The sequence below is a fragment of the Paramormyrops kingsleyae genome, chromosome 4 (assembly GCF_048594095.1).
Source record: "Paramormyrops kingsleyae isolate MSU_618 chromosome 4, PKINGS_0.4, whole genome shotgun sequence".
Lineage (NCBI taxonomy): Eukaryota > Metazoa > Chordata > Actinopteri > Osteoglossiformes > Mormyridae > Paramormyrops > Paramormyrops kingsleyae.
The window spans coordinates 9932895-10176859 of record NC_132800.1 but is presented as its reverse complement, the minus strand read 5'-3'; the positions used below and the strand labels follow the sequence as shown (position 1 = coordinate 10176859).

The following is a 243965-nucleotide window of genomic DNA, read 5'->3' as shown; positions in this document are numbered from 1 at the left end:
GTTCACATCCTTGTGTGTTTGTAGTTACATGTTTTGCAGTCATGCATGTTTGTAGCTCACATTCTTGCATGTTTCTAGTTCATATTCATATATTTGTTGTTTCTTTTCATTCTTGTATTTTTGCAGGTGATGTTCATGTCTTTTGTTTCATGTTCATATGTGTTGTATACTATGGTTTCCTTGGTTTTATTAGTTCATTATTACCTTTGTTTTCATTTTCTGAATTCACACTTTCTGCAAACCACCTTGTTTTGTTCTTGGTATCTGTGTTGATATTTAAATGCAGTGTGTAGCTTTACTGCCATATTGTTTGCAAAAATCATGCATTTTTTGAGACCGGTTCTGGAGAAGTTCTGAGAACTCCACATCCACGGTCCTAGGAGGTTTCGGCTTCCCTAGAAAGAAGAAAAAATCCCAAGAGGCCAAAGTAATGGTCCCACGCTGAATATTATCGAAAAGGGACGTTTGAAATGTAATGTCCTGCATATTACAGCAGGAGAACCAATTGAAAGCCTTTTACTGAATAACATTAACGAGCGATCCCTTTTGTACACCGTGCATGAGCGCCGCGTAACCACCGTTAAACTGCCAGCTATTCTTTCAAGTTAATGAAACTGTACTTTTGACCTGTGTAACATCTCTATGTATGAGCTCAAAATCTGAAATAAACCTCTTATCTGATTCTCACTGGCCTTTCCGCAGACTGCTTTTCATTTTTGGGAATGTGGATTGACAGGATGACTCATTTTTTTGTTACAAATTATTGTTTCTTCAGAATTCGAAAGATGGTGCTTTGTTGCGGATTTAACGACACTGACAATAGTTAAGTCAAAAACTGAAAGAATGCTATGTTAGTCGCGGGGCACACAAAACAGTTTATGTCCCGCCAGCGCCAGAGAAATGTGAAATGTGTGTTGATGAGATTTATACGAGTGATGTTCGAGCAGACATTCTGGATGTTTACAGTGAATCGTGTCTGACTGATAAACCACAGACCCCCTCTCTGATATATGATACGACATACCCTCCCTCCCCATGCCAGACTCTGTTTTGAAGAAACGCTGTTTGGCAACTGCGGCTCAATCTGTACGTCGGATCTGTCAGACGCTGCTTGACGCTCATTTCCTTCAGACCAGCAATAGCGCTCACTGCCAGCATACTTAATGTGCACATTTATTTCAGCGCAAATCCGAAACGCTTCCTCTTCATGCGTCCCCTTCGAAATGTGAGATCATTTATAATTAAGAGTGCATTTAATTATGTTTTAATTGCTGCCATGTGACTGCATAAGTGCAGCTCTCCCCTAAGAGTTATATGTCTAGATAAAATTGAGTTTATTGCTTTGATTTTGGTTTCCAAAGTGGAGCTCGGATCTAGCCAATGGCGTCCTTTAAACCGGTCCACATCATTTCATTGGTGTCTGGAGCAGGTGCATAGCAGGGCCTCATGACAAAATGTCACCTTGGGCTCTACCAGCACCCAACAATGTTACAGGACCCTGCCAAGTGCTGGGGCCCCTGAATATGCCAGGGTTTCCATGTCCCTAGTACCCCCTTCTTTCTTTCTATCTATCTATCTATCTATCTATCTATCTGTCTGTCTGTCTATCTATCTATCTGTCTGTCTGTCTGTCTATCTATCTATCTGTCTGCCTGTCTGCCTATCTGTCTGTCTGTCTATCTATGTCTTTCTGTCTATCTATCTGTCTTTCTGCCTGTCTGTCTTTCTGTCTGTCTTTCTATCTATCTATCTATCTATCCATCCATCCATCCATCTATCTATCTATCTATCTATCTGTCTGTCTGTCTGTCTGTCTATCTATCTGTCTGCCTATCTGTCTGCCTATCTGTCTGTCTGTCTATCTATCTGTCTGTCTTTCTGTCTGTCTATCTGTCTGTCTTTCTATCTATCTATCCATCTATCTATCTATCTATCTGTCTGTCTGTCTATCTATCTATCTATCTATCTATCTATCTGTCTGTCTGTCTATCTATCTGTCTGCCTGTCTGTCTATCTATCTGTCTTTATGTCTGTCTATCTATCTATCTATCTATCTGCCTGTCTGTCTGTCTGTCTATCTGTAATCCACCCATCCATTCACCATCTAAGAGGCTGGTCATGAATTGCTGTGTCTCATGGAGTCAGGAGAAGGTCTCACCTCCAAGCCTCCCCAGCTTTGCTCTACGGTTCTCCAGGAGCTAATGGGGATCAGCAGGCGTCCTGGATGCTGATTGGCCGAGGCCCCCTCGTTCACCCGCCGCTCGCTCGGTCCGCCTGACGCAGCTGATGTTGCCGCGTCGCCTCCCGTCAGCTGTGATTGACATCACTGGCGTGCGTGGACGATCGGCGGCGCTCTGTCTTGCCACCCCCCACCCCACAACCAACACCTGTCTTTCCTGCTCAGTTGCTCTGCTGGGGAAGGGCACAGTGCTGGGCGGGGGCTCCTCAGCCCCCCCGCCAGCCTGCTAAGGGAGGTGCAGCCTTGCGGGAAAAATGCTCAGCGGGACGCCCATAATGATCAGCCCAAATTTGCCTCATTTCTCTATTTCATATCCCGCTTTCTCTGAACGGAACATTGCTGGTTCCGGGTTTGAACCCAGCCCCCTAGCGGTCTCCGATGGACTCACATCCTGTCCAGAACATACCTACTGTGGTGTCACCGGGCTGCACATTGATCAGAAATCCCAGTCACACACTCACATGGTTACACTAAAAGCAGCTTAGAATCAAACCTACAGCCCTGGATCTGTTAGGATGCAGGACTACCTGCCAACCTACCCTGGAGAAGCTGTATTTTTTTAATCAAGGCCAAAGGCTCCACCTATTGGACAGGAAGGGAATTTTCCAACAGAGAAACGTGGCCGTATACTGCAAACAAAACTAAATCGAACCCATGAACGACAACAATCTGCCGCATACTTATAACGACCCCGCCAAATTGGTTATTCCGTCACGCAGAATGTTTTTGTTGCAGCAGACCCACATTCAGAGCGCAAATAAATGTATTGTGGCGAGTGTGTGAGTCATTTCAATAAAGAAGATGACAGCTCTTTTAAAATGGAAGTTGCTCTCTTTATTAATGTTATTAGTGGGATTAGTATTGGTTTAATACTAGCAGTAGCACAGACAGGGAAGCCTATTATTTTAAACGACACTCTCTGTTACACGCTGACGAAACACACACATTCCACGGCAAATATTTACTATTGTATTGACAACACGACGTCGCCGTCGATTTCCTTTGAATTATAAGGTGGTCACCAGAATACTTCCCTGTAAGCCATGCAGACAGAAGCAGTTCAGAATTCAGCCTTGGGTTTCTTGGGTAATAAATACAATGTTAAAAGCGCACTCAATTTCAGCATTCAATTTATCCAGTGCTGCAGTATAACGTCAGTTATATGCTGAGTGTAATATGTTTATTCGATCCAACATAAAATACCTTGTCAGAAGCTTACAGGTCTCCTTTAAGGGCCCAAACTCTAGAAAACCTTGGAAAGTCTCCAGACTCAAGGGTTTTGGCTTTAACCATAAACGCCAGTACACCAATAACATTTAAGTTACAACATGGCTGAATAAAACCAACTGCTTAGCTTTGAAAAGATAGCTTTTTATATTCTACCAGTCCATAGCGTTTTATATTAGGTAATCTTGTTCATTGGTGTTCATACATGGCTTAGCACTGCCATCTGGTGGTCAGTATTGTAAATTAGACACTTTTATTTTTACAGTTGGGTCTGAAGTTGTTCACTTAATGTCACAACATCCGTCACTGTTTAATTTTCACTGGGTTTCATTCAGCTTAGGAGTTACTATTTTATTAATCTGACTAGGGGTGTTTTTAATCGATATAATTAACCATAAAGAAAAAAAATAAATGGGCGATTTCTTTATTGACTGAATGATACAGACAAAGTCATAAACAAGTCCGTGATAACGATCTCTTGAAAATAAGATAATTCGGGTCAGGTGGTCCAATCAGCACTGGCATACACAGATCAGCCATGACATCAAAACCACCTACCTAATATTGTGTAGGTCTCCTTCTTGCTACCAAAAGAGAGCTAACCCTTTGAAGTAGGGACTCTACAAGACCTCTGAAGGTTTCCTGTGGTATCTGGCACCAAGACATTAACAGCAGATCCTTTAAGTCCTGTAAGTTGGTAGGTGGGACCTCCCTGGATCAGACTAGTTTGTCCAGCAGATCCCACAGATATTCGATCGGTTTGATATCTGGGAAATTTTAAGGCCAAGTCAACAACTTAAACTCTTTCTCATCTTCCTCAACCCATTCCTGAACAATTTTTGCAGTGTGGCAGTGCGCATTATCCTGCAGGACGAGCCCACTGCCATCAGGAAGACCATTGCCATGAAGGGGTGTACTTGGTCTGCCACAATGTTGAGGTAGGTGGTACGTGTCAAAGTAACATGGCGGGACCCAAAGTTTCCCAGCGGAACATTGCCTGCACTGGCAGGGGTGTCTCTACATGGTGACTAGGGGTGGTACCGTTCCCCCATGGAATATGATTGGGCCCCAGTGCCCCCCTCCTACCATATGAACAGTAATTGGCTTTTTTTTGTAATAACTACCTATTGGGGTCATTCCATTTGTATGTAAAGGATTTCCTCTGAATGCACAGGTCATGCAGCAAGCAGTCAGCAGACATAAAACTCAAGTTTGATAAGTTTGATGGCAGAATAGTGTAAAACAAAAGTACAGGCATGTAACGTTGACTAATTTCTTTCTGCTACTGTCAGGGTCAGTCCCTGTGGTCCTACAGTGTTAGTTCCTTATTCCTTGGTTAGTTCTTAGTTCCCCTGTTTTTTAGTTCCTTTGAGTTTATTAGTTTCACCTGTGCCCTGTTTCCCTGGTCTTTGTTAATTAGCCTCACCTGTCCTGTGTTAGTCTCGTTACCCCTTAGTATTTTAGTTCCTGCTTCTGTTCAGTTCCCCAGTGGTTCGTTGATTGTTGTTGCTTGTCTAAGCTTTGTTAGTTTGGTTAGCTCTGTATTCTGTTTACCTTCCCAGTTTTTGTTATTTGTGATATTAAGTCTTTAATTATCCCCTTTAGTGTTTGACCCCCTGTGGTCATTTTGGTTTTGTGTTTGCAGTGATTGCTGTTTTATTTAATAAACCCCTTTCTGTTCCTGGAGCCGTCAGTGGGTCGTCCGCCCTTTTTGTTCCTGCACCATGCCTCGCTCCCGCGCCCGAGCTGCCCGGATCCCTGATAGCTACAAATTCAGTTTAAGTCGTTCCAGCTGGATTAACTAGCTCTGGCTTGTAACTACTCTTGTCACAAAGGTAGCCAGAAAGTCTGTATTTGGTACGAAAGGCAGAGGGAACATACTTTCTTGTTTGAGAGAACAGCTTTCTCAATTAAATATTTTTACTTGGGAGTACCAAGCAACCCAGTTAGTACATCACATGTAATTGTAGCAGATTATACTATAAAACCACAGAAACAATAAACCACATATTCTCTGATGAGTTTGAATAGTGTTGTGCAAATTTGTAAAATACTCAACAAGAACTGTTAGCATGCCTCATATTTTTAACATGAACAAAGACAGGGTGTTTTACGTGTTTTGAGTGAATTACCATAGATAACATTTTGCTACTGATTTGTTTTAGTGTCACTTAAAATTAATACTCTTTTCAGACTGTAGGGAGGGAGTGTGAGTGAGTAATGAAAAGGGCTCAGGACTTAAGGAGTTTCTGTCTGACAAAGGAAAAAGAGCTGCAGATACAGCGGCTTGTGAGGAATAGAGGCAGTCAGGAATGTCTGTGATCACAGCCATGAACAGCACCCATCAGCGTTCACTGATCCGCGTGTGTGACGTGTACAGGAAGTTTTGATAGAATCTGAAGGACAAATGTTACATCACAGATGCAGTATCCTGGAAGCTCTGATTCTTCATCAGCACATTCAGTCTAAACTAAAACGGCAATAAATGGTAAATGACCATTATTGATTAGAGTTGCTTTTTAATACCACGATTTTCCTAATTTCCTTCTTGTTATTCCATTGTCAGAAATTGTAACACTGTGTTGTACTCTGTCAATATATGCTTGCCAATTGAAGGTTCATGAGATGCACCTCTGAGCTACTGTATTTTAGAGAACTGATTGATCATTGGTTGCTCGAATGCTTCAAACATTCCCCCCTATTGGTGAAAGTCGAGATTCAACAGAGAGAACTTCATTGATTCAGGACACATTTACAAAAAAAAAAAAAACTAATAGAGATGAATGCTGAATCTGTTTGACAGATTATGACAACTGGTTCAACCATTTTACATGTAATGACATACAATGAACAAATGCCTAAAGATTTCAATTCAACAGACTACCAATGTAATACATTTTGACCAACATGACATAAACAATTGATAATATAGACAATCAAATATAATAATTTGCATAAATATGCCAAAGCATTTGCAATTTTCCCAAAAGAATGAGAAATTGCTTTCATGGTGTGCACAAGTGACTCGATGATGTGGAAGAATTTCAATTCTGATCTAAGATATGCACCAAAGCGACTGAGAAAATCTGTAATATATACAATACTCAAAAAAATTAAAGGAACACAGAGTGTAGCATCAAGTCAATTAAAAGTCTGGGATGTTGATCTGGTCAGGTAGCAGAGGGGGTTGTTAATCAGTTTCAGCTGCTTTGGTGTTAATGAAATTAACAACAGGTGCACTAGAGGGGCAACAATGAGACGACCCCCAAAACAGGAATGGTTTAACTGGTGGAGGCCACTGACATTTTCCCCTCCTCATCTTTTCTGACTGTTTTTCACTAGTTTTGCATTTGGCTACAGCCAGTGTCCGTAACCCATCAGCAGGACCGTAATCTACTCCTTTGTGCCACTAGGAACAGGATGGGCATTGCCAGAGCCCTACAAAATGACCTCCAGCAGACCACTGGTGTGCATGTCTCTGACCAACCAATCAGAAACAGATTTCATGAGGGTGGCCTGAGGGCCCGACGTCCTCTAGTGAGCCCTGTGCTCACTGCCCGGCACCGCGGAGCTCGATTGTGCTTTTCACAGATGAGAGCAGGTTCACCCTGAGCACATGTGACAGACATGAAAGGGTCTGAAGAAGCCATGGAGAACGTTATGCTGCCTGTAACATTGTTCAGCATGACCGGTTTGGTGGTGGGTCAGTGATGGTCTGAGGAGGCATATCCATGCAGGGACACACAGACCTCTACAGGCTAGACAACAGCACCTTGACTGCCATTAGATATCAGGATGAAATCCCTGGACCCATTGTCAGACCCTACGCTGGTGCAGTGGGTCCTGGGTTCCTCCTGGTGCACGATAATGTCCGGCCTCATGTGGCGAGAGTATGCAGGCAGTTCCTGTAGGATGAAGGAACTAATATCACTGACTGCCCCCCATGCTCACCTGACCTAAATCCAACAGAACACCTCTGGGACATTATGTTTTGCTCCATCCGAAGCCATCAGGTTGCACCGCAGACTGTCCAGAAGCTCAATGATGCCCTGGTCCAGGTCTGGGAGGAGATCCCCCGGGACACCATCCGTCATCTCAATAGGAGCATGCTCCAACGTTGTCTGGCATGTATACAAGCATGTGGGGGCCATACAAACTACTGAGTATGACTTCAGATGCTGCAATGAAATTTCGGCAAAATGACTTGTCTGCCACATCACTTTTTCACTTTCATTTCTTTGGGTGTCTTTGAATTCAGCCATCTGTAGGTAATTTTCATTTCCATCAAATGATGTGACACCCTTTAGTCCCTAACACATTACCCAGTCCATATCAGTATAGATATCCAGCTTGATTTTTTCCCCATTGAGATCTGATATGTTTCTAGCGTTCCTTTAATTTTTTTTGAGTAGTGTATTTTATATAGTTTTTTCCAAATAATTCAGCTCATTATTTTTTTTTACATTTTTGTTTAGAAAACATTTAGAACGTTTAAAAAGGTGCAATCATGAATAGACTGCAAGCTGAAGTCTAATTATACTTAATTCATACGAAACTCAACTGTTGTGTCAAACTTTAAAGTGCAAAAAGTACTGCCACGACACCAACGTCTTTCAATCTTATCTCCAAAATTAATAGTGCAAATATGAGCAATTTCATATTTTAAGTGCAGGCTAGAGTCCTGACTTGAAATGAAAGTGAAATGCTGCAGCATGATATGAGGATCTCAAGAAGAGACCAATCTCAAAATAACCATGATGTCTAAGTTTTTTATAGAAGAATACGCTATATAAACTTTAATGACATCCTATTCTTAATACATAGGATTTAATATGGAGTTGGCCCATGGTTTAGGAATGTGTTTATGGGAATTTTTGACCATTCTTCCAGGAGAGTATTTGTGAGGTCAGGCACTGATGTTGGACGAGAAGGCCTGACTCACAGTCTCTGCTCTAATTCATTCCAAAGGTGTTCTATCGGGTTGAGGTCAGGGCTCTGTGCAGGCCAGTCAAGTTCCTCCACACCAGACTCACTCATCCATGTCCTTATGGACCTTGCTTTGTGCACTGGTGCGCAGTCATGTTGGAACAGGAAGGGGCCATCCCCAAACTGTTCCCACAAAGCTGGGAGCATGAAATTGTCTAAAATGGCTTTGAATGCTGCAGCATTAAGTGTTCATTTCACTGGAACTAAGGGGCCAAGCCCAACCACTGAAAAACAACCCCACACCATAATCCCCCCTCCACCAAACTTTACACTTGTCACAATGCAGTCAGGCAAGTACCGTTCTCCTGGCAACCGCCAAACCCAGACTCATCCATCGGATTGCCAGGCAGAGAAGCGTGATTCATCACTCCAGAGAACACGTCTCCACTACTCTAGGGTTCAGTGGTGGTGTGCTTTACATCACTGCATCCGACGCTTTGCTTTGCACTTGGTGATGTAAGGCTTGGATGCAGCTGTTCGGCCATGGAAACCCATTCCATGAAGTTCTCTACGCACTGTTCTTGAGCTAATCTGAAGGCCACATGAAGTTTGGAGGTCTGTAGCTAATGACTCTGCAGATAGTTGGCTACTTCAGTACACTGTACACCTCAGCATGCGTTGTCCCCGCTCTGTGATTTTACATGACCTACCACTTTATGGCCGAGTTGCTGTTGTTCCCAATTGCTTCCACTTTGTTTTAATACCACTAACAGTGGAATATTTAGTAGCAAGGATATTTCACGAATGGACTTATTGCACAGGTGGCATCCTATCACGGTACCACACTTGAATTCACTGAACTCCTGAGAGCGACCCATTCTTTTGCAAATGAAAGAATGCTTTTGTAGAAGCAGTCTGCATGCCTAGGTGCTTGATTTTTTTATACCTATGGCTATAGAAGTGATTGGAACACCTGAATTCAACAATTTGGAGGGATGACCCAATACAATACAGTGCATCTCCTGATTGCTGTGCAACTAAAACAGTTATTTGGTTAAGATTATTGCCAGCAAAGGTTCCACTAATTGCTATTTATCACATACTTGTTCCATCAATATGGCAATGTAAAATGTTGTGGATTGCTCATTAAAATCCATTACTATATGATTTTGATGAAGATCAGATAACATTTTAAGAGTCATTCATGTAGAAATCTGGATTCCAAGGGGGTCTAAAAACTGCATGCATGAGTGAACCAAGACAGTGTAAATCAATGACATGAATCAGTCACAGTTATTGCCTGAATTTATTGAAAGGTTTAAACAAATTCACACAAACTCTACGGAGAGGGGAAAAAAAACATTCAGGACAATAAAATGAAGGAAAAAAACTGAATACTCTCCTCACCTAGGCATGCAGGAATTCACACACACATACAGACACACACCACCACTCCAGATGTTTGATATTCACAAACACAAGTTAGAAAAAAGGAGAAAGTTTAGCAACAATTATCTGAACTGTACTAGACGGATGGCTCTCATTTGTTTTATTGCTGGAGGTACCATGTAAACATTTGAACTGTTGTTAGTCAGAATTGAAGAGTAAAGGGCAGATGAAACAAGGGAAAAAGTCTGCAGTAAACAAGTTTGATTTGGTTTGATGCTGACAAATTTCTTGTAGGTCTGAGAGGGGTGGTGGTATTGAACTTTTCTGAAAACAGGAAGCATCAATGGACTGGAGGACGAATATCGCATGCTGACCGACTTCTGATAAAAACAATCTTTTACAGATATTTTGGCAAAAAAATGGGGTCCGGAACATTTTGAGTCTCAGGGTCCCAAATTCAAATTTGATTTCAAGAAACAAACATGAAATAATCATCAAATTTGTACAGTGGCCATTTCAATTATCATTCAAATGGTAATTTCAAACAGCTTGAAAACAAAACTTTGTTCTACTTAAAGATGTCTTGGGGTCCAAAAGAAAAAAAAAAACCTGATTTCCTGAAATGTCCTTAACACTTTTACTTATGTGAAGTTCTCACAACACCCACACACTGCGTCATCTTTCCAGCTGTAACCCTTCCTATAGAGCCTTCAAAGCCATTAAGGATCACTTACGTGATCTCCAAATTTTGGGTTGCATAACAGACATATCAAAAACTGCTACACATAAAGTTCATCTTGGCCCAAATTAGCAGCAACGTTGAGAGTAGCGTACATGATAGGATCTATCAAGTTTTTCCTGGTAAACGGGGTGCATGGAACGACTTTCACCCATGAAAATGAGTTTCACAAACAAATAACCATCCTTTTTGGTAAGTGGGGTCTAGCAGCATACAAGTTAATTTTAGAATGTGTTTAATGAAAACCGGGGGCTCCAAGAGCACTAAATGAATTGTTTGGGATACGGGGGGGGATTAGATCAGGGGTCACCGAGAAATTACTCAACAAAAAACAACCCTAGGGTCAAACCTGCAGTGGTTCACTTCATGTGGACCAGGATGACACTAATTGGATACTGATATGTGATCAGGAATCTATAAACACGTTTAGTCACCTTAGAAGTGTCCCCTCACTTTCTCAGAGCTGTCACCCAATCCTTCACAGTGTAAATGGAAGCACAAGTGATCAGCGCCCCCATTATTTATGGATTGATATGTAATTCACTTGCACATCCCAAGCTCCCAATATGCCTATAAAACTAATACCTGACGTGTCATTAAACATTACAGGAGTTAGCTAGTTATTTGAGGGACCAAAACCAAGTGTTGGAAGCCTGAGGTGGAAGCGAGTAAGGAAATTCAATCCTTACCCACCATGACTGATTGGCTCAGACACAGGTCCAGGTATACCAAAAAAGGGTGAGAACTTCCTGCCAACTGACTCATGTGTAGCCATGTGACCGACAGTTCAAAGCTTACAGGGACAACCCCACACTTACAGAACTTAAGGGAGGGGAGGGCAATTTCAAGTCAGGCAGAGACCAAGCAGCTGCCATAGCAGACTACCCTAATGTTCACTACCAGACATAGGAGTGCAAAACCATCACAGCTTAGAGTGGAACACCTAGGCTCTCAAAATGACTGCAAGCCACAGGTCTTAAGACAACTGCAGTCCATTAGATACCCATGGCAGCAATCAGTCTGATGCACATCAGAGCAGCAGAGGGTTGACACTTTGTACCTCATGCCAACAGCACTACCAAAACCAGGGCAGATGCCATGTGACTGAGGGTGACCACAAACTCAGAGGGGTCATGGCTCCAAAAAGCAGCAGGATGTTCGATTGCATAGAAACACTGCGGACCATGTCAAAGCAAGGAATTCCCAACCCAATGCCTAGTCAACCGGTAACATTCACACTAGTCTTCCAAGAGCAGAAAGCACCTTACCCAAGCAACTAAGTGGCCGATGCCTCTTACCACTCAGATGTAGGGGAAAGAACTGATCTCCATGCAACTCTTGCCTATCATTCAGGTTTGTTTTATTCATTTAAAAATTCCCAAAAAGAAACATCCACACATTTGCCATAGTTTAATTCAAATTAAACGATCTGACTAAAATTATATGCATCATATGTATCCTGTCAGACATGTTGCTAAACTTTGTTCACTGTTTTGAGAGCTTCACAGGGGCTGACGTGCAGGCAGCTCCGGTGTCACTTTAGAACCCGTGCACCTTCAGCTGCTCCTCCTTGACAATGCCGACCTGCAAGAGCAACAAAACTCATGAGGGAAGTCGAGCCTTCGACAACTCACACTAGCCAGGACTCCCTGTCCCGCATAGCCGCTAAGGAACAGCAAGTATAGCGGTCATTTAGACTCACTCCTGGCCTTGTACTAGGATCAACTCTAGCACAAATTTAAGGCCCATCAGGAATTTTGACCCCATCAGAATGATGCACACCATCTCATGCAAAGGGGCCCAGCATACCATTAAGAGATCCAGTCACCTAATTAGTTTGGACTTTTTATCCACCTATCCACCATCTAAAGCAAAATTTAACATTGCACAGAAAGTTCTGTTGATCTTAGCCCATCACTAATACAGCCTGGAGCATGATTAGCAAACAAGTGCTGCCAACAGTAGCCCAGCATGCAACATGCAGTTGAGTCTCTTCAACACCACCCAGAGCTGGAAGGAGTTCAAAACACCATGACAAACAAGGCCCAACTACAATGTCTCACAATTATCACACTGGAGGAACCAATTCTCACCTTTCAAATTAGCACGAACAAATCATTAATTCTGCCCGAGAGTTCTCATACACTCACCTCAAGCAAGAACTGGCAGATATTTTTCCGCTGGTCTCCCTGAAGCTGAATAACTTCCCCGTACTCCGGGTGCTCGATCACAGTGCCATTGCAGGCAAATTTCTGCAAAACAGACACCAGCTCAGCCCCATAATTTCCTCTCACCCCCATAGTCACACTGAACTTCACAATTTGGCATTAAACAGGTATACAGTTTTCATTTGGCACCTAGCAACACAGGACACCAGAATTACACACAGGAATTTTGAACCAGTATCCAGTCCCTGAGTTAAATCAGGCACATTAGGAACAAAGCCAGTGCACTGTGGATGTCTGAGGTTTTAGTGAATTCCACCTGAACATAATGCTGGGAAACTGATCAATCTACTCCCTAGAGTTTGTCAGACTGTGGTTTGTAGCCACAAGAGAGTGAATACCTTCTTGAAGGCCTTCACAAGCTTCTTCTTGTCGTAGTCATTGGCTATCCCTTGCACGGTAGTCAGGGTCTTGCGGCCGTTCCGCTGCTGGATCCTTATGTGGATGTAATCCTCGGTCCCGGCCGGGAGCAGGTCGTCACCCTTGGTTGCATCAGCAAAGGGATCTGGGATTGAGATGATCACCACACTGCCGTCACCATAACAAACATGGAAATATGACCCCTCAAGTACCCCCGCCCCCGTGTTGTGTTCATCGTTATACTAGACAAATCCATAATGGCACTCATTACACGCTATAAACCACGGCCACACCATGTTGACCATTGGTAAAGGCGAAGATGTTGGGTGTTTTCCAAGCGGATGCCAGTGGACGCACGAGTCAGCGTTCCAACATCGCCATTCTTTTTAACAGCTTATATAGGGTTCATATTGGGAGGATAGGCCTCAAACCGTGGCCTAACAACCTGAACGGTGGCTGTCGATCGCATCACTGGCTACGACGGCGGAGGCCCCACGGGGATTGACAAGAGACGCCAAGGAGCTGCAGTCTCTGCCGGAAAGCCCACCCCCCTCCTAGGACAAACAACCGACTACATGTCGACGGATGCAGGAGAGCATGGGCCAGCTACCCGGGGGAGGGGGAATACAAAGACAGCTTTGTGTTCCTAGCACCTTCAAGATTCCCGACCACAGCCGGCTAACTAGCCCGTTATTTGACAGAAGAATTTTCCTAGAGACAATATAGAAACGCAACGGGGAAATTAAATGCTAATTTCAAACGCGCTAAGTGCACGGATTTAACTCAAATATCGATAAACATCCCTACATTTAGGAAGCAGCGACAGAGTCGACGCGCCCTGTTCACTAAAAATGCCTCTCGACTTCAAAAGACGCAGCGTCACCATTAAAAAAAAATACTAGAACAGTAAATATCCACAAACAAGATGCAATAAAAAGACTATTCCGTCTAGCTGTCGCCGAGACGCCATTTTGAGCCGGGTGGCGGTATCCGCCGAAGAGGCACCGCCGTGTAGTCGCCGACTAGCCGCCTTAAGAACTCACCCGTGCGGCCCACTTACCGAAAGATTGGAGGTTCTGGATAGTGGACATGCGATATTAGGACGATAACTGTGTGGAGATGAAATCTACCGGCGCTTATCTGCCGTGCCTTTTGGCGTTAGCAGTAGGTAGCCCTTTAAAAATCTTTAAAGACGAAAATACGGACTTAAAACAAAACCGAAGGACCTCAAACCGTCCCAGCTATTTTTCTCTCGCAAAATGGCCGACACAGCTTGCTCCTCGCATTAGGAGATATAACGTGACGTGAGAGGCGTGGCCATGCAGCACTCGCTATTTACGACTGCGGGATTGGCTGAAACTGAGACCATGGCAGAAGACCGGTCTTGACGAGTCCAGTCATGTGACGGCACTTACCGTATATGGCAGGGCTTCTGGAAGTCCGGACCTAGCCGATAGTACGCCTTATGAATCAATATGGTTAATGTGAAAATCCTTAACGGGGTTTGAAGTACAAAAGCGTAATGTAAAACCACCAAAGTTCGCAAACACATAACTCAGCATAATCTCCACCCCCAATGACAGAAAGCCAAACGTTAAACCAGTCTTTGAGATCCCATTATTGTTATATATTGATGTGTCATGTCGAAGGTCATAGTTAATTCGTTAAAGTCCATGAGATGCTGTTTTCCTATTGAAAATTGTTCCCAAACTCTAACTTTGAACAAAAATCTTTTGTGGACCTTTGATCAAAAAGTTTGAGAAAACGTGATACATACGTGATATTATACCCAGACATTTTTAATTACTGTAATTCACTAGTGTTTGTTCATATTTATTTCATGCAAAGTTTTTTAAAAACATTTTTAGGTTTACATAAGCAGGTAGACGACAGAATGGATGGATGTTCTCCATAAAGGCTTGTCTAGTCAGCAATCTTTTATTATTTACAATTCAATTGCAGTGAGCAATTTATATTCATATTTCGGTTGCGTTGTAAAACGAATTTTGTAAATGAATAAATATACAAGTGAAAATAATAGCTGTCCCCCATTTAAAGTAACTTTAACAAGAAAATGGTGAATATATTATAATAACATTCTGAGGGATAGCCAACATGAATTTAGGAGAGGTAGGTCCTGTTTAACTAATCTTCTTCAGTTCTTTGAGGAAGCTACAACTGACAGGAAACAGAGTAGTTTTTAGAGGCACAATGTCACAGTCGGCTTGTGTTCATAGTGGGGTACTGCAGGGTTCAATTTTAGGACCATTATTGTTCCTAATTTACATTAATGATATTGACACCAAAACATACAGTAAACTGGTTAAATTTTCAGACAACACCAATTAAGGTGGGTGGTGTAGCAGATACTAAATTAGCAGCACAGAGGCTACAACGGGATCTTGGTTTAATTAGTGACTGGGCTGATACCTGGCAGATGAAATTTGATGTAGATAAATGTAAGGAAATCCATGCAGGGAGCAGAAATATAAAGTACAGATATTTTATGGGTCCCACTGAAATAAAGGTAGATGATGTGTATGTTGATGCTTCCATGTCCCACTCTCGCCAGTGTGGGGAAGCAATAAAAAAGACCAATAGGATGTTGGGTTACATCTCTAGGTGTGTGGAGTTTAAGTCAAGGGAGGTGATGTTACATTTATATAATTCCTTGGTAAGACCCCACCTAGAATATTGTGTGCAGGTTTGGTCACCATATCTTAAAAATGACATTGCTGCCTTGGTAAAGGTTCAACGTAGGGCTACAAGAATGATTCCTGGTCTTAGTGGAATGTCTTATGATGAGAGTTTAGCTGAGCTGAATCTGTTCAGCGTCACGCAAAGGAGATTAAGGGGGGACATGATCCAGGTATATAAGATTCTAACAGGTCTGGATGCTGTTCAGTCAGTATTTCAGTATTAGTTTAAATACTAGAACTCATGGCCATAAGTGGAAATTAGCGGGAGAACATTTTAGACTGAATTTCAGAAAACACTTCTTTACACAGCATGTAGTTAGAGTATGGAATAGTCTTCATGCTAGTGTAGTGCAAGCTAAAACCCTGGGTTCCTTTAAATCAGAGCTAGATAAGATTTTAACAACTCTGAGCTATTAGTTAAGTTCTTCCCAAACGAGCTTGATGGACCGAATGGCCTCCTCTCGTTTGTAAATTTCTTATGTTCTTTTGTTCTTATGTAAACAGCTTCTGGGAGAGAAGTACTACCACATCCAGCTACAGATAACATGAGAGTTTTATGAACGATGCTACATTACCAAGCAGCACACATACTAAGCAGTACATTACCAAGCAGCACACATACTGTCTATGCCATGCTTCCTTACAGGTGCTACGGTAATTACCGTGTTCCCTCCACCATCCACACCGTCCAATTGGAAAACACCTATTCATCCCCACCTGTCCTCATGTGATCAGACCACTCCATGCAATACATCCCCCAGTGGCCAAAATCCATAATACACCCCAGAGTTATAAATGGCTCCCACACATACTATTCCTTTTACTAATTTCCCCCGGCACTCAGAGCGCGGCAATTGTAGTTTCTGTAGACGATTCAACTGTAAATTGTTATTATTTTAATTTAGTCGTTCTTGTTGCTTTTGTGCAGTAGATAAATAATAGAGTATTTGTTTTTAATGAATTAATTTTAAGATAATTCCATTTTGCGGGAGTCCCGCGATTAATTGTATTCTCCCGCAACCCGCACGTACATGAGGACCTTACCGCCCACACCCGCATTCACCCATCAAATCTTGTCCCGCGCCTCACTCTGTGCGTTGGGTCCCGCGGGACTTGTTGGAGTCGCACTCCGCCGGGTCCGCTGATGAGAAGAGATTCACAGCACATACGAGGAGTAGTATCATTTTACCGACTCGGACCTTTGAGTCTCGTTCAGCAAAATGAACGAATCTTTTTTCGAGTCATTTCGTTCATTTTAGGCCACTTAAAATTAATAAATTGTTTTACATGACTCAAACTTCTAAAATATTGGTGAGTAGGGGATTTTATATTTTTAGCGAAAAGACGAACGGCAACAGAGATATACTAAAACTAGAAAATTAAACTTTATTCTGTCAGTGTCTCAACATTTTAAACTCTCAACGGTGCAAACAATAAAAAGTGGAAAAATCCGAGGCTGACATTCAAGATTTTTCACTTACGGCAGCCAGTTTTAGAGAAACACAAGATGATTTCAAACGACGTACGTGCGTATTGACGATGGCGCACGTGCGTATTGACGATCTCTGCGTATTGACAATCTCTGACAGTTTTTGAGGTGAAAAAAACGGATTTTTTGAAAAATATAAAATATAAAAAAAATCGAGGCGGCACCAAAAAATTGAGGCGGGCGGCCATGTAAAACAATTTATTAATTTTAAGTGGCCTTAGCAAAATATAATTAAAATGTTACCTGTTACCTCCCTAACACATCTACTGCTTACACAAATGTTGATCACACTACAAACAAGACAAAACTATTATGCTATAAGAAACAGAAAATATTAATTCACCTGGGTCTTTAGTCTATGATTCGCTCACCTCGCCTCTTATCTGACAAGTTTTAGGGTTTGAGTCGTTCGTTCATCACGTGACAGCCCAATTAGCTAACCAAGGCAGTCTGAGCCGGAAAAAGAATTGATTAGTTCATCTCTCCAGTCTTCGGGTTTGAGTCGTTCGTTCATCACGTCACAGCTCCATAAGTTTAACCTATACAGTCTGAGCCAGAAACAGAATTAATTAGTTCATCTCTCGAGTCTTCGGGTTTGAGTCGTTCGTTCATCACGTGACAGCCCCATAAGCTTAACCTATTCAGTCTGAGCCGGAAGGAGAATTGATTAGTTCATTCCTCGAGTCTTTCGAGTCGTTCATTCTTATGTTATGTGACGTGACAGCACTGGATATAGAAATTAGTTACTAATTTACAACCTTCCTTACAAACGGGTGCATAGTTTATTATTATTATTATTGTTATTATTAATTAGTTTAAGTTATCATAACCGTAATATTTTAAACTAACCTTAATCATTCAAATTCAAAATGTTATTTGCTTTTACTTTGTCATTATGTCCTTTTTGACCAATCTTTTTATACAAATATTAGATCAGTATGTTAAGTCTGCATAGGAAAAACAATTATTATACCAGGAAACTCAAAATTGGAGTAAAAATTAACACTGCTATAGAATAGTGTACGATTATTAACTATAACTATTAACTAGTGACACTGACACTGTAGCCCCAGCAGACCAAGGAAGTGGCCTACAGTAGAGACCTGCACTCCCGCGGGAGTACCAGGGAGCTGAGAGACACTCCAGTCAGTCTGTAGCTCCAGCTTTGCCCTGCTAAATCAACATATTTCCTGTAACATGCATGCTTTAGCATTACATTCATAGTAATTCCCTTCATTAGTCTGTATTTTATCAGAGCCCCACCATGGATTTCACACAAATGTTTCAGCGTTACACCTTTATCACTGTTTGTGTGGAAGACATGCTTGGCCTCTAATACTGTAAAATACAAAGCATCAGAGGTTGGACCCGATCATTACTTTGACTATTTTACAGTGTCTACGAACCAATCATATTTATCATCCAACTTAGGGCAGTGAAGTTTTTTTCCCTTCATTATCGCATGACAGAGGCATGAATTGTTACCCAAAATAAATCATGTTTATAATAACAAATGGTTATTCTATTTTTCCGGTGTGTATATATGTACTGTTTACAATGTAAATCCACAAGCAGCGCCCCTCAGTGGATAAGGATAGTTATTGCTTTAGCACTCTCCCTTTGTACAATCACAGGATCATTTTAGATGCCTGAAATGTCTAGTTTCACTTTCAAAGTTTCTTCACTTTTTGGTTGTCGAGGGTGCCTTTTTCTAAGTGGCCTGGCTGGGAGATTTTTCAGAGACAAACAAGAAACACGAACTAGTCAATCCACATTAAAAGCTTTATAAAATATTTTAGTACATTCATAGCGATATTCTTTTTTTCGAACGGCAAACAAACTACAAACAAACCAAGTTGCCATGTTGAAATTACGTCACGGGGCAACTCGCACAACAAAATCTTGTCCGACTTCATTGTCATAAAAGAGGCGTGTTTCCGACGGGAAGTGACGTTTTTCGTGACATTTTCATCCGAGTTCCGACTTGGAGAGAAATAATCTAACGCACCATGTGTTCTTTTGTCATCAATCATGGTCCACCCGCATCGTTCTCCCCCTGCCTCTGGCCCCCCGTCTTCCATTCTCTCCCCTTTTGTTAAACATCAGACCCCATCCCACCCTGCCACTCCCATGCCGGTTGACTCTGTTCGCTTGAAGTGTCACAGTTCACATTCGTTCATTGGTTCCTGTCTTGGTTAAATCCATTGTTAGTTAAGGGGGGGGAGGGTGACAAATAATTCGTAAAGCTTCCTTGTACAGGGGGCACTTGGGCTGCTATCCTATGAAAGTTTACTATGAAAGTTTACTCAATGCCTTTGTGAGACTGGGGGGGGGGGTGTCTTTGCTGAACCAGCAAGTGTTAAAAGTGTTTCATTTTTGTCCCATTGCACAGGAGTTCCTGTGTCACATGATTGAATTCCCTGAGTTTCCTGGGCTTTCGCAGTCTCACATCTGATTGGCCTGTAAAACACTCCCCTCCCCCCAGTCTCTTCCCCTTGCTTGTGATATGAGTAGTAACCAGGAAGTCCCTCCTACCGAGTGGAGAAAACAGAGTCGCAAAGCGAAACTCTTCACCACACTCTCTCTGTCTCTGCGTTTGTGTGAGAGCTAAAATGGCAGAATTAGGATATCTCCTGGATCTGGATCAATTTAATTGTCCAATCTGTCTTGATCTGCTAAAAGATCCAGTGGCTCCTTCCTGTGGACACAGTTACTGTATGAGCTGCATTAAGGGACACTGGGATCAGGAGGATTATTTTGGAGTTTACAGCTGCCCCCAGTGCAGACAGACCTTCACGCCCAGACCTATTCTGGGCAGAAACACCATCCTGGCTGAAGTAGTGGAGAAACTGAAGAAGACTGGACTACAAGCAGCTACTCCTGTTGATTATTATGCTGGACCTGGAGATGTGGAGTGTGACGTCTGTACTGGGAGAAAACGCAAAGCTGTAAAAACCTGTCTAGTTTGTCTGGCATCGTACTGTGAAACTGACCTACAACTTCACAATAAACTTAACCAAGGAAAGCAACACAAGCTCATTGACGCCATCGGACGTCTGCAGGACAAAGTCTGTTCCCAACACGACAAACTTCTGGAGGTCTACTGCCGTACCGACCAGCAGTGTATCTGTCTGCTGTGTGTGATGGATGAACACAGAGGCCATGATACAGTCTCAGCTGCTGCAGGTAGGACCGAGAAAGAGGTAAGGACTAGAAACAGAAATTTTATGCAGGGGATTAATATTGATCAGTGTGTAGCACTGTAACACTCTATGGCCAGCATGTGCCTTTACTATGGCAAGAGCGTTTCCTCTGGGGGGGGTGTACTTTTAAATTTACCCCGAATAACATGTATGATACTCTGGACATTCTGACACAGCTTTCAAGGCTCATTGGAAGGGAATAAATGAGTATTGTATGTATTACATTTTGTAAGGGGTCCATTGTGCAGCATTCATGAGTGAAGATGTGTTATTTATGAACTGAGAGCTATTACATTGTCGTGAGGCACATTTGCTACCTTTTTAGGACATTATATTGGCAGGGGATACCCTTAAATTTCCGTATGCTTAACGTTACCTATATTTGCATTGGGGGGATTTTGATAAAGCATAAGATGACCAGCTGGATCAATCTTTCATGACGATCTACTATCTGTTGTGGTGATTTTCTAAACAAACCAGTCACAAACTTGAAAATCAATAGACTTTATTTGAAAGTAACAATGGCGAGTTGGTCTGCCAAGCAACCTAAAATACTATACCCTTTATGTTAATAGCCAACACCGTTTGGGTCCGTGCCACCTTTGTCACGTGATGTATTAGGATGTACCGTTTGATTATTTACCTCTCTTTCATACCTTATATATATATGTGTTCTTGTGCAGCCTAAAATGGACACAGACGTTCATCTCTGTATTACTCTAGAAGTCCTTATATGACATCTAAAAGGCTACACATTCCTTCCAAGATCTTGCTCGCATATTATAAGATATACGACATTTAGTCTACTGTCATGTTTCTCTGATAGTACTTATAATGCATTCTATTAGTACTCATATACTTCACAAAGTTTACATATTAATAATGTACTTTTCTCTATCGTAGCTTATATGTTTCTCCTTAATCACTTACTAAACCTATCATTAATCCAAACATGGTATCACCTGTTCTGTCAGTGGGTTGATATTTGTAATGCAAAGTACAAAGTGCAATATTAATTCACCGGGGTGTTTTTCCTAGTGTAAAGCACAACATTTTTTATTGCATAAGAATGTTTGTGTCTTGGATGAGGCTTCTTTCCAATCAAAACACACTATTTACAATTATGTCAAAGTAGGAAGTCCTGACGGTAGATAAGTAAACTCTTACCGGCAATGTTTACTTAAAGGGGCCCCACGTGATATTCTCATCTGTTATCAAGGTCGTATCAGTATTTGCTCTGGAGTTGATGCAAGTCAGAATGTTTTAGTATTTGAAATCGTATAACTTTCCTTCTCACCCAACTTTCCCATTTTGGTTTTTCTAGAAGGAGCTGAAGACAATGCAGAAGGAATCAAAGAAGAGGGTGAAGGAGAAAGATAAGGAGCTGCAGGAGCTGAGGCAGGCTGTCGACCTTCTCAGGGTGAGTAGGAACACGGGTATGTAGAGAAACCCTAAGAGACATTTCGTGGTTTAGTCAGGACCCTTCTCCAGGCACCCAGTGACGGCCACAGAGGGACAGAAGAACAAGGGATTAGAGCAGGGCTATTCAACTCAGGCCCTTGATTACAAATCCAGGCCTTGTTTTCAGTTCTCCCAGGTAGTTAGTTTAATAATTACTGATTCTGATTGGTCAGAGGCTTCACACCTGACTGACAGGTAAAGGAAGGCTGGAAAATCAGCAGGGCTTGGCCCTTGAGGACCATGAGCTGAATAGCCCTGGGTTACAGAAATGAGCAAGTGCTTATATTTCTGTATCTGTGACAGAGCTCAGCACAGTCAGCAGTGGAGGACAGCGAGAGGATCTTCGCTGAGATGATCCGCTCCATTGAGAGGAGACGCTCTGAGGTGATACAGCTGATCAGAGATCAGGAGAAGGCTGTAGTGAGTCAGGCTGAACAGATTCTGAAGAGACTGGAGCAGGAGATCGAAGAGTTCAAGAGAAGAAACACAGAGTTAAAGGAGTTCTCGCACACGGAGGATCACATCCTTTTCCTGCAGGTGTGCATGCAGCTATACTCTTCTGCTTTCATTTGTATGTCTTCATCAGAATGTATAGCAAGACTCATTGTCTTTCTTTTCTCTGCAGAACTGCAAGTCTATTTTTGACATCAGAGACATGTCCAAAGTTGCTTTTAATCCGTACTGCTCCTTTGCGGATGTTGGTAAAGAGGTCTCCGTTCTCCAAGACCAACTGGAATACCTCCTCAAAGAAGATTTACTCAAGAATTCAGGTTTGTTGAGGAAGCACTGCTCTATTGAATTCTGTCTTTATGTTAAAGTACATTTTCAATCCAAGTTTTCTCTTTTTGTCTTGCAGTGAAGGAACTCTTTTTCTTGGAACCTAAGACAAGAGAGGATTTCTTACAATGTGAGTCCACAGACACAGAACAAAGTCAGAACATTTCATAAGATTTTTTTAAGATCAGTTCTTCTAGAATTTCCTAATTTATTTGATGTTTGATATTTGAAATTCTAATGCTAATAAATTTATTGCAATTGTAAGATTTTACAATGATATGGACCCTGTACTGCAGGGGTGGCCAATCTTATCCAGAAAGGGCCACTGTGTATACAGGCTTTCTCTGTAACTCCCTATTTAGATGGACTAATTAGAGCACTGATTGGCTGAAGAGTCCTCACACCTGGGTTTGAACAGCTGACCTACAGGTTATCCCAAAAACCTGCACACACACCGACCCTTTGCGGATAAGATTGGCCACCCCTGTTCTAATGGGATATGGGATGAGAAAAATTGGTATTTGAAGAAAAAAATAATGAGTTATTTTGTGAGATACTTGGTTTTCTTTTCCCCCCACATATTTTGTTTCTCCTGCCGCTTCTCACGTCTGCTTAGCGGCTCTGTACTACAGCCTGACTGATGCAGGATTTTCTGATACCGATTTCGATATTTGAGGATATAAAAATCTGATAATAATATATTGGGTGATTTTTTTAATTTGCACAAGTACAGCTACATTGGAATGCTTCTCTTTTCCAACCCCATCTTGCTCTTCATAGCTTTGGGGGGGGGGGGGGTGAGGTCACAGAGCAGGATCAATTAATGGGCAATACTACTGGACCTGGGAGGGTTGGTTAAGGGCCTTGCTTAAGGAGCCGCGGTCATGTGACTGTTCTGCCGAGGCTTGAACCAGCAACCTTCTGAGCACAGGCACAGAGCCGCTCAATCACTGCCTCCCAAGAAATGTTTTCCCCAGCATTTATGTCTTATTTAAAATCCCTCTCCAAGATAGCATGACATAATGCATTTTTTAAAAATTAACTTTTATTTTCATAAACAGTACTTTGAACAAAAGTACGACAATATATTTTTAAGTTTTGATAGTCAAGTGCATGTTCCAAACACGTGCTGCCAGCAGGTGAGTTGCTCTCTGCCCTCTGGTGGACAAACTATGCAATGACACCACCTATAACATGGTTGAAGGATCCACCCTCCATCAATCCTTTCTTTTTAATTGTCATTTTTCGGTCATAATAAATGCCAGTACCGACTTATTTGCAATGAGCTCATATCAGTCAACAGGAATCGACTGGAAACAAAAAGCAGCTGGAGTTCCGTAGTATTTATTTTAGTTCATCATGATGAACCAGTTGCCTAAATATTATATATAGGATATATAATGTTGGGATTTGGAAAGAAAGACCAACCCAACAGGAAAATTTCCGATGGCCAGTCTGTGCCCGTCAGTTGATATCATTGGCCAGGCTCTACTCCGTACCATAAAACCTGAAACGTATGAAGATTATTTTTTATATATATTAAGCATGTATTTTCCATGTCTGTTTCCTTCCCTATCAGATGCCTGTGAGCTCACGCTGGACCCCAGCACCCTCCAAAGACAGCTCTGCTTATCCGAGGGGAACAGGGTGGTCACGTGGGTGGAGGATTGCCAGCCGTATCCTGATCACCCGGAGAGATTCGGGTTCCACCAACAAGTGCTGTGTAGAGAAGGCCTGACTGGGTGCTGCTACTGGGAGGCGGAGTGGAGCGGGACCATCGGGGTCTATATCGCAGTGTCATATAAAGGGATAGGCAGGAAAGGCACAGCGGACCTCTTTGGGCGCAATGACAAATCCTGGAGTTTGTTCTGCTCTCCCACGAGTTACTTCTTCAGACACAATGATCACAAGACGGGAGTGCATGGACCCATCTCCTCCAGGATAGGGGTGTATCTGAACTTCTGGACAGGAACCCTGTCCTTCTACAGCATCTCCGACACGATGACCCTCCTGCACAGGGTCCAGACCACATTCACCGAGCCCCTCTACCCTGGCTTTTATATCTGTAGGACGGGAACTGCTGTTAAACTGTGCTCTCTGCGGAACGAAAGCACTTATAGGGTGACTGATTAGCAAGTGGGATGAGCGCTTCTATCCTTCAGTAACAATCAGATTGATTTTTTGCTCAAGAGTTTCATGACAGTATCGATAGATGAGTGGGAAGACGATGATGGTTGTTTAGAACAGGATGGATGTTTTCCGAGCTCTCAGTTGATTGATGGTCTTGTTTTTCTTAGTGTTGAGACTCCCTTACTCTAGCCCCCCTTCCTTATATACCAGTTCCCATTCGGTTAATTGGGGCAACGTAAAAACACAGGGGGAAACTGATTTGAGTATCCTCTGATTACATCTTACAATACACAGTTTTACCCCCAAACAGAACAGAATAGCTGGCCATTGGCCACATATCTTCCCTAACATTTCAAGCAATACATCAAACATTGCACAACATAGCAATAATACACATAACATCACTCACCCCCCTGTGCCAAACCATCCCCGTCCCTCATTCCACAATTGGCTATAAAGGAACCTTTCCACTGCGGCACGCGCTTCCGCAGGGAACCGGTATACCGAGGGACCAGGGAGAGCAGCAAACAGTGTGTGAGTTGGTGAGAATTGTCTGCATGTTTGCATATGGTTCTAAGTTTGCTATGGAAGGTTGATGAAGCTGAAACAGTGGGTACCTCACTGTTCACAAAAAAATATTGCCATAAATAAATGAGCTGAGCGGTAAATTGCTGTGTGGAGTTTTACTGTTCTGTGAGCAGGGGATGATGGGAAATGTAGTCTATGCAAAGGTAATGTGCTACCATTCCTACTATTAGACCGAGTACAAAACACATTTACATTAACAGCACAGGTAACCAAAATTGACCCCTTCACTTTTTTACAGTCTCTATACCAGACTGCTGTACTCAGTGCTGAAAAAGACACAGTCAGGCAGGGCTCTCGAGTCTCACGCATTGACTGAGACACACGCATTTCAACCATTTGACACGCTCACACGCCACACCAGGGATAATGCCCACCAAGGTGTCCTGTTTGTCTGCACTGACCATGAGACACACGTATTTCAACCAGTTCACACGCTCACACGCCACACCTTGTGTTTCTTACACTGAGAAGTAAGGGTTAACGCCCTTATATATGCTGCTGTATAGAATTAAAGGCCGATGCGCAGGCATGCTGAGTGGGGTTTTTCACCGTGTTATACAGACATAATAGCCACGTACCAGCCAATCAGAAAATAGTACTTGTTGTTTCCGGGTAAATTACAGAATCAGTTATATGTTATCCGGCTGCAGACACGTTATTACATGGATGCGCACGCAGACGGAGGGTCGAGAAGGGTGAAGTGGAACAGCAAGATCCGATGGATGCGATAGGCAGGGATCTCAAGTCTCACACACTGAGCGTGAGACAACATGCTCCGCCCCTAACAAATCTCACTCCAAACTGTTGTGCAAGCTTTGGCACCAAATTAAGATGTCTCTCTGGAAAAGTCAGAAGATGGTGACAGCAGAGAAAGAGGGCAGGGTAATAACCGTAACACCACAGTCGACATCATTTAGGTCATTTCCTTCCCTTTTCTCGTGGTTAGCTACACAGTGACTCTCCCTACAGACACTTTACTGACATGCAGTGACTGCATTAACAGGGTGCATCGCATCCCGGTGTTTGTGCATTTGCTGCACATGGAAGAAGCGGGGCTGTGTGTTCCTGTGTGTATGTCTTGCACCTTTTCCATTCTCTGTGGCACCAGAGATACAGAAGAGGAAGTAGATGGATATTTGTGATATCAGACCAGGAAGAGAGAGACAGTCTTCAGACGGCTGGGGTCTCTGACAGACTCAGTCATGGTTCCTCTCCTCTTCCTCCTTCACGTCTTCTTCATGAGGCTGCCAGGTAAGACAGAAATATTGACCATTATGCAATATTCACTAGAAAGGATCATAAAAAAGAACTTGTGATTCCTAAATATATATTTTCAGATTTTTATCTTTGCTTTTAAAAAGAATCTGATTCAGTATTAGTTAATTGTTTTTTAATTTATTGAAATTTGTATTTTTCATTGCTTCCTCTTCCTATTTGACATTGTCTACTGTTTGATGTGATCACTGGCTGTTATTCCTTGATACTTAAAACTTGTAACAACAGGTGAAACAGTTTACTGTGTATATATATTAAATGTAAAAAACATACTAAACCTGCCAATTTGAGTTTGCTCTCACACTGAAATGAATCATTTATTGCTTTTACAATAACAGCATCTCATAAGTTGGTAAGAGGTTTACAGTGATTTTGCAGAAATGCCCTGTAACCCAAGGACTGATGGGTATTAACAGCGAATCAAACTCAGTCTAAGAAATAGTTTTTGCCAGTGACTGTGCAGACAATGAATTACTAAGTGCACCATTTACATGATGTCCCTGCAGGTGGTGACAGTGTGAGGACATTCAGCTGTTTAACTGCACAGAGTGGAGAATCTCTCACCATCCCATGTTTCTATGATCAGAAGTATAAAGACCATGTGAAATACTGGTGTAAAGGGCAATTATGGAACTCCTGTACAATCATGGCACGCACAGACTCACCACAGAGCTCCAGGAAAGTGTCAATCACTGATAGTCCCGCCCAGTTAGTTTTCAATGTGACCATGAGGAACTTGGAGACAAGTGACACTGGTACCTACTGGTGTGCTGTAGAGATAGGTGGACTTGGTGAGATGGACGATTGTCAGTCACTGATAATAACAGTTAACGGTAAGATGCAGAAAGAATTTCACAATGTTTTTACAGTATTAGTGAGTTAAAAAGTATTTGAATATTAATATTAATTTTATCCCGTGTCCTTATACTGTACTGTGTTTTTTGAGTAAAATTTACAAATACTCCCTCCCTTCTCTCCTGTAAACACAGGTGCTCAGAGTGTGAGGACTGTGAGCTGGGTATCTGCAGAGAGAGGAGGATCTGTCACCATCCCATGTTACTATGATCAGAAGCATAAACACCATGTGAAGTACTGGTGTAGAGGGCGTGACTGGTATTCCTGCTCCATATTGGCACGTTCTGACTCCAATCAGACAGCAGGGAAAGTGTCAATCAGTGATGACCACACCCACCTGGTCTTTAATGTGACCATGAGGAACCTGCAGGAAACGGACTCTGACACTTACTGGTGTGCTGTGGAGATTCACGGGGCAGCAGATGATGGTGTCTATCTACAGCTCATTGTGATGGAAGGTGAATTATTATATTAGCCTGCAGCTTATAGCATCAGACTGTAGGTTATATGAACTCCTCTGGATGTTATATATTTTATCATTATATTACATACTATGGACAGACTGACTATCACACAGTTCTGATTACATGGTTAAATACCCAGTAGAAAAATCTTACATCTTTACGACCTTTGCAGCTTTCAGCATTTTTTTGCTGATTGTATGTTTATTTTTATTAAATATCTAAATAATGAAATGGTATATGTATAGTTTAAGTTATTTTAAAAGCTTTGACTGCTATCTTGACCTGGTCTTTCACAGCAACGACAGATTCACCCAAACAGGCAGAGCTGACTACAGCTTTACAGCAGACAGAAAGTTTTACTTCATCTACACAGCAGAGAGACGGGTTGACTTCAGCAACAAAACACCCAGCAGGATGGGCTGTGACCACATTTCCCTCTGGTTCCTTAACTAATGAGGATTCAAACACCACACAATCACCAAGGTAAACTGCCAAATCCATTTCTTTCTCTGAAAATCAGTTTTAAAACTGTGCATTCAAGATTCAAAGTTCGATAAGTAAATACGTGTCATGGATCCTGCATGAAACACTACATGTCATAAACCTTCACTTTCCTTCTCTTGTTCTTCTCCAGTCAGATGCTCCTTCTGCTTATGCTGATGCTGCTTCTGTTGTTTCTGGTCACTCTCATGATTATCTGGATTCTATGAAGCAGAACCAATGAGAAAATTTGTCTTTAACATAAATAAACCATTTTAGGATATTGTGAAACACATTTTTTTCTGCTGGTTTTGGTGTATTTTGCTTATCAGTAATTTGATCAATCCGACAGTGCTATTAGTTTCAAAAGCATGACATGATCAACACAGATGTCAGTGATGCTCAGCTTTACTGTCATGTCACAGTAAGCAGATACGTGAGCCGGTAGTGGAACGTGACCTAACCACCCCCTGAGTGTGCATTCCTGCCTCTGCTGCGAGTGTTTGTCATATTATTAGGGGACGTAACCCTGCATTAAGTTGCTTGCTTGCTTGCAACCAGCCTTCTCCTGCAAAAGTAAATAATGTGACTGCAACTTTATAAATACTCTACACATATTGCATAGCAACAGATTAAAGAAGAAGATGAGGCTACAGTGAGGATGTGATCATGAAGCCTGGGTGACTGTTGAGTAGATCAACATTGTTTAGGCTATCAGATATAAATTTTGGTTGAGATACGCTGGTGTTCTGGTAAGAATCTGGAGCAAACAGTATGAATCCATGGACTCATCCTGCCTTGTATCTACCCTACAGACTGGTGATGGTGTAACACTGTGGGGATGTATGTTGGCACAAAACACTAATCTTAATACCACCTGAGCTTCACTTGAATGTGAAACTAATGTGAACCTTAACATCATGGCTGACCATGTCCACAGTCCACCCTTTTTCAAACAGAAAATTCCAGCAGGAAAAGACATGCAGCATCACAAAGTGGGTACAGGAACACAACACTGAGTTCAGGTTCCTTCAGTGGCCCCAGATCCCAAATGTGAAGCACAGTTTTGGGATGAAGCTAAACTGGACATTCACAGCATGAATGTGTGACTGGAAATCTGCAGAAATCACGTTACCATGGACTAGTAGGAATGTTGCCAGTCTCTGGCCACTGAATGCATGTTCTGTTCTTGCTTATCCATCAGAGACCACACTTGGCACTTTCTGCTTCACGCTGCTGTTGGTCTGGTCTACCTGCTGTGTACTGGAGTGGCCATTATCACCTGGAGAAACCACAGTAAGTTGTGCTGGAAGCTGGATGTTCACTACACTGGAATAAACTGATAAAGTAAATAGGAAAACAGTGTGTTCAGACCAGTGTCTGTACTGGTGTGGTGACTTACTGTGGGCTTCGGTTTATATCCCAGGATGTGATTCTCTCTCTTCCCCCTAACAGGGCAGTGATCACTGGGGTCTCTCTCCTAGGGAGGGCAGCAGCAGTGACAGCTCCTTAGGACGGGGCTCTGACTGCACTGCCGCCCCTTCTGATCCCACCTCCAGCTGTGACAGACACTTCCTGAAATCTGGGGCCCCGTGTGAGACGCCCTCCTGCCCTTCGGCGCCCCCTTTGGGGTCATGCCCTCATTCTCTCCTGCTCTGCACATGCTTAGTGTCTTTTCTGAAACCCCTGAAGTTTTAACTTTATCAATTTTTCAATAATGAATATTTGTGCACACGCTATAGGCTCCTATAGGCTATAAGAGCCTCTGAGCTATATATTCAAGTTCTGTTGCATTGACTTTGGCCTGTCTGCAATGCAATTTGAGCTGTCACGATTACTTGAGTAAACATAATTATTCGATTACTGAAAAGCATCGATTATAATATGCCTAATTGAATACTCGACAGAATGGTGGAAAGAAGACGGCATATAGAGGATGAGGATCCAAATAAAGACCAAGTTGGAGTTGGCTACTTATTCACAGGATCCCTGCCACCTTAAATGGAGGATGCTGTTTCAACAGAATCCTGTAGATGGCACTGTGTATGCTACATTGAAGGGTCCAAGAATGTTTTCAGCATTTCATTTTACCAAGAAAATGCTAATAGTTCAAATGTCTTCAGTTGCACAGCCATTGGCTCTGGAATGAATCTGTTACTGTAAATACAATTCATTAAATCTGGAATCTGAGTTGTATGCTGTGTTTGATTTCACAGATGTTATTATTATTGCTATTATTATTTGAATATTTCACTGTACATTTTTCAGTTTAATACCTTCTGAAATTTGTACTCTTTCATTAAGATTAAATGCATTTTCTGCCCAGCTTAAAGGCATCTTAGTCAGCTTCCCTACATGGGATAGTGCTCGCAATGGCACATGCTGTGCAGTTTATAATAAAGACATTTAGAAAATATAAAATAATGTATGAACAAAAAGTTTAAGCTTTAGCACTTATTTATTTCATATATGAATTTCATAGATCTCCCTGAAAATGGTGAAATTTCCAATGCTTAGAGTGATGTTTCTTGTTTAATACATCTAAGGATGCCACTCATACAGCCGTTCTGTTGGATGACTGTAGCCTTTGGTCTGCAGCTGACGTCATGAGACAGCGTCCAACATTCACCGGGTATTTTGACCGTTAACTGCGACACCTTCCCGTTGGCATGTTGGCAGTGGTGGCCAGATCACTGCCCATTAGCTCCAGCCTCCAGCCCTCCTCTTTTATACCAGAGCCAACAACAGGCTCTTTCTGCTGCCTCCTCATTAACCTCAAACAGCTGTTTTCCCCTCATTCCCTGATATACCCAGTGCAGTAAGCACTGTCCACACAGACTGTGCTGGGAACCCTCGGCACCCAACTTTGACAGGAAACAGCCATGTTTGCCATCCTTTCTCTCTGAACTCCTGGACAAGACCTTGCTACATCAAGCTCTTCCTCTCATGAGCCTCGTCACAGCCTTCTTCCCATCTGACACTCAATTTCACAAGGATGACTTCCCTCATCTGCTCTGATCAGAGTCTCAGTGCTGTTTGGACAATAGGGTGGAAATTTAACTTCCTTCCCAAGTCTGCTCTCATCTCCCACCTTTGTACCTTCTGGAGCATGTTGGTTCTGGTCCTCCTTGGAGGTATTGTTCCTCTTGGATCCAAGGTTCGACTAACGGGTGGACCCTCCTCTCCAGTACCCTGGCATAGACCTTCCCAGGGAGGCTGAAGAGTGTTATCCCCCTAAACTTGGAACACATCCTCTAGTCCCCCTTGCTAAAGATTGGGACCACCACCCCAGTCTGCCAATCCAAAGGCACTGCCACCTATGTCTATGCAATGTTGAAGAGGTGTGTCAGCTAAGATAGGCCCAAAACATGAAGAGCTTTCAAGAACTCAGGGTGAATCTCATCCATCCCTGGAGCTTTCCCATGGAAGAGTTGTTTGACTACTTCAGTGACCTCAGCCCCAGAGATGGACAGACCTCCCTCTGAGTCTTCCATCTCTACTTCCTTTAAGGAAGGCATCTCAGTGGGATTTAGGAGACCCTCAAAATATTCTTTCCACTGCCTGACTATATCCCCAGTTAAGGTCAACGGTTATCCATACCTGCTGTAAATAGCATTGGTGAAGACCTGCTTCCCCATCCTGAGTCACCTGACAGTTTGCCAGAACCTTTTCAAGGCCGACCAAAAGTCCTTCTTCATAGCCTCACCGAACTCCTCCCCCAACAGCAATCACCTGAGCCACTTCCCGGTTAGCCTGCTTGGACCTGTCAGCTGCTTCAGGAATCCCACAGGCTCATCAAGCCTTGAAGGCCACTTTATTCAGCCTAACAGCTCCCTCTACTGCTGGTGTCCACCACCAGGTTCAGCAACTGCTGCTGTGACTTGAACCAACAACCTTATATAGAGTCCTGGAACATGGTGTATTCAGGCTCAATGTCCTCCAACTCCCTTGAGATGCAAAAGAAGTTCTGCTAGAGGTGTGAGTTGATGATCTCCCTGATCAGGGCCTCCACCAGGTCTATCCGGCATCTTCCCCTGTCATTGGATCTAACTCACCACCACATGGTGATCAGTTAACAGCTCAGCTCCTCTCTTCACCCAAGTGTCCAAAAGATTCAACAATACAATTACAAAATCTATTATTGAACTGTGGCCTAGGTTGCTATGATGCCAGGTGCACTTAGGAACACCATAATGTTCAAACATAGTGTTCATTGTGGACAAACTGTAATTAGCACACAAATTCAATAACTGATCACCACTCTGATTATGATCAGGCAATCACACCCTTCCAGGTTTTACTGTCATTACCCACATGAACATTAAAGTACCCCAGCAGAATAATGGAGTCCAAAGAAGGGGCATCTTTCAGCACCACCTCCAAGGTCTCCAAGAAGGCCACATACTCCGAAATGATGTTTGCCACGTACGCACAGACAACAGTCAGAGCCACTCATCCACCGGAGAGAACTCCAATGCACTGGCACTGAACCGGGGGGCTGTAAGTAGACCCACCCTTGCCCGGCACCTCTCACCATGGGCAACTACAGAATGGAATACAGTTCATCCCCTCTCTAGGAGTTTGGTTCCAGAGCCATGCATTTAGATGAGCCCGACTATATCTAGTTGGTATCTCTCTACCTCCCACACCAGCTCAGGCTCCATTCCCACGAGGTTACATTCCATGTACCTAGAGCCAGGTTTGGTAGCTGGCCCCACCCTTTGACTGACACCCAATCTACATTGCACCTGACCCCCGTGGCTCCCCCTGCAGGTGGTGGGCCCACAGGAGCTATGCCCGGCCAGGCCCCATGGGTGGAAGCCTGGCCACCAGGTGCTCACCCTTAAGCTCCTGCCCCAGGCCTTTCTCCAAGGTGAGGCCCCTTTCTTCAAAATTTGGGTAACATGCTCGTTTAATGTAATCATCATGGGGTTCTGTTTGAACCGCACTTAGTCTGGCCACTCACCTAGGATCAATTTGCCTTGGGAGACCCTACTGTCCAGGGTATGACATTTACAGTGGTACCTCAGTTCTCAAACTCATTAGAACTCGAATTTCTTAAAAGTCGAACCAACCAGTTCGAAAAAAAATTAGCTAGAACTTGATCTGAATCTCAGAAGTCAAACCGTGAACGGCGACCTTAGATAACTTGTACGCGCGGGGAAATGAGTCACGCGGCGGGGGCGTGGCTCACGGAAGGAGCAAACGATCGGGGCAGGACACATCGTTTGGATACATTTATTTTCTTACTTTACAAATTACTGTTTTGATAAATGTGCTTAGATGTGTTTAGTACAGTATTTATGCTCTTCTTGTTTTGTCTAGTTCATTTCGTGTTTAAATGCTAAAAAAAACATATTTCGGTGTAATTTTTTGGGGCCGGGTACCAATTAATTGGTTTTCCATTATTTCTTATGGGGAAAATTCGATCACAACTCGAACTTTTTAGGATTCGATCCGGAGTTCTGAAGAGATTAAATTCGAGTTCTGAGGTACCACTGTAATTGCATCCGGCCTTACAAGTGGTCCTCCAACAAGCAGGGAAATAATTTTTGGCAGTTAGTGGTGGGGTTGGCACTCCAGCCACCATAAAGCAACTCACAACTACTCGATTTAAACAGGCACGATACCCTTGTGCTCTCCACAGGAGTAGCTCTGCTGCAGCTGCCCACAGGAAGGCTGCACGCACCATGAAGGGGTTGGGGGAAAGCCTTCGGGAGCCAATCCCCTGGATGAGTCGAAATTGTCAGAGAGCTCATAGGGTCAGGCCTGTTCGGGGCTGGTGAGGTGCTGAGGGGATGCCCAAATAACACCTGGCTATGGCAGATGGATGGCTATTTCCGGAGGATGGGACTGGATGGTGTGTCTGTCTGGGGGATCGCCGGCCGGGATCCCGAGGACTTACACTGTGAGGTAAGTATGGCGACATGCTGTATCAGTGCATGCTGCCCCACCTGACCTGACCTGACCCTACCAGGGGCAACTTCCCCTGATAATACAGCTCCTAGAATCAGAGAGGCACACAAACCCCTCCACCGCGACAAGGTGGCGATTCGTGGAGGGCTGCATTTTCATAAAACATATATATATCACTATCATTATGTCATAAGGGGGCTCCGCAAGTTAGAGAGGAATTCAAAGACAAAAACAAAAGCGCTATAAATGGCTAATAATTAACAAGATAAACATGCTTCATCAATCATACTATGATTAAATTAGGATGTTACACTTGCTGTTTATTCAAATTTTGATTATTTGCAAGATAAATCATGCTATTGCAATATATTTACTGTCTGGCACTTGTGGCTCACCAGTGTTCTGAAAGAAGTTTATCAGCAGTTGCCTACCTTCTATTAATGTTCTGTCCTGCTCGCTGTACTCCTTCCTTCTGAAATCTTTATGATTTTAGTTTCGGTTTCATTTTGGATTCAGAATTGGCAAAACCCACTAATTGTATATGTTCATTACACAACAGGTTTGTGCGCCAGAGGAAAAAAAAAACAGTTTGCTTTTGAGGCAGGGGAGGGGGCCAAGGGGAGGGGGGTGCAGTTTAACTGAACTTCTGAACACAAACAACCCAGTCACTTCAATGGCTCCGACGCTGAGAGCTGAGCCTGATTGACTGCAGCTCCTAAGAACACCAGGCCCAGCAGCAGCAGCCTGGCTTAACTGGCTGTAACTGGACAGAGGAAAGAGGAAGCGGTTTTACTCAGAAGCAGAAGAGGGGCAAGCGGAGCGGCCTAATAGCCAAGCTAATGGATCATGAGCCCTTCTTGATTTTCTCTTCTTGGCTAATTACGCTCACTGGACATGAGTGGAAATGAACGGAAACACAACATTTATTGGGAAATGAGTAACTGTTGTGTCCTTCTACTGACTGATACCTGGCTTCACAACAACACAGCAGAGTCAGCATTTCAGCTCGATGGATCGCTATCCCACTGCGCTGATCTGAATTCCCTGTCAGGAGAAACCCGAGGAGACAGAATGCTCTTTTGTTAGCAGCCATAGTACTGCAGCAGTAGATCACCTCACAATAAAATGCTGACCACATTATTTGTTACAAAAATTTAATCATGTTAATCATGGCTGTTTACATTCCACAAGAACAAATGCTAACAACATGCTAGGCAAGCTTCACAACATCATTAGTTGTGAACACCCAGAGGCTCTCAGTGTAATTGCAGGTGATTTCAACTGTATACATCTTACTGATATTCTCCCAAAGTTCCACAAGCATGTCACCACTGCTACTTGAGGAGAAAACACGCTAGACCGCTTGTAACCAAACAAACAAGGAACATACAGAGCGATCCCAGAAACCCAGCTTGGTCTTTCTGACCACATCTCCATCATGCTGCTTCCCGTTTGCTGTCCACCACTGAAGACCAGGAAACCAGCCACAAAGACCATCACCGTGTGGCTAAGTGATGCTGCGCCTGTGCTTCAAGACTTCAGCCCTGTCTTCAACTCAATCATTCCACAAACCCTAATAGACTACTTGGACTCAGTTCATCTCTGTGCATGTAAAATTAAAAAGGGTGTAAGTCTCCCCCATGCTGAGACCCACAATGCAAAGTTATACATATGTTCACGCTATATGTATATAACTGACATACCTATGCAGGCCTTATTTAACCCTCAACTTACAAAATATAATAAATCAAAATAGATTATATTAAATACTCATAACCTTTTATGAACTGAGGAACCCTGATACACGATCCTCACCTCTCCATGTGTGCAGCACAGAAAATGTGTGAGAAAGTGAGATCAGGAGCCGTATAAAGGGGAAACGACAGAGGGAACACAGCATCGTGGGAGACACAGCGTCGTGGGAAAATCAAAGGGGTAGCGTATCCATCAGGTTAACAAAAGAAGGCAGAGTTTTGTGTAATTATGTAATTTATAATTATAAATAACATAACCTTTTATATTTGTGAGTATTGCCGCTTAGGTCATTTCCGTTCCTTTTTCACAGTTACACAGTGACTCTCCCTACAGACACTTTACTGACATGCAGTGACTGCATTAACAGGGTGCATCGCATCCCGGTGTTTGTGCATTTGCTGCGCATGGAGAAGCGGGGCTGTGTGTTCCTGTGTGTATGTCTTACACCTTTTCCATTCTCTGTGGCACCAGAGATACAGAAGAGGAAGTAGATGGATATTTGTGATATCAGACCAGGAAGAGAGAGACAGTCTTCAGAGGGCTGGGGTCTCTGACAGACTCAGTCATGGCTCTTCTCCTCTTCCTCCTCCACATCATCTTCATTAGGTTGACAGGTAAGACAGAAATATTGACCATTACGCAATATTCACTAGAAAGGATCATAAAGAAGAACTTATGATTCCTAAATATATATTTTCAGATTTTTATCTTTGCTTTTAAAAAGAATCTGATTCAGTATTAGTTAATTGTTTTTTAATTTATTGAAATTTGTATTTTTCATTGCTTCCTCTTCCTGTTTGACATTGTTTACTGTTTGATGTGATCACCGGCTGTTATTCCTTGATACTTAAAACTTGTAACATCAGGTGAAACAGTTTACTGTGTATATATATTAAATGTAAAAAACATACTAAACCTGCCAATTTGAGTTTGCTCTCACATTGAAATGAATCATTTATTACATTTACAATAACAGCATCTCATAAGGTGGTAAGAGGTTTACAGTGATTTTGCAGAAATGCCCTGTAACCCAAGAGCTGATGGGTACTAACAGTTAATCAAACTCAGTCAAAGAATTAGGTTTTGCCAGTGACTGTGTAAACCACAAAGGGCTGGTGTGTATGCAGGTTTTAGCTGCAACTCCATAATTAAGTCACTAATTAGAGAACTGATTGACTGAAGAGTCCTCACACCTGGGTTTGAACAGCTGACCTAAAGATTATCCCAAAAACCTGCACACACACCGGCCCTTTGCGGATAAGACTGTCCACCCCTCATGTAGACAGTGAATTGTTAAATGCATGTACGTGATGCTATTGTAGGTGGTGACATCTCACAAATCTCTCACCATCCCATGTTTCTATGCTCAGAAGTATAAAGACCATGTGAAATACTGGTGTAGAGGATATTATTGAAATTCCTGCTTTGTGTTTGCACAGTCTAACTCAAATCAGACAGCAGGAAATTTTGTGAGCGTGTGCAGGGCGAGCGAGCAGGGAGCGGGAAAATCAGGATCAGGCACACGGGAATCCAAAAACAGGGTTTATTACAGACGGAACACAACTACACGGTAAAACAATGTTAATGACCGGAGTGGGGAAACAGACTTGAACGCAGACTAAATACACAGGACTACTACAGGACTAGATAATACGAAACAGCTGAATACAATCAGGAATTGAAACGAGGTAACGAGGGGCCGTGGCACACGGAAGGATCCTACGAGCAGGTCATGACAGGAAATGTGTCAATCACTGATTGCCCCGCACAGCTAGTTTTTCATGAGGAACCTCGACACAAGAGACGCTGATTTTTACTGGTGTGTTGTAGAGATTGATGGGCTTGGTGAGATAGATGACTCTCAATCACTGTTAATAACAGTTATTGCAGAAAGAATTTCACAATTTTTCTTTACATTATTAGTGGGTTAAAAAGTATTTGAATATTAATACTAATTTCATCCAGTGTCCATATAATGTGTTTTTGATTAAAATATACAAATACTGCCTCAGTTCTCTCCTGTTCACACAGCTGCTCAGAGTGTGAGGACTGTGAGCTGGGTATCTGCAGAGAGAGGAGGATCTGTCACCATCCCATGTTACTATGATCAGAAGTATAAACACCATGTGAAGTACTGGTGTAGAGGATATTACTGGTATTCCTGCTCCATACTGGCACGTTCTGACTCCAATCAGACAGCAGGGAAAGTGTCAATCAGTGATGACCACACTCACCTGGTCTTTATTGTGACCATGAGGGACCTGCAGGAAAAGGACTCTGACACTTACTGGTGTGCTGTGGAGATTCATGGGGCAGCAGATGATGGTGTCTATCTACAGCTCATTGTGATGGAAGGTGAATTATTAAATTAGCCTGATGCTCATAGTATGAGACTGTATGTTACATGAACTCCTCTGCATGTTACATGTTACATATTACATGCTATGGACAGACTGACTTTCACACAGTTCTGATTACATGGTTAAATACCCAGTAGCAAAATCTTACATCTTTATGACCTATGCAGCTTTCAGCATTTTTTTGCTGATTGTATGTTCATTTTTATTAAATATCTAAATAATGAAATGGTATATGTATGGTTTAAGTTATTTTAAAAGCTTTGACTGCTGTCTTGACCTGGTCCTCCACAGCAGAGGGAGTTTCACCCAAACAGGCAGAGCTGACTACAGCTTTACAGCAGACAGAAAGTTTTACTTCATCTACACAGCAGAGAGACGGTTTGACTTCAGCAACAAAACACCCAACAGGAAGGGCTGTGACCACATGTCCCTCTGGTCCCTTAACTTCCACCACTAATGAGGATTCAAACACCACACAATCACCAAGGTAAACTGTCAAACCCATTTCTTTCTCTGTAAACTCGTTTAACAAGTGTGCATTCAAGATTCAAAGTTCAATAAGTAAATACGTGTCATGGATCCTACATGAAACCCTGCATGTCATAAACCTTCACTTTCCTTCCCTTGTTCTTCTCCAGTCAGATGCTCCTTTTTTGCTGATGCTGCTTCTGTTGCTTCTGGTCACTCTCATGATTATATGGATTCGCAATCAGTGAGAAAATTTGTCTCTAACATAAATAAACCATTTTAGGATATTGCGAAACACATTTTTTCTGCTGATTTTGGTGTTTTTTGCTTATCAGTAATTTAATCAATCCGACAGTGCTATTAGTTTCAAAAGCATGACATGATCAACACAGATGTCAGTGATGCTCAGCTTTACTGTCATGTCACAGTAAGCAGAAACGTGAGCCGGTAATGGAACGTGACCTAACCACCCCCTCAGTGTGCATTCCTGCCTCTGCTGCGAGTGTTTGTCATATTATTAGGGGACGTAACCCTGCATTAAGTTGCTTGCTTGCTTGCAACCAGCCTTCTCCTGCAAAAGGTAAACAATGTGACTGCAACTCTATAAATACTCTACACATATTGCATAGCAACAGATTAAACACGTCCGCTTAATCTTTCACTGAGCAATTAAACACGCAGGACATGATATCTAAGCGACTTTGAGAATGCTGTGATTGTCGGTGCTGAGTTACAGAATGACACAATAAACAACTTCAAATCAGGATACTGCTGTGAATGAACACACTCCCTCAGACCTCTGTCATTAGTGAGAATGGTGTAGAAGTTGTAAACGGTATGAATCTATGGACCCATCCTGCCTTGTATCCACAGTACAGACTGTTGATGGTGTATTTTTTGTAGTCAAGACTACCTAAACTGAGAGCAAGTAATTATTAAGACCAGAGTGTATTGAGACCAAGACAAGACCAAGACAGGGCAAGACTGAATCTGGAGCATAGCGATCATCTTGTGGCTAGGCAGTATTTGTGTCACAGTATAATTTGAACCATGGATGTTTTTTTCATAAAACTTATAAATGCTTCCGTACAATATAAATGCTTCTGTACTTCTGTATCTTTTCAAATTAGATGTACTTTATTCGTTGCATTTGAACTTTGAAGCAAGTACTGTGTTAACCCTTTGAACCCTATCCATTTTGTAGTGTTTTTATATCTCTTTGAATTTAGGCTTTGATTTTATGCATTGCATGTACATGAGTTAGCCACACATGCTTTATGGTTTTTTTGCAGGACATTCTGGGCTACTCAAATATGTCATAATTTGACCCAGTCTTGAGATCACCCTTCTTATGAAGAAAAACTACTTGGGCTTATTGAAATTTCTCAATTTTTAGTGTCATGCAGGTTACGCAGTGGGGAAAGAGGAGCAGAAGTAGAGGAGTCGGGTGAACACGGGGTTTAATCGGAAAAGCACTCTCGGGAACATGAAATGTTACAGACATTAATGACCAGACTGGGGAAACATACTCTAACGCAGACTTAAATACGCAGGACTAATTAGACACAACTAAAAACAGCTGATAACACGGGGATTCCACACGAGGTATCGAGGGGGGCGTGGCACACAGGAGGATCAGCACAACCAGGGCATGACACTCAGCTAATATAAAAATGTGTATATATATATATATATATATATACAGTATATAGATGACGAGTGGTCTTCACTGGTTGTGAAATAAAACCTTGAGTCCTCTATGTCCGAGACCAAGACAGGACTGAGTCAAAATGAAGTCAGTGATGAACATTGTGTTGTTGACCATGTCCATAGACCTTTTTTCAAACAGAAAACTGCAACAGGAAAAGATGCACAACATCACAAAGTAGGTACTGGACCATGATAGCAAGTTCAGATTCCTTTAATGGCTCCAGATCCCAACCTTCAAGCACGCCTTTTGAAGTTGAACTGAACAGTCAGAGGATGAATTTGTGATTGAAAGATCTGCCAAAATCACTTTAGCATTGAACAGTAGGAATGCTTCCAGTTTCTGGCCACTGAATGCATGTTCTCTTCTTGCTTATCCATCAGAGACCACACCTGGCACTTTCTACTTCACGCTGCTGTTGGTCTGGTCTACCTGCTTTGTACTGGAGTGGCCATCATCAGCTGGAGAAACCGCAGTAAGTTGTGGTGGAAGCTGGATGTTCACTACACTGGAATACACTGGAAAAGTTAATAGGAAAACAGTGTGTTCAGACCAGTGTCTGTACTGGTGTGGTGACTTACTGTGGGCCTCGGTTTATATCCCAGGATGTGACTCTCTCACTTCCCCCTAACAGGGCAGTGATCACTGGGGTCTCTCTCCTAGGGAGGGCAGCAGCAGTGACAGCTCCTTAGGACGGGGCTCTGACTGCACTGACGCCCCTTCTGATCCCGCCTCCAGCTGCGACGCACACTTCTTGAAATCCAGAACCCCATGAGAGATGCCCTCCTGCCCTTCGGCGCCCCCTATGGGGTCCTGCCCTCATTCTCCCTTTCTCTGTATATGTTCAGTGGCTTTTCAATCAATCAGTCAAATAGCCTTTTATTGTCAATTCACTATATGTCCATAACATACAAGAGAATCAAAATGCTGTTTCTCTCTCATCTCTGTAGTAAAAATATAAAATATTAAAGAATAAAAAAAAGTATAAACATATAAGTAAATATCAATAGAACCAAAAATAGTAAACCTCTGTACAATGTGCAATAGTCAGTAGTGCAATAGTAGTGCCAGAGCCAACAACAGGCTCTTTCTGCTGCCTCCTCATTAACCTCAAACAGCGGTTTTCCGCTCATTCCCTGATATGCCCAGTGCAGTAAGAACTGTCCACACAGACTGTGCTGGGAACCATCGGCACCCAACTTTGACAGGAAACAGCCATGTTTGCCATCCTTTCTCTCTGAACTCCTGGACGAGACCTTGCTGCTTCTAGCTCTTCCTCTCATGAGCCTCGTCACAGCCTTCTTCCCATCGGACACTCAATTTCACAAGGATGACTTCCCTCATCTGCTCTGATCAGAGTCTCAGTGCTGTTTGGACAATAGGGTGGAAATTTAACTTCCTTCCCAAGCCTGCTATCATCTCCCACCTTTGCACCTTCTTTAGGATGTTGGTTCTGGAACATTCTGTGTATGACAAACTGAGAGCTCCATGAATGTTTTCAGCATTTCATTTTACCAAGAAAATGGTAATAATTTGAATGTTTTCGGTTACACAGCCATTGGCTCTGAAATGAATCTGTTCTTGTAAATAAAATTCATTAAATTTGGAATCTGAGTTGTATGCTGTGTTTAATTTCTCAGATATTATTATTCTTATTACTATTATCATTTGAAGATATTTCACTGTACATTTTTCAGTTTAATACCTTCTGAAATTCTAATCTTTCATTAAGATTAAATGTACGAACAATATATTTTTGACCCAGGTTAAATGCTTCTTAATCAGTTTCCTATGGGGGATAGTGCTCACATCCCATTTGGTCCAGATTCCCTGGGTTGCTAATTCCACAGCCTTTGCCTTCCATGCTGCTGCCGTACTTCTGCCTGGACCATTGCCCTCCTCTCCTCTTCACTTGCCTTGCACCACAGATGTTAGTGGGCAGCTCCCAGCTCGCCGTTCTGCCTGTGTCATCCTCCATGTATGACCTGTTGCTTCACTACTGGTTGCCTAGCGATTTGAAGGAGCTCCCCGGTTGTGTCTCAAACCTTATGACTTAGACAGTGTGACTTGGCACTTTGCCATCTCTTCGATTTGACTCTCCCTGCCGCCCCCTGGAGGATGGGCTCCCCCTTTGAGTCTGGTTCCTCCCAAGGTTTCTTCCTTATAGGGAGCTTTTCCTTGCCACTGTCGCCTATGGCTTACTCACTGGGGGCTTTGGGTGGGGATGCTGTAAAACGCTTTGTGATAACGCGCTATACAAAAATGGATTTGTTTGTTGTTTGCATGGGTTCCCAATGATGTCCTTCAATCACAAAGCTTATCGCTTCCCTTACTGCCACATCCACTGCCTACTTGCGACCATTTCTAGTTGTTACCCCAGCACCTATGGCCAGTTCATCTCCGGAGTCTCTGAACATTATAATTGCCCTGCATTTTGCAACATTGACCTCCTCTACCACAGATGAGAATGGGAGCTGGAACTGGCCTGATCTGAGGGACTCCAAGCCGCTGCCGGAGATGCTTATTGACTCTGCTTTCTACTCCTTCAACCATAGTCACTGGAATTTCATACACAGTTAGGAGCCACATCAGCCTTAGTAGTAGCCTGTGCTGGTAAATCCAGCAATTGAACTTGCCAGGCAATCCTGATCTATCAATCTTCCTCAACCATTCCTCTGCCTGTTTTACCATGCTGGAGATGTTTTTCGTATCACTGTGGGTGTCATAATACCACTTTTCCAGGCATTTAATGGGGTTCTCCTTGACTGCTGGAATATCTTCACCTTGGACCTGAAGCTTGTAGGCATTAATCACCTTCCCCTTCCTGATCACTGTGCTTCTTAATTTCTTAGGCCTGAAGACCATCCTCACTCATGGTGCCAGCACTCCCAGAGTCTTTAGGATCCACCTTGCCTGCACATGCAATGTGGATGTTATGGTAATGTCATCTATAAATCCTTCTATTGGGAGTTGCCTGCCTTCTGCTGCAGTCACTGGTCCCCTGGCCTCTGCTGCTGCTCTGATGAGGAGGTTAATTCCCATGATGAACAAAGTGACGGAGACTCTGCATCCCCTTATGAACCCTTTTCTAAGTCCTGCCACTTGGAGGTGTCCTGAATCTCAGCTTAAATGTTCCTAGATAGCTGCTTTTCATCTGCCTGATTTTGTTAGGGATATGGTGGTGCTTCAAAGCATTGTCGATGAGATTGTGGAGTATCGCGCCATATGCATTGGCTATAGGTCCAGCCATACCACTGTTAGGTTGCCCTTGTTCCTCTTAGCCTCCTGTATCAGCTGACTCAGTATAGTGGTGTGTTTCAGGCACCGAGAGAACCCTGGGTTCCCCCCTTCTGGATTGATTTATCTACTGTGCTTGTGTTAATCATTACTAGTTCTTTCATTAGGACCTTCAGTATTTCACGATTTGCAGAATTAACAGATATAGCAACAAATACAGTACGTACTTGAATGATAATGGTACATGATTACAGTATTCATTTACAGGGTTTGTTCCCTCTCCAGTCCTTTGTAGACCCTGAGAACGAAGTGACATACAGTTTAGTCAATCTACAGGACAGACAGGCTAAGGATCCCTTGTTTAATAGTAGCTAATATGCACTGCAAATTCAGACCCATCTTTTAAAAAAACTTGTTATGCTACGTAACACATCAGAAAATATTAGGCTCTCTGTGTCCCACCATTATGACCTATGCTTAAAGTTAAGTACATATATACTTCTGTGGACCACTAGAGGGAGCACCATACCATACCACAGTTTGAGAACCACGGTATCAAGCAGGGGCATAGTTAGAACTTTTGGGCCACCTGACAAAAGTCACTTTAGGCCACCCAACTTGAGTTGGCACTTTCAGTCTTAAGAAATACTGCCCCTATGGTAGCTAGAATTTGCCGACGAGGGGATCTCCCTTGTAGATTTTACTGAATGAGCCAGGGGCCCCGCTTGGTAGAGTTAACCAGTCAGTGTGGCCCTTATGTAAGACTTTGGGGCCGCTGTACAGTGGTGGGCTCATTAAGCAGCCGGTACCCATGCTCCTCCAATGCCTTTGGTATTAGGATATAAATTAAATAATATGAGAAACATATGAGACTGGACAAACGCAGTCCCATTTATTAGGACAGTGCAAACTTTTTACACCATGTAACATATCAGCATTTACCACATCTTTAAATTCAAATATATATTTGTGTGCCACTAGAGGGAGCTGCACACCATACTATAGGAACCACAGTACTAGAATATAAATAAAATAATTGACCAGCTCTGTAACAGAGACAGATGGATTGCCTGTTAAATGAAGTTCACGAAGTCACCTGTAAAACTGGCCACTCACCTTATCAGAGACCATCTCATCATATGTCTTCTCCCTTCAGAATGCCCCCCCCCCCCCCCAATGTGACCTATGCTGCTGTGGGACCAAAGAAAAATCAGATCTCTTAAAGTCCTTCTTTATGTCTGTGTGTTGCCTGCGATGCCCTCAGAAAACAGGAAGTGCATCTGAAGGCGACGCCATTTGTGGTTATTTCTGTTCTTCCCCATTTTATAAGCTGGCTAAAACACAAAGTGGGGTGCTTCTTAAAATGTGTCATTTTATCAGACCTTTCATTAAGTTGTTTCTTTGTGTTGTGTTTAGGAGAATATCACGAACTTTTCACATACATTATAAAAGAAATCACATTTTAAAACTGTGCATCTCTGCCCCTGTGGTAAGAGCTCAATCGGCAGAGACATTAAAGGCATACATTGTCCAGCGGTCACCTGCTGGTAATGAAAAATGGGGCGATTGTTGAATGCACAGGGGTGTTGGATGAGCATTGACCCCCCTGCCAGATTTAGGGATTCCAGCGCTACAGAGGCCTTTAAATACTGGGGAACTACTGCTGCTGCACCATTGATAGCATCTTGACTGGACACATCACAGTGTGCAAGGCCACCAACAGGGGGATATCTGGTCAGTTATCAGAAAGACATATTTGTGAAAACTTTATATAGTATTTGTGAATCACATAAACGTTTTTTATTTTTATCTTCCTAATTTTCCTTGACGCAGGTGTTTGAAAGCAATTTCACTTCCCCTCTCTATGGAGCAAAAAATAGTTTGGTCTGCTCTTTTAGTCATGGTTGGACAAAGTTGTGGTCTTTCGAATAGCAGTGCCTTATGTACGCTACTCTCAATCTCAAGATCCAGATTGGATTGGGGTTACCTAATCAACTTAGGGCATCAGTGTTTGCAATTTTTTTTTCCCAATCCTGTGAACTAGGTTCGGCTATTAGGAGTGAATTGGCTACGACCTCAATTCCTCTCTCTCTCTTAGTAGGAAAAAATAATTTATTTAACAAGGCATAAGAAGTGTGGACCAATAAACATAGCACAAAATTATCAGGAAAAAAATAATTATTAAGGAGTAAAAGTCCTTTTCTCCTAAAGATCAGTGCAGACAATGGGCTGGTGTACTCTTTTTTCCCAGTCTTAGACCCAAGTGTTGAGTCCAGTCCACCGGCTCAAGCAGGTTGATATGACTGGCCGCAGTCGATGGATGCACTTAGATGTTCAGGATCGCTGGCTCGCCGTTAGGTTGCTCCCAGTTGTCTCAGAAAATATATATTAACAAAAAAAAACAATCGGAGATTCGCTCAAGTAAATTCAAAAGAAACAGAAGTTCATAAGCTGCAATCCTTCAGGAAAAAATGGTCTGTGGATAACGCCATTCACCAACAGCTTCTATTAATATCACTATTAACATATAAAAGTGTCTACTCTCTCTTCTCTCACCGTAACCCCTGACCACACTCTCTATACTTTTTTTTCCTCCACACCCGCATCTACCCAAAACGGTCCCGCCCACTCACACAAGACAGCGCCCCCACAGGAATGGAGAAATATGACACCTTGGGGAGATTTCAATATTTGTGACTGTGTGTTTGTTTTATATGGGCTACACTTACATCACAGAAGAAGCAGCAGAAACGTATTTAGTTTTTGATCAGGTTTCTGTGAAATATGCCTGAGATGTCAGAGGTGATAAATCTGGTTTAAACATTTCAGAGATTTCATGCAGACCCATAAAGATGCAGCAAGTGTATTGCAATGGTCAGATGGCAGCCAACTGAATACAGGCATTTGTGTATTATTTTTATGTATTATTTATGCATTTTTTGTCCAATTTATTAAAATTAGATTTCAATATGCAGTCAATTCAATTTGTTACTTTTTCGTGTTCTGTTTAAGGACAATTCTAAGAGAATTTTAAGTACAAATGGAGCATTGAAGTGAAGAAGTTTGTTACAGTGCATGGGACAAGATACAGGGATGTATGATGCACAACGTGGCTCACCAAAACAGAACTTTATTAAACCCAAAAAGAGCACCATAAAACCAAAAGGACCACGAGGGGCAAAAAACAAAGCAGGTATGCAGATTTTCCCATACACCAGTACCGAGTGCATGACTCGAAGACCAGAAAATACTTGTTTGCATCTAATCTTTTTAAATCAAGACTTTGTAGGCAGTGGGATGGTAGTGGCAGACTTCAGGCATGGTGGGATGATGGATTGAGAAGAGACAGGCTGAAGATCTTTATGAAGACCCCAGAGAGTTAGTCTGCACATTCCATCAACACCCTTCCAGTTACACCATCAGGACCAGAAGCTTTTCTCGGGTTTACCACCCGGAGCATGAGCCTCACCTCATGTTCCTGCACTCTGAGGGTGCGGTTACTGGAGGCTGGTGAGTGTGGTGTGACTGCCTAAGGTTCTTTCACATCAAAGCTGGCAAAGAAGCAAATAAGTTCCTTGGCCAGCAAGGCATTCCCCTCGACAGCTGTGAGGTTGCTGGACTTGGTGATATGCTAGAGGCCCTGTCACTCCCGCTGTCACTGTGGATGTGGTTTTCAATCTTCCTCTTATATGCTGATTTGACTTTTCTGATATTCTGGGGGGCAGGAGGTGTAGCAGGTTCCCCTTAAACCGTGGAAAGGGAAGGGGTGCCGGTCGGGGGAACATATGATGCCAATGCAGCCAGCAGCCTGCGTCTGCTGAGGTGTGGCATGAGTAAATGGTGTCCTGTAGCTGTGTTCTGGGCATACAGCAACTCTGGATGTAACGGACTGTTTTGCCAGGTCCCTTGAAGTCCGTTATAACGGTATGTTACTGTAAAATAAAAGCGTACGCATATTATAAAGGTCAAAAATGAAATGCAATGACTGAAATTGGGGGAAAAAAATCCGTTAAAATGATATGAACAGGAAGATATTTTTATATTTTGTTTAGTCACTGTCTACTGACAGTTTATTACTATAATAGAATAGACAAGATACGGTTATTTGTACAGTACATTTCGCACAGATGTGATTGAAAGTATTTTATGGCGTTCAAATAATGTTATACAATAATAATGACACGTGAACTCAACCCAGATGGTTCCCCGTTAGCTATGGGGATTGAACCAGCAACTTTCGCGTTAAAAGGTGACAGCATAAACCACTGTACCACCGTGCCACTGTGTGAAGCACTTGTAACATTAACGTAACTTACGCATTTAGTCTGTCTGCAATTCTTTGCCAAGCCAACTCCCTGGCTTTATTTATGGCCACAGTATTGCCTTTTTTAACGATTATATCTTTGTATTTTTCATACAGCTCCATCAGCAGCGTTTGTTCTGCAGCGGAAAGAAACCCCGCTCTCGTTTTACACGCTTTCCGACTCATTTGATCGATCTATCTTTCATCGATTCATTTGGGCCGCTTAAATATCTCGGGTGTGCGCACTAAGTGAGGCTATGCAAGTCTGTCTTGTATGAGCCTTGATTAGTTAATGCTGAACTGCGTTAGCGGAACGACATGAGGCTAAGTTTGTCAGGGATCCGGGCGGCTCAGGAACGAGGCATGGTGCACAAAAAGGGCAGACGACCCACTTGCAGCTCCAGGAACAGAAAAGGGGTTTATTAAATAAAACAGAAAAAAAACTACAAAACCAAAAAGGACCACGAGGGGTCAAAAACTAAAAAGGGATTAATTAACAAAAACCAGATACACATCTACCATCAACTATGAAACACAAACCAACAACACACTCATAGACAATCATAGACAATGAACCACTAGGGAACTGAACAGAAGCAGGAACTAAAATACTAAAGGGGTAACGAGACTAACGAGAACACAGGACAGGTGAGACTAATTAACAAAGACCAGGGAAACAGGGCACAGGTGAAACTAATAAACTCAAAAGGAACTAAAAAACAGGGAAACTAAGAACTAACCAAGGAAACATAAACCAACACTAGGGAACTAAACAGGTAAAGACACAAGCAGAGGGCACAAGGAACAAAACCAAAACCAACTACAAAATCAGACAAAAGGACTAACAAAACTCAAATGAAACACTAGGGAGCAAAATACAAAAACAGAGGAGGTGGGATTCAAACACAGGACAGAAGGGTACACAGACAACCACATGCTCAACACATTGAGCCACATGACCAGACAGGTAACAGGGGAGAACAAAGACTAACATAAAGAACGGGATGACCAGCAACACCTGCTGGTCAAACGGGGAAGGGACAGGGAAGGACCACAGCAGGGGCTGACCCTGACAGTACCCCCCACCTAACTCGCGGACACCGGACGCGCACAAGGGCACTGCCAGGGCCACAGAGAACGGGCGGACAGGACAAGGACGTAGAACAAGACAGGGAAGCCACTAACGAAAACCAAGGAACTGGACAGATAGAATCAAGAACTCAGACAAGAGGGGAACAAAAACAGATAGGGCAGACACCAGGAGCTGGGACAAGAACACTAGACGAGGGATCACAGTAGGGGGCAGAACATGGGGACCAGGAACAAACGGACGTGGACACTGAGGAACAGGACCAGGGGCACGAGGCAGAAAACAAAATGGTGTAGGGGAATCGGAAGGGAAAGGAACAAAGGGAGCAGGGCGAGGAAAAGGACCAGGGACATGAGACTGAAATGGGGTGGATGAACTGAAAGGGAAGGGTAGCAACGGGACTTTTTGGGACAACTGGCCAGGAAACATAAAAGGGAAAGGTTGGATAGGGTGTGGGCCTGGTGGCCGATTGGAGGGCGAGGTGGCAGGGACTGCAGGACGGGGACAGAAACTGGAGGGCGATGAGGAATGGACTGCAGGACGGGGACGGGAACTGGAGGGCGATGAGGAAGGGACTACAGGACGAGGACAGGAACTGGAGGGTGACGGCGAGGAAGGGACTGCAGGACGAGGACAGGAAATGGAAGGTGACAAAAGAGGGAGTGAAGGACTGGAGGATGAGGTGGTGACTGCAGGATTGGAACTGGGGAGCGATGAGGAGCGAACAGAACAGGAACTGGAGGGTGATGAGGAGGTGGCTGCAGGACTAGGGCCTACTGGACAGGGACCTGGGTCGGGGCAGTTGGACCGCCTGGTGTGTCCCCGTCTCCCCTTTCGGGAGACAGAGAACCGGCCTGACCCTCTGCTGGACCTCCACCAGCGCCATGCAAGGTCCGCTTGGGTGGAGGTAGGAGTCTGGAATTTGGGGCTTGGGGCCAGGACGGTCTTGGGCGGAGATGCAGGGGCAAAGTCAAAAGGCATGGCCCCCTGGGCAGAGGCGGCGGTCCCCTGTGGGCCAGGCGCGGGCGGCCGGGGCAGAGCAGAAGCAGAGGCTGAGGCGGCTGCGGCTTCCCCTGGGCAGGGCTCGGGCAGAGCGGCGGAGGCGGCTGCGGCCTCACTGGAACCTGGGTTAGGTACCCCAGGCGACCCTGCCAGATCCACCAGGTGCCAAAAAACCCTCTCCAGCCTGGTGACTGTGGGGGCCATTTTAGTACAGTGAACTCATTGTCATGTTCAAGAAACCAATTTGAAATGATTCGAGCTTTGTGACATGGTGCATTATCCTGCTGGAAGTAGCCATCAGAGGATGGGTACATGGTGGTCATAAAGGGATGGGAGTAGGCCATGGCATTTAAACGATGCCCAATTGGCACTAAGGGGCCTAAAGTGTGCCAAGAAAACATCCCCCACACCATTACACCACCACCACCAGCCTGCACAGTGGTAACAAGGCATGATGGATCCATGTTCTCATTCTATTTACACCAAATTCTGACTCTACCATTTGAATGTCTCAACAGAAATCGAGACTCATCAGACCAGGCAACATTTTTCCAGTCTTCAACTGTCCAATTTTGGTGAGCTCGTGCAAATTGTAGCCTCTTTTTCCTATTTGTAGTGGAGATGAGTGGTACCCGGTGGGGTCTTCTGCTGTTGTAGCCCATCCGCCTCAAGGTTGTGCGTGTTGTGGCTTCACAAATGCTTTGCTGCATACCTCGGCTGTAACAAGTGGTTATTTCAGTCAAAGTTGCTCTTCGATCAGCTTGAATCAGTCGGCCCATTCTCCTCTGACCTCTAGCATCAACAAGGCATTTTCGCCCATCAGGACTGCCGCATACTGGATGTTTTTCCCTTTGCACACCATTCTTTGTAAACCCTAGAAATGGTTGTGCGTGAAAATCCCAGTAACTGAGCAGATTGTGAAATACTCAGACTGGCCCGTCTGGCACCAACAACCATGCCACGCTCAAAATTGCTTAAATCACCTTTCTTTCCCATTCTGACATTCAGTTTGGAGTTCAGGAGATTGTCTTGACCAGGACCACACCCCTAAATGCATTGAAGCAACTGCCATGTAATTGGTTGATTAGATAATTGCATTAATGAGAAATTGAACAGGTGTTCCTAATAATCCTTTAGGTGAGTGTATGTACAGTATGTATATATAATATATAAATTTTTATGCCATTCCTTGTATCTACTCAATTAGCTGGCCCCGCCTGGCAGGGTGTGATAAGATGCTCCTTGGGGGAAACTGGTTTCTTCATTTGTACTACACACTGGGGAAACATTTCATTCCTTTACGTTGCACAATGTGTTGATGCATAGGAATGACAGATACCCTTAAATCTCTGTCCTAGACCCTGTTTCTTGCTTTTGTCCTTTTGATGTTGCTCTGTCTCTCTTGGTATGAGACCTCTTGATATGTCCTGGTTTCTGCTTCTGGTTACTCACTGTGGTTCTGTCGCCTCTAAATACTTCATTGTTGCCTGGACTCCTCCCCCCTCCCCTCACCCTCGTTACTGTCTCTGGATCCACCCTCTCCTGCTTCATTCCCCATTCACTCCATATTGGATCCAGCATTGGTCCCCGTTCTCTGCCTGATTCTCTGCTTTCTGTGCCTCCCAGTCGTCTAGAACCTCCTCCCACCATATAGGATGGCGGCTCCTCCCACAGACAGTCAGCAGGTTATTATGTGAATACTGAGGTAGAGAGACCTTCTCATGTGAGCCAACCTTCATTGTTTGCATGGGGTTTCTGTGAGTGGAGCAGCGTGATTGATGGATCTAATTCAGGTTTTCCTTGTAAAATGTGCTTTTGTTCTGCTGTTCTGATGGACTCTCGGTGGCCATTGCTGATCTTCTGTTCTACATGAGGCTGCTGTACTTTGCTATTATTTGCTTGTTTGCGGCCTGCCTGCTGCCACAGTACTTGTCTTGCTCCTGATGTCCATCCCCCATGTTCCAGATGTTTCCAGTGATGGGACATAGTCTGGTAGGTTCAATTTCTCTACGTAGTTCACGATAATCCACAGAAGTCCTGTTGTGTGATAAGATGGTGGCCATTTCTGACATACTGCATCACTGAGGTAATTTCCTTCCCCTTTTCATGTTTAGTTACACAGTGACCCTCCCCAGAGACACTTCAATCGCATGCAGTGACTATTTTAACCGAACATGTCACATCACACACTGTCTGCACATTTGCTGCGTGTTACTGTGCGCATGTGTTGCACCTTTTTTCTTCTGAGAACAGAGACATTAAAGGATATCAGTGGTATCAGAGTGGACCAGGAAGAGAGAGCCAGTCTTCAGAGGGCTGGGGTCTCTGACAGACTCAGTCATGGCTCCTCTCCTCTTCCTCCTCCACGTCTTCTTCATTAGGCTGCCAGGTAAGACAGAAACATTCACTATTACGCAATATTCACAAATTCACCAGAAAGGACCATAAAAGAGGAACAATGTATATCAGTTTATATTTTCAGGTTGGTGTCTTTGTTTAGAGAAACAATAGAGAACATTAATATAAATTAAATTTCCATTTAATGTATCACATTTTATATTTTTTATTTCCCTGTTCTTGCTTGGCATCATTCATTGTTCAATATCATTGCTGGCTGTTATTACTTGATACTTAGTAGTGTTGCTGTTATGTAATAAGTTGCTTTGATAGACGTTGTTGTGTAGAAGTATGGTTGCTGTGTAGCTCCTGATCCAATACAGCTGACATTTGTATCTGTGCATTTATTGGAAGCTCAGCCTAGCTGCACTTATGCTAGTTGACATATTGACAGCACATATGTCTGTAATGTGCTATTTGCCAAAAAAGAAAAAATATCCAGTAAGCGGCGGTTCTCTGGGTGAAAATGCCATGTTGATGGCAGACTATAGAAGATAATGGCCAGACTGGTTCAAGATGTTAGAAAGGCAACAATAAATGAAATAACCACCCATTACAAACAAGGTATGAAGAAGAGCATCTCTGAATGCACAACAGAAACCTTGAAGCAGATCAGCTAGAGGATCAGAAAACACCGGGTGCCACTCCTGAGAACTAAGAACAGGAAACAGAGACTACAGTGGACACGGACTCACCAAAATAGAACATTGGAACAATTTTGCTGGTTGAATGAGTCTCGGTTTCTGCTATGACATTCAGATGATAGTCAAAATTTGGCATGAACACCATGGTTACAGAATCCAGTTAAGACTGCCAGTGGTCTAATGGTGTAAAGGAAATTTTTGTGTCATAGATTAGTAGATTAGTACCAACTGAACAGTGTTTTAGATCAGGCCTGGATCTAGACTGCTCAGGCTGGGGCAATTAGAAATTTTGGATGGGCAGATGGTAGAGTCAGAATTTGCTGTAAGCAACATGAAAGGATGGATCCATCTTGCCTTGTATAATTGTACAATTAAAGCTGGTGGTGGTGGTCTGATGGTGTGGGGGATATTTTCGTGGCACAGATTGAGCCCCTTAGTACCAACTGAACATCATTTAGATGCCACAGTCTACCTGAGTTTTGTTGCTGACCATGTCCATCCCTTTGTGATCATAGTGTACCCAGCTTGTAATAGCTACTTCTAAGAGGATTACACACCATGTCACAAAGCTCGTATCATCTCAGGCTGATTCCTAAACATGACAATAACTTCACTGTCCTCAAATGGCCTCCATAGTTACCAGATTTCGATACAATAGAGCAACTACGAGGTGTGGTGGAACAAAAGATTCACATCGTGAAGGTCCCACAAATCATGATCTTGTCAACAAGGACCAAAGTCTCTGAGGAATTACCTTGTTGATTTTGTGCAACAAAGAATTAAGGCAGTTCTGAAGGCAAAATGGGGACCAACCCAGTATTAGCAAGGTGTACCTAATAAAGTTGCCCAGTAAGTGTATCTATACCATAGCTGCTGACTTGAGTTCACTCACACACTGAACTTCATCATTTACTGCATTTACAATAACAGTGTATCATATGCCGAGAGGAGGTTGACGGGCTGAAGATTTTCACAGGGGGGCACATGGGGGTGGGGGTTGTAAGTGGGTGGTGGCAGTAAAAACAGTTGTCAATCAGTGGGGACAGGCTAGTGCCCTCATGATTAATTTCATTGATGAATCTAAACAGCCCACTGATTTAGAAACATTTTGTTACAGGTAAACGACTATAACAATGTTATCGTATCTTTCAGTCACCTTCTGTTCTGTAAGCTTATTGTTACCTCCCTGCTCCATTAAAAAAGCTCAAGCTCAGTATTTTTCCTGCAGAATATGCTCATATCCCCTATTGTGTCAGTACAGCCTTTTTTCTGAGATTTACTTTGGGGGAGTGGCGCCCCCTAGAGGGTTTCTCTGGGAGTAATGGGAATTACAGTGACTCCCTGTTTCTCCAGTGCTGCTCCAGAGCTGCCCTGTGAGCACTGACCGGCCAGCGGACAGGCAAGCAGAGGCCCTGCAGCTTATTTGCTTTAGGATGAATGATTTCATTGAAAAATAACAGAATAGTCAATGTACCTTGGTGGGTGGCATTTGAGGAGGGGGGGCATTACCTGCATATGCTCCCCCATGACACTGACCCTGTGCCAGTGGCTGTGAATGACAGTGCACCATTTACATCAGTGGTGTCAATTTTACACTGTGAGCGACTGTTTCAAAGAGAATAATTTGAGGAGCCCACAAAGATCAACCAGTTGGTAAACACTGATTTCCATGATGTCCCTGCAGGTGGTGACAGTGTGAGGACATTCAAGCATTTAACTACAGAGAGTGGAGAATCTCTCACCATCCCATGTTTCTATGATCAGAAGTATAAAGACCATGTGAAATACTGGTGTAGAGGGCAATTATGGTCCTCCTGTACAATCATGGCACGCACAGACTCACCACAGAGCTCCAGTAAAGTGTCAATCACTGATAGTCCTGCCCAGCTAGTTTTCCATGTGATCATGAGGAACCTGAAGACAAGTGACGCTGGTATCTACTGGTGTGCTGTAGAGATTGGTGGAATTGGTAAGATGGATGACTCTCAGGATCTGATAATAGAGGTTAAAGGTAAGATGTTTTAACAAATTTCACACTAATATCAGTAGATTGGAATGTACAGTTTTTTGAATACTAAAATAAGCACTTAAGTACTTAATTTCTATCTTATTCACACAGATGCTCGGAGTGTGAGGACTGTGAGCTGGGTATCTGCAGAGAGAGGAGGATCTGTCACCATCACATGTTACTATGATCAGAAGTATAAACACCATGTGAAGTACTGGTGTAGAGGGTCTAACTGGAATTCCTGCTCCACATTGGCACGTTCTGACTCCAATCAGCCAGCAGGGAAAGTGTCAATCAGTGATGACCCCACCCACCTGGTCTTTAATGTAACCATGAGGAACCTGCAGGAAACGGACTCTGACACTTACTGGTGTGCTGTGGATATTCACGGTGCAGTAGATGATGGTGTCTATCTACAGCTGATTGTCATGGAAGGTGAATTGTTATATTAGGCTGCAGATCACAGCACTGCAGATTATATTAACTCCTCTACACGTTAAACAGACACAGCCTGTTAATGATCATTACATTATGTACTATGGATAGACTGCCTACGACATGGTTATGGTTACATAGTTAAATTCTCACTAGTGACATCCTATGGCCTATTATACTTTGAGTATTGTAACTCATTGTAGATTCATTTTTAAGCATGTATATTATGAAATTGTGTAAGTATGATTTAAGTTATTTAAAATGCTTTGACTGTTGTTTTGACCTGGTCTTCCACAGCAATGGAAGTTTTACCCAAACAGGGAGTGCTGACTACAGCTTTACAGCAGACAGAAAGTTTTACTTCAGCTACACAGCTGAGAGACGGTTTAACTTCAGAAACAAAACACCCAACAGGATGGGCTGGGACCACATGTCCCTCTGGTTCCTTGACTTCCACCACAAATGAGAATCTGAACACCATACAGTCACCAAGGTAAACTGCCAAACCTATTTATTTCTCTGTAAACTCAATTAACATCTGTACATTCAAGATTCAAAGTCTGATAAATAAAGACCTGTTATTGATCCTGCATAAAACCTCTGCATGTCTTAAACCTTCACTTTCCTTCACTTGTGCTTCTCCAGTCAGATGCTCCTTCTGCTGATGTTGGTGCTGCTTCTTTTGCTGGTGGCAGCTATCATGGTTATCTGGATTCTGCAAAGAAGATCTAGTAAGTAAAATACAGTATATTTAACGTAATTAAACCAGTTATCCAGAATTTGAACCACATTATTTGATTATCGGTTATTTTCTTTTTGATTAATAATTTTATTAATCATATAACACTTTTAGTTCTCAAAGCTTGTATTTATCAACACAGATGTGAATGAAGGTCAGCGTTACCATCATGTCTCTGCAGAAACGCTGATTAGTAGCAGAAACAGACCCAGCCGCCCTGTAAGTGTTCATTTCTGCATCTGCTCTGTGTGTTTGTTCCATTAATGCCCCATTGTAAGTCTCACATTAGTTTGGGAATGTTACAAAATATGGACACACTCTATGAAGTGTTACGCGCCGCTGCAAGCTCAGCTCCGCCCACGGGTCTCGTCGCCTGCAGCAAGCCCTCCGTTCGATCTTTGCTCCGCCTCCCCGTCAGGATCCCGCCCACGACTCACTGCAAGACCGTCTGTCACTTCCTTCTGTCCGAAGTGAAAAGCCTCACAGCAAAACACCTCGGGAGCTCTGGTCATTTCCTTTGGTGTTATTGGTTTGCTTTGTTTTATTGCTTTATTGTGTATAATGGTTTTTGGTTTTCTGATTCTTCGCTTTGCCCTGCCCCTGACTGTACCTTTGCCTTGGTTTGTTTGCTATTTGGTTTCGATCGCTCGCCCGGTTCTTGTTTTACGTCTTCGCGCGCCCCTCGGATTCTGACGCTTTGCTCTATGTATTCTGTGTGTATGTTAGATGTTAGGTTTGTTTGGCAGATTAACTGTGGTGGGGAAAGTCTTTGTAATTGGGATTAGCATAGCTACGTTCGACTTGCTTGAGTTTACCCTGTGCCCCACACAGGAGCAGTTTGATAATTGCAGGAAGACTGATCTGGTAGCCATCGCGGGTTTATTTTTAATGTGGTGATCCCTGCCGGTGCCTCAAAGCGGGAGGTTAAACTGGTACTGCCGGACGAATTGGTCACGCAGGGAATCCTGCCGGAGCCTGGTGATCTCTCAGGTGTTGTACCTTGCCCGACCCGGTCGCCTACGACGGCGGAAGCCGGAGGCCCGGTGTCCCGGCCGCGCATGCATGCCAGGGATCCCGGGTCGCCCAAGGAGGACAACCCTCCTTAGAATTCGGCTTAGGGAACTTGAGTTGGAAATTAAGAGGCAGGAGTGCCAAGCCCAACTCCTTCTGATAAGGGCTTTGGAGATGGAAGCGGTCGGGATGCTGCCCTGCAAAAGGCGCGGGTGGGCCAGCTACAGCCCATACCTCAGCCGCGCAAGGTTAGCTCGCCCCTTGGAGATGCTAGCCCGCCGGATGATGCTTCGCATCCTCGCACTCATTCTCCGACAGTTCCACCCTGGTCCCCTGAGAGGGGGAATATTGGATTTGATGTGAGTCGCCGTATTGGACTCGTATATTTAGAGAAAAATCTTTGAGCGCATCGCGACCATTCTCTGAATTGGCGCAGGCACCTTTGGTCGCTTCTGCTGCAGTGCAAACTCGTAGGGAAAGCTCAGGAAGTTTGTTCCTTTCTTGGTTTGGAACAGAGCCTTGATTCCGGCAAAACTTCCGGAAGCTTTGTAAATCCGCCTCTCAAACCCACGTGGAACTCGTTCGGGAGAAGTCACTCGTCTTTGGTAAGTGGTGCACTGCTAGCGGTATGACTGATTTCGACCAGCTCAAGGAGCTGCTTTTGCTTGAAGAGTTTAAAAACTGTGTACCCGACCGTGTTATATCTGAATTAACAGAAGGCTACGTCCCTTGCGGAAGCAGCTACTCTCGCTGATGAGTTTGTGTTAACCCATAGAACTCTGTTTACCGCTACTCCTTTGCCCTGCAAACAAGAATGGCAACCGCTCCCAGTGGAAATGCATTAAAAATCAGTTTGTAATTATAAATATTAGGAAAAGGCTAAATGCTGATATGTGGTTGTTTCATCTCAGCAGAACACAGAGCCTGGAGATGAGCTGGTTTACAACACCATGGTCTTTAAGAAACCTTCAGCCCAAAGTGTGAGTTGAGTAAAATGTTTCCCTTTAGTTAAATCAAATGATTTTTGATTACATCAGTCATGCAAGTAGTATGAATAATGTGACACATTCTATAACCAGATTTTATTGGGAACCTTACCCATTTACAGTGTGTGTCCCTTCTACAATTACTCAGTGTAACATTAATGGTACATTATTACAATACCCATTTACATTGTTTGATCCTTCTTCAGCCCTCTGTAGACCCCAGGGATGAAGTGATGTACAGCTCAGTCAATCTACTGGACAAGCAAGGTAAGATTCACCTGTATAACAACAGCAAATATGAGACTACAATAACCTAAAGCCATCTATTAGGATGTAAGTAAAACATGAAATGATAAATCTCCACCTTACCACAGTGGAGGGGTTTGTGTGTCCCAGTGATCGTATAGGAGATGTTAGGAGAAGTTGTCCCTGGTAGGATCTCCAAAGGTGAATAGGTCCTAGCTGAGAGGTCAGACTCAGTGTGATCCCAATGACCCTCATGAAGGACATAAACATGGAACTGGAATCCTCACCTGAAACGGGGAAACCAAGGCCCCGTCCTGGTGCCAGGCCTGGGGGAGGAGCCTTTTGGCCAATGCATGGTGGCCAAGCCTTCACCCCTGGGGCTGCCTGGGCACAGCCTGAATGAGCCACATAGGACTGTTCTCTGGTGGGGCCTCCACCTGTAGCAGGAGTCATAGGAGACCATGGCAAAGTGAATCAGGTGGCAGTCGAAGGCAGGGGCCTTGGCAGACAGATCCCGGTTACTAATACTGGCTGTAGGGACATGGAACATAATTTATCTGGTGGGAAAGGAGCTTAAGATACTGTCCAGGTATAGTCAGGTTCACCTCAGTGCACAGCATGGGCTCTGAAAGCAGGGGCTCTGAATGTTGCTGTAGGTGAGGCGTTAGACAGGTGTGGGGTTTTTTGGGTTGGGTGAAGAGAGAAGTTGAGGTGTGGAAAATGACTTTGGGTCAGCTTCAAAGAGATACTGACAAACCGCCAGGGAACTAAGGAGGGGAAAGCAGGGTTTTGCCCAAGGAATTTGCAGCAGGGATGTAATATTCTTGAACTAGGCATATAGTCAGGTAGGAGCACTTTAAGCACCTCCGTAATCCCACTGACCGAGTCCGAGGACTCGCCCATCACTAGGGCTGAGGTCAGCGACAAAGTCAAAAAAGGCTGTGGGAGTGAGTGAGTTCTTGATGGCTCTGGATGTTGCTGGACTTTCTTGCCTGATATGCCTCTTCAATATTGCATTGTAGCTGGAAACAGTGCCTCTGGATTGGTAGACTGGGGTGGTGGTCCCAATATTTAAGAAAGGGAAAATGAAGGGTGTATTCCAACTTCAGCCCGCCTGGAATGGCTTATGCCAGGGTGCTGGAGAGGAGTGTCCATCCAGTAGTTGAACCTCAGATCCAGGAGAAACAATGCAGATTCCATCCTGGTCATGGAACACTGGACCAGCGGAGGGTTCATGGGAGTTTGCTCAACTAGTCTACATGTGTTTTGTGGAGCGGCCGGGATGCTGATCAGCACCTACAAGTCTGTGGTCATGGGTGATTCTGGGGAGGTGCTTTGGACATGTCCAACTGGGAGGAGACCCTGAGGCAGACCCAGGACATGCTGGGAAGATTAAGCCTCTTGGCTGGTCTGGGAACATCTGTGTCCTCCCAGTGGAGCTGCAGGAGGTGACTGGGGAAACAGGTCTGTGCATTTGCGATGGCTGACACCGTGACCCCGACCTGGATAAATGGTGGAGAATGAATGGAAGGATGAAACAATGTACCAGCTCTGTGACAGGGACAGATGGATTTCTATTAGAGTTCATAAAGTCATCTGTGAGACCCCCTTTGAGACCATGATCTCTCATCATAAGTGTGTTTTCCCCCCTCAGAATGCCCCCCCTCTGATGTGACCTACGCTGCTGTGGTGCCAAAGAAGAATCGGATCACTTAAAGTCCTTCTTTAAGTCTGTGTGTTGCCTGTGATGCCCTCAGAAAACAGTAAGTGTATCCGAAGGCGACGCCATTTGTAGTTATTTGTGTTCTTCCCCATCTGATAAGCCGGATATCCCCCCCAGGCAGCCTAGGTGATTTTTAAAATGTGTAGTTTTATCAGACCTTTTTGTCTAAGGAACTGATTGAGTTGTTTGTTTGTCTTGGTATGAGGAAAATTAATATTTCTTTCAGTTACTAAACTACAGTGAATTGCATGTTATTTGCTAATGCTTCCTGTTATTAAAACCGAGAATGCACAAAGCATTATGGGTAATGAGAAAGGAGAGTATCTCTGGCATTCAGTCTCACCAATACAGCAAACCTGAAGGCTAGGAGCGGGGAAAAATGAATGAAGGCATGTTACTTTTTAGCAACGCCCACATTTGATTGAAAATTATGATAGCCTCCTTCAATTAAACTTTCAACATAGCACTCTGCATGTGGCAAATTGAAGTTTTGCTTTTTGGAAGTTTCTGTTTTTGCATTTTATTTCTGTTTTAAAACAGATTAGTCAGTTAGGCTTGGTGAGGCTCGCCATGGCAACAGGACTAGTGGGACAGTGTAGTCCTTCCTGTGACCCAATGTCTGTTTCCTGTGCCTTTTTTTTTCTCTTTTGAAGCTGATGCAGAAGATGGTAATATATTATTCTTGAAACCAGTAATGTAAAATTGTCATGGAATTACATGAATGTTTGATTGCGTGTTATTTATTATGAGATATATATGAATAATAGACTTTCCAGTGTTTCTCCTGTTATGTTATCTGTGCTATATTATGCTACCTAAAGTTATTTTTGTATGCTGAATGTAGAGTGTTTTCAATGGGTACCGCTGTTTTCTTGCACCTCCAGGTTTAGAGGTGCAGTTTGCATGTTTTTCCTGTGTTTCCTGTGTAGATGTAGATTTCCGCCTCGTTAATTACTTCACTTCACTTAGCAGTGTCACTGATGGATCTAATTCAGGTTTTCTGTGGAGTGTGATTTTGTGCTGCTGTTCTGATGGACTCTCAGTAGCCATTGCTGATATTCTGCTCTGTGCAAGTTTGCTATACTCTCTTTTTTTATCTGCTTGTTTGTGGCCTGCTAAAAAAAACTTCAGGCCTTGCCTTCCTCCTTTGATCCCCATAAATAAGATGTTTCCACCCACAGGATTCACAGTCAGTGGGGGTGTATCACTGTGTTGTTTGTAATAAACCACAGAGAACATTTTGTGCAGAATGTTGACCATGGCGGCCATTTCTGAAATGCTGCAGTCAGAGGGCCAGGCACTAAGCTTAGCTTCACACTGACCTTTTGTCTCTCTTAGGTCATTTTGTTCCCCTTTTGTTAATTTTTGCATGTCTCTGTAATGTCTCTGTGGCAGCAGAGGGACAGAATGTGAAATTGATGGATACCAGTGATATCAGAGCAGCAGAAAGAGACCAGGAAGAGAGAGTCAGTCTGCAGAGGGCTGGGGTCTCTAACATGCTCAGTCATGGCTCCTGTACTCTAGACTTCATTATCATGACATGACTGCAGCCACAATAATCTCACATGCGACGTACAGTAACGTGCCGTGCTGCAGTCTATTTAAATAGAGCTCATACTGAACAGGGCTGCATGTTACAGTGTGCATGTGCTGCACGTCTTTTATTCTCTGTGGCAGAAGAGATACAGAAGAGGAAGTACATGGATATCAGGGGTGTGAGAGAGAGAGAGCAGGAAGATAATGTTACTGAGCCATGCCATAACATTAATAACATTCAGTTTATTTACTTATGTTCTATTGTTAATTTATTAATTTACTCACTTATTTTGTAACATTCCATTTACTTTATCCATTGCATGTAACAAACTGTAAAAGGCTTTTATTGTCTCTTTAATTACAGGTCTCACTGATGGGTTTGGGAGGCAGAGATAATGACATTCCAGACTGATGGACCATTTAAAGTATGCAAACTGTCAAGAACATAAGACCATAAGAAGTTTCCAAATGACTGCAGATATTTTATGGGTTCCACTGAAATACAGGAAGTTGATTATGATAAAGACCGTGGTGTGTATGTTGATGCTCCCATGTCCCACTCTCACCAGTGTGGGGAAGCAATTAAAAAGGCCTATCAAGCTTGTCTGGGGAGAATTCAACTAATAGTTTTAAAGCTATTCAAACCTTATCTAAGTCTGATTTAAAGGAACTCAGGGTTTTAGCTTGCACTACACTAACAGGAAGACTATTCCATACTCCAACTACACACTGTGTAAAGAAGTGCTTTTTCAAATCCAGTTTTAAATGTTCTCCGGCAGGGATGGGTATTTTTGATCATATTTCATTTCGAGTAATCCACAGGTTTGAGAAACAAGTACTCGATTAATCGGGGTGGAGTTTAAGCAAGGGGCGGGGCGTTTGCGTCACAGTATACAGTAAACATTTAAAAGATATAACAGCATGAGGCGAAGCTGAAGCGCTTTTTCTACATGACGCATTGTATATCAAATTAATCACATAGCCTAGATACATAAATATGTAAATGTTATATTACAAATTGTATTTATTTAGACAAAATGCATGTGAGCTTGAACTACGTGCCAATCAAAATAGTGGATGCGCTTCTCCTGTTACTTTAAAACAACGGCAACTGAAGCCCCGCAACCCCCCCCCCCCCCCTTTTTTTTGTTAAAGGTTCGCAAAAATAAAGTTTAATATAAGTTCAAACGACTGTTAAGTAGCCCATAGCCTAACAAAAATTAAAGCCAGCATAATTTGGCTGTGTAAACTTAAAATAAAAATAGCCTTAATATTTTTACCACAGCTATAAAACTTAAAGATTAGGTAACATAACTTTTCTTTCAAAATGATCAGTCGGTAAAGGTAAATTTAAAGCCGGCATAATTTAACTATGCTACTTAAACTTAAAACAAAAACAGCCTGAATAGTTTACCATGCATGGCTAAGAAAAATTAACATAAGGACGACATATTTTTATTCAAAAAGATCAGTCGGTCTACGTGCTCAGATGAAAGCCGAGTGCGGAGTCTATTTACAATTAGACCAGCGGTGGAAAAAACGTGCTCAGCAGGCACAGAAGTTGCAGGAACAGCCAGGTACCACTGGGCAAGGGTGCTTAGCTTTGCAAATCGAGACTCATTTACTTTCCACCACAATAAAGGATCCTGGTTTACAAAGATGCATGGCTCCCTGAAGTAGCTTTCGATTTCGGTGTCGTGGAGAAACATCACTCATGCCGTAGTCCTCGCCGAAAAGAGTGTCGAGCGCCGTTGCTGAGTCGGGCTTACTTTGTATGGGTCTGACAGGATTTGGGATTGTCTCGCAAAGCTGCTTCAGATTCTCTTTTACTCTCTCCCGAAGCTCTGTCTCAAGAAACTTGAGATGTTTGCGTCTTGGATCCAAAGCCGCTGCAATCAGAGGCAGATACACTTTCTCACGACTATGCGCCGTTTCAGAGATTCGGCTACGGCATTTTAAAATTCAGACACTCTAGGAGACTCACTCCTCTGTGTGTTTAAATGTCTAGTGATGAGACTGTGTGTGATCGGATAGACCATTGAACTGGAAACATGGGTCTCACTGCACATTGTAGTTGTGGCACACTTAAGAGACTTGAGAACAGGTGTCAGTTCTTCCACAGTCTCCCAGTGCTCATCTTTTAGGTCAAGTGTCCCCGCATCTGCAAGTTTTGTAACATTGCGATCGGACAGAACAGCACACACAGCCCACCTCTGTTCCAAAAGGCGTTCGAACATGTCACACCCCGAATCCCACCGCGTGCGACAATGCTGAATAAGCTTATGGTCGGGTATATTTTGTTCTTGTTGTTTCTGCCTTAGCGCGGCTGTAGCTACTGTGCTGTGGTGAAAATGTGATACCAAGCGGCTACTTGCAGCTATTACATTTTTTACAGTTGCAACATTGAAGCCCTCATTGATTGCAAGCTGCAGGGTGTGTGCGAAACAGGGCACTGATTCCCAAAGACTTTGATTTGCCAGAACCATGTTAGCAGCGTTGTCGTGCACACATGCCATTACTTTTTCAGAGCTTAACAGCGACTTTTCTGTTGCATCTTTCAGGTAGTTGCCAATGCTCACAGTTGTGTGTCTTTCCTCGAAACCTCGCATCTCTAATACTGCGCTGTGAATTTTCCATTCATTTATGTAATGACAGGTTAGCGTCATATACGATTCGGTGGTTAGCGAAGTCCACGAGTCTGTAGTTATTGCCACCCGCGCTGGCATCGACAGACTGTCTTTTAGTGAACAAGCGCATTTTTCGTATAGAGCATCAATCCTTGCAGTGGCCGTTTTGCGCGATGGGACAGTATAGTGAGGTTCAACATAATTCATTAAACGTTTAAAACCTTCACCTTCAACAAACAGGGTTCCTGCGGGGTCTTAAAAAGTCTAAAATTCTGAAAGTTAAATTTAAGGCCTGAAAATGTCTTAAAAATGCCCAGATTTTCATCCTAGGTCTTAAAATTTAATTTACCCAAGTCTTAAAATTCTTACCTCCGTTCATTCCCAAAAAGCGTTGTCCGCAGAAAATAAAATAGTAAAACGCTGTAAAACTAATCCGTTGGTTGTGTTTTCTGGTCTGCACCGGTGTCTGCGTGGTAATAAAACTACAAATCCCATTGCGTGATCACTGCAGCTAGACAAACAAACAGTTTGAGAAGGGTCTGGCTGCAAAACGTGCACTTTCAGCCACTGACGTCAGGTGCACACTCAGCCACAACAGGAAGTGCAGGGGAATCAAGTGCTACTGATAACTTAGTTCTTGAGGCCAATGTGAACCGTATGTTGTTTTATTATTTGTAGTGATGCTCCGATTGATCGGCCACCGATCATGATCGGCCAATATTGGCTAAAAATAGCTTGATCGGCGAACCCCAAAAGCGCCTATGAAAAAAGCCGATCACTTGACGTAAATTACTCGCGCGACTTTTTCACACGTGCATGCACGGCGCACAGGTAAACAACAGCAGAGCGGAGCTTACTAGTGGCAACATGAGTTCTCCCGTCTGGAAGTTTTTCAAAGTGTCCGATAAAGACGTAAAGTTAGCCGTTTGCAATGTATGTCGTGATGAAATCCCTCGAGGTGGAAGCAAGCAACGGCATTTTAACACCACTAACATGATTAGGCATCTTAGAACACGCCATACAACTGAATATGCCGAGTATGAGAAAGTAAACCACTCTGCTCTCGGGGAACATTTCATGTGTTGACCCTGGAGGTGTCAGGCAACAGTGCTGACCAAAGTGTCACTGCCCCTCCTTCAGTGTGGGGCGCCAAGTGTCAAGCGCTTGATTCTTCAAGATCTTGACTAGCCTATTTCTACAGTTTTTTTTTTCTCAATATAGTTAATTTAGAGTTAGTTTCATTTCTGCAAATGGTGCAAACTCTGCTAGATTATAGATAAAAGATTCCCTTTCCCCTGCCATTCTGTGATCGGCAATTGGCAGATCGTGATCGGTGATCGGCCCCAAAAATGCTGATCGGAGCATCTCTAATTATTTGTATTACTGAATGATTTAGTTACAAGTTTATTTTATGCCATACATTATTACAATGTAAATGTTTTGATGTAGTGCATTAGTAACTTTTTTCTCTGATGACTGGAGTGAATTTTTTCAGTTAAAAGGCAACTACTACCCAGTTGGTTCATGTTATCTTATCATAAAGTAAACACATTTCTACTTTTACAGAGCTTTTCATGGAGTTACCATGTGAATGTCTTAGTTTCCAGCATATAGTTTTTAGTTGTTCTTCTGGTCTTGAGGAGAACGTTTCTCGGTCTCTTTATGGTAAGGCAAGGCAAGTTTTTATTATCATACACAGGGGTTATTTAATGTGCTTTATAAAAACAAGGTTTTAAAAAGTTAAACCAAGACAAAAAAAGCAAAATAGAGTTGAAAAAAGACTTATTTGAATAAAAATTGCTTAGAAAATCTAAAAAATTTGATTAAAAGTGCAGTATGTCCTTCCGCTCCTCCCATGTGCCACGCCCCCTCGTTAACCCCGTGTGGATTTCCCGTGTTTATCAGCTGTTTCTAGTTGTTTTCATTAGTCTAATGTATTTAGGTCTGCCTTAGGTATGTTTCCCTAGTCCGGTCATTAACGTCCGTCTTGCGCTTCATCGATGTTCCTGTTTTGTCTCCCTTCTAATAAACCCTCATTCACCCGATCTCACGGCGTCTGTGCTGCTTCTCCGCCGAAAGGCGTGACTCAGTAAACATACAGCTAAAAATCAGACAGTTAGGCTATTCCCCTGTTTTGACACATGATTCCGATTTGTTGAACTGTTAGAGCAAAACTCTACACACAAATCCCTTCAATTCTCACTGCCTAAACCATTTGCTGATTGAAAGTATGTATTGTACTTCAGTCAATATTGTTCACTCAAGTCAGCACAGCTTGAACCCAGTTAGCACACAATAATCCAGAGGAAAACACAGCCAATCAGAATTGTTCACACACCAATCAGAACCTTCACTTGTTAGATAAAAGGGGCATGTGTCAGTTCACTTGTATTGGAAAAATGGATCTACAAAGACCTGAAGGTAGAGGAAGGGGACACAGAAGAGGAGATGGATGAGGAAGAGGAAGGGCAAGGGCAAGGGAGACAAGTGGTTTCCACAGCATGCTACGGTGTCATTTGGGACAATGTCAGTTTCCACAGGACTGCTGTAATTCACGAATAACCCAAGATTCAAAAATATCTTTTTGCCAGCATATTCTCCCTTCCTAAACCCCATAGAAGAGTTTCTCTCAGCATGGCCGTGGAAGGTCTATGACCGAGACCCTACATCCGTATTCACCTCCTCCAGGCTATGGAGGAGGCCTGTTCTGACATTACAGCTGAGGCTTGCCAGGGGTGGATCAGGCATGCAAGGGGTTTCTTCCCCCGCTGCCTGACTAGGGCTGATATAGCCTGTGATGTTGATGAGACTTTATGGCATGACCCAGACCAAAGACAGGATGCTGAGGTGGAATAATGTTTTTGGTGTGTGTTGTACTATATAGTACATGAATAAAAATGTGCCACTGCATATACATTGGTTGCGTCTTTTGTGTTCATCATGTGAAAAGGTTTTTGAGGGGAAGAGCCACTAGCAACATAACTTGCCAGTTTTGGAAATATTGTTTTTAATTTATTGCACCAATGTGTAAGACTATGTTGTAGTGTGTGTGTGTGTGTGATGTCTGTGGGCAAAGTTTGGTTTTTCAGCAACAGTGAATGGTTTTGAGTGTAGAGCTTCATTTTGACCTGAAAATACGATGTTTGGGAATTTGGGTGAGACGTTATGGATTTGTGTTTACTGTTTTGAGAATACGAGGCATAGTTTCAAGAAATGTGTCTAAGCAATCGAGAAAAACTGTAAACACAGTTAGGTACTTCATGGCATATGTAAGGTGTATTACGTATTACAGTTCTGATATATACGACTATTAATAACAAAGAATTGCAATTCTAGTTTATGTATATGTGGCACCTAGGACTATTTGATCATAAAAAGGCACCCCCAACAACTGTTCGGTTTATTACTGGTGTTTTCATTATTTTTGCTGTGTGGCACTCCCTCACATTAACTTGCGTTAACTTAACAGTAACCTCTGGTGCTATACCGATTTACGCCAGTAGTGGCGCATGAGAGACAGGCTGACTTTGCGAGTCTTAGAAGCAGCTCAGTTCGAGCGCAAGTTGCGTACAGCAGTCAGCACGGCCTATAGCCATTATTAGTAACTGCTATTTTCTGTGATTAGTACTGATTACAGAATAAAGCCAACTTGTTACATGCCAATCAATGGTTCCATCGTAACGTGTGTAACATATATGGTCTTTCTATATTGCGGATTTTCACCTATTGCTGATGGGTCTGCGATAGGTGAAAATCCGCGATATAGAAAGACCATATACATAAACTTTTTTTTTTATAGTTTAAGCCTTAAAATACCACTCCCACATGCTTTAAAGACATGTGAACTTATTAAAACGCACTTTGTAAACACATATGATATGTGGATGTTGGGCTAAGGATATGAGTGACATAAAATATGAGAATTTCTGGTATCATTCGAATGTTTCTATTAATGCATCGTGTTGGTCTTAAATTTTACTCATAATGGTCTTAAAAGGTCTTAAAAAGGTCTTAAATTTAACTTACTGAAACCTGCAAGAACCCTGTAACTTCCTTCCCCTTTTCATGTTTTGTTATACAGTGACCCTCTCTCTTTAATCATATGCAGTGACTATTTTAACAGAACATGTGACATCACACAGTGTCTCTGCATTTGCAGCGTGTTACTGTGCGCATGTGTTGCACAATTTTTCTTCTGAGAACAGAGACATTGAAGGTTATCAGTGGTATCAGAGCAGACCAGGAAGAGAGAGCCAGTCTTCAGAGGGCTGGGGTCTCTGACCGACTCAGTCATGGTTCCTCTCCTCTTCCTCCTCCACGTCTTCTTCATTAGGCTGCCAGGTAAGACAGAAACATTCACTATTACGCAATATTCACAAGTTCACCAGAAAGGATGATAGAAGATGATCAGTGCTTAAATATACCACTTTATGTTTTCAGGATTGTGTCTTTGTTTAGAGTAAGAATACCCAAAATTGATTTTAATTAAATTTCTATTTAATACATTATATTTTGTATTTTTCATTTGCCTGCGTTATTGCTTGGCATCATTTATTGTTCAGTGTCATCACTGACTGTTTTTACTTGATACTTACTAATGTTGTTGTACCAATTGAACATCATTTAGATGCCACAGTCTACCTGAGTATTGTTGCTGACCATGTCCATCCCTTTGTGACCAGAGTGTACCCAGCTTGTAATAGCTACTTCTAAGAGGATAACACACCATGTCACAAAGCTCATATCATCTCAGGCTGATTCCTAAACATGACAATAACTTCACTGTTCTCAAATGGCCTCCATAGTTACCAGATCTCGATCCAATCCAGCAGCTATGGGATGTGCTGGAACAGGAGATTCACATCATTCACATCTCAGTAACTGCATGATGCATTTACGTCAACATCGGCCAAGGTATTAAGGCAGTTCTGAAGGAAAAAGGAGCCCCAGCTTCATATTAGAAAGGTGTACCTAACAGTGGTGGCTGGTAATAATGTTGTTTTTTTTTGGAGGGGGGGGCAGGCGGGGCACGTTTTGGGGGATACATGTTTTAGCTCAGCAAAAACAGTGGAAAAAATCTGAAACAGCATAACAAATGTTCACTTTCGCTGCTGAATATGCAAATCGGGTCGGTCCAGGGAAAAACACATCTTGCCTACCCCATGTGTTAATGCACTTTTCTCATGCACACATAACCATCGTTTTGTCTACCTATATCAGGGGAGCCCAACTCATCGATTGTGATGTGTTTTCAAGTGATTAATGGATAATGACTGATGAATAATATGTGACAGGTGGGAGTGGTTTCCGGCAGTGTTGGGGCGGAAGGATACCGGGCTACACCCAGGTGACGCGGCATGACATAGTGGGGGCAGTCACAGGGTTCGCAGTTTCCGGCTCCCTCCTTTAAAGGACATTCATGCGGTGCGGAAAGCGTTTGTGCTTGGTGTAAGTTTGGCGGCGAAACAGTGGCTAGATAGGAAGGTTGCCTGGTTATTGATAGGCAAGCAGCTAAAAGCTGGAAAAGGGTACCTTGGATCAAGCGCCGTTGCCTGGGACGGGCGAGGCTTTTGTACAGGCTACAAGCTGCCACTTGAGGTCCGTTTGGCTGGGTAACGCGGCTAAGGTGGTTTAGGTAACTGCTGTTTTTCCCCCAATGAATGACTTTGTGACATTGTTTGTCCTGTATGTGGTACGGATAGGGGAAGGATATTAAACTGTCGGACCACCTCCTTGTGTTTTGGTTGATTAAGCATTGTGTTTTATTTGTATTTTTAGTTTTGTTTTTTTCTTTGAGTGGGGATTCCCATGCCAGGATTGACTTCCGGGGAGCGTGCTGTGTTGTGGGGGTGCAGTGCTCTTGTCTTTGGGGATCGTGTGTAGTGCCTTGGGTTTTTGTATGTGTGCAAGACCGACATTGTCAGCTAGGTCGGTGTAGGCCTGGGTAGTCCTATCTCCGGGTTGCTGGATTTTCTCACCCTTGTTTGAATTGTCTGTTAATTGTATGGGAGTGGACGGGTTGCTTTTGTCTTTTTATTGCTTTGTTTCATTTTGCTTCTATTGTGTGTTTGAGTTGTATTAGTGTTTTCTAGTGTAAACTGGGGTTAAGTTTTTGTTTTTGATTTACTTCATTAAAGTGAGTGTTATGTTTTGTATACAGCCTCCATTTTATTGTTCATTTGGTGAACATTTGGACCTGTGAGGCATGTTTAGCGCCTCTCCTTCCATTGGTTGGGGTTACAGACTCTTTATGTCATCAGTGGACAACTGGTCAATCATGATTGACAAAATATACCAAGTGTCATTCCCAGAGATGGAAAAGAATTGAAGGCTGGCAGGGGGCGAACTAAAAGGGGTTTTAGTTAACCAAACAAACTAGCATGGGGAAACAAAACAGGACCATGAGGGGTCCGAATGGGAAGACTAGCACAGGGAAGAGCACAGGCAACCAGATGCCTCAGGTCAGTGACCGGACTGGGGTGCACATGACAGGCAAACACTAATATACAGGGACTAATACAGGGCAAAGCAGAGGCAGGTGATTCCAACAGAAGAGAATGGCCAGCAGTGACCTCTGCTGGCCATACCGGAGCATGACAGACAGGACCAGACAACTAGGGGATTAAATACCCTCCCACCCAATACCCCATCAGCAACAAAAAGTACAGTAGTGATTTGATATTTTCTGTGTAATAGTCACTCTTATTGTAAAAAAGGTTGGGCACTGCTGACCTGTAGGTTAGCAAGAAACCGATTATGCAAAGGTGCAAATTGCCAGCAATACAGTTACAACCTCACAACACCATTGACTCACTGAGGCTTGACGGTAAACAACTGCATTCAAACAACTACTAAATCATTGCATAACACCTGTTAGCTAGGCAGGTAAAACACTTAAAACGCAATTTACCTAAATTACAGAAGTAATCTCTTTTCTAAAGTGACATAAACTCCCCCCTCCCAAACTCCGCCCATGAGCACGAGTCACAATTGTCAACAAAAGTGGGGGTGGACAGCGCACAGCTCTCGGCGCCCTGTGGCAAATCTGAAGGAACCAATTAGAGAGCAGCCTCATGTCACCTGCTCGGCAAAAGATGAAGAACTTGCATAGACTCTCATTTGTTTGGAGAAGGGTCTGGCTGTATAATACTGGGCACCCTCCCCTTGGGGGACATCCATGTCAGGCCTGGACATGATGGTACTGAAAAGAGTTCAGAAGGCTGAACGTGCATAGATAGTACCTTGTCTCCTTTAAAATTATGAAGACGGATATTTCTCATAACATCTTAAGTTACATCACAAAATAGGAAATTTAAAATAGACTACTTAGGTCTGTTCCCATAGATTTCACTGAGATTATTAAATGTAATATTGTATAATTCCCAATCTTGCACTAATATCGCAATATCAAAGAAATATCCATCCATCCATCCATTTTCTCCCGCTTATCCGAGGTCGGGTCGCGGGGGCAGCAGTCTCAGCAGGGAAACCCAGACTTCCCTCTCCCCGGCCACTTCCTCCAGCTCCTCTGGGGGAATCCCGAGGCGTTCCCAGGCCAGCCGAGAGACATAGTCCCTCCAGCGTGTCCTGGGTCTTCCCCGGGGCCTCCTCCCAGTGGGACATGCCCGGAACACCTCACCAGGGAGGCGCCCAGGAGGCATCCTAATCAGATGCCCGAGCCACCTCATCTGACTCCTCTCAATGCGGAGGAGCAGCGGCTCTACTCTGAGTCCCTCCCGAATGACCGAGCTCCTCACCCTATCTCTAAGGGAGAGCCCAGCCACCCTGCGGAGGAAACTCATTTCGGCCGCTTGCACTCGCGATCTCGTTCTTTCGGTCACTACCCACAGCTCGTGACCATAGGTGAGGGTAGGAACGTAGATCGACTGGTAAATCGAGAGCTTCGCCTTTTGGCTCAGCTCCTTCTTCACCATGACAGACCGATGCAGCGCCCGCATCACTGCGGACGCCGCACCGATCCGCCTGTCGACCTCCCGCTCCATCGTCCCCCCACTCGTGAACAAGACCCCGAGATACTTAAACTCCTCCACTTGGGGAAGGATCCCATCCCCGACCCGGAGAGAGCATTCTACCCTTTTCCGGCTGAGGACCATGGTCTCGGATTTGGAGGTGCTGATTCTCATCCCAGCCGCTTCACACTCGGCTGCGAACTGTCCCAGCGAGAGCCGAAGGTCACGGTCTGATGAGGCCAACAGGACCACATCATCTGCAAAAAGCAGAGACCTAATCCTGAGGTCACCAAACCGGACACCCTCAACGCCCTGGCTGCGCCTAGAAATTCTGTCCATAAAAGTTATGAACAGAATCGGTGACAAAGGACAGCCCTGACGGAGTCCAACCCTCACCGGAAACAAGTCCGACTTCTTGCCGCTCATGCGGACCAGACTCTGGCACCGGTCATACAGGGACCGAACAGCCCTTAAAAGGAAGCCCGGCACCCCATACTCCCGGAGCACCCCCCACAGGACTGCCCGAGGGACACGGTCGAATGCCTTCTCCAAGTCCACAAAACACATGTAGACTGGTTAGGCAAACTCCCATGAACCCTCCAGAACCCTGCGGAGAGTATAGAGCTGGTCCACTGTTCCACGGCCAGGGCGAAAACCACACTGCTCCTCCTGAATCCGAGGTTCGACAATCCGGCGGACCCTCCTCTCCAGAACCCCCGAATAGACCTTACCAGGGAGGCTGAGGAGTGTGATCCCCCTATAGTTGGAGCACACCCTCTGGTCCCCTTTCTTGAAGAGGGGGACCACCACCCCGGTCTGCCAGTCCAGAGGCACTGCCCCCGATGTCCACGCGATGCTGCAGATGCGTGTCAACCAAGACTGCCCTACAGCATCCAGAGCCTTCAGGAACTCTGGGCGGATCTCATCCACCCCCGGGGCTCGGCCACCGAGGAGCTTTTTAACCACCTCAGCGACCTCCGCCCCCGAGATAGGGGAGTCCACACCCAAGTCCCCATACTCTGCTTCCACATCGGAAGGCGTGTCGGTGGGATTGAGGAGGTCTTCGAAGTATTCCTTCCACCGACCCAAAACGTCCCGGGTTGAGGTCAGCAGCACCCCATCCCCACCATAAACAGTGTTGATGTTGCACCGCTTTCCCACCCGGAGCCGCCGGATGGTGGACCAGAATCGCCTCGAAGCCGTCCGGAAGTCGTTTTCCATGGCCTCACCAAACTCCTCCCAAACCCGAGTTTTTGCCTCAGCGACCGCCGAAGCCGCATCCCGCTTGGCCTGCCGGTACCCGTCAGCTGCCTCTGGAGTCCCACAGGCTAAATAGGCCCGATAGGACTCCTTCTTCAGCTTGACGGCATCCCTCACCACTGGTGTCCACCAGCGGGTTCGCAGATTGCCGCCGCGACAGGCACCGACTACCTTACGGCCACAGCTCCGGTCAGCCGCCTCCACAATGGAGGCACGGAACATGGCCCATTCGGACTCAATGTCCCCCGCCTCCCCCGGGACATGGGAAAAGTTCTGCCGGAGGTAGGAGTTGAAACTCCTCCTGACAGGGGATTCAGCCAGACGTTCCCAGCAGACCCTCACTATACGCTTGGGCCTGCCAGGCCTGGCCGGCTTCCTCCCCCACCAGCGGAGCCAACCCACCACCAGGTAGTGATCAGTTGACAGCTCCGCCCCTCTCTTCACCCGAGTGTCCAAGACATGCGGCCGCAAGTCCGACGACACGACTACAAAGTCGATCATCGAACTGCGGCTTAGGGTGTCCTGGTGCCAAGTGCACATATGAACACCCTTATGCCTGAACATGGTGTTCATTATGGACAATCCGTGGCGAGCACAGAAGTCCAACAACAGAACACCACTCGGGTTCAGATCGGGGGGGCCGTTCCTCCCAATCACGCCACTCCAGGTCTCACTGTCATTGCCCACGTGAGCATTGAAGTCCCCTAGCAGAACAAGAGAGTCCCCAGAAGGAATGCTCTCCAACACCCCTTCCAGAGACTCTAAAAAGGGTGGGTACTCTGAACTGCCGCTCGGCGCATAAGCGCAAACAACAGTCAGAACCCGTCCCCCCACCCGGAGGCGAAGGGAGGCTACCCTCTTGTCCACCGCGGTAAACCCCAATGTACAGGCGCCCAGCCAGGGGGCAATAAGTATGCCCACCCCCGCTCGGCGCCTCTCCCCGCAGGCAACTCCAGAGTGGAAAAGGGTCCAACCCCCTTCAAGGAGACTGGTTCCAGAGCCCAAGCCGTGCGTCGAGGTGAGCCCGACTATATCTAGCCGGAATTTCACAACCTCGCGCACCAGCTCAGGCTCCTTCCCCATCAGAGAGGTGACATTCCATGTCCCAAGAGCTAGCTTCTGCAGCCGAGGATCGGACCGCCAAGGTCCCCGCCTTTGGCCACTGCCCAGCTCACAATGCACCCGACCCCTATGGCCCCTCCTACGGGTGGTGAGCCCATTGGAAGGGGGACCCACGTGCCTTGTTCGGGCTGTGCCCGACCAGGCCCCATGGGTATAGGCCTGGCCACCAGGCGCTCGCCATCGAGCCCCAACCCCAGGCCTGGCTCCAGGGGGGGGGCCCCGGTGACCCGCGTCCAGGCAAGGGAAAACGTGTTTCCAAAATCTTTTTCATCATATGGGGTCTTTTGAGCCGAACTTTGTCTGGTTCCTCACCCCGGACCTGTTTGCCTTGCGTGACCCTACCAGGGGCATAAAGCCCCGGGCAACTTAGCTCCTGGGATCACTGGAACACGCAAACCCCTCCACCACGATAAGGTGTCGGCTCCAGGAGGGGGTCAAAGAAATAGCAAATGTATATTTTAAAAGAGACAATTAAAGTCAATTGCCGATGTTGCATTAACGTCATGCCCAAATACTATTGTGGAGGTTATGTGATTTTGAGCCTCCTAGTGGAGTTACCACCTCCGTTCCTGAACTTTGAAGGTCTTGTCTGGGCCTGGTGTGGAGGTCATGGGATTTCCAGTGTTCTGTATTCACACAGAAATTAACCAAATACTTTTTGGAACCAGTTTGTAATAAATCCTTTGTTACTTTCGTGGTCCATTTAAAAATCTCAAGCACAGTATTTTACCTGCAAAATATGCTAATATCCCCCATTGTGGAATCAGTACAGCCTTTTTTTCCAGAGATATACTTTCACATATCTTTGGTGAAACAGTTTGCTGAAAACTACATCAATTATCCATGTCAGGTGAGTGCCTGGTGGCCGGGCCTTGGCCCGTAGGGCCCGGCCGGGCATAGCCCGAAAGAGGCACAGTGCCCATTCAGACTCAATGTCCCCAACCTCCCCCGGTATGCAGTTGGAATTCTGCCAGAGGTGCGAGTTAAAGCTCCACCGAACAGGAGCCTCTGCTAGACGTTCCCAACAGACCCTCACTATGCGCTTGGGCCTACCAGGTCTGACTAGCTTCCTCCCCCGCCACCTGAGCCAGGTGGGGCTACCACCCAGAAGGGGAATGTCAGGGGTTCGGTGCATTGTGGATCAGGTGGCGGCCAAGGGAGGCCCTACCGGTCCGGTCCCCGGCTGACAAAACTGGCTTTCGGGACATGGAATGTCACCTCTCTGGTGGGGAAGGAGCCTGAGCTTGTGCGTGAGGTTGAGAGATACTGACTAGATATAGCGTGGGTTCTGGAACAAATCTCCTGCAGAGGGGCTGGACGCTGTTTTCTTCTGGAGTTGCGGCAAGTGAGCGACGCCGGGCTGGGGTGGGGCTACTGGTGGCCCCACAGCTTGGTACATTAACAACGGAGTTTACCCCGGTGAATGAGAGGGCAGTCTCCCTGCGCCTTCGGGTCGGGGATAGGTCTCTGATTGTCATCTGCACTTATGTGCCGAATGACAGTTCAGGGTACCCGTCCTTCTTGGATTCCCTTAGTGGTATGCTGGTTAGCGCGCCATGAGGGGATTCCATCGTTCTGCTGGGGGACTTCAGTGCTCACGTGGGCAATGACAGTGTGACCTGGAGGGGGGTGATTGGGAGGAACGGCCTCCATGATCTGAACCTGAGTGGTGTTCTGTTATTGGACTTCTGTGCAATGCATGGTTTGTCCATAATGAACGCCATGTTCGAGCATAAGGGTGTCCATAAGTGGACATGGTACGAACATGCCCGGGGCTACAGGTCGATGATCGATTTCATAATCGTATCATCTGATCTGTGGCCTTCTGTCTTGGACACTCGGGTAAAGAGAGGGGCAGAGCTGTCAACTGATCACCACCTGATGATGAGTTAGCTCAGGTGGCGGGGGAGGAAGCTAGTCAGACCTGGTAGGCCCAAGCGCATAGTGAGGGTCTGTTGGGAACGTCTAGCAGAGGCTCCTGTTCGCTGGAGCTTTAACTCGCACCTCCGGCAGAATTCCAACTGCATACCGGGGGAGGTTGGGGACATTGAGTCTGAATGGACACTTTTCCGGACCACCATTGTGGAAGCAGCCGTATGGAGCTGTGGCTGCAGGGTGGTCGGTGCCAGTCGTGGCAGTAACCCCCGTACCCGATGGTGGACACCAGAGGTGAGGGGGGCTGTCAAGCTGAAGTAGGAGGCTTACCGGGAATTATTAGCCCGGGGGTCTCTGGAGGCAGCTGACGGGTACCGGCAGGCCAGGCGGAATGAGGCTCGGGCGGTCGCAGAAGCAAAAACCCGGGCGTGGGAGGAGTGCAGTGAGGCCATGGAAAGTGACTTTCGGTCAGCCTCAAAAAGGTTCTGGCAAACCATCCGGTGTATCAGGAGGGGGAAGCAGCTCCTGGTTCCTACTATTTATAGTGGGGAGGGGGTGCTGGGGAAATCACCCGGAGGTGGAAGGAATACTTTGAGGACCTCCTCAACCCTGCCTCAGATACATCTGCCTTTGAGACATCTGAGGGCACAAAGCCCGAGGGTGCTGGGGGGGGCTTGCCCATCACTGGGGCTGAGGTGGCCAGGGTGGTTAGAGCAACGTGGTGGCCGGGCCCCGGGGGTGGACAAGATCCGCCTGGAGTACCTGAAGGCTCTGGATGTTGTGGGGCTGTCGTGGCTGACACGCCTTCTCAACAGTGCGTGGAGGTCAGGGACAGTGCCGCTGGATTGGCAGACCGGGGTGGTGGTCCCCTTACGAGGGGGGACCAGAGGGTGTGTTCCAACTACAGGGGGATCACACTTCTCAGCCTTCCTGGGAAAGTCTATTCCGGGGTACTGGAGAGGAGGGTGAGATCGATAATCGAATCTCGGAATGAGGAGGAACAACGCGGTTTTCGTCCTGCCCGTGGAACACTGGACCAGCTTTATACCCTTGCAAGGGTACTGGAGGGGGCCTGGGAGTTTGCCTATCCAGTCTACATGTGTTTTGTGGATTTGGAAAAGGCTTATGACCAGGTTCCCCGAGGTGCTCTGTGGGGGGTGCTTTGGGAGTATGGGGTCCGTGGTCCGTTGTCGTGGGTGATTTGGTCCCTGTATGAACGGAGCAGAAGCTTGGTCCGCATTGCCGGTAATAAGTCGGACGTGTTCCCAGTGTGGGTTGGGCTCCGCCATGGCTGCCCTTTGTCATCGGTCCTGTTTATAATATTTATGGACAGGATTTCTAGGCGAAGCCAGGGTGTTGAGGGTGTCCAGTTTGGTGGCCTCAGGATTGCCTCGCTGCTTTTTGTGGACGATGTCGTCCTGTTGGCTTTATCTGCTGGGGATCTCCAGTGTGCTCTGGGGCGGTTCACAGCCGAGTGCGAAGCGGCGGGGATGAGGATTAGCACCTCCAAGTCCGAGACCATGGTTCTTAGCTGGAAATGGGTGGATTGCCCTCTTCAGGTCAGGGAAGAGGTACTGTCTCAAGTGAACAGTACCTCTTCGGAGGTACTTCGGAGCGGCGTCTACAGTTTTGCAGGTGCTTAACCGGTTCGTCGTGGCTAAGAAAGAACTGAGCCTGAAAGCAAAGCTCTCGATCGATTGGTCCATCTTCATCCCTACCGTCACCTATGGTCATGAGCTATGGGTAACGACCGAAAGAATGAGATCGCGAATACAGGCGGCCGAAATGAGGTTTCTCCGCAGGGTGTCTGGGCTCTCCCTTAGGGATAGGGTGAGAAGTTTGGATATCCGGGAGGGTCTCAGAGTAGAACCACTGCTTCTCCACGTTGAAAGGAGCCAGTTAAGGTGGTTTGGACACCTGGTGTGGATGCCTTCTGGGCGGCTACCCGGAGAGGTTTTCCGTGCATGTCCTACAGGGAGGAGGCTCCAGGGCAGACCCAGGACTCGCTGGAGGGATTATATCTCTTGGCTGGCCTGGGAACGCCTCGGTGTCCTCTCCGAGGAGCTGGTAGAGGTAGCTGGGGAGAGGGAGGTCTGGGTATCTCTCCTGAAGCTGCTACCCCCGCGACCCGAAGCCCGGACAAGCGGTAGGTAATGGATGGATGGATGGATTTCAAATTCTCACACCTTTATTCCTTGCGGCAGTGGTGCCCCCAAGAGGGTTTCTCTAGGAGAGAAACCCTCTTGAGGGGCACTGACCGGCTGCCCTGTGAGCACTGACCGGCTGGCGGACAGGCAGGCAGAGGCCTTGCAGCTGATTTGTTTTAAGACGAAGGACTTTATTGAAATATAACAGAAAAGACAGTGTACTTTGGTGGGTGGCATTTGAGGAGGGTGGGCATTAACTGCATATTCCTCCCCCCCCCCCCCCATGACACTGACCTTGTGCCAGTGACTGTGAAAACAGTGAATTGCTCAGTGCACCGTTTACATCAGTGGCCCCAGTTTTACATGGAGAGGAACTTCTACAAAGAAAATAAGCTGGGGAGCTACTGAGTCATAAGGGATGATTTTGTGGTGGGGAGTCATGTTCTCTGGTAGATGTTGTTACGATCATCTAGGAATGTCTTGGTCATTGACCAGTTGGCAAACACTGATTTGCATGATGTCCCTGCAGGTGGTGACAGTGTGTGGACATCAGGTGATTTAACTGCGCAGAGTGGAGAATCTCTCACCATCCCATGTTTCTATGATCAGAAGTATAAAGACCATGTGAAATACTGGTGTAAAGGATATTACTGGAATTTCTGCTCCACATTGGCACGTTCTGACTCCAATCAGACAGCAGGGAAAGTGTCAATCAGTGATGACCCCACCCACCTGGTCTTTAATGTGACCATGAGGAACCTGCATGAAACGGACTCTGACACTTACTGGTGTGCTGTGGAGATTCACGGGGCAGCAGATGATGGTGTCTATCTACAGCTCACTGTGATGGAAGGTGAATTATTAAATTAGCCTGATGCTCATAGCATCAGACTGTAGCTTATATGAACTCCTCTGGATGTTATATATTTTAAACAGATATTACCTATTATTATTATTATTATTATTATTATTATTTATTGTTACAAGTTATGGACAGACTGACTGTGACACAGTTATGATTACATGGTGAAATACTCAGTAATAAAATCCTAGGTTCTTATGGCCTGTTGTATTTTCTGCAATTTTATTGGTTGTAGATTCAATTTTATTAAACATATATATTATGAAGTTATATAAATATGTTTTGACCTGATCTTCTACAGCAGAGGGAGTTTCGCCCAAACAGGCAGAGCTGACTACATCTTTACAGCAGACAGAAAGTTTTACTTCATCTACACAGCGGAGAGACGGTTTTACTTCAGCAACAAATCACCCAACAGGATGGGCTGTGACCACATGTCCCGCTGGTGCCTTGACTTCTACCACTAATGAGAATCTGAACACCACACAGTCACCAAGGTAAACTGCCAAACCCATTTTGTTCTCTGTAAACTGTAGTGGAAAATTACCACCAAGCATGATGTCCGATGGTTGCTAAGGAAGTTATTCTGCAAAATAAGGTTGCTATGCTTGAAGAAACAGATGCAAGAGACTGGGGAGGGGGGTTTTAGACCTTACCCATGTTAAGCTAGACAAGAGATGAATTTTTATTCCATATATGGTACAGTAAATATAAGATGCTTGTGCTAGACGAAAAGCTTGTCCTGAGCATAGAATGTGCAAAAGCAGACATGGGTCTTCCGGTTGTGGTTGCAGAAAAGGGTCATTTGTCTGTCAATATAAAATGAAAGCAGCTGTGTCTGCTATTTGGAGAACTTCTCAGAACTGTCTGTGGAGAGTCTCCCCGAGCTCGCATAGAAAGATATCTCAATAAATGAAACCAAGCTAAACCATTGGACTCATCTGTTCCTTCCTACCTCCAAATTTCCATAACAAAACTCTAACAAGTGCGCATTCAAGATTCAAAGTAAGATAAGTCAAAATCTGAGACCAGAATCAAATGGTATTACTGCATGGACTCATCCTGTGGGGATGTATGTTGGCACAAAACACTCATCTTAATACCACCTGAGTTTCACTTGAATCTGAAACTAATGTGAACCTTAAGATCATGGCTGACCATGTCCACAGTCCACCCTTTTTCAAACAGAAAATTCCAGCAGGAAAAGACATGCACCATCACAAAGTGGGTACAGAAACACGACAAAAAGTTCTGGTTCCTTCAGTGGCCCCAGATCTCAACCTTCAAGCACAACTTTGGGATGAATTTGAATTGGACATTCACTGCATGAATGTGTGACTGAAAAATCTGCAGAAATCAAGTCAGCATGGACCAGTAGGTTTCCAGTTTCCAGTCCCTGGCCACTGAATGCATGTTCTTTGCTTATCCACCAGAGACCACATTTGGCACTTTCTGCTTCACACTGCTGTTGGTCTGGTCTACCTGCTGTGTACCGGAGTGGCCATTATCACCTGGAGAAACCATAGTAAGTTGTGCTAAAGGCTGGATGTTCATGGATTGGAAATGCAAATAGGAAAAAAGTGTATTCAGACCAGTACTTTTGCAGTGACTTGAGCCTCGGTTTATATCCCAGGATGTGATTCTCTCTCTTCCCCCTAACAGGACAGTGATGACTGGGGTCTCTCTCCTAGGGAGGGCAGCAGCAGTGACAGCTCCTTAGGACGGGGCTCTGACTGCACCGACGCCCCTTCTGATCCCGCCTCCAGCTGTGACAGACACTTCCTGAAATCCGGGGCCCCGAGTGAGACGCCCTCCTGCCCTTCGGTGCCCTCTTTGGGTTCCTGCCCTTCATTCTCTCCTCCTCTGCACATGCTCAGTGTCTTAAACACCAGATCCTGAACTTCTACCATTACCACTGTAGGATCACACATGTACATATCACAGGGCATAAATTCCAGGTGGCCTGAGACAAGGCCGAGCCTGGTACGAGAGGCACCAAAAGGGGGTTACACACATGAACACACACACACAGATAACAAGGGAGGCCAGCACTCCAACTTTTATTGGCCAAAGATTTAGGGACCTACAGACAAGCAGAGTGGATCTAATGGACAGGGGTCCCTCGACTTGGCACACAACCCCCTCCCCATACACTCTGCCTTACATATCACTCACCCAACAGACGAACACCCTAAAGGAAATTTCATTTGAGTTTGGCTTTTGTATACCCTGTATATTGATTTACTCACGACTACTAGTCTCAATATACAGATAGGTTATGTTTGTATGTGTCCTTAGACAATCTTAGTGTTTTGTGTGCCACCCTTATAACCATGTTCACGGAGTATCACCTATTTTACCCCTTTGCACTTGAACACATATAAATTTAAATAAATAGATAGGTATAGCTACCATTGAATATATGTTCTCATGGTATACCAGAAGAATCTGGAAAATTAGTGTAACCAATGTGTCCTAACTTTTAGAGAGTCTTCTTTGCTAAAACCCCCCCTTCTCTTCCAACATTCCTTTGTGGTCCTTATCTGATCTTGGTGGCCCGTTACCAAGTTTCTTTGTTCTACCATGCTATATTAAAAAGAGCTGAATTAAGGTGTACATCATCCATTTTGGAGAAGATCAATTGGGATAAGCCACACCAACCAAGATATGTTGTGTCCAGATGTGCAACTTATATTGATATTACCACAAACTAACGGCCACGCCTATCTAAGGATAAGATGTGCTGCTTTTAATGTGAATATGTGATGTAATGTCTGCACAAAGTGTAACATCTGTTGAGGTGCAACCCAAAACACCTGTATCATATACTGATGTGAGTCAGTCACATACATACTATAAGTAATTATTAATCAATTAATACAGATGGTATGAGCTGTGAACCTGTGAAGCTGGTATGACATGTTTGGTGTCAAACTGATGGACAATCACTCCCAATTCCAAATCTGGTCAGTGGTTACCATGAAAGTGGATGTATCAAAAGTTATACTAGCTTAATGAAAATCATCAGTAAAGGGAGAATCAGTCGGGTCATAAATCCCAAAAGGACTGATACGGACCCCCTTCCGAAAGCCCGCCAAATCGATGGCCAGCCATTGGGCCAGGAGTTGAATTCCTGGTCATCCCTATTCATGAACTTTAGACCATAAAAACCTGGCACCTCAGAACAGAAGAAAACAACCATCAGCCGGGGCAAACAGATCATCAAGCGCAGCACGACCATTAGCAGCGCAGAAAAGACCATCAGCCCAGGAGAAGAGAAGCCCACAAGAAGCCCTCTGGTGAAGGCCCAGCTGAACAGCAACCAAGACAAAGCTTCACCAGGAGAGAGAATCCAAGGGGCTCCACTCCACTGCTCCAAACTCCGCGCCTTCCTGAGTGCCATCATCCCATCAGCTCATCAGCTCTGTAACCAACTGCCAAGACCCCTCCCCCCCTTTCCCCTGCTCTGCAACCAAGTAAACCAACTTCCTTTCACTCTAACAACCTAAGCTGTTCTGTTAACTTGCTATAAGACTTTAGGGTCGTGTTTCCACAAACTTTGCTTGCTTTGCAGAACAGTATTTCCCATTTAAGGTTACTCATTTAAATCCGGTCATTGCATTTCCATAATTACATTGTTTGTTTCTATTCCATTATGTCGTGTTTGTTGTTTGTTTTAGGTGTAATGTCTGTCTTATGTTAGTTGTAGTGTTAGCTAGGAATAAATGCATGTCTTTTACACAACTTCAGCCTCCGTTCATTGAGTGCTCACAATAGTCCCTGCCTCTGTGTGATCTTGCTACATGCTCTGAAACCTCAAACTCGCCTGAAATATCGCGAGACTCTCTCTCAACGGCCGTGAGGGGGGCTTCGCTACCGATACTTATAGCAGGCATTACCTGGTGATGCAGCTAGCTGGACGAGCCTTCTAACCCAGGTTACTAAGTGATACTGGTAATTAGTGAATCCCATTTAAGTCTCACATTAACAGACTCACGTGGATATCGCAATCGAGTTTGGAGGAACCAACCATTCGGCATAACGATTGGGCAATAATTGTCATTAAATAATAATTAAATAAACTTTAATTAATTTCAAACGTATTGGTGGAGATATTAAAATTTTCCTGAGCTAATAATTCCTACATACTGTAAGCTACACTTTGCCTGTTTTCCTTGCATCATGCTGTCCTGCTTCTGTCAATCCATCTCCCCTCTAATCCCCAAATTAATTTCTGTTCCTTCCACCTATCATCGTGTATCTTGCTTTTGTTTAAGGTCAGACTACACCCTGGACAGGATGCCAGTCTATCACAGTGTACACATACACTACTGGCATTTCAGAGGCACCAAGCACTGCACATATTTGTAATGTGGGGGTTAGAGTATGTGGAGGAAACTCGCATGACATGGAGGGAACTTGCAAACTCCACACAGAGACTGGCGGGGTGAGAGGTCCAGGGCTGTAGCACTAAATTTTGGGGTCCTCCCCCCCTACCATATCCTCTCCTAAGGAAATAAGTGTACGGAAACATTTATAATGTATTTACTATGGGGTCATTGCATACCAAATCTCCCAGAGGGTCCTAGGTCTCACACTCAGATTCCCCTGAAAAAAAAATAAAAATACAGGTATTCGGATACCAAAGTTATGGGGAATCTGTATCTCTAATAGTTTTGAAACTAAAGTATGTAAAATATTATGCATTTTGTGAATTCCCGTTTCAGTCCAGCTTCCAACATTCATAGCTGACATGGAGCGTACAGCTTTGAAACTTTGCAACTGGGGCTACATTTGTGTTTAGAATTCAAAAATGTATCAGATCAGCTGTATATTATATACTTCTCCTCCTTCAAGGCTCTGAAAGGGCCCTTTGAGAGCTTCAAGGTAAGCAGACCTCATCAATCCTACTGTGGTTAAATGAGGATTTTACTCTTGTTATCTGTTCAGATTTTGCTTATTTGCAAGCTAACTTACATTAATGTAACATATTTACTGCACTTTAGGCTCACCTGTGTTCTGACAGACACCTGTCAGCAGGTGCCTGCCCTCTTGTAACTTTCTCTTTGACCCCCTCTCACCTTTTTAGCACTCCTGAAATCCTGATTGTAGTTTCAGTTTTATTTTGGATACAGAATTAGCAAAATCCACCATCTGCATATGTTCTTCACCCCAAAAATTTGTGCGACGGTGGATCAAACCAGTTTTGCTTTGGAGGCGGGGGGGGGGGGGGGGGGACATGGGGGGGGGGGGGGTGTAGGGGCAGGAAGCAAGCAGATAAGCAGATAAAGGAAACAACAGGCAGACAAGCAGAACTTATCATGTAAGTTATTCATTTATATAATATGAGAAAGTATTAGAATTAGAAACAAAAGTCAAATTATCCCCCCCCCCCATCTAGGCAGGGGCCTGGTTAGTCAGGTCCACTCTTACCCACGGTCCTATGCTCCTGGAGAGAACAGTGCTACCCATAGAGGCATTTGGAGGTGTGGTAGAAATTTATGACACTTAGCCGATGCTTCGGAATTTGACGTCGCTTTATTGCTGCGCTCGGGGAGCAACCACTTCAATGATGTCTCCGTGGTAATGCTCAAAGAACTTTCTGGTCAACATAACTTTTATAGGGGTACACAGACAGTTTGCACCTCCTCCTCTGAATCACATCAAACTGGTTTGGGTAGGGGGTGCACTTTGTAGCACATCTGCTTTTCGCAGTTTGCATCTTTCAAGCATGTATACTTCACGTGATCAGCATGCTGCAGGCCTGGGCCACATGAGGGGGATTGTGCACTTTTGTCTTTGTGCTGTTCCTGCCATGTCTGCTACTTGCGCTCAATGTTCACGCCTTTGTCCCCCAGTCTGCATTTCTTGTAACCAAAACATGAGTCTGACACTTAACTCAAACCTCAGTTCTCTTTTAGCCTGTCTGAGTGTCAGCTGTCTGTCACCCAGCCGTTCTTGCAACAATATAAAAATACATCCCAAAAGCGGTTTATCTAAAACCTAGTTAAGAAAAATATACCTTCTGTTCAGTTTTCTCTCACAGAGGAATCCTGCATGGGAGGACTTGCAAGCTGCACACTCAGAGACCAGCGTGTGAGAGGAGACTCTGCTCCCCACTGAGGCACTATATAACTTTACAGCTTCAATGTGCTTAAAAGGGGCTTCATTTACTATTTATGTTAGAACATTTCTGGGCCAGCAGGTAGAAGCAGGGTTACACGGTCGATGTAAAAACCCACTGAGACCTGTGACCCAAACAGGAAGATTCAAAGACTCAGCTATACTTTTAGGGAAACTAGCCCGATAATGGATATATTCAGCACCTGTAGTGCAATCAGACCAAGGAAGTACAGTTTAACTAAACTTCTGAAAACAACAACTGACACACTCCACTGGTTCCGAGGTTGAGAGCTGAGCCTGATTGACTGCAGCTCCTAAGAACACCAGGCCCAACAGCAGCGGTCTGGCATTACTGGCTGTAACTACACAGAGGAAAGAGGAAGCGGTTTACTCAGAAGCAGAGGAGGGGTGAGTAGGGTGGCCTAATAGCCAAGCTAAAGGCTAATGAGCCCAGACCGGCTATTCCATCACTTATCCTGGCTAATGCACGCTTACTGGACATTGAAATGAACTGAAACACAACATTTATTGGGAAATGATGAACTGTTGTGTCCTTCTACTGACTGAAATCTAGCTTAACAACAACATATCAGAAACGACCAACTCATTGGATCGCTGCCCTGCCACGCTGATCAGAATTCCCTGTCAGGAAAAAACCGAGGAGGCAGAGCCTACATATACCTAAACAAAATTCGGTGCACCAACTGCTCTCATGTTACAGCCATTGTTCTGCAGCAGTATAACACCTTACAATAAAATGCCGACCACATTATCTGTTATGAAAATTTACTGCAGTGTTTATCATGGCTGTTTATGGTCCCCGATCGCTAATGCTAGCGACATGCTCAGCAAGCTTCACTACACCATTAGCTCGCTCCAAAACAAACACTTGAAAGCTCTCAATGTGTCTTATTGTTCTGCTGTTCTGATGGACTCTCAGTGGCCGTTGATGATATTCTGCTCTGCATGAGGCTGCTGTACTTTGCAAATATTTGCTTGTTTGCGGCCTGCCTGCTGCCACAGTACTTGTCTTGCTCCTGACGTCCATCCCCCATGTTCCAGATGTTTCCAGTGATGGGACTTAGTCTTGTAGGTTCAATTTCTCCAAGTAGTTCATGATAATCCACAGAGGTCCTGTTGTGTGATAAGATGGTGGCCATTTCTAACATACTGCATCACTGTGGTCTTTTCTTCCCCTTTTCATGTTTGATCTACAGCGTCCCTCCATAAAGCCATATAAAGAACATGTCACATCACACACTGTCTGCACATTTGTTGCATGTTACTGTGCGCATGTGTTGCACCTTTTTTCTTCTGAGAACAGAGACATTGAAGGTTATCAGTGGTATCAGAGTGGACCAGGAAGAGAGAGCCAGTCTTCAGAGGGCTGGGGTCTCTGACAAACTCAGTAATGGCTCCTCTGCTCTTCCTCCTCCATGTCTTCTTCATTAGGCTGCCAGGTAAGACAGAAACATTCACCATTACGCAATATTCACAAATTCACCAGAAAGGACCATAAAAGAGGAACAATGTATATCAGTTTATATTTTCAGGTTGGTGTCTTTGTTTAAACAAAGAATAGACAAAATCAATATTAAGTAAACTTCTATTTACTGTATTACATTTCGTATTTTTTATTTCCCTGTGTTCTTGCTTGGCATCATAAATCGTTCAGTGTTATTATTGGCTGTTATTACCTGATTACTTGATGTTATTACTTAGTATTGCTAGTGCTGTGTGATATGTTGCTCTGTATAATATTTGCTTTGATAGAAGTTGTTGTGTAGAAGTATAGTTGTTATGTAGCTCCTGATCCAATACAGCTGACATTTGTACCTGTGCATTTATTGGAAGCTCAGCCTTGCTGCACTTATGCTAGTTGACATATTGACAGCACATATGTCTGTAATGTGCTATTTGCCAAAAAAGAAAAAGCATCCAGATCCAGTGAGCGGCGGTTCTCTGGATGAAAATGCCTTGTTGATGGCAGAGGACAGAGGATAATGGCCAGACATGATTCAAGATGTTAGAAAGGCAACAATAAATGAAATACCCATTCATTACAAACAAGGTATGCTGAGGAGCATCTCTGAATGCACAACAGAAACCTTGAAGCAGATGGGCTACAGCAGCAGAAAAAACATGGATGTTACACAGCAAATTTGCCAGTGTTAAATTAACACTGCATGGTGTTTATATAATTCTCACCAAATAAGTGTTACATTTAACACTGCAATGAGTGTTTTTGTATAGTGTTAAATTTTATTAGCTCTTACAGTGTTCAGTTGACACCATAGAGTGTTAGATCACTGAAACTCCACCTCTTCCCAAATTCCAAGCCCATATAGCTGACACCCAGGTAAATACTGGGTGGCTTATGTCTGGGGCAGCCAGCTACTGTGTTTGATTAACCCACCATCATAAGAAAGACTATGACCAACAAGGCCTTGTCACTTGTTATGTAAACTTTACATGGTTAGCTTTGATTTTTCTAAAGACCAGCCCTCTGTGTTCTTGTATGCTGAACACATGTTTCTTCTTTCTGAGTCTTATCTTACTTGTGTGTTTAAGTTGCGATTGAGTTAGTGAAATAATGTTTTAAAATTTCATTATTAGTTTCTTTTTTTTAACATCTAAAATAGTTTCCTTGTACCGGTATAAGAGTAAACCAATTGAGCTCTCTCGCAATATCCTGTGGTATGAAACTGAATAAAATGTATGGCACCAGTCTTGGGGAAAACCAGTGAGAATCAACTGTGAAACAGCACTGTGCAAATTGTCATTTGTTACTAATGCCAAGGCCAAGACTAGCCTCTCAGCAGGAGTGTTAGTGCAAAAGCAGTTCTTATTGACATAGATGATAAAGCTTGTTAGAATGCATGACATAATTATTTAGCAGGGCTCAGAGAAGGTGAGAGCTCCCCTAGTGGCTACAGGAGTGCATTTTCCCTAAAGCAGATATACAGTAATGGGTGGTGGCCTTATAGCTTTTAGACCACAACTCGCGATAGAAGAACAAATCAAATTATTTTGCTCATTTAATATTCAGATTTTTATTGGACTTAAATTTTAGAACACACCGTGTTCTAGGATGGTATGTCATGGATATTAGTCTCTATCACATTTCAGCATTAGGAATTCAGGCCTTTTACTATGTTTAAACTGATGTATGCCAGGTGGCCTGAGCAGTACACTAATTATGGTAGGTGTGACTTTTGCTTATTTTTGTTTTAAATACATGCAATGTGACATTTTTCCTGGAAATTAGTTTAGCTCAGATTTGTCATCCTTTAACATTTGTCTTATCATGGCATTTCTCTCCAGCAAGCCTCCACACAAAGCACCAATCACTCACTAGCCTACAAAAATAAGCCACAGGATATTCCATTTCAGTGATTGTTTAGATACTTACAGTTTACTAAGGTTTCATACACATGAAAAGCAAGGCTTTGTTTAACATCATAGCACACAGCTCTTTGATCCTCAAAAAAAAATCAGCACTGAGCCAAGAAAAATTTAGTATATAATAAGTTAAGGCTGAGAGGTCCTTCTTGGTCAGAGTCTTTCTCATGATGGTTGGTAAATCAGGGTGTTTCTTATGATTCTCATATGAGTTCTTGTGTGCACTGTCACGTCCCTGTCTAGGGTAAGGGCAAGTGACAAAAGGGTCCTGTCACACCAACAACCAACCGAACAAAACATGCCCAATCTCCGGTCTGTTTAAGCTTCTAATGATTTTATTTAACCGAAGGACTCGGTTAACAAAGTGATCAGCATCACAGGTCGTAGCAACGACCAGACAACCGACAACTACAGGCAACAAAGGCTGCTGGGCTCCAAGACTCTTCTCTTCTTCAGTAAGCTGGGCTCGCTTTTAAAAACGCCGCGCCGGCTGGACGGCCAACCGGAACACTCGGGACGACAGGCGGGGCTATTAATCCCCCAATCCGGTCCCGACGCGTCTGCCTGTTAGAAGGGATAGAAGAAAAAAAACACAAGCAAAGCCCAGAGCACCCAACTCGTCCCAAAACATGCAGGACGTAACACCCCCACCACCAAATTACAGCATCCTATGCAAACTGGCTCAGTTGGACATCTACGCGGCCCGAGATAATGCATCCGCCAAAATATTATCGGTGCCTCGCTTATATCTTATCTCCAAGTTAAATCCCTGGAGATACAGTGACCATCGCATGATGCGTTGGTTGGCATTACACATTCGGGATAAAAACGTTAATGGATTATGATCCGTAAAAACTAAGACCGGAAGCGATGTAGAACCCACATACACCTCAAAGTACTGCAGTGCAAGCAACAGAGCCAATGCCTCCTTCTCGATGATGCTGTAATTCTTCTGGTGTTTTAAGAACTTCTTTGAGAAGTAGCAAATAGGGTGGTCTATGCCACCACTATCCTCTTGTAAGAGCACAGCACCGGCTCCAGTGGCACTGGCATCTACTTCCAGCTTGAATGGGCGATGAAAATCGGGAGCTGAAAGAACAGGGGCACTACACAGAATAGCTTTAACACCATCAAAAGCAGTCTGGCAATCCTTAGTCCACTCAAAAGTGCGAGATGCACCAAGCAAGTTCGTAAGGGGTAAAACCACATCAGAGAAGTTCCTACAAAACCCACGATAGTATCCAGCCATCCCCAAAAACCTACGGAGTTCTCTTTTCGTAGTTGGTACTACAAAATCGGCCACAGCCTGGATTTTAGCTGAAACAGGGCGAACTTTACCATGACCAACCTGCTTCCCTAAATAGGACACATTGGCTTTTCCAAATTCACATTTAGCCAGATTGAGTGTAAGGCATGCCTTTCCCAAACGAGTAAAAACCACCTGAAGATCCATAACATGTTCTTCCCAAGTGGAAGAATAAATCACGATGTCATCGAGATATGCTTCACAGTGAGGAACTCCAGACAAAACTATATGCATTAATCGTTGAAACGTGGCAGGTGCATTTTTAAGCCCAAAGGCCATAACAGAGTACTGCATAAAGTCATCAGGGGTGACAAATGCAGATATTTCAGCTGCTCGGGGTGTTAACGGTACTTGCCAATAACCTTTAAGCAAGTCCAACTTAGTCACAAAACGAGCTGAACCCACCTTGTCCACACAGTCCTCCATGCGAGGCAAAGGAAATGAATCTGGTTTAGTGACGGCATTAACCTTACGGTAATCCGTACAAAACCTATATGTTCCATCGGGTTTTGGAACCAACAAACACGGAGAACTCCAGGCACTGGCACTAGGTCCAGCAAAACCATTTTCCACGAGATATTGAACTTCGGACTGCATCACAGCGCGTTTTGTGGGGTTCACACGATATGCATGCTGCTTAATTGGCACATGACCACAAACATCAATATCGTGACTAATAACGTGCGTTTGCGAAGGGACATCCATAAACAATGACAAATGGAAACGAATTACTCGGATTATCTCCTGGCGATGATCTACTGACAAATACGACAGATGTTCATCCAGTTTGGCCTCACAGCAGCACAAACCACAGGTACGGCGGAGGCCGAATCCGTCTTAACCTCTCGCCTAACATAAGGCTTCAACATATTAACGTGGCAAACACGAGTTTTCCGCCTGCGATCCGGTGTACGTATAACATAATCGGTCTCACTTAACTTAGACTGCACTACATAAGGACCGGAAAATTTCGCCTGCAACGCAGAACCAACTATGGGCAATAAAGCCAACACCTGATCGCCGTCCGTAAAGGAACGAGACACCGCTTTTCGATCATAGTAAACCTTCATCCTAGCTTGAGAGGATACAAGAGAAGCTCGAGCCACGTCACACGCGCGATGCAACCACTCTCGAAACGAGCTAACATAATCAAGCACGTTACTGGACTCAACACTCTCTTCGGATACGCATCGTTCGCGCAGCATTTTTAAAGGGCCACGCACAGTATGCCCAAAAACCAAATCCGCTGGACTAAACCCAAGCGATTCTTGCGTAGTCTCACGTACAGCAAATAAAAGTAGTGGAACCCCTTCATCCCACTCTTTTTCGGAATCAAGACAATACGTACGAAGCATTGATTTAAGGGTTTGGTGGAATCGCTCGAGAGCACCCTGTGACTCTGGATGGTACGCACTGGACACCTCATGCTTAATCGCCAAATAACTTAAAACCTGCGCAAACAAACGTGATAAGAAATTAGAACCCTGGTCCGTTTGCACAACCTTAGGCAGACCAAACGTGGAAAAAAACTGAAGTAACGCTTTGATGATAACTTTTGATTTTAAAGAACGCAGCGGTATTGCCTCCGGAAAACGAGTCGCTGCACACATCAATGTTAACAGGTACTTATACCCGGCTTTAGTCCGAGGCAATGGTCCAACACAGTCCATTATAATCCGCTCAAAAGGCTCACCCATAACCGGAATGGGTCTAAGCGGAGCCGCAGGAATGGACTGATTTGGCTTACCCGCTATCTGACAGCGATGGCACGAACGACAATACCTAGCCACGTCGGCTTTCAACCCAGGCCAAAAAAAAAAACGAAGAACACGCTTATAAGTCTTCGTAACCCCCAAGTGACCAGCCAAGTCATGATCGTGTGCCAAACGAAGTACCTGTAGGCGCAGCTTTTCCGGCACCACCACCTGATATACTGAATTCCACCCATAATCATCGGAATTGGTCGGAGTCCATTTCCGCATTAACACACCATCATCCCAGTAATACGCGACGTGTATAGAGGAAACGTTGTCCTTAGATATTACCGACCCCCGACATTTAGTTAAAGAGGGATCCTTTTCCTGTTCGGATAACAGTAAGAGTCTATCAAAAGGAAGCACCAAATCCGATTCAGCACCACGGACAGGGGACGATAAACTAAACGATCGGTGTTCCTGTGGGGGATTAGACAACCCATCCATACACAGAAAAGTGTCCGACAAATCCATACTGCTACCCATTCTACGTGACTGCGCCCGTGTAACCGCACAAGCAGGGAAAACGGAAGCAACTTCAGGAGCGAAGTTTAACGTTTGCTCAGAAGGGGAGTTAATTACCTCGGGAGAAGGACAAACTTTGCCCCCAGCCAAATCATTGCCCAATATAAAAGCTACTCCTTTTACGGGTAGCTGAGGACGAATCGCCACTCTCACCAACCCTGAAACCAGCTCACACTGAATATGCACCATGTGCAGTGGGGCTTTAACAATGCCCAACTCAATTCCCTGAACGAGCACATCCGCACCACAGAAACTTTCATCCGAAAACGATAAAACCGACTCTAGGACAAAAGACTGGCCTGCCCCCGTATCCCTGAGTATAGTAATCGAAACCCCACCCTTCTCCTGACCAGGTAACGAAAGGGTGCCAGGCAAAACAAAAGGACCATAAAGCGCATCAACCCCAGTTACTTCTGCCGCAGAATGCGAGCTTGCGGCAGCAACAAAACCAACCCCTTTCGGTGCTGACCCTTTTGACTGAGTTTTACGTTTCAACACAGGGCAAGTTTTAACCAAATGACCAACCTCATGACAATAAAAACACTCTCGTGATGCATTCAGAGAATCGGTCTTACCGGCATTTGAGTTTTTCCAAACTTTGGAGCTCGGCGAAGGCATTTCACGACACGAACGCGGTGTGAACACAGTTTTGTGTGTCAACACAAACTCGTCTGTACAAACAGCTGCCTGCATAAGGGTTGAGACTTTATGATCATTTAAATGGGTTACTACCGCTTCTGAAACGCAATTTTTAAACTCCTCTACGAGAATCAACTCCCGTAATTGATCCATAGATTGCACTTTCTGAGAAACACACCACCGATCAAACATGTTAAGCTTTTCGCGAGCAAACTCAACATAAGTTTGCTGACCTCCTTTTCTATAAGTACGGAAGCGTTGTCGATATGCTTCAGGCACCAACTCATATGCACGTAGGATGGCATTTTTAACAGTGGTATAGTCCGAGCCCTGCTCCACGGTGAGGGCAGAGTATACTTCCTGTGCTTTCCCCGTTAATACACACTGCAACAGCAGTGTCCAAACCTCCTTAGGCCATTTTAACGTAAGAGCAACACGCTCAAAATGTGAAAAATACTTTTCCGCTTCTTTCTCAGAAAAAGGTGGCACCATACGAATATTTCGTCCAACATCAAAAGCGGGTTCTACCAGCGCAAGATTGCCAGGGGCAGGGGATACTTGGGCAAGGTCCTGAGCGGTCTGGGTTGCCCTAACAACTTCCAACTCCAGCTCTAGTTTCTTTAACGTAAACTGTCGTTCCTCAAACTCCCGTGCACGCTCACGCTCCCGCTCCTCAAAGTCGAATTTCCGCATTTCTCGCTCATGCTCCAACCGCTTTAAGGCTAGCTCTTTGTCCAACTCCCTCTCCCTTAGCACGCGGGCTTCCCTATCTGCTCGCAATTTCGCTACCTCCAGCTGTATCTGCCGTTCTGGCAGCGTTATCTCTTTCTTCATTACTTCAGCTGTCACCCCTGAAACCTCAGAAAGACCCGACATGGCCGAACCAGATAACAAAACTCCCTTCTCCACTAACCCAGAGACAACGCTCTGCAACAAAGTCTCCTTAAGCTTTCTTGCCTGAGTGGACACGGGGACCTCATGGCTTTCAGCGATCTGTAATAGCTGGTCTTTAGTACACTTACCCAAAAAGTCCTCTGAGGGATCAAGCATAAACTCATCCTGAACAGAAACCATTTTCACACCACAATACCCTTCCCTAACGCGACTACCGTCCCAACCTTAACCCGTTAAGGAAGGACACACAGCATACGGGCACTGTCTAGGATGAACTCCAGATCCTGACCTACCCCCATGAACTATCTCACCCTGACTAGTCTTCAAGGGCTTACCGGGCTCGAGGCAACTTTAAACGCAAAACTCGTGACAAGTTACCCCTTGTCCGAATGCGTACCCCCACCCAGGATTACCCCCAAACAAAACAAAGAAAAAATAAGAAAACCGTGTTCCGATGGATGAGTTGCACCGAAGCGAAACCCAGCTGGAACAACCTGCCTAACTGGAGTTCAGCCTTACACACGATCCCTAGTACGAAGTATCTGCCAACGCAGATCCCGGACGAGCCCCCAATTTTGTCACGTCCCTGTCTAGGGTAAGGGCAAGTGACAAAAGGGTCCTGTCACACCAACAACCAACCGAACAAAACATGCCCAATCTCCGGTCTGTTTAAGCTTCTAATGATTTTATTTAACCGAAGGACTCGGTTAACAAAGTGATCAGCATCACAGGTCGTAGCAACGACCAGACAACCGACAACTACAGGCAACAAAGGCTGCTGGGCTCCAAGACTCTTCTCTTCTTCAGTAAGCTGGGCTCGCTTTTAAAAACGCCGCGCCGGCTGGACGGCCAACCGGAACACTCGGGACGACAGGCGGGGCTATTAATCCCCCAATCCGGTCCCGACGCGTCTGCCTGTTAGAAGGGATAGAAGAAAAAAAACACAGGCAAAGCCCAGAGCACCCAACTCGTCCCAAAACATGCAGGACGTAACAGCACATTAAAATGGGGCAGATAGGGGCCACCCATTATGCACCTGTGTGCCACCTATACGGGCTTGGAATCTGGGAAGAGGTGGAGTTACAGTGATCTAACACTCTATAGTGTCAACTGAACACTATTAGAGCTAATAAAATGTAACACTATAAAACAACACTCATTGCTAATTACTCAGAAGATCAAAAATTGGCATAAACAACATGGAAGGATGGAAACATCTTGCCTTGTATCAACAAATAAGGCTGCTGGTGCTGGTCTGATGGTGTGGAGAATATTTTCGTGGCACAGATTGGGCCCCTTAGTACCAATTGAACATCATCTAGATGCTACAGTCTACCTGAGTATTGTTGCTGACCATGTCCATCCCTTTGTAACCACTGTGTACCCAGCTTGTAATAGCTACTTCTAAGAGGATAACACACCATGTCACAAAGCTCATATCATCTCAGACTGATTTTTGAACATGACAGTGACTTCACTGTCCTCAAATGGCCTCCATAGTTGCCAGATCTCGATCCAATAGAGAAGCTATGGGATGTGATAGAACAGGAGATTAACATCATGAAGGTCCGAAAAATCATAATCTTGTCAACATCGACCAAAGTCTCTAAGGCATGGGTGTAATTTCCAGGGGGGTTAGGGGGGTCATGACCCCCCAATAATCAGATCCAGCCAATATAAGCCCCACAATAATCATGTTTCCCCCATAATGGGTGGAGACCTCGACCCCCCCAATGTTCCAGCCAAAGTTACGCCCTTGCTCTGAGGAATTACCTTGTTGAATTTGTGCAAAGAAGAATTAAGGCAGTTCTGAAGGCAAAATGGGGACCAACCCAGTATTAGCAAGGTGTACCTAATAAAGTTACCCAGTAAGTGTATCTATACCATAGCTACAGACTTGAGTTCAGTCACGTGCTGAACTTGATCATTTATCACATTTGCAATAAAAGTGTCTCATATGGTGGGAGCAGGTTGACGGGCTCAAGATTGCCCACTGATTTAGAAACATTTTGTTACAGGTAAAGACCTATAACAATCTAATCATATCCTTCAGTCAGTCACTGTTCTGTAAACTTATTGTTACCTCCCTGCTCCATTTAAAAAGCTCAAGCTCAGTATTTTACCTGTAGAATATGCTAATATCCCCCATTGTGGAATCATTACAGCCTTTTTTCTGAGATTTACTTTAATATAACTTTGGTGAAACAGTTTGCTAAATATTCTGAATCAATAAACCATGTCATTTCAAAGTGTCACAGCTTTATTTCTTGGGGGAGTGGCGCCCCCTAGAGGGTTTCTCTGGGAGTAATGGGAATTACAGTGTCTCGCTGTTTCCTATGAAGACATCTCTCCAGTGCTGCTCCAGAGCTGCCCTGTGAGTGCTGACCGGCCAGCGGACAGGCAGGCAGAGGCCCTGCAGCTTATTAGTTTTAGGGCAAGGATTTTGTTGAAATATAAAAGAAAGGACAGTGTGCCTTGGTGGTTTGCATCTGAGGAGGGGGGGGAGCATTAACTGCATATGCCCCGCCATGACACTGATCCGGTCCCAGTGGCTGTAAAGACAGTGAATTGCTTAGTGCACCATTTATATCAGTGATCTCCAATCGCGTTTACACTGCGAGCGACTATTTCAAAGAGAATAATCTGAGGAGCTGCGGAGTCATACTGGTCGATTTTGCAGGCCGTGGTTGGGGGGGTCTTCTGTGGTAGACAAAGATCAACCAGTTGGTAAACACTGATTTACATGATGTCCCTGCAGGTGGTGACAGTGTGTGGACATTCGGGTATTTAGCTGCACAGAGTGGAGAATCTCTCACCATCCCATGTTTCTATGATCAGAAGTATAAAGACCATGTGAAATACTGGTGTAGAGGGAAATTATGGTCCTCCTGTACAATCATGACACGCACAGACTCACCACAGAACTCCAGTAAAGTGTCAATCACTGATAGTCCCGCCCAGCTAGTTTTCAATGTGATCATGAGGAACCTGAAGACAAGTGACACTGGTACCTACTGGTGTGCTGTACAGATTGGTGGAGTTGGCGAGATGGACGACTCTAAGAATCTGTTAATAGAGGTTAAAGGTAAGATGTTTTAACAAATTTCGCAAATTTTTTTGCCAGTATCAGTGGGTTAGAATGTATAGCATTTGAATACTAAAATAAGCAAACAGTACTTCATTTCTCTCCTGTTCACAAGCTGCTCGGAGTGTGAGGACTGTAAGCTGGGTATCTGCAGAGAGAGGAGGATCTGTCACCATCCCATGTTATTATGATCAGAAGTATAAACACCATGTGAAGTTCTGGTGTAGAGGGCGTGACTGGAATTCCTGCTCCTCATTGGCACGTTCTGACTCCAATCAGACAGCAGGGAAAGTGTCAATCAGTGATGACCCCGCCCACCTGGTCTTTAATGTGACCATGAGGAACCTGCAGGAAACGGACTCTGAGACTTACTGGTGTGCTGTGGAGATTCAATGGTTACCAGATGATGGTGTCTATCTACAGCTGATGGTGATGGAAGGTGAATTGTTACATTTACCCTGCAGTTCACAGCACTGCAGATTATATTAACTCCTCTACACGTTAAACAGACACAGCTTATTATTCATCATTACATTTTGTACTATGGACAGACTGCCTACAACATGGTTATGGTTACATAGTTAAATTCTCACTAGTGACATCCTAGGTTCTTATGGCCTATTATACTTTCAGCCTTGTAACTCATTGTAGATTCATTTTTATTAAGCATGTATAGTATGAAATTGTGTAAGTATGATTTAAGTTATTTAAAACGCTTTGACTGTTGTTTTGGCCTGATCTTCCACAGCAACAGCAGTTTCACCCAAACAGGGAGAGCTGACTACACCTTTACAGCAGACAGAAAGTTTTACTTCATCTACACAGCAGAGAGACAATTTCACTTCAGCAACAAAACACCCAACAGGATGGGCTGTGACCACATGTCCCTCTGGTTCCTTGACTTCCATCACCAATAAGAATCTGAACAGCACACAGTCACAGAGGTAAATTGCCAAACCAATTTATTTATCTGGAAAGTTGTTTAAGAAGTGTACATTAAATATTGAAACCAGGATAAGTAAAAACCTGTCATGGATCCTGCATGAAAGCCCTGCATGTCTTAAACCTTCACTTTCCTTCTCTTGTTCTTCTCCAGTCAGATGCTCCTTCTGCTGACGTTGGTGCTGCTTCTGTTGCTTATGCTCACTCTCATGGTTATCTGGATTCTGCGAAGAAGAACCAGTAAGTAAAATATCTTTAACATAATTAAACCAGTTATCCAGAATTTGAACCACATTATTTGATTATTGATATTATTTTCATTTTGATTAAACAATTTATTAATCATATAACACTTTTAGTTCTCAAAGCTTGTACTGATCAACACAGATGTGAATGAAGCTCAGCTTTACCATCATGTCTCTGCAGAAATGCTGATCAGTAACAGAAACAGACCCAGCCACCCTGTGAGTGTCCATTCCTGCATCTGCTCTGTGTGTTTGTTGCATTAATGTCCTATTTTAACTCTCACATTAGTTTGGAAGAAATCAGTTACAAAACATGGACACACTCTATGGAATCAGTTTCCAGTGAAAATCCATTAAACATGACAGAGCTGAGACAGTTTATAGTGGATGAATTTAATTAGGAAAAGGCTAAATGCTGATATATGTGGTTGTTTCATCTCCACAGACCACAGAGCCTGGAGATGAGCTGACCTACAGCACCATGGTCTTTAAGAAACTATCAACACAAACTGTGAGTTGAGTAAAATGTTTCCCTTTAATTAAAACAAGTGATTTTTTTTTTTTATTACCTCAGTCATGTAAGCAGTATGACTAATGTAGCACATTCTATTATCAGATTTTATGGGGAATATTCAATGATTACAGTATCCATTTACAGTGTGTGTCCTCTCTGTATTTATACAGTATAAGTGGTTGTTCGTTCTCTAGCCCTCTGTAGACCCTGGGAATGAAGTGACATACAGCTCAGTCAATCTACAGGACAGACAAGGTAAGATTCACCTGTAGAACAATAGCAAATATGAGACTGCTGAAATCTAAAGCTATCAATTAGGGTGTAAGTAAATCATGAAATGATAAATGTCCACCTTTCCACGGTGGAGGGGTTTGTGTGTCCCAGTGATGTTAGGAGAAACTGCCCCTCATAGAATCTTCCAAGGTGAATTGGTCTTAGCTGAGAGGCCAGACTCCCAATGACCCTCATGAAGAAAGAAACAAGGAACCAGAATCCTCAGCTCTACCCTGGTGCCAGACCTGGGGGAGCAGCTTGTTAGCGAATGCATGGTGGTCAATCCTTCACCCCTGGGTGCGCCTGGGCACAGCCTGAATGAGCCACATAGGACTGTTCTCTGGTGGGGCCTATACCTGTAGCAGGAGTCATAGGAGACCATGGCAAAGTGAATCAGGTGGCAGTCAAAGGCAGGGGCCTTGGCAGACAGATCCCGGTTACTAAAACTGGCTGTAGGGACATAATTTATCTGGTGGGAACGGAGCCTGAGCTAGTGTTGGAGGTAAAAAGATACTGTCCACGTATAGTCAGATTCACCTCAGTACACAGCATGGGCTCTGAAAGGAAATTCCTGGGAAGGTGCTGGACTCTGAGGGTTGCTGTGGGTGAGAGGCATTAGGCAGGTGTGGGTTTTCTCGTAGCCCCCCAGTTTGGTGCCAGGGTGTTGCAGTTCACCCCTTTTAATGAGAGGGCCGCCTCTCTTCGACTTTAAGTAGGGGGATGGGCTCTGAATGTTGTCTGTGCTTCACGGAACATCATACCTTCTCTGCGGACTCAGTTCCTACTGGGGAACTTTAACTCTTGCATGGGTAACAAAAGTGAAAGCTGGAAGGGTGTCATTGGGAGGAAATTATCAGATCTGTGAATGTATGGCTTGGACAGTTGAACCTCAGATCCAGGAGAAACAATGCGGATTCCATCCTGGTCATGAAACACTGGACCAGCTCATTACACTCAGAAGGATAATAAGTCTACATGTGTTTTGTGGAGCGGCCAGGATGCTGATCAGCACCTCCATGGTGCTGTAGGTCAGCTAATCTCCAGTCTGTGGTCATGGTTCTCAAACACAACCACAGAGTCCCCCATTGAAGCTGTAGGAGGTGGCTGGGGAAACAGGTCTGGGAATTTGGGACTGCTGATGCTGCGACCTCAACCTGGATAAATGGTGGAGAATGAATGGAAGGATGAAACAATGTACCAGCTCTGTGACAGAGACAGATGGATTTCTATTAGAGTTCATAAAGTCACCTATGAGACCCCCTTTCAGATACCATGATCTCTCATCATAAGTGTGTTTTCCCCCCTCAGAATGCCCCCCCTCTGATGTGACCTATGCTGCTGTGGTGCCAAAGAAGAATCGGATCTCTTAAAGTCCTTCTTTAAGTCTGTGTGCTGCCTGTGATGCCCTCAGAAAACAGGAAGTGTATCTGAAGGCGACGCCATTTGTGGTTATTTGTGTTCTTCCCCATCTAATAAGCCGGATAACCCCCCCAGGCAGCCTAGGTACTACTTAAAATGTGTAGTTTTATCAGACCTTTTTGTCTAAGGAATTGATTGAGTTGTTTGTTTGTCTTGGTGTTATATATATTGTGTTAGTTGATTTACTTTTTGTGGTGTATGTATATATATATATATATATATATATATATATATATACACACACAGTGGTACCTCGGTTCTCGAACTTAATCCGTTTCGGACTCCGGATCGAATCCTAAGAAGTTCGAGTTCTGATCGAATTTTTCCCATAAGAAATAATGGAAAAGCAATTAATCGGTTCCCGGCCCCCCAAAATTCCACCTAAATATGTTTTTTTTTTCTTTTTTTTTTAGTATTTAAACACAAAATGAACAGGATAAAACAAGAAGAGCATTTTTTTCTTAATGGCCTCCAATACGATAAAGATCTTATCCCAACATTACCCCTGTCCTGCCCTGATCGTCCACTCCTTCCGTGTGCCACGCCCCCTTGTTAACCTCTTGTGGGATCCCCATGTGATCAGCTGTTTCTGGTTGTTGTCATTAGTCCTCTGTATTAAGCCCGTGTTTCAGTTTGTTTTCCCAGTCCGGTCACTGGGTGCGTTCGACTTAAAAAGCAACGCATTTTTAAAGCAACACATTCTGATCCTGATTTAAGCATTACGGTTAAAAGCATTGTGACCTCTCACCCGGCTGCACAAACTGGAACCCCCTCCGTGGCGACACACCTTTGCCCTTATTGGCTGAAGAGTTTATTTACACGCATTACGTTTGTATCCCAGGCAGTTCCTATGCGTAATCTGCTATTTTCCCGAATATCACGTAAAGCAGTGAGAACTGGTTTTCAGTTAATTTACCTGGTAAAATAAAGTTTAAATAAATGACATAAATGCTCTAATAGTACACGTAAGTTAGTGGTTTATTTATTGTTAGTTACTGTAAGGTTGCGCTGCTTTATTTGGTTAATCGTCCAGTCTGTGAAGAAGGCATTCAAGTAAGAATTGCATTGTAGTATGACTCATTTCCTGGCGCGTACAATTTATATTAGGTCAGCATTCACGGTTCGACTTCTGATATTCAGATCGAGTTCTAGGTGAAACTGGTTTGTTTTGACTTTCAAGAAATTCGAGTTCTAGTGAGTTCGAGAACCGAGGTACCACTGTACTGTGGTAACCAAAAATACAACAAGGCATATCACTGCATTTTATAGATATATTTTTTAATCATTTTGAAAGCTTGTTTAACTGTTTTGCTTGTGGTGGCTAACAGGAGGATCACATACATGTATTGTTTTGGGTGTAAAATTATTAAAATGGGAAACTACATAATACATTTTGACCATCTAGAGTAAAGCCACTGAAAATTGTACCAAATGATGACAATTGTATAAAACCATTTGTATTTATGCACTAAAATATTTGGAAATTTGCATAAAACAATAAGAAATGATGTTCTGCTACGCAGAAGTGACATTATGGTGTAGGGATTGCATTTTGTTGTTTTACAAATGTTAATTGACATGTGACAAATGCTCCAAAGCAATCGAGAAAAACTAACATTATGTCAAAATAAATCATGTAGAAATGTATATGTGGATCTTTTGTTGAGTACATTTACCCGTAGAAGTACATTTGAATTTCTATATGAGAAATCCCACATTCCGTCCTCCATGCCATCCTGCCAACATCTCTTGTAAATAAACAATGATTAGAAGCAAAAATAAATACCCCAGTGTATTTCCACTCTGTTACACCTGCATGTTTTAAACCTTCATGTTCATTCTCTTGTTCCATTCTGGTCAGAATCTGGAGTAAATCGTATGACTGCATGGACCCATCAAACTGGTGATGGTGTAACACTGTGGATGTTTCTTGGCACAAAACACTCATCTTAATACCACCTGAGCTTCACTAGAATGTCACGTGAACCTAAACATTGTTGCTGACCATGTCCACAGTCCACCCTTTTTCAAACAGAAATTTCTTGCAGAAATAGATACACCCCAATACAAAGTGGGTGCAGGAACACAACAGTTCAGGTTTCTTCAGTGGCCCCAGATCCCAAACTTCAAACACAGTTTTGAGATGAAGCTGAACTGGACATTCACAGCATGACATTGTAGCTGAAAGATCTGTAGAAATCAAGTTAGTATGTTAGGAATGTTTCCAGCACCTTCCAAAATCCATGCCAGGATGAATTCAGGCTGTTCTCAAGACAAACAGGGGGTCCTTCCTGGTACAAGACAGGTGTCTCAGATAAAGTGACCACTGAATGCATGTTCTGTGCTTGCTTATCCATCAGAGACCACACTTGGCACTTTCTGCTTCACGCTGCTGTTGGTCTGGTCTACCTGCTCTGTACCAGAGTGGCAATTATCACCTGGAGAAACCACAGTAAGTTTTGCTAATGGCTGGACATTAATGGATTGGAAAAGTAAATAGGAAAACATTTTGTTCAGACCAGTGTATGTACTGGTGCAGTGACTTGAGCCTCGGTTAATATCCCAGGATGTGACTCTCTCTCTTCCCCCTAACAGGGCAGTGATCACTGGGGTCTCTCTCCTAGGGAGGGCAGCAGCAGTGACAGCTCCTTAGGACGGGGCTCTGACTGCACTGATGCCCCTTCTTATCCCGCCTCCAGCTGCGACAGACACTTCCTGAAATCCGGGGCCCCGAGTGAGACGCCCTCCTGCCCTTCGGCGCCCCCTTTGGGGTCCTGCCCTCATTCTCTCCTGCTCTGCACATGCTCAGTGTCTTAAACAACAACCTCTGAAATTCTACCTTTATCACTTTCTCAATAATGAATGTTTGTCCATGAACTCTGTTAACCAAACCCAAGAGTGAGAATGACTAATTGTCCATATTTGTTATTGTCCATTTAATAGCAAAGTGATACAGTATATAAGTTACATTTTGGCTGTTTTCCTTGCATCATGCTGTCCTGCTTCTGTTAATCCATCTCCCCTAATCGCCAAATAAATTCCTGTTTCTTAGACACATCATTGTGTCTCTTGGCTCTGTTTAAGGTCGGCAACAAATGTTACAACATAATACTTAGACCTGTTGAATTATATATGTTATGGAATCACAAGAATGTTTGTTTTTTAATGTCCATCAATCTCCAGTAAAGGCCAGTAATCCTGGTCAGGGTCACATGGGAGGTCTGGAGCCAATCACAGGCAGTGCAGGGTTTAAAGCAGGACTACACCCTGGACAGGATGCCAGTCTATCACAATGCACACATACACTACAGGCATTTCAGAGGCACCAAGCACTGCACATATTTGGACTGTGGGGGTTAGAGTATGTGGAGGAAACTTGCATGACATGGGGAGAACTTGCAAACTCCTCACACAGACAGTCGGGGTGAGAGGTCCAGGGGTATAGCACTAAATTTTTGGGTCCTCTCCTCCTACCATATCGTCTGCTAAGGAAATAAGTGTACGGAAACATTTATAATGTATTTTATAATGTGCATTTTAAATTTAATGGATTTTGTGGACTCCTGTTTCGGTCCAACATCCAACAGGCTGTTCAACTTAACTCATACTCGATCAGCATACTGAATTGTTTCCAGTTGGGCCAGAACACAGCACAGGAACTGCTTTGACTAAAGTCATAAATGACATAACAATGGCAAATGATGCTGACAGCGCGACTGTGCTAATGCTTTTGGACCTTAGTGCTGCTTTTGACACGGTTGATCATTCTGTCTTATTACAGACTCAAATTTGAGGTTGGGTTGTGTGGAACGGTGTTGAAGTGGTTTAAATCGTACTTAACTAATCGCTATCAATATGCTCAAGTGTCAAATACTTGTACTCCATCATCAATGTCATTGGTCAGATATGGGGCACTACAGGAATCAGTGCTTGGTCCTTTCTTGTTTTCCCTCTACATGCTGCTATTAGGAAACATAATGAGAAAACATAATGTTAACTATCACTCCTATGGCGACACCCAAATATACATTTCGGTTACTCCTAATGACACCACACCTACAGTATTGTCACCTTAGCTAATTGCTTTAACGAGGTTAAAACCTGGATGGCGTAAAACTTCTTATCACTAAATGCTCAGAAAACCGAGGTTCTGTTGTTTGGAGGCAGGTCTGCATATAGCAATAGTATAATCTCTGCACTTCACTCCAAAGGGCTGAACTTTTCCCTCAGCAGCTCAGCCCGTAACCTAGGTGTCATCTTAGATACAAGCCTCTCATTTAAATCACATGTAAATGCAGTATCGAAGGTATGCTTCATACAGCTATGCCAAATCACCAAACTGCGACGATTTCTTACTATTCAAGACACAGAGTAATTGATACATGCCTTTGTATGCAGTAGGTTAGACTGCAATGCTCTATTATCTGGGAGCTCACACTGCACACTAAATACCTTGCATCATATTCAAAACCCCTCCTGGAGCCGACACCTTATCGTGGTGGAGGGGTTTGCGTGTTCCAGTGATCCCAGGAGCTAAGTTGCCCGGGGCTTTATGCCCCTGGTAGGGTCACCCAAGGCAAACAGGTCCGGGGTGAGGAACCAGACGAAGTTCGGCTCAAAAGACCCCATATGATGAAAAAAATTATGGAAACACGTTTTCCCTTGCCAGGCCTGGGGTTGGGGCCCGATGACGAGCGCCTGGTGGCCAGGCCTATACCCATGGGGCCTGGTCGGGCACAGCCCGAACAAGGCACATGGGTCCCCCTTCCAATGGGCTCACCACCCGTAGGAGGGGCCATAGGGCTCGGGTGCATTGCGAGCTGGGCAGTGGCCAAAGGCGGGGACCTTGGCGGTCCGATCCTCGGCTGCAGAAGCTAGCTCTTGGGACATGGAATGTCACCTCTCAGATGGGGAAGGAGCCTGAGCTGGTGCGCGAGGTTGTGAAATTCCGGCTAGATATAGTCGGGCTCACCTCGACGCACGGCTTGGGCTCTGGAACCAGTCTCCTTGAAGGGGGTTGGACCCTTTTCCACTCTGGAGTTGCCTGCGGGGAGAGGCGCCGAGCGGGGGTGGGCATACTTATTGCCCCCTGGCTGGGCGCCTGTACATTGGGGTTTACCGCGGTGGACAAGAGGGTAGCCTCCCTTCGCCTTCGGGTGGGGGGACGGGTTCTGACTGTTGTTTGCGCTTATGCGCCGAGCGGCAGTTCAGAGTACCCACCCTTTTTAGAGTCTCTGGAAGGGGTGTTGGAGAGCATTCCTTCTGGGGACTCTCTTGTTCTGCTAGGGGACTTCAATGCTCACGTGGGCAATGACAGTGAGACCTGGAGTGGCGTGATTGGGAGGAACGGCCCCCCCGATCTGAACCCGAGTGGTGTTCTGTTGTTGGACTTCTGTGCTCGCCACGGATTGTCCATAATGAACACCATGTTCAGGCATAAGGGTGTTCATATGTGCACTTGGCACCAGGACACCCTAGGCCGCAGTTCGATGATCGACTTTGTAGTCGTGTCGTCGGACTTGCGGTCACATGTCTTGGACACTCGGGTGAAGAGAGGGGCGGAGCTGTCAACTGATCACTACCTGGTGGTGGGTTGGCTCCGCTGGTGGGGGAGGAAGCCGGCCAGGCCTGGCAGGCCCAAGCGTATAGTGAGGGTCTGCTGGGAACGTCTGGCTGAATCCCCTGTCAGGAGGAGTTTCAACTCCTACCTCCGGCAGAACTTTTCCCATGTCCCGGGGGAGGCGGGGGACATTGAGTCCGAATGGGCCATGTTCCGTGCCTCCATTGTGGAGGCGGCTGACCGGAGCTGTGGCCGTAAGGTAGTCGGTGCCTGTCGCGGCGGCAATCCGCGAACCCGCTGGTGGACACCAGTGGTGAGGGATGCCGTCAAGCTGAAGAAGGAGTCCTATCGGGCCTATTTAGCCTGTGGGACTCCAGAGGCAGCTGACGGGTACCGGCAGGCCAAGCGGGATGCGGCTTCGGCGGTCGCTGAGGCAAAAACTCGGGTTTGGGAGGAGTTTGGTGAGGCCATGGAAAACGACTTCCGGACGGCTTCGAGGCGATTCTGGTCCACCATCCGGCGGCTCCGGGTGGGAAAGCGGTGCAACATCAACACTGTTTATGGTGGGGATGGGGTGCTGCTGACCTCAACCCGGGATGTTTTGGGTCGGTGGAAGGAATACTTCGAAGACCTCCTCAATCCCACCGACACGCCTTCCGATGTGGAAGCAGAGTATGGGGACTTGGGTGTGAACTCCCCTATCTCGGGGGCGGAGGTCGCTGAGGTGGTTAAAAAGCTCCTCGGTGGCCGAGCCCCGGGGGTGGATGAGATCCGCCCAGAGTTCCTGAAGGCTCTGGATGCTGTAGGGCTGTCTTGGTTGACACGCATCTGCAGCATCGCGTGGACATCGGGGGCAGTGCCTCTGGACTGGCAGACCGGGGTGGTGGTCCCCCTCTTCAAGAAGGGGGACCAGAGGGTGTGCTCCAACTATAGGGGGATCACACTCCTCAGCCTCCCTGGTAAGGTCTATTCGGGGGTTCTGGAGAGGAGGGTCCGCCGGATTGTCGAACCTCGGATTCAGGAGGAGCAGTGTGGTTTTCGCCCCGGCCGTGGAACAGTGGACCAGCTCTATACTCTCCGCAGGGTTCTGGAGGGTTCATGGGAGTTTGCCCAACCAGTCTACATGTGTTTTGTGGACTTGGAGAAGGCATTCGACCGTGTCCCTCGGGCAGTCCTGTGGGGGGTGCTCCGGGAGTATGGGGTGCCGGGCTTCCTTTTAAGGGCTGTTCGGTCCCTGTATGACCGGTGCCAGAGTCTGGTCCGCATGAGCGGCAATAAGTCGGACTTGTTTCCGGTGAGGGTTGGACTCCGTCAGGGCTGTCCTTTGTCACCGATTCTGTTCATAACTTTTATGGACAGAATTTCTAGGCGCAGCCAGGGCGTTGAGGGTGTCCGGTTTGGTGACCTCAGGATTAGGTCTCTGCTTTTTGCGGATGATGTGGTCCTGTTGGCTTCATCAGACCGTGACCTTCGGCTCTCGCTGGGACAGTTCGCAGCCGAGTGTGAAGCGGCTGGGATGAGAATCAGCACCTCCAAATCCGAGACCATGGTCCTCAGCCGGAAAAGGGTAGAATGCTCTCTCCGGGTCGGGAATGGGATCCTTCCCCAAGTGGAGGAGTTTAAGTATCTCGGGGTCTTGTTCACGAGTGGGGGGACGATGGAGCGGGAGGTCGACAGGCGGATCGGTGCGGCGTCCGCAGTGATGCGGGCGCTGCATCGGTCTGTCATGGTGAAGAAGGAGCTGAGCCAAAAGGCGAAGCTCTCGATTTACCAGTCGATCTACGTTCCTACCCTCACCTATGGTCACGAGCTGTGGGTAGTGACCGAAAGAACGAGATCGCGAGTGCAAGCGGCCGAAATGAGTTTCCTCCGCAGGGTGGCTGGGCTCTCCCTTAGAGATAGGGTGAGGAGCTCGGTCATTCGGGAGGGACTCAGAGTAGAGCCGCTGCTCCTCCGCATTGAGAGGAGTCAGATGAGGTGGCTCGGGCATCTGATTAGGATGCCTCCTGGGCGCCTCCCTGGTGAGGTGTTCCGGGCATGTCCCACTGGGAGGAGGCCCCGGGGAAGACCCAGGACACGCTGGAGGGACTATGTCTCTCGGCTGGCCTGGGAACGCCTCGGGATCCCCCCAGAGGAGCTGGATGAAGTGGCCGGGGAGAGGGAAGTCTGGGTTTCCCTGCTGAGACTGCTGCCCCCGCAACCCGACCTCGGATAAGCGGGAGAAAATGGATGGATGGATGGATCATATTCAAAATGCAGCAGCTCGAATTGTCACCAGGAGCAGGAAGTTTGAACACATAACCCCTGTTCTTAGTTCCCAGCATTTGGTTCCTGTTAGGTTTAGAGCTGACTTCAAAGTTCTCCTACTTACATATAAGGCACTTAATGGTCTAGCTCCTGCCTACCTGACAGAATTACTTCAAGTTTACAAGCCGCGTCGTCCACTCAGGTCACAGAATGCAGGTTTCCTTGTCGCTCCACATGTAAATAAAGTGAGTGTGGCCAGTAAAGCATTCTGCTACAGGGCCCCTATATTGTGGAATGGTTTACCAGTCTATGTTCAGGATGCCAATTCGGTCTCAGTCTTTAAAACTCGACTGAAAACCCATTACTTCAGTTTAGCTTACCCGTAACCTATGACACCATAACTATGGCTGCTGGTGCTGCTGTACGTCATTTTTATCTATGCTTGTACGTTTATGTGTCAACGTACTGTATGTTCTGACCATCCATGCTCTCTGCCTTCCCACATGTCCGGGTGGTGCCCGGGGTGGGCACCATCTGAGCTGGAGTCCTGGTTCAGCCCCATGGAGGGGTGACATCGCAAATGGGCCATATGAACTATATCATCATGGGTGCAGCCTTCAGTGCCACCCGGCACAGCCCAATGTAGAGAAAAGACTTTGGCCACCCTTCACAGGCCTACCTGGATAACGGACTCATTGATGGACTTTGTCTTCATTTTTAAACCCAGGGGGGGTTGGGCAGCCAGTTGACCTTGGACCCCCAGAGGTTTTTTTTCTGCCTACTTGGGAGTTTTTGGTTCCTCTCCTACGTTGTCTGTTGGATTTTTTTATTCAATTTCTTTTTTCCCCGTTTTGTATCTCCCTCTACTTCTGTTTCATGTATCACAACACACCCCTGTAAAGCGCTTTGGGAGAACTCTGTTGTGAAAGGTGCTAAATAAAAATAAATTTAATTGAATTGAACATTCATAGCTGCTTTGACATGACATGTACAGCTTTGAAACTTTGCAACTGGGGCTACATTTGTCTGTAGAATTAAAGAATGTATCAGATCAGCTGTATCTTATATACTTTTCCTCCTGCAAGGCTTTGAATATGGACAAAAATTCAAAACAACACCCTCTTTGAGAGCTTCTCACGCAAAATTTTATTATTGCCACATAGACATGAAAACCCACCGCAACTTGAGACCAAAACAGGAAGATTCATATATTCAAAGACTCAGCTACAGATTCAGGATAACTAGCCCTAAATGATATATTCAGTACCTACAATGCAATCAGACCAAAGAAGAACAGTCTAACTGAACTTTTGAACAAAACAAATCACTCGCTCCACCGCCTCTGATGCTGAGAGCTGAGCCTGATTGACTGCAGCTCCTAAGAACACCAGGCCCAGCAGCAGCGGTCTGACATAACTGGCTGTAACTACACAGAGGAAAGAGGAAGCGGTTTACTCAGAAGCAGAGGAGGGATGAGTGGGGCGGCCTAATAGCCAAGCTAAAGGCTAATGAGCCCAGACCAGCTATTCCATCACTAATCCTGGCTAATGCACGCTTATTGGACATTGAAATGAACTGAAACACAACATTTATTGGGAAATGATGAACTGTTGTGTCCTTCTACTGACTGAAATCTAGCTTAACAACAACATATCAGAAACTACCAGCTCATTGGATCGCTGCCCTGCCACGCTGATCAGAATTCCCTGTCGGGAAAAAACCGAGGAGGCAGAGTCTACATATACCTAAACAAAATTCGGTGCATCAACTGCTCTCATGTTACAGCCATTGTTCTGCAGCAGTACAACACCTTACAATAAAATGCCGACCACATTATCTGTTACGAAAATTTCCTGCAGTGTTTATCATGGCTGTTTATGGTCCCCGAATGCTCAGCAAGCTTCACTACACCATTAGCTCGCTCCAAAACAAACACCTGAAAGCACTGAATTTGTTTTTTTGTTCTGCTGTTCTGATGGACCGTTGATGATATTCTGCTCTGCATGAGGCTGCTGTACTTTGCTATTATTTGCTTGTTTGCGGCCTGCCTGCTGCCACAGTACTTGTCTTGCTCCTGACGTCCATCCCCCATGTTCCAGATGTTTCCAGTGATGGGACTTAGTCTTGTAGGTTCAGTTTCACCACAGAATTCATGAGAAATGATGAACTGTTGTGTCCTTCTACTGACTGAAATCAGGCTCTGTTGTGTGATAAGATGGTGGCCATTTCTAACATACTGCATCAAGGTAATTTGCTTCCCCTTTTCATGTTTGATGTACAGCATCCCTCCATAAAGCCTCTTTAATGATATGCAGTGACTATTTTAACCGAACATGTCACATCACACACTGTCTGCGCATTTGCTGCATGTTACTGTGCGCATGTGTTGCACCTTTTTTCTTCTGAGAACAGAGACATTGAAGGTTATCAGTGGTATCAGAGTGGACCAGGAAGAGAGAGCCAGTCTTCAGAGGGTTGAGGTCTTTGACAGACTCAGTCATGGCTCCTCTCCTCTTCCTCCTCCACATCTTCTTCTAAAGGCTGCCAGGTAAGACAGAAACATTCACTATTACGTAATATTCACAAATTCACCAGAAAGAACCATAAAAGAGGAACAATGCCTAATTATATCAGTTTATATTTTCAGATTTGTGTCTTTGTTTAGACAAAGAATAGACAATATCAATATTAATTTAATTTCTATTTAATATATTACACCTTATCCGACACCTTATCGTGGTGGAGGGGTTTGCGTGTTCCAATGATCCCAGGAGCTAAGTTGCCTGGGGCTTTATGCCCCTGGTAGGGTCACCCAAGGCAAACAGGTCCTGGGTGAGGAACCAGACGAAGTGCGGCTCAAAAGACCCCTCATGAAGAAAAACATAATGGATTCACGTGGAGCCAGGCCTGGGGGGTGGGGCTCGATGGCGAGCGCCTGGTGGCCAGGCCTACACCCATGGGGCCTGGTCGGGCACAGCCCGAACAAGGCACGTGGGTCCCCCTTCCAATGGGCTCACCACCTGTAGGAGGGGCCATAGTGGTCGGGTGCAATGTGAGTTGGGCAGTGGCCGAAGGCGGGGACCTTGGCGATCCGATCCTCGGCTACAGAAGCTACCTCTAGGGACATGGAATGTCACCTCTCTGGTGGGGAAGGAGCCTGAGCTGGTGCGCGAGGCTGTGAAGTTCCGACTAGATGTAGTCGGGCTCACCTCGACGCACGGCCTGGGCTCTGGAACCAGTCTCCTCGAAGGGGGCTGGACCCTCTTCCACTCTGGAGTTGCCTACGGGGAGAGGCGCCGAGCTGGGGTGGGCTTACTTATTGCCCCCTGGCTGGGCGCCTGTACATTGGGGTTTACCGCGGTGGACGAGAGGGTAGCCTCCCTTCGCCTTCGGGTGGGGGGACGGGTCCTGACTGTTGTTTGCGCTTATGCGCCAAATGGCAGTTCAGAATACCCACCCTTTTTGGAGTCCTTGGAAGGGGTGTTGGAGAGCGCTCCTCCCGGGGACTCTCTCGTTCTGCTGGGGGACTTCAATGCTCACGTGGGCAATGACAGTGAGACCTGGAGGGGCGTGATTGGGAGGAACGGCCCCCCCGATCTGAACCCGAGTGGTGTTTTATTATTGGACTTCTGTGCCCGTCACGGATTGTCCATAATGAACACCATGTTCAAGCATAAGGGTGTCCATATGTGCACTTGGCACCAGGACACCCTAGGCCGCAGTTCGATGATCGACTTTGTGGTCGTGTCATCGGACTTGCGGCCGCATGTATTGGACACTCGGGTGAGGAGAGGGGCGGAGCTGTCAACCGATCACCACCTGGTGGTGGGTTGGCTCCGCTGGTGGGGGAGGAAGCCGGTCAGACCTGGCAGACCCAAGCGTATAGTGCGGGTCTGCTGGGAACGTCTGGCGGAATCCCCTGTCAGGGGGAGTTTCAACTCCTACCTCCGGCAGAACTTCGCCCATGTCCCGGGGGAGGCGGGGGACATTGAGTCCGAATGGGTCATGTTCCGCGCCTCCATTGTCGAGGCGGCTGACCGGAGCTGTGGCCGTAAGGTGGTCGGTGCTTGTCGCGGCGGCAATCCCCGAACCCGCTGGTGGACACCGGCGGTGAGGGATGCCGTCAAGCTGAAGAAGGAGTCCTATCGGGCCTTTTTGGCCTGTGGGACTCTGGAAGCAGCTGATGAGTACCGGCGGGCCAAGCGGAACGTGGCTTCGGCGGTTGCTGAGGCAAAAACTCGGGTATGGGAGGAGTTTGGCGAGGCCATGGAGAACGACTTCCGTACGGCTTCGAGGAGATTCTGGTCCACCATCCGGCATCTCAGGGCGGGAAAGCGGTGCAGCATCAACACTATTTATGGTGGGGATGGTGCACTGCTGACCTCAGCTCGGGATGTTGTGGGTCGGTGGAAGGAATACTTCGAAGACCTCCTCAATCCCACCGACACGCCTTCCAATGAGGAAGCAGAGTCTGGGGACTTGGGGGTGGACTCGCCTATCTCTGGGGCAGAGGTCGCTGAGGTGGTTAAAAAGCTCCTCGGTGGCCGGGCCCCGGGGGTGGATGAGATCCGCCCGGAGTTCCTCAAGGCTCTGGATGTTGCGGGGCTGTCTTGGTTGACACGCATCTGCGGCATCGCGTGGACATCGGGGGCGGTGCCTCTGGATTGGCAGACCGGGGTGGTGGTCCCCCTCTTCAAGAAAGGGGACCGGAGGGTGTGTTCCAACTATAGGGGGATCACACTCCTCAGCCTCCCTGGTAAGGTCTATTCGGGGGTGCTGGAGAGGAGGGTCCGTCGGATAGTCGAACCTCGGATTCAGGAGGAGCAGTGTGGTTTTCGGCCTGGCCGTGGAACAGTGGACCAGCTCTATACTCTCCGCAGAGTCCTTGAGGGTGCGTGGGAGTTTGCCCAACCAGTCTACATGTGCTTTGTGGACTTGGAGAAGGCATTCGACCGCGTCCCTCGGGGAGTTCTGTGGGGAGTTCTCCGGGAGTATGGGGTGCCGGGCTGCCTTATAAGGGCTGTTCGGTCCCTGTACAACCGGTGTCAGAGCTTGGTCCGCATTGCCGGCAGTAAGTCGGACTCATTCCCGGTGAGGGTTGGACTCCGCCAGGGCTGCCCTTTATCACCGATTCTGTTCATAACTTTTATGGACAGAATTTCTAGGCGCAGCCGGGGCGTTGAGAGTGTCCGGTTTGGTGACCTCAGGATTGGGTCTCTGCTTTTTGCAGATGATGTGGTTCTGTTGGCTTCATCAGACCGCGACCTTCGGCTCTCACTGGAGCAGTTCGCAGCCGAGTGTGAAGCGGCTGGAATGAAAATCAGCACCTCCAAATCCGAGACCATGGTCCTCAGCCGGAAAAGGGTGGAGTGCTCTCTCCGGGTCAGGGAGGAGGTCCTTCCCCAAGTGGAGGAGTTTAAGTATCTCGGGGTCTTGTTCACGAGTGAGGGAAGGATGGAGCGGGAGATCGACAGGCGGATCGGTGCGGCGTCAGCAGTGATGCGGGCGCTGCATCGGTCTGTCGTGGTGAAGAAGGAGCTGAGCCAAAAGGCAAAGCTCTCGATTTACCAGTCGATCTACATTCCTACCCTCACCTATGGTCACGAGCTTTGGGTAGTGACCGAAAGAACGAGATCGCGAGTGCAAGCGGCCGAAATGAGTTTTCTCCGCAGGGTGGCTGGGCTCTCCCTTAGAGATAGGGTGAGGAGCTCAGTCATTCGGGAGAGACTCAGAGTAGAGTCGCTGCTCCTCCGCATTGAGAGGAGCCAGATGAGGTGGCTCGGGCATCTGCTTAGGATGCCTCCTGGTCGCCTCCCTGGTGAGGTGTTCCGGGCATGTCCCACTGGGAGGAGGCCCCGGGGAAGACCCAGGACACGCTGGAGGGACTATGTCTCTCGGCTGGCCTGGGAAAGCCTCGGGATTCCCCCAGAGGAGCTGGAGGAAGTGGCTGGGGAGAGGGAAGTCTGGGTTTCCCTGCTGAGGCTACTGCCCCCGCGACCCGACCTCGGATAAGCGGAAGTTAATGGATGGATGGATGGATTATGTATTTTTCATTTCCCTGTGTTCTTGCTTGGCATCATTTATTGTTCAGTGTCATCACCGGCTGTTATTGCTTGATACTTACTAGTGTTGCTGTTGTGTAATAAGTTGCTCTGTGTAATATTTGCTTTGATAGAAGTTATGTGTAGTTGTTGTGTAGAAGTATAGTTGTTGTGTAGCTCTTGCGCCAATACTGCTGACACTTGTACCTGTGCATTTATTGGCAGCTGAACTTATGCTAGTTATTTACTAGTGCTGTAGTTCTCGAGACCGGTCTTGGTCTCGAGACCGGTCTTGAGACCAATTTTTTGTGGTCTCGGTCTTGTCTTGGTCTCGACTCTATTTGGTCTCGGTCTTGTCTTGGTCTCGACCCTATTTGCTCTCGGTCTTGTCTTGGTCTCGGACATAGCGGTCTCGATGGGATGGGGAAAAAAAGAGAAAACAGCACATCCTCACAGAACAGTATCATTATTCATTACGTGCCTCAATTCAAATGCAACCAGTCAGATGCATCTACTTTAAAAACGTTACATTGGATACATTTTCTCAATGGACACTGCCAGTGCACAGTCCACACACTTCATACACATCGCATGATATCGAAGTCGGCAAAGAAATGTTCCAAAACGTCACCATGCGTCACCATGTCACATGGTACAAAATCCTCGCGAGAGCAAGACGACTTGAGACAGACCGTGCAGAACAAACTGTAACTGCCTCCATGACGACACAACTTTGTTCTTATTGGCTGAAGATTTTAGTCACACGCATGACGTTTGTATCCCAGGAAGTTCCATTGCTTTATCTGCTATTTCTCCCGAAAAGCACATAAAGCAGTGAGAACTGGTTTCAGTTCATTTACCTGGTAAAATAAAGTTTAAATAAATTACATAAATGCTGTAACAGTACAAGTAAGTTAGTGGTTTATTTATTGTTAGTTACTGTAATGTTGTGCTGCTTTATTTGTTTAATCGTCCAATCTGTGAAGAAGGCATGCAGGTGATATTTGTATAGATTTATCTACACCCTTTCTGGAAGTGCTGCCATTGCAGTCAGGTCTCACAGACTACGAGGAGTAGAAGTTGTCCGACTTGGCTGCAGTCAGTTTTTATACTCCACCCCTGCAGCCGCCGGCAGATCGCGCTCCATGTTGCGTCAGCTGCAGACAGACCTAAGCCCAAGTCGAACGCACCCATTGCTTCTTTAAGGGAGGATGGGCAAAATTACAATGTCGTCGGTGATTGGCTGTTGTGCTGGCATTCAGTAAACCTCTGCTCGATAAGCCATTGAGTTGTCTGTCTCAGCACATTCTCTAAAACGGAGAAAATTTGGTTGATCGAGTTTTATAGTCTGTGTGTATCAACGTGATCGTCCTTATTTTTTATCGATAAAAAAATCGAGATCGTTTTATCGCCCAGCACTAATAGCATTCTCTTCAATTCAAAGCAGAGGATCATTACATAGCCGTATTCATAGCTTACCTGAGGCCTCTCTCCCTGGTATAAGAGACTTAATATGAACATCTTTCTGGTACATCCCATCTCTTTCCCTTGATGAGGTCTGATAAAATGGTTATAGGAGAGGATTGCTGAGAATATTATTTTCCATCAGGCCTCGTAACTATGACAAATCTGGGAGATTTTAAATGAGATACATATGGACATATGGACAATATAATTGAAAAGATAACATGAATTTGATTTAACGAGTAATGACACTTTACAGCAATGCCTTTTTTCTCTACAGTTGATCTGAGTAATGTGATGTCCATTCTAGCCCTATTCTGTCGTCGGTCTTGGTCTTGGTCTCGACCAGTTTTGGTCTTGGTCTCGCCTTAGTGTGTCTTGGTCTTGGTCTTGGACTTGGTCTTGGTACCCTCAAGTCTCGGCAGTGTCTTGGTCTTGATACCCTCCGGTCTCGGCAATGTCTTGGTCTCGGTTTAGGCGGTCTTGACTACAACACTATTATTTACTGACAGCATGTATGGTTATTTGCCGAAAAAGAAAAAACATCTTTGATGCGGTTTTCACAAAATACATTACCTGCGTATGCCTCACCCCAAGACATTGAATTGCTCAGTGCACCATTTACATCAGTGATCTTCATTCACGTTTATACTGCGAGCTACTATTTCAAAGATAATTATTTGAGGAGCTATGGAGTCGTGATTGATTGATTTTGTAGGCTGCGGCCGGGGGGGTCTTATGTGATAGGCAATGTTGTGATCAGTCCATTGAAAAACACTGATTTCCATGATGTCCCTGCAGGTGGTGACAGTGTGAGGACATTCGGGTATTTAACTACACAGAGTGGAGAATCTCTCACCATCCCATGTTACTATGATCAGAAGTATGAAGATCATGTGAAATACTGGTGTAGAGGGTCTAACTGGTATTCCTGCTCCACATTGGCATGTTCTGACTCCAATCAGCCAGCAGGGAAAGTGTCAATCAGTGATGACCCCACCCACCTGGTCTTTAATGTGACCATGAGGAACCTGCAGGAAACGGACTCTGACACTTACTGGTGTGCTGTGGATATTCACAGGGCAGCAAATGATGGTGTCTATCTACAGCTGATTGTGATGGAAGGTGAATTATTAAATTAGCCTGCAGCTCATAGCATCAGACTTTAGGTTATATGAACTCCTCTGTGTTACATATTTTAAACGGATATTGCCTATAATAATAATAATAATAATAACAATAATAATACTAATAATAATAATAATTATTATTATTATTATTATTGTTTTTATTATTACATCCTTCGGGCAGACTGACTATGACACAATTATGATTACATAGTGAAATACTCAATAATGAAATCCTACGTTCTTATGGCCTGTGATACATTCAGCAGTTTTATTGGTTGTAGATTACTTTTTATTAAAGATATATATTATGAAACCGTATAAATATATTTTGACCTGGTCTTCCACAGCATCGGCATTTTCACCGAAACAGGGAGAGCTGACTACAGCTTTACAGCAGACCGCGCAGTCATCCAGGTAAACTGCCAAACCCATTTATTTCTCGATTCTAAGTAAGATGCTGCTTTAAACCCTGTGTAATTGCTGCTGGCTGAGCATAGGGAGAGGAGTACTCACTGGTGGATTCTCATCATTTATTTGCTCCTGCAGAAAATAACATACAGTGGTACCTCAGAACTCCAAATTAATCCGTTCAGAACTCCGGACCGAATCCTAAAAGTTCGAGTTCTGATCGAATTTTCCCCATAAGAAATAATGGAAAACCAATTAATTGGTTCCAGGCCCCAAAAAATTACACCTAAATATGTTTTTTTTAGCATTTAAACACAAAATGAACAGGATAAAACAAGAAGAGCATATACTGTACTAACCACTGTAGTACAGTATATGTGTCTCCTGACTTGAACTGGAAGAAAAGCGAACCTGTCGTTCACTGAGGAAAACATCAACTTACTGGCACTGACTCGAGGGGCTCTGAATATGCCCATACCTGCCCAGTGCCTTTCACCATGGGCAGCTCCAGAGTGGAATAGAGCCCAGCCCCTCTCCAGGAGTTTGGTTTCAGAGGCCAAGCTGCACGTTGAGGTGAGTCTGACTATATCTAGTCGGTATTTCTCTGCATCCAGCTCAGGCTCCTTTCCCACCAGAGAGGTTACGTTCCATGTGCCTTAAGCCAGATTTGGTAGCCAGGCATCAGTCTGCCAAGGCCTCTGCCTTCGACTGTCATCTGATCTATATCACAACTGACCCCCATGCCCCCCATCACCACCACCAGGTGGTGGGCCTACAGGAGGACCAATGTAATTATTTCAGGCTATGCCTGGCTGGGCCTTATGGGTAGAGACTAGGGGTGCGACGGTACAGGTATTGTTATGCCGCGCTGTCCGGCAAGCAGGCAGGACGCAGGGTATGACAAGGCAGGTAGCCGAAGATCCAAGGAACGGGTTTGTTCAGGGCGGACAGGACAACACAGAGACGAACGTTAATGACGGATCTGCGAGACAGTGGGAGACGCGGACTAATATACACCGGACAAGTCAAAAGGAACAGGAAACAGGTGATAACAATCAGGTAACGAGGTGGGCGTGGCACACACAGGGATCGGACGGAGCTGGGCGTGACAGGTATCCCACGGTATGGTACGTACCTCGGTATTTGGGCCACGGTTTCGGTTTGGTTTAAACACAACACTACAAATAATAACACAACAAAACAAATAATAAACTGCCTCTTATTTATATATAAAATATGTATACATGTATAAAATTCAAACTTACAAAATGTAAACAAAAACACCTTTAAAAACACACTAAACACAACACAGGAGTCAGAGTAAACATACTTTACACTCTATATTCCACTCGAGGCTCTGTGCTTGAGCCAAATCGTTCTCGAATGGCTTTGCACGCGTTGTCATAGAGGTCGAGAATTATAACGTCGCTAAAATGTGTATGGCAGGGCACAACATAACCTGTGTTACGTGCCGTAAGTTTGGGTTACGTGCCATAAGGGATATGTGCCGTAAGTTTTGGGTACGTGCCGTAAGTGTTACGTGCCGTAAGTTTAGGAGGATGCCTGCAGGTCCTTCGGATGTCCTGCCCACTCGCCGATTGGTCAACCGCCCCCTCGACACCGCCCTCTGGACCTGACCCCGCCTCCCTTGCCTCCGGAGCAGTTTCCGGTTCGTCGGCTGAAGAGATTGCCACTTCGTCCCTTTGTCTGCCCGCTACTTGCTTCTCGCCTGCTAGCTCGCTCTTCGTTCGCTTTGCTTTTGGTTTGAATGCTCGTGTATGACTGTTTTGCTCTTGACTTCCGATTTTCGCTTCATCCCTTACTGTACCTTCGCCCTGGTTTTGGCTGCTTGCTTGGTTTTTGAACTTTCGCCTGTACTTCGACTTCGCCTCTCTGATCTCCCCTCTGGATACCATTGCTTCGACTGTGTGTTTCGTGTTCCACTTGGTGTGTGTAAGGAGTGTCTGCCTTTTTGTTTCTTTGTCAATGTGGGGATTACTGTTCGTTTGGTCAGGGAGAAAGGTTTAGGCATTGTTGTTTCGTTTCACCCCTTTTGTGTTCACTTAGGTAGCTCAGCTTGGGTTACTCGGTAGATGTGTTTTTGTTTGTTTCTTTGGCCTTTGTCACTCCTGACGTTCGTTACACCTAGTGTTTGTACAGTGTTTCTGAAAAACTATAAAAAAAAACTATAAAAAAAGACTCTCTTTGTGTCCCGTGTTCCCTTCTCCTAGCTCTGGTTGTCCTGTCCTTCCCAATCCCTCCTTCCCTTTCACTTTGTTAGGTTCCAACCCTAGACTGGAGCGTAACACGTGGGTTGAGCGTTTTAATTAAGTGGTGAAACCCCGCATCTTCGACAAGAGAAAGGGTTGCAAATCTTTAGCAATGAACATTCCCACTGCACGGGTTATTTTCTTCTGTTTATCGGATGTAGCAGGGTATGTCTGTTGAAAAGCTTTTTCGATAGACACTTGTTTACCTGCAGTTACCTTTTCGTCTGTCCTCCGTTCAGGAACCGTTATATCAGCATGACTACGCTTGAGATGCTTAGCCATATTGCTGGTGTTTCCATTAGCGTATGGGACACGTGTTAGGCAATGTTTACAAACAGTGACATTTCTATTAACTGTTTTGACTCCCTGGTCGCTGTATTCTACAGCGAACCCGAAAAAAATCCATACTGGACATTTGTACGAAGCCGGTGCTTCTTCAAAATTCTGCCTCTCAACTGTTCTGCTAGTGCTGGCCATACTTGTTTGTTTTTTTTTTTCCGCATCTGTGTACCTATCGAGCGGCGAGCTCAGCTCCAGTTATGTCAGTGTGAGAGTGAGAGAGGGCGAGTGGGTGGAGCCACAACAGTGATTGGACATTAATGGTCACTTCCCGTCGGACGCCTCTTTTATGACGTTGATGTCGGATTGCCGGCTTACACACTCAATAGTAATTCTATTTTATACATCTTAAAAATGTTTATTTTGTTAAATGTATAAATAGTTATAAATGTAATTGCATGTGTTCGATTTAGAGAATACCATATCATGACCGTAAGCATTAAGCGCCATTTTCAAAAGGAAGTGCAAAACCGAAATACCGCGGTACACAAGGGTGTACCGGACTGTGCAGCGCCTACCTAACGGTCTGGTATTTTACCAAGTACCGTCGCATCCCTAGTAGAGACTAGGGGTGCGACGGTACAGGTATCCCACGGTATGGTATGTACCTCGGTATTTGGGCCACGGTTTCGGTTCGGTTTAAATACAACACTACAAATAACACAAGAAAACAAATAATAAACTGCCTCTTATTTATGTATAAAATATCTATACATGTATAAAATTCAAACTTACAAAATGTAAACAAAAACACTTTTAAAAAATGTTAAAGTGCCTCTTAAAGTGCTCTAAACACTCTATATTTCACTCGAGGCTCTGTGCTTGAGCCAAATCGTTTTCGATGGCTTTGCGCGCTTTGTCATAGAGGTCGGGAATTATAACGTCGCTGAAATGTGTATGGCAGGGCACAACATAACGTGGGTCAAGCGTTTTAATTAAGTGGCAAAACCCCGCATCTTCGACAACAGAAAAGGGTTGCAAATCTTTAGCAATGAACGTTCCCACTGCACGGGTTATTTTCTTATGTTTATCGGATGTACAGTAGCAGGGTATGTCTGTTGAAAAGCTTTTTCGATAGACACTTGTTTACCTGCAGTTACCTTTTCGTCTGTCCTCCGTTCAGGAACCGTTATATCAGCATGACTACGCTTGAGTTGCTTAGCCATATTGCTCGTGTTTCCATTAGCGTATGGGACACATGTTAGGCAATGTTTACAAACAGTGACATTTCTATTAACTGTTTTGACTCCCTGGTCGTTGTATTCTACAGCGAACCCGAAAAAAATCCATACTGGACATTTGTACGAAGCCGGTGCTTCTTCAAACTTCTGCCTCTCAACTATTCCGCTAGTGCTGGCCATACTTGTTTGTTTTTCTTTTTTTCTGCGTCTGCGTACCGAGCTGCGAGCTCAGCTCCAGTTACGTCAGTGTGAGAGGGCGAGTGGGTGGAGCCACAACAGTGATTGGACATTAACTCACGGTGGAGGGCTTTCGCTCATTGGCGCTTACTGTTTAACTGGAGCCTGATAAGCATTAATCGCCATTTTCAAAAGGAAGTGCAAAAACGAAATACCGCGGTACACAAGGGCGTACCGGACCGTGCAGCGCCTACCGAACGGTCCGTTATGTTACTGAGTACCGTTGCATCCCTAGTAGAGACCCAACCCAGCCACCAAGCACTCGATTATGAGCACCCCCCCAGTCTTCCTAATCCAGGCGGGGTCGCACTTTTCATGAGGGTTTTGTGATTTTCATTACTGTGTTTAGCATCTTCACTATCCCTAGTGTGTTTCTCTTCTCTTTGGGCCATGTGGCTGAATGTGTTGAGAGTGCGGGTAAGTAAGTGTGCTTCATTTCTGTCATGGGTTCAGTTTGGAGTTTTGGAAGCCCGTTTGTTTATCTTGAATTAGTGTATTTCTGCATCGGTTCTAGGGTCTTTTGTTCTTAGTTTGTATCTAGTAGGGTCTTACCTCCCACTATTTTAGTCCCATTGGGTGCTTTAGCAGGACAAGATCTTCCACTTTTGTGAGAGTTTGAGCATTTCTCTCCCTGTGTTATTTACTCTGCCTTATTGGTTCTCTGATACCACCTTGTCTTCTGCTGGCCTGTTTCCCCCTCGCCTTACCCTTGCCTGTTCTACTGACCTCGGTTCTACCTGACAGTTTGGATGCTGTTTTTCCCACGCTGGTTATGCCCTGGATTTTTGACACTGTTTTTACCTGCCGAATTAAAGACCCTGATCCACTTATGAGTCCTTTTTCTACACCCTCATCACTCTGACACCAAAGTAACATGAATGGAACTACATTAAGTTTGACTTAAGGTAAGATGACTTTCATTGCTTACAAAAATTAAGTGTTTTATTTAATGCTTTTTGGTTACACATTTTTAATTACACTATCATTAATATAGTTCCACAAAATGTTGTCCTTTGTATGAAATAGAAAACCCTAGATATTTAACAGCTCATTATTAACCAAGGAATAATATATTTCATTTGCCTATAGCTGATGCTAAGTTGGCTCCCAGCTTTTGCAGCATTGTGTTCTGACAGGAGGCTTATTGTCATACAGACTGATTGTAGTCAACCTAAGCTTCCTGATTATTTCCACTAGGGGGCGACCTCTGCATATCACTCTGAACTTGTCTACTTAATCCGCACCATGGTAGCTGTGATGAGAACATGGAGCTACTGCAGTAAGTAGCTGAATCGTGGCCTTTTATCTCAAACCAAATCCAGATGATGAAACCAATAATGTTGAGACTGGAATATCTGTCATGTTCAGTCATGCTGTTTCAATTGTGATTTGAGCAACTGTGAGATACTACTTGCAGGTAGTTTTATAGAGGCTGTGTGTCAGGAACAAAAACAAAAGAGGTGAAGATAGAGGCTCTACAGAGTTTATACATGAAACAAAGAGATAAACAAACAATACTGGCATCAGAAAGCAAATGAATCATATTAAGATGTCAGTGAAACTAAGATCACATTTTCACCACGCCGTGAGTAAGGGATCATCTACACACCCTGTAGTAACTGGCCGTGGTTTGGGTGACATTACACACTGTCTGATCCCCATTAGCAGTTACCCAGTGCAGGGTCAGGAGGAACCTGGAGCAGAGGGCAGGGGATGGACAGGGACTCAGAGACACACACAGACACAGCAGGGAATGTGGAGAGAGCAGCCCAGCTAAGCTGCAGGTCTTTGAGGGAAATAAAGAGAGAGAAAATACAAATGACACACGGAGACAGGAAGTGAGATATCATGGGGCTCACTGTGTGACAGCTCCCCCTACTTTTTATCCAGATAAATGTTTCTTTTTTCAGGGAGAAAAGGACACCGGGGCCAGAGGATGTAATTAGGCCAAGTTTGCATCACGAGGAGGAGGAGGAAGTGACATGAGCAAATAGTTCATCTTTCACGCATTCTGTTCTGTTGGTCACAATCTCATTTTTTGTCTGTTTAAAATGCTGCCTAGGGCGCCATCTTTTGAGGGGACAAACCACTAGCGCCACCCCTCCCCCACCCAGCATAAGGAACATGCATGAAACTGGCCAAGAAAAAGTAACATGCGGCGCTAAAGTTTGAAGCTCGTCTAGGGCTTCGACTGGCACAGCTGTAGGATATTGTGCACTGGTCACTGCAGAATTTAATTTTTAATGTGTAAAATAAGGATTCACACTAAGCATGTGATGGTAAATGTACAGCATGTTTTACTTGCAAACACATGTATTGATGGACGTATCACTTGATGCCGGGTGTGAAGATTGACACTCTGTCACTGCTGGCTTTGGCAGTTTTCCCCCCTCTGAAGCTGGTGACCCACACTTACCAACACGGCTCTCTGTACAGTTTAGCAGAAGTAAAATGCAGGCAGGTGGCCGCACAGCCGAACAGAGGGGCGTATGCAGGCTTTGCTGAAGGCGATGCAGCTTAGGATGGTTTTGTGGTAATAAAACAGGCTGTTTTTAAGCTGTGTGTCTGTGTCATTTTGTCACCTCTCTGCCACAGTCACGTGACTCCACACTCAAAGATAAACATCTCAAACCTTTTGAGCATCAGGTCATATTAATAAGAATAATCATGTGTTGCATCCATCCATCCATCCATTGTCCAACCCACTTATCCTACTGGGTCACAGGGGGTCTGGAGCCTATCCCGGAAGCAACGGGCACGAGACGGGGAACAACCCTGGATGGGGGGTCAGCCCATCGCATGGCACACTCACACACCATTCACTCACACATGCACACCTAAGGGCAATTTAGTAACTCCAATTAGCCTCAGCATGTCTTTGGACTGTGGGGGGAAACCGGAGTGCCTGGAGGAAACCCCACGACGACACGGGGAGAACATGCAAACTCCACACACATGTGACCCAGGTGGAGACTTGAACCCAGGTCACAGAGGTGTGAGGCAACAGTCCTAATCACTGCACTCCTGTGTTGCATGACAATGAAAATGAAGTTTATCGTATTCAACCCTCTACTGGGGCAAAGCTCACCTCAGGAATGTGGTTTCTAGCAGCAATATCACAACTGCCTTTTATACCTGAAAAACATTTAGCAGTCATATAAAAGTTAACTAGCATGTAACACTAGTGTCTTGTACACAGGAGCAGAGATAACAGCAAACATGTCTGCCACTTCTCTACAGACCCTTGATGACGACTCATATGAACGATGTAGAATCCACTGAGAAACTGAAAATAGCAGCTAAATCAGGGTGTTTGTGGTTGATGCTCTGTGTGTGTGTGTGTGTCTCTGTGTGTGTGTGTGTGTGTGTGTGTGAATGTGTGTGTGTGTGTGTGAATGTGTGTAATCTCCTCCCCTCCCTCTCTGTCAGGCCCCCTCTTTAATGCACTGACACATTCAGAATGAGGACAGACAGTCACTTTATTACAGATGGATAGAAACAGATACAGCTAAAGGCCACAATCGACACCCCAGACATGGCTCCTCTCCTCTTCCTCCTCTTCATCGTTTTTATAGCCTTACCAGGTAAAGCTTGGCATTTTGTTCACTTTCTGGTTAACTGATCAAAAAAAGAAGATAAAAGCAAGTATTTTGTTGTTAATCTTGTACTTTTTTGCTGAGTAAATTAGGTATCCGTGTTACACTGATATATTAGTATCCTCTATTGTAGCCTTTTCTTTGAAAGTAACATAACGGCATATTATCCTGAGCAAGTGAAGCTTTCAGCCACTGACCATAACTGAGTAAACTACAGACAAAGCTGTTATCAGAGTGTAAATACAGTACTTATAATGGTTTTAAGAAGGGACAAACTGTAAGAAAGAATATAATAATAACTAGAAACTGCAGGCAGTTACTGAAGGGTCCAAAGGGTATGACAAGTAGGACAGGTAGGACAGGTAGGACAACAGATGGTTTGAGTAGAAGGTAGAAATCAGGATGGAGATTGTTGAGTGTCCGTCTAACAGGTCAGGAAATGTAGGACAGAATGTAGGACCCTGTGGTGTAGTGCCTGAACCTGACTGAATGCAATGTTTTGGTGAGATAGTCTGAGTAGTAGGTAGAAATCAGGATATAGACTAGTTAGTATCGGTCTAACAGGTCAGCAAATGCAGGACAGAATGTAGAACCCTGTGGTGGAGTGCCTTAGCCTGACTTAATACATGTTTTGGGTCAGATGGCCTGACTAGTTGGTAGATTTAGGGACCTTCATACCTGGTCTGGTAAGTGTAGATATTACATAGTTGCTTTTTTATACTGCCTGTGTAAACATAGGCTGTGTTGCATATTCTTAACAAAGTGCTGAGTTGCGGGAGTGTGACATGTAACAGCAGTAATATCATGCTGTATGCTATTCTAGGATGTATATTTAGACAGGAGAAAGGCTAAAAGTATTGAAGGCATTATTGAAATGGAGCGCTGACTCCACCTGCTGGCCAATTTATTATAAAATTGTAATTGCTGTAGTGTACACAGCCTGAAGAAAGATTAAAGTTTGAAAGATTTGTAAAAGTCAAATGGCAGGAGAATATAAGCAGATTAAAAATATGGACTTAGATGAAGGGAAAGGTGATTAATATTTTAATTTTTAAATAAACAATAAGCAGATTTCAGCTGCATTAACCAAGGTTGGTCTTAGACATATTATGACAGTGGCTGTAGTGCCCCCGTTTGACTGATTGCCACCAAACTTGGAAGGTCTTTTGCAGCTTGGCTGAGGCAGTCTAGTAACACAGCCGTGCATCAAATTTTGTGAGGATTGGATGAAGCATGCCAGAGATATAGCTATTTGAATGAAATAGGCATGGAAACAGTGTGGCCAGCAGGTGGAGTCAGCGCTCCATTTTAGAAATTGTATTCAATACTTTCAGGCCTTCTTATGTGTAAATTAAGTCTGATAATGTTCTATGAGGCAAATTGGTGAAAAATGAAAGTGAATAAAAAATATGGACTCAGGTGAAGGGAAAGGTAACAATTCTTTCAAGGTTTTATGAGAAATAAGGACATTTCAGCTGAATTTGCTAAGGTGGGTCTTAGACATATATGGACAGTGGCTGTAGCGCCCCTGTTTGACCGATTGGCACCAATATTGGAGGGTCTGTCTGAGGTCCCTTACTACATTAGGCCGTCAAATTTGATGAGGATTGGCTGAAGCACGGCTGAGATTTAGATGGTTGATTGAAATGAGCATGGATATGGTGCAGGTTTGTTGTAGCTGGTGGCCATAGCATACAGGTCAAGATATTTTTATGAATTATCCATAAGGGCAATGTCCTGATTGATGTACTACCAGAATGACCTACTTGGGCTGGATATTGTAGAAGTTACAGTAATATGTTATTTATTAAGTTATTAAACATCACAAGGGAATGAAAATGACTATCATTGGGCATTGCATATGTCTTGATTTGGCATGACTCACAGAACTGGCAGTACAAAATATTTTAACCAGTAATATGTCACTAGAACAGAAATGAGATAAATGTAAGTTGAACTGATTTTCAAGGTTTATACAGACATGTTATATTGTTGTAGCGCCCCCGTTTGACCGATCGGCACCAAATTTGGAGGGCCCTTCCGGACTACTATTCTACAGGATATATTAAAGTTTGGTGATGATTGGCTGAGGCAGGCCTGAGATATAGCTGTCTGATTGAATTGGGCATGGCACCTGTATGGTTTGTGTGTGGCTGGTGACTATACCTCATGGAAAGTTTATGATTTTTTTATGAATTATTTATTATGACTGTCTCCTGATTTAAATGATACCAGATTTGTGTAGGTTTGGTGAAAATCCTAGGAGGTTAACGAAATGTCTTGTTTTCAGACCAATATGAATTATGCAAAAACGCAAAGATGCAGAAGCAAGTTCTACATGTTGTTTGATTTGGCATGTCGTACTTAATTGACCGGGCAACAATTAGACTGCCATAACAGGATGGAGATTTAGCGTAGCTCTAATGTGACAGGAGATGTAGGGCAAACCGTAGAGGAGGATACTAAAAAGTCAGACAGAACTACAGGTCAGCAGATGTCAGACAGAACAGAACTTGTTTAGGTCAGATGGTTTGAGTAGAAGGTAGAAATCATGATGTAGATTGTTGAGTGTCGGTCTAACAGGTCAGGAAATGTAGGACAGAATGTAGAACCCTGTGGTGTAGTGCCTGAACCTGACTGAATGCATTGTTTTGGTCAGATGGTCTCAGTAGTAGGTAGAAATCAGGATATAGATTAGTTAGTATCGGTCTAACAGGTCAGCAAATGTAGGACAGAATGTAGAACCCTGTGGTGGAGTGCCTTAGCCTGACTGAATGCATGGTTTGGGTCAGATGGCCTGACTAGTTGGTAGATTTAGGGACCTTCATACCTGGTCTGGTAAGTCTAGATATTACAGAGTTTTCTTTTTTATACTGCCTGTGTAAACATAGGCTGTGTTGCATATTCTTAACAAAGTGCTGAGTTGCGTATTGTGACATGTAACAGCAGTAATATCATGCTGTATCATATTCTAGGTTATACATTTAGACAGGAGAAAGGCTAAAAGTATTGAAGGCATTATTGAAATGGAGCGCTGACTCCACCTGCTGGCCAATTTATTATAAAATTGTAATTGCTGCAGTGTACACAGCCTGAAGAAAGATTGAAGTTTGAAAGATTTGTAAAAGTCAAATGGCAGGAAAATATAAGCAGATTAAAAATATGGACTTAGATGAAGGGAAAGGTGATTAATTTTTTAATTTTTAAATAAACGATAAGCAGATTTCAGCTGCATTAACCAAGGTTGGTCTTAGACATATTAGGACAGTGGCTGTAGTGCCCCCGTTTGACCGATTGCCACCAAACTTGGAAGGTCTTTCTGAAGTCTAGTAACACAGATGTGCGTCAAATTTTGTGAGGATTGGATGAAGCATGCCAGAGATATAGCTATTTTAATAAAATGGGCATGGAAACAGTGTGGCCAGCAGGTGGAGTCAGCGCTCCATTTTAGAAATTGTATTCAATACTTTCAGGCCTTCTTATGTGTAAATTAAGTCTGATAATGTTCTATGAGGCAAATCGGTGAAAAATGAAAGTGAATAAGAAATATGGACTCAGGTGAAGGGAAAGGTAACAATTCTTTCAAGGTTTTATGAGAAATAAGGACATTTCAGCTGAATTTGCTAAGGTGGGTCTTAGAAATATATGGACAGTGGCTGTAGCGCCCCCATTTGACCGATTGGAACCAAAATTGGAGGGTCTGTCTGAGGTCCCTTACTACATTAGGCCGTCAAATTTGATGAGGATTGGCTGAAGCACAGCTGAGCTTTAGATGGTTGATTGAAATGAGCATGGATATGGTGCAGGTTTGTTGTAGCTGGTGGCCATAGCGTACAGGTTAAGATATTTTTATGAATTATCCATAATGGCAATGTCCTGATTGATGTACTACCAGAATGACCTACTTGGGCTGAACATTGTAGAAGTTACAGTAATATGTTATTTATTAAGTTTTTAAACATCACAAGGGAATGAAAATGACTATCATTGGGCATTGCATATGTCTTGATTTGGCATGACTCACAGAACTGGCAGTACAAAATATTTTAACCAGTAACATGTCACTAGAACAGAAATGAGATAAATGTAAGTTGAACTGATTTTCAAGGTTTATACAGACATGTTATGTTGTTGTAGCGCCCCCGTTTGACCGATCGGCACCAAATTTGGAGGGCCCTTCCGGACTACTATTCTACAGGATATATTAAAGTTTGGTGATGATTGGCTGAGGCAGGCCTGAGATATAGCTGTCTGATTGAATTGGGCATGGCACCTGTATGGTTTGTGTGTGGCTGGTGACTATACCTCATGGAAAGTTTATGATTTTTTTATGAATTATTTATTATGACTGTCTCCTGATTTAAATGATACCAGATTTGTGTAGGTTTGGTGAAAATCCTAGGAGGTTAACGAAATGTCTTGTTTTCAGACCAATATGAATTATGCAAAAACGCAAAGATGCAGAAGCAAGTTCTACATGTTGTTTGATTTGGCATGTCGTACTGAATTGACCTGGCAAGAAATGTCGATTGTAGGCTTCACCGTTCTCGAGAAATAGGCAGAAATGCAAAAGTTGTCACTGTTGCGCCCCCATCTGGCCGAGTGAGGTGTCCTTTACAGTTTAGGCAGAGGGTCAGAGCACAAATGTATCACCCAAATTTGATTTAGATTGGTCATTGAGAAGCCTGTGAAATGCCTGCTTGATTTTGATTGGCTGATGGCGGCCACTCTTTAAGGAATAATTACTGCCATTGTAGGTGACTGACCACAGGCTGCTTCCTAGTACATATCTACCAAATTTCAGTTAGATTGGCAAAGGCAGTCAGGAGATATTGCCAGTTTTTAGTTGTAGCGCCCCCTATTGACGAAATGCGGCCCGCCTCGGACCGTGTCCCCAGAATGGTGTAGGGAGGTAGCATTTCAAATTTGGTCAAGGTAGGCCAAGGCACGGCCAAGTTATAGCCGTCAGACCAAAACGGGCCAAATTTGGACATTGTTTGGGCGTGGCTAATGGCCGTAGGATATAAAAATGTCTGAATTTTGTGGATAATTCTTGATCAGCAGAGAATTCTGATTCGTCTGACACCTCATTTGTCTGATTTGGTAGGACAAGCCAGGACTTTAAGGAAAAAGTAGGATTGGCAAATTATGCAAATTAGCAAAAAATCTAAGTAGGCGGAGCTTCATAGTCCAAATGGCAAGTTGGTAGGGCTTTGCTGTCTGTATATGTAGAACAAAGAATTTCGATTGTAGGTCTAACAGGACAGGAGATATCGACCGAAACGTGTTGGGGGGCGCTAAGGCGCCCCCATCTGGCTGGCAGGACTGGGTAGGACAACCTGAGTAGTGGGTAGGAATTGACATCATCTGACCAAGTTTGGTTGGTCTAGCTCTTACAGTTTAGGCTGTACATTCAGTTTTAGGGCAGAAAAATAATAATAACTAGAAACTGCAAGCAGTTACGAAAGGGTCCAAAGCGTAGGACGATCGGACTGGTAGGACAGTAGAGGAATAACGGCAGAGAACCAGCGGCCAGGGTAGTAGAAAGTCAGACAAAATTAGACTGCCATAACAGAATGAAGATTTAGCGTAGCTCTAATGCGACAGGAGATGTAGGGCAAACCGTAGAGGAGGGTACTAACAAGTCAGACAGAACTACAGGTCAGCAGATGTCAGACAGAACAGAACTTGTTTAGGTCAGATGGTTTTAGTAGAAGGTAGAAATCAGGATGCAGATTGTTTAGTGTCGGTCTAACAGGTCAGGAAATGTAGGACATAATGTAGAACCCTGTGGTGTAGTGCCTGAACCTGACCGAATGCATTGTTTTGGTCAGATGGTCTGAGTAGTAGGTAGAAATCATGATATAGATTAGTTAGTATCAGACTAACAGGTCAGCAAATGTAGGACAGAATGTAGAACCCTGTGGTGGAGTGCCTTAGCCTGACTGAATGCATGGTTTTGGTCAGATGGCCTGACTAGTTGGTAGATTTAGGGACCTTCATACCTGGTCTGGTAAGTCTAGATATTACAGAGTTGCTTTTTTATACTGCCTGTGTAAACAGGCTGTGTTGCATATTCTTAACAAAGTGCTGAGTTGCATAGTGTGACATGTACCAGCAGGAATATCATGCTGCATCATATTCTAGGTTATACATTTAGACAGGAGAAAGGCTAAAAGTATTGAAGGCATTATTGAAATGGAGCGCTGACTCCACCTGCTGGCCAATTTATTATAAAATTGTAATTGCTGCAGTGTACACAGCCTGAAGAAAGATTGAAGTTTGAAAGATTTGTAAAAGTCAAATGGCAGGAAAATATAAGCAGATTAAATATATGGACTTAGATGAAGGGAAAGGTGATTAATATTTTAATTTTTAAATAAACAATAAGCAGATTTCAGCTGCATTAACCAAGGGTGGTCTTAGACATATTATGACAGTGGCTGTAGTGCCCCCGTTTGACCGATTGCCACCAAACTTGGAAGGTCTTTCTGAAGTCTAGTAACACAGATGTGCGTCAAATTTTGTGAGGATTGGATGAAGCATGCCAGAGATATAGCTATTTGAATGAAATGGGCATGGAAATAGTGTGGCCAGCAGGTGGAGTCAGCGCTCCATTTTAGAAATTGTATTGAATACTTTCAGGCCTTATTATGTGTAAATTAAGTCTGATAATGATGTATGAGTTAAATCGGTGAAAAATGAAAGTTAATAAAAAAATATGGACTGAGGTGAAGGGAAAGGTACCAATTATTTCAAGGTTTTATGAGAAATAAGGACATTTCAGCTCAATTTGCTAAGGTGGGTCTTAGACATATATGGACAGTGGCTGTAGCGCCCCCGTTTGACCGATTGGCACCAAAATTGGAGGGTCTGTCTGAGGTCCCTTACTACATTAGGCCGTCAAATTTGATGAGGATTGGCTGAAGCACGGCTGAGATTTAGATGGTTGATTGAAATCAGCATGGATATGGTGCAGGTTTGTTGTAGCTGGTGGCCATAGCATACACGTCAAAATATTTTTATGAATTATCCATAAGGGCAATGTCCTGATTGATGTACTACCAGAATGACCTACTTGGGCTGGACATTGTAGAAGTTACAGTAATATGTTATTTATTAAGTTTTTAAACATCACAAGGGAATGAAAATTACTATCATTCGGCATTGCATGTGTCTTGATTTGGCATGACTCACAGAACTGGCAGTACAAAATATTTTAACCAGTAATATGTCACTAGAACAGAAATGAGATAAATGTAAGTTGAACTGATTTTCAAGGTTTATACAGGCATGTTATATTGTTGTAGCGCCCCCGTTTGATTGATCGGCACCAAATTTGGAGGGCCCTTCCGGACTACTATTCTACAGGATATATTAAAGTTTGGTGATGATTGGCTGAGGCAGGCCTGAGATATAGCTGTCTGATTGAATTGGGCATGGCACCTGTATGGTTTGTGTGTGGCTGGTGACTATACCTCATGGAAAGTTTATGATTTTTTTATGAATTATTTATTATGACTGTCTCCTGATTTAAATGATATCAGATTTGGGTAGGTTTGGTGAAAATCCTAGGAGGTTAATGAAATGTCTTGTTTTCAGAACAATAACAATTATGCAAAAACGCAAAGATGCATAAGCAAGTTCTACATGTTGTTTGATTTGGCATGTCGTACTGAATTGACCTGGCAATAAATGTCGATTGTAGGCTTCACCGTTCTCGAGAAATAGGCAGAAACGCAAAAGTTGTCACTGTAGCGCCCCCATGTGGCCGAGTGAGGTGTCCTTTGCATGTTGGGCTGGGGGTCGGAGGACAAATATACCACCAAAATTTGGTCTAGATTGGTCATTGATAAGACTGTCAAATGGCTGCTTGATCTTGATTGGCCGATGGCGGCCACGTTCTAAGGACTAATGACTGCCATTGTATGTGGCTGACCTCAGGCTGGGTCCAAGCACATATCTACCAAATTTCAGTCAGATTGGCCAAGGCAGTCAGGAGATATTGCCAGTTTTTAGTTGTAGCGCCCCCTATGGGCGAAATGCGGCCCGCCTCGGACCGTGTCCCCAGAATGGTGTAGGGAGGTAGCATTTCAAATTTGGTCAAGGTAGGCCAAGGCACGGCCAAGTTATAGCCGTCAGACCAAAACGGGCCAAATTTGGACATTGTTTGGGCGTGGCTAATGGCCGTAGGATATAAAAATGTCTGAATTTTCTTAATGATTCTTGATCAGCTGAGAATTCTGATTCGTCTGACACCTCATTTGTCTGATTTGGTAGGACAAGCCAGGACTTGAAGGAAAAAGTAGGATTTGCAAATTATGCAAATTAGCAAAAAATCTAAGTAGGCGGAGCTTCATGGTCCCATTGACTTTTTGGTAGGGCATGGCTGTCTGTATCAGGAGAAAAAAGAATTTCGAAGGTAGGACAAACTGGACAGGAGATATCGTCCAAAACGTGTTGGGGGGCGCTACAGCGCCCCCCTCTGGCTGAGTCGGACGCGTCGGACACGCTGAGTAGTGGGTAGGAATTCCAATCATCCTACCAAATTTGGTAAGCCTAGGACTTACGGTTTAGGCTGGGCATTCAGTTTTAGGGCAGAAAAATAATAATAATAATAATAACTAGAAACTGCAAGCAGTTACTAAAGGGTCCAAAGCGTAGGACAATCGGACTGGTAGGACAGTAGAGGAATAAGGGCAGAGATCTGGCGGCCATGGTAGTAGAAAGTCAGACAGAATTAGTCAGCCATAAAATGATGGAAATTTTGGCATAGGTCTAATGCGATATGACTATATATGTTCCTGGATTTGGTACAAGATAGTAAATTTGACTGCCAATAAAATTTAAGTGTAGGACAAGTAGGACAGGAGATATCGACCAAAACGTGTTGTGGGGTGCAACGGTGCCCCCCTCTGACTGACTGGGATAGGTCAGAGAGGCTCAGTAGTGGATAGCAATAGGAATCTTACTGCCAAATTTGGACGGCCTAGGACTTACGGTTTAGGCTGGGCATTCAGTTTTAGGGAAGAAAAATAATTATAATCGAACCCGCCGGAGGAGTGCCTAAGCCCGTCTGAATGGCTGGGTTAATAACAAAAACAGAAGCTTCATTGACCATCATGGGGAAAATGCCTATATGTCTCCCCAGCTTGCTTTACAGAGAACATGCTGTGCACATCGGGCTGCCTAGCTCAAGTACCAACTGAAGCTGGGTTCGAACCGGTGACCCTCTGATTACAAGCACACAGGTTTAGCCCACTGAGCCACCCGCTTCTGATGGTAAGATCAGTGAGATCAGTAGGCACTTTCATAACTGATCTGGTAACTCAGTATAGCTGAATTGGCCTAGGTTGGTCTTAGTAAGATATAAACAGTGGCCGTAGCGCTCCCGTTTGACTGATCGACACAAAATTTGGAGGGTCGCTCGGTGGTATAGCACTACATTAGTGAGAGAAATTTGGTAATGATTGGCTGTAGCATGCCTGAGATATAGCTGTCGGATTGAATTGGGCATGGCACCTGTATGGTTTGTGTGTGGCTGGTGACTATACCTCATGCAAAGTTTATGATTTTTTTATGAATTATTTATTATGACTGTCTCCTGATTTAAATGATACCAGATTTGTGTAGGTTTGGTGAAAATCCTAGGAGGTTAACGAAATGTCTTGTTTTCAGACCAATATGAATTATGCAAAAACGCAAAGATGCAGAAGCAAGTTCTACATGTTGTTTGATTTGGCATGTCGTACTGAATTGACCTGGCAATAAATGTCGATTGTAGACTTCACCCTTTTCGAGAAATAGGCAGAAATGCAAAAGTTGTCACTGTAGCGCCCGCATCTGGCCGAGTGAGGTGTCCTTTGCATGGTGGGCTGCGGGTCAGAGGACAAATATACCACAAAAATTTGGTATAGATTGGTCATTTATAAGCCTGTCAAATGCCTGCTTGATTTTGATTGGCCGATGGCGGCCACTATTTAAGGAATGATGACTGTCATTGTATGTGACTGACCACAGGCTGGGTGCTAGTACATATCTGCCAAATTTCAGTTAGATTGGCAAAGGCAGTCAGGAGATATTGCCAGTTTTTAGTTGTAGCGCCCCCTATTGACGAAATGCGGCCCGCTTCGGACCGTGTCCCCAGAATGGTGTAGGGAGGAAGCATTTCAAATTTGGTCAAGGTAGGCCAAGGCACGGCCAAGTTATAGCCATCAGACCAAAATTGGCCAAATTTGGACATTGTTTGGGTGTGGCTAATGGCCATAGGATATAAAAATGTCTGGATTTTGTTGATGATTCTTGATCAGCTGAAAATTCTGATTCGTCTGACACCTCATTTGTCTGATTTGGTAGGACAAGCCAGGACTTTAAGAAAAAAGTATGATTTGCAGATTATGCAAATTAGCAAAAAATCTAAGTAGGCGGAGCTTCATGGTCCCATTGACTTTTTGGTAGGGCATGGCTGTCTGTATCAGGAGAAAAAAGAATTTTGAAGGTAGGACAAACAGGACAGGAGATATCGTCCAAAACGTGTTATGGGGCGCTACGGCGCCCCCCTCTGGCTGATTCGGACGGGTCAGAAAACCTGAGTAGTGGGTAGGAATTCCAATCATCGTACCAAATTTGGTAGGCCTAGGACTTACGGTTTAGGCTGGGCATTCAGTTTTAGGGCAGAAAAATAATAATAATAATAATAATAATAATAATAATCCTAAGAAAAACAATAATGGTCCATAAGGACTTCGTCCTTTGGACCCTTAATAACTAGAAACTGCAAGCAGTTACGAAAGGGTCCAAAGCAAAGGATGATTAGACTGGTAGGACAGTAGAGGAATAAGGGCAGAGAACCGGCGGCCAGGGTAGTAGAAAGTGAGACAGAATTAGACTGCCATAACAGGATAGGAGATGTAGGACAGAACAGTTTTTTCTCTAAATCTTTAAAAGGACTGTCTCCTGGTTTGAATGACACCAGATTTATGTATGTTGCGCGAAAATCGTAGGAGGTTAACAAAAAAACCTATTTTAAAACAACTATAAATCATGCAAAAAGGCAAAGATGTAGAACCAAGTTCTATATGCAGTTGAAATTCGTCATGACATAGTGAATTGGACTGGCAATGAATTTTAACTGTAGGCTTGACAGGTCTGTAGATATAGGCATAAATGCAAATCGGGGTGCTGTAGCGCCCCCATCTGACTGACTGGGATGGGTCAGTGGGACTGAGTAGTGGGTAGGATTAGGAATCTTGTTGCCAAATTTGGTCAGTCTAGGTCTTACGGTTTACGCTGGGCATTCAGTTTTAGGGAAGAAAAATAATTATCGTTCAACCCTCTGAAGTAGTGCCTGAGCACGTCTAAATTAACAATAATAGAAGCTTCATTGATCCTCGCGGGGAAAACGCCTTCACGTCTCCCCAGCTCACTTCACGGAGGGTATGCTGTGCACATCGGGCTGCCTTGCTCGAGTACCCACCGAAGCTGGGTTCGAGCCTGCGACCCTCTGATTACAAGCATACAAGTTTAGCCCACTGAGCCACCCGTTGCTGTTGTTAAAACAGGTGAGATCGGTAGACAACTTCCTACCTGATCTGGTAACTCATTTTACCTCAATGAGCCTAGGTGGGTCTTAGATGTATATAAACAGTGGCGTAGCGCTCCCAATTGACCGATCGACACGAAATTTGGAGGGTCTCTCTGGGGTACAGTCCTACATCAGGGAGCCAAATTTTGTAATGATTGGCTGAAGCATCCCTGAGATATAGCTGTCTGATTGAAATGGGCAAGACAACAGCACAGTCAGGGTGTGGCTGGTGGCTGTATCTTACTGAAAGTTTAAGTTTTTTCTGTAAATCTTTAAAAGGACTGTCTCCTGGTTTGAATGACAACAGATTTATGTATGTTGGGCAAAAATCCTACGAGGTTAACAAAATAACCTATTTTAAAACAACTATAAATCATGCAAAAAGGCAAAGATGTAGAACCAAGTTCTATATGCAGTTGAAATTCGTCATGACATAGTGAATTGGACTGGCAATGAATTTTAACTGTAGGCTTGACAGGTCTGGAGATATAGGCAGAAATGCAAATCGGGGTGCTGTAGCGCCCCCATCTGACTGACTGGGACGGGTCAGTGGGACTGAGTAGTGGGTAGTAATAGGAATCTTGTTGCCAAATTTGGTCAGTCTAGGACTTACAGTTTACACTGGGCATTCAGTTTTAGGGAAGAAAAATAATTATTGTTCAACCCTCTGAAGTAGTGCCTGAGCACGTCTAAATTAACAATAATATAAGCTTCATTGATCATCGTGGGGAAAACGCCTTTACGTATCCCCAGCTCACTTCACGGAGGGTATGCTGTGCACATCGGGCTGCCTAGCTCGAGGACCCACCTAAGCTGGGTTCGAACCTGCGACCCTCTGATTACAAGCATACAAGTTTAGCCCACTGAGCCACCCGCTGCTGTTGGTAAAACTGGAGAGATCGCTGGACACCTTCCTACCTGATCTGGAAACTCATTGTACCTCAATGAGCCTAGGTGGGTCTTAGATGTATATAGACAGTGGCGTAGCGCTCCTGATTGACCGATTGACACGAAGTTTGGAGGGTCTCTCTGTGGTTCAGTCCTACATCAGTGAGCCAAATTTTGTAATGATTGGCTGAAGCATCCCTGAGATATAGCTGGCTGATTGAAATGGGCAAGACATCAGTACAGTCAGGGTGTGGCTGGTGGCTGTATCTTACCGAAAGTTTAAGATTTTTCTGTAAATCTTTAAAAGGACTGTCTCCTGATTTGAATGACACCAGATTTATGGATGTTAGGCGAAAATCCTAGGAGGTTAACAAAAAAACCTGTTTTCAAAACATCTGTAAATCATGCAAGAAGGCAAAGATGTAGAACCAAGATCTATATGCAGTTTGATTCGTCAGGACATAGTGAATTGGACTGGCAATAAATTTCAACTGTAGGCTTGACAGGTCTGGAGATATAGGCAGAAATGCAAATCGGGGTGCTGTAGCGCCCCCATCTGACTGACTGGGACGGGTCAGTGGGACTGAGTAGTGGGTAGTAATAGGAATCTTGTTGCCAAATTTGGTCAGTCTAGGACTTACGGTTTAGGCTGGGCATTCAGTTTTAGGGAAGAAAAATAATTATTGTTCAACCCTCTGGAGTAGTGCCTGAGCACGTCAAAATTAACAATAATATAAGCTTCATTGATCATCGTGGGGAAAACGCCTTCACGTCTCCCAAGCTCACTTCACGGAGCGTATGCTGTGCACATCGGGCTGCCTAGCTCGAGGACCCACCTAAGCTGGGTTCGAACCTGCGACCCTCTGATTACAAGCATACAAGTTTAGCCCACTGAGCCACCCGTTGCTGTGGTTAAAATGGGTGAGATCGGTAGACACCTTCCTACCTGATCTGGTAACTCATTTGAGCTGAATTGGCCTAGGTTGGTCTTAGTAATATATAAACAGTGGCCGTAGCCACTGTTTACAGGGTAGGCTGAGGGTCAGAGGAGAAATGTACCAGCTAAATTTGATTTAGATTGGTCATCATTTAGCCAGTCAAATTGCTGCTTGATTTTGATTGGCCGATGGCGGCCACTGTTTCAGGACTCATGACTGCCATTGTACATGACTGACCTCAGGCTGCGTCCTAGTACATACCTTCCAAATTTCAGTTGGATTGGCCAAGGCAGTCAGAAGATATTGGCAGTTTTTAGTTGTAGCGCCCCCTATGGACGAAATGCGGCCCGCCTTGGACCGTGTCCCCAGAATGGTGTAGGGAGGTAAGATTTCAAATTTGATCAAGGTAGGCCAAGGCACAGGCAATTTATAGCAGTCAGACCACAACGAGTAAAATTTGGATATTGTTTGGGCTTGGCTAATGGCCGTAGGACATAGAAATGTCTGAAATTTGTGGATGATTCTTGAACATCTCAGAGTTCTGATTCGTTTGACACCTCATTTGTCTGATTTGGTAGGACAAGCTAGGACTGTAAGGAAAAAGTAGGATTTGGAAATTATGCAAATTAGCAAAAAATCTAAGTAGGCGGAGCTTCATGGTCCCAATGAATTTTTGGTAGGGCATGGCTGTCTCTATCAGCAGAAAAAAGAATTTCGGTTGTAGGACAAACAGGACAGGATATATCGACCGAAACGTGTTGGAGGGCGCTACGGCGCCCCCCATTGGCTGAGTCGGACGGGTCGGACAACCTGAGTAGTGGGTAGGAATTCCAATCATCCTACCAAATTTGGTCAGCGTAGGACTTACGGTTTAGGCTGGGCATTCAGTTTTAGGGAATAATAATAATAACTAGAAACTGCAAGCAGTTACGAAAGGGTCCAAAGCGTAGGACGATCGGACTGGTAGGACAGTAGAGGAATAACGGCAGAGAACCAGCGGCCAGGGTAGTAGAAAGTCAGACAAAATTAGACTGCCATAACAGAATGAAGATTTAGCGTAGCTCTAATGCGACAGGAGATGTAGGGCAAACCGTAGAGGAGGGTACTAACAAGTCAGACAGAACTACAGGTCAGCAGATGTCAGACAGAACAGAACTTGTTTAGGTCAGATGGTTTTAGTAGAAGGTAGAAATCAGGATGCAGATTGTTTAGTGTCGGTCTAACAGGTCAGGAAATGTAGGACATAATGTAGAACCCTGTGGTGTAGTGCCTGAACCTGACCGAATGCATTGTTTTGGTCAGATGGTCTGAGTAGTAGGTAGAAATCATGATATAGATTAGTTAGTATCAGACTAACAGGTCAGCAAATGTAGGACAGAATGTAGAACCCTGTGGTGGAGTGCCTTAGCCTGACTGAATGCATGGTTTTGGTCAGATGGCCTGACTAGTTGGTAGATTTAGGGACCTTCATACCTGGTCTGGTAAGTCTAGATATTACAGAGTTGCTTTTTTATACTGCCTGTGTAAACAGGCTGTGTTGCATATTCTTAACAAAGTGCTGAGTTGCATAGTGTGACATGTACCAGCAGGAATATCATGCTGCATCATATTCTAGGTTATACATTTAGACAGGAGAAAGGCTAAAAGTATTGAAGGCATTATTGAAATGGAGCGCTGACTCCACCTGCTGGCCAATTTATTATAAAATTGTAATTGCTGCAGTGTACACAGCCTGAAGAAAGATTGAAGTTTGAAAGATTTGTAAAAGTCAAATGGCAGGAAAATATAAGCAGATTAAATATATGGACTTAGATGAAGGGAAAGGTGATTAATATTTTAATTTTTAAATAAACAATAAGCAGATTTCAGCTGCATTAACCAAGGGTGGTCTTAGACATATTATGACAGTGGCTGTAGTGCCCCCGTTTGACCGATTGCCACCAAACTTGGAAGGTCTTTCTGAAGTCTAGTAACACAGATGTGCGTCAAATTTTGTGAGGATTGGATGAAGCATGCCAGAGATATAGCTATTTGAATGAAATGGGCATGGAAATAGTGTGGCCAGCAGGTGGAGTCAGCGCTCCATTTTAGAAATTGTATTGAATACTTTCAGGCCTTATTATGTGTAAATTAAGTCTGATAATGATGTATGAGTTAAATCGGTGAAAAATGAAAGTTAATAAAAAAATATGGACTGAGGTGAAGGGAAAGGTACCAATTATTTCAAGGTTTTATGAGAAATAAGGACATTTCAGCTCAATTTGCTAAGGTGGGTCTTAGACATATATGGACAGTGGCTGTAGCGCCCCCGTTTGACCGATTGGCACCAAAATTGGAGGGTCTGTCTGAGGTCCCTTACTACATTAGGCCGTCAAATTTGATGAGGATTGGCTGAAGCACGGCTGAGATTTAGATGGTTGATTGAAATCAGCATGGATATGGTGCAGGTTTGTTGTAGCTGGTGGCCATAGCATACACGTCAAAATATTTTTATGAATTATCCATAAGGGCAATGTCCTGATTGATGTACTACCAGAATGACCTACTTGGGCTGGACATTGTAGAAGTTACAGTAATATGTTATTTATTAAGTTTTTAAACATCACAAGGGAATGAAAATTACTATCATTCGGCATTGCATGTGTCTTGATTTGGCATGACTCACAGAACTGGCAGTACAAAATATTTTAACCAGTAATATGTCACTAGAACAGAAATGAGATAAATGTAAGTTGAACTGATTTTCAAGGTTTATACAGGCATGTTATATTGTTGTAGCGCCCCCGTTTGATTGATCGGCACCAAATTTGGAGGGCCCTTCCGGACTACTATTCTACAGGATATATTAAAGTTTGGTGATGATTGGCTGAGGCAGGCCTGAGATATAGCTGTCTGATTGAATTGGGCATGGCACCTGTATGGTTTGTGTGTGGCTGGTGACTATACCTCATGGAAAGTTTATGATTTTTTTATGAATTATTTATTATGACTGTCTCCTGATTTAAATGATATCAGATTTGGGTAGGTTTGGTGAAAATCCTAGGAGGTTAATGAAATGTCTTGTTTTCAGAACAATAACAATTATGCAAAAACGCAAAGATGCATAAGCAAGTTCTACATGTTGTTTGATTTGGCATGTCGTACTGAATTGACCTGGCAATAAATGTCGATTGTAGGCTTCACCGTTCTCGAGAAATAGGCAGAAACGCAAAAGTTGTCACTGTAGCGCCCCCATGTGGCCGAGTGAGGTGTCCTTTGCATGTTGGGCTGGGGGTCGGAGGACAAATATACCACCAAAATTTGGTCTAGATTGGTCATTGATAAGACTGTCAAATGGCTGCTTGATCTTGATTGGCCGATGGCGGCCACGTTCTAAGGACTAATGACTGCCATTGTATGTGGCTGACCTCAGGCTGGGTCCAAGCACATATCTACCAAATTTCAGTCAGATTGGCCAAGGCAGTCAGGAGATATTGCCAGTTTTTAGTTGTAGCGCCCCCTATGGGCGAAATGCGGCCCGCCTCGGACCGTGTCCCCAGAATGGTGTAGGGAGGTAGCATTTCAAATTTGGTCAAGGTAGGCCAAGGCACGGCCAAGTTATAGCCGTCAGACCAAAACGGGCCAAATTTGGACATTGTTTGGGCGTGGCTAATGGCCGTAGGATATAAAAATGTCTGAATTTTCTTAATGATTCTTGATCAGCTGAGAATTCTGATTCGTCTGACACCTCATTTGTCTGATTTGGTAGGACAAGCCAGGACTTGAAGGAAAAAGTAGGATTTGCAAATTATGCAAATTAGCAAAAAATCTAAGTAGGCGGAGCTTCATGGTCCCATTGACTTTTTGGTAGGGCATGGCTGTCTGTATCAGGAGAAAAAAGAATTTCGAAGGTAGGACAAACTGGACAGGAGATATCGTCCAAAACGTGTTGGGGGGCGCTACAGCGCCCCCCTCTGGCTGAGTCGGACGCGTCGGACACGCTGAGTAGTGGGTAGGAATTCCAATCATCCTACCAAATTTGGTAAGCCTAGGACTTACGGTTTAGGCTGGGCATTCAGTTTTAGGGCAGAAAAATAATAATAATAATAATAATAATAATAATAATCCTAAGAAAAACAATAATGGTCCATAAGGACTTCGTCCTTTGGACCCTTAATAATAATAATCCTAAGAAAAACAATAATGGTCCATAAGGACTTCGTCCTTTGGACCCTTAATAACTAGAAACTGCAGGCAGTTACTGAAGGGTCCAAAGGGTATGACAAGTAGGACAGGTAGGACAGGTAGGACAACAGATGGTTTGAGTAGAAGGTAGAAATCAGGATGGAGATTGTTGAGTGTCCGTCTAACAGGTCAGGAAATGTAGGACAGAATGTAGGACCCTGTGGTGTAGTGCCTGAACCTGACTGAATGTAATGTTTTGGTGAGATAGTCTGAGTAGTAGGTAGAAATCAGGATATAGACTAGTTAGTATCGGTCTAACAGGTCAGCAAATGCAGGACAGAATGTAGAACCCTGTGGTGGAGTGCCTTAGCCTGACTTAATACATGTTTTGGGTCAGATGGCCTGACTAGTTGGTAGATTTAGGGACCTTCATACCTGGTCTGGTAAGTGTAGATATTACATAGTTGCTTTTTTATACTGCCTGTGTAAACATAGGCTGTGTTGCATATTCTTAACAAAGTGCTGAGTTGCGGGAGTGTGACATGTAACAGCAGTAATATCATGCTGTATGCTATTCTAGGATGTATATTTAGACAGGAGAAAGGCTAAAAGTATTGAAGGCATTATTGAAATGGAGCGCTGACTCCACCTGCTGGCCAATTTATTATAAAATTGTAATTGCTGTAGTGTACACAGCCTGAAGAAAGATTAAAGTTTGAAAGATTTGTAAAAGTCAAATGGCAGGAGAATATAAGCAGATTAAAAATATGGACTTAGATGAAGGTTAAGGTGATTAATATTTTAATTTTTAAATAAACAATAAGCAGATTTCAGCTGCATTAACCAAGGTTGGTCTTAGACATATTATGACAGTGGCTGTAGTGCCCCCGTTTGACTGATTGCCACCAAACTTGGAAGGTCTTTTGCAGCTTGGCTGAGGCAGTCTAGTAACACAGCCGTGCATCAAATTTTGTGAGGATTGGATGAAGCATGCCAGAGATATAGCTATTTGAATGAAATAGGCATGGAAACAGTGTGGCCAGCAGGTGGAGTCAGCGCTCCATTTTAGAAATTGTATTCAATACTTTCAGGCCTTCTTATGTGTAAATTAAGTCTGATAATGTTCTATGAGGCAAATTGGTGAAAAATGAAAGTGAATAAAAAATATGGACTCAGGTGAAGGGAAAGGTAACAATTCTTTCAAGGTTTTATGAGAAATAAGGACATTTCAGCTGAATTTGCTAAGGTGGGTCTTAGACATATATGGACAGTGGCTGTAGCGCCCCTGTTTGACCGATTGGCACCAATATTGGAGGGTCTGTCTGAGGTCCCTTACTACATTAGGCCGTCAAATTTGATGAGGATTGGCTGAAGCACGGCTGAGATTCAGATGGTTGATTGAAATGAGCATGGATATGGTGCAGGTTTGTTGTAGCTGGTGGCCATAGCATACAGGTCAAGATATTTTTATGAATTATCCATAAGGGCAATGTCCTGATTGATGTACTACCAGAATGACCTACTTGGGCTGGATATTGTAGAAGTTACAGTAATATGTTATTTATTAAGTTATTAAACATCACAAGGGAATGAAAATGACTATCATTGGGCATTGCATATGTCTTGATTTGGCATGACTCACAGAACTGGCAGTACAAAATATTTTAACCAGTAATATGTCACTAGAACAGAAATGAGATAAATGTAAGTTGAACTGATTTTCAAGGTTTATACAGACATGTTATATTGTTGTAGCGCCCCCGTTTGACCGATCGGCACCAAATTTGGAGGGCCCTTCCGGACTACTATTCTACAGGATATATTAAAGTTTGGTGATGATTGGCTGAGGCAGGCCTGAGATATAGCTGTCTGATTGAATTGGGCATGGCACCTGTATGGTTTGTGTGTGGCTGGTGACTATACCTCATGGAAAGTTTATGATTTTTTTATGAATTATTTATTATGACTGTCTCCTGATTTAAATGATACCAGATTTGTGTAGGTTTGGTGAAAATCCTAGGAGGTTAACGAAATGTCTTGTTTTCAGACCAATATGAATTATGCAAAAACGCAAAGATGCAGAAGCAAGTTCTACATGTTGTTTGATTTGGCATGTCGTACTTAATTGACCGGGCAACAATTAGACTGCCATAACAGGATGGAGATTTAGCGTAGCTCTAATGTGACAGGAGATGTAGGGCAAACCGTAGAGGAGGATACTAAAAAGTCAGACAGAACTACAGGTCAGCAGATGTCAGACAGAACAGAACTTGTTTAGGTCAGATGGTTTGAGTAGAAGGTAGAAATCATGATGTAGATTGTTGAGTGTCGGTCTAACAGGTCAGGAAATGTAGGACAGAATGTAGAACCCTGTGGTGTAGTGCCTGAACCTGACTGAATGCATTGTTTTGGTCAGATGGTCTCAGTAGTAGGTAGAAATCAGGATATAGATTAGTTAGTATCGGTCTAACAGGTCAGCAAATGTAGGACAGAATGTAGAACCCTGTGGTGGAGTGCCTTAGCCTGACTGAATGCATGGTTTGGGTCAGATGGCCTGACTAGTTGGTAGATTTAGGGACCTTCATACCTGGTCTGGTAAGTCTAGATATTACAGAGTTTTCTTTTTTATACTGCCTGTGTAAACATAGGCTGTGTTGCATATTCTTAACAAAGTGCTGAGTTGCGTATTGTGACATGTAACAGCAGTAATATCATGCTGTATCATATTCTAGGTTATACATTTAGACAGGAGAAAGGCTAAAAGTATTGAAGGCATTATTGAAATGGAGCGCTGACTCCACCTGCTGGCCAATTTATTATAAAATTGTAATTGCTGCAGTGTACACAGCCTGAAGAAAGATTGAAGTTTGAAAGATTTGTAAAAGTCAAATGGCAGGAAAATATAAGCAGATTAAAAATATGGACTTAGATGAAGGGAAAGGTGATTAATTTTTTAATTTTTAAATAAACGATAAGCAGATTTCAGCTGCATTAACCAAGGTTGGTCTTAGACATATTAGGACAGTGGCTGTAGTGCCCCCGTTTGACCGATTGCCACCAAACTTGGAAGGTCTTTCTGAAGTCTAGTAACACAGATGTGCGTCAAATTTTGTGAGGATTGGATGAAGCATGCCAGAGATATAGCTATTTTAATGAAATGGGCATGGAAACAGTGTGGCCAGCAGGTGGAGTCAGCGCTCCATTTTAGAAATTGTATTCAATACTTTCAGGCCTTCTTATGTGTAAATTAAGTCTGATAATGTTCTATGAGGCAAATCGGTGAAAAATGAAAGTGAATAAGAAATATGGACTCAGGTGAAGGGAAAGGTAACAATTCTTTCAAGGTTTTATGAGAAATAAGGACATTTCAGCTGAATTTGCTAAGGTGGGTCTTAGAAATATATGGACAGTGGCTGTAGCGCCCCCATTTGACCGATTGGAACCAAAATTGGAGGGTCTGTCTGAGGTCCCTTACTACATTAGGCCGTCAAATTTGATGAGGATTGGCTGAAGCACAGCTGAGCTTTAGATGGTTGATTGAAATGAGCATGGATATGGTGCAGGTTTGTTGTAGCTGGTGGCCATAGCGTACAGGTTAAGATATTTTTATGAATTATCCATAATGGCAATGTCCTGATTGATGTACTACCAGAATGACCTACTTGGGCTGAACATTGTAGAAGTTACAGTAATATGTTATTTATTAAGTTTTTAAACATCACAAGGGAATGAAAATGACTATCATTGGGCATTGCATATGTCTTGATTTGGCATGACTCACAGAACTGGCAGTACAAAATATTTTAACCAGTAACATGTCACTAGAACAGAAATGAGATAAATGTAAGTTGAACTGATTTTCAAGGTTTATACAGACATGTTATGTTGTTGTAGCGCCCCCGTTTGACCGATCGGCACCAAATTTGGAGGGCCCTTCCGGACTACTATTCTACAGGATATATTAAAGTTTGGTGATGATTGGCTGAGGCAGGCCTGAGATATAGCTGTCTGATTGAATTGGGCATGGCACCTGTATGGTTTGTGTGTGGCTGGTGACTATACCTCATGGAAAGTTTATGATTTTTTTTATGAATTATTTATTATGACTGTCTCCTGATTTAAATGATACCAGATTTGTGTAGGTTTGGTGAAAATCCTAGGAGGTTAACGAAATGTCTTGTTTTCAGACCAATATGAATTATGCAAAAACGCAAAGATGCAGAAGCAAGTTCTACATGTTGTTTGATTTGGCATGTCGTACTGAATTGACCTGGCAAGAAATGTCGATTGTAGGCTTCACCGTTCTCGAGAAATAGGCAGAAATGCAAAAGTTGTCACTGTTGCGCCCCCATCTGGCCGAGTGAGGTGTCCTTTACAGTTTAGGCAGAGGGTCAGAGCACAAATGTATCACCCAAATTTGATTTAGATTGGTCATTGAGAAGCCTGTGAAATGCCTGCTTGATTTTGATTGGCTGATGGCGGCCACTCTTTAAGGAATAATTACTGCCATTGTAGGTGACTGACCACAGGCTGCTTCCTAGTACATATCTACCAAATTTCAGTTAGATTGGCAAAGGCAGTCAGGAGATATTGCCAGTTTTTAGTTGTAGCGCCCCCTATTGACGAAATGCGGCCCGCCTCGGACCGTGTCCCCAGAATGGTGTAGGGAGGTAGCATTTCAAATTTGGTCAAGGTAGGCCAAGGCACGGCCAAGTTATAGCCGTCAGACCAAAACGGGCCAAATTTGGACATTGTTTGGGCGTGGCTAATGGCCGTAGGATATAAAAATGTCTGAATTTTGTGGATAATTCTTGATCAGCAGAGAATTCTGATTCGTCTGACACCTCATTTGTCTGATTTGGTAGGACAAGCCAGGACTTTAAGGAAAAAGTAGGATTGGCAAATTATGCAAATTAGCAAAAAATCTAAGTAGGCGGAGCTTCATAGTCCAAATGGCAAGTTGGTAGGGCTTTGCTGTCTGTATATGTAGAACAAAGAATTTCGATTGTAGGTCTAACAGGACAGGAGATATCGACCGAAACGTGTTGGGGGGCGCTAAGGCGCCCCCATCTGGCTGGCAGGACTGGGTAGGACAACCTGAGTAGTGGGTAGGAATTGACATCATCTGACCAAGTTTGGTTGGTCTAGCTCTTACAGTTTAGGCTGTACATTCAGTTTTAGGGCAGAAAAATAATAATAATAATAATAATAATAATAATCCTAAGAAAAACAATAATGGTCCATAAGGACTTCGTCCTTTGGACCCTTAATAATGAACACTTTATTAATCCCCGTGGGGAATATGTGATTTTTGGTATTAATCACGTAATTATTTCTGTTCGTTTTTCTGATTTTAGTTCCTGCCCTTGTGGTTTTTAAGTAGATCAAGTTTCTGAGGGCGCTTGACTTTTTTTGGGGGGGTAGGGTGCATGGAGAGAAAAGAGGACAAAATCTGTGACGCCCTTGCATATTGGCAAGATTATGATCAGTGTGTAGTCTGGCTGAATGATGTTTGTGGAAGGAAATAATTTTTGCTGTGTTTTCAGACTTTTTAAATGTGAGACCAAACATGCCTAAAGAGCCTTTTGTGGTCTATGCAGCTGAGATTAGGAGGCTGGTCCTGGAAGCATTTCCTGATTACGGTGACCCTGCCATGGCCTTGGGGCAGTTCAGGTTCGGAGCTGGACTGGATGCAGTTCTGTTAACCAAGTGTCATGAGCAGGGAGCAAGCACCTTAGAGGAGGATTTATCCATTGCCTGTAAATGGGAATGGGCTCAGGAGGCTTTGAAGCTTACAGCCCCTATGACCACTCAGTCAGGGCCCATACCTGCTCCCACTGCACCCTTTGAGGTAACGGCAGCCGTGGTATCCGCAGCCCACAGTGCCTCTCACCACAACCAGTCTCTGAAACTTTTATGTATATATTATATACAATATATAGGTCTATTATATCAACAACAGGTAAACAATGGTTGTTTATTCAAATAGCTGTTTCAGCGGGTTTCATTAAACACAAGAGTAGTGATAGCAGCAATCAAAACCGTTATCAGACATATGTAGAATATCAGTGATACAGAAGGTAAAGCTTTAAACACAACACATGTCTAATCATAGTCTTTGTTCCCTAAGGCTTACTTGTTGCCAATTCTAAGTCAAATAATATATTAATTAATTAATTAGAAAAGCCCAAAGGTATATAAGATATTCAGGATCCCTCTTACTAACCCCAGAGATTACTTCTTCTCCTTATCCAGAATCAGTGTTGCTTCTTGAGCATTACAGTTCAGGGTCTTTGCTTTCTCAAGTCCCTATGGGCTTGTTTCCTTAGGCAGTGCACAAAAATCAACTTCCCAGCTCCATTTACAGCCCCTCCTGCCTCTTCCCCAAACACAACCAAAATCTTTTGTTCTTGTTTCAGTCCAAAATAAACTGCACCCCTCCACCTAACATCTGTCCATCCACAGATAATAGACTCCCCGTAGTGCTTGCCAAAAAATGACAGGTGACAGAAAAGTAAAACAGAAAAACAGCCCATGGTTACAACCTCCCTGCTCCATTTAAAAAGGTCAAACACATTATTTTACCTGCACATAATGCTAATATCCCCCCATTGCGGATTCAGTACAGCCTTTTTTCTGGGAAATACTTTCATATATCTTTGGTGAAACCGTTTGCTGAATACTCTGCATCAATAATCCATGTCATCTCAAAGTGTCACACCTGTATTTCTTGGGCCATTGGCGCCCCCTAGAGGGTTTCTCTGGGAATAATGTGAATTACAGTGTCTCGCTGTTTCCTATGAAGACATCTCTCCAGTGCTGCTCCGGAGCTGCCCTGTGAGCACTGACCGGCCAGCAGACAGGCAGGCAGAGGCCCTGCAGTTCATTTGCTTTAGGATGAATTATTTCACTGAAAAATATTAGAAGAGACAGTATCTTTGTGGGGCGCATTTGGGGGGGGGGGGGGTTGGGTGCATAGCCCATGAATGCCACTCATGACACTGATCCTCTGCCCATGATAGTGAATTGCTCCATGTGCCACTTAGTTCAGTTCCCTGGTGGTTCATTGTTTGCATGTCGTAGTTGTGCTGTTTGATGTATTGCCTGGCCGCCAAATTTGTAATTAGTCCTTGTTTATCCCCTTTTTGCCTTTGACCCCATGTGGTCCTTTTTTTATTATTATTATAGTGTTCAAAGCGTCTTCAGTTTTGTTCAATAAACCCCTCCTGTTCCTGTGAGCCCCAAGTGGGTCGTCCACATTTTCTGTTCAGCCTGCATAGGGAGAGGAGTACTCACTGGTGGATTCTCATCATTTATTTGTTCCTGCAGAAAACAACATACACTCACCTAAAGGATTATTAGGAACACCACACTAATACGGTGTTTGACCCCCTTTCGCCTTCAGAACTGCCTTAATTCTACGTGGCATTGATTCAACAAGGTGCTGAAAGCATTCTTTAGAAATGTTGGCCCATATTGATAGGATAGCATCTTGCACTTGATGGAGATTTGTGGGATGCACATCCAGGGCAAGCTCCCGTTCCACCACATCCCAAAGATGCTCTATTGGGTTGAGATCTGGTGACTGTGGGGGCCATTTTAGTACAGTGAACTCATTGTCATGTTCAAGAAACCAATTTGAAATGATTCGAGCTTTGTGACATGGTGCATTATCCTGCTGGAAGTAGCCATCAGAGGATGGGTACATGGTGGTCATAAAGGGATGGACATGGTCAGAAACAATGCTCAGGTAGGCTGTGGCATTTAAACGATGCCCAATTGGCACTAAGGGGCCTAAAGTGTGCAAAGAAAACATCCCCCACACCATTACACCACCACCACCAGCCTGCACAGTGGTAACAAGGCATGATGGATCCATGTTCTCATTCTGTTTACGCCAAATTCTGACTATTTGAATGTCTCAACAGAAATCGAGACTCATCAGACTAGGCAACATTTTTCCAGTCTTCAACTGTCCAATTTTGGTGAGCTTGTGCAAATTGTAGCCTCTTTTTCCTATTTGTAGTGGAGATGAGTGGTACCCGGTGGGGTCTTCTGCTGTTGTAGCCCATCTGCCTCAAGGTTGTGCATGTTGTGGCTTCACAAATGCTTTGCTGCATACCTCGGTTGTAACGAGTGGTTATTTCAGTCAAAGTTGCTCTTCTATCAGCTTGAATCAGTCGGCCCATTCTCCTCTGACCTCTAGCATCAACAAGGCATTTTCGCCCACAGGACTGCCGCATACTGGATGTTTTTCCCTTTGCACACCATTCTTTGTAAACCCTAGAAATGGTTGTGTGTGAAAATCCCAGTAACTGAGCAGATTGTGAAATACTCAGACCGGCCCGTCTGGCACCGACCACCATGCCACACTCAAAATTGCTTAAATCACCTTTCTTTCCCATTCTGACATTCAGTTTGGAGTTCAGGAGATTGTCTTGACCAGGACCACACCCCTAAATGCATTGAAGCAACTGCCATGTGATTGGTTGATTAGATAATTGCATTAATGAGAAATTGAACAGGTGTTCCTAATAATCCTTTAGGTGAGTGTATGTATGTATTTATGCATACCAAAACGCACTTCGTTGTCTCAGCCATATTGCTCTCTTAAATGCAGAGCGCTCACTGGTTTGGTTTAATGGCTGCCGTTACCAGAGAGCAGCGCGGCTCTGATCATGCACTCTGTACATGCACAACAGATGCTGACCAATCAGACTCATCCTTTGAGAACGTGTACAAAGGAGCACGGATTTCTCATTAGGCACTGGTAATGGATTTGTAAAAAATATATATATAAAGTTTAAAAGTTACACCTTGTTCATTTATTCAGACATTTTAGTTATTTATTATTATTATAATTTAGTCCATTATAATTAGCACACAAGTATATACATGCTATGGCAGGCTATACATTTAAACCTGATTAAAGTGTAGCACCAACAGTTTATTTTTTATTATATTTTATTTATTACTATGGGCTCTAAATAAATACACAGAATATTCACATGTTAATATTAGTCAATATTTTGCCATAGAATCAGGTCCTCACTCGTGGCAATGCGTATTCTGGCCAATAGATGTCACTGCACTACATAGTCAATGTAGGGCCCATAGATTCAGAGAATGACCGAAAGACCCAGTGAACCGGAAGTTTCAATGAATGATGTGAACCAAATGAACTGGTGAATGAAAGAACCACTAAATGAACTGATGAACGACCGGACTCGATGACTCTTGTAATCAGTGAGTCTTCTAGTTCAGAGAATCCTTCTGAACTGCAACAGCACTCCAGGTCAGTAGGGGCGCTTAGATCAAGTGGTGGTCATTGTGATCAGACAGAGCAGGATGTCAATGTAGTCGCTGATCTCAAGTCAGTGGAACTCTACAGTTAGTGGGAGGTGCTTGGTGAACTTAAGCATGCCTGCTATGGCTGGATGTTGTCATGGCTGTGTTTCTCATGCTGTTTAATGATAGGCTGCTTCCCGTATTGCTGACATGGACTGACACGACATGGACTGACACAACATGGACTGATCATGAACATTAGCACTTAATGATAGATACATTATTGATCCCTGTGGGTAAATTATTTTTACGCCTCCCCAACTTGATAGTAATCAATATTTTATTGATCCCCATGGAGGAATTATTTTTCGCAAGCTGGTCACAAAGAGCAGCCACCTCTTGCTGCTGAAGGACCCGCAGATGTGCTGAGTCCGGGCTCGAACCAGCAACCTTCTGATCACAGGCACAGAGGCTTAGCAGGCATTCCCCACATGCGTGAACAGTATATCGAATCATTTTGGCCAGCAAATCAGTTTGTTCAGTTCACTTTAAAAACCCATTCAAAAAGACAAGTCTGTTCGTGATTCGCACATCACTGCTCTCCAGTGCTGCTCCGGAGCTGGCCTGTGAGCGAAGACCAGCTGGCGGACAGACAGGCAGAGGCCCTGCAGCTGATTTGTTTTAGGACGAAGGACGATATTGAAAAATAATAGAGAAGACAGTATTTTGGTGGGTGGCATTTCAGGGGCTCATATCGGGGGAGGACATAGCCTGCATATGCCCCCCTCATGACACCAAGAATAATCTGGTGAGCTAATGAGTCATAATGATTGATTTTGCAGTGGGGGTGTGGGTCTTCTCTGGTAGATGATTTTGCGATCGACTAGGAATGTCTTGGTGATTGAGCAGTTGCTAAACACTGATTTCCATGATGTCCCTGCAGGTGGTGACAGTGTGAGGACATTCAATTATTTAACTGCACAGAGTGGAGAATCTCTCACCATCCCATGTTTCTATGAACAGAAGTATAAAGACCATGTGAAATACTGGTGTAGAGGGCAATTATGGTCCTCCTGTACAATCATGACACGCACAGACTCACCACAGAGCTCCAGTGAAGTGTCAATCACTGATAATCCCGCCCAGCATGTTTTCCATGTGATCATGAGGAACCTGAAGACAAGTGACACTGGTATCTACTGGTGTGCTGTAGAGATTGGAGGAATTGTTGAGATAGATGACTCTCAGGATCTGATAATAGAGGTTAAAGGTAAGATGTTTTAACAAATTTCACACATTTTCTTGCTAATATCAGTAGATTGGAATGTACAGTTTTTGAATACTAAAATAAGCAAACGGTACTTCGTTTCTCTCCTATTCACACAGATGCTCAGAGTGTGAGGACTGTGAGCTGGGTATCTGCAGAGAGAGGAGGATCTGTCACTATCCCATGTTACTATGATCAGAAGTATAAAGATCATGTGAAGTACTGGTGTAGAGGGTCTAACTGGAATTCCTGCTCCACATTGGCACGTTCTGACTCCAATCAGCCAGCAGGGAAAGTGTCAATCAGTGATGACCCCACCCACCTGGTCTTTAATGTGACCATGAGGAACCTGCAGGAAACGGACTCTGACACTTACTGGTGTGTTGTGGAGATTCAATGGATACCAGATGATGGTGTCTATCTACAGCTGATGGTGATGGAAGGTGAATTATTAAATTTACCCTGCAGTTCACAGCACTGCAGATTATATTAACTCCTCTGCATGTTACATATGTAAACAGACACAGCCTGTTATTGATCATTACATTATGTACTATGGACAGACTGCCTATGACATGGTTATGGTTACATAGTTAAATTCTCACTAGTGACATCCTATGGCCTATTATACTTTGAGCATTGTAACTCATTGTAGATTCATTTTTAAGCATGTATATTATGAAATTGTGTAAGTATGATTTAAGTTATTTAAAATGCTTTGACTGTTGTTTTGGCCTGGTCTTCCACAGCAATGGGAGTTTTACCCAAACAGGGAGTGCTGACTACAGCTTTACAGCAGACAGAAAGTTTTACTTCAGCTACACAGCTGAGAGATGGTTTAACTTCAGAAACAAAACACCCAACAGGATGGGCTGGGACCACATGTCCCTCTGGTTCCTTGACTTCCACCACAAATGAGAATCTGAACACCATACAATCACCAAGGTAAACTGCCAAACCTATTTATTTCTCTGTAAACTGGATTAACATCTGTGCATTCAAGATTCAAAGTCTGATAAATAAAGACCTGTTATTGATCCTGCATAAAACCTCTGCATGTCTTAAACCTTCACTTTCCTTCACTTGTTCTTCTCCAGTCAGATGCTCCTTCTGCTGACGTTGGTGCCGTTTCTGTTGCTTGTGGCAACTATCATGGTTATCTGGATTCTGCGAAGAAGAACCAGTGAATGAAATATCTAAAACATTCCCAGAATTTGAACCACATTATTTGATTATTGATATTGTTTTCATTTTGATAAAAAAAAATATTAATCATATACCACATTTAGTTCTCATAGCTTGTATTGATCAACACAGATGTGAATGAAGCTCAGCTTTACCATCATGTCTCTGCAGAAACACTGATCAGTAACAGAAACAGACCCAGCCACCCTGTGAGTGTCCATTCCTGCATCTGCTCTGTGTTTGTTGCATTAATGTCCAATTTTAACTCTAACATTAGTTTTTAAATCAATTACAAAACATGGACACACTCTATGGAGTCAATTTCCAGTGAAAATCCATTAAAAATGAGAGAGCTGAGACAGTTTATAATGGATGAATTTAATTAGGAAAAGGCTAAATGCAAATGTATGTGGTTGTTTCACCTCCGCAGATCACAGAGCCTGGAGATGAGCTGACCTACAGCACCACGGTCTTTAAGAAACTATCAGCACAAACTGTGAGTTGAGTAAAACGTTTCCCTTTAATTAAAACAAGTGATTTTTTTTTTGATTACCTCAGTCATGTAAGCAGTATGACTAATGTAGCACATTCTATTACCAGATTTTATGGGGAATATTCAATGATTACAGTATCCATTTACAGTGTGTGTCCTCTCTGTATTTATACAGTATAAGTGGTTGTTCGTTTTCTAGCCCTCTGTAGACCCTGGGGATGAAGTGACATACAGCTCAGTAATCTATTGGACAGACAAGGTAAGATTCACCTGTAGAACAATAGCAAATATGAGTCTGCTGAAATCTAAAGCAATCAATTAGGGTGTAAGTAGACCATGAAATGATAAATGTCCACCTTTCCACGGTGGAGGGGTTTGTGTGTCCCAGTGATGTTAGGAGAAACTGCCCCTCATAGAATCTTCCAAGGTGAATTGGTCTTAGCTGAGAGGCCAGACTCCCAATGACCCTTGTGAAAGAAGAAACAAAGAACCAGAATCCTCAGCTCTACCCTGGTTCCAGGCCTGGAGGAGCAGCTTGTTGGCGAATGCATGGTGGTCAAGCCTTCACCCCTGGGGCTGCCTGGGCACAGCCTGAATGAGCCACATAGGACTGTTCTCTGGTGGGGCCTCCACCTGTAGCAGGAGTCATAGGAGACCATGGCAAAGTGAATCAGGTGGCAGTCGAAGGCAGGGGCCTTGGCAGACAGATCCCGGTTACTAAAACTGGCTGTAGGGACATGGAACATAATTTATCTGGTGGGAACAGATTTGGAATGAAGCTGAACTGGACATTCACAGCATGACATTGTAGCTGAAAGATCTGTAGAAATGAAGTTAGCATGTTAGGAATGTTTCCAGCACTTTCTGCTTCACGCTGCTGTTGGTCTGGTCTACCTGCTGTGTACCGGAGTGGCCATTATCACCTGGAGAAACCACAGTAAGTTCTGCTAATGGCTGGACATTAATGGATTGGAAAAGTAAATAGGAAAACATTGTGTTCAGACCAGTGTATGTACTGATGCAGTGACTTGAGCCTCGGTTTATATCCCAGGATGTGATTCTCTCTCTTCCCCCTAACAGGGCAGTGATCACTGGGGTCTCTCTCCTAGGGAGGGCAGCAGCAGTGACAGCTCCTTAGGACGGGGCTCTGACTGCACTGACGCCCCTTCTGATCCCGCCTCCAGCTGCGACAGACACCTCCTGAAATCCGGGGCCCCGAGTGAGACGCCCTCCTGCCCTTCGGCGCCCCCTTTGGGGTCCTGCCCTCATTCTCTCCTCCTCTGCACATGCTCAGTGGATTAAACAACAATCCCTGAAATTCTACCTTCATAACTTTCTCAATAATGAATGCTTGTCCACACACTCTGTTAACCAACCCCAAGAGTGAGAATGATTAACTGTCCATATTTGTTATTGTCTGTTTAATAGCAAAGTGATATATAAGCTACATTTTGGCTGTTTTCCTTGCATCATGCTGTCCTGCTTCTGTTAATCCATCTCCCCTAATCGCCAAATAAATTCCTGTTTCTTAGACATATCGTCGTGTCTCTTGGCTCTGTTTAAGGTCGGCAACAAATGTTATAATATAATACTTAGACCTGGTGATGAATATATGTTATAGAATCACATGAATGTTTGTTTTTTAATGTCCATCAATTTCCAGTAAAGGCCAGTAATCCTGGTCAGGGTCACATGGGAGGTCTGGAGCCAATCACAGGCAGTGCAGGGTTGCACATGTTGCTACGCTTTTGCATGGTCTCTGTCTTTGTGCTGTTTCTGCCATGTTTGCTCCGTGCGCTCGATGTTCACGCCTTTGTCCCCCAGTCTGCATTTCTTGTAACCAAAACATGAGTGTAACACTTCGCTCAAACCTCAGTTCTCTTTTAGCCTGTCTGACTGTCAGCTGTCTGTCACCCAGCCGTTCTTGCAACAATATAAAAATACATCCCAAAAGCAGTTTATCTAAAACCTAGTTATGAAAAATATACCTTCTGCCCAGTTTTCTTTCACAGAGGAAACCTGCATGGGAGGACTTGCAAGCTGCACACTCAGAGACCAGCGTGTGAGAGGAGACTGCTCCCCACTGAGGCACTATATAACTTTACAGCTTCAATGTGCTTAAAAGGGGCTTCATTTACTATTTATGTTAGAACATTTCTGGGCCAGCAGGTAGAAGCAGGGTTGCACGGTCGATGCAAAAACCCACTGAGACCTGTGACCCAAACAGGAAGATTCAAAGACTCAGCTACACTTTTAAGGAAACTAGCCCTATAATGGATATATTCAGCACCTCCAGTGCAATCAGACCAAGTAAGTATAGTTTAACTAAACTTCTGAAAACAACAACTGACACACTCCACTGGTTCCGAGGCTGAGAGCTGAGCCTGATTGACTGCAGCTCCTAAGAACACCAGGCCCAGCAGCAGCGGTCTGGCATAACTGACTGTAACTACACAGAGGAAAGAGGAAGCGGTTTACTCAGAAGCAGAGAAGGGGTAAGTGAGGTGGCGTAATAGCTAAGCTAAAGGCTAATGAGCCCAGACCGGCTATTCCATCACTAATCCTGGCTAATGCACGCTTATTGGACATTGAAATGAATTGAAAAACAACATTTATTGGGAAATGATGAACTGTTGTGTCCTTCTACTGACTGAAATCTAGCTTAACAACAACATATCAGAAACGACCAACTCATTGGATCGCTGCCCTGCCACGCTGATCAGAATTCCCTGTCGGGAAAAAACCGAGGAGGCAGAGCCTACATATACCTAAACAAAATTCGGTGCACCAACTGCTCTCTTGTTACAGCCATTGTTCTGCAGCAGTACAACACCTTACAATAAAATGCCGACCACATTATCTGTTACGAAAATTTACTGCAGTGTTTATCATGGCTGTTTATGGTCCCCGAACGCTAATGCTAACGACACGCTCAGCAAGCTTCACTACACCATTAGCTCGCTCCAAAACACACCTGAAAGCTCTCAATGTGATTTTTTGTTCTGCTGTTCTGATGGACTCTCAGTGGCCGTTGATGATATTCTGCTCTGCATGAGGCTGCTGTACTTTGCAAATATTTGCTTGTTTGCGGCCTGCCTGCTGCCACAGTACTTGTCTTGCTCCTGACGTCCATCCTCCATGTTCCAGATGTTTCCAGTGATGGGACTTAGTCTTGTAGGTTCAGTTTCACCATAGAATTCATGATAGTCCACAGAGGCCCTGTTGCGTGATAAGATGGTGGCCATTTCTAACATACTGCATCACTGCGGTTATTTGCTTCCCCTTTTCATGTTTGATGTACAGCGTCCCTCCATAGAGCCTCTTTAATGATGTGCAGTGACTATTTTAACAGAACATGTCGCATGACACAGTGTCTGCGCATTTGCTGCATATTAGTATGCGCATGTGTTGCACCTTTTTTCTTCTGAGAACAGAGACATTAAAGGATATCAGGGGTATCAGAGTGGACGAGGAAGAGAGAGCCAGTCTTCAGAGGGCTGGGGTCTCTGACAGACTCAGTCATGGTTCCTCTCCTCTTCCTCCTCCACGTCTTCTTCATTAGGCTGCCAGGTAAGACAGAAACATTCATTATTATGCAATATTCACAAATTCACCAGAAAGGACCATAAAAGAGGAACAATGCCTAATTATATCAGTTTACATGTTCAGGTTGGTGTCTTTGTTTAGAGAAAGAATAGAGAACATTAATATAAATTAATTTTCTATTTAATATATTACATTTTGTATTTCTTCATTTCCCTGTGTTCTTGCTTGGCATCATTTATTGTTCAGTGTCATCACTGGTTGTTATTACTTGATACTTACTAATGTTGCTGGTATGTGATAAGTTGTTGTGTATAATATTTGCTTTGTTAGAAGTTGTTGTGTAGAAGTATAGTTGCTGTGTAGCTCCAGATCCAATACTGCTGACATTTGTAGCTGTGCATTTATTAGAAGCTCAGCCTTGCTGCACTTATGCTAGTTGACATATTGACAGCACATATGTCTGTAATGTGCTATTTGCCAAAAAATGAAAAAACATCCAGTGAGCAGCAGTTCTCTGCACTGTAAAATCTAATATGTTGACTTAACTTAAAAAAAGTATGCAAACTCATTGCCTTAAAAAAACCAAGTCCAATGAACTTAGTTATAGTAAATTAGTTCAGCTTCATTATTCTGAGATAAGAAAGACTTAATTAGCTCACATTTCATAAGTTAACTCAGCTTAATTATTCTAAGTAGGTAATACTTAAGCTTACTTTTTATAAGTGAACTCAGCTTGATAATTCTGAATAAGTGGGACTTATGTAGCTTACATTTTTTAAGTGAGCACTACTTAATTGTAATTATTGACCTCACCATACCAATTTCAGTAACTGATTTTCTGGCTCAGTTTACATACTGCCTTTAAAATGAAGATTACTGTACAATAAGCATTTGCAATCTATGTAAGAAATCCACTGAAAAGAACGAAATAAACAGTTGATATGCATCACATTTATTTTAAATGCAACAGACCACATGCACAATTAATCAAATTTTTTAATCAATCCTTTATTTTCCCTCATGGGGAGGTTTTTATGCCTCCCTCAACTAGCTCTTTGTAGCACAAGCTGTCCATGAAGGGCAGCCACTTATGAAATCACTGTGTGCTACACTGTAAAACCTGACTAGGTCAACTCAAACTGAGAAAACTGATTGCCTTAAATCATTTAAGTTTATGAACTCAAACAATTAAAGTAAAAATATTTTTTGTATTGAGTAAAAGTAACTTAAGTATTCATAATTTAAGCAATTTAGTTAAATCAAGTTAAGAGCATCAGCTGCATTCGTTAGTTTGATTTAAATGACTTGAGTAACAATAACTTAAATGCATCCTCCTTATGTAAATACTACTATTTAAGTTTTATTTACTCAGTTTTCTTCCTTTAAGATTTATTATTACATTCTAGTTGTAACAACTTTTAACCTAGTTGTGGGTACTCAGTTCATTTAAGGAAACTCATTGCCTTGAACTTACACAGCAAATGTGCCAGTGTTAAATGAACACTGCATGGTGTTTAAATGGGTCACATTGAGTGCTACCTTTAACACTTTACAGTGTGCAGTGAGTCTTGCTTTTACAGTGTTAATATTTATTAACTCTTATAGAGTTCCATTTACAACATAGAGTGTTAAGACAATGTCTCCACCTCTTCCCAACATTCAAACCCAGATGGGTGGCACACAAGCCTAGCCAGTAAGGGGGGAGGGGGAGGCATGGTATCGGATGGTGGAATGTCGAACAGGTCTGTTTATTTCTCTTTAGTTATTTTAATAAATACGTTTTTTCAGTAAATGTTTGTTCATGCTCATGTGCACAAACCACACACACACCGATGGTCAGGGGCTTTAGAGTTTAACTTTAGGATGATGATCACGATGTGTATCCAAGCCCCCATAACACACTAACTTAGTCGTACATTAACTTATCGCGAAAAACCAGACAGAAATAGACTTGTAAATTATAAAGAAAAGACATTAGCGGCTTTTGTTAATGTTTAAAGGTATAAAAACTTTAGGAGTATTGGTTAAATGTCCAGAAAAAAAAATTGCCTCAACACTATAAATTCTGTTTAATTTATTTCAAAGCAGACACTTTGTGCAAAAGCTGTTTCTGTCAAGGACTCGGGCGGCTCGGGCACGCGAACGTGGCATGGTGCAGGCACAAAAACGGGTGGACGACCCACTAGCGGCTCCAGGAACAGAAGGGGGTTTATTAAATAAAACAGAAAACAGTACAAAACCAAAAAGGAGCACGAGGGGTCAAAAACTGAAGGGGATTAAACTAAGACTACAAATCACAAATAAACAAACTGTGCAGGTAAACATAAGACAGATCTAACTTCAAACTAACAAGGCTTAGACAAGCAACAACCACAACACACAACAATGAACCACTGGGGAACTGATCAGAAGCAGGAACTAAAATACTAAGGGGTAACGAGACTAACACAGGACAGGTGAGGCTAATTAACAAAGACCAGGGAAACAGGGCACAGGTGGAACTAATAAACTCAAAGGAACTAAAAACAGGGAAACTAACCAAGGACACAGGGAAATAGAAACCAACACTAGGGAATTAAATAGGTAAAGACACAAGCAGGGGCACAAGGAACAAAACCAACTACAAAATCAGACACAAGAACTAAAGAAACTCAAATGAAACACTAGGGAGCAAAACACAAAAACAGAGGAGGCGGGATTCAAACACGGGACAGAAGGGTATACAGACAACCACATGCTCAACACATTGAGCCACATGACCAGACAGGTAACAGGGGAGAACAAAGACTAACATGAAGGACGAGATGACCAGCAACACCTGCTGGTCAAACGGGGAAGGGACACGGAAGGACCACAGCAGGGGCTGACCCTGACAGTATCCTCATTTCCCTAACGGCCACCAGAATTGGAGGGTCCTTAAAGACCTTTCATAACACTTGGGGGGACCTGTCCTGACGTAACTGGTTTCGCTTGGGACTTGTGCTTGTTTAATTAAACTCAGCATTTGCTCTTCGGACAGTATTTCGTTCGGCAAGTATGTACTTGTTTAAATTCCGCCTGCTCTGGCTTTTCTTTATTTTAAAATAACGCAAAATTTTTCTTCTTTAAACATTTTGGTTAAATATAGTAAGTTTAAGTGCTTTCTTCTTTTAAAATACGCCACTTGTGTCTACTGCGGACGGAACTGCCACTGGCCGCGTAGGCACTAGCTTACATTCATCCTGCTATATGTTTTATAATTCCTTAAAACGTAATTAAAAATAACACATTAATAATAAATACATATAATGTATTTTGATTCTACTAAAGTTTAATGGCAACCCAAACCATGTGCCCCCCCCCTTATCACATAGCATAAGCATGTATACCATATATGAACATAACCCCTCAACTAATCAGAATAAGGGACACGCCCCTCCTTATGATGTCATAAACGGCCATTTAAGCTCTGCCAACAAAATGGGCCCCGCCCAAGGTACCACATAATATTTTTTCTCGCTGTTTCCGATGAAGACATCTCTCCAGTAGTAATGTGCAAACCGAATCTTTTTAGTGATTCAATTCAATTCATTTAATTTAGTTTACTGAAATTATTCGATTCTTTGAATCATTGATTACTTTATTTTTTTCCCCTTTTTTGTATGAATAAATCTACCCCCCCCCCAAGGAGGACTGCTTTATTTTTAATTTCCATTGCAAGTTTATATACAGTATATATGCAACAAGCAGAGGTTAGGTGAAATAGAGAACAAGGATGGGGGAGGAAGTATGGGGGGAGAAATAAAGAAAAAAGGACCACAAAGATTGCCGCACCAAAAAAGATATACAAAATAGTAATAAAAATATTGAACTAAAATAACAACTGCAGCTGCAAACATCATAACAATATCAGCAGCAACATCAACCACAACATAATACAAATGTAGGACAACTTATTATCAGTAAAATGAGCATGAGTGCCTGCCTCTACCTTTGTATGTGTACTACTGGTTATGTGTGTGTGTGCATGTGTGTGGCGTAGAGATTAGGGATGCACCGAATCCAGGATTCGGATTCGGCCGAATCCTGGGCTTTTTGACGGGGTTCGGTTTCGGCCGAACCTTAGATTTATTTTCCACCGAAACCGAACCCTAGACTTGCACTACGACGTCACACGGCCGTTGATTACGTGAAGGTGTTTACATACAGTAGGACCCGTTCGAATGTAGTAGGCTGTAAGAATCTGAAAATGGAACTCGTAAGCAAAAAAAGTTTTGTTTGGCAGTACTTTCAACCAAAAGAAGGCGATTCAAGTCGAGCTTTATGTTCAATTTGCAATGCCAATTTGTCTCGTGGTGGCAAGGACCCTAAGCAGTACACAACATCGCCGATGTTAAAACATTTGCGTCTAAAACATCCAAAAGAATACGAGTTGTGCATGAAGGAATCTACAGACAGCAGCCAAAATGCAGCAACTTCAGGTACGGCAGCTGGACAGTCACAGCTAAAAACGTGTGATAGTTAAAATAGTTTTTCCCACTTGTCATCCTGGCATAATGTTGCTGCTTTTTCTTTTTTTATTCTTTTATTTTTTTTAATTTTTTTTCAGTTTATAAAATAAATAAAATAAAATGAAATAAAAATACACTGCTGTGGACGTTGTTTACTTCATTAATGTGTTTTACTGTGTTAATGAAATAAGGATACGAGTAGGATTCGGTATTCGGTTTCGGATTCGGCCGAATCTTAAACAGTGGATTCGGTATTCGGCCGAACCCCAAAAATCTGGATTCGGTGCATCCCTAGTAGAGATAGGTGTGGATGTTTACCTATATATGTATGTATTTATGCATAACAAAACGCACTTCGTTGTCTCAGCCATATTGCTCTCTTAAATGCAGAGCGCTCACTGGTCTGGTTTAATGGCTACCATTACCAGAGAGCAGCGCGGCTCTGATCATGCACTCTGTACATGCACAACAGATGCTGACCAATCAGACTCATCCTTTGAGAATGTGTACAAAGGAGCACGGATTTCTCATTAGGCACTAGTAATGGATTTGTAAAAAATATATATATAAAGTTTAAAAGTTACACCTTGTTCATTTATTCAGACATTTTAGTTATTATTATTATAATTTAGTCCATTATAATTAGCACACAAGTATATACACGCTATGGCAGGCTATACATTTAAACCTGATTAACGTGTAGCACCAACAGTTTATTTTTTATTATATTTTATTTATTACTATGGGCTGCAATTAAATATACAGAATATTCACATGTTAATATTAGTCAATATTTTGCCATACAATCAGGTCCTCACTCGTGGCAATACGTATTCTGGCCAATAGATGTCACTGCACTACATAGTCAATGTAGGGCCCATAGATTCAGAGAATGACCGAAAGACCCAGTGAACCGGAAGTTTCAATGAATGACGTGAACCAAATGAACTGGTGAACGAAAGAACCACTACACGAACTGATGAACGACCGGACTCGATGACTCTTGTAATCAGTGAGTCTTCTAGTTCAGAGAATCCTTCTGAACTGCAACAGCACTCCAGGTCAGTGGGGGCGCTCAGATCAAGTGGTGGTCATTGTGATCAGACAGAGCAGGATGTCAATGTAGTCGCTGATCTCAAGTCAGTGGAACTGTACAGTTAGTGGGAGGTGCTTGGTGAACTTAAGCATGCCTGCTATGGCTGGATGTTGTCATGGCTGTGTTTATCATGCTGTTTAATGATAGGCTGCTTCCCGTATTGCTGACATGGACTGACACGACATAGACTGACACGACATGGACTGACACAACATGGACTGACATGAACATTAGCACTTAATGATAGATACATTATTGATCCCTGTGGGTAAATTATTTTTACGCCTCCCCAACTTGATAGTAATCAATATTTTATTGATTCCCATGGAGGAATTATTTTTCGCAAGCTGGTCACAAAGAGCAGCCACCTCTTGCTGCTCATGGACCCGCAGATGTGCTGAGTCCGGGCTCGAACCAGCAACCTTCTGATCACAGGCACAGAGGCTTAGCAGGCATTCCCCGCATGCGTGAACAGTATATCGAATCATTTTGGCCAGCAAATCAGTTTGTTCAGTTCACTTTAAAGACCCATTCAAAAAGACAAGTCTGTTCGTGATTCGCACATCACTGCTCCAGAGCTGCCCTGTGAGCGCTGACCAGCTGGCGGACAGACAGGCAGAGGCCCTGCAGCTGATTTGTTTTAGGATGAAGGACGATATTGAAAAATAATAGAGAAGACAGTATCTTGGTGGGTGGCATTTCAGGGGCTCATATAGGGGGAGGACATAGCCTGTATATGCCCCCCTCATGACATCAAGAATAATCTGGTGAGCTAATGAGTCATAATGATTGATTTTGCAGTGGGGGTGTGGGTCTTCTCTGGTAGATGATTTTGCGATCGACTAGGAATGTCTTGGTAATTGAGCAGTTGGTAAACACTGATTTACATGATGTCCCTGCAGGTGGTGACAGTGTGAGGACATTCAAGCATTTAACTGCACAGAGTGGAGAATCTCTCACCATCCCATGTTTCTATGAACAGAAGTATAAAGACCATGTGAAATACTGGTGTAGAGGGCAATTATGGTCCTCATGTACAATCATGGCACGCACAGACTCACCACAGAGCTCCAGTGAAGTGTCAATCACTGATAGTCCCGCCCAGCTAGTTTTCCATGTGATCATGAGGAACCTGAAGACAAGTGACACTGGTATCTACTGGTCTGCTGTAGAGATTGGAGGAATTGTTGAGATAGATGACTCTCAGGATCTGATAATAGAGGTTAAAGGTAAGATGTTTTAACAAATTTCACACATTTTCTTGCTAATATCAGTAGATTGGAATGTAGAGTTTTTGAATACTAAAATAAGCAAACGGTACTTCGTTTCTCTCCTATTCACACAGATGCTCGGAGTGTGAGGACTGTGAGCTGGGTATCTGCAGAGAGAGGAGGATCTGTCACCATCCCATGTTACTATGATCAGAAGTATAAACACCATGTGAAATACTGGTGTAGAGGATATTACTGGAATTCCTGCTCCACATTGGCACGTTCTGACTCCAATCAGCCAGCAGGGAAAGTGTCAATCAGTGATGACCCCGCCCACCTGGTCTTTAATGTGACCATGAGGAACCTGCAGGAAACGGACTCTGACACTTACTGGTGTGCTGTGGAGATTCATGGGGCAGGAGATGATGGTGTCTATCTACAGCTGATTGTGATGGAAGGTGAATTATTAAATTAGCCTGCAGGTCAAGGACTGCAGATTATATTAACTTCTCGGTATGTAACATATGTAAACAGACAGTCTGTTATTGATCATTACATTATGTACTATGGACAGACTGTCTATGACATGTTTATGGTTACATAGTTAAATTCTCACTAGTGACATCCTATGGCCTATTATACTTTGAGCATTGTAACTCATTGTAGATTCATTTTTAAGTATGTATATTATGAAATTGTGTAAGTATGATTTACGTTATTTAAAATGCTTTGACTGTTGTTTTGACCTGGTCTTCCACAGCAATGGGAGTTTTACCCAAACAGGGAGTGCTGACTACAGCTTTACAGCAGACAGAAAGTTTTACTTCAGCTACACAGCTGAGAGACGGTTTAACTTCAGAAACAAAACACCCAACAGGATGGGCTGGGACCACATGTCCCTCTGGTTCCTTGACTTCCACCACAAATGAGAATCTGAACACCATACAGTCACCAAGGTAAACTGCCAAACCTATTTATTTCTCTGTAAACTCGATTAACCTCTGTGCATTCAAGATTCAAAGTCTGATAAATAAAGACCTGTTATTGATCCTGCATGAAACCCTGCATGTCTTAAACCTTCACTTTCCTTCTCTTGTTCTTCTCCAGTCAGATGCTCCTTCTGCTGATGTTGGTGCTGCTTCTGTTGCTGGTGACCACTGTCATGGTTATCTGGATTCTGCGAAGAAGAACCAGTGAGTGAAATATCTAAAACATTTCCAGAATTTGAACCACATTATTTGATTATTGATATTTTGATTTGGATAAAAAAAATATATTAATCATATAGCACTTTTAGTTCTCAAAGCTTGTATTGATCAACACAGATGTGAATGAAGCTCAGCTTTACCATCATGTCTCTGCAGAAACGCTGATCAGTAACAGAAACAGACCCAGCCACCCTGTGAGTGTCCATTCCTGCATCTGCTGTGTGTTTGTTGCATTAATGTCCTATTTTAATTCTAACATTAGTTTTTAAATCAGTTACAAAACATGGACACACTCTATGGAGTCAGTTTCCAGTGAAAATCTATTAAAAATGAGAGAGCTGAGACAGTTTATAATGGATGAATTTAATTAGGAAAAGGCTAAATGCAAATGTATGTGGTTGTTTCATCTCCACAGACCACAGAGCCTGGAGATGAGCTGACCTACAGCACCATGGTCTTTAAGAAACTATCAGCACAAACTGTGAGTTGAGTAAAATGTTTCCCTTTAGTTAAAACAAGTGTTTTTTTTTATTACCTCAGTCATGTAAGCAGTATGACTAATGTAGCACATTCTATTACCAGATTTTATGGGGAATATTCAATGATTACAGTATCCATTTAGAGTGTGTGTCCTCTCTGTATTTATACAGTGTAACAGTGGTTGTTTGTTCTCTAGCCCTCTGTAGACCCCGTGGATGAAGTGACATACAGCTCAGTCAATCTACAGGACAGACAAGGTAAGATTCACCTGTAGAACAATAGCAAATATGAGACTACTGAAATCTAAAGCCATCAATTAGGGTGTAAATAAATCATGAAATGATAAATCTACACCCTTCCACGGTGGAGGGGATTGTGTGTCCCAGTGATCCTATAGGAGATGTTAGGAGAAATCTTCCAAGGTGAATTGGTCTTAGCTGAGAGGCCAGACTACCAATGACCCTTGTGAAAGAAGAAACAAGGAACCAGAATCCTCAGCTCTACCCTGGTGCCAGACCTGGGGGAGGAGCCTGTTGGCCAATGCATGGTGGTCAATCCTTCACCCCTTTGGCCGCCTGGGCACAGCCTGAATGAGCCACATAGGACTGTTCTCTGGTGGGGCCTCCACCTGTAGCAGGAGTCATAGGAGACCATGGCAAAGTGAATCAGGTGGCAGTCGAAGGCAGGGGCCTTGGCAGACAGAACCTGCTTACTAAAACTGGCTGTAGGGACATGGAACATAATTTATCTGGTGGGAACGGAGCCTGAGCTAGTGTTGGAGGTAAAAAGATACTGTCCAGGTATAGTCAGGTTCACCTCAGTGCACAGCATGGGCTCTGAAAGGAAATTCCTGGGAAGGTGCTGGACTCTGAGGGTTGCAGTGGGTGAGAGGCATTAGACAGGTGTGGGTTTTCTCGTAGCCCCCCAGTTTGGTGCCAGGGTGTTGCAGTTCACCCCTGTTAATGAGAGGGCCGCCTCTCTTCGACTTTAAGTAGGGGGATGGGCTCTGACTGTTGTCTGTGCTTCACGGAACATCATACCTTCTCTGTGGACTCAGTTCTCCTACTGGGGAACTTTAACTCTTGCAGGTGTAACAAACGTCAAAGCTGGAAGGGTGTCATTGGGTGGAAATCATCAGATCTGAGAATGTATGGCTTGGACAGTCGGGTGAAGAGAGAAGTTGAGGTGTGGAAAATAACTTTGGTTCAGCTTCAAAGAGATACTGACAAACTGCCTGGGAACTAAGGAGGGGAAAGCAGGGTTTTGCCCAAGAAGTTTGCAGCAGGCATGGAATATTCTTGAACTAGGCATATAGTCAGGTAGTAGAAGGAGCATTTTAAGGACCTCCAAAATGCCATTGATAGACCATCCTTGGAGCAAGGAGAGTCCGAGGGCTCAGAGGGCTCACCTATCACTAGGGCAGAGGTCAGTGACATACTCAAAAAATTCTTCAGTGGTAAGGTTCCAGAATGAGATTCATGTTGAGTTCTTGAAGGCTCTGGATGTTGCTGGGTTTTCTTGCCTGATATGCCTCTTCAATATTGCATTGTAGCTGGAAACAGTGCCTCTGGATTGGTAGACTGGGGTGGTGGTCCCAATATTTAAGAAAGGGTAAATGAAGGGTGTATTCCAACTTCAGCCAGCCTGGGAAGGCTTATGTCAGGGTACTGGAGAAGAGGTTCCATCGATTAGTTGAAAATCAGATCCAGGAAAAACAATGCGGATTCCATCCAGGACATGGAACACTGGACCAGCTCATTACTCTCAGGAGGATAATAAGTCTACATGTGTTTTGTGGAGCGGCCAGGATGCTGATCAGCACCTCCATGGTGCTGTAGGTCAGCTAATCTCCAGTCTGTGGTCATGGTTCTCAAACACAACCACAGAGTCCCCCATTGAAGCTGTAGGAGGTGGCTGGGGAAACAGGTCTGGGCATTTGGGACTGCTGATGCTGCGACCTCAACCTGGATAAATGGTGGAGAATGAATGGAGGGTTGAAACACTTTACCAGCTCTGTGACAGAGACAGATGGATTGCCTATTAATCGGAGTTCATAAAATCACCTATGAGACCCCCTTTCAGAGACCATGATCTCTCATTATAAGTGTGTCTTCCCCCCTCAGAATGCCCCCCCTCTGATGTGACCTATGCTGCTGTGGTGCCAAAGAAGAATCGGATCTCTTAAAGTCCTTCTTTAAGTCTGTGTGCTGCCTGTGATGCCCTCAGAAAACAGGAAGTGTATCTGAAGGCGACGCCATTTGTAGTTATTTGTGTTCTTCCCCATCCAATAAGCCGGATATCCCCCCCCAGGCAGCCTGGGTACTTCTTAAAATGTGTAGTTTTATCAGACCTTTTTGTCTAAGGAACTGATTGAGTTGTTTGTTTGTCTTGGTATGAGGAAAAATAATATTTCTTTCAGTTACTAAACTACAGTGAATTGCATGTTATTTGATAATGCTTCCTGATATTAAAACCAAGAATGCACAAGGCATTATGGGTAATGAGAAAGATGAGTATCTCTGGCATTCAGTCTCACCAATACAGCAAACCTGAAGGTAGGAGCGGGGAAAAATGAATGAAGTCATACTACTTTTCAGCCGCCCCCACATCTGACTGAAAATTATAATAGCCTCCCTAAATTAAACTTTCAACGTAACACTCAGCATGTGGCAAATTCTGTTTTTGCATTTTATTTCTATTTTAAAACTGTGGTTGAATCCATGGATGCTGAACTTGTTAATGATGAGGCCCGACTGTAACTATTTATGAGTCTCATCACTGAGTATATTTAATTAGTCAGTTAGGCTTGGTGAGTTTCGCCATGGCAACAAGACTAATGGGACAATGTAGTCCCTCCTTTCCAGTGTTTCTCCTGTTATGTTATCTGTGCTATATTATGCTACCTAAAGTTATTTTTGTATGCTGAATAGGGATGCACCGAATCCAGATTTTTGGGGTTCGGCCGAATACCGAATCCACTGTTTAAGATTCGGCCGAATCCGAAACCGAATCCTACTCGTATCCTTATTTCATTAACACAGTAAAACACATTAATGAAGTAAACAACGTCCACAGCAGTGCATTTTTATTTCATTTTATTTTATTTATTTTATAAACTGAAAAAAAATTAAAAAAAATAAAAGAATAAAAAAAGAAAAAGCAGCAACATTATGCCAGGATGACAAGTGGGAAAAACTATTTTAACTATCACACGTTTTTAGCTGTGACTGTCCAGCTGCCGTACCTGAAGTTGCTGCATTTTGGCTGCTGTCTGTAGATTCCTTCATGCACAACTCGTATTCTTTTGGATGTTTTAGACGCAAATGTTTTAACATCGGCGATGTTGTGTACTGCTTAGGGTCCTTGCCACCACGAGACAAATTGGCATTGCAAATTGAACATAAAGCTCGACTTGAATCGCCTTCTTTTGGTTGAAAGTACTGCCAAACAAAACTTTTTTTGCTTACGAGTTCCATTTTCAGATTCTTACAGCCTACTACATTCGAACGGGTCCTACTGTATGTAAACACCTTCACGTAATCAACGGCCGTGTGACGTCGTAGTGCAAGTCTAGGGTTCGGTTTCGGTGGAAAATAAATCTAAGGTTCGGCCGAAACCGAACCCCGTCAAAAAGCCCAGGATTCGGCCGAATCCGAATCCGAATCCTGGATTCGGTGCATCCCTAATGCTGAATGTAGAGTGTTTTCAATGGGAACCGCTGTTTTCTTGCACCTCCAGCTTTAGAGATGCAGTTTGCATGTATCCTGTGTCTCCTGTGTAGATGGAGATTTTCGCCTCGTTAATTACTTTGCTCTGGTAAAAAGGCCTGTATTTATTACTTGTGCTGTGAATTCTCTGGTGCACTAGGGGGAGACAGAGTTACATATTTGTGTTCGAGGTGATTATACAGCATAAACTGCAGCTCAGCCTGGAAATGCTGCCGGCTGACGATCTCGGCTCCCTGTGTAAACATCCTGCTGCTGGGCTTGGTGCTGAGTCTCGTAGCCCTGAGGGTTTGAGTCACTGGATTTGTGATGAGCTCTTTCATGGTTGTGTTTCCCTCAGTTTGATATCTCTGCTCTGTCCTAGACTATGTTTCTTGCCTTTGTCCTTTTGCTGCTGGTACTGATCCTCTGGTTTTGTCCTCTTTTCAGCCTGTGCTGACCCCCTGTGGTACTGTCTCCTCTAAGTCCTTCACTGCTGCATTGAATCCTCCTCTTTGACTGTCAGTTGTTGCTTATTTCCGCTTCCTGTCTGGATTCATCTTCTCCTCCTTAATCTCCGGTTCAGTTCAAACTCACATCCCTCCTTGAACCCCCCTCTGGGTTTCCCTGCTCTCCAGCCCTCACTCCAGAACCTTGAGTCTCCACCAACAAGAGTGGATGGTGGCTCCACCCACAGACAAGCTGCAGCACCTTAATTGTTTGCATGGGCTTTCTGTGAGTGGCACAGTGTCACTGACGGATCTAATTCAGGTTTTCCTTGTAAAATGTGATTTTGTGCTGCTGTTCTGATGGACTCTCAGTAGCCATTCCTGATATTCTGCTGTGCGTGAGTTTGCTATACTCTCTTTTTTATCTGCTTGTTTGTGGCCTGCTGCCTGCAATAAAACTTCAGGCCTTGCCTTCCTCCTTTGACCCCCATCAATAAGATGTTTCCACCCACAGGATTCACAGTCAATGGGGGTGTATCACTGTGTTGTTTGTGATAAACCACATAGAACATTTGTGGTTTATCAGAATGTTAACCATGGCGGCCATTTCTGAAATGCTGCAGTCAGAGGGCCAGGCACTAAGCTTAGCTTCACACTGACATTTTGTCTGTCTTAGGTCATTTTGTTCCCCTTTTGTTAATGTGTGCATGTCTCTGTAATGTCTCTGTGGCAGCAGAGGGACAGAATGTGAAATTGATGGATACCAGTGATGTCAGAGCAGCAGGAAAAGACCAGGAAGAGAGCGCCAGTCTGCAGAGGGCTGGGGTCTCTAACATGCTCAGTCATGGCTCCTGTACTCTAGACTTCATTATCATGACATGACTGCAGCCACAATAATCACACATGCGACGTACAATGACGTGCCGTGCTGCAGTCTATTTAAATAGAGCTCATACTGAGCAGGGCTGTGTGTTACACTGTGCATGTGCTGCACCTCTTTTATTCTCTGTGGCAGAAGAGATACAGAAGAGGAAGTACATGGATATCAGGGGTGTGAGAGAGAGAGAGCAGGAAGATAATGTTACTGAGCCATGCCATAACATTAATAACATTCAGTTTATTTCATTTACTTATATTGTATTGTTAATTTACTCATTTACTAACATTTTGTATCATTTCGTTTACTTTATCATTGCATGTAATAAACTGTAAAAGGCTTTTATTGTCTCTTCTTCAATTACTTTCACACTGATGGTTTGGGGACAGAGATAATGACATTTCGGACTGATGGACCATTGAAAGTATGCAAACTGTCAAGAACATGAGAGCATAAGAAGTTTCCAAAGGAGTGCAGATATTTTATGGGTCCCACTGAAATACAGGAAGTTTATTATGATAAAGACCGTGGTGTGTATGTTGATGCTCCCATGTCCCACTCTCACCAGTGTGGGGAAGCAATTAAAAAGGCCCATCAATCTTGTCTGAGGAGAATTCAACTAATAGTTTAAAGCTATTCAAACCTTATCTAAGTCTGATTTAAAGGAATCCAGGGTTTCAGCTTGCACTACACTAACAGGCAGTTTTAAATGTTCTCCTGCTAATTTCTGTCATGCCCTGCCTTTGCCACTCCTCTTTCCTCCCCAGTGTGGCCTTAATGAGCCTCAACTGCTCATTGTTTGCCTTACCTCTAATTCCTGCCCTGATGTGGTTTACTCCAGCTGCCTCTTGTTTGCCCCTTCACTAGTCCATGTATAAAGGGCTTCTCAGTCCTGTGCACAACAGTTCCATCTCCCCCTAATATATTTTTAACTAACCTCCCTGCCCCCAGTCCCTAGTTTAAACACTAACACTCCTAAACTACTCCACAAATATGCCTCCCCATTACACTGGTTCACCTCTGGATCAGGTGCAAGCCATTTAGCTTGAGTAGGTTTCTCTATTTCATCTAACTTAATCTGACTTGAGCGTGGCATGGGAAGGATGTATTCTATAGAGAATACCACCGTGGACATTCCGCTTCTAAGCTTTTCAGCAACTTCTATAAATTTTTCCTGCAGAACAGCCCTCCTACCCTTGCCTATGTTGTTGGTGCCAACATACGCCACAACCACTGGATCCACCCCAGCTGTGGCCAAAAGCCTGTGCACATGACTCAGAAGGTCCTCTACCTGGGCACCAGGCAGGCAAGACACCGTATGGGATCCTCTGTCATGGGTGCACACATAACTGTCTACATCTTTAACAATTGAATTAGTTCTGGGCGATATCATATCGATATTATATCGCACATGCGCAATAATCACTAGGGCTTCAGATGTCAGGCACAACATTTAGCAGTGCGCCAGCTTTTCTGTGCTATACGGACATTTATTTACGCCCACAATTTATGCAGCTTAGTATGGCTAAATTATTAATGAGGCTTTGTATCAGAGCATGTGAGTATGGAAGCCCGTTTCTGCCACCTGAGAAAAAAATAATATAAAATTTAAGTCGAAATTTCGACTTAGTTATCTCGTTATTTCGAGATAATTTCGACTTATTATCTCGAAATAACGAGATAACTATCTCGAAATTTCGACTTAGTTATCTCGTTATTTCGAGATAAGTCGAAATTTCGAGATAGTTCTCGTTATTTCGAGATAAGTCGAAATTTCGAAATAGTTATCTTAAATTTTATATTATTTTTTTCTCAGGTGGCGGAAACGGGCTTCCATAGTATAATGTATTAATAGTTATAAATGTAAATGCATGTGTTCGATTTAGAGAATACCATATCATGACCGTAAGTATTAAGCGCCATTTTCAAAAGGAAGTGCAAAACCGAAATACCGCGGTACACAAGGGCGTACCGGACCGTGCAGTGCCTACCAAACGGTCCGGTATTTTACCGAGTACCGATGCATCCCTAGTAGAGACCCAGCCACCAAGCACTCGATTATGAGCACCCCCCCCCCCCCCGTCTTCCTAATCCAGGCAGGGTCGCACATTTCATGAGGGTTTTGTGATTTTCATTACTGTGTTTAGCATCTTCACTATCCCTAGTGTGTTCCTCTTCTCTTTGGGCCATGTGGCTGAATGTGTTGAGAGTGCGGGTAAGTAAGTGTGCTTCATTTCTTTTATGGGTTCAGTTTGGAGTTTTGGAAGCCCGTTTGTTTATCTTGAATTAGTGTATTTCTGCATCGGTTCTAGGGTCTTTTGTTCTTAGTTTGTATCTAGTAGGGTCTTACCTCCCTCTATTTTAGTCCCATTGGGTGCTTTAGCAGGACAAGATCTTCCCCTTTTGTGAGAGTTTGAGCATTTCTCTCCCTGTGTTATTTACTCTGCCTTATTGGTTCTCTGATACCACCTTGTCTTCTGCTGGCCTGTTTCCCCCCTCGCCTGACCCTTGCCTGTTCTACTGACCTCGGTTCTGCCTGACAGTTTGGATGCTGTTTTTCTCACGCTGGTTATGCCCTGGATTGTTGACACTGTTTTTACCTGCCGAATTAAAGACCCTGATCCACTTATGAGTCCTTTTTCTACACCCTCATCAGACTGACACCAAAGTAACATGAATGGAACTACATTAAGTTTGACTTAAGGTAAGATGACTTTCATTGCTTACAAAAATTAAGTGTTTCATTTAATGCTGTTTGGTTGCACATTTTTAATTACACTATCATTAATATAGTTCCACAAAATGTTGTCCTTTGTATGAAATAGAAAACCTTAGATATTTAACAGCTCACTATTAACCAAGGAATAATATATTTAATTTGCCTATAACTGATGCTAAGTTGGCTCCCAGCTTTTGCAGCATTGTGTTCTGACAGGAGGCTTATTGTCATACAGACTGAGCTTCCTGATTATTTCCACTAGGGGGCGACCTCTGCATATCACTCTGAACTCGTCTACTTAATCTGCACCATGGTAGCTGTGATGAGAACATGGAGCTACTGCAGTAAGTAGCTGAATCGTGGCCTTTTATCTCAGACTAAATGTGGATGGTGAAACCAACCATGCTGAGACTGGAATATATGTCATGTTTAATCATGCTGTTTTAATTATGATTTGAGAAACTGTGAGATACTACTTGCATGTGGTTTTAAACAGGCTGTGTGTCAGGAACAAAAACAAAAGAGGTGAAGATAGAGGCTCTACAGAGTTTATACATGAAACAAAGAGATAAACAAACAATACTGGCATCAGAAAGCAAATTAATCATATTAAGATGTCAGTGAAACTAAGATCACATTTTCACCACGCCGTGAGTAAGGGATCATCCACACACCCTGTAGTAACTGGCCATGGTTTGGGTGACATTACACACTGTCTGATCCCCATTAGCAGTTACCCAGTGCAGGGTCAGGAGGAACCTGGAGCAGAGGGCAGGGGATGGACAGGGACCCAGAGACACACACAGACACAGCAGGGAATGTGGAGAGAGCAGCCCAGCTAAGCTGCAGGTCTTTGAGGGAAACAAAGAGAGAGAAAATACAAATGACACACGGAGACAGGAAGTGAGGTAACATGGTGCTCACTGTGTCACAGTGCCCCCTGCTTTTCATCCAGATAAATGTGTCTTTTTTCAGGGAGAAAAGGACACCGGGGCCAGAGGATGTAATTAGGCCAAGTTTGCATCAACGAGGAGGAGGAGGAAGTGACACGAGCAAATAGTTCATCTTTCACGCATTCTGTTCTGTTGGTCACAATCTCATTTTTTGTCTGTTTAAAATGCTGCCTAGGGCGCCATCTTTTGAGGGGACAAACCACTAGCGCCACCCCTCCCCCACCCAGCATAAGGAACATGCATGAAACTGGCCAAGAAAAAGTAACATGTGGCGCTAAAGTCTGAAGCTAGTCTAGGGCTTCGACTGGCACAGCTGTAGGATATTGTGCACTGGTCACTGCAGTTTTTTGTTTTTAATGTATAAAATAAAGATTCACACTAAGCATGTGATGGTAAATGTGCAGCATGTTTTACTTGCAAACAGATGTATTGATAGACGTGTCACTTGATGCCGGGTGTGAAGATTGACACTCTGTCACTGCTGGCTTTGGCAGTTTTCCCCCCTTTGAAGCTGGTGACCCACAGTTACCAACACGGCTCTCTGTACAGTTTAGCAGAAGTAAAATGCAGGCAGGTGGCCGCACAGCCGAACAGAGGGGCGTATGCAGGCTTTGCTGAAGGCGATGCAGCTTAAGATGGTTTTGTGGTAATAAAACAGGCTGTTTTTAAGCTGTGTGTCTGTGTCATTTTGTCACCTCTCTGCCACAGTCACGTGACTCCACACTCAAAGATAAACATCTCAAACCTTTTGAGCATCAGGTCATATTAATAAGAATAATCATGTGTTGCATCCATCCATCCATCCATTGTCCAACCCGCTTATCCTACTGGGTCAGGGGGGTCTGGAGCCTATCCCAGAAACAAATGGGCACGAGGCGGGGAACAACCCTGGATGGGGGGCCAGCCCATCGCATGGTACACTCACACACCATTCACGCACACATGCACACCTATGGGAAATTTAGCAACTCCAATTAGCCTCAGCATGTCTTTGGACTGTGGGGGGAAACCGGAGTGCCTGGAGGAAACTCCACGACGACACGGGGAGAACATGCAAACTCCACACACATGTAACCCAGGCGGAGACTTGAACCCAGGTCACAGAGGTGTGAGGCAACAGTCCTAATCACTGCACTCCTGTGTTGTATGACAATGAAAATGAAGTTTATCGTATTCAACCCTCTACTGGGGCAAAGTTCACCTCAGGAATGTGGTTTCTAGCAACAATATCACAACTGCCTTTTATACCTGAAAAATATTTAGCAGTCATAGAAAAGTTAACTAGCATGTAACACTAGTGTCTTGTACACAGGAGCAGAGATAACAGCAAACATGTCTGTCACTTCTTTACAGACCCTTCATGACGACTCATATGAACGATGCAGAAACTGCTGAGAAACTGAAAATAGTTGCAGCTAATTCAGGGTGTTTGTGGTTGATGCTCTCTCTCTGTGTGTGTGTGTGTGTGTGTATGTGTGTGTCTGTGTCTGTGTGTGTGTGTGTGTGTGTGTGTGTGTGTGAGATCTCCTCCCCTCCCTCTCTGTCAGGACCCCTCTTTAATGCACTGACACATTCAGAATGAGGACAGACAGTCACTTTATTACAGATGGATAGAAACAGATACAGCTAAAGGCTACAATCGACATCCCAGTCATGGCTCCTCTCCTCTTCCTCCTCTTCATCGTTTTTATAGCCTTACCAGGTAAAGCTTGGCATTTTGTTCACTTTCTGGTTAACTGATCAAAAAAAGAAGATAAAAGCAAGTATTTTGTTGTTAATCTTGTACTTTTTTGCTGAGTAAATTAGGTATCCGTGTTACACTGATATATTAGTATCCTCTATTGTAGCCTTTTCTTTGAAAGTAACATAATGGCATATTATCCTGAGCAAGTGAAGCTTTCAGCCACTGACCATAACTGAGTAAACTACAGACAAAGCTGTTATCAGAGTGTAAATACTTATAATGGTTTTAAGAAGGGACAAACTGTAAGAAAGAATATGTAATTTTTGGTATTAATCACATAATTATTTCTGTTCGTTTTTCTGATTTTAGTTCCTGCCCTTGTGGTTTTTAAGTAGATCAAGTTTCTGAGGGCGCTTGACTTTTTTTGGGGGGGTAGGGTGCATGGAGAGAAAAGAGGACAAAATCTGTGATGCCCTTGCATATTGGCGAGATTATGATCAGTGTGAAGTCTGGCTGAATGATGTTTGTGGAAGGAAATTATTTTTGCTGTGTTTTCAGACTTTTTAAATGTGAGACCAAACATGCCTAAAGAGCCTTTAGTGGTCTATGCAGCTGAGATTAGGAGGCTGGTCCTGGAAGCATTTCCTGAGTACAGTGACCCTGCCATGGCCTTGGGGCAGTTCAGGTTCATAGCTGGACTGGATGCAGTCCTGTAAACCAAGTGTCATGAGCAGGGAGCAAGCACCTTAGAGGAGGATTTATCCATTGCCTGTAAATGGGAATGGGCTCAGGAGGCTTTGAAGCTTGCAGCCCCTATGACCACTCAGTCAGGGCCCATACCTGCTCCCACTGCACCCTTTGAGGTAACGGCAGCCGTGGTATCCGCAGCCCACAGTGCCTCTCACCACAACCAGTCTCTGAAACTTTTATGTATATATTATATATAATACATAGGTCTATTATATCAACAACAGGTAAACAATGGTTGTTTATTCAAATAGCTGTTTCAGCGGGTTTCATTAAACACAAGAGTAGACATATGTAGAATATCAGTGATACAGAAGGTAAAGCTTTAAACACAACACATGTCTAATCCTAGTCTTTATTCCCTAAGGCTTACTTGTTGCCAATTCTAAGTCAAATAATATATTAATTAATTAACTAGAAACGAAAATTCCTGAAGAAATTTTGAGATGGGCCTATTCCGCTGACTGTGGAAGAGCCTGTGCTACTATTAAAATGGCTCGTCTGTGTACTGCTAGGTGATTGCTAAGATTTGCAAATTAGTTGCTACGGTGCTGCTAGGTGGTTACCGAAGTGCCGCTAGGCATTGATAGGTGGTTGCAATGTTGTTATTAGGCATTGCAAGTGTGTTGGTAGCTGGTTGCTAGGCATTGCTACGTGGTTGCTATGTTGTTGCTATGCAATTATAGGTGATTGCTATGGTGTTGCATGGTGGTTGCTAGGTGCTGCAAGGTGTTTGCTATGGCATCAGAAGGTGTTGCAATGGTCTCAGTAGCTGGTCGCTAGGCATATCTAAATGGATGCTATGGTGTTGCTATGCATTTTTTGGTGGTTGCTATGGTGTTGCTAGGTGGTTGCTAGCTGTTGCTAGGTGGTTGCTATGGTGTCATAAGGCATTGCTATGGTCTCAGTAGCTGGTTGCTAGGCATAGCTAGATGGTTGCTATGGTGTTGCTAGGTGGTTGCTATGATGTCAGAAGGCGTTGCTATGGTCTCAGTAGCTGGTTGCTAGGCATAGCTAGATGGTTGCTATGGTGTTGCTATGCAATTCTAGGTGGTTGCTAAGGTGTTGCTAGGTGGTTGCTAGGTGCTGCAAGTGGGTTGCTATGATGTCAGAAGGCGTTGCTATGGTCTCAGTAGCTGGTTGCTAGTCATAGCTAGATGGTTGCTATGGTGTTGCTATGCAATTCTAGGTGTTTGCTAAGGTGTTGCTAGGTGGTTGCTAGGTGCTGCAAGTGGGTTGCTATGATGTCAGAAGGCGTTGCTATGGTCTCAGTAGCTGTTTGCTAGGCATAGCTAGATGGTTGCTATGGTGTTGCTATGCAATTGTAGGTGTTTGCTAAGGTGTTGCTAGGTGGTTGCTAGGTGCTGCAAGTGGGTTGCTATGATGTCAGAAGGCGTTGCTATGGTCTCAGTAGCTGGTTGCTAGGCATAGCTAGATGGTTGCTATGGTGTTGCTATGCAATTCTAGGTGTTTACTAAGGTGTTGCTAGGTGGTTGCTAGGTGCTGCAAGTGGGTTGCTATGATGTCAGAAGGCGTTGCTATGGTCTCAGTAGCTGGTTGCTAGGCATAGCTAGATGGTTGCTATGGTGTTGCTATGCAATTGTAGGTGGTTGCTAAGGTGTTGCTAGGTGGTTGCTAGGTGCTGCAAGCGGGTTGCTATGATGTCAGAAGGCGTTGCTATGGTCTCAGTAGCTGGTTGCTAGGCATAGCTAGATGGTTGCTATGGTGTTGCTAGGTGGTTGCTAGGTGCTGCAAGTGGGTTGCTATGATGTCAGAAGGCGTTGCTATGGTCTCAGTAGCTGGTTGCTAGGCATAGCTAGATGGTTGCTATGGTGTTGCTATGCAATTCTAGGTGTTTGCTAAGGTGTTGCTAGGTGGTTGCTAGGTGCTGCAAGTGGGTTGCTATGATGTCAGAAGGCGTTGCTATGGTCTCAGTAGCTGGTTGCTAGGCATAGCTAGATGGTTGCTATGGTGTTGCTATGCAATTCTAGGTGGTTGCTAAGGTGTTGCTAGGTGGTTGCTAGGTGCTGCAAGTGGGTTGCTATGATGTCAGATGGCGTTGCTATGGTCTCAGTAGCTGGTTGCTAGGCATAGCTAGATGGTTGCTATGGTGTTGCTATGCAATTCTAGGTGGTTGCTAAGGTGTTGCTAGGTGGTTGCTAGGTGCTGCAAGTGGGTTGCTATGATGTCAGAAGGCGTTGCTATGGTCTCAGTAGCTGGTTGCTAGGCATAGCTAGATGGTTGCTATGGTGTTGCTATGCAATTCTAGGTGGTTGCTAAGGTGTTGCTAGGTGGTTGCTAGGTGCTGCAAGCGGGTTGCTATGATGTCAGAAGGCGTTGCTATGTTCTCAGTAGCTGGTTGCTAGGCATAGCTAGATGGTTGCATTGGTGTTGCTATGCAATTCTAGGTGGTTGCTAAGGTGTTGCTAGGTAGTTGCTAGGTGCTGCAAGTGGGTTGCTATGATGTCAGAAGGCGTTGCTATGGTCTCAGTAGCTGGTTGCTAGGCATAGCTAGATGGTTGCTATGGTGTTGCTATGCAATTCTAGGTGGTTGCTAAGGAGTTGCTAGGTGGTTGCTAGGTGCTGCAAGTGGGTTGCTATGATGTCAGAAGGCGTTGCTATGGTCTCAGTAGCTGGTTGCTAGGCATAGCTAGATGGTTGCTATGGTGTTGCTATGCAATTGTAGGTGTTTGCTAAGGTGTTGTTAGGTGGTTGCTAGGTGCTGCAAGTGGGTTGCTATGATGTCAGAAGGCGTTGCTATGTTCTCAGTAGCTGGTTGCTAGGCATAGCTTGATGGTTGCTATGGTGTTGCTATGCAATTCTAGGTGGTTGCTAAGGTGTTGCTAGGTGGTTGCTAGGTGCTGCAAGTGGGTTGCTATGATGTCAGAAGGCGTTGCTATGGTCTCAGTAGCTGGTTGCTAGGCATAGCTAGATGGTTGCTATGGTGTTGCTATGCAATTCTAGGTGGTTGCTAAGGAGTTGCTAGGTGGTTGCTAGGTGCTGCAAGTGGGTTGCTATGATGTCAGAAGGCGTTGCTATGGTCTCAGTAGCTGGTTGCTAGGCATAGCTAGATGGTTGCTATGGTGTTGCTATGCAATTGTAGGTGTTTGCTAAGGTGTTGCTAGGTGGTTGCTAGGTGCTGCAAGTGGGTTGCTATGATGTCAGAAGGCGTTGCTATGTTCTCAGTAGCTGGTTGCTAGGCATAGCTTGATGGTTGCTATGGTGTTGCTATGCAATTCTAGGTGGTTGCTAAGGTGTTGCTAGGTGGTTGCTAGGTGCTGCAAGTGGGTTGCTATGATGTCAGAAGGCGTTGCTATGGTCTCAGTAGCTGGTTGCTATGCATAGCTAGATGGTTGCTATGGTGTTGCTATGCAATTCTAGGTGGTTGCTAAGGAGTTGCTAGGTGGTTGCTAGGTGCTGCAAGTGGGTTGCTATGATGTCAGAAGGCGTTGCTATGGTCTCAGTAGCTGGTTGCTAGGCATAGCTAGATGGTTGCTATGGTGTTGCTATGCAATTGTAGGTGTTTGCTAAGGTGTTGCTAGGTGGTTGCTAGGTGCTGCAAGTGGGTTGCTATGATGTCAGAAGGCGTTGCTATGTTCTCAGTAGCTGATTGCTAGGCATAGCTTGATGGTTGCTATGGTGTTGCTATGCAATTCTAGGTGGTTGCTAAGGTGTTGCTAGGTGGTTGCTAGGTGCTGCAAGTGGGTTGCTATGATGTCAGAAGGCGTTGCTATGGTCTCAGTAGCTGGTTGCTAGGCATAGCTCGATGGTTGCTATGGTGTTGCTATGCATGTTTTGGTGGTTGCTATGGTGCTGCTAGGTGGTTGCTAGGTGCTGCAAGTGGGTTGCTATGATGTCAGATGGCGTTGCTATGGTCTCAGTAGCTGGTTGCTAGGCATAGCTAGATGGTTGCTATGGTGTTGCTATGCAATTCTAGGTGGTTGCTAAGGTGTTGCTAGGTGGTTGCTATGTTGTCAGAAGGTGTTGCTATGGTCTCAGTAGCTGGTTGCTAGGCATAGCTAGATGGTTGCTAAGGTGTTGCTAAGGTGTTCCTAGGTGGTTGCTAGGCAGTTGCTATGTGTTTGGTGATGAGGCCTGAGGTTGAATACCGAGTCTTGTTGCTGTGGTATGAACGCTGGCCGAGTGGGAAAACTTTGACTGAAATGTATTGAAGTCAATGCAAGAGAACGAGGGATGAAAGACGAGTGCAGGTGAAGATGGTGGACTTGGGGTGTTGGGTGATGAGGCCTAAGGTTGAATTACAAGTCTTGTTGCTGTGGCATTAACACTGGCCAAGTGACAAAACTTTGACTGAAATACATTGAAGTCAATGGGAGAGAACGAGGGATGAAAGATGAGTGCGGGTCAAGATGGTGGACTTGGGGTGTTGGGTGATGAGGCCTAAGGTTGAATAACGAGTCTTGTTGCTGTGGCATGAACGCTGGCCGAGTGGGACAACTTTGACTGAAATGCATTGAAGTCAATGGGAGAGAACGAGGGATGAATGACGAGTGCGGGTCAAGATGTTGGACTTGCGGTGTTGAGTGATGAGGCGTACGGTATAATACCGAGCCTTGTTGCTGTGGTATGAACACTGGCCCAGTGGGAAAACTTTGACTGAAATGCATTAAAGTCAATGGGAGAGAACGAGGGATGAAAAACGAGTGCGGGTCAAGATGGTGGTCTTAATGTGTTGGGTGATGAGGCCTAAGCTTGAATACCGAGTCTTGTTGTTATGGTATGAATGCTGGCCGAGTGGTAAAACTATGACTGAAATGCATTGAAGTCAATGGGAGAGAACGAGGGATGAAAGACGAGTGCGGGTCAAGATGTTGGACTTGGGGTGTTGGGTGATGAGGCCTAAGGTTGAATAACAAGTCTTGTTGCTCTGGTATGAACGCTGGCCGAGTGGGACAACTTTGACTAAAATGCATTGAAGCCAATGGGAGAGAACGAGGGATGAAAGACGAGTGCGGGTTAGGATGGTGGACTTGGGGTGTTGGGTGATGAGGCCTAAGGTTGAATACCGAGTCTTGTTGCTGTGGCATGAACGCTGGCCGAGTGGGTAAACTTTGACTGAAATGCATTGAAGTCAATGGGAGAGAACGAGGGATGAAAGACGAGTGCGGGTCAAGATGTTGGACTTGTGGTGTTGGATGATGAGGCCTAAGGTTTAATACCGAGTCTTGTTGCTGTGGCATAAACGTTGGCCCAGTGGGAAAACTTTGACTGAAATGCATTGAAGTCAATGGGAGAGAACGAGGGATGAAAGACGAGTGCGGGTCAAGATGGTGGACTTGGGGTGTTGGGTGATGAGGCCTAAGGTTGAATACCGAGTCTTGTTGCTGTGGTATGAACGCTGGCCCAGTGGGAAAACTTTGACTGAAATGCATTAAAGTCAATGGGAGAGAACGAGGGATGAAAGACGAGTGTGGGTCAAGATGTTGGACTTGAGGTGTTGGGTGATGAGGCCTAAGGTTGAATACCGAGTCTTGTTGCTGTGGTATGAACGCTGGGCCAGTAGGAAAACTTTGACTGAAATGCATTGAAGTCAATGGGAGAGAACGAGGGATGAAAGACGAGTGCGGGTCAAGTTGGTTGACTTGGGGTGTTGGGTGAATAGGCCTGAGGTTGAATACCGAGTGTTGTTGCTGTGGCATGAACACTGGCCGAGTAGGAAATATTTGACTGAAATACATTGAAGTCAATGGCAGAGAACGAGGGATGAAAGATGAGTGCGGGTCAAGATGGTGGACTTGGGGTGTTGGGTGATGAGGCCTAAGGTTGAATACCGAGTCTTGTTGCTGTGGTATGAACGCTGGCCGAGTGGGAAAACTTTGACTGAAATGCATTGAAGTCAATGGGAGAGAACGAGGGATGAAAGACGAGTGCGGGTGAAGATGTTGGACTTGGGGTGTTGGGTGATGAGGCCTAAGGGTGAATATGAAGTCTTGTTGCAGTGGTATGAACGCTGGACGAATGGGAAAACTTTGACTGAAATGCATTGAAGTCAATGGGAAAGAACGAGGGATGAAAGACGAGTGCGGGTCAGGATGGTGGTCTTAAGGCATTGTGTGATGATGCCTGTGGTTTAATACCGAGTCTTATTGCTGTGGTATGAACGCTGGCCGAGTGGGAAAACTTTGACTGAAATGTATTAAAGTCAATGGGAGAGAACGAGGGATGAAAGACGAGTGCGGGTCAAGATGGTGGACTTGGGGCATTGGGTGATGAGGCCTAAGGGTGAATATGAAGTCTTGTTGCTGTGGTATGAACGCTGGCCCAGTGGGAAAACTTTGACCAAAATGCATTGAAGTCAATGGGAGAGAACGAGGGATGAAAGACGAGTGTGGGTCAAGATGGTGGTCTTGGGGTGTTGGGTGATGAGGCCTGAGGTTGAATACCTAGTCTTGTTGGAGTGGTATGAACACTGGCCGAATAGGAAAACTTTGACTGAAATGCATTGAAGTCAATGGGAGAGAACGAGGGATGAAAGACGAGTGCGGGTCAAGATGGTGGACTTGTGGCGTTGGGTGATGAGGCCTATGGGTGAATATGAAGTCTTGTTGCAGTGGTATGAACGCTGGACGAATGGGAAAACTTTGACTGAAATGCATTGAAGTCAATGGGAGGGAACGAGGGATGAAAGACGAGTGCGGGTCAAGATGTTGGACTTGCGGTGTTGGGTGATGAGGCCTAAGGTTGTATACCGAGTCTTGTTGCTGTGGTATGAACGCTGGCCGAGTGGGACAACTTTGACTGAAATGCATTGAAGTCAATGGGCCATTCACTCCCATGAAAAAAGATGCGCCTTACTACTATTCACATGGTTAGTCAGGCTAATGCTAGGTAAAAGTTAGCATTCAATGCATTCCTATGGGATTTTAAGTGTGTTTTAACGTGAATAACGTCGCCATGGTAACATATTCTGCGCAGAAAAGTAATAGCACACCTCACACAACCAAGGACTCACTTTTGATATATAGATTGCCTGGCTGCACGCTACGGTACGACCCGCATTAATTGCCGAAAATCACGGAAGAATAATAATAAATAAAGTTTTTTTTCGACTTTGAGAGGCAATTGCACGCAATCCATAAGCAGTACGGAGACAAACGATATGTCAATCCGTGCAGCTAAGTAAGCCCTACGATTTGGCACCAAAGTGAGCTCCGTGCCTTTCACGGGCTCAGCGCAAATTGGCAAAATGTAGTTTACTAGGTGAAGAACAATATGGGCCTTTCATTACATGAATAGGCCCATAATTAGAAAAGCTCAAAGGTATATAAGATATTCAGGATCCCTCCTACTAACCCCAGAGATAACTTGTTCTCCTTATCCAGAATCAGTGTTGCTTCTTGAGCATTACAGTTCAGGGTCTTTGCTTTCTCAAGTCCCTATGGGCTTGTTTCCTTAGACAGTGCACAAAAATCAACTTCCCAGCTCCATTTACAGCCCCTCCTGCCTCTTCCCCAAACACAACCAAGATCTTTTGTTCTTGTTTCAGTCCAAAATAAACTGCACCTCTCCACCTAACATCTGTCCATCCACAGATAATAGACTTCCCGTAGTGCATGCCAAAAAATGACAGGTGACAGAAAAGGAAAACATAGAAAAATAGCCCATGGTTACAACCTCCCTGCTCCATTTAAAAAGGTCAAACACAGTATTTTACCTGCACATAATGCTAATATCCCCCCATTGCGGAATCAGTACAGCCTTTTTTCTGGGAAATACTTTCATATATCTTTGGTGAAACCATTTGCTGAATACTCTGCATCAGTAATCCATGTCATCTCAAAGTGTCACACCTGTATTTCTTGGGCCATTGGCGCCCTCTAGAGGGTTTCTCTGGGAATAATGTGAATTACAGTGTCTCGCTGTTTCCTATGAAGACATCTCTCCAGTGCTGCTCCGGAGCTGCGCTGTGAGCACTGACCGGCCAGCAGACAGGCAGGCAGAGGCCCTGCAGTTCATTTCCTTTAGGATGAATTATTTCACTGAAAAATATTAGAAGAGACAGTATCCTTATGGGGCGCATTTGGGGGGGGGGGGGGGGGGGGGGGGGGAGTTGGGTGCATAGCCCATGAATGCCACTCATGACACTGATCCTCTGCCCATGACAGTGAATTGCTCCATGTGCCACTTAGTTCAGTTCCCTGGTGGTTCATTGTTTGCATGTCGTAGTTGTGCTGTTTGATATATTGCCTGGCCGCCAAATTTGTAATTAGTCCTTGTTTATCCCCTTTTTGCTTTTGACCCCATGTGGTCCTTTTTTTATTATTATTATAGTGATCATAATGTCTTCAGTTTTGTTCAATAAACCCCTCCTGTTCCTGTGAGCCCCAAGTGGGTCGTCCACATTTTCTGTTCAGCCTGCATAGGGAGAGGAGTACTCACTGGTGGATTCTCATCATGTATTTGTTCCTGCAGAAAACAACATACACTCACCTAAAGGATTATTAGGAACACCATACTAATACGGTGTTTGACCCCCTTTCGCCTTCAGAACTGCCTTAATTCTACGTGGCATTGATTCAACAAGGTGCTGAAAGCATTCTTTAGAAATGTTGGCCCATATTGATAGGATAGCATCTTGCAGTTGATGGAGATTTGTGGGATGCACATCCAGGGCACGAAGCTCCCGTTCCACCACATCCCAAAGATGCTCTATTGGGTTGAGATCTGGTGACTGTGGGGGCCATTGTAGTACAGTGAACTCATTGTCATGTTCAAGAAACCAATTTGAAATGATTCGAGCTTTGTGACGTGGTGCATTCAGAGGATGGGTACATGGTGGTCATAAAGGGATGGACATGGTCAGAAACAATGCTCAGGTAGGCCGTGGCATTTAAACGATGCCCAATTGGCACTAAGGGGCCTAAAGTGTGCCAAGAAAACATCCCCCACACCATTACACCACCACCACCAGCCTGCACAGTGGTAACAAGGCATGATGGATCCATGTTCTCATTCTGTTTACGCCAAATTCTGACTCTACCATTTGAATGTCTCAACAGAAATCGAGACTCATCAGACTAGGCAACATTTTTCCAGTCTTCAACTGTCCAATTTTGGTGAGCTCATGCAAATTGTAGCCTCTTTTTCCTATTTGTAGTGGAGATGAGTGGTACCTGCTGGGGTCTTCTGCTGTTGTAGCCCATCTGCCTCAAGGTTGTGCATGGTGTGGCTTCACAAATGCTTTGCTGCATATCTCAGTTGTAACGAATGGTTATTTCAGTCAAAGTTGCTCTTCTATCAGCTTGAATCAGTCGGCCCATTCTCCTCTGACCTCTAGCATCAACAAGGCATTTTCGCCCACAGGACTGCCGCATACTGGATGTTTTTCCCTTTGCACACCATTCTTTGTAAACCCTGGTTGTGTGTGAAAATCCCAGTAACTGAGCAGATTGTGAAATACTCAGACCGGCCCGTCTGGCACCAACAACCATGCCACACTCAAAATTGCTTAAATCACCTTTCTTTCCCATTCTGACATTCAGTTTGGAGTTCAGGAGATTGTCTTGACCAGGACCACACCCCTAAATGCATTGAAGCAACTGCCATGTGATTGGTTGATTAGATAATTGCATTAATGAGAAATTGAACAGGTGTTCCTAATAATCCTTTAGGTGAGTGTATGTATGTATTTATGCATACCAAAACGCACTTCGTTGTCTCAGCCATATTGCTCTCTTAAATGCAGAGCGCTCACTGGTTTGGTTTAATGGCTGCCGTTACCAGAGAGCAGCGCGGCTCTGATCATGCACTCTGTACATGCACAACAGATGCTAACCAATCAGACTCATCCTTTGAGAACGTGTACAAAGGAGCACGGATTTCTCATTAGGCACTGGTAATGGATTTGTAAAAAATATATATATAAAGTTTAAAAGTTACACCTTGTTCATTTATTCAGACATTTTAGTTATTATTATTATAATTTAGTCCATTATAATTAGCACACAAGTATATACACGCTATGGCAGGCTATACATTTAAACCTGATTAACGTGTAGCACCAACAGTTTATTTTTTATTATATTTTATTTATTACTATGGGCTCCAAATAAATATACAGAATATTGACATGTTAATATTAGTCAATATTTTGCCATACAATCAGGTCCTCACTCGTGGCAATGCGTATTCTGGCCAATAGATGTCACTGCACTACATAGTCAATGTAGGGCCCATAGATTCAGAGAATGACCGAAAGACCCAGTGAACCGGAAGTTTCAATGAATGACGTGAACCAAATGAACTGGTGAACGAAAGAACCACTAAATGAACTGATGAACGACCAGACTCGATGACTCTTGTAATCAGTGAGTCTTCTACTTCAGAGAATCCTTCTGAACTGCAACAGCACTCCAGGTCAGTAGGGGCGCTTAGATCAAGTGGTGGTCATTGTGATCAGACAGAGCAGGATGTCAATGTAGTCGCTGATCTCAAGTCAGTGGAACTCTACAGTTAGTGGGAGGTGCTTGGTGAACTTAAGCATGCCTGCTATGGCTGGATGTTGTCATGGCTGTGTTTCTCATGCTGTTTAATGATAGGCTGCTTCCCGTATTGCTGACATGGACTGACGCGACATAGACTGACACGACATGGACTGACACAACATGGACTGACATGAACATTAGCACTTAATGATAGATACATTATTGATCCCTGTGGGTAAATTATTTTTACGCCTCCCCAACTTGATAGTAATCAATATTTTATTGATCCCCATGGAGGAATTATTTTTCGCAAGCTGGTCGCAAAGAGCAGCCACCTCTTGCTGCTCATGGACCCGCAGATGTGCTGAGTCCGGGCTCGAACCAGCAACCTTCTGATCACAGGCACAGAGGCTTAGCAGGCATTCCCCGCATGCGTGAACAGTATATCGAATCATTTTGGCCAGCAAATCAGTTTGTTCAGTTCACTTTAAAGACCCATTCAAAAAGACAAGTCCGTTCGTGATTCGCACATCACTGCTCTCCAGTGCTGCTCCGGAGCTGCCCTGTGAGCGATGACCAGCTGGCGGACAGACAGGCAGAGGCCCTGCAGCTGATTTGTTTTAGGACGAAGGACGATATTGAAAAATAATAGAGAAGACAGTATTTTGGTGGGTGGCATTTCAGGGGCTCATATAGGGGGAGGACATAGCCTGCATATGCCCCCCTCATGACACCAAGAATAATCTGGTGAGCTAGTGAGTCATAATGATTGATTTTGCAGTGGGGGTGTGGGTCTTCTCTGGTAGATGATTTTGCGATCAACTAGGAATGTCTTGGTGATTGACCAGTTGGTAAACATTGATTTACATGATGTCCCTGCAGGTGATGACAGTGTGAGGACATTCAAGCATTTAACTGCACAGAGTGGAGAATCTCTCACCATCCCATGTTTCTATGATCAGAAGTATAAAGACCATGTGAAATACTGGTGTAGAGGGCAATTATGGTCCTCATGTACAATCATGGCACGCACAGACTCACCACAGAGCTCCAGTGAAGTGTCAATCACTGATAGTCCTGCCCAGCTAGTTTTCCATGTGATCATGAGGAACCTGAAGACAAGTGACACTGGTATCTACTGGTGTGCTGTAGAGATTGGTGGTCTTGGTGAGATGAATGACTCTCAGGATCTGATAATAGAGGTTAAAGGTAAGATGTTTTAACAAATTTCACACATTTTCTTGCTAATATCAGTAGATTGGAATGTACAGCATTTGAATACTAAAATAAGCAAACGGTACTTCGTTTCTCTCATATTCACACAGATGCTCGGGGTGTGAGGACTGTGAGCTGGGTATCTGCAAAGAAAAGAGGATCTGTCACCATCCCATGTTACTATGATCAGAAGTATAAACACCATGTGAAGTATTGGTGTAGAGGATATTACTGGAATTCCTGCTCCATATTGGCACGTTCTGACTCCAATCAGCCAGCAGGGAAAGTGTCAATCAGTGATGACCCCACCCACCCGGTCTTTAATGTGACCATGAGGAACCTGAAGGAAACGGACTCTGACACTTACTGGTGTGCTGTGGAGATTCATGAGGCAGCAGATGATGGTGTCTATCTACAGCTGATTGTGATGGAAGGTGAATTATTAAATTAGCCTGCAGGTCAAGGACTGCAGATTATATTAACTTCTCGGTATGTAACATATGTAAACAGACACAGTCTGTTATTGATCATTACATTATGTACTATGGACAGACTGTCTATGACATGTTTATGGTTACATAGTTAAATTCTCACTAGTGACATCCTATGGCCTATTATACTTTGAGTATTGTAACTCATTGTAGATTCATTTTTAAGCATGTACATTATGAAATTGTGTAAGTATGATTTAAGTTATTTAAAATGCTTTGACTGTTGTTTTGACCTGGTCTTCCACAGCAATGGGAGTTTTACCCAAACAGGGAGAGCTGACTACAGCTTTACAGCAGACAGAAAGTTTTACTTCAGCTACACTGCAGAGAGACGGTTTAACTTCAGAAACAAAACACCCAACAGGATGGACTGGGACCACATGTCCCTCTGGTTCCTTGACTTCCACCACAAATGAGAATCTGAACACCATACAATCACCAAGGTAAACTGCCAAACCTATTTATTTCTCTGTAAACTAGATTAACATCTGTGCATTCAAGATTCAAAGTCTGATAATTAAAGACCTGTTATTGATCCTGCATAAAACCTCTGCATGTCTTAAACCTTCACTTTCCTTCACTTGTTCTTCTCCAGTCAGATGCTCCTTCTGCTGACGTTGGTGCCGTTTCTGTTGCTTGTGGCAACTATCATGGTTATCTGGATTCTGCGAAGAAGAACCAGTGAGTGAAATATCTAAAACATTCCCAGAATTTGAACCACATTATTTGATTATTGATATTGTTTTCATTTCGATTAAAAAAAAATATTAATCATATACCACTTTTAGTTCTCATACAGTAGCTTGTATTGATCAACACAGATGTGAATGAAGCTCAGCTTTACCATCATGTCTCTGCAGAAACGCTGATCAGTAACACAAACAGACCCAGCCACCCTGTGAGTGTCCAATTCCTGCATCTGCTCTGTGTTTGTTGCATTAATGTCCAATTTTAACTCTAACATTAGTTTTTAAATCAATTACAAAACATGGACACACTCTATGGAGTCAATTTCCAGTGAAAATCCATTAAAAATGAGAGAGCTGAGACAGTTTATAATGGATGAATTTAATTAGGAAAAGGCTAAATGCAAATGTATGTGGTTGTTTCACCTCCGCAGATCACAGAGCCTGGAGATGAGCTGACCTACAGCACCACGGTCTTTAAGAAACTATCAGCACAAACTGTGAGTTGAGTAAAACGTTTCCCTTTAATTAAAACAAGTGATTTTTTTTTGATTACCTCAGTCATGTAAGCAGTATGGGGAATATTCAATGATTACAGTATCCATTTACAGTGTGTGTCCTCTCTGTATTTATACAGTATAAGTGGTTGTTCGTTTTCTAGCCCTCTGTAGACCCTGGGGATGAAGTGACATACAGCTCAGTAATCTATTGGACAGACAAGGTAAGATTCACCTGTAGAACAATAGAAAATATGAGTCTGCTGAAATCTAAAGCAATCAATTAGGGTGTAAGTAGACCATGAAATGATAAATGTCCACCTTTCCACAGTGGAGGGGTTTGTGTGTCCCAGTGATGTTAGAAGAAACTGCCCCTCATAGAATCTTCCAAGGTGAATTGGTCTTAGCTGAGAGGCCAGACTCCCAATGACCCTTGTGAAAGAAGAAACAAAGAACCAGAATCCTCAGCTCTACCCTGGTGCCAGGCCTGGAGGAGCAGCTTGTTGGCGAATGCATGGTGGCCAATCCTTCACCCCTGGGGCTGCCTGGGCACAGCCTGAATGAGCCACATAGGACTGTTCTCTGGTGGGGCCTATACCTGTAGCAGGAGTCATAGGAGACCATGGCAAAGTGAATCAGGTGGCAGTCAAAGGCAGGGACCTTGGCAGACAGATCCCGGTTACTAATACTGGCTGTAGGGACATGGAACATAATTTATCTGGTGGGAACAGATTTTGGAATGAAGCTGAACTGGACAATCACAGCATGACATTGTAGCTGAAAGATCTGTAGAAATCAAGTTAGCATGTTAGGAATGTTTCCAGCGCTTTCTGCTTCACGCTGCTGTTGGTCTGGTCTACCTGCTGTGTACTGTCATGGCCATCATCACCTGGAGAAACCACAGGAAGTTCTGCTAATGGCTGGACATTAATGGATTGGAAAAGTAAATAGGAAAACATTGTGTTCAGACCAGTGTATGTACTGGTGCAGTGGCTTGAGCCTCGGTTTATATCCCAGGATGTGATTCTCTCTCTTCCCCCTAACAGGGCAGTGATCACTGGGGTCTCTCTCCTAGGGAGGGCAGCAGCAGTGACAGCTCCTTAGGACGGGGCTCTGACTGCACTGACGCCCCTTCTGATCCCACCTCCAGCTGTGACAGACACTTCCTGAAATCCGGGGCCCCGAGTGAGACGCCCTCCTGCCCTTCGGCGCCCCCTTTGGGGTCCTGCCCTCATTCTCTCCTGCTCTGCACATTCTCAGTGTCTTAAACAACAACCCCTGAAATTCTACCTTTATCACTTTCTCAATAATGAATGCTTGTCCACACACTCTGTTAACCAACCACAAGAGTGAGAATGACTAACTGTCCATATTTGTTATTGTCTGTTTAATAGCAAAGTGATATATAAGCTACATTTTGGCTGTTTTCCTTGCATCATGCTGTCCTGCTTCTGTTAATTCATCTCCCCTAATCGCCAAATAAATTCCTGTTTCTTAGACATATCGTCGTGTCTCTTGGCTCTGTTTAAGGTCGGCAACAAATGTTATAATATAATACTTAGACCTGGTGATGAATATATGTTATGGAATCACATGAATGTTTGTTTTTTAATGTCCATCAATTTCCAGTAAAGGCCAGTAATCCTGGTCAGGGTCACATGGGAGGTCTGGAGCCAATCACAGGCAATGCAGGGTTGCACATGTTGCTACGCTTTTGCATGGTCTCTGTCTTTGTGCTGTTTCTGCCATGTTTGCTCCGTGCGCTCGATGTTCACGCCTTTGTCCCCCAGTCTGCATTTCTTGTAACCAAAACATGAGTGTAACACTTCGCTCAAACCTCAGTTCTCTTTTAGCCTGTCTGACTGTCAGCTGTCTGTCACCCAGCCGTTCTTGCAACAATATAAAAATACATCCCAAAAGCAGTTTATCTAAAACCTAGTTATGAAAAATATACCTTCTGCCCAGTTTTCTCTCACAGAGGAATCCTGCATGGGGGGACTTGCAAGCTGCACACTCAGAGACCAGCGTGTGAGAGGAGACTCTGCTCCCCACTGAGGCACTATATAACTTTACAGCTTCAATGTGCTTAAAAGGGGCTTCATTTACTTTTTATGTTAGAACATTTTTGGGTCAGCAGGTAGAAGCAGGGTTACACGGTCGATGTAAAAACTCACTGCAACCTGTGACCCAAACAGGAAGATTCAAAGACTCAGCTACACTTTTAGGGAAACTAGCCCTATAATGGATATATTCAGCACCTCCAGTGTAGTTTAACTAAACTTCTGAAAACAACAACTGACACACTCCACTGTTTCCGAGGTTGAAAGCTGAGCCTGATTGACTGCAGCTCCTAAGAACACCAGGCCCAGCAGCAGCGGTCTGGCATAACTGGCTGTAACTACACAGAGGAAAGAGGAAGTGGTTTACTCAGAAGCAGAGGAGGGGTGAGTGGGGTGGCCTAATAGCCAAGCTAAAGGCTAATGAGCCCAGACCGGCTATTCCATCACTTATCCTGGCTAATGCACGCTTACTGGACATTGAAATGAACTGAAACACAACATTTATTGGGAAATGATGAACTGTTGTGTCCTTCTACTGACTGAAATCTAGCTTAACAACAACATATCAGAAACTACCAGCTCATTGGATCGCTGCCCTGCCACGCTGATCAGAATTCCCTGTCGGGAAAAAAACGAGGAATAAAATAAATAAAATGCCGACCACATTATCTGTTATGAAAATTTACTGCAGTGTTTATCATGGCTGTTTGTGGTCCCCGATCGCTAATGCTAATGACACGCTCAGCAAGCTTCACAACACAACAACAATCGCTCCAAAACACACCTGAAAGCTCTCAATGTGTCTTTTTGTTCTGCTGTTCTGATGGACACTCAGTGGCCGTTGATGATATTCTGCTCTGCATGAGGCTGCTGTACTTTGCAATTATTTGCTTGTTTGCGGCCTGCCTGCTGCCACAGTACTTGTCTTGCTCCTGACATCCATCCCCCATGTTCCAGATGTTTCCAGTGATGGGACTTAGTCTGGTAGGTTCAGTTTCACCACAGAATTCATGATAATCCACAGAGGCCCTGTTGTATGATAAGATGGTGGCCATTTCTAACATACTGCATCAAGGTCATTTGCTTCCCCTTTTCATGTTTGATGTACAGCGTCCCTCCATAAAGCCTCTTTAATGATATGCAGTGGCTATTTTAACAGAACAGGTCGCATCACACAGTGTCTGCGCATTTGCTGCGTGTTACTATGCGCATGTGTTGCACCTTTTTTCTTCTGAGAAGAGAGACATTAAAGGATATCAGGGGTATCAGAGTGGACCAGGAAGAGAGAGACAGTCTTCAGAGGGCTGGGGTCTCTGGCAGACTCAGTCATGGTTCCTCTCCTCTTCCTCCTCCACGTCTTCTTCATTAGGCTGCCAGGTAAGAGAGAAATATTGGCTATTATTCAATATTCATGAGTTCTCCAGAAAGGATGACAATAGAAGAACAATGTGTAAATATATCAATTTATATTTTCAAATATTTGCATTAACTTTAACTGTTTATTTATGTTACGATCGTGGGCGAGCGGTGCAGGTAAGCAGGCGATCGGAGCCAAGAAGTCAGGAACAAAGGGGATTTATTTGGATAACAGGACCAGGGAAACACGACAGGCAACATCAATGGTGAGTCTGGCGAAGACAGACTCAGACGAAGACTAAATACACAAGACATGCCACGGAGAACGAGCCACAGGTGAAAACAATCAGGGCGAAAACAGAAGGTAGTGAGGTGGGTGTGGCACACATCGGGAGCGGACGGAGCGGGGCGTGACAATTTACTATATAGCAATTTGTATTTATTTATTTCACTGTGTTCTTGCTTGGCATCATTTATTGTTCAGTGTCATCACTGGCTGTTGTTACTTGATACTTACTAATGTTGTTCTTATGTGATAAGTTGCTCTGTATAAGGCTTTTGAATACCTTCAAGTTGTTTTTGACAAAATACAAGAACAACTTTGTCACTTACAACTCAGTTTAAATGTGGACAAAACAAAACTTATGTTCTTCACCACCTGAAAAATAGACAGACTTAACATTATCTGGAAAAATTTTAACAAGGGATGGTCACCAAATACAATTGGTGTCAAATTTCAAATACCTAGGACTTTTAATTGACGACCATCTGTCTTATAAGGAACATATTAAATATTTAACAAAAAAGCTGAAATCCATTTTAGGATTCTATTTCAGAAACAAATCATGCTTTTCTTCCCATGTAAAACTAAAACTAGTTCAATCAACTTTTTTACCTATCATCGATTACGGTGATGTAATATACATGCATGCATCTGCTCATTGTCTTCACATGTTACATAGCGTTTATCATGGAGCACTGAGGTTTATTTCAAACAGCGGTTCTCTAACTCACCACTGTGTGTTTTATGCCAAAGTAAATTGGTCTTCTTTACAAGCTCGTCGCCTCACTCACTGGCACATGTTCATCTATAAAACCATCAGGGGTAAATTTCCTTCTTACTTATCCTCACTCCTATGCTGGAAGCAAGGACGTCATAACCTTCGCTCGATGGACTTCTTAAATCTGGTTGTTCCTAAAGTAAGAACCGAACTAGGAAAGAAAGCCTTCAGATTCTCAGCACCTTACTCATGGAACAGACTTCAAGTTGAACTACGTTTGCACAATGTAATACCCCTCAAGGAATTTAAAACTCTTCTAAAGACTCTGGAATCGAGGTTATCTATATGTAATTGTAAATTCTAACTATGTTTTCTTTTCTTTCTTGTATTACTTTGTAAGACTCTGCATTGTCACTGTGTTGCTGCCACCTTGGCCAGGTCTCCCTTGCAAAAGAGATCTGTGATCTCAATGGGACAAACCTGGTTAATTAAAGGTTAAATAAATAAATAAATAAAAAAATAATATTTGCTTTGATAGAAGATGTTGTGCAATTGTTGTGTAGAAATGTAGTTGTTGTGTAGCTCCTGCTACAATGCTGCTTACACTTGTACCTGGGCATTTACTGGAAGCTCAGCCTAGCTGCATTTATGTCTAGTTGACTTACTGACAGTGTGTATGTTTGCAATGTGCTATTAGCTTCACTTGTACGTTGCTATGGACTAAAGCACCTGCAAAATATGTAAATGCATTTGTTGCAAGTCTGTGGAAGGCATGTGAGTTAGTAATTAGTAACTATGACAAAACAACTCAAAACATGAGTACTGTAAGATGACATTAGATAATGTACACTCACTGGCTACTTTGTTTGATATACCTGGTCTACTCCTTGTTGAAGCAAATATCTGATCAGCCAATCATGTCAGCAGCACAATGAATAAAATCATGCAGATCAGGTCAGGAGCTTCAGTTAATGTTCACATCAAACACCAGAAAGGGGAAGAAAGGTGATTTAGGGGACTTTGATGGTGGCAGAGTTGTTGTTGCCACATGGGCTGGTATCAGTATTTCAGAAACTGATCTACTGGGATTTTCATGCACAATGAGCAGCGGCGCTCTGAGTGAAAATGCCGTGTTGATGGCAGAGGTCACAGAAGAATAGCCAAGATGAAGCTGATAGAAAAGCAATCATAATCAAACTACATATAAAGGTATGCAGAAGAAGAATCTTGGAGCAGATTAGAACAGTTTTACCTGGTCAAATTAATGTAAATTTTTGCTGTGACACTCCGATCGTAAGGTAAAAATTTGGCATAAACAACATGAAAGGATGGATACATCTTGCCTTGTATCAACAATTAAGTCTGATGGTGGTGGTCTGATGGTGTGGGGGATATTTTCATTGCACAGATTGGGCTCCTTAATACCAATTGAACATCGTTTCATGCCACAGTCTACCTGAGTATTGTTGCTAACCATGTCCATCCAGTGTAGCCAGCTTCTTAGAGGTATTAACAGGGGGATAACAAGTCATATCACACAGCTCATATAATCTCAGACTGGTTTGTTGAGCTCACTGTCTTCAAATAACGTCCATAGTCACCAGATCTCAATCCAATAGATAAGCTATGGGATGTGGTGGAACAGGAGATTCATGAAGGTCCCACAAATGTGTCATCATGAAGGTCCCATAAATCATGATCATGTCAACATGGACCAAAGTCTCTGAGAAATTACCTTGTTGAATTTGTGCAACAAAGAATTAAGGCAGTTCTGAAGGGAAAAGGGAGTCCAACCCAGTTAGCAAGGTGTACCTAATAAAGTTGCCCAGTAAGTGTATCTATACCATAGCTGCTGACTTGAGTTCACTCACACACTAAACTTTATCATTTATCGCATTTACAATAACTAGTGTGTCATACGGTGGGAGGAGATTGGCTGGCTCATGATTTTCATGGGGGGGGGCAATAAAAAATGTTGTCAATCAGTTGGAACAGGCCAGTGCCCCCCTTGATTAATTTATTTGGTTAATGCATACAGCCCACTGATTCAGTGTCATTTTCTTATAAAACTGCTGTACCGATCTGATTGTATCCTCAGTCACTAAATGTTCTGCAAGCCCACTGTTACCTCCATGCTCCAGTTACAAAGCTCAAGCACAATATTTTACCTGCACATTATGCTAATATCCAGGGCAGTAGCCAGACATGAGGTCACCGAGGTCTGGACCTCAGTAATAAAATTGGTTAAAAATTGAATAAAAATTGGTTAAAAATTAATAATATTGACGTCAAATTTTCACCTGAATACACAACTACTACATAACTACATAATATAACTACTTGCTTAACAAAAACAAACAGATTATGAAGGGGACAGTATCAATAATGTTACTGATGAGACCGTCCTCCCACCCCCGGGTCCCAGACCTCACTATTACTCAAACCCTGGCTACAGCCCTGCTAATATCCCCCTTTACAGAATCAGTACAGCCTTTTTCTGAGACATAGCGTCATATAACTTTGGTGAAACAGTTTGCTGAATAGTCTGCATCAATTATCCATGTCAGAAGAAGAATTTCGCAACGGCCTTAATTGAGCGATATAGGTAGGGGTGTCACTACCGAAAATGTAACTTCCGCTACTACGCATGTGCACGCTTGCGACTTCTGGAAGAAGGCGTGCTATTTTTATGGCATCGCGTCACATTTCATCGTCTGTTGATTTTTTATGATAATGTCGACAGCGAGAGGAAAGACAATTAACCGGATAATGATGGAGTCCTTCGACTTTAAAAGATTTTATTTCGCATAGGCCTTTAATACCTAATGTGCTTCAGAAGGAGCGACGTAAAATACAGGGTATGGCCATCAATTTTAGTCAAAGGTGACATTACTTTAATGTTACCATTATGTACTACTCCCAGTTCGATGTGCTGTGAAGTTACTTAAACTAAGCCTGCTTTTTGCTCCTTAGTCATTTCTTTTCTTAATTGTATCAGTGTAATTACCACACACTCCTGTCAGTTATGGCAGCTGTGTTCTGTGGTGCTAAATGAAGCAAATTATATTTGTTTCTGACAGACGACCGATTGTTTTATCTTGGGCCAAACCGCACAACTTAAACATTGTTTATGTTCTGCAAATAAAAGTTCTTAACTATTATTTTGGAGTGATTTTTTTTTTTTTTGAAAATGCTGTACATATATCACAGCCCCTTGATAAGCAATATGGGTACACAAGATTGATATACACCCCAATTTTATTACGATTTCTAAAGGAAAGGCATCTATTCAGCAATACCAATTGGGAAAGTGTAAGATTACTGTCCGGTGTTCTAACAAAACGTCCTACTTTATCAAAACATCCTACCGTAGTGCTAATCGATAGCCCTAACCCTAACTCTTACCCTAACCCTAACCCCCCAAAACCCCCTAAAACTCTTACCTTAACCCTAACCCCTAAAACCTAACCCTAATCCCAAGACGGTGGAACTGCACATGCGCAGAAAGGCTCGATAGCACGTCTCGATAGGTAGGATGTTTTGTCAGAACACCGGCACTAAAAGCAACGCGCACACAGATGCAAATATTACAATCTGCAAAGCAATATGGTTTAAATACCACAATAAAGTGACGGCTGAACTATAAATATAAACATCAATGACCCATCTCACAATACGTGACCAATGAATGATGATACACGACATTCATGCCCTGAATCACGGTCTGCCGCAAAATGTGAATACATGCGCAGTATTGGGCCTGGTCCATGATTGGTAGCGCCATGTTGGAAATGACACAGCTTCAGACCAAAACAATCGGCTGCACAAGATCCAGATAGATCATTGTTTGTCCCGCCTACTGACTTTGATGGGTTACACTGACAGATAAAATTAATTCATGATGTGGTGAAAGTGCCTAAATTAAATAAATAGTGAAATAATTGTAAATGACACATGTAATTAATTAATAATGATTTTATTTCTAATGGTAGATATAATTCATGGCACATTTAATTAACGATATTTTTATTTCCCATTTTAAATAATTCATGACACATTTAAGTAATAATTTATCTTTATATTTCCCATTTTAAACAATTCATGACACATTTAATTAATTAATTATTGGTGTATTTATTTATTTAATTTTGGCACTCTTAGCCCTCCATAATTTTTCACATTTATTGAACATGGAATATTATATGAACAAAGATATGTGAGCAGGTGAGGCCCTTGCAGGAAATTTTAGGAGGTTTAAGGGCAGAACTGAAGGGCCCTGTACCAGGAACCTTGAAAGGTAGCGAGATAGATAAGAGCCGAGCTAAAAAGGAACAAAGAGATGAACTAATGAGAAAGTAAATAAGAGTTGAGCTAACGAGAAACAAGGAGATGAGCCAACAAGAAACATCTGGCAAGTTCATGTAGGGATGTCAGTGACAGAAAAGCTATAAAATGTAGGTTGATTTGTGAAGGGGGGGCTCTTCTGACATTTTTAATTTCCACATCATACAGGTGCTTGGAGTGTGAGGACTGTGAGCTGGGTATCTGCAGAGAGAGGAGGATCTGTCACCATCCCATGTTACTATGATCAGAAGTATAAACACCATGTGAAGTACTGGTGTAGAGGGCGTGACTGGAATTCCTGCTCCACATTGGCACGTTCTGACTCCCAGCAACCAGACGGGAAAGTGTCACTCAGTGATGACCCCACCCACCTGGTCTTTAATGTGGCCATGAGGAACCTGCAGGAAACGGACTCTGACACTTACTGGTGTGCTGTGGAGATTCATGGGGCAGCACATGATGGTGTCTATCTACAGCTGATGGTGATGGAAGGTGAATTATTAAATTAGCCTGCAGCTCATAGCATCAGACTGTAGGTTATATGAACTCCTCTGTGTTACATATTTTAAACGGATATTGCCTATAATAATAATAATAATGATACTACTACTTCTGTACTACTACTACTACTACTAATAATAATAATAATAATTATTATTTTTATTATTATTACATCCTTCGGGCAGACTGACTATGACACAATTATGATTACATAGTGAAATACTCAGTAATGAAATCCTAGGTTCTTATGGCCTGTGATACATTCAGCAGTTTTATTGGTTGTAGATTAATTTTTATTAAAGATATATATTATGAAACCGTATAAATATATTTTGACCTGGTCTTCCACAGCATGGGCATTTTCACCGAAACAGGGAGAGCTGACTACAGCTTTACAGCAGACAGGAAATTTTACTTCATCTACACAGCAGAGAGACGGTTTAACCTCAGAAAAAAAACACCAAACAGGATGGGATGTGACCACGCAGTCATCAAGGTAAACTGCCAAACCCATTTATTTCTCGATTCTAAGTAAGATGCTGCTTTAAACCCTGTGTAATTGCTGCTGGCTGAGCATAGGGAGAGGAGTACTCACTGGTGGATTCTCATAATCTATTTGCTCCTGCAGAAAACAACATACAGTGGTACCTTAGATCTCGAAATTAATCCGTTCAGAACTCCGGACCGAATCCTAAAAGTTCGAGTTCTGATTGAATTTTCCCCATAAGAAATTATGGAAAACCAATTAATTGGTTCCCGGCCCCAAAAAATTACACCTAAATATGTTTTTTTTTAGCATTTGAACATAAAATGAACAGGATAAAACAAGAAGAGCATATACTGTATTAAATACATCTAAGCACATTTATCAAAACAGTAATTTGTAAAGTAAGAAAATAAATGTATCCAAACAATGTGTAAAGTAAAAAAAAAACAATGTGTCCTGCCCCGATCGTCCACTCCTTCCGTGTGCCACGTCCCCTTGTTAATCCCGTGTGAAATCCCCGTGTGATCAGCTGTTTCTGGTTGTTGTCATTAGTCCTCTGTATCTTGTCCGCGTTTCAGTTTGTTTCCCTAGTCCGGTCATTGTATTGTCCGTCTGCATTTTGCCTGCCTTACCTGTAATTAAACCCCATATTCCCCGATACCCTGACATCTGCGCCTTTGTCTCCGTTCCGTCCCCGCTCGGCATGACAATATTGTTATAATTATATGTATTAATGGTTTATTATTAATATTAAAATAATTATCTTTTAAAATAATCTTTATTTTAAAATGTATTTTATTATATAATAATTACTGTTACTGTCTATCATTGTCTAAATGTATTTTTACTGTCTAAATATATATGTATTCTGCTAATGTAAACATGCATGATGCTATCACAGCGAATGCAAGACTGAGACTGAAGCGTTACCCTTTGTTTCCGCTGAAAGACGTGCTGCGTGACTCTTTTTCCCAGGTGTACAAGTTATCTTAGGTCGGCGTTCACGGTTTGACTTCTGAGATTCAGATCAAGTTCTAGGTCATTTTTTTTCGAATTGGTTGATTCGACTTTTAAGACATTCGAGTTCTAATGAGTTCGAGAACTGAGATACCACTGTACATGCATTTGCCTTCTAGGTTCGTCTTGCACATGAAATCTATACATACACGAAACAAGCAATTTTACATGGTGAATGACAAAGGCAAATCTGTTTCAGTAAACATGTATTACAAATCATGTCACCATTTTGCAATGAGGCGCCAAACTAACTCACTCACACCTCTAATAAGTAGATATGCACTGATCCGATATTCACAGACCTAATTAGACGGGTCGGGTATCAGGCATATGTGACTGATCCACGTCCGATACTTACTTATTTAATTTTCAGCAGTTTGTAAACTTAGCTCCTATTTCTTTTTAAATCGATTTGTACGATCAATCGCATGATAGCTCTTTCCCGATTTAGATGTGTTTTTTGCGGCATTCGAGATAAGCACTAACGCTGCCACTCAGACTATTTGCCACTCAGTGGGTGCCAGCATATAGAAGGCCAACAGGGCCAAAATGTCTTAAAACTTTACGCCTAAAGCAGGGGTGCCCAAACTTTTTCCTATGAAGGGCCAAAAATCAAACTTGACTGAGGTGCCGTGGGCCAAAAGTAAATTTTGCATCATATATGAAACTGCATTACATTAAGGTTGCTATGGTTTCCCCTTATTTATTTCATAATATTTAAAATAAATATAAAACAACTTTAATCTGATTAACTAATGCAATTTTATTTGTAAAGTTTTGCATTTTAATGAACTTATTACAATAAAAACAAACAATCTGCAAGTGTTCAATGTACAATACAGTTCAATGCCAGACACACTAGTCAAGCTGTAAGCAATAATAAAACCATTCGGTTGCATTGTCCATGACCTAATGAGAGATATGAAACTGGTCCTTATTTTTCAGAAGTTTTTCAAGATAGGCAGAGAACGCACTTGCCTTTGTCTTGATTTGCTCGCCGATGTCTTGAGCCATGCAGAAGCCATGTGACAGTATTTCTTGACAGGCTAATTTGTGAGAACATTCGTACCTGAGAAGGACAAACTGCTTCTGCAGCCACTGCAAGACATTCCTTGACGAACTCTCCAGTAGCGGAGGCTCTTCCACTTTTAGCAATTAGAGCGGAAGTCTGATAACTGGCCCGTGTGGCGCTTTCTTGTGCTGTTAAAGGACGTAGCAGCGCGCTCTGTTCGAATCGAAGTTTAGCACAGTGTTGCCAACTTAGCGACTTTGTCGCTATATTTAGCGAGTTTTTAGACCTCTCTGGCGACTCGTTTTCAAAAAAGCGACTAGCAACAAATCTAGCGACTTTTTCTAGTGTTATTGGAGACTTTTGGAGACTCTGACGTGGAAGCACGTATCGTTCTTACTCTCCTCACCGAGCAGCGGGTGCTACCGTGGGCTCCCGTCCCGTCCCGTCCCAAAGCATTCACAGGTGGACAGTCCTCACGCAGCAACCCGCCCAGCTGCAGTCAGAGCAAGAAATGTTCACCTTTCCTTGACCAGACTGCAAATGAATTGCGCATGCGCGAAGCCACCACTGGCTGTTTCTGCCCTGGATTATTGCCAAAAACTCCGCCACGTATGACAGTTTTTAAGAATAAGTAATTCCGCCAGAGTGTCTCTTTGGGGTCACTTTTGCCGGTCCCAAGCCCGGATATAGGAAGAGAGTTGGAATTATGATATAAAAAAACAAGAATCGACAGAAGAAAGTTCATTTGTAGTTCTAAACGTATTTAGGGTGTTTTTTTAACCACTTTTTGTCTCTCCCACGACATTATTCCTCTCTCCTACAGCGTCCATTATAATTACATGCACATTATGTACAGTATATACTTCTAGCGACTTTTGGGACAACCAATAGCGACATTCCTTGCTGAGGAGTTGGCAACAGTGGTTTAGCAAGCAGCTCGTTAGCCTTCTGTTTTCGCGCCTCGCCGCTGTACTTTGAGAAAGCTGCAGAATGTTTTGTTTCATAATGACGACCAGAGGCGGACAGAGTACTCAGGTTCATTACTTGAGTAAAAGTACAGATACCCCTTGCTAAATTTTACTCAAGTACAAGTAAAAGTACTACAGTCAGATGTCTACTTAAGTAAAAGTACTGAAGTACTTGTTTTTAAAAGCACTTGAGTATCAAGGGTACATTTTCTAAATATTGCATTACTACTGCCACAGTGCATACATTTATGTACAGAATCGTCCTACATGGAGTTATGAAAAATGTTAATGTTAATACCTTGGAGAATGTAAAAGGAATTGAAAGTAAAATCAAGTCATTTTCATCTTTTTACCATGTTGCTTTATTTAACATTTCTCACTTGCCCACAAGGCAATAGCAAAACAATTTATTTAACATTTCTCACTTGCCCACAAGGCAATAGCAAAACAATGGCAACTCTCTGACAAACCTCTGCTAGGTCAGGCAAATACAAGACTTTGGGTAGCATATCTCTCATGTATATAAATACAATTGTAGGCTACGGCAATTCTTTATGGTATAACAAGACAGTTATAAGTACACTCAAGAGCGTTCCCCCAGTTTAATAGGCATTTAAGCCTTACAGTTCAACAAACACTATAGTAATCCTGTCTAGGCCAGCTGAACTGTTATTTTTTTTCTTTTTTAAAAAAAAAGCCAAATAGTCCCTGTAGGGCTAGCTCTAGTTATGTTACGTTCGCGGTGTAGGCGAGCAGACAGGCAGGCGAAAGGAGCCGGACTGACGGGTGAAACGGGGTTTATTTGTAGGAACCAGGAGCACACGGGGAACTCTGACCACTAGACATAACAATACAGTGACGGATCTGGGAAACCGAGGGAGACGCGGACTAATATGCCCAGGACCAGTCAAACATAACAGGACACAGGTGATCACAATCGGGAATAAACACAAGGTAATGAGGTGGGCGTGGCACACAGAAGGATCGTACGGAGCCGGGCGTGACAAGTTATTCGCTCTGGTGAAATAAGTGAGCTGAAATGCCCTGCTTGCAACTAGCATAGCCTACGACTGAACTTATTAGGCTTTTACATTTTTTTTATGGTAAAAAAGACGTTTCGTACTCGAGCTCAGACTAGAAAAGATACATTATATGCTCTCTCTATTTGTCAGGGGCATGTCAAAACATGAATCTGAAAGGACTTCAGTTGATTATCTATGTTACACGATTAGCTTGCCTTGGCTTATGTTAATTATTGTTAGGCCAAACTTAGCCATCTGAGTGGCTAGCTACAGCTGGCAAATTGGCGGGTGTATGTGGCTTCGACTACCCAAACGTAACTGAGAATTATCGCAGCTAGCCAATCATTTAGTGCACTTTTCTGTAGCTAGAATCTAGCTTAGAAATGTAAGGAATTTATTTCAATGTACATACCTTGACATGCTTCCGCAAGTTGGAGGATGAATTTTTGTAGGCGGTGATGAAATTCCGTTTTGGTAAACACAGCAAACACTTGAAGCAAAAACTAGCATTAACTTGTTCAGAAAATTGAAATAGTTTGGCGAGGTGGGGCCACGGGTTGGCACATTCACGGGATGGACCTGCTTCATCCATTATTTCGTCCATGGTTTCGTCTCTTATCTAAATCATTATCTGACCATGGAGTTGACTGTGGCGGTTAGCTGAAGGTGATTGCTGATAGGCTGTCCCAATCAGTGGCGCCTGCACAATCCTTTCGCGTTTGAGAGGGAAACAACAAATTGAGGGTTTCTGAGATTTTTCTTTTTTCCTTTTTTTTTAAAGAAGTAATGGGTACTCACGCTTATGGATGGAAATGTAGCGGAGTAAAGAGTACAATATTTGCCTCTCAAATGTACTTGAGTAAAGTCATGAGTACTCCCCAAAAACGATACTCGAGTAAAGTACAGATCCCTCAAAATTGTACTTAAGTACTGTACTCAAGTAAATGTACTCTGTTACTGTCCGGCTCTGATGACGACGGATATTGTACTCTTTTAAAACAGCAACCGACTGTTTGCAAACTAGACATACTGCCTTTGATTTGACTTCAGTGAATAAAAACTCGCCTTGCCAAACTTTTAAAAAAATTCTCGTCTGTGTGCCACCGCCTTGATTTCTCCATTATTGCGTTTGTTAATTTGTTGACGTTAATTGACGTGGAGTGTCGCAAAGCAGGCGGTGCTGCACCTTTAATTGCGCATGCACGAAAAAAAAATCGAATTAATTTACATTTAATTTAAACATTTAATATCAGTTTACTCTTTTGTAGTTCAACAATAAAACAAACAAAAATGTTATGTCAAACTACAAATGACGATCTGTGTCGAAGGCATCCCCCCCCTCTCTTCTCGGATGGTGTGGCGGGCCAAATCAAACATTACCACGGGCCAACTTAGGCCCGCGGGCCCTAGTTTGGGCATCTCTGGCCTAAAGTCATCAAATATTAACACCTACAGAAGTCAAATTTATACACCTTTAGACGCAAAAAATCAACACGTCAATTTTTCACGCCTAAAGACGTTAGTTTTTTACACCTTCAAACGTGAAAAAAGAACACGTAAATTTTTCACGATCACAGACGTAGCATTTTGCCCTCTTTAGATGGCCATATAGCCCACATACAGGGGACATTTTGCAGTGTGTGCTGATGTCGACAAAGCAACCCTTTCCAAATAAAAGCATCACCGACTCCTGTCCACAAACGCATTACACTTATTTATTAAAAAATATAATAAAATATGTCCATGGATACGAATATTATTAATATTCTTAATTACAATTTTTGTTGCTACTAGTAGTTGTATTTATAATTTGGTACTCTTCTTTTTCTTCTTATTGTTATTATTATTGGTATCATTTTTATTATTATTTATTATTAAAGTGAGTAATTAAATAATAATAATTGGGTACTGTACCTTGCTCATGAGTACCTCAGTGGTGCCTTACCTTAGCTGGTCTGGGAGATACTCATGAGTAAGGTACAGTACCCAATTATTATTGGGGGATAGCCTGTCAACAGGAGGGGAAAATATTTGAATTTTTTTTAAATATTCAAAATGTTTGTAAAATGTCATCATCTATTTGATCAACAAAAAAAATTAAAATAATATTTCTTTTAATTCATAAATCAATATAAATGAGTAAGTCAGCCCCTTCATCATAGAGCTTAGATCGGGCCCAAAAAATTAAACCCGACCCTACCCGAGCCCGTGCACCTTGTGTCCGAGCCCGACCCGGTCCGACACATTAACTGTAATTATGAGCCCGAGCCCGATTTAAACCCGACTATTTTTTAATACGTGAGCCGTTGTAACAGACGTTCTCAACTACAATTCTAAGTTGTTTGAACTACAGAAATTAGTTTAGATTTATCTTAATGAAAAATGCAACAAGGACGAAGCATGTAAACTGCATTGTTTGTTTATTCAAAATGGATTTTTGAGACACGTTTAGAAGAAAAGCACGTTTTCACTTATCCAGTTCGCTTGCTGCTGGAACCAGTTTGTGTGCTCGGCATCGAACTTTAAGTAAAGGGTTAAGAAAAAGGTTAAATCCTTCCGTAAGCAGCCAACGAGGTATGTGTTAATTAAGTTTTAGTTAAGTTTGTTGTATTTAGCCATGTAAATGTAAATGCTAACTGAGGTTCGTGTTAACTGTATATGAATTCTCTAAGCTGTCTTTATTGTTATTTATGTTTATATTTCATTTGAATTTCAATGTTTGTTAGCTAATATTGTAAGTAAATGTGCTTGATTTTGTGTTTCCGTATCTGTATTTAGTTCTCACGTCTGCCATGATGGTGATAATAACGAAGCCACTGTCTTTCGAATAAACCGTCAGCTCAGTTAAATGCAAAGGACTCTTGTGCTCGTGTCTTACGGGAGGGAGCTACATTTATAATTATGGCATAGCTCTCCACCCAATTAGGCTAATTAAGTAATGATTTAAAAAAAAAAAAACACACACAAATGCTTGATCATGGCCCCGCCCGGCCCGGCCCGGCCGGGTCGGGTCGGGTCTGGGCTCGGGCTCGGGCAGAGAATCTAAACTCTACTTCATCATGGTATGTTATATCATTTTGCTTTACAATCTTGTCAAGTTTTTAACTGTATGACACGTACAGTAGTATGCAAAAGTTTGGGCACCCCTTGATAAATAACATATTTTGGTCATTTTTTAATTGAAAAGATGTAAACACAGTCTCTGTAAGAAATGGAAAAAATGCACAATATTTTCACCAAACATTGATGCATAGTTACTTTTTATGTCATAAATTGAACTAAGATAAAAAATAAAAACATTATTGTGGCACTCTGCAAAAGTTTGGGCACCCTAAGAGTTCCAAAGTCTCAGATTCTTTTTACAAGGTTTCAGACCTTAATCAGCTCGTTAGATCTGATGCATGGCAACAGCTGTCATTAGTAAATGTCAGCTGGTGCCAATTTCAAAGCTTTACAAATACTCTGACTCTTCAAACCTTGTGCACACACTTGTGGACACTCAACAACCATGGGTTCCTCTAAGCAGCGGTCTAAGACTCTGAAAATGAAAGTTATTGATGCCCATAATGGAGGAGAAGGCTACAAGAAGATAGCAAAGCGTTGTCAGCTTGCAGTTTCTACAGTAAGAGATGTAATTAAGAGATGGCAGTTCAGGGGAACTGTGGAGTTCAAGATGAGATCTGGAAGACCAAGAAAACTCTGAGAGAACTGCTCGTATGCTGGTCAGAAAGACAAATCATAACCCCAATTTGACTACAAAAAAACTGCAGGAACATTTAGCAGACTCAGGAGTGGTGGTGCACCGTTCCACAAGACCTTCATGAAAGAGTCAGCAGAAGAAAACCTTACCTGCATCCCCATCATAAAATCCAACGTCAGAAGTATGCAACAGAACATCTACAGAAGCCTGATGCATTTTGGAAACAAGTGCTGTGGACTGATGAAGTTAAAATAGAACTCTTTGGCCACAATCAGCAAAGGCATGTTTGGAGAAAAAAAGGAGCAGCATTTCATGAAAAGAACACCTTGGCAACTATTAAGCATATGGGGGTGGATCTATCATGCTTTGGGGTTGTGTTGCAGCCAGTGGCACAGGAAACATTGCACGGGTGGAGGGAAGAACGGATTCCACTAAATACCAGCAAATTCTGGAAGCAAACATCACACCATCTGTAAAAAAGCTGAAGCTGAAAAGAGGATGGCTTCTACAACAGGACAATGACCCTAAACATACCTCGAAATCCACCATGGACTACCTCAAGAGACGCAAGCTGAAGGTTTTGGAATGGCCATCACAGTCCCCTGATTTAAACATCATTGAAAATTTGTGGGTAGATCTTTAAAGAGCTGTGCATGCAAGACGACCAAAGAATATTACAGAACTAGAAGCCTTTTGCAAGGAAGAATGGGAGAAAATCCCAAGTACAAGAATTGAAAGACTTTTAGCTGGTTATAGTGTTTTGCAAGCTGTGATATCTGCCAGAGGAGGTGTTACTAAGTACTGATTATGTAGGGTGCCCAAACTTTTGCAGAGTGCCATAATAATGTTTTTATTTTTTATCTTTGTTCAATTTATGACATAAAAAGTAACTATGCATCAATGTTTGCTGAAAATATTGTGCATTTTTTCCATTTCCTACAGAGACTGTGTTTACATCTTTTCCATTAAAAAATGACCAAAATATGTTATTTTTCGAGGGGTGTCCAAACTTTTGCATACTACTGTATACCCACTTCACCTCTATTGGCACACACAGATAGCGAGAACAGTCAGAGTGAAGGAAGGCGATTCAAGAGTCAAGATTCTTTATTTGTCACATGCATAGTTATACAGGTACAACATGCAGCGAAATGTGTCTGCTCTTTTTGACCGTGCCACCATTAAATAATTAAAAATCAAAAGAAAGCTTCTAAGAGACATATTCCTTTGCGCTCAGAAGCAAGTCCAAAAGGGAAAAAAAACATTCCAGATACAGTAAAACCCATTTATAACGGACTTCAAGGGACCTGGCAAAACAGTCCATTATATCCAAAGTCCGTTATATCCAGAGTTGCCCAGAACACAACTACAGGACACCATTTACTCATGCCACACCCCAGCAGACACACTTGTGTTATAGATTATTATATTGTACATGTAGTAATCCAACTTTACCTGACATTTTGGATATTTGAAATTAAAATTATGACTAGTAACAATGGGATTGTAGATACAGTATCTGAAATGGGAGTTTTCCTTGAAAGAATTTAATTGCAGATATCCAGAATAAACATTCTGGATATCTGAATTATAATTGTGGATATCTGAAATTGAAAGCCCAATAGACATGAATGGCAAAAGTGACGTAATTTCTCCTAGGAAGAATGATGATGTGGATATCTGAAATGACAATTGTGGATAGGAAGAATGTCATCGTGGATATCTGAAATGCTCTTTTTGACTAGGAAGAATTGAATCATGGATATCTGCAATACATATCCAGTCTAGCGATTAAATGTTAAAACCGCCACTTATACTTTGTAAAGATTTAAAGATATCTTAAATAGAATTGTGACTAGGAGAAATAAAGTTTTAGATATCTTGAAATACATTTTGGATGTATGTGATTGTAGATGTCTAATTCCCATTCTGACTAGTAAGAATACAATTTTGACTAGGAGAAAATTTATTGTGAATATCTAAAATGTAATTACAGATAGGAGTGTGACTTGATTAAATGTTAAAATGGCTTGCCATAAGCGCGAGCCTGCATGCATGCGGGTGTGGAGGAGAGGAGCCACCGAGCTGCGCTGCTATTTAAAGTCCGAGCTTCACCGTTTGAAGTTTAGCCAAACACACGAATATGTCAAAGTTAAATTAGTAATGAATGTAATGTATGCTAAATTAGCAAAGTATGGCTTGAATGCTAATGGAAGTTCATCAATTGGAATTGCTGTAATGAAAGTAGGCTAAATTTAAGTCGCTGGCTAAAGTTCAAAGACGTGATTCAAATTTCATCAAATGTTTGGAGTGAGATTACATTATGTGTGAAACGTGTCTCACGGTCAATGCGTGAGACTTAAGCTCACTGCCTACAGCCCTTATCGGATCTTGCTAACTTCCATCTTTTCTGCACTCCATCTGTGTACGTGAAAAAACACTTAATTTGGATATGTTTGTGAAACGTTCTGCTGCACAGCACAACAACCATCACCTTAAGCTGTCTTAAAAAATGCAGTCAGACATGATCAGATGGGAAGTGTTGAGCCAGCAAGAGCTGCACAGTCTCTTGCATGAAAATCAATCTGTTGTTCCTATTGTCAATCATTACCCAGATAGCACACATATGTTGAAATGACATTGATTCCATATCAGACAAAGAGGTTGAAATAACTTCGATCTTCAATGTTGATTTAGCATTGATCTTGCTCGTTGAAAAGGCTATCTATCCAACGTTGGAAAATCAACCATTTATGATAAGGATTCAACGTTGTTTCAACACTTGTTTGGCGACTTCTTTATTCATTGATTTAATGTTGAATTAGTGTATGTTGAATCAATATTGGGTTATAATTGTTTCACAAGTGAATTAATGTTGAAATTGTTATATCCAGCAGAGCTTTCTAAAGCTTAATAAAAAATAACATGTACAAATATTCAAATTGAAAACACTTTATTATTCATAACACATTATATATACACAGCAAATGTGCCAGTGTTAAATTAACACTGCATGGTGTAGGATCACGCAGGCCCCACAGCCAGTATTTTATGGCCGCTGAGGGAGTGAGTCGGCCATGCCAAGATCTCCCTCCGTACCTCTTTGACCCAGGGCCCCTCTCCAGGAAGCCGAAGCCCGCATTCCAATGTTTATGGCCCTCAAACGGAGGACCCAGATAGTGGAAAGGGGGGGAGATCCTGCATCTCTCTGGAGTGGGACAAAGCTAAAATCATATGCCATCTATTGTGTATTTGATTGTGTGTTATCCTCACTATTATTTGGCATCATTACTGTAAACTTGGTGGATGTGTATGTGTCAGTCACAATTGTCTTTTATTTTTCTTATGAATGTCCCATTGTATCTTTGCCACTTGGACAATTATATACATATATATATATATATATATATTAATAGGCACAGATAGGTAAACACTGGGGTTATCCAACCACGTGCTCACACCTCTCTCAGAGAATAGGGGAAATGAGTTTAAGTGGTGTAACCAAGTAGGTAGAAATGTTTGAGCACATAGTTATTTAGTTAATAGAACTAAGGAAGGCCCCCACCCCTCACCAAAAAGGGGGGGGGAAGGGGTAGAAATGCGGTTGCTTATCTATGCCTTACAGTCGTAAATCAGAGATTCGCGCTCTTTTCCTGCCTCCCTTTGTCTGAAAGAGACTATGCAATGTATGTGAAAACTTGTGTACTGAACCCCTTTTTAATAGCCCGATTTGCTACATTTTATAATTTGGCAATGTATAATCAACCCTGTTCTTTTACTGAAGTAAAGAAAGTTACCCAAGCCATCCTTAATTAGGACACACTGTATGCAATGGGGTACAGCTTCAGTAAAATATACCTGAACTTGTCACAGCTGTGAGGTATGCCACCTAGCCATGTATTCTGTACATTGATGGCAATAATAAGCATGCACCTCATAAGAGGAATTATAAATTAATCAATGAAAATTAGCAAAGGTTTGGATCAAAGGTGGAATATCATGTTTGGTATCAATGTCATCCTAAATTATGTCCGAATATGAATCCGGGGACGGATTATTACACAATTGAACCTATCCAAAGCTAAATTACTTAATTAAAATCAGCACAAAAGTTGGCCAAAGACCACCATAAATCTATGGGGACATTCGGGGAGCCTGCAACCGGCCCCTCGGATCCAGGTACCAATTCTCATTGGGTATGAGTTGGACCCTGGGTCATGAATATTCATGGGACCCATGGGGCATAAAAACCTCACACCCAGAGAATCGGGAGGAGGAGGAGGAGAAAAAAAAAAAGTCATCGAAACAAAATGTCATCGAAAAAGGAGAAGAAAACGTAAAGCCTCCAATCCAAGACTGCGGGAGAAACTACGCGCGGAGAAGATTAAATCTACCATCGAAACTACGAAGCCTCTTCGCCGCGAGTTTCAACAAAAGATAAAGCTGATCCCCGCTGCAATCACGTAAACTCACCGACAACTCTCTAATAGGCAACTAGTACCGGCTGATCTACGCCGAAATCTGGGTTGCCTGTTTAGATCCTAGGCTTGCCGTTGCAGAACAGTATTTAATCAAAGCTTATCACTGTTTCCTACTGTAAATCCATTTTCCGTAATTCCGTTATTGTGTTTGTATGTATTAGGTTATGTGTAATGTTTGTCCTGTTTTAGTGTAGTATTAGAATAAACGCATGCTGTTCACATTTTAAATCTCCCTCTCTGTGCTTACAATAAGTCACTTTATTGGTCTGAATCCCGTTACTGAGCTTTGAAGTCCCACTCGCGTCCTCAAGTATCGCGAGACTCTCTCTTTGGCCAAGAGCTGAGTCGCTAGGTTACAAAGAGAAGCTAACCCGGTGGACGGGCAGCTATCTTTAGACTGAGTAGTGATACCAACGAATGAATTCCATTCACATTCTGGACTTAAATCATCCAGCTCTTTACCAAGTGGGACTAATATAAAACTGTGATATCGGAACAACAACTCAAACCTAATATTCCATATTTAATTGTGTATGAATTAATCATTAATTAATTCATAATCAATTCCCCTGAACATTGGTGGAAAACCATCCCCATTTGAGCTGTTCAATTCCTACATAATTGGTGGAGAATTGCGGGTACCGATTTAAACTTATTGTGAGCACAAAATTTAAACTTTTACAAGCAGACAGTCGAATAGGCATTACTGTTAACGGATTGCATTGGTTGACGATTGAGCGAACCGCAGTCAAAGGCATCAGAACGGAACTACGCGGGTTCCCTACTGTGCCTTACTAGTAGTAGTTTGTTTAAATTTTGCGTTTTATTTAAGCATTTTATTTTAGGTTTCGTTTTCTTAACTGCAGTAAACGCTTATCCTATATCTGACGAGATTCTCAGGTATAGTGCGTTGTTTCCAGGATAGATTCGGACGAGGTTCTCCGTCTCTAACATCCTGCCAGAGATCTCTAAATTAGCCAACAGGAATTCCCGTTACGAGTTTCTAACCTGAATTCTGTTGTGCTAAGACTCCCTGAGTTAAGACCGATAGCGTAGCTAACTATCCTCTTACTCACACGTTTGTGCCTGCTTTAGAGAAGAGCAAGCTTAACGCCACCACGGGCAAATAGCCGGAGGGTGTGTGTGTTATTTAACGGGAGTCTGGTGCAGAAAACCCGCCGTGGTATAAGCACCATTCGCGACGTGACGCGACAGCACACTCGCTGCTTGGATCCGTCGCCAAAAGGCAAGCGCCGCCTTGCTGTCGTAGTAAGGTTCAGAGGTCTTAAGCCGCGCACCGCGCAGACCATAGTGTGCTTGCATTAAAGGTCGATTTTCTAGCATTGGCAAACCAGCATTGTCTAGCGATCGCCTCGATTACGAGTGCCGTCCACGAACGCCACAGTAATCACATCTGGGTCGGATAAGGCCGCAGGCCTGCCCCGACGCCACTGCAGGGGTCACAAACGCCTCCCACCGAGGGAGTAACACCCCATAGAGCCTCTAGTGGGCCGGCCTGGAAGTACAACGCCATTTTGGATCGCGCCTCTAGGGGTCAACCATAGGAGTGCTACGCCATTTAAATTGCGCCTCTAGTGGTCAGCTCCGAAAACACTGAATTGGATCCAACGGCATTGTACTCTGAGCAGAGGTCAACCATAGGACTACTTTTATGTAACTTGGTGGCATCTAATTAGTTAATTGTTACACAATCAACTTGTGTTTATGATAAATTAATTAGAATCTCATTTGATTTAATTTGACTTTTCCTTTCCCTGTTTCATTTTAATTTGGGCTTTTGACATTTTATGATTTTAATTGCTCCCTTCCCCCACACAAGGACTTATGCAAGGGTTTGAATTAAATACATAAAATCAATAATAATAAATCAGTTACTTGCCCTACCACCTCAGGCAGCGGTTGGGGTTCTGAGTGTGATCAGTCAAGCTTTTCCGGTACTGGGTGTTTACCATCCGCTCTAATTGGTGGAGCTTGTCTGAGTTGCTGCTGTCACTGCTTGCGATCTTACAGTTTGTCAGAACTGAAAGGGAAGTTCTCAGCAATTGGACGCCCAAAAGCGCGCCAGCTGGGCTGCACCCACTGACTCATTAAGGGCAAGGTTGGCAGGTATCTCGGGAGGTCATTACAAGTTTGAGCAGGACCTCGTCTAGGGCAAAGTTCAGGAGAACAGCCCTAGCTTGGACTCTCAATCGGTTGGGTGACACCCGAGTGCCGTTGCGCCGTCTCTTGTTCGAGTCAGGGCCAGGCAGTGCGCCCAATAAGCTGAGCCCCACCTGGGTTGTCTCAGTTGTGCGTACAGAACACGCCCTTTCCAAGTTGACATTGCTGGGGATCGGGGGAGTGGGAGCCGGGCTCGGGCCTGCTTGGCTAAGATTGAGCTGTGGGACGTGCCTGGTCCGGGAGAGACACCTGACAGCATTCAAACCCCTCCACTCCAGTAAATAGCTTAACACCGCGACACATCGCATAAAGGTAAGCAGAACAGAACCTGCCAATTTTCCCTTTTCTGGTTAAATCTGATCTGCAACAGCAAGCCAGGTTTTGAACGCGGTCCCACTGCTATTGCCGCTGGAAATTCTCCTTGTTCCCCCAACTTCCCTTCTTTCTCTTGACAGCCCATCAGTAGTCACACACACGGCCGGTGGTGTGACTCCTTCCAGACTTAGCTGTCGTTTCTTCTTCCTACCACAGACGCTCACAGGGAACAACTTTTCTTTATTTATTTTGTCTGGGTAACCAGTTTCGTGGTTCAATACACCCGCCCTGTTACCCATTGACGGGCCCTAGTCCTATTTGTTTTCTTTTCCTTTCTTTGATTTGTCACCTCAGTTTCAGGTAGCAGGCCACCCGCCTAGCCCATACCCGTCTGAGAGCAACAGACCTCTAGTGTCACCCTTCAGTTAATCAAGTCACTATGGCCCACAGAGAAAGCCCCCTGGACCAATGGAAAGCCTTAGGCACCTGGCTGGACGTCATGACTGGCGATTTCCTGCCCGGTCACACGGAGCTCATACAGGGAAAAGGCATGGACCAAATTGATGAGGACATTGCTGAACTCATGGCCACGCCCCCTACTCAGAAGCCCGGGAGCAAAGAGCTAACCAAAGTACTCGGCTCCCTAGCACACAAGCTTCTAGCCAGGCTGATGATGGGTGAAGAAGAAACCTCCCGCCTCCAGGAACAGGTGCAAATCCTCGAGCAACGGGATGGAGACACCCGAAGACTACTGGCTGAGAGTCATCAAGATGCTATCCAAGCACAAGATCGCATCGAGAAGTTGGAGCAAGAACTCCAGCAAAAGAGGACCCCATCCCCAGAGGGGGAGGAGACCATAGAAGATGACACACATAAACTCAATGAAGAGCTTCAACAAGCCCTGGAAGAGCTCCGAGTTCAGGCTGATCAACGAGAACAGAAAGCCAAAGCCACCCGAGAGGACCTCACGGCCAAACTCAACCAGGTTGAAACCCTGTTGGATAGAGCCCACAAAGAGCTCCAGGAAAGGAACAACCGAATCCAATCCCTGGAGGACCATCGGGGAGAAGCCCAAAGGCAAGTCCGCGAGCTCAGGCACCAGGTGACGGACCTCCGAGAACAGCTCAGTGACGCTAAGAGGAAGCACCAGGCTGATGCTACGGAACTTGACCAGTTGAGCCAAGAACTCGAATGGGCGCGCGCAACGAAGGCAGAATATGAAACGCCGTACAACCCAGCAAGAGCACCAGGGTCCCCTCCTGCCACACTACCGCCCCCAAGGCAGTTGTATCCGGCTCCCGTAACTACTCACAGGGGGGAATCTCCACCCCACCTATCCAGCAACTTCAAGGAACCAAGCGCCTGGAGGGCCCATTTCAAGGGAGACTCCCCAGACGGCACGAGCCTACCAAGACCAGTCCCTCACCGCTACAGACTCACCACCAAAGAGCTGGATAAGGTAGCCCGGAACGTGAACAAGTTCACCCCTGACCCTACGTGCGGCCACGACATACATGCCTACTTACAAGATGTTGACTTCCACCTCCAAAGGCTGGACAATGTGACCCATGAAGATAGACTCTACCTCATCAGGATCACCTCCAGCCTAGAGGTCCGCAGCTTCTTGGATCGACAGCCAGATCAAGTCAAGATGGACCCCAAGCTGCTACATGAAGCACTGACTCGAGAATTCTCTGATCCAGAGTCAGAACAAGGTCTTACTACGGCACTCGACGTCAGGCAGAGTAGACAGGAAACGTCCCAAGTCTACTACAACCGCTTACGGCGAGCCTACTTCGGGTCCAAAAATGAGCCAGGCATGGAAGAAGATGTAAACTTCAAGATTCTCTTCCTCCGGAATCTCCATCCCACCGTGAATCATCACATCGGGCTCATGGCGTGCCCCCACACCATGACCAGCCAGCGGCTGCGAGACTTGGCAATCAAGGCCTATAACAAGCAACGAGCAGCAACAACAGAGAAACCACCCAAGGCTACCACAGTGCTGAACCTGGTGACGCAAGACCCCAGCCTACCCTTAGAAGGTGGCCACTCTCAACCCCCTGCTCCAACCCGTAACCATGGTTGGAAGGTCACGGGCCCCAGAGAGCGATACCCCAGCTCACGCCCTCAGCAGGCAAAGTCCCAGCCAGGTCAGTGGGAGAAACGACGCCACCTTAACAAGGGCAAGCCACAAGCACGGGATTCGTGGAACAAGACGGATGACCGGCGTCCTAACTCCGGCTCTCCCCCGAGACCGCGAAGAACCCTACCACGGAACCAGTCCGATGGAACAAGGGATTTGGAACGGGATGCAAAGCCGGAACCATCCAAGAAAGAGGAGGAGTCCGCCCTGCTTCAAATGCTGCGCGACTTCTTCGAACAGAATCCTCCCAAGAGTCCCAGGAATTTTCGAGAGAAAGATCCCAAGTGACTAGGACGAGAGGGCCAGCCGTCACCTGAACCCGCACCTGACCATACCCGTGAATTGCCCTGGCCTTCAACCCCAGGCAACGTTCGAACCCCACCGGTCATTCCTATCATAACCAGGGAAGAAGCCCTGGCTCCAATAGAAAAACCTGCGGACTCACACCTCGTTGTCACAATTGATGTTGCTGCCCCCACCACAGAACCCGACCAGGGAGATGAGCCCTCGCCTGTGCCTGACAGCGTTGTTCTGGTGGTGTGTCGTGATTCGGAACACCAACCCGACGATGGCAACACCTCGCCAATCTCCGTCCAGGCCCCTGCACCGCGATTCCTGGGGGACTTGGTGGAAAGGGGGGTTGCCAAGAAGCTGTATCTATCCCTCACCCTAGAGGATGTGATCACCTTGGAGGCCCTCATCGACACGGCAGCAGACATCACGCTCATGTCTACCAGCCTCTTCCTACAGGTGCAACGCCTAGCGGCTTGGGAGAACAAAACCCTCCAGCCCAAGAAGTGCTCCCTGGACGTGCAGGCTTATTCACCAATAGGCACCAGGATCGAACATGTGATGCCACTCAACTTGTCCATTGGCCTAATGAACGTGATGCACCCCATATACATTTCCCAACTCGAATCCATCCCTCTTCTCATTGGAAAAGACCACCTGAACCGGTTTGAGCCACTGCTGGACCTGCAGCGCTTAAAAATCTGGGCTCAGGTCCGAGAACCACTGCCCTTACCGGCATCCAACACCGTCATGGGAGAATGCCAAACCCTGGCTGTCTCCCCAGACTTCACTCCGCACCAAGGAGAAGACTCCCCTCCAGATCAGCATCTCAATGCAGGAGACCCATACCAGCGACATGACTCCTTCCTGTGCAGCCTGGATCCTACGCCGGGACCCTATCGTCCCAAGGTCAGGGACGGCATTCGGCTCCAAGGCATGGAAGTCATGGACGTGGTGATGACTTTGGGGGTGGAAAAATCCGCTATTAGCCAGAAACTGTACGAGGAACTAAGGCAAAGAGACGTTCCCGTGCCACATGCCAGTAAAGCCTCGAGGTTCCCGCTGAGCATGGACCCGGAGTCCACTGTCTCAGCCACAGGCATCTGTGCCCTGGACCTCGTCTGGAACCAGCGATCTCTGAGGCATTACTTCACGGTCATCCCAAGTCTTCCACACTCGGTCCACATTGGTGCGGATCTACTGGTCAGAATGGCCATCCAAGTGGACACAATCAACAACGTCCTTTGGACCTCCCTACGGGGACAAATGCACCAATCCGAGGTGAACCTTGACAACCTCTGTTCAGGACAGACCATTCCGGAAGCATGCGCAATGGTCACCGAACGAACTGTGACACTCCCCGCATACAGGAAAGGCATCTCGATGCGCCTGAACATGCAGAAAGGCCAAACGCTAGACCACTCCATGGCCTTTTTCCAGCCGTCCGCCCAAGCAACGGAATTGGGACTCACCCTGGAGGCCATGCCGCTCCTGGAGGTAACAGGTCGGACAGTGTATGTGCTCGTCAATAACTGCACGGCAGCCGACATCACTGTACCCAGGGCAACCAGGGTAGGATGGCTCATCAGCCAACAGTTCCATGATTTTGACCTAGCACTTCCGGTGATTGGTCAGATCCCCACTAACTTGCTGACAGCCCAGCTGGACAGAGATCGGCTGTTCACAGCACCGAACGGCGCCATCGCCATTACTTCCACCGTACCGGTGACGAAGGAGGCGGTATGTAGAGTTGAACTCACAGATGAGCAACATCTCACAATTTGTGCCATAACCACAGACTCAGAAGCGGTCAAACCCCCAAATCAGTCGATGCCGAAGTCCACAGAGGAAATCAGTGAACCCTACACTGGATTTGAGGCGGAAGTACGGCAAATCCTCAAAGACGCCGACGCTATTGACTGTGATGAAGATCGCCAAAAGCTTCGTCAAGTCATCTATAAGTATAAGGACTTCTTCGCCAAAGACTCTCTGGACTGTGGACTCACGGACATTCACATGGTCCGCATCCCCACTCGACCAGGGGCCCCGCCAACATTCGTGAAGCAGTACAAGATACCCATCGCTTCATACGAGCCTGTGCAGGACATCGTCGATGCCATGTTGAAAAAGGGGGTCATCCGACCATGCAACAGCACATACTCAGCCCCCATCTGGCCAGTTCTCAAACCGAATGGGAAATGGCGCCCCACCATCGACTACAGGAAACTGAACCAGCAAGTGCCTCTGTCCCGTTGGCGCATGACACAGCTGGAACAAGACCTCCCCAGAGTCGGTGGTGCCAGAATCTTCTCCACTATGGATGTGGCCTCAGGATTCTGGACCATCCCAGTGCACCCTGAAGACCAACATAAGCTGGCATTCACCTTTGCCAACAGACAATACACCTTCACCAGGTGCCCCTTTGGTTATGCCAACTCGCCGGCTGAGTTCAACATTTTCCTGAACAAGGCACTGCCTGACGCAAGAGCTCGAGGAAACCTTGTCTATGTGGATGACATTCTGGTCCGAAGCACCACAATGGACGCTCATCTGCTTGAACTTGACCATGTTTTAGGACAACTGGCTACAGCAGGTGCTAAAATTGCCCTCCACAAAGGCCAGTGGTGCAAAACCAAGGTCAATTATGTTGGCCTGTTGGTGGGCCCAAACGGTGTTGAGCCCCAGTCCAGCCGCACCCAGGCCATCCAGAACATCAAGGCGCCCTCTAACCTGTCAGAATTGCGCAGTTTCCTAGGGGTGTGCAACTACTCCAGACAGTTTATCGAAAACTACGCGGACGTTGCCAGACCACTGACCACCCTTCTGAAGAAGGATATCCCATTTCAGTGGACCACAGAACAAGAAGAGGCCATGACAGAACTGAAACGGCTTTTGTGCTCAGCACCCTGCCTGGCTTACCCAAACCCGGACAAGGAGTTCCACTTGGAAGCAGGCTTCTCGAAGGACTGTCTGAGCGCAGGGTTGTATCAAGTCTATGACCAAGACAGGCGTGTAGTTGCCTATGCCAGCAAAACCCTTCTGGCACCAGAACGCAAGTATTCCGATTGTGAAAAGGCACTACTCTGCACCGTTTGGGCAATGACGCATTTCTCCAACTACATTGGGGGACAGAAGACCATCATTGAAACTAACCATCAACCTGTCACGTTCCTCAACAGCCAGCGCATCAGAGATGGGGTGGTCACTAATTCACGCATAGCCACCTGGCTGATGACACTCCAGGGCCGTGACATCGACATCCGGTATGCCCAAACCCAAAAGCTACCCCTTGGGACAGGACTAGCTAGCTGCCAAAACTGCTCTCAGGATGAACCATCAGCAATCAGTGTCCCTGACCCACAGATGGTGATGGAGCCAGCTCACCATCACTACTTTGATGAGAACGTCTGTAAGGACATGGTCACCGTTTATGTGGACGGGTGTGCTTTCAACCATCAAGGAAACCTGAAAGCCGGGGCAGGTCTCACATGGCTCCGAGACGATCCACTCCCACCACAGCAGTTCAAGCTGGGCCCCCGCACGTCACAGTATGCGGAACTAGCAGCGATTTTGATTGCCTTGGAATTGGCTGCCAAACAGGGCATAAAGGATTTGCTGATCTGCACGGACTCCAACTATGCACGACTCAGCTTCCTATGCCATCTCCCTCACTGGCAGAAGAATGGCTTCAAGACATCAGGTAACAAGCCAGTCAAACACCAGGAACTGCTGCAGACGTGTGACGCACTGATAACGTCGCACGACATGCACATTTATTGGAAAAAGGTCCGTGGTCACTCCAGACTCCCAGGCCTGGACAAGACCTACAATGACCAAACAGATGCGCTCGCCAAAGCTGGAGCGTTGAACGGAGACCCGTGGGAGTTTCAAGCCCCCCCACCCAACCCTGCTGTGCATGCCATCACTCGCCGCCAAGCTCGTGAGCTGGCCTTGGCTCCAGCATCTTCCTTCCTGGACCTCGGCCCTCAGCTTACTGACTCAGACGTTGTCTCCCTCCAATCTGCTGATGCTGTGCTCAGCAAGATCTCCGATCACCTCCGCGACCCCGCCACCAACCCGATTTCGGCCACGGATCTCGACGCCTCCGCAGATCTCCGCGTCCTCATCCAACTCCTCGCCTTTCTGCGTCTGGTCAAGGGCGTACTTCTCTACGTCCCCGAGGATCACACTTCGCCAAGGCTCGTGGTCCCTCGGGACCAAAGGGGGGTGATGCTACTCTACGCCCATGACGCACCCTGCGCGGGACACCGCAATGCCAAAGCAACCTATCAAGCCCTCAATCAGGTAGCTTACTGGCCTAACATGCGGCAGGACGTGACAGAATACGTGAAAGGGTGTCTGGTTTGCTGCCAATTTCAGCCAGCAAACCCAAACCACAAGGCCCCTCTACAGCGCCGAGGAATCAACTTCCCGTGGTCAGATCTGCAGATCGACTGGGTAGGACCCCTGACGAGATCGACCCGGGGAAACAAGTATTTCCTGACTGTCACCTGCCAGTTCACCAAGTGGGTAGAATGCCTACCAGCACCCAATGACACAGCCCAGACAACGGCATACCTGCTCATGAACCATGTGTTCTCCAGATTTGGCCTCCCGCTGAAGGTCAACTCAGACCGAGGCACCCATTTCACTGCCGAAGTGATGAAGGACATCTGGAAACTTCTGGGCATCAAAGCACAGTTCCATATCAGCCACCACCCTATGGCATCCGGCCAAGTAGAACGGACCAACAGAACCGTAGTCGGTATGCTCAAGAAATACGTGGCATCAAATCAGAAGGACTGGGATGTAAAGCTACCGCTGGTACTCATGGCCATCAGGGCCACACCCCACAAGTCCACGGGAGTGTCACCCTTCGAACTAATGACAGGACGACAAATGACACTCCCTCTCCACCTCCTCTACCAAACAGGTGACCACAGCCTTGTCACAGCCTACACCACGCAGCAGTATCTGGACAGTCTGCACAAGCACCTAAGAGCTTCCTTCGCATTCGCCCAGCAGGAGTTGCAGAAGGCAGCAGAAGGCAGGAAAGCCTACTATGACCAGAAAACCTCACAGGAAGAACTCCAAGTGGGGGACAAAGTCTGGTACTACAACTTCGTGCAGCCGAGCAGTCGGAATTCCACACAACGACTCTCCAGGAAACTCCTGCCACGCTGGTCAGGACCGCATGAAATCGTGGACAAACTGTCCCCTGTAGCTTACCGTATTAAAATGAGCCGGGGCACTCCAGAAACATGCCTCAAGTGGGTTCACCGAAACCAAATCAGGCAACACCGAACCCAAGGAAGGCTGGGAAGACCCACTGATCATTCCCCAGTGGACCGTGGTCAGGATCAAGCCAGCCGTTCCAAATAAACCACAGCCAACCTTCAACCTTAAATATGTCCCCAAGCTCAAAACAAAACAAAAAAAAAAAGGACAAGGAAACTCAGATGGGTAGACTAAGGTGGTGAGCCTGACTACTGGTATCTGAGTGACATTAAGTTTTCTTTTTAACTATTTATTTCATTTGGTTGTTGTTTTTGGTAAGGACCTGGGGTGGCTCACGCGTGCCCGGGAAATTACTGAAGAGGATACGGTTATGCATTTTTATTTGTCCCGTCTATTTGATTTCAGTCGTTCCCTGGCTGAGTGTTAGGGTTTTCAAACTCTCTGTCCCCTCTGCACCGGTGTGCACAATCCTCTCACTATCCTACCCTCTTTCACTACTCCTTAACCCTACTCCACAAGCTCAATCACCCGAGGCTCTGACCTAGCTCAGTGCCCCTCATAACACGACCTTTCATTGTCTACCCCCTGCCACTAGGAGGATGCTGACCCTGCTCCTGACGTTACTCTGGATGGCAAGAGCAAGGACCCAGTCTGAGACGGTTGTTCCTGGGCCTCCATCAGGCATCGTTTTGAGGGAACAACCGGGCCTATTGATTACCAACTGCCGTACCCACACGCAGAGGGTATTCGTCCGTCTCGACCCCTACGAGGTCTACCGAACCCATTACCCCAATGAAAAGCCCCAGGCTAGTTGGGCGGGTGTCAAGTGGACTCAGGACGCCCTTCACCACGCTGCTGCGGACACTACCTATATGTTGCAGCAGTTACAAAAGATGACTGTGACCCAAGCCGAATTAAGCGGTTCCAATCCCCGGCCAAAGAGGTTCCTGGGGGCGCTGCTAGGGGCTGCCGCAGCTGTAGGCACCCTTTTTAATATTGGGTTTACCACAGTCAATGCCATAAATTTAGCCACCGTACGGCGTCACGTCAGCGAATTGCAGGACGAAATTCCCAAACTTCAAGAACAGATTCGCGCCCAGAAGGAGGCGTCCCAAGCTATCGGTAAAACTGTGCAGGGCACCATCGTTGTGGTAAACACTCATAGTGTCATCCTCAACCAGACAGTGAAGGCCGTAAACCAACTTTTTCACGTTCTTCAGAACGACTATGCGCACACGCAAGTCGTTTCGTTGTTGATGGGGGACATGCTTCGCGAGATAAGTTCCTCTTTGGATAGCTTGGCCATGGGTAGAATACCACCGTACCTGGTGCCCTTGAGCCTAGTGCAAGATATCCTGGCCGGGGCCACACGGGGAGCTGTACAGTCCATACAAGCCCATTTAGCTTATTCACTGGGAAGCGCTATACCATTATACGTTGATCCCATTCTCCGGGAAGTAGCATTCCTCGTGAACCTGCCCATTATAGACCCAAACAGCATCTACCGTCTAAAGGACGTCATCAATGTGGGTTTCTGGCGAGGAGACACTTATGTCCGGCTCCATACCCCAGACGTGGTAGCTTATCATGACAGCAACCCTGAACTCTATCTGGCCCCAAATCTCCGCATGTGTACCCAAACCAAGGATATCCACTACTTGTGCCCCAGCAAACCTTTTGTCCGAGATAACACGGAAGGTATTTGTGGACTCGAGCCGATGAGGACTGACTCCAGTTGCGCGGCCGAGGTTACACCACGATCTCAAGTGTTTGGAACCCAGGCTGAAATCGTGGGAAGTCAGTGGCTCATTAACACTCCCTCCAAGACAGCCATGCTTACATATGACCAACATGACACTGCCACCCGCATTACACTCCCAAATCAAACGCTCTGGGCTAATGTACCTAAAGGGGCAATCCTCCATGTGGACGACTTAGCCCTATACCACCTGCCCACCGACACCTATGAAACAACGTTAGAAGTGTCCCCATTCTTCAAAGAATACTCCTTTGAGCTGGACCCTGCCTTAGAGCAACGCATCCAGTACGAGGGGACCCAAACCATAGACCTGAAGCCCCTCAACGATGCCCTGCAGGCTCTGACTCGACAACCGGTCGGATCAGCCCCGACCCTTGGCCAAACTTGGACTCCTGCAGACACTGTATTATGCATTGCTCTGGTCCTCGGCCAAGGGCTGACCCTCCTCCTGGCAGTCATCCTGTTCCGCCGTTACCGCGAGGTAAAAAGTCAGTTTGACAAATGCGCCACCGCTTATCCCAGATTGTTCAGGAACAGGAAACGGCAAACCGAACCTCCAACTGAACAGGTTGGAGATCTCATCGAGGTAACTCCTCTGCCCCCCCGCAAGGATACTACCAATAGCGGGGACCCTTAGGCAACGCTCGAGAGCCGCAATCCCTGACCGCCATAAACCGGTGTTGTCCCCACTCACTCATGTCTCCAAAGCCTGATGCCAACGGTCGACTCCCTTCTACCATACTACCCAGGCTGTCAAAAGGATGGGAAGTTTCTGTGTCGTGTCTTGTGATGGTGATCCCTTTTAGCTCTTTGTCGCCTGAATGATGGCAATGCCATAATCAGCCGAAAGGGGGGATATGTAGGATCACGCAGGCCCCACAGCCAGTATTTTATGGCCGCTGAGGGAGTGAGTCGGCCATGCCAAGATCTCCCTCCGTACCTCTTTGACCCAGGGCCCCTCTCCAGGAAGCCGAAGCCCGCATTCCAATGTTTATGGCCCTCAAACGGAGGACCCAGATAGTGGAAAGGGGGGGAGATCCTGCATCTCTCTGGAGTGGGACAAAGCTAAAATCATATGCCATCTATTGTGTATTTGATTGTGTGTTATCCTCACTATTATTTGGCATCATTACTGTAAACTTGGTGGATGTGTATGTGTCAGTCACAATTGTCTTTTATTTTCTTATGAATGTCCCATTGTATCTTTGCCACTTGGACAATTATATACATATATATATATATATATATTAATAGGCACAGATAGGTAAACACTGGGGTTATCCAACCACGTGCTCACACCTCTCTCAGAGAATAGGGGAAATGAGTTTAAGTGGTGTAACCAAGTAGGTAGAAATGTTTGAGCACATAGTTATTTAGTTAATAGAACTAAGGAAGGCCCCCACCCCTCACCAAAAAGGGGGGGGGAAGGGGTAGAAATGCGGTTGCTTATCTATGCCTTACAGTCGTAAATCAGAGATTCGCGCTCTTTTCCTGCCTCCCTTTGTCTGAAAGAGACTATGCAATGTATGTGAAAACTTGTGTACTGAACCCCTTTTTAATAGCCCGATTTGCTACATTTTATAATTTGGCAATGTATAATCAACCCTGTTCTTTTACTGAAGTAAAGAAAGTTACCCAAGCCATCCTTAATTAGGACACACTGTATGCAATGGGGTACAGCTTCAGTAAAATATACCTGAACTTGTCACAGCTGTGAGGTATGCCACCTAGCCATGTATTCTGTACATTGATGGCAATAATAAGCATGCACCTCATAAGAGGAATTATAAATTAATCAATGAAAATTAGCAAAGGTTTGGATCAAAGGTGGAATATCATGTTTGGTATCAATGTCATCCTAAATTATGTCCGAATATGAATCCGGGGACGGATTATTACACAATTGAACCTATCCAAAGCTAAATTACTTAATTAAAATCAGCACAAAAGTTGGCCAAAGACCACCATAAATCTATGGGGACATTCGGGGAGCCTGCAACCGGCCCCTCGGATCCAGGTACCAATTCTCATTGGGTATGAGTTGGACCCTGGGTCATGAATATTCATGGGACCCATGGGGCATAAAAACCTCACACCCAGAGAATCGGGAGGAGGAGGAGGAGAAAAAAAAAAAGTCATCGAAACAAAATGTCATCGAAAAAGGAGAAGAAAACGTAAAGCCTCCAATCCAAGACTGCGGGAGAAACTACGCGCGGAGAAGATTAAATCTACCATCGAAACTACGAAGCCTCTTCGCCGCGAGTTTCAACAAAAGATAAAGCTGATCCCCGCTGCAATCACGTAAACTCACCGACAACTCTCTAATAGGCAACTAGTACCGGCTGATCTACGCCGAAATCTGGGTTGCCTGTTTAGATCCTAGGCTTGCCGTTGCAGAACAGTATTTAATCAAAGCTTATCACTGTTTCCTACTGTAAATCCATTTTCCGTAATTCCGTTATTGTGTTTGTATGTATTAGGTTATGTGTAATGTTTGTCCTGTTTTAGTGTAGTATTAGAATAAACGCATGCTGTTCACATTTTAAATCTCCCTCTCTGTGCTTACAATAAGTCACTTTATTGGTCTGAATCCCGTTACTGAGCTTTGAAGTCCCACTCGCGTCCTCAAGTATCGCGAGACTCTCTCTTTGGCCAAGAGCTGAGTCGCTAGGTTACAAAGAGAAGCTAACCCGGTGGACGGGCAGCTATCTTTAGACTGAGTAGTGATACCAACGAATGAATTCCATTCACATTCTGGACTTAAATCATCCAGCTCTTTACCAAGTGGGACTAATATAAAACTGTGATATCGGAACAACAACTCAAACCTAATATTCCATATTTAATTGTGTATGAATTAATCATTAATTAATTCATAATCAATTCCCCTGAACATTGGTGGAAAACCATCCCCATTTGAGCTGTTCAATTCCTACAATGGTGTTTATATGGGTCCACACCATTCAGTGTTACCTTTAACACTTTACAGTGTGCCTTGAATGTTGTTTTTACAGTGTTAATCTTTATTAACTCTTAGTGTTCAATTTACAACATAGAGTGCAAGACAACGTGTCTCCACCTCTTCTCAAATTGCAAGCCCATACGGGTGGCACACAAGTACAAAATGGGTGGCCCATATCTGCCCTATTTTAATGTACTCTCATTTGAACTCATTTGGGGATTCAGCTGCTGTGTTTTACTAACCCACAATAATAAGAAAGACTCAGACCAACATAGCCTTTTCTCTTTTTAGGCAAGTTTTATTTCAGCTCAGCTCCTGATAACCAATTGACTGTGCTTATGTAAGTTGGAGAACATTGAAAAGCTGCCAATATAAATGTATTTATTTAAGCATGAATGAGATAGGTTTCTTCAATCAGAATAAGAAAGAACATTTCCGCTAAAGCAGATATAATGGGTGGTGGCCTTATTGCGTTTAGACCACAACTTGGGATAGAAGAACAAATCAAATCACTTTGATTTAGTCTATATTAGTCTTTACCACATTTTATTATTAGTACTTCTACTGTAGGTTGATGTATGTTAATTGTTCTGAGTAGTGTAGTTTTTACATATATGCTTCCCCAAAGGAATCTTTTATGTTTTGCAGTGCATTCTGTTAAAGTCAATATATCACTTGTAGAAGTACATATGGTCTTGATGCTTCTCCTAAAGAGTTAAGGTTGAGAATAGAAACAAAATAGTTCCAAAAACAAAAATTAACTTCTCTAGCTAACCTATAGAGGCTATACAATCTTACCTAATCACTTGGTAGCACAAAAGAGCCATTTCTGTGGTTTTTGTTCTCTTCCCCTATTCATCACAATCACGGTGGTTAAAAATCTGTTAAGTCAAAAACAGTACTGTGTCATCTCATGCAAATATACATCCAGCACCACTGGTCTACAGGGGAACAGCCAGTACCAAGAACTACACCAAAAAGGGTGTCAACTGTCCTAACACCTTTCTGCATATGTTAATCATCAAATCGCAGGGCTAGCAGTCAAATATGCCCCCACACCTCATTAAAATATATATGGAGATATATCCTGTATGTCTCCAAGAGTTTTACTCTGATTCGACATCAACATGTTATAAAGCCACATACCAGGAAAAAAACCACCAGAACCACAGCTCACTAATCACCAAGATCAGTCAGAACAGAGCCAGCACTGTAAAAAAAAAACACTCACTGCAAACTGTAAAGTGTTACAGGTAACACTGAATGGTGTGGACCCATATAAACACCACGTAGTGTTAATTTAACAATGGCATATTTGCTGTGTACTACCACTGCTAAGCCCTTAGCGCAATTCGTCATTTAAAAAACGCATTTTTTGAAAAGATCAAGTTTTGAAATATGGCTGCGATAAACCTACAAACATCCATTTATCCTTTTAAAAAGTGGAATATACTGACGTATAATTGTCTGACGACCTCCGATGAGCTTTTTCACGTGCTGCTTCTCTTCGCGGCACAGTTTCAACCAGAAGCCCCCCAGATGAACTGCGCATGTGTGAGAACGCATCCACCTCATGCCTGTATATTTAACTGCGGTTTCTCTGAGTTAAACAACACGTGTCGTTTACATTAAAGTATTATTCTTAAGAAAAATACGGTGAAAATGTAATTTGTATATTATTATAATTAATACACACTAAAAAGACAAATGCGTATATCAATTAGGGATGGCGAAAACTAAAAAATTTCTTGACCGACCACCGAGCCTCAGTAGCCGGTTGAAACCGGTTAACCGATTAGTTTAAAATATGGTACGCTATTTGAAATAACAGCCATTTCGAGCCGCGCCTGCAATTTCGCAACTCTGTCGCATCTCTCTGCCGCTCTGCCTCCCGCACACACACACACACACTGCCACTCACGTCACTTTTTTAAAATCCCCTACAGCGCGAAACATGAGTCCCGCAAACGCGGCGCCGAAGAGCTTGTTGTATGTAATCGTAGGACAAATGGCTCCTTAGTTTCAAATGGTTTGGGTACAAGGTGATCGCTTTGAAAATAAAGGCGTTTGTCTAGGTTAGAAGCTCATTTGAAACATTGCCACGGCTCATTTAAGAAAATGACAGCTCCGAAGAGACGCCGCTTTAGTTGAGGTAGTGCTAACCATAATAAAGAAAGATGATGATCATCATCACCTTATCGGTTACCACTGAAATGTAGATGTAATGTATTTCCAAATCTAAGCCCATCTTATGCGGAATGTTGCCTAATAGACTGCAACATGATAAAACCAATGCATAAAACAGGCACCTTCAGAATGCGTAAAAGACGCACCGGCCAAGGCAGGTCTAACTCACTGTGTGCCTTCTAATAACGGACAGGACAACTCTGTTGTATAATTAATATTATTTTTTTATTTTTCAAAAAGACAAGTGTCAACTTCTGTTAAGGGCAACCAAAACAGACAAAAACCTACAGCTATTCTTAAGAATAACATTAAAGAAACGAAAAATTATTAGAATCTATGAATGAGAATACTGTAGCCAACAAACAGCTCACAGACAGGTGTTAAGGGTGCTAATTATTAAAACATAACACAACGGTTTGGCCATTAGTTATTCTTGGAAAATAAATTAACGAAAAACAAGTTAAAGTTAAATTTCGCAAACCTTGTGAGCGCGCGAACCCAAATGTAGATCGTTGTGATAAATGATCTGTTTAAAATACAAGTGGATTGTGTATTATATATGGTTGCACTCCAAATGTGTTGAGCCCCTTTAAGAAGGCACACTCCCTTATGGGATACATGCAGCAGCAACGTGTGGCTCGGCGTACAAGGTGTGTGAAGTGTCGTGTTGGTGATACAAGCTGAATTAATAAACACCTGCAGATGCCAAGGTCTTGGTATTAGTTCTTGGGATACACAACATGGTGTCAGAAAAGGGATAGGACTTTTCGCCTGCGAGTGAACTGTTTTGTAGAAAGCAGGGACAGCCCGTGAAAGTTTTTCTGAGGACCGCGTTGCGAGCGACTATGGCGGATTGTTTTCGGAGACCAGATCCGCTCTCTTTCGAGGGGAATGTTGCCAATAACTGGCGAATCTTCGAGCAGGAGTATGACATTTTCATCGCGGCGGCGCACCATGATAAACCTGCCAAGACAAGGGCCTATATCCTCCTCAATCTCGCAGGACCGGAGGCCATAGAACGAGAGCGCTCGTTTGTCTACGCAGCGGAGGTGCGTGCACCGGGCGGGGATGCTGCTATATTAACTCCCGCTGAAACAAGAGAGGATCCCGAATGCCTGAAACGGAAATTTCGCGAAGTTTGTAACCCACAGCAAAATAAAACCATGGAGAGACACAAGTTTCATTCCAGAAACCAGAAGCAAGGTGAATCTATCGAGTCATTTATCAGTGATCTCAGGATTAAAGCAAAAGCATGCCATTTCGGTGAGTTGACAGACGAGCTAATCTGTGACCGGATTGTATGCGGCATCAACAGTGAAAGCTTAAGGAAAGCACTGTTAAGAGACTGCGACCTATCTCTGATTAAAGCTGTCTCAATTTGTCGCATACACGAAATGACTGAAGAAAACAATAAAACTCTGGCTGTGCCGCAGGCGCCCTCTAACGTGGATGCAGTACATCCAGTTTCCAGCAAGAGGCGCCAATACAAAAGTCCAAAACTGAACAGAATGATTCACCCACCATTACTAATTGCAGAAATTGTGGAAATAATCATGTGGCAAAGAAAGAGAAATGCCCAGCTTTCGGACAACTGTGTCACAACTGCAAGAAAATGAATCATTTTATAAGGTGTTGCAGATCACGTAGTCAGTATGGCCCGACGAAAACAAACTACAAAAAGACAGTACATGAACTTGAAATGGATAACCCCTCTGTGTATGATGACACTTTCTATGTTGATGGCATTGAATTCGATAGGTGTGTTGACACAGTTAACTCTTCCATGGCTGAGCATGAAGAGGGATTTGTCACTCTGCACATAAACAAAGCTCCAATTGAGGTGAAAGTCGACACAGGGGCAAAGTGCAATGTCATGTCGCAAACAACCTTCGAGAGAGTAGCAAAAGATGAACGGCCTGTGAAGAAAGATAGCACACCCAACCTTGTAGCTTATGGTGGGGGTAGAATTAAAACAAAAGGTTTAGTCACACTGTTGTGCAGTTTACAAAGACAAAGCCACTTACTCCCATTTTTCTTGGTGGATCAAGACGTCCAACCGCTGCTCGGATTTCGTGCGTGTTCGGATATGGGGATTGTCTCGATGAGCCCACACGTTCACCTGGTCAGTATGGAGAGCTGTACTGAACAAATCCTCAATGAATACAACGACTTGTTCAGGGATGAACTTGGAGAACTCCCAATCACTTATTCCATGACAGTAGACCCAAGCGTGCAGCCTGTAGTTCGCCCTGCACATCGCATTCCGCTGGCAATGAAGGATCGCGTTAAAGCAGAGCTGGACCGCATGCAGAGTTTGGGTGTCATAACGCCAGTCTCCGAGCCAACGGACTGGGTTTCGTCTATGGTCGCGACACATAAGAAGGACAGACAAGAAATTAGACTGTGCATAAATCCTAAAGATCTCAACACTGCCTTGAAGAGGCCCCATCACCCAATGCACAGTGTAGAGGAAGTAGCATCCCAGATGTCGGGAGCAACTGTATTTTCAGTGCTGGATGCAAAGAATTCTTTCTGGCAGATACGTCTGGACCGCAAGTCCTCTATGATGACCACGTTCAGTACTCCCTTTGGGCGCTATAGATTTCTTCGTATGCCCTTTGGCATAAGCTCCGCAAGCGAGGTGTTCCAGCGCTCAATGGAGCAGTTGTTTTCAGGGTACCCCTGTGCTATCATTGTAGACGACATTATCATCGGAGGCCGCGATGCTGCTGAGCACGACATCAATTTGAAAAGAGTGCTTAATCGAGCACGTGAGGTTAAGCTCAAACTAAACTCTGCCAAATGCAAATTCCGTCTGGACCAAGTCAGCTATGTAGGCCATATTTTTACTCGTGAAGGTTTGAAGGCGGATCCTTCAAAAATAAAGGCAATCTCTGAGATGCCAGCTCCCAGGGATGTTCCGGCGGTGCAGCGCTTCCTTGGGATGGCAAATTACTTGGGGAAGTTCATTCCGAACTTTAGTGATGTTGCTGCACCTCTAAGGCAGCTGACGCACAAAGACACTGCATGGTGCTGGTACCAGCAGCACCAACAGGCATTTGAGACCCTCAAAGCATGTTTGACCACCCCGCCTGTTTTGTCATACTTTGATGTGAAAAGGCCAATTACATTAACCTGTGATGCCTCGTGTTTTGGACTTGGTGCTGCGTGTATGCAGGACGGCAGACCAGTAGCGTACGCGTCTCGAACGCTCACAGACACAGAGACACGGTACGCGCAAATTGAAAAGGAGCTGCTTGCTGTCGTATTCGCCTGTACCAAATTCAGGGATTATGTGTATGGGAAATCTACAATCGTCGAAACGGACCACCAGCCCCTGGTGACCATTTTGAAGAAACCCATTCACACAGCCCCTGCACGATTACAGAGAATGATGCTCAGGTTACAGTGCTACGACATCAGTCTGGTGTACAAGAAAGGTAAGCACATGTATCTTGCGGACACCCTGTCTCGTGCTCCGAACACAGAGGTCCCTCCAGATGCTGGAAATGACAGATTTGAGGTCATGTCCGTCAGTTACATCGCCACTGCCCGACTGGAGGAAATTAGAAAGCAAACAGCAGAGGATGAGGTGCTACAGGCACTCAGCACTGTGATTCAACAGGGTTGGCCTAGTAAAGAACGTAGTTTGTGTCCTGCTGTGAGGCCATACTTTCCCTACAGAGATGAACTAGCTGTGGAAGACGGAATAGTCATGAAGGGACACAAAACAGTCATTCCTCACTCGTTACAGAGGGAATACATCAGCATAGTGCACAGAGGTCACCCTGGTCTGGATGCTACCAAGCACAGAGCAAGAGGTATAATTTTCTGGCCTACCATGACTGCTGATATCACAGCGGAACTCCTCACATGTTCAGTCTGTAACAGCACAAAGCCACATCAACAGAAAGAACCACTAACCCTATACCCAGTTCCTGACTTGCCCTGGTCTATTGTGGCGACAGATATGCTTGAGTGGCGTGGCCAAAACTACCTAGTGCTCGTGGACTCATACTCGGGTTGGTATGAGATTGACCTTCTCCGCGACACGACATCCCCAGCCGTGATCAGAAAATTAAAGAGACATTTCTCTGTGCATGGCACACCGCACACGCTCATTTCTGATAATGCCAGACAGTATACAAGTCAACAATTCAAAGACTTTGCCAAACAGTGGGACTTCATCCATGTTACTAGTAGTCCAGAGTTCCCACAGTCGAACGGCCTGGCAGAAAGAGCAGTCCGTAGTGCCAAACAGCTGATGGAGAAATCTCATAGAGATGGAACGGACGTATTCCTCAATCTCTTAAATTTGAGAAACATTCCCCGTCACCCAACGTTAGGTTCCCCTGCACAACGCCTGCTGTCACGGCAGACACGGTCAACCATTCCCGTCAACTCCAAGCTGTTAGCACCATCTCCCAAACATGCCCAGCAAGTCACTGCACAACTCTTTCATAAGAGAATGACCCAAAAGCGCTATTACGATGCCTCGAGCTGTCCACTGCCACCATTGACAGAGGGACAAGTTGTGAGAATGCAAACCCCGAAAGGATACAACCACCTCGGCACAGTAAAGAAGGTGAACAAGGAGCCTCGTTCCTACACTGTCCAATGCAATGGGAGAACATATAGGAGGAACCGTCGCCACATCCTTCCCGTTGCAGAGCCTCCTCCTCCACAGCTTACACCCGAGGACATTGACTCTCAACACACCACTACATGCGCACAGGACTGTACTTCCCCTGCGCCACATTCACCACAAATACACCTCCCTCAACCAGAACCTGTACGCACTGACCCACCTAAGCACACGGTACTGTCCCCTAACAAGTTCGACAGTGCACCGTACAGAACGCGTTCAGGTCGTATTTGCAAGCCTAACCCAAGATATGAATAGTGAGCTCTATTAATGTAAGTTTAGGGGCACTTTGATTCTTATTTTGAATACCTGCTATCTTTGTTTATTATGGCTGCTTCCATGCCAATACCATTCTTTATTTGATGTGTATTTTACATGCGTAAAGACCATCTTGGGATTTGTAACTACAATGGTTACATTGTTATAATGAAAACCATTGGCATTCTAAGTTGTTGGCTATGTTAATGTAATGCCACGAATTTGTTAATTGTTAAGTGTTTCCCTGACAGGAGGTTTCAGCTAAAGGAAGGGGATGTAGATCGTTGTGATAAATGATCTGTTTAAAATACAAGTGGATTGTGTATTATATATGGTTGCACTCCAAATGTGTTGAGCCCCTTTAAGAAGGCACACTCCCTTATGGGATACATGCAGCAGCAACGTGTGGCTCGGCGTACAAGGTGTGTGAAGTGTCGTGTTGGTGATACAAGCTGAATTAATAAACACCTGCAGATGCCAAGGTCTTGGTATTAGTTCTTGGGATACACAACACCAAACGCTGTGACCTCGCGCCAAATGTTTTTATTGGTTTATTAAGTACAAACAGGCGAGTTATGAAAAATTGAGTGTGAGGGATAATTTGTTCACTTAACACAAAAAGATGAGGAATGAGATGGCTAACTGTAGTAGCGTATAGTCCACTGTCTATAATAGCCTAATTTAGATATCACTTTTTTTTTTAACCGACTACCGACAACTTTGACCGGTTAACGTTGATACGGTCAACCACCGGTCAAACGGTCATCGGTTAACATCCCTAATATCAATATTGATATATGCACCATTGAGCAAAAATTTATTCAGTGTTGAAGAACCCACCATGAATCTATGTTGATTGATCATCCCCGAGCATAAATTTTTTCAATTTTGATTTTCTTCGGTAAGATCGATGTTGACTCAGCATGTTATTTTCAATGTTGAAGTCAACATTGACTCAAGGTTTTGCCACCATCAATTTTTCAATATTGAAAATCTGACCAAAAATCAATTCAGTTTCAACGTCGATAATCGAACACTGACCATTATTCAACGTATTTAACTATACTTCAATGTTGAAACAATAACATGATGCTATCTGGGTATGGTTAACTTGGGGATGTGTGTATTACCGTTTATTTCATGATTGCTTTGGTGCATTTCATGAAACAACTAATTTTCTTAAGCGTATAAGAGCATTTCTCAAAACAACTCATGCATATAGCACAACACTATGGTTTAGCTGCAAAAGCCTGTAACCCAAAATATGCACTTTCATGTACATGTAACTTCTTCAGTGGCCTGTACTACGAAGCGGGGTTACTGGCTTATCGGGGTAACTTGTTGGATTTAAGGTAGTCTGGGCAAAATGTAAGTGAGCGAATATGAAGTCCATTTAAACTGTGGTACCTTAAATCCGACAAGTTACCCCGATAAGCCAGTAACCCCACTTCGTAGTACAGGCCACAGATCTCAAAACACAGTACAACAGCCAACCAAAATGATACATAGTAAAAAACAATAAAATGACAATACAGAAACAACACAATCGTAACAAAATCAAGCACTGTGGGAACCAAAAATACAACAAGGCATATCACTGCAGTTTATAGATATGTTTTAAAATCATTTTGAAAGCTTGTTTAACTGTTTTGCTTGTGGTAGCTAACAGGAGGATCACATACATGTATTGTTTTGGATGGAAAATTATGACAAAGGGAAACTACATAATATATTTTGACCAACTAGAGTAAAGCAACTGAAAGTTGTACCAAATCATGACAATTGTACTAAACTATTTGCATTTATGCACTAAAACATTTGGAAATTTGCATAAAACAATACGAAATGATGTTTTGCTACGCAGAAGTGACATTATGGTGTAGGGATTGCATTTTGTTGTTTTGCAAATGTTTACTGACACGTGACAAATGCTCCAAAGCAATCGAGAAAAACTAACATTATGTCAAAATAAATAATGTAAAAATGTATTTGTGGATCTTTTGTTGAGTACATTTACCTGTAGAAGTACATTTGTATCTCTATATGAGAACTCCCACATTCCGCCCTCCATGCCACCCTACCAACATCTCTTGTAAATAAATACCCCAGTGTATTTCCACTCTGTTACACCTGCATGTTTTAAACCTTCATGTTCATTCTCTTGTTCCATTCTGGTCAGAATCTGGAGTAAATTGTATGACTGCATGGACCCATCAAACTGGTGATGGTGTAACACTGTGGATGTTTCTTGGCACAAAACACTCATCTTAATACCACCTGAGCTTCACTTGAATGTCACGTGAACCTAAACATTGTTGCTGACCATGTCTACAATCCACCCTTTTTCAAACAGAAAATTCTTGCAGGAAAAGACATGCAGCATCACAAAGTGGGTACAGGAACACAACAGTTCAGGTTCCTTCAGTGGCCCCAGATCCCAAACTTCAAGCACAGTTTTGGAATGAAGCTGAACTGGACATTAACAGCATGAATTTGTGGCTGAAAGATCTGTAGAAATCAAGTTAGCATGTTAGGAATGTTTCCAGCACCTTCTGAAATCCATGCCAGGATGAATTCAGGCTGTTCTCAAGGCAAACAGGGGGTCCTTCCTGGTACAAGACAGGTGTCTCAGATAAAGTGACCACTGAATGCATGTTCTTTGCTTGTTTATCCTTCAGAGACCACACTTGGCACTTTCTGCTTCATGCTGCTGTTGGTCTGGTCTACCTGCTGTGTACCGGAGTGGCCATTATCACCTGGAGAAACCACAGTAAGTTCTAGTAAATGCTGGACATTAATGGATTGGAAAAGTAAATAGGAAAATATTGTGTTCAGACCAGTGTATTTACTGATGCAGTGACTTGAGGCTCGGTTAATATCCCAGGATGTGATTCTTCCCCCTAACAGGGCAGTGATCACTGGGGTCTCTCTCCTAGGGAGGGTAGCAGCAGTGACAGCTCCTTAGGACGGGGCTCTGACTGCAATGATGCCCCTTCTGATCCCGCCTCCAGCTGTGACAGGCACCTCCTGAAATCCGGGGCCCCGAGTGAGACGCCCTCCTGCCCTTCGACTCCCCTTTTGGGGTCCTGTCCTTCATTCTCTCCTCCTCTGCACATGCTCAGTCTCTTAAACAACAACCCCTGAAATTCTACCTTTATCACTTTCTCAGTAATGAATGTTTGTCCACACACTCTGTTAACCAACCACAAGAGTGAGAATGACTAACTGTCCATATTTGTTATTGCCCATTTAATAGCAAAGTGATATATAAGCTACATTTTGCCTGTTTTCCTTGCATCATGCTGTCCTGCTTCTGTTAATCCATCTCCCCTAATCGCCAAATAAATTCCTGTTTCTTAGACCTCTTAGTCTCTTGGCTCTGTTTAAGGTCAGCAACAAATGTTACAACATAATACTTAGACCTGGTGATTTATATATGTTATGGAATCACAAGAATGTTTGTTTTTTAATGTCCATCAATCTCCAGTAAAGGCCAGTAATCCTGGTCAGGGTCACATGGGAGGTCTGGAGCCAATCACAGGCAGTGCAGGGTTTAAAGCAGGTTAAATGAGGATTCTACACGTATCTGTTCAAATTTTTCTTATTTGCAAGCTAACTTACTGCAACATATTTAGTGCACTTTAGATTCACCTGTTTTCTGAAAGACACTTGCCTGCCCTCTTCTAACTTTCATTCCAAGAAGCAAGCAGATAAGCAGATGAAGGAAACACCAGGCAGACAAGCAGAACTTATTATTTAAGTTTTTTATTTATATAATATGAGAAAGTATTAGAATTAGAAACCAAAGTCAAATTATTTCCCCCCACATCTAGACAGGGGCCTGGTTAGTCAGGTCCACTCTTACCCACGGTCCTATGCTCCTGGAGAGAACAGTGCTACCCATAGAGGCATTTGGAGGTGTGGTAGAAATTTATGACACACAGCAAATGTACCAGTGTTAAATTTACTCTACATGGTGTCTATATGGGTCCACACCATTCAGTATTACCTTTAACACATTACAGTGTGCAGTGAGTGTTGTTTTTACAGTGTTAATCTTTATTAACTTTAATAGTGTTCAAATTACACCATAGGGTGTTAAGTCAATGAGTCTCCACCTCCATATATCTGCCCCATTTTAATATGCGCACAAGTCATGAGGATCAGAAGTGCCATCCCAGATTTACCCACCGTCATGAGAACGACTCTGACCAAAAAGGACATTACAGCTTTTTCTGGTTTTATATTGAAGCTTTGCTGACTCAGTTTTGACTGATCTTGAAAATTAGCAAGCTATGGTTCTGCTGGGTTTTTTTTTTTTTTTTTGGATGTATGGTTTTATGGCATATTGGTGTCGAGTCAGAGGAAAAACTCTTGGAAACATACCGGATATGTCTCCTGGGTGATATATATTTGAATGGTGTGGGGGTGTATTTTCGTACTGGTCATGCCATTGGATGATTAATATATGCAGAAAAGTGTTATTACAGTTGTGATACCTTTTTCTGTGCAGCTCCTGGTAGCGCCCACTCCCCTGTAGACCAATGGCGCTGGATGTATATTTGCATAGCATGACACAGTACTGTCAGATGAAAGGGGCAACATTTGGCAGTGCGCCAGCTTTTCTGTGCTATACGGACATTTATTTACGGCCACAATTTAAGCAGCTTAGTATGGCTAAATTATTAATGAGGCTTTGTATCAGAGAATGTGAGCGGAGTGGAGCAGTGAGAATTTGGCTCCACCCGCTTCTCCGTTCTAATTCGCACTAAGCCGCTCCGCTCAACACCGCGCTCCTCACTCCACTAAAATTTCCTCCCGCTCCAGTGAAATCTCTCCACGCTCACTCCAATTTATGAGGAACAAATAATCTGCATGCCTAATAAATGTCACCTTAAACCGAAGCCTTATATCAAAAAGATATATGAGCAACGGCAACATTGCCACCGAGAAAATTTTATTCTTAAGCAACATATAGGCAACAACGGACAGGTTTGGCAATGGCGTTCCACACGAAATAGGCTTAAAAATAAAGGAATCAGTGGGTTTCATAGCCTAAAGAATATACAGGCTAAGCATCCACGTTTTAAATTCCTCGTTTTTTTTCTGTTGATGCTGCTGCAGCGTCTCTATAAAATAAAATTTCACTGACAGCGTTACGTGAAATTTTAAAAATCCTATTAGACCTACTTTGAATGATAAAACGAATTTATTTGATTACCAATATTTACTTTATAGGTTTTTATACTTTAATTTACTTTATTGACTTGATATGCTACAACCATATAAAACTTGCTCACGTTTTGCTCTGGCTTAATGAAAAGCATTTTTATTAACAGTATGCATGATGAGTCACAGTCTGTAGTCTGCATTTTAGATAATACTCCATTTATCAATAAACAAAAGCCTAACATTCTGTGGAAGCCTAAAAATAAAGCTTATATATATATATATATATATATATATATATATATATACACACACTAACCTAAAGGATTATTAGGAACACCTGTTCAATTTCTCATTAATGCAATTATCTAATCAACCAATCACATGGCAGTTGCTTCAATGCATTTAGGGGTGTGGTCCTGGTCAAGACAATCTCCTGAACTCCAAACTGAATGTCAGAATGGGAAAGAAAGGTGATTTAAGCAATTTTGAGCGTGGCATGGTTGTTGGTGCCAGACGGGCCGGTCTGAGTATTTCACAATCTGCTCAGTTACTGGGATTTTCACGCACAACCATTTCTAGGGTTTACAAAGAATGGTGTGCAAAGGGAAAAACATCCAGTATGCGGCAGTCCTGTGGGCGAAAATGCCTTGTTGATGCTAGAGGTCAGAGGAGAATGGGCCGACTGATTCAAGCTGATAGAAGAGCAACTTTGACTGAAATAACCACTCGTTACAACCGAGGTATGCAGCAAAGCATTTGTGAAGCCACAACACGCACAACCTTGAGGCGGATGGGCTACAACAGCAGAAGACCCCACCGGGTACCACTCATCTCCACTACAAATAGGAAAAAGAGGCTACAATTTGCACGAGCTCACCAAAATTGGACAGTTGAAGACTGGAAAAATGTTGCCTGGTCTGATGAGTCTCGATTTCTGTTGAGACATTCAAATGGTAGAGTCAGAATTTGGCGTAAACAGAATGAGAACATGGATCCATCATGCCTTGTTACCACTGTGCAGGCTGGTGGTTGTGGTGTAATGGTGTGGGGGATGTTTTCTTGGCACACTTTAGGCCCCTTAGTGCCAATTGGGCATCGTTTAAATGCCACGGCCTACCTGAGCATTGTTTCTGACCATGTCCATCCCTTTATGACCACCATGTACCCATCCTCTGATGGCTACTTCCAGCAGGATAATGCACCATGTCACAAAGCTCGAATCATTTCAAATTGGTTTCTTGAACATGACAATGAGTTCACTGTACTACAATGGCCCCCACAGTCACCAGATCTCAACCCAATAAAGCATCTTTGGGATGTGGTGGAACGGGAGCTTCGTGCCCTGGATGTGCATCCCACAAATCTCCATCAACTGCAAGATGCTATCCTATCAATATGGGCCAACATTTCTAAAGAATGCTTTCAGCACCTTGTTGAATCAATGCCACGCAGAATTAAGGCAGTTCTGAAGGCGAAAGGGGGTCAAACACCGTATTAGTATGGTGTTCCTAATAATCCTTTAGGTGAGTGTATATATATATATATATATATATATATATATATATATATATATATTAGGGGTGTGCAAAGCAGCCGGTATTTTTATCTGTATTTGTATTTGTTGAGGGGGGAAAAGTATTTGTATTTGTATTCGTATTCGAGTAAAATTCAAAATAGGCGTAAAAATCCAGTTTTTTTGCATTGCACTTCTAATTTACGTTATAGTGTAAGTATTCTTTAATTATAATTATGGATATGCAGTAGACAGAGTAACTTAAACGTACCATATAACTCCTACAAGTGCATACAATTCGACACAACTACACAAGCATTGTTTTAACCTTTTTAACCAAACGTTAACGTTACTCTGTCAACAGCCTATTGTCTAAATTACCGAGCTAACAGAGCTACGTAAACAGAGCGAACATGAGAACACCTGACTGCAGACGTCAATAATGCAGCGTAATGGAATAATCTCCCGATCAAACTCCGCTTCCCGAAAGTTATAAACTGCCTCCGGAACACAGTTAAGGTACAAAAATCTATTCAACAAAAATAGTGATACAGTTAAGTCTGTTTTTCGCTCAGCCGAGCCTTCTCTGTTGCTGTGTGGAGCAGCCTGTGTCAGTCACCTCTTTTACTCCCCCCCGACTCCTGAACTCACTCACTCATTCACTCATCCGGGCATGCACTGCGGTCTCAAGAGGAAACGCAGCTTTTTAATATAAAGTTTTTCTTGTTCCCGAATACAAATATTTTTTAAAGTATTTGTTCGAAATAAGTATTCGTAAAAAACACATTATTTGTGCCTTTCCGAATACCGTATTCGGGTTCGGCTCCACCCCTAATATATATATATATATATGATGTGATATGATATGATGGTAAAAGGGCAGCTTTTCATTCCACAGTCAGAGGAAAGCAGGGAGGCAGTGAAACAGTGAAGCTGCTCCAGCAGGGGGCAGTGAAGTGAATAAGAAGAGAGTAAAATTAAAACCGGAGCCCATAGACCTCAGTAAATGCTCAACATTCCATACACGAGACAAACAGACATTGGCAAATAACTAGAGATGGGCGATCCACGTTTTTTCAGTTCCGATCCGATTCCGATACACAACTGCCGATACCGATACAGATTCCGATACAAGAGCTCTTTTTACTTTGTTATACTTTACATATTATTTTTTTTAAGCTAGTAAATACAGATGGAAAAAATGTATGACAAAAAATATTTAATTAGGCTACTTCAAACATACATAACGTACTGTTCCACCTCATTTGTTGTAAGCGTTTTTGAGGCATTAGCAGTTCAATATGAATATCTTCAAAGCAAATATACACAAGTGGCGAATACTTAAAATTTTATCAGTTTTTCTCCCATTGGCATCAGCGCAGTTACACTTTTGTTGCGATGGCAGCCCCTCTTGTATCACAAGCAACGAGTTCGCAAAACAGTCCAATCGGTCTTTGACAGTTGATGTCACACTCGCTAAAGTCGCAGTGTATTCTG

At 44.0% G+C, this 243965-nt stretch overlaps 7 protein-coding genes and 5 long non-coding RNA genes across 23 annotated transcripts; 9 read left to right on the top strand and 3 right to left on the bottom strand.

Annotated features, from left to right (window-relative positions):
- Positions 1–11858: 11858 nt before the first annotated feature.
- On the bottom strand, positions 11859–14408 carry eif1b (eukaryotic translation initiation factor 1B). The gene is made up of 4 exons (XM_023790580.2): positions 14166–14408; positions 13087–13250; positions 12671–12772; positions 11859–12104 (listed from the first exon to the last, which is right to left on the bottom strand). Exons 1-4 carry the CDS (start codon positions 14194–14196, stop codon positions 12060–12062), a joined length of 342 nt encoding a protein of 113 aa, XP_023646348.1. The 5' UTR covers positions 14197–14408; the 3' UTR covers positions 11859–12059.
- Positions 14409–19823: 5415 nt separating this feature from the next.
- On the top strand, positions 19824–30711 carry LOC111832858 (tripartite motif-containing protein 16-like). Of its 4 annotated transcripts, none has more exons than XM_023790582.2 (11): positions 19824–20496; positions 21821–21916; positions 22261–22494; positions 22583–22727; positions 22814–22864; positions 24314–26703; positions 27234–27560; positions 27717–28040; positions 28343–28529; positions 29731–29822; positions 30011–30711. In XM_023790582.2, the coding sequence occupies exons 1-6, from the start codon at positions 19906–19908 to the stop codon at positions 24865–24867; spliced, it is 1671 nt and encodes a 556-aa protein (XP_023646350.1). In that variant the 5' UTR covers positions 19824–19905; the 3' UTR covers positions 24868–26703; positions 27234–27560; positions 27717–28040; positions 28343–28529; positions 29731–29822; positions 30011–30711. The 4 variants fall into 4 exon arrangements, with proteins under 4 accessions (XP_023646350.1, XP_072566728.1, XP_072566730.1 ...); XM_072710627.1 differs by having other exon boundaries at positions 29982–30711; XM_072710629.1 differs by having other exon boundaries at positions 28681–29822.
- Positions 26374–30045, bottom strand: LOC140588717 (uncharacterized). Its single transcript, XR_011989889.1, has 3 exons — positions 29929–30045; positions 29662–29808; positions 26374–28750 (listed from the first exon to the last, which is right to left on the bottom strand). It is a non-coding gene; the product is annotated as an uncharacterized lncRNA (long non-coding RNA).
- A 6015-nt stretch (positions 30712–36726) lies between the features above and the next one.
- Positions 36727–42242, top strand: LOC140588715 (CMRF35-like molecule 7). Its single transcript, XM_072710626.1, has 5 exons — positions 36727–36811; positions 38229–38552; positions 38849–39044; positions 41117–41208; positions 41368–42242. Exons 1-5 carry the CDS (start codon positions 36763–36765, stop codon positions 41373–41375), a joined length of 669 nt encoding a protein of 222 aa, XP_072566727.1. The 5' UTR covers positions 36727–36762; the 3' UTR covers positions 41376–42242.
- A 9829-nt stretch (positions 42243–52071) lies between these two features.
- Positions 52072–69770, top strand: LOC111832859 (CMRF35-like molecule 8). Of its 8 annotated transcripts, none has more exons than XR_011989883.1 (10): positions 52073–52754; positions 55091–55417; positions 55526–55849; positions 56147–56342; positions 56495–56580; positions 56731–56807; positions 58511–58579; positions 58792–58852; positions 60486–60680; positions 62455–69770. XR_011989883.1 is itself a non-coding variant. In XM_072710618.1 (10 exons), exons 1-9 carry the CDS (start codon positions 52706–52708, stop codon positions 60545–60547), a joined length of 1248 nt encoding a protein of 415 aa, XP_072566719.1. In that variant the 5' UTR covers positions 52073–52705; the 3' UTR covers positions 60548–60594; positions 62455–69770. The 8 variants fall into 8 exon arrangements, 4 of the variants coding, with proteins under 4 accessions (XP_072566720.1, XP_072566719.1, XP_072566718.1 ...); XM_072710618.1 differs by having other exon boundaries at positions 58514–58579; positions 60486–60594; XM_072710617.1 differs by having other exon boundaries at positions 60486–60594.
- LOC140588716 (uncharacterized) lies at positions 58667–65175 on the bottom strand. Its single transcript, XR_011989888.1, has 3 exons — positions 65087–65175; positions 58955–59268; positions 58667–58863 (listed from the first exon to the last, which is right to left on the bottom strand). It is a non-coding gene; the product is annotated as an uncharacterized lncRNA (long non-coding RNA).
- Positions 69771–121395: 51625 nt separating the features above from the next.
- Positions 121396–124554, top strand: LOC140589022 (uncharacterized). The gene is made up of 3 exons (XR_011990202.1): positions 121396–122856; positions 123149–123230; positions 123862–124554. It is a non-coding gene; the product is annotated as an uncharacterized lncRNA (long non-coding RNA).
- Positions 124555–125381: 827 nt separating this feature from the next.
- LOC140588712 (polymeric immunoglobulin receptor-like) lies at positions 125382–156887 on the top strand. The gene is made up of 9 exons (XM_072710603.1): positions 125382–125535; positions 153353–153679; positions 153796–154119; positions 154426–154621; positions 154774–154859; positions 154994–155070; positions 155292–155357; positions 155554–155613; positions 156435–156887. The coding sequence occupies exons 1-9, from the start codon at positions 125487–125489 to the stop codon at positions 156654–156656; spliced, it is 1407 nt and encodes a 468-aa protein (XP_072566704.1). The 5' UTR covers positions 125382–125486; the 3' UTR covers positions 156657–156887.
- A 9045-nt stretch (positions 156888–165932) lies between these two features.
- On the top strand, positions 165933–170307 carry LOC140588710 (uncharacterized). Its single transcript, XM_072710602.1, has 7 exons — positions 165933–166155; positions 166458–166653; positions 166805–166890; positions 167062–167099; positions 167321–167386; positions 167582–167642; positions 169509–170307. Exons 1-7 carry the CDS (start codon positions 166053–166055, stop codon positions 169568–169570), a joined length of 612 nt encoding a protein of 203 aa, XP_072566703.1. The 5' UTR covers positions 165933–166052; the 3' UTR covers positions 169571–170307.
- A 4251-nt stretch (positions 170308–174558) lies between these two features.
- LOC140589021 (uncharacterized) lies at positions 174559–176343 on the top strand. The gene is made up of 3 exons (XR_011990201.1): positions 174559–175119; positions 175397–175478; positions 176110–176343. It is a non-coding gene; the product is annotated as an uncharacterized lncRNA (long non-coding RNA).
- A 1327-nt stretch (positions 176344–177670) lies between these two features.
- LOC140588709 (uncharacterized) lies at positions 177671–193344 on the top strand. The gene is made up of 9 exons (XM_072710601.1): positions 177671–177789; positions 189846–190172; positions 190289–190612; positions 190917–191112; positions 191265–191350; positions 191530–191567; positions 191790–191855; positions 192017–192076; positions 192899–193344. Exons 1-9 carry the CDS (start codon positions 177741–177743, stop codon positions 193118–193120), a joined length of 1368 nt encoding a protein of 455 aa, XP_072566702.1. The 5' UTR covers positions 177671–177740; the 3' UTR covers positions 193121–193344.
- A 7123-nt stretch (positions 193345–200467) lies between these two features.
- Positions 200468–239144, top strand: LOC111841099 (uncharacterized). Of its 2 annotated transcripts, none has more exons than XR_011989880.1 (4): positions 200468–201105; positions 201466–201610; positions 238462–238553; positions 238691–239144. It is a non-coding gene; the product is annotated as an uncharacterized lncRNA (long non-coding RNA). The 2 variants fall into 2 exon arrangements; XR_011989881.1 differs by having other exon boundaries at positions 238720–238756.
- Positions 239145–243965: the final 4821 nt, after the last annotated feature.

What these genes read in the sequence shown, in the direction of transcription:
- LOC140588710 (XM_072710602.1), top strand. Translation starts at nt 166,053, where the DNA reads ATGAGGAACCTGCAGGAAACGGACTCTGACACTTACTGGTGTGCTGTG. An exon ending in GAAACAGACCCAGCCACCCT is followed by an intron (nt 167,100 to 167,320) that starts GTGAGTGTCCAT and finishes TCATCTCCACAG; the next exon opens with ACCACAGAGCCTGGAGATGA. An exon ending in AGAAACTATCAGCACAAACT is followed by an intron (nt 167,387 to 167,581) that starts GTGAGTTGAGTA and finishes TTTGTTCTCTAG; the next exon opens with CCCTCTGTAGACCCCGTGGA.
- LOC140588709 (XM_072710601.1), top strand. Translation starts at nt 177,741, where the DNA reads ATGGCTCCTCTCCTCTTCCTCCTCTTCATCGTTTTTATAGCCTTACCA. An exon ending in CGTTTTTATAGCCTTACCAG is followed by an intron (nt 177,790 to 189,845) that starts GTAAAGCTTGGC and finishes ATGTCCCTGCAG; the next exon opens with GTGATGACAGTGTGAGGACA. An exon ending in AGAAACTATCAGCACAAACT is followed by an intron (nt 191,856 to 192,016) that starts GTGAGTTGAGTA and finishes TTCGTTTTCTAG; the next exon opens with CCCTCTGTAGACCCTGGGGA.
- LOC111832859 (XM_072710617.1), top strand. Translation starts at nt 52,706, where the DNA reads ATGGCTCCTCTCCTCTTCCTCCTCCACGTCTTCTTCATTAGGCTGCCA. An exon ending in TCTGATAATAGAGGTTAAAG is followed by an intron (nt 55,418 to 55,525) that starts GTAAGATGTTTT and finishes TTATTCACACAG; the next exon opens with ATGCTCGGAGTGTGAGGACT. An exon ending in ACAGCTGATTGTCATGGAAG is followed by an intron (nt 55,850 to 56,146) that starts GTGAATTGTTAT and finishes GGTCTTCCACAG; the next exon opens with CAATGGAAGTTTTACCCAAA.
- LOC140588715 (XM_072710626.1), top strand. Translation starts at nt 36,763, where the DNA reads ATGGCTCTTCTCCTCTTCCTCCTCCACATCATCTTCATTAGGTTGACA. An exon ending in CATCTTCATTAGGTTGACAG is followed by an intron (nt 36,812 to 38,228) that starts GTAAGACAGAAA and finishes CTGTTCACACAG; the next exon opens with CTGCTCAGAGTGTGAGGACT. An exon ending in AACACCACACAATCACCAAG is followed by an intron (nt 39,045 to 41,116) that starts GTAAACTGTCAA and finishes CTTATCCATCAG; the next exon opens with AGACCACACCTGGCACTTTC.
- eif1b (XM_023790580.2), bottom strand. Translation starts at nt 14,196, where the DNA reads ATGTCCACTATCCAGAACCTCCAATCTTTCG. An exon ending in CCAGAACCTCCAATCTTTCG is followed by an intron (nt 13,251 to 14,165) that starts GTAAGTGGGCCG and finishes TCTCAATCCCAG; the next exon opens with ATCCCTTTGCTGATGCAACC. An exon ending in TTGTGAAGGCCTTCAAGAAG is followed by an intron (nt 12,773 to 13,086) that starts GTATTCACTCTC and finishes TCTGTTTTGCAG; the next exon opens with AAATTTGCCTGCAATGGCAC.
- LOC140588712 (XM_072710603.1), top strand. Translation starts at nt 125,487, where the DNA reads ATGGCTCCTCTCCTCTTCCTCCTCTTCATCGTTTTTATAGCCTTACCA. An exon ending in GAAACAGACCCAGCCACCCT is followed by an intron (nt 155,071 to 155,291) that starts GTGAGTGTCCAT and finishes TCACCTCCGCAG; the next exon opens with ATCACAGAGCCTGGAGATGA. An exon ending in TAATCTATTGGACAGACAAG is followed by an intron (nt 155,614 to 156,434) that starts GTAAGATTCACC and finishes TCCCCCTAACAG; the next exon opens with GGCAGTGATCACTGGGGTCT.
- LOC111832858 (XM_023790582.2), top strand. Translation starts at nt 19,906, where the DNA reads ATGGCAGAATTAGGATATCTCCTGGATCTGGATCAATTTAATTGTCCA. An exon ending in CAGGTAGGACCGAGAAAGAG is followed by an intron (nt 20,497 to 21,820) that starts GTAAGGACTAGA and finishes TGGTTTTTCTAG; the next exon opens with AAGGAGCTGAAGACAATGCA. An exon ending in ATCACATCCTTTTCCTGCAG is followed by an intron (nt 22,495 to 22,582) that starts GTGTGCATGCAG and finishes TTTTCTCTGCAG; the next exon opens with AACTGCAAGTCTATTTTTGA.